The sequence below is a fragment of the Onychomys torridus genome, chromosome 10 (genome assembly GCF_903995425.1).
Source record: "Onychomys torridus chromosome 10, mOncTor1.1, whole genome shotgun sequence".
Taxonomy (NCBI): domain Eukaryota; kingdom Metazoa; phylum Chordata; class Mammalia; order Rodentia; family Cricetidae; genus Onychomys; species Onychomys torridus.
In genome coordinates, this window is record NC_050452.1 from 25,348,090 (window position 1) to 25,636,447 (window position 288,358).

The 288,358-nt window shown below is 41.4% G+C and overlaps 3 protein-coding genes across 8 annotated transcripts; all 3 read left to right on the forward strand.

Annotated features, from left to right (window-relative positions):
- The first annotated feature begins 7,772 nt into the window (after positions 1-7,772).
- Mtmr3 (myotubularin related protein 3) lies at positions 7,773-132,921 on the forward strand. Of its 6 annotated transcripts, XM_036200582.1 has the most exons (22): positions 7,773-8,038; positions 56,081-56,133; positions 67,833-67,897; positions 75,164-75,241; positions 79,855-79,944; positions 80,319-80,435; positions 89,285-89,367; positions 91,474-91,640; positions 104,141-104,237; positions 107,622-107,735; positions 113,162-113,367; positions 114,058-114,189; positions 114,867-114,978; positions 120,800-120,995; positions 121,781-121,966; positions 122,593-122,763; positions 123,902-124,047; positions 126,605-128,003; positions 129,458-129,568; positions 130,007-130,095; positions 130,785-130,811; positions 132,555-132,921. In XM_036200582.1, the coding sequence occupies exons 4-22, from the start codon at positions 75,239-75,241 to the stop codon at positions 132,724-132,726; spliced, it is 3,618 nt and encodes a 1,205-aa protein (XP_036056475.1). In that variant the 5' UTR covers positions 7,773-8,038; positions 56,081-56,133; positions 67,833-67,897; positions 75,164-75,238; the 3' UTR covers positions 132,727-132,921. The 6 variants fall into 6 exon arrangements, with proteins under 6 accessions (XP_036056475.1, XP_036056474.1, XP_036056476.1 ...); XM_036200581.1 differs by lacking the exon at positions 67,833-67,897; XM_036200583.1 differs by lacking the exons at positions 67,833-67,897; positions 75,164-75,241.
- Positions 132,922-183,180: 50,259 nt separating this feature from the next.
- Hormad2 (HORMA domain containing 2) lies at positions 183,181-258,359 on the forward strand. Its single transcript, XM_036200144.1, has 10 exons — positions 183,181-183,268; positions 190,311-190,452; positions 194,307-194,370; positions 194,848-194,884; positions 198,923-198,943; positions 199,906-199,932; positions 203,944-204,011; positions 207,633-207,784; positions 208,168-208,424; positions 258,255-258,359. The coding sequence occupies exons 1-10, from the start codon at positions 183,218-183,220 to the stop codon at positions 258,357-258,359; spliced, it is 924 nt and encodes a 307-aa protein (XP_036056037.1). The 5' UTR covers positions 183,181-183,217.
- Positions 258,360-282,957: 24,598 nt separating this feature from the next.
- LOC118591787 (NADH dehydrogenase [ubiquinone] 1 beta subcomplex subunit 1-like) lies at positions 282,958-283,173 on the forward strand. Its single transcript, XM_036200157.1, has one exon. It carries the CDS (start codon positions 282,969-282,971, stop codon positions 283,137-283,139), a length of 171 nt encoding a protein of 56 aa, XP_036056050.1. The 5' UTR covers positions 282,958-282,968; the 3' UTR covers positions 283,140-283,173.
- The last annotated feature ends 5,185 nt before the right edge of the window (positions 283,174-288,358 follow it).

Genomic DNA, 288,358 nt, shown 5'->3' on the forward strand with positions numbered 1-288,358 from the left:
GGTTCTATTTGTAGCTGGTGAGCTGGCCCAGGCTGCAGAGAAGCTTGCGGCAGAGTAAACTGGACACAGAGAGGGGCGTGTTTTGTTACAAGCGGGAGAGGAGGAGAGGAAGAAGCCCGCCCCATCAGTCCCCTTCCCCTATTTCTAACTTCTTGCTGATTTCATTTTCTCTGCCTTTCCCAGGAGAATTTAGAGGGGGTACCTGGCCTTTTAAAGGTGGGTTTAGTTAGTAATGTGAAGCACCCATCACGCTTGTTAACCCAGTGGAGGCCCTACAGTATTGATTTTCTCTGGCTCAAGAGAGATTTGTATCCCCACCGGAACTGCAGAGTGTTTGTGAAAGCATGTGGTGGCTAAACTGCCAAAGCTCAGAGTCATTTCTCAAAGGATAGACGATACCCACCCATTTCCCCACTGGGTCCTAGTAATGACCTGCCAATTTCACCCACTCCTGGCAACATGGCTAAACAAGTTGTTTAACTTCTGTATGCCTCAGAAATGGGATGTGGGTGCTAGGAAGACATCTTGCTCTTGAGGCCTCTCCAGGCACAGATCTGTGATTCTCCGATGCAGTCATCTTACAAAGTAAGGCAGATCCTTTAATCAGAGGATGGTGGGAAGGCCTGGCAGGTTCTACAGGACATGACATTCTACCCTGTCATTTTCTGGATGGGAAAACTGAGGCTCTACTGGTGAGGTTGGGTCAGTCAGTGAGTCAGTGGCTCAGCTGAGTCAGTAACCCAGGCTTTCTACCCGCCACGGTTGTCGATCTTCTCTGATGCTAGGATGCAGGGAGCTCTCCCTGAGACGACCGTAGAAATCACTTGTGGTACTGTACATACACTAACTTCTATGGACCACATTTTCTTTATCCATTCATCAGCTGTTGGAATCGGCACTTGGATCCCTTCCATTGCTTGGCTACCATGAGTGATGCTGTAATGAATACAAGATGGTAGATATTGGTTCTGCCTAGGACATCATTCCTTTGGCTATGCACCCAGGAGTCAGATTTCTGGGTCTCATTCTGCTTCTATTTTTAGTTTTTTGGACATGGTCTTGCATGGACCAGGCTGGCTTCAAACTCACTTTGTAGCTGAGGATGAGCTTGATCTTCAGATCTTGCTCTCTCCACTTCCCAAGTGCTGGAATTACAGGCATGTGCCACTGCTTCAGGTTTATGTAGTCATGGGGTGGAGGGGGGTCATACCCCGGGTTTCATGTATGCCAGGCAGCACTCTGATAACTGGGCTACACCACAGCCCTACTGTTATTTATTTATTTATTTATTTTGAAGTATTTTCGTTTGTCTTGCATAATGGCCTTGCGCTTGTTAGGCAAGCACTCTACCACTGAGCTAAATCCCCAACCCTTAAAGTATCTTCCTGGGTGAGCTGGGCAGGTGGTGGGTATGGGTCCCCACTCTAGACTATTATAAAGAACAATTACTAGATTCTTTTTTTTGGGGGGGTGGGGGTTTAGAGACAGGGTTTCTCTGTGTAGCTTTGCACCTTTCCTGGAACTCGCTTTGGAGACCAGGCTGACTTCGAAGTCACAGAGATCCGCCTGCCTCTGCCTCCCGAGTGCTGGGATTAAAGGCGTGGGCCACCCCGGCCAGGTTTGCCCATCTTTTTGATAATAGTCATTCTAAAAGACATTGTATTCTTTCTTAATGTGTGTGTAGTGGTGCTGGGTGTGTGATTCAGGGCCTCGCTCTTTTTTGTTTGTTTTGAGACAGTGTTTCATTATGTAACCTTGCCTAGCCTAGAACACAGAGATCTGCTGCCTCTGCCTCCCAAGTGCTGGGTTTAGAGGTGAGCGCCCTAAGTCTGGCCATATCGTCCTTTCTCAGTTGGGTTTTGTTTTGTTTTGTTTTGTTTTGTTGTTTTCCCAAAATAGAGTTTCTCTGTGTAGCCCTGGCTATCCTAGAGATCAGGCTGGCCTTAGAACCAGAGATCTGCTGCCTCTGCCTCCCAAGCGTGGGGAATCAAAGGCATGTGCCACCACAGCCTGGCTTGGGGGCCATATTTTAAAAAATCAGGCTGGGTGTGATGATGAACATCTTTGATCTCATCACTTGGGAGGCAGAGGCAGGAGAATCTCTGTGAGTTTGAGGCCAGCCTGGTCTATTGAGTGAGCTCCAGGACAGCCAGGGCTCTATAGAGAGAGATAAAATAAAATACAGTAAAAAAATCCACTGTCTAGATCAATGTTACGGTTTTGTTTCTCTGGTGGTGTTTGTTGTTGTTGTTGTTTGTTTTATTTTACATTTATTTCTTTGTTTTCCTTTTTTATTATTTGAAAAAGTCATACTTGTATGCAATGGAATATGATCACTATTCACCCCTATTTCCCCCCAGCTTCTCCTGAATCCCACTATACACCCTTCTCCCAATTTCCTCTTCCTTAAAAAAAAATTAAATTAAAAAAAAATTAAGCTTATTTTTGTTTATGTGTATGTGTGTACACCTGCTTGTCTGTATGCGGAAACTCGAACTGTTACATTTGCCTTTGCCTTTGATTTGTGGTGATTTTCTCTGGTGAAAGCACTGAAGAAAATCTTGTCTCATACACATAAGATACTTGTGTGTATTTTTTCTTTTTCTTTCTTTTTTTTTTGTTTTTGTTTTTTTTTTTTTTTCAAGACAGGGTTTCTCTGTGTAGCTTTGCACCTTTCCTGGAGCTCACTTGGTAGCCCAGGCTGGCCTAATGAACTTTTAGGACTTTGCTGCACTAAAAATCATGGGTTTCTCTTTTACTTAGAATGTGCAGAATTTGGTAACACACTGAGTTGATCCTGTGGAAAATATTAGTTCACTAGGTTAAGGCGCTCTCTTGGCTCATTTCATCGAGTGTTATCAAAGATTCACTTTTCCTGGTATTACCACTCATCCTAGTAGATAAGATTCTTTTGTTTTGTTTTGAGACAGGGTTTCTCTGATTCCTGGATCTTGCTCTGTAGACCAAGCTGACTTTGAATTTAGAAATCTGCCTGCCTTTGCCTCCCAAGTGCTGGCTTTAAAGGCGTGCACCACAATGCCCGACCTTCAGTAGAAAAGACTCTGTCTTTTTTGAGAAAATCAGAATTATGGTAGGGGATTCAAGTTTTATAAGATCATAGTCTTTAATTTTATCATTTATTGTTTTATTTTTGTAACAAAGCATCAGAAATTAATTTTATTATTGTAACAAATACACTAAACTGTTTTACATGAAGTCACAAACTTCATAGATGTTTTGAGACAATTAAGTCAAATAACCAACAATGACAAACTGGAGGTTGCATGTTAACCATTCTTTTATGTAAAAATAGTGTCTAAAATGAGAAACCAGTACAATGGCAGAAGGATTTTTCTTGAGATAATGTACGGAACAACCGCTTATAGGATTTTAGTTTAGAGTGGTGAAATGCTTTGGGATGGGATAAAGGCGGTGGTTGCATAACACTGGTGCTATTAAATGCCACTGATTTGTTTGCTTTAACATGATTAATTAACTGTTCTGTGAATCTCAGCTCAATAAACTTTGAAAAAAGTGCTTTATACGAAATTTCCATTTCATCATACAGAAGAGCAAAAGGCTTGCCATCAGAGGCCTGGAGCCAATGAAATTAACTTTTTTTTCTTTTTAACTGCTTCATAAAGGACATTCTTAAGTGAAACTGACATATTATTTAACACCAGCCCATTTTGAGAAGAATACAATGGCTGTTAGAACACAGTGTACCATTGCTTTGATGGTGTCAAAGCCCCAACAATTAAACTGGAGTCCTCTTGTGCCATTGGTATAAATATCCACATGAAAAAAATATCAACATGGTAAAAAGACAAGTAATTAAGTAGTACTATTTTGAAGGGAGTTTTAACCCATATACACCCTTGAGAATTACCTGAAGGTTACCTGAAGAACCTGTGGACCACATTTTGAAACCCATTGTTCTATACTGAATTAGGACTGAAATAACTGATCCACTTCAGTCAGTAGGGGTACCACATGCTGTCTGAAAAATCCTGGGAGATATTTTATACTTACAGGAAAATTTAATTTAAGCTCACACACAGTGCTCTGCTTGCCTTGTTTTAGGTCATACCACTGGGATAAAATACAGAATAAAAGTAACAATTCTAACAATGGCATATACATTATATTATTTTTAAAAATTACCACTTTCATGATTTTGGTTAAAGTAATTATATTCTCATTAATGTCATTGTAATCTTTTCTTGAATATAGAAATTTCCTTTCTTGCTTGCTAAAAATAGGCCCTGATATCTCTCTCTCTCCCTCTCTCTCTCTCTCTCTCTCTCTCTCTCTCTCTCTCTCTCTATATATATATATATATATATCTCACAACAATTAAAGAAAAAGAAACCATGAATTGAAAGGGGGAATGGTGGTGTTTGGAGGGAGAAAAGGGAAGGGAGAAATGATGTAACTATATATAATCTCAAAAACAAACAAACAAACAAACAAACAAACCAAAAACAAAAGCTTAAAGGCCCAGAAACAAACCATCATAAATGATATTTCAAAGCACTGTTAAGCTCTTGCGGTGGCACCATGGTAAGAGCAACTATCCTGTAGTCCACATAACTTGGACTGGGGGCTATGTAAAATTAGTTGGCTATGGTAGGAAGCCCCAAAACTTTGCTGCTTGTCCTGAATTCACATCTGAAAGATTTTGAATCAGGAAACATGACTTCATTTCAATTTCTGCCTGCTTTGGACAAGTTGTTTTTCACAGCTGCAAGCTTAATTACTGTGTTGGTGAGCTGGATTGGCAGGTAAAGAGGATGCTACTGAAGTTTGCGAGGATTGGAGGCTAAGCCACGAAAAGCTTCACAGAAATGAACAGATTTTATCCTTAAGCGGGAGGACCTAATGTTGGGAAGTCTACATTTTTAGGGGTTGAAGGACTTCCAGGGACATTTTGAGACTCTGGGAAGCCTCCATTCTCCTTCAGTCAGCCTTTCCATCTTGGGCTATTTCAAAGTGTCTGTAAGAAGCTGGGAGAACATTTTTCATCTTTGAATGTAGCAGGGGAGACTAAAGAGAAGAATAGCAGGAAGGGGGAGAGGAAGGCCGGGTGGGGAGAAGAACCTCCTTATGTGAAAAACAGGGCAGTGAGAAGAGCCCTCCGGAGCTGGCTTGTGGTCCCTCTTTTCCTGTGACTCTCCCCGGGGTTTTGTCTTGGCTTGCAGGGACCTTATCTACTGGTTTAGTTTGTCTGTAAGATATAAAATGTCCTCTAATCTTGGGGCTCAGTGGTTAAGAGCACTGGCTCCTCTTGCAGAGGACCTGGGTTTGGTTCCCAGTATTTACATGGTGTCTTACAAACGTCTGTAACTCCATTTCCCCGGGGATCTGCTGCACTCATCTGACTTCCATGGGCACAGACACACACGGTGCACAGACTTATATACAGGCAAAAAACATTCATACACATAAAATAAACAAATCTAAAAAAACCCTTCAAATCCATTATATCAGAGAACAGTTACACACCTGTGTCTGGTAAGCACAGTAGTGACAATGACCTCACGGGTGTCAAAGCAACAGGAGCACAGGAAAAGGAAATGAGAAAGAAGCGTATGGAAGTACCAGGATTCAAATTTAAACCAGTACACTCAGCCTAGCTCTCTTTGGTTTGTCTTTTTAGGTCCTTGTCCTTGATATTAGCTTTGTGATGAGAGAACTGACTCTAGGGCTTGGTGCATGCCAAGTGCACGCTGGACGTCCCCAAACCCCATGAAGTGAGGTTTCAAGGCCATGCAGCTGTTTGCGCTTTTGTATTTAGAGACAATTTACCAACATCTATCTTATAGGTTAGCAGTAGCGGGGATGAACTGTAGTATGATGTTCACAGATGTCCCTCAGAGTCAGATTACTTGCGTTCAAACCCTAGCCGTCACATCTCAGGTACATAAGTTGAGGTGAGTCTGATGTTAGATTTACACAGAAAATGGTCACATAGTTTAATGCACACTGAAAGATTCAATGCATACTGCGAATTCACAGGTACAGGAAAATTCCTTCAAATATTTTAAATTCTGGTTGAGGATCCAGTCAAGGATTCCCTTCCTCATTCTGGATCAAAAGCAAATTGTTATTCTGGATAAAAAGACGAAAGTTACACATCAGCCCATTTGCTCTTTCCACGTGGATTGTGGGGACCATGGGACTGGTGGAGTGGTTATCAACTTCCTACTGGTTGAATTGTCTACCCAGAGCCACTTTATTAGCAGCTAGCTAGCCAACAGGGAGTTGTCCTGGCGGCTAAGTGCTAGTTCTGGTCCAACCAGTGGCCACCCATTGGTGGCGGTCCATTTATTTCTCTGTCATGTCAGCTGTGACAGACAAATGCAAGTGTGGCGGCGTTTATTCCTATCACTACCTTTTTTTTTTTAGGTCCAAGAGGTGCAATCGTAGTGCTTCAAATTTAGCCTTGGGCTTTTCTAGTGAAGGTAAAAATTGAAACACCATCAGCTGCATGGAAGAGGAGGAAGATAAGAGTTTCTCAGAGAGTAATGGGAAGTCTTTCCTCACTTTGGACTGTGATGTAATGCCTTCCTTGAGATTTTGTGATGTAGTGGGTAGCACAACCATAGTATAGTTTTGTTGTTGGCTGGGTCTGGGTTTGAATTTTTAGTTAAGTTCAGCTTATTCTGGGTTTTACTTTTTTTGTTTGTAAAACGGAGATAGCCTCTACTCATTAAAGTTGTGACATTCAACTAGAGAAAATAGAAACACCTGTTATTCCTTAGTTAATTAGGAAGTTTGCCTATTGTGCTGCACAATTCTAGGTGCTGGAGACCTGCTGACAAATAAGACAGCATCCTTTCCCCACTAACTGTTCTTAAATTACAGTGGGAGAGAATGGCCATGATATTGAATACAAAGCGACAAATAATTGCAGAGTGCTGTGGAAAAACAAAAAACAAAAAACAACCAAAGTAACAAACAGGGATAAATTTCATATACTTGTTTTCTGGAAAAGTCAAGGGTTCATCTGAGGGAATGAGAGAAGATGGTTCTATTAGAGCCTAAGGTATGCTTCTCAACTCCTAATGCTGCCAACCAAAAAATTATTTTCCTTTCTACTTCATAATTGTAATTTTGCTACTGTTCTGAATTATAATGTAAATACCTAGTGTGCAGAATATCTGATATGTGACCTTTGTGAAAGCGTCGTTGGAGCTCCAAGGGGTCACAACTCACAGGTGGTGAACCGCTGACCAAGTTATTACAGTGGTGGACTATGGGATTCTTCTGCAGGCCAGTTTGAGCAGGTTTTTTTTTTTTTTTCTTCGTTTGAGCACTGAGATTTTTATTAGGAGCTGAGGTTGAGGCAGTTTGAATTTGTATGCTGAGGATATCCTGTAGCACACTATAGTTCCACGCACTGTATTGTTAGTTTTATATTGACTATACCTGCGAGGGAAATATCACTGCTGTTCTAATAGAAAGCGGAGTAAGCCAAGCTACTGTCTTGGGCTTCTAAGCTAGCAAAGGAAGCCTCCTGAAAACCTTTCTAGTCCTTGTTTTTCTTCCCTTAATTTGTAACGGTTCATCTATTCATTTTGCAGTTTTCTATTCTTTTTTTCGCCTGGCTCCTCCGGATGCTTCTGGGAAGCCACTTCCCGCCCACTTGCAGCCCCGCCCACATCCTGGGGGCGTGACCAGCTCTCCAGGCCCCGCCCCCGTCCGTCCCGTGACAGCCAGCCCACTTCGGCCCACCCCCGACCGCCGCCAGCGCGCCGGAGCGTGCGCGCGCGCCCCCGCTAGAAGCTCCGATCGGTCTCGGGAGCGCGCTCTGTGTGGCCGCTGCCGCCATGTTGTTGTGGTTGTGAGAAGGCGGCGGCGGCGGCGGCGGCGGCGGCGGCGGCGGCGGCGGCGGCGGCGGCGGCGGCGGCAGCGGAGTAGCCGGCGGAGACGCTCCAGCGGCCTAGGCGCTGCCCCACGCCGGCCCTGGCTGGCAGCCTCGTGGGGTGGCGGAGGAGGCCGTGCGCTGGCGGGCCTCGCCATGTCCTGCCACCTGGTAAGAAGCCCACTCCCCGGCTCCGGAGGCGAGGAGCTGCTGGAGGAGGGGCGGGCCTCGGCCGGGCGCGGCGGCTGTCACGGACTGAGAAGGCGGCGGCGGGCGGGGGCCTGGGGTGGCTCGGGGAGTGGAGCGCCGAGGCCCGGCCGGGCGACGCGGGGGAGGCGGGGTCGCCTAGCTCGGCGGCCATCCTGAACCTGGCGGCCGGTAGCACTCAGAATGTGGGGCGCTACCCCTGGAGCGCCCTGGAAAATACTTCCGGGCCCCCGGGAGGTGAGTGTGTGGCCTGAGGCCCTGGCCGAGTCCGTGGGAGAGGCCGGAGGTCGTGCTGTCGGCACCCACTGGCGCGCCGTGCGGGCCTCAGCTTGACTGCAGTGGGGCAGCCTCCTGACCTGGTGGTACTGGAAGTGCAGTGAAGGTTGAAAGAGCTCCAGGAACTCTGGTAAATGGCTCTGCAAAAGATTAGTGTGGTTTCTTGGGTTGAAATTGTGCTGGATGCGTTGCATTTGAGGGCCCAAGATGGTATTGCTGGTTGGGGTCAGAAAACTTGTCTCAAAATTGTGGCGTAGAGTTTGCGCTGTCTGATAGGCACTCCGGAGTCTGTTCATCTCATTTGTGAGTTTTACACGCGGGCTTCGGTTAGGTCTTGATGTTCGGTCGTCTTCAGACTGAGGTTGACATTCTTCTTGCTATTTTGGCAAACACTTGGTTGTTTGACATTTAATTATTTTTGTATTAAGAAGTGTATATGCTCTTGTAATGGAGGTTCAACTTTGTTTCTCATAATGAGAACAGTGAACCGTCAGAGGTTACGATTGAATGGTCGAAGGTGCTTCTTTATCAAAACGTTTGATTTTGTTTTGTGGGGACATGAAGAAGTCCTTTCCCTTTGAGATTCAGTCTGGCAAAAGACACATGCTCTTGTGTTTTTTACCTGGAGGCCAAATAACATGAGTTGGTGGCCAAAGAAAGACCTCCTTTCAATGATTTGAGAGAGCAAAAGAGGTTACAGAATGACATTGTTTTGGGTAAACGCTGTGCAATATATTAGACTAAATTTGGAAGCTTCTGGAAGGTTAGATTGATTGCCTATGAAGACATCTTTCAGCTTCACCATTTTTACGTTTAGGTAACCCTAAGCAGTTGTGAGCAGCATAGTGAATTTGTTTACAAGGCGTTAGAACACATTTTATCAAATTAGATGCTAACTGAAGGTATGTCCAGAGGTAGACAGCAGAACCTAGAGGAAAGTAGAGGAAGCAAGGCATGAAGTCTGCTTCCTGCCCACAGAGGGGTCCTGAAGGTGCTTTCTAACATACCAACATTGTAGTTCCTCCTAAACCATCTGACTCAGGTTTCTAGTAAAGTGGAGGGTAGGAGAGTGTGTTACAGTCATTTGAGACCAGGGTTGTGAACCTGGAAGGTGTACTGTGCATTGTGAAAAGTTCTTGAAATTTGCCCCAGGCTGTGAGGTGTGGTAAAATCAGTTTAAAAACCTGCTTACAGTCCTTGTTAATACTTGGTGTGGTAAAGTGGAATTCTGAGTTGTCAAGGGATGTATTCATACTTCAGAGGGGGTGTGTTGAGGATTGTTACAATTTTGGAAGAGATGAAAGAAAGTGTTGTTACAGTTGCATAGGGTCTTATCCTGTCATATCTTAGAGAAATATTTTCAGAGAGGTACACCCAGTTGTTCATTCAGTAAAGACCAGAAGCCTTTTGTTTCCTGATACCCTCACTACTTAGCACAGTTCTCAGCAGAATTTTCTTTCCAGATTTTGTTTTAGCAGGTGAATAGTATTGGTATGAGAAAAAGCAGTGTTAGCAGTGTTATTAAATTACTTGATGTCTTACATTGCAGAAGGAGTTTTCATTCTTTGTAACTTTGACTTTTCCTTAAGATAGTCTCTTTTCTGTAGACTTGTGACCTCTGTTTTTGAATCTTAATGTATTTAAAACTTTAGATGTTAACACATTTTATTGAATTTATAGGTAGTATAGACTGATGAGTAATTAAAAATTTTTTTTATTTATTATGTATATAGTGTTCTGCCTGCATGTATGTGTGCAGGCCAGAAGAAGGCACCAGATCTCATTATGGATGGCTGTGAGCCACTATGTGGTTGCTGAGAATTGAACTCAGGACCTCTGGAAGAACAGCCAGTACTCTTAACCTCTGAGCCATCTCTCCAGCCCCCTGATAGGTAATTCTGCATTGGCAGACAGATCATGAATCATGATTTCATTGTGTCATTAATTGCTGTTGGGATATTACTTCTCTGGACTTGAGTTTCCTTATCTAGATAATTTAGAGCTCATACTTAGGCTAATTTTACACATTTGAAATACTTTTTTAATATAGGAAAGTGCATCCTATATGCACTTCTTTTATTTGAAAGAAACAACTCAGGCTAAAATTGTCAGGAGTTTGAGACTGTTGTGGGCCATATTAGCCAGGGCTTCATAGTAAGATCCTGTCTTACTATTATTACTATTAAAAATGAAAACCTGGCTGGGTGGTGGTGGTGGTGAATACCTTTAAATCCAGCACTCGGGAGGCAGAGGCAGGCAGATTTCTGTGAGTTTGAGGCCAGCCTGGTTTACAAAGTGAGTTCAGGACAGCTAGGACTGTTTCACAGAGAAACCCTGTCTGGAAAAATTAAAAAGAAAAAGAAAACAGAAGTAGGAGAGAGATGGTAGTAGGTAGTAAGACACCACCACCAGGCCTGACAATCTGAGTTGATCCCCTGGACCCATGTGGTGGAAGGAGAGAACTCCAAGTTGTCTTCCAACTCCCACATGTGTGCAATGGCACTCATGAACACACACACACACACACACACACACACACACACACACACACACATTTAAAAAGTAAATAAAACCCTTGCCCTAAAATCCCAGAAACAATATTCTGTCTTGGGTTTTGCTTTTTTTTTTGTTTTTTCAGAGCTGAGGACTGAACCCAGGGCCTTATGCTTGCTAGGCAAGCGCTCTGCCACTGAGCTAAATCCCCAACCCTGGGTTTTGCTTTTAAGTTGTGGATTTTATACATTTCTCAAAAGTGCTCTGGAAATTGAGTGCATATTGCAGATATGGAGAAACAACATGGTTATGCTGTTGTAATTCTCTTAATGTTGAAATCAAGTTGGGTTTCACAGAGGGAACTTCATAATTTGTTATGAAGACACAATACTAAGAAAGTTTTGGGCCGGGCGGTGGTGGCGAACGCCTGTAATCCCAGCACTCGGGAGGCAGAGCCAGTGGATCTTTGTGAGTTCGAGGCCAGCCTGGTCTACTGAGTGAGATCCAGGAAAGACGCAAAGCTACACAGAGAAACCCTGTCTTGAAAAGCCCAAAAAAAAAAAAAAGAAAAAAAAGAAAAAAGAAAATTTTGGGAGAAGTTTGCAATCTGTATGGCTGGTTGTTTCTTACAGATTATCTAGTTCTGTAATTTTAGATGGCAAATTTGTTTATAAGTTTTAGAAATTACATTTATTTGTATGTATGAATGTGGGTGCATGCATGCCATGGTGCACATGTGTAGGTCAGAGGACAGCTTGTAGGAGTTGATTCTCTTCGTTCAGCATATGGGTCCTGGGGATGGAACTCAGGTTGTCAGGTTTGGCTGCAAGTGCCTCTATTTCCCGAGCTCTCTCTCTAGACCCTCTGTGGTGAATTTCTGTGTAATTTCATAATCAGTGAAACATCGATTTAGATTTAAGTATGAGATCACGTCCATATTGGATTGCACTAGAGTTCCCAGTAATTCAAGATAACTACTATAGTTACTAACATGTCATTACTATTTTTAATCTTAATTTTTGATTTTGATACTGATATGCTTTCATTTTCATTTTTGTACTGCATTTATACTTTTAAGTTCATAATTGTATCCTACACTAACATGAAAATTGTTTTATCATGATAGTGCATAGATCAGTAAGTCTTGAGTCTACCCTAGTGCTGCTCATTAGCCCTTTTTTTTCTGGCAAGCCATATAACATTCCCTCATTATTAAAGGAAGAACAGTGTCTACTTTTTTGTTTTGCTTTTCAAGACAGGGTTTCTCTGTGTAGCTTTGCACCTTTCCTGGATCTTGCTCTGTAGCCCAGGCTGGCCTCAAACTCACAGATATCTGCCTGGCTCTGCCTCCCGAGTACTGGGAATAAAGGTGTGCGCCACCACCACCCGGGGAAAAGTGTCTACTTATTTCATATGTTGTGAGGGAAGATCAAGTGGAATGGCGTACGTGGAAAACACCCTAAAAATGTAATGCTGTTAGAATCCTATTGCAATAGAATTTGTTTTTAAAAATAATTTATTTACTTATATTTTATGTGCATTAGTATTTTGCTTGCGTGTATGTCTGTATAAGGGTATTGGATCCCTTGGAGCTGGAGTTTCACAGACAGTTGTGAGTTGCCATGTGGGTTTTGGGAATTGAACCTGGGTCCTTTGGAAGAACAGCCAGTGCTCTTAACATTTGAGCCATCTCTCCAGCCCCTAGAATTATTTTTTAAAAAGGTTTTCATGAAAGAGTTGGCTTGTCTTGATGGGTGGTAGTGACACACACCTTTAATCCCAGCTCTTGAGAGGCAGAGGTAGGAGGATCTCTGTGAGTTTGAGGAAAGCCTGGTCTACATAGCGAGTTACAGGACAGCCAGGGCTACACAGAGAAACCCTGTCTCACTCATTCACCGCCCCTCTCCCCCCAATAAACAAGAGTAGGCTTGTGAGCAGTGGTAGACCAGATGCATGTTATTAAATGCAGAATTTCCTAATGCCCACTGAGAAGGCAACAGAAGTGGAGAAACTTTTCAGCACTTGTATCTGTTAATAGTGTTGCAGGGGCTCCAGAAGAGTGGATCTCACCTTGCAGAGTGAGCCCTGGTTGGGCCTTGCTACTGGGACTGGAGTAAATAAAGCCCATCAATTCAAATGCCTATAAGGATCACACAGAATAGACTTTGATCTGTTTTCTTATTTTGGAGCTGTGGTGGAAAGTGGTTGGAGCAAAGACCTTAGCATGTTCTGTGTAAAGTTTTAGAACTGTGTTTTCGTTTCTTCTTTATTTTTTAAAAAATTTTATGTATATGTGTGTATACCATGTATGTGGAGGTCAGAGAGATATCAGATCCCCTGGAGCTGGAGAGTTACAGATGATTGTGAGCCTCCATGTGGCTCCTAGGAACCAAACCCAGGTCCTCAGCAATTTCTCCAGCCCCAGAACTGTGTTTTCTAAATATTGAGTGCCATATTACAAGGTAATGAAATCAGTGTGGTTATTTAAAAAAGCATTAAAAAGATAAGTTAGTGCATTGTTGGTGGTAAACCTGTTGGTTTGAGAACTGTTTATTACTATTATCTAAATTCATATTTGGTATATTGTACACCTTTAATCCCAGCACTCTGGAGGCAGAGGCATGAGGCTCTTTGAGTTTGAGGGCAGCCTGATCTACATATCGAGCTCCAGGCCAGCCAGAGCTGCACAGGTATATGTATGTATATATGTGTGTATGTGCATTTGAACAGGGGTTAGACATTAACTTTGGGTGTCAGTCTTTGAGAACTGCCCATCTTGTATTTTGAGACGGTCTCTTTTTTTTCTAAATATTTATTTATTTATTATGTATACGGCATGTATGACTGCAGGCCAGAAGAGGGCACCAGATCTCATTATAGATGGTTGTGAGCCACTATGTGGTTGCTGGGAATTGAACTCAGGACCTCTGGAAGAGCAGTCAGTGCTCTTAACCTCTGAGCCATCTCTCCAGCCTGAGACAGTCTCTTAATGGGCCCTGGTGCTCTGTATTTGGATTTGTCTAACTAAGCTGACCAGCTGGCTGACCTTCCAGTTCCAAAGATCTGCCTGATTATGCCTCCTCACCAATGCTAGGATTACAAGCAAGTACCACCAATGCACAGTTTTTGAATTTAGAGCCTCATGACCGTGTGGCAAGCACTTTACCTGTTGAACTATTTCCTTGGCCTTGTACCTTTCTTTCTAGGTCTAATTTTTTTTTTTTTTTTTTTTTTCGAGACAGGGTTTCTCTGTGTAGCTTTGCGCCTTTCCTGGAACTCGCTTGGTAGACCAGGCTGGCCTCGAACTCACAGAGATCTGCCTGCCTCTGCCTCCCGAGTGCTGGGATTACAGGCGTGCGCCACCACTACCTGGCTTTAAATTTTTTTTATTATATTTTTATTTTGTTTGTGTGTGTGTGTGTGTGTGTGTGTGTGTTCTTGTGAAGGTGTGGGTATAGCTTGGCACTTGAGATGCTACAGTGTGTATGCAGAGGTCAGGACGACTTGTGGAAGTTAGTTCTCTCTACCTTGTTTGTCTCAAAGATTCAACTAAGGTTGTCACTCTTGGTGACAGCAGGTGTCCTTATCTGCTGAACCATCTTGTTGGTCCTAATTTCTTTTCTTTCTTTTTTAAAAAATTTATTTATTATTATGTATACGGCATGTATGACTGCAGGCCAGAAGAGGGCACCAGATCTCGTTATAGATGGTTGTGAGCCACCATGTGGTTGCTGGGAATTGAACTTAGGACCTCTGGAAAAGCAGGCAGTGCTCCTAACCTCTGAGCCATCTCTCCAGCCCCCCCCCCAATTTCTTTAAAAACATCTGTCTTAGTGTAAAAATAATTTCATTCATGTATAACACTGTACTTCACATGTAAATTCATTTGTCCTTTGTTCCCCCCTTCTTATGGTAGCCTTCTTTCTCCCACCTCATCTGGTTTCATGTTTTCATGTCACACACACACACACACACACACACACACACACACACACACACACGATGCTGGATGTGGTGGTGCACATATGTAATCTCAGCACTTGGGAAGGAGGTGGCTGCAAGAGGATTGGTTTAAGGCTTACCTTATCCACATAGTATGTTTGAAGCCAGATTGGGCTACAGGAGATTCTGTCTGAAAAAGTCAACAAACAAACAAAACACATCCCCAAACCCAGGCAACTAACCCAATGCCAAACCAGTGAACTATCCCAGGAGAATACATAAAAGTAGAGATGGTCTATCCAACTCGAATTATAGCTCTTTGATTATACATTATCTGTTGGAATACTTACAAGAGAAGCTTTCCATGTGAAATTTTTATTCTCATAATGGATATTTAGTATTCTGTAATCATAGTTTACAACAATCTTTTGTTAATTTACATTGCTGTAATTTTTTTTTTAAACAGTGCTGTGATGAGCTTGTTTGAACATTTTTCTGCAGTTATGCTATTTTCTTAATTTTTTAAGTTTGCTTATCAGGTCAAAGGTTTTTTTTTTTGTTTTTTTTGTTGTTTGTTTGTTGTTGTTGCTTCTTTCCTGGCTATTGAATGAAGAGCCTCGAACAATGCTTAGAACCTCCATCCCTTGAAATGGAGGTGTTTTAAAATTTGGATATAATGAAGGTACCATATTGATAGGATGGATGTCTTAATTTTCCATCAACATGTTGGAACCTATTTTCATTTTACCAATTTACCACCTATAGCTTGTAATTGAGAGATGAAAGTGGATTAGTTTCTCTGTTCTTTTTTCAGCACCAAGACTTAACCTCTGTAGTTGAACTCTGGAGGGGTAAAAATGGGGTAAGTAACAAAGCAGTACTTTAGGCCTCCAATGTTTAGGCTTTTTGGTTGCTTGTCCCATCAGTGGAAAAACTTGAGCATTAATCGTCAATACCTTGGTGTTTAATTTATAATTTATATATTTGTTTGTGTTTGAAATGTAAGACAAAATGAACAAGGATCAGAGTACAATGAAGCTTACTTACATCCCTTTTTCTTTCACCTAGTGGGACAGCATTCTTTGGGTTCCCCCTTAAGGTTTAATGTGTTTTGCTTTGACTGTCAGTGCTTAAGATTTCTAAGGTGAAATATTGTTTTTTCTCTTTTCTATTTCTTTCTTTCTTTTTTTCCTGTTTCACCATGTGACTGGCAAGGCTGGAAGAACTGCTGTGTAGATCAGTCTGGGTTGGAACTCACAGAGATCCACCTGCCTCCGCCTCTAAGTGGGCATTTCTTGAGCTTTTCAAATGGTTTTGTTTAGTTGAATTATGATAATCTTTATAAAGTGCCCTTTGCAGTTGAGAGTCTTGTTTGTTTATTTTCCTTTTTCTTCTTCTTTCTTCTTTTTTGAGACAGGTTTGTTTGTGTAAGTCTTAGCTGTCCTGGAACTTGCTTTGTAGACCAGGTTGGCCTTTAACTCACTGCCTGTCTCTGCCTCCCGAGTGATAGGATTAAAGGCTTGAGCCACCATGTCCAGAGAGAGACCTATTTGTAATATAAGGGTAATATATACCTAAATCATCAACTTGATACTTTCTGTGATTGTTGACTAATTGAATTAAAAACAAAGACATCATATGACAGGAAACAGTATAAACAGTCTACTTCTCTCAGAAGAATTGCTACTGTGTAGTTTGTGGAAAGCAGTTCTACTATAACACATCCTTGTTCTTTTGAGTTCGGTTTTTGGAGACTTGAGTGAAGCAGTATAATTGCTGTTTGCCTTCTTCCTTTGCTTGCAAAGTACCACAAGTAACCTGTTATTTTAACACTCCATTTGGAAGGACCTGGTGTGTATTGTTTTTTAAAAATGCTTTGTTGGGTTGTGAGGGTGATGACTCCTCCTCTTTGTTTTTGGCCTGGGAATTGAACCCAGGGCTTTATTTATTCATCTAGGCAAGCACTCTGACCCTGAGGTATATCCCCAGCCTGCTCATTGCTTCTTATTTTAAGACTAAGTTTCTCTGGGTGACTTGGATCTCACTCTGCAGTTTAGGCTGGCCTTGCTTGAACTTGAGATTCTCCTGACTATTTTCTTTAAATGCTAAAATCAGAAGCACATACCTCATGCCAGGCAGTGGTGGTGCATGGATGCCTTTAGTTCCAGCACTTGGGAGGCAGAGGTAGGTGGATTTCTGTGTGTTCAAGGCCAGTCTGGTCTACAGAGCGAGATCCAGCACAGCCAGAGCAACACAGAAACCCTGTCTGGGGCGGGGGGGAAGCACTTTCCACGTCTGCCTATCCATAACTTTTAAAATTCAGAAGTTTTTTTTACTTTACCTATAAGTTAGAAGTCAGGAAATGTTTATTGTGTTAGAAAAAATAAAGTCTCCCCCACAGATTAGGGAACTTATTTCTCATTTCTTATTTTGTATGGGTCATTGTCAAAGAAAGAAATTAAAATCTTAGAGATTGTGAAAAGAGATTATAATCAAGCAACTTGTGGTTTTCTTTTTGCCAGCTAAAAGAAACAAAATACTTAATGTAGAAGGTGATTGCTTTGTACAAGGTGCCTTGGACACATACCAGAATATCTCCCCCCCCCCCCTATTCAGTATGATATAGAAGATCCTTTCTAGACAGGCGGTGGTGGTGCACACCTTTAATCCCAGCACTCAGGAGGCAGAGGCAGGCAGGTCTTTGTGAGTTCGAGGTCAGTTTGGTCTACAGAGCAAGTTCCTGGACATCTAGAGCTACACAGAGAAACCCTGTCTCGAAAACAAAACCAACCAAACAAACAAACAAAAAAGAAGGTTCTTTCTTAGATCCCCACAAGGATTTGAGACCATTGTTTTTTGGAGCTGATGTAATTTAGAGGGTTTGATATCAGGCTGAGAAATAGATGGAAAACTCTGCAGTAAGCAGGGGCAGCTGTTTGCACCTCCACTCCCTACACTAGTTGGTGCAGAATAAATTTAAGTATTCATGGGCTGTTTAAACTCTCAACTTTATTTTGGAGACAGCATCTCATGGAGCCCAGGCTAGCCTTGAACTTGTTGTGTAGTCAAGGCTGGCCTTGAACAGCCTGATCCTGCCTCAACCTCCCAGGTATTGGGGATTATAGCTATATGTCATCATGCCTGACCAGCACATAATTACCTAAATAAATTAGTCTAAATAAATTAGATTGTTCTTTTAAAAACATTCATGATTTCATTTATTATTATGTATTTGTGTATGAGTGTGAGTATGCCATGGCATACATGTGGAAGTCAGAGGACAGCTTTGGGAGTTGAACCTTGGGTTTCTGGGATCAAGCTCAGGTAATGTCAGGCTTGCATGGGAAGCACTTTTACCTGCTCAGCCATTTTGCCAGTCCAGATTATTCTTTATGTAATGTGTAGAGAAACTTTTCAGGTATCCCTTTACCTCTCAAAGTTGTTGTTGTTTTTTTTTTCTTCTTCTCAAAACAGGGTTTCTCTGTGTAACTTTGGAGCCAGTCCTGGAACTCACTCTGTAGACCAGGCCTGCCTTGGACTCACAGAGATCTGCCTGCCTCTGCCCTGAGTGCTGGGATTAAAGGTGTGCGCCACCACCACCCGGCTCTCATAGTATTTTTACAAAGTATATAATTAACATGCTTTGCCCTGTCTAGTACCTATTGAGCACTTAAAATTTGACTAGTTCAACCAAAGAACTAGCTTTAATTAATTTAAATAATTTAAAAGGTTTATTTTTAATCACGTGTATATGTGTGTGGTTATGTACAATAATTTTAGGTGTCTGAGGAGTTCAGAAGTATTGGATCAATCTCTCTCTCCTTTCTCCTCTCTCTCTCTCTCTCTCTTTTTTTTTTTTTGAGACAGGGTTTCTTCTATGTAGCCCTTGCTGTCTTGGCTGTCCTGGAACTCCCTCAGTAGACTCAGCTCTACCCGCCTCTGCCTTCCAAGTGCTGGAATTAAAAGCATGTACCACCATTGCCCAGCTTGTATTGGATCTCTCTTTTTTTTTTTTTTTTTTTTGAGCTGAGGATCGAACCCAGGGTCTTGTGCTTGTTAGGCAAGCACTCTACCACTGAGCTAAATCCCCAACCCAAGATCTCTTTGAATGAGAGTTTCAGATGGTTGTGAGCCACTTGAGGTGAGTTTTGGGAATTGAGCTCTGGTCCTCAGGAAGAGCAATATGTGCTCTTAACCTGGTGATGAAATTCCAGGGGTCGTCTCTGCCCCAAAGCTGCATCAGGTAGCAGTCAATAGTGGAAGACAGTCCCCTACACACTGCAAAGCTTACTTCCAATCAGGGTTGCTTGGATTCTCACAGCATTGATAATACCTCTGAATTGGTATTAATTCCATCAGAGGCACTTCGAAAACCTTTATAGCTGGAAGATTCCACCCCCAATGAAACCCATAGTGAAGATTCCACTGAAATCATCACCTAGGAGCATGTGGTCACACTGCCCAGTATTTATCTTTAAATACACTGATATTTTAGACTTCATTGCTTGAGAAGTAGTTTGCTTTGAAAATGATTTATAGTTTAAATCTGTGTTGTGTTCTCTCTCCATCCCCCAAATCACTGGCCTTGAACTCAGAGGTTTGTCTGTCTCTGCTTCCTGGGTGATTTGATGAATTTGATTTTTGATAGTGTTGATAGGACTTTTTTCTTACATCTCACTTGAATGTATTTTACTTGTAAGAAGGATAATTAAATAAAGCATATATGAAAGAACATACTTGTGTGAATGCATTACTATAAAGTCTAAAAAATAGAGGGCTGGAGCGCTGGCTCAGCATTTTAGAGCATTTGTTGCTTTTGTAGAAGACCCTAATTCAGTTTCCAGCACCCATGTGGTCTTTCCTAATCATCCATAAAACTTCAGTTCCAGGTGATCTCATGCTGTCTTCTAACCTTCATGGATACTAGGCATGCATGTGGTACACATATACACAGGTAAAACACTTACACACATAAAGTAAATTAATTAAAAACAAAAAACCAAATAACAACAACAACAGAAGATCAAACAGACACAATTGAAAGATGGGACCAAAGCCATTATCTTTGGCTTTGAGGAGAAAAAAGAGCTGTGCTGGAACTATTCTGAGTTATGATCTGGGTGGTTGATGTTACAGTTTTGTTGAGTTTATAAGAATCATTGAGTGATACATAGGCTTGTATGCCAATTTTTGCTTTTTTTGGAGACAGGGTTTCTCTGTGTAGCCCTTGCTATCCTGACACTCACTCTTTAGACCAGTTTAAGCTGACCTTGAACTCAGGGATCTGCCTGTCTACCTCTCAAGTACTGGGATTCAAGGCATGTGATACCACACTGGGCATTGTGCTCTCTCTCTTTTTGTATTTTGAGACAGGGTTTCTCTATGTAGCTTTGGTTCCTGTCCTGGATCTTGCTTTGTAGACCTGGCTGGCCTCAAACTCTCAGAGATCCGCTTGTCTGTGCCTACCAAGTGCTGGAGTTAAAGGTGTACACCACCACTGCCGGGCTCTTTTTTATTAATTAATTGATTAATTAATTTTATTGTTCATTTTACATACTAATCACAGATCCCCCTCTTCCCTCCTCTCTCCCTCTCTCTCTTTTTTAAATGTAGTATGTGTTTAAAGCCATCTTATGGTTTGAAGCATTTAGTACTAAAGTTTAATGCACACTTGTGAATGGCTATTGACAGTATTTTAGTTCTGTATGTACTAGGACATACAGAACCACTCTCCCAACTCCTCAGCATGCTTGAGTACTTTTCTTCACCTACATGCTTTCTTGAGCCCAAGACTGGCTGACTAGACTACTTTTTTCTTTCCTCATTTTCACACTACCAAAAGTTTAAAGACCTGTTTTTCAGGATAAAGCTCTTCTCAAATGGTGGGGAGCACCCAATCATCCTTCCTATCCATCCATCCAATCCTTCCCATCCTTCCCATCCAGCCATCCATTCAACTATGTTTGAGATAGAGTCTCATGTAACTCTGGCTTGGCCTAGAGCTCTCTCCATGTGGCAGAGAATGATCTTGAACTTCTGATCTTCCTGCCTTCACCTCCCTGGGATTAGAGGTGTGTGTGGGCTCAAGCAATTTTGCTTCATCCTCAGTAAGTAGCTTGGATTGCAGGGCCTTACTCAGGGCCTTATTCATGCTATGCATGCTTGCTATTTCAGGGTTACAACACTACTACTAGGCTTTATTGCCAACCCAAAGAGCACAGGTTTCCCCTTTTATTTGGTGCTAGGGATTAAGCCAACAGCTTTGGCCATGGCAGGTAAGCAGTCTCCTACTAAGTTACATCTTCAGTCCTAAGAATTAAATTTTAGGGGATCTTAAGACTACCAGTTTCTTTTCTTGGCTATGTCTTCACATTACTATTTCTTTGGGCAAATCATAATTTATTTGGGCCTCTGGTTTTTCTGCACAGCGGGGATAGTATTTAAACCTTCTTTTGTAAAGTGATTAGGTAAAATTACAGGATTTTGTTTGTTTGTTTTATTGAGAGTGTTTCTCTGTTGTCTTGGCTGTCCTGGCACTTGCTCTGAAGACCTGGCTGGCCTTGAACTCACAGAGATCCACCTTGCTCTGCCTGCTGAGTGCTGGGATTAAAGGCATACTCCACCACAGGCCGGTTAGGATTTTTTAGTAGTATTTCTAGATAGATTTTTTTTTTTTTTTGAGCTGAGGATCGAACCCAGGGTCTTGTGTTTGCTAGGTAAGCGCTCTACCACTGAGCTAAATCCTCAACCCTTCTAGATAGATTTTTATTTGGGCCATTGAATATACTTAACAGAACAGAATTGTAGTTTACAGTAAAATGATTGTTCAAGGCCTCACAGCTAATAATTACTGATATCATTAATTTATTTTAGTGTAATACCTATGAGGTTTACTTAAGTATACCAAGCACTGATCTAAGCGATTAACATTTATTTATTTATTTTTGATTGTATAGGATTGAACTCCTAGGCTCAAGTAATCTTATTTCATCCTCATAAGTAGCTGGGATTTTAGTATGTGTGCTTGTGTTCAAGCATGTGAGTGTGTACATAGGTGTCTATGTAGAGGTAGTTACAGTTATTCTAATTTTACTGAGGAGGAAATAGGAAAAAATAGGGTAATTGGCTTAGTTAGGTTAAGATCTTAACCATTTTTGCTTTACTACCTGATTGAATGAAAGTGCTTGAGGATTTTTAGGCAAATCTAAGGTCCTAAAATAACTTTTAAAGTTTTTTTTAGTTTGTTTTAGATTTATTGTATTTTATATGTATCAGTGTTTTTCCCAAATGTATGTGTGTGCACTATGTGCATGTTTGGTGCCCATGGAGGCCCGGAGACGGTGTTGAATCCCCTATAATTGTGAATCACTGTGTGGGTGCTGGGAACTGAACTCAGGTCCTCTGCAAGAGCAGCCAGTCTCTTAACCACTGGTCCATCTCTCCAGCCTCTTGAAGGCTCCATAAAAAAAAAAAAAAATCAATCAATCTATCCATCCATCCATCCATCCATCCATCCTCCCTCCCTCCCTCCCTCCCTCCCATCCATCCATCCATCCATCCATCCATCCATTTATTTTTGTTTTTTGAGATAGGGTTTGTCTGTGTAGTCCTGGCCATCTTGGAACTCACTATGTAGACCAGGCTGGTCTTGAACTCAGAGAGATCCGCTTGCCTCTGCCTCCTGAGTGCTGGGATTAAAGGCATGGACCACCACCAACCTGGCTTTGAAGTTTTTTTTTTTTTTTTTTTTTTTATGGGAAAAAAAAGGTTTTAATTATGTGAGTCAGAATTGGGGAGAGGAGCCTTGTGATTTGGCCATCATGACTCTGGGAGAATTACATTAATATTTTATTCCTTTTTAGTTTTTTTTTTTAATTTGTTTTTTTTCCCTGTGTCTGTCTGTCTTTCTCTCTCTCTCTCTCTCTCTCCCTCTCTCTCTTTTAAAATTTATTTATTATATATACAGAAGAGAGCACCAGATCTCATTACAGATGGTTGTGAGCCACCATGTAGGTGCTGGGAATTGAACTCAGGACCTCTGGAAGAGCAGTCGGTGCTCTTAACCTCTGAGCCATCTCTCCAGCCCCTTTTTTAGTTTTTAAAGGCAGGCTCTCGCTGATATCTTTGGCTGGCCTGGAATTTGTGTAGAGCAGGCTAGCCTAAAACTCAAGAGATCTGCTTGCCTCTGCTTTCTGAATTCTGAGGATTAAAAATGGAGCCAACCTAGCTCTTATTCCATTCTTGACTAAACTAGTTTTCCTCTAAAACTACTAAGACTTGGATATCCTTTTACCAGGCTGCCCTCGAACACAAAGGTGTTTCTTGAGTGCTGGGATTAAAGGTGAATGCCACCATGCCTGGCACTAGTTTTTAAAATTTATAGGAAAAATTTGTTAACTTCTAAAGAGAACATGTAAATATTTATCTTCATTTTGTTTATCCCTAAAGACTTAATGATTCATTATTGTATTTAGAATAAGGAGCTGTCTAAATTTTTCTCTGTGGAACTAGTTTCTTTCTTCCTGTTTGTCTGTCAGTCTTTCTGTCCCTCTGTATTATCTATTTGCCCATCTCAGTATTTTTATTTTATTTTATTTTATTTTAAGGTAGGGTTTCTCTCTGTAGCCCTGGCTGTCCTGGACTCGCTTTGTAAATAACACTGGCTGCTAACTCAGAGATCAAGGTGTGTACCACTATACCTGGCTCAATATTTACTTTATTTTATGTTCTTTAAGAATTAATTGTTAGCCAGGCGGTGGTGGCGCACGCCTGTAATCCCAGCACTTGGGAGGAAGAGGCAGGTGGATCTCTGTGAGTTCGAGGCCAGCCTGGTCTACCAAGTGAGTTCCAGGAAAGGAGCAAAGCTACACAGAGAAACCCTGTCTCGAAACCCCCCCCCCAAAGAAAGAATTAATTGTTTTTTTCCTTCTCTTTAAAATTAATAGTATTCTCTTATAGGGTACAGGAGAGTATACGTTTCTCCATTTCAGTGATATTCTTGCCTGATATGAAAAAGTTTGACTTTTTCTGTCTTAAGGGTTATACAGATTTAAATGTGCTTATTTGCATAAAATCTTCTCAAAGAAAAGTATCAAAAATTTATAGGACAGTTTTGGACACTCTTTGTATTACTTGTCTTTTTTTTTTCCTCAATTTTTTTTTTTTTTATCTGTGTATGGGGGGAGGTTGTATGTTATTTATACAGTTGAGTGGCTTTGATATTTCTCTGTGTCCCCTGCTTGGTAAGTACATGAGGGCGTCTTGAAATGTGTTATTTTAGTCACTGTTCCTACTCTATAAAAATAAGTTTTCATACTAAATCCAGTAGAAAGCACGTTGGCAGTAGTCCAGAAGCTGACTCACTAAGGAGTAGTGATAGACACTTTGAAGGGAATGACCTATCCCAGGATTCTATTTCAAAGCTTAGTGCTGTGATTACATCAGTAAAAGGCAGCCAAGAAATCAAGATGAGATCTTGCTTGTACCTCCTGGGAGTAATGCTCCACATAGCAAGGTCCTTTCAGAATAGTATGCACTAGTATTCAGTTTAAAAGAAAAAAAAATACACACACACACACACACACACACACACACACACACATATATATATATATATATATATATTTAAAAATATGTATAATTTTGTTAGCAATTTAATATTTTGGGGGTGGGCAGTAAATTGAAGATTCATAATGGTGATAGCTATTGTGGCACTGAAGTGCCTTTTCCCTTTTCTTGGCCTGGATGAGAATAGCCTTATGGTGACTAAGGGTTAACTCAAGAAGCTCAATGCAGATCAGTTTTCTAGAGCTAAAGGAATATACTTAGCTCAGTAGTAAGCACAAGTATCATGTTCATGCCAGACACTGTAGCCACTGTCTCCTATTAAACAGACTGGAAGAAACCAAAGAAAGACCAGTAACAGTTCAATTTTGAGGGACAGACCCTTTGCCTATTCGCATTGCACATGTAGGAGTGAAAAACGCTTTAGTACTGGGAAATCAGTACTAACTGTAATGGTTTTGAGGGTTGGAGTGATTGCACTTCCATTTCTAAATTTGATTTCATAGCCATAATTGTTTTTTGGTGGCCAACTAAATTAACTTTTATAATCACTAACAAAGTTTGTTTTTATTGCTAACTTGAATGGAAAGTGTGGAAGTGTGCCAATTTTATGTTCAAAGGTGTTACAGAGATAAGAAAACACCTAAATTATCTCAAAGTAGTTTTTAGAGATAAGCCTGAGTATATTTAGATTGATCCATTTGATTATGGCAGAACTTTCTACTTCTCAGTAAAATGTGCTAATCCTAAAAAAAGTATTAAACATGATAGTATTTTGCTACAAATAAGATGGAAGTTGTGTTTAGTGATTTGCTGTATTTCAAGCATACTATTTAGGTATAAAAGGTTTTCAGCTGTTTTCTTCAGAGTGTGCTTCTCAAAAGTTACAAGTGCTTTGCTTTACTTAAGAAATCTGTTACTTTTTTTGGGGGGGGTGTCTAATTTGCAAATCTGGACCTGGTCATTGCATTGGAAAAAAAAAGAAATCCTTAGTTTCCTTTCATCTGTGTTTTTTCAGCCTTTTCTATGTGTAGTGCTTTGACAATGGCCTTTAAAAAATTCGTTGTGGCTAGAGAGAAGGTTCAGTGATTAAGAACACTTGTTCTTGTAGAAGACCTGGGTTCGGGTTCCTATCACCCACAGGGCAGCTCATAACCATCCATAACTCCAGTCCAGGGGAGCCAGTGCCTTCTGATCTCTTCAGGTACCAGGCTTACACAGGGTGCACATACACACATTCAGGCAAAACACTTATACACATAAAATAAAATAAATCTAAAAACAAAACAAAAAACAAACCCCAAACAGTTCATTCATTCAGTTACTGTGTGCAGGGGATTGAACTCTAGCACTCTGTTACTGAACCTAGCCCTCAGCTAGTCTTCTGCTTTTGAATTGGGTCTGCACGTACTGGTCCCACTTAATTTCTTTTCTTTTTTCTTTTTTTGAGACTGGGTTTCTTCTCTGTGTAGCTCTGGCTTCCTGGAACTCCCTCTGTAGAGCAGGCTGCCCTCAAATTCAGAGATCTGCCTGTCTCTGCCTCCTAGCCCCACTTAATTTCTTATATGGTTTAAACCTTCATTTAAAATTACCTTTTAGTTAAGTTATGACTTGAGAAAGTTTTTTCTCTGTCTCACTTTTCCTCTTTGTAAAACAAGGCCAATATTACCTGTCTTTTTAAAAAAATTATTTATTGATTATGTATACAGTGTTCTGTCTGCATATATGCCTGCAAACCAGAAGACCTCTTTATAGATGACTATGAGCTACTTTGTGGGTGCTGGGAATTGCACTCAGGACCTCTGGAAGAACAGCTAATGCTCTTAACCAGCTGAGCCATCTCTCCAGCCCTTACCTGTCTTATAGAATTGTAAGATTGATTAATAAATGGTAAAATACTTAGAAGAATGCTCTGCATGTGTTGACTGTTATAAGCCAAGAACCTTTCTATAATGCTTCATTTCTGTTGACTCTGATTTTCAGACTTTAACAGAACTTTGTATTAATAAATAATAAACTTTACCTTGTATTTAATTCTTTATCATAAATGACCACTAAATAGAATATTTTGTTACCCTAGATTGTCCTTAAAAGATAGCATGTTAGTAGAAAGTTGTTCCGTTTCTGTAGATTACAGGTCTCTATATACTTGGAAATGTGTTTGAATTTAATATACATCTAAGTGTAGTATATGTAGAATAAAACAGTCTGCATGAGATTGGAAGTACTGAAAAGATAAAAAAAATGTAGCAGGCAACTAACTGCGTCAGTAGACCAGCAAAGAATTTGAGGTTGCCAGCTCTTATTTAATACTCAATTGTTTTGAAATGATTTATTTTGAAACAAAGTAATTTAAAATGTAGATATGTGGGGTAACTTTAGATTTCCTTCCACTTAAAAAAATTCTTTTCTTTTCTTTTTTTTTTAAAGGAAGACCCATTTCTCTCTTTTTTTTTGAGCTGAGGATCGAACCCAGGCAAGGCGAGCACTCTTATCACTGAGCTAAATCCCCAACCAGGAAGACCCATTTCTCTAAGATACTTAGATCTTTGAATGCTTTATGAATTTTAGTCACTGCCAGTGCTGATCACCGATAGTATGAGCCTATACTATTCTTTTAAATTGGGACTATATACATTGAAAGATGAGATTGACTTTATGCCTCTTTCCCTTGTTTCTCCTGTAGTAGGACTTTTTCAGTGGTTTGGGGAAAGGGTTAGATATCCTTATTTTTTACTTTTAGTAGAATTGTTGTTAATGCCTAGATTTTTTTGTCCTCTCTTTTAAAATGTAAAAACATTTTATGTACAGCTGCAGGAGAAATACTTAGATAGCCTGAACATAAAAACAGGTTATAATGTAAAAGTCCAGGGTTATTTTAAACAGTAAAATATTTTCTCTGTAGAAAATAGTATAAATGATAACATTTCCCAGTAAGCCCTTTTAAGGCAAATGATAGCTGAATTATACATATAAATATTGATTAGATTCTGGGATACAGAAGAGACCTATCTTCATCTGTTCAGAGAGCTATGTTTTACTTAAGTTGTGTAAGTTAGTCGTCCCCGCCCTCCCCCCCCCTCCCCCCCAAGCTGACAACTGAATCCAGGGCCTTGCTCTTGCTAGGCAAGCGCTCTACCACTGAGCTAAATCCCCAAAACCTGTAAGTGAGATTCTTACTCATCTTCCCCTTCACTGTTTGGTCTACTTATGGCAGACATTTTTCTATAGGCTAATCCATAATTTAAAAAGACTTTAGCCTTCCCTCCTGAAATTATGGCCAACTTTTTCTTTCATCAACTTAATACAGTGCTGTGGATAGGGCTCTGTGTAAATAAAGTTCTGATTGGCCAGTGGCCAGGCAGGAAGTATAGGCGGGACAAGAGAGAAGAGAATTCTGGGAAGTAGAAGGTTGGAGAGACACCGCCAGCCGCCGCCATGAGAAGCAACATGTAAAGACACTGGTAAGCCACATGCCATGTGGCAAAGTATAGATTAACAGAAATGGGTTAATTTAAGATAGAAAAGGTAGATAACAAGAAGCCTGCCACGGCCATACAGTTTATAAGCAATATAAGTTTCTGTGTGCTTTCTTGGTTGGGTCTGAGCGACTGTGGGACTGGCGGGTAAGAGAGATTTGTCCTGACTGTGGGCCAGGCAGGAAAACTCTAACTACAATACAGTATAAATTCTTATCCTAATAGTGAAATGTTTCACTAAAGCTTGCCCAGTGATTGGGTAAAACCAAAACTTATTATAAGCCACAGTCATCCTAGGGTCCCCCCTGCTAGGTAGCCTCCTTGGATCTGTAGGTTGCATTCTGATTTGTCCTTTGCTTTATATCTAGGATCCACGTATAAGTGAGTACATAACCATGTTTGTCCTTCTGAGTCTTGGTTACCTCACTCAGGATGATATTTCCATCCATTTGCCTGCAAATTTCATGATGTCATTGTTTTTCTCGGCTGAGTAGTACTCCATTGTGTATATGTACCACATTTTCTTAATCCATTCCTCAGTTGACCGGGTTAATGCCTAGATTAAACCAGATTTTTTTAAGCATGTAGAAATTATCTTACAATACTTAATTATATTAGTAAAAGGAATGGGATATTTGCTGGAATTTTACATTTTTTTGAGGTCTTTGCATTTAATTTATGACATCAAAATGAATCAACATGGGGCTGGGTAGGTGGCTCAGTAGTTAAGGGTCTTTGCTGCTTTTACAGAGAACCTGAGTTTGATTCCAGCACTCACTTGGTAGCTCATAGTATCTGTAACTCTAGTTCCAGGGCACCTTACACCCTCTTCTGGCCTCAGTGGGTACCAGGTATACATATGATACACACCACGTACACAGAGACACAACATTTACACACACACAAACACACACACACATTTTTAAGAAAAGTAAATTAGAAAAATAAGTCTACATACATACATACATATATATATGTATACACACACACACACACACACACACACACACACACACATATGTATATATTGGCCAAACCATTTTATTGTGTATTCAGTAAGGATTCCTACTCCCCACTCCGTGTGTGTGTGTGTGTGTGTGTGTGTGTGTGTGTGTGTGTTCCTACTCTCTTTTCTTACATATTTTCACCATAATGACTTGTCTCATTTACCTTGATCTGACTGCTTGCTGCATTATGAGCCAGTAAAGCTAAGACATAAATTGTTGAAGCAAGGAAGGCAACTTTATCTGCAGAGTTTGCTGGCTGAGAAGATGGAAGACTGTCAGAGTCTGTCTTGCTGGGAAGCTAATGTTGTAATGGCTTGTGTGATGATGGGTGTTCCTAGACTAGTAGGTGACTTCATGGGGGTGGACAGGACTGTGGAGAGCAGGCAGACAGGGCAGACGGAGTACATCTGATTCTACTTGCTGAGTCAGGAAATGCCATTTATCTTGCAGATCTCAACACCAAAGTGGTTATTTCCTTGAGCTTTTCTTGTCATGGATTAGTTTGTCAATTATGTAGTCACATATTACACAGTGTGTAGATTAGAGAGGGAGCTTCCCTAGGCGCTCTGACCGATTGCTAAACTATAAAAATCCTCTAATGCCTTTTTAATCATTTAGACTTCTGTATTTACAAAAAGTTAAATTAGTCCAGCTATAATGGTATAACTTGCTTGAGACTACCTTGTTGTGGGATATTAGCTTAAGATGTGTTACATTCATTCATGCTATGGAATATTTGTTTAATGATACAAAGATGTGTTGCATTCTTTTATGTTTCATGAAGTTGTGTTACTGTGCCTGTGTAAAATACCTGATTGATCTAATAAAGAGATGAACGATCAATAGCTAGTCAGGAGATAGGATAGGCAGGGAGGAGGAAAAAAATCTAGGCTCGAGAGAAGAGGGAGGTGAGCGAGAACAGGAGGAGAGAACACCACCAGGGACCAGCCACCCAGCTAGCCACAGAGTAAGAAGGAAAAAAAGTATATAGAATAGAGAAAGGTAAAAGCCCAGAGGTAAAAGGTAGATGGGATAATTTAAGTTCAGAAAAACTGGCTATGCTGGGCAGTGGTGGCACAGGCATCCCAGCATCCTAGCACTCGGAAGGAAGAGACAGGTAGATCTCTGTGAGTTCGAGGCCAGCCTGGTCTACAGAGTGAGTTCCAGAACAGGCTCCAAAGCTACACAGAGAAACCCTGCCTTGAAAAAACAAAAAACAACAAACAAACAAAAAAGCTGGCTAGAAATAAGTCAAGCTAAGGCTGGGCATTCATAAGTAAGAATAGGTCTCTGCCTGTATGATAATAAGTATTCAGAGACATATAATTCCTGGGGGGCACTCACCAGCCTAAGACAGAACACCTGTGTGGCCTGGACAGGTGTCTTCATGATGGGTAAGGTGACCTGCTGACGTCCTAGGCAACCTAAGTCAGAAGCTCATTTTTTAGTAAAAGGGGGGAGGACCTGTAGGTCCTTGGTCCCCGTTTTGGGTAACTGTTGCCTTGCATGCTGACCTTGACCTTGTTATCCTTCCTATGCTAATTCTCTGGGAGATTCCACCCTCCTGAATACTTAAGGGAAGTTCCTTGTCTGTGTATCCTGCATATTGGGCGTTAACAGCTTAGATGCAAGATTGTAAAACATCTGAAGCGAACCTCCGGGGTTCTCCCATTGTGTTGTAAGCCTGTATTTAAGACCTCCTCCCTCCTTCAATAAATGGCATTCGGCATTCAAAAAAAAAAAAAAAAAAAAAGGGAAAGAAAAAACAAAAACAAAAATGTGTTTGCTGAATGTATCACTGATACAGATAGTTAAATAATCCAAAAATGGCAAAAAAAAAGTAAGCCAGTCTGCTTCACAAAAAAAAAAAAAAAAAAAAAAAGGGAATAAGTCTGTGTGATTATTTGGGAGCTGGGTGGCGGGCCCCCAAAGAGTTAAAAAAACAGTAACAACAAAAACTAAAAAAACCGGGTAAACAAAATACATGAAATTGTTCTTGGAATTAGACAATAAATAGTACAGAACTGTGATCACTGAGAGAACAGAAACAAATTAGCTAAGTTCAATGATTGTTCAAGCTTGGTGCTTTGATGTACTTTGCTGAGGGAGGAAATGAGGGAATCCAAGGAGAGGAGGAGCCCTGTCCCAAGGGAACTTGTGAGTTTTAGAAGGTTGCAGCAGCCCTTTGTTTTCTCTAAACTTGATGCCAAGCATTGGATGAGGTTTCTTGAGGGTGTTCAGAAAATTAATCTGAGTAAGCCACTATTTGGGAACCATAAATGTAACAGTTACATGGATGTTCCAGCTCTGAGCCACCAGAGTGAAAAGATGTCACTTAACTCAGGGCCTAACTTTCAACTGAGAGCTTATTAGCAAGACTAAACTGGACCTATGGTAAAGGCTGTTCTCTAGGCCTTTTCCAGTAGAGTTTTTAAAAAAGGCAAGCCTTGAAAGAGTTCAGATAAAAATATCTTTTCCTCTTTGAAATCAAGCCTGGTGGCAGAAGTTTTAAATATATATATTTTTGGTGTACACATGTGTTGTGATAGTTTGAATGTATTTGGTTCCCAAAACTCATAAGGAGTGGCACTATTAGGAGATGTGGCATTGTTGAAGTGGGTGTGGCCTTGTTGGAGGAAGTATGTCACTGTGGGGGCAGGCTTTGAGGTTTCCTATGCTCAGGATACTGCCCAGTAAGTCAGTTGACTTCCTGTTGCCTTTGAGTCAAGATGTAAGGACTCTCAGCTCCAGTACCATGTCTGCCTGCATGCTGCCATGATCTCCAACATGATGGACTGAACCTCTGAAACTGTAAGCTAGCCATCCCAGTTAAATGAGTATAAGAGTTGTTGTGGTCATGGTGTCTCTTCACAGCAATAAAAACCCTAAGACGTGTGTTCATGTGTGTGCATATGTGTGTGTAAGTAAGCACGTGTGGAGGTCAGAGAACTAACTGGTTAGAGAATAACCTAGGATATAGTTGGTTCTCTTTTACAGTGTGGATTCTGGTTGGCAGCAAGTGCCTTACTCACTGCATTGCCTGTTGCTTGCATTCATTCATTCATTCATTCATTCATTCATTCATTCAGTGACAGTGTCTCGTTCTGTAGCCCAGGCTTCTGTGGAACTCAGAGCAGTCCTCTTGTCTTCCCCTTCTGAATGCTGAGATTAGAAGCATGTGCTAACACACCTGGCCTTCTGTTCTTGGTCAGTAAATCTAGCATGTTTAAGTAAAAGTTTGGAAAATATTTTTTTTTTTTTTTTTGGAGACAGGACTTTATACAGACCAGGCTGGCCTCCAGATCACAGAGCAGTAGAGGATGATCTTGAACTCCTGCTTCTTCTGCCTCCTGAATGCTGGTATTACAGCTGAACACCACCACGAACAGTTCGTATATGTAGTGCTGGTTTTGGTGCCTGTCCTGGAACTCACTCTGTAGACCAGGCTGGCCTCAAATTCACAGAGATCCACCTGTCTCTGTCTCCTGAGTGTTGAGATTAAAGGCATACGCTGCCGCCACTGCCACCTGGCTTCAAGAAGTTTTTTATTGGTTCTTGTATTAATTAGACTTGTATTATTAGAATGTTAAAATAATTCAAGAAGATAAAGCTTCTTTAATATTTAAGGAGGAAAATGAGTTGCAAATGGCTATTTCATATAAAGAAGCATTATGTTATTGTTCTAAGAAAATTATTGCCAAAGTTGTATGCCTAATATTTGGATTGTTTACAATAACACACTTTAATTTTGTGTAACAGTATTTGTCACTACTCTTTATTACCCAACAAAGGACCCTTCCTGTAAAGTGCTTTTTGTAGGCCTCCTGCCTTCCTTTCTTCCTCCCTTTTTCATCGATCTTGCATCCATCAGGCAGACTTTTAGCTTCTGGGTTTAAGTGACCCTCTGATGTTAATCCTTAGTGTAGCTGCACATACCAGCAGCCTGGCTATCATGTAAGATTTAAAAAATGGAAATTGCATTACAATTGCAGAATAGATCTATGAGACTTTATTTTGTTTTTAAACTTTTAAAATTATTTTATGTATATGGGTGTTCTGCTTACATGTATGTCTGTGTACCACTTGTGTTTATGGTGCCCTCTGAGGCTGGAAGAGGGCATTGGATCCCCTGTTACAGAAGTTATGCATGATTGTGAGCCATTGTGGCAAGTTCGTTATTTCTTTTCTTCCTTCCTTCCTTCCTTCCTTCCTTCCTTCCTTCCTTCCTTCCTTCCTTCTTTCTTTCTTTCTTTCCTTTCTTTCTTTTTTTTTTTTTTTTTTTTTTTGAGACATGGTTTCTCTGTATAACTTTGTTGCCTTTTCTGGAACTCACTCTGTGGCCCAGGCTGGCTTCAGATTCAGAGATCCGCCTTTGTCTGCCTCCTGAGTGCTGGGATTGAAGGTGTGTGCCACCACTGCCCAGCCTGCCATCTTTTCTTATTGGTGTTTTATAGACATACTATATTTCAAGTCTTTATTTGAAGTTCTGGCATGGTTTAGTTTTTGCTTAGGGCTGATTTCTGTATAGTGAATGCTCTAGTCTCTCTCATAAGCACAGTGATCTGGTAGAATCAGGCCTCACCAGTGACTTCGGAGGTGAGTGCATAACACTTGAAGCTTGAGGGGCCATAAAGACTGTAACAAAGTCCTTTGCCCACTTTATTCTTGATTTGCTTACTTTTTTTGTTGAGTTTTAGGAATTTAAAAGTATTTTCTGGTTATTAATCTATTATCCGGTATGTGGTGTGCAAATGTTTTTACTCACTCTAAAGTGTTCCTTTATACTGTGTTATAGTGCTCTTTAATACACAAGAGGTTCTCATCTTGATGTGGTACAGTTTGGTTTTTCTTTTTTTTTTTTTTTGTTTTTTGACACAAGGTTTCTCTGTAGCTTTGGAGCCTGTCCTTGACTAGCTCTGTAGACCAGGCTGGCCTCGAACTCACAGAGATCCACCTGCCTCTGCCTCCCTAGTGCTGGGATTACAGGCGTGCACCACCACCACCACCACCACCACCACCACCACCACCACTACCGCCGCCGCCGCCGCCGCCGCCGCCGCCGCAGCCCAGCTTGGTTTTTCTTTTGTTGGCTGTGTCTTTGATAACAAATGCAGTGTCATGAAGCTTTTCCTGTTTTCTTCTAAGAGTTTTGTAGCTTAGTTTTTACTTCATTTTGACCTAGTTTCTACATTTCATGTAAGCTAAATGGCTAACTTTATTCTTTCACATGTAGGAATCCAAAATTTTCCAGCACCATTCATTGAGAAGAGTGTCCTTTTTCCTCTAAATTGGTAGTATCCTTGTTGAAAGTAGTTATAGTAGTCTTGTAACCTTGGGGGAAACTCTGGATGCCCAGAAAGCTGCACATAGCACCATAACACCCTCTTCATACATGTTTTGCTTATTGTACATATATGATAATTTATAAAGTAAGTACAATAAGGGTTTTTTTGTTTTGTTTTATTTATTTTTTTGAGACAGGATTTCTCTGTGTAGTACTCACTGTTCTGGAATTTACTATGTAGACCAGGCTGGCCTTGAACTCAGAGATCGGATCTGCCTGCCTCTGCCTCCTAAGTGCTGGGATTAAAGGTGTGACCACCATGCCCATCTGTACGATAAGATTGATAACCAAGTACAGTAAATAGTAATAGTATGTTATGTGTGATCTCTCAGACATTTTGCACATTACTCATCCTTATGATGAGATAATCGAACCTACAGGATGAGATAAAGTGAGGTAGGCATTGTGATACCTCAGCATCAGGCTTCAATGTGAGGGTGCCTTGATACAAACATGACTATGTTGGTAGAGTCATGATTGCAGACTTAGTTACTAAGTGACTAGTGGAAAGGGTTCTTGCGTGCGTGAATGCAGGTGTATGTCTGCATTGATGTACATTCGGAGGTCAAAGGACAACCTTGGGGATCAGTTCTTGGCTTCTGCCTTTTTTTGAGGTAGAGTCTTTTTGTTTTTATGCTGAATATACCGGGCTAGCTGGCCTGTGGCCTTCTAGGGGAGTCTCCTGTTTCAGCGCCTTGTTTCTCCCATAGGAGCACTGGGTTTACAGACACTTGTACTATGTGTCTATTTTATGTGGGTTCTGGGATTTGAACTCAGGTCCTTATGATTGCACTGTACACCGTTTTTTCCCCCCCCAGACGGGGTTTCTCTGTGTAGCCCTGGCTGTCCTGGAACTCACACTGTAGACCAGGTTGGCGTGAACTCAGATATACACCTGCCTCTGCCTCCTGTACTGGGATTAAAGGTGTGAACCACCACCTCCCAGCAGTGGTATGGCATTTTGATCCATTGAGTCATCTCCCCAGTCCCAGATCAATTTTAAATTAAAATAAAATTATTAGTATGTTTGCATTTGTGTGTGTGTGTGTGTGTGTGTGTGTGTGTGTGTGTGTGTGTATACTCAATTCATATGCTGTAGCACATGTGTGGAGGTCAGTACAGTTTTGTAGCGTCATTTCTCTCCTGCCTTATGTGGGCTCTGTGGATCAAACTTGGGTCATCAAGCTTGTATGGCAAGTATATTACCCATTGAGCTGTCTCACTGACCCCCAGATCAACTGCAAAAACAAAAACAAAAAAGTATTTTAAAAGGATCTCACTGTGTAGACCAGGCTGGCCTCGAATTCACAGAGATGTATCATTCTCTCCCCAGCCCCCATTCCCAGTGCTGAGATCAGAGGTATGTGCCACCATGTCTGGCCTACTTTTTAACATTAAATATATATGTGAGATCATGTGGTATTTTATGTCTGCCTACTTTACAGTTTACTTTATTTAGCACATAGTGTTCTCCAGTTTGGTCCATATTGTCACAAATGATAGGAATTTTTTCCCTGTTTTATGGCTAGTTGTATTCATTGTCATGTGTAGCACATTTTTTTTTACTCATCCGACACTTGATAGTCTTAATCTAATAGACACTTGTAACTGTTGTTGAGATAGTCAGTGGTAACTACATATTCAATCAAATGTCATGTTATTTGATATTTAAATATGTATAAAAACTTTATTTTTATTTTATGTGCATTGGAGTTTTGCTTGCATGTATGTGTGAGGGTGTCAGATCCCTGGAATCGGAGTGACAGATAGTTGTGACCTGCTGCCATGTGGGTGCTGGGAATTGAATCCAAGTCCTCTGGAGAAATAGCCAGTGCTCTTAACTGTGGAGCCATTTTTCCAGTCCCCTGCTAGGAACTCTGATAGTCACTTTTACCTCATTACCTGTACTTTGATTTCATTGCACATGTTCCACTTAGAACTGTCATGATTATTCTTTTCGTAGTTTGTTTTGAGACAGGGTCTTTCTATGTTGCTCAGGCTGACCTTGAACTTTTGATCTTGGCTCAGCCTCCTGAGTGCTGAGATGATAGGCAGTGGGGGGTGGGTTGGGGTAGAATGACCCTTTCACAGGGTTGCCTAAGGCCATCAGAAAACACAGATATTTACATTCTGGTTTATAACAGTAGCAAAATTACAGTTATGAAGGAGCAACAAAAATAATTTATGGTTGGGGGTCACCACAACATGAGGAACTAACTGCATTAAAAGGTCCAAGCATTGGGAAGGTTGAGAACCACTGGATTACAGGTTGCCAACTCTTTTTTTGTTTTGTTTTTGTTTTATTTTGGGCCTAGCCTTTAATATCTGAGCTGTCTCTCCAGCCCATGATTATTCTTTTTTAAAAAAATCATGTCAAAAAGTAGGCTTCAGTTAGGATTACAAGGAGTGGCTGTAAAGTTAAGTGCTGTTGTATAGTCTGTCTCAGTATGTTGGATTGTAGGCTTTGGAGAAGTTTTTTGTTCTCTAAGCACTATTTTGTGCTTTTTAAATTTACAAAATCACTGAGATGCTATATACACACAACAAAGTATAGTACAGTGGTTCTCAACCTATTTGTTGAAACCCCTTGGGGGTTGAACGAGCCTTTCACAGTGGTCGCATATCAGGTTCACTACATATCAGATATTTATGGTTTATAACAGTAGCAAAATTACAGTTATGAAGTAGCAGCAAAATAACTTTATGGTTGGGGTCACCACAACATGAGGAACTATATTTAAAGGATTACAGCATTAGGAAGGTTGAGGACCACTGATGATGTATCTTTAAATTAAAGTTTAATAAGATGTTATCTATGTGTAGACCCATGATTTATACTAAAATTTAATGAACAGCATTTACAATTATTTCCTTAGGTTACTTCTCAGTACATATTTGAGATAATTGCCATTTTTGTTATTTATTACTATAGTGCCTTTTTTTGTTTGTTTTGATTCATTATAGAAATTCTTTTCAGAATTTTCCTGTTTTTGATCGTAAAGTTTACAGAGCACTGAATTGACATACCTAAATGATTAGCAAAGTTATAATCAAAGGAAGGCTTGGAAATGAGGCCAGTGATATGACTCAGATGATAACAGCAGCATTCTAAGGACACTTTACTGGAATTAAGAGTATAATGTTCTCTTTCATTTTTAACCTTAAGGAAACAAATGATGTAATCTAATGGATGTCCATATACCTACCTACGACCTAATTTAATCATTATTTATCTTGTCTCATTGTTTCACACTTAAAAAAAGAATGTTTTGTTACAACATATCTTGAAATTTAACCCAAGTTCTAGAAGCAATGTAAGGAATTCCCAGTACTTTTTGAATAGTTGTTTATATTTTGTTTTATACACACGTCTCTCCCCAGCCTTTTCTTTTTGGAATCATTTGAGAGTGAGTTAGAGGTAGTGTATTTTCCTTCTAAGTACTTCAGAATTTATTTTCCATGTATAATAAAAGCATTCTCTCTTGTGCATCAACAGACTTATCTATCTATCTGTCTATCTATCTATCTAATCTATCTACCTTATCTATTTTTGAGACAGGGTCTCACTGTGTAGCCCTGGCTGGCCCTGGAACTTACACAGATCTGTCTATCTTTGCTCCCCAGTGCTTGGATTAAAGACATGCCAGCATCCTGTCTTAGCCACAGACAGTTTTTAATGGTTTTGTTTGCTATAATTTTTAAATAAAATTTTTATATCCACATTCTTGGATACACCTAACAGCTGGCAAAATATTTCACATATTACCTCAAATTAGAAATTTCAGTATAAGCTGGGCAGTGGTGGGCATGCCTTTAATCTTAGCACTAGGGAGGCAGAGACAGGTAGATCTCTAAGTTGAGACCAGTCTGATCTACAGAAGTTCTGGGCTATCCAAAGCATAGAGAGACCCTGTCTTGAAAACAAACCAAAAATTTCAGTATATATTTAGATTTTAATCAGATGCAAATGTACCTTTGGTTTACTGTTGATCAAGACATTTTGAAGTTGTGTTTGTATTTCATTGAGATACATACAGCAGGTACCTTGCCTGAAAGTATCTTCACTTAATTTTTTAATTGAGAGAAGCTTTTGCACATAAATGTGACGATGTAGGCTGGAGGTACAGTTCAGTGGTAGATAGCATGGCTCTGGGTTCAGTCTACAAGACACAGACACACACACACACACACACACACACACACACACACACACACACACACACACACGAGAAGATGGTCAGTTTAACAAAACAGGCACTTTTAGTTGTTCTTTCTGCAGTCTACAACTTGAGGACTGTGTAGATGATGTGTTGTGTTTGTCCTGTTGCTCTTGTTCTTGTAGTAGCACCTCTGTTTTGGGGAGTGATTTATGGATTAAAGACATTATTTTCTTTATATTATCTACAGAAGCAATTTATTTTAATTTTATTTTTTTATTTTTATTTTTTTTTGGTTTTTCAAGACAGGGTTTCTCTGTAGCTTTGGAGCCTGTACTGGACTAGCTCTGTAGACCAGGCTGGCCTTGAACTCACCGAGATTCACCTGCCTCTGCCTCCCAAGTGCTGGGATTACAGGCGTGCGCCTGGCCAGAAGCAATTAAATTTGTTCATGAAAATTAAGGTACTGGCAGTCTCAACACACATCTAAACAAAATGAATAACTATATTAAAGAGTTTGAAGAAGGTGGTGCTTGTCTCCATATCAACAGTTCATGTGTTTTATTGTATAGATAACTTCTGGAATTTTCAGGTTTGCATTTTAATGTAAAATTGGCCAGGTTTCTTTTCTTTTCTTTTCCCTTCCTTCCTTCCCTCCTTCCTTCCTTCCTTCCTTCCTTCCTTCCTTCCTTTCTCTTTCTCTTTCTTTTTTAAGATTTATTTATTTAGGGGGCTGGAGGGATGGCTCAGAGGTTAAGAGCACTGACTGCTCTTCCAGAGGTCCTGAGTTCAATTCCCAGTAACCACATGGTGGCTCACAACCATCTATAATGAGATCTGATGCCCTCTTCTGTATACATAATAAATACATAAATCTTTAAAAAAAAAAAGATTTATGTATTTAGTATGTATACAGCATGTCTGCCTGCAGGCCAGAAGAGGGCATAGATATATTAAGGCGTGAAGATCAGAAACTAGAAGCATTTGGCTGGTTAAGCTTTTAGGCTTTGGAGCAGCAGTTCAGCTGAGATCCATTTGGATGAGGACTCAGAAGCATCCAGTTTGAGAAAACAGGATCAGCTGAGGAACTGTCCAGGTGAGGAAGGTGTGGCTTGTTCTGCTTCTCTGATCTTCCAGCGTTCACCCCAATAACTGGCCTCAGGTTTGATTTTATTAATAAGACTCTTTCAGATTTATGCTACAAGATAATGCATGAAAAGTATATATACCATAATGATTGGCACATAGTTCAGTAATTCTAGCTTTCAAGTATGAAGATACAGTGTTTATTTAGAGTTTAGTTTTACTTAACAAGATGATATTTGCTACTTAGACCAGTTCTGTGTTTTTCTGTTACAGTTTTTAAGCTTTGTGTGTGCGTGTGTGCTAATACTCAAAAACACACAGACAGACACATTAACTGTGAACTGAGTAATAGACATTTCTATAATTAAACCTTTAAGAATTATTTTTTCCCATTTGTTGGTTTTCCAATAATCTTATGAGGTTGTGGGATGGGTCAGGAGAGATAATTACGTATTTTTAAGGGAGTGTGTAGTAGCTGATACAAAGTAAGGCATTAATGGTAATAGCTAATAGGTGCATCTGTTAGTTTGCTTAATCGTTATATAGTACTGTGTTTACTTTCTGTATTATGGTTGGGTACAGTTGTTGGCACTGTGAGAAAGACAAGGTGACTTGTGTAAGATCTGGTTTGGGTTTTGAGGCAGTCAGGTTGATCTTACAGCTGTTTAAGAATACCTTGAAAAACCCATTAACTTGTTAGTGTATACTTTCAGGTTTGTTTTAATTACCATTGGAATTTCTCTGAACGGTTGTGTAGGAACTGGAGTGAGACTTCAGAGGAAAAGAGGGAGTTGTGTTCTGGGTGGTAGTGCACTCCTTGACCCCAGCACTTCAGGAGGCAGAGGCAGGTGGGTCTGAGGCTAGCTTGCTCTATATAGCAAGTTCCAGAATGGCCAGGGCTACATAGTGATCAGGAAACACTTTAAACTGCTGGGCCATCTCTTTAGCTCAGGAAGTTTTGTTTTAAATTTTACTTTTGAAAAATAATTTGCTCTATGGGATTTACAAGTGGATTTGATAGTCCTTTCTCTACTACCTCATTGCAGGAGAAAAGTTAAAAATATGGTCTTGTAAACTGTGTGGTCACATGACCCTATGTGGATGATGTAAAAAAAATGAGCAACAGTAAAAGGTTTCTAAATATTCTGTGAGCACAAAATGAATTCAAACTCCAATCTGTAATGACTGAGGAGTTTGGGGCAGGGCTTACTTGTGTGCATTAGTGACTTCACTGCAGCCTTGGTTCTGAACACATAATGTGTGCAGTTTTCATGTGCTGTCACTCCATGCAGGCTAGTGAATGCCACTTGATATAGTATGCCTTGGATTTTTTTTTTTTTTTTTTTAACTTTGGTATTATTCTGTGGTGAGTAGCTCTATCTGTAGGCTTGTGGGAGATAAGAGAGCCAGTAAATGACAACATTTTTAACCTTCATAAACTAATACTTCAAGTTCTTTTAAATTCTTGGAAAAAATCTACCCATTTAAATAAATCTTTCCTGGTCAGATTATGTTAACATCTGCAAAGACCCCTGAAATATTGGCTGGTTCTCCACTAGATTGTGTGAACATGTAAAATCAGTTTTTGATTTGGAATGATACATGAATATCTAGCCATGAGAAAAATTGAATTTTAGTGTTTTTATATATACACCCCCCCCCCTTTTCGTTGTAAGTTTGTTTTTGGAGACAGAGTTTCTCTGTGTAGCCCTGGGTATCCTAGAACTCACTCCTTAGACCAGGGTGGCCTTGAACTCACAGAGATCCACCTGTCTCTGCCTTCCAAGGATCAAAGGTGTGCACCATAACTGCTTGGCTGATTTTTAAAAAATTGTTATTTGAGACACTGACTTGAGCTGTTCAATGAATTTTAGCTTCCCAGCAATCTCTCAGATGTCTCTAAATATAGTGTTGTCATTTTGCACTGTGTATTTATGTGGAAGTGTTCCCAGTACTGACCACTGTAAAAGTAAACTATCAATCAACTCTAAAAATATTCAATAGACTCTACATCTTGCTCTATCAAATATTTGGCCAACATATATTTCCTAAAAGGAATCAAGCACCCCCATCTCACCATGTCCTTAGTGTGCAGATTTACTTTCCCCTAAGTTAGATGAATTCCAGATAAGGTTTTTGTGATTACTTGTAAATGTTTCACTTGTATGCTTGTTCTCTGTAAATACCTGGGTTCACATAAACATTTCTTGGGTAATGTTTAGGGAACTCTGGTTTAGAAGACAAAGACAGCTCTCCACTTGTAAATCCCATAGATAAGCAGGCATTTCTTTATCCTGTAGCCTGCAGGTGTAATGTGTACCAAGATTATTTAATATTTTCCTAGTACCCACTATGATGTCATAATTAATTTTGAATATGCTTGAGAACTTTTAGGAAGTTGTAGCCAGATGCATACATACACTGATCCCATGGACCAAGCAGCTTCTGGTCAGATCTTCTCTCTCTTGCTCTTGTGTTTGTTTTGTGCCAGCTCACAGTGCAGAAATACTGGGTGGTGCACACCTTTAATCCCAGCACTGGGAGGCAGAGGCAGGCGGATCTCTGTGGGTTCGAGGCCAGCCTGGTCTACAGAGTGAGTTCCAGGAAAGGTGCCAAAGCTACATAGAGAAATCCTGTCTTGAAAAACCAATAAAATAAAATAAAAATAAAATAAAAAAATCTGGGTTAAGGTGAGCAATAGTTCAAATTCTACTTGTTATAGGTATAAATAAATATAGACATAAAACACAGGTGTCTGAAAGATGAGAAGGGAACTTTATTGCTGCTGATAGCTTGTTGTATTATATTCAGGCTTTGATTCTTTTGTACTTTTAGACTTGATCATCTTTTTAGTAATGTGCTTTACTCACTCCTGACATAGGTGAGGTTAGCTAAAGCTTCTTTAGAAAAAGACACATGTGTCTGGGGAAATGGCTCAGTCAATAAAGTGCTTGCCCTCTAAGCATGAGGACCTAAGTCTGATCCTTGGCATCTAAGTGTGTGCCTGTCATCTAAATGCTGGGGAGATGGAGACAAGAGTGTCCCAGGGGTTGCTGGCCAGCCCATCTAGCTGAATTGATAAGCTTCAGGTTCAGTGACACCCTGGCCTCAAAAGATGAGGTGAAGAGTGAGGGAGATACCCAATGTCAATCTCTAGCCTCCCCATGCACCTGGATCTACCCCCACCCCTATACATGCACACACTCATGCACAGGTGCGCATGCAGGGTATGCTGTCTCTCCACTGAGCAAAATTGAAAATCGATTTCTGGAAGTAAAATGGACTTTGAGCTATCAGCTATAACTAAGAGGATTGCTATATTTAACCGATGAGACATTTGATGGGGGTTGGAACTGGACAGGTTTTCTTCTGAGTAGAGGAACTAGGAAATAACCAGGCACCAAGCTTTCTTTACCTTTTCCCCTTTGGAAAGACTGGTACTTGTTGCCACCAGATGACCAGTGCTTGCTTGACCAGAGGTGCTGGAAGCCCACTCGTAACAGTTCTGCCCTGCTTTTCATCTGTGTGCAAAGTTTGGTCCTTTTGAAGACTTTGCTTGAAAATCTGGTGGACTATAAATGCTTGCCTTTTGATTGCAGGGAAGAGTAGGAGCGTATGAACCTTTCTTGAAACAGGTTTGAAATAGATACCCTGGGAACATACATTCTGGATACACAATTTTTTGTAGTGGTCATTTAGAACAATTGTGAAAAAGTTATTGTGAACATTTGGGATAAAATCTTCTTGTGATTATGTTTTCACATAGTCATAATTATACCAAGTAGGTAATAAATAATGCTGCATTGAAAGTAAACATTTGTTTAGAGAGGAATAAACAAGTCAAAAAGCAAGTGATATGAGAAAATATTCATGCTTAAGGCTTAATATATCTTCAGTATGGGCACATTCAGTGTGTGTTGGTGTGTGTATATGCACCACATATAAGTAATGTGGGCATGTGCATGCCACAGTACACTTGGGGAAGTCAGAAAACAACTTTGACTGTCAGTCCACCTTGTGAGATAGGGTCTCCTGTTGGCCACTGAGTCTGCCAGGCTAGCTGTCTTCTGAGCTTCTGGGGATTCGTACATGTCTTCGTCCCTTCTCCCCATATGCACACTGAGGTTGCAGACTGAAGCTGCAGTGTCCAGCTTGTACATGGATTCTGGGTATTGAAACTCAGGTCCTCAAGCTTGCATGGAAAGCACTCTTAGCTACTCAGCATCTCCCTAGCCTCCTACTTATTAATTAATTAATTAATTAATTATATGCATAGGATGAAAATGAATATGGATACACTAGACAAGGAAACAACAATGAAAAGACTAATACAAAATTGTTTTATTCTTTAGAAAATGTTAAGAAAGTGACATGCTGGGTGGTGGTAAAGGCGCACGCCTTTAATCCCGGCACTCGGGAGGCAGAGCCTGGTGGATCTCTGTGAGTTCGAGGCCAGCCTGGGCTACCAAGTGAGTTCCAGGAAAGGCGCAAAGCTACCCAGAGAAACCCTGTCTCGAAAAACAAACAAACAAACAAACAAACAAACAAACAAACAAACGAAAGCGACATAAAGTAGTTGATAGTTAAGGTTTCTTAGCTGTTGTGACCAGAAGAATAGTAGAAATTTGGGTCATCTTTTCACCCTGATAAATCTTTATTTGCAATAGATATGTACAAACTCTTAGACTGTTCATATTCATATGCCCTTGTTTTTCTCTTTGTTCAGATAGTGATTGAGGGCATGCTATGTTAGCACTCTGATCACTGAATCTCTTAATTTTGTTTACAACATTTTTGTTTTTTTTTTTATAAAATGATAAATCATATATTTATACAGTAAGTAAATATCTGCAGTCAACACAAACCCAAAACTAAATACCATCCCTGGGACTGAAACCGCTGGGTGACTTCCTTCAGGGTGCTCATCAGGAAGGGCATTAGGGGCACGTGTGCAACACACATGGCAGTGACCAGTGGCTTCATGATCTGTGCAGGGGATAATGGACATGTGCTGAATGGCCTGTGGTAGGAGGGAGCCAGTGGATTTGGGGTGGAGCCTCAGTCAGAATGGCTCTTGTCTTCTGTGGCAGAATCGTTGGCTTTTTTTGTTTGTTTGTTAATGTAAAATTACCTGATCTTTAGAAATTTTTATTGTTTCTAATTGTTAAACACATTCTTTTTTCAATCATCAGCTACAAAGGATGATCAGTTACAATAAATGAATTATATGTTGTACTTTGCTAGAGTTGTCACTGCATTATTTCTTAAACAATAGTTCATTTTTGCATTGAAGTAAAATACAGTATCTACATCAATATATTTCTGGAGATGAATGTTTAAATAGAGTTAATAGACTATTTGATGGCTTCTTTAATATGAAACAATAGAATTTTTTTTGTCCCTTTAAACTAATTTTTGAGTATATTAGAATTCTGGATTGCTTAGAATATTGTTTACTTTCCTTCTCTCCTCCTTCCTTGCTCCATCTCTCCATACCTTTTCCCCCCTTCTTTTGATGTTTGGGATCAAATCTAGTGCCTTGCACATGCTAGGTAGGTACCCTACTACTGAGCTACATTCTTAACTCTAATTTTTCATGTTAGTATGAATGAGAAGTTATAAAGAATGAATTCAAATGAGTACTTTTGTCAATAAACTATGATAAGACTTTAGAAACTAAGTTTTGCTAGATACTCAGTATTTCATGGGCATTATCTAACAATTATTTGGAAAGGTATTTTGTGTTCAGTTGATACAGGAAATAGCAGAATGATTTCTTATCTGGGTTGCACCATTCTTTCTCTTTGTTAGTTTTTAAACTTGATACACCTTCCGTAAGTGTGATTTATTTTTCAGGACTCTTTGTTACTGGTGACCCAGAAACTTATTTAAAGCTTAAACAAACAAACAAGGGGAAGTTATGAAGTCTTTGGCAGAATACTGAAGCATCTTACATAATTGAAGGAAGAACTTAGCAGGCAACTTGGGCATCTTGAGGACTAGAAGTTGGAGTGAAGTGACTAGTTTGAAAGATCTCTGGGCATTGGTATGATTCTCTTAGGATTTTCCTGGCTCATGTCTCTGTGGTATATACTCTTTTTCCTCCTAATTCTTTCTAAATTATTTCCATAGTATTCCCAAGATCAAAAGAAGTAGCCTGGCTGGAATTCTGTTTAAGTAATGAGGTAGAATCAAATATTTCTATTCTAATAATTTGGCTATTTGAAAAATTAATCCAAGAGATTGGTTATTTAGACTACCAGCTCAACTACAGCAAAGGAAAAAAACAAAGCAGCAAACCTGTTGAAGGTAACTTGTGTAAATGTTTCTCCAAAAATGTTAATATGGCCAGTAAATACATGAAAATGCCCTGTGACATCACTAGTCTTGAGGAAAATTCAAATCAAAGAATGAAGATACTATGTTACACTCACTAGCATGGCTATTTGCCAAAAAGGGAAGGAGAAGGCTGGAAAGATTATAAATGTACCTATATCAAGGCTCACAACTTACAACTTCAGTTCTAGAGAATCCAGTGGCCTCTTCTGACCTCCTCAAGCCCCTGCAGGCATGTGCTACACATACACATATGTATACACTTTAAAAGGTAAAAGTATTGACTAGGGCATAAAAAATTTTGGAACGCTGGTGCCTTGTATTAAGTACTGTGGAAGATTGGTCAGGGGTCTCAGAGATTAAAACGCACGACTGACGCAGCAGTTCCACATCTGGCTATACACTGCAAAGAGAAATAGAAGGACTCAGACAAACTTTAAAAAAATAGTTTCAGTGTGTACTTCAGGTTGGCTTGGAACTCTCTATGTAGTCCAGTCTGGCCTAGAATCTGTCATCATTTTGCTTTAACTTTCCAAACCTCCGTACTTGACTCATAGTTTTATGTGCCATTGTTCATATTGTTTATGATATTCAAAGGTAGAACAGTCTAAATGGCTGTCAGATAAATTTATCAACAAAGAATATATACACAGTGGAATGGTACTCAGTCTTAAAGAGAATTATAATCCCTCATATGCTATTCATGAACAAACCTAGAAATACTGTGCTAAGCCAAATAAGCTGGATGCAAAATAATAACTACTTGATGAGTTCATTTATTTGAGCTATCTAGAGTAGGCAAATCCATAAAAACAGTGATAGTGAATACAGGGACTGAGGGGAGGAAGTAATGGATTACAAGAGCGTGGGGAAACATGCAGTTTAGTAGATGGAAAAATTCTGGTATATGGATAGTGATTTTTCTAGATACTGATTGTACAGCAGTGTCCATTTAAACTGTGTACTTAAATATGTATTTAAAATGATAAATACATATTTTCTTAATAAAACACTGAAATGTACACTTTAAATGTACATAGTGTGTCAGTTCTATGCTGATTGAATTTTTCTTTTTTTTTTAAAAATGGGTCTCATTATGTAGACAAAGCTGGCCTGAAACTGATAGAGGTCTGTCTGCTTTTGCCTCTGAGTGCTGGGATTAAAGGCGTGGACCACAAAGTAGGGCTTCTGATTAAATTTTAACAAAAAGATATCCAGGGAAGATATCTAGATACCTTTTAAAAGTTTAAAGATAAAACAGACTCCTAGTTTTGAAGTACAGTTTGCTTTGCAATATGACATAATGGTAACAGCCAAGGAATGGATATATTTTGTAACTTTAAGGGTGATAATAAGTATTCATGATGACACTTTAATGTGCTTACTGCTAAATAATGTAGGACAGATTGGAGGGTCACATTTATTATTACTCGGGTTTTGTCAGATGTAAGAGGAGGCAGGAACAGGAACAAGACCAATGGGTTGGCTTAATATTAATGGCATTAGCTGCTAGCTTTCTTATTGAAGTTGTCATTGGTGATAATAGAGTATTAAACAGGGAGAGTGACATATTCAAAATGTATTTTCAAAAAGTAGCTTGATAAGGCATAAAACTGTGAACGACATGTATACCACATGTTGTGGTGTGTGTGTGTGCCTGTCTGTCTCTTTGTCTGTCTTTCTAAGTTTAGGGGACTGCTACCTACAGTTACTTCATACACCCCATGTCCATTGGACAGGTACTTGTCCGTGTGAACTATTTTTCTTAATTGAATGATTTGTTTACTTAATTATATATTTTTCTTTTTTTCTGAATGTCTTAACTCTGTTGCCTAGGTTTGCATCAACATAAAATCTTCCTGCACTAGCCACACATCTGGCTAGTTACTGTTTTTAATGTATGGGCATTATCTTTGAATTACTCTGTAATGTATGTAGAATAAGTTTCTGTTTGGCTGTTTTTTTTCATCTTGAGACTGTTTCACCAATATTTGTATGAATATAAGCATATCTTTGAAAAAGTCACCTCTTATTTTCCACCTGAGTTAAGAATAATAGCTGAAGAAGTTTTTAAAGCCATGGTTCTGAATTTTGTCTTCTGTGTGAACTCAGGGTTGCTTAAACTTTTTCTGAATTGCTGATTTAAAAGTAGTTATTTAAAAGCACAAGGGAGAATTCCTTTTACTTAACTTTTATTTAACTTGATACTTTTGATTTCCTTTTCATAAGTAAAACATAGTGATGAACTCTTTTGGCATTAGTTGAGAAGTTCTGTTCCCCCCCCCCCCCCCCCCCCCGTACATATTTGGGATGACAGTCATAATATGTACACTTCTGTTTACATGAGATAAATATTACCAGTGTAAAGGGTTTTTTTTTTTTTTTTCCTTCTCCTGAGTATGTCTTCAGGATGCAGATTTCTGGTTTCTTGGCTTTAATATTCTAAGGACTGCTTAGAAAGGGTATTTGAGTTTGCCACATAAACAGAGCCCTCATTGTGGTATGTAGTTATTGGAGGTTATTTGAGTTTTTATTGGCTTGTTTTCAGAAATATGAGTAGCCCCCCACCTAATTGCCAGAATATAAATTTTAACTAGGCCAGTAGAAGAGTAGGCTCTTTTTATTTCACACAGCCTTTACCTTGTGAGTTTTATTTTTTTGAGTGTACTCTTTCCTGAATGCACTTACAGGCTGAAGAGGTAGACAGTTGTTTGTTTTGTATGTGCTAGGTAAGTAGAGCAGGTTTGAAAAGACTTTTTTAGATTTATTTATTTTTCTTTTATGTGTGTGCTGGTTTGCATGCATTTCTGTCTGTGCATTACATGTGTGCTTGGTGCCTGCAGAGGTTAGAAGGGGCATCTGATCTTCAGAACTGGAGTTATAGGTGGTTGTGAACCACCACATGGGGCCTGACAGTTGAGTTCAGGTCATTTCATCTGCAAGAGCAAGAAGGGCTTTTAACTCTAGAGTTATCTCTTTAGCATTAAGCATAGCACTTTTTAATCGTGAAGACAATAGCTCAAAGTTTCTTGTCTGTCTCTCTGTCTCTTCCTTCCTTCCTTCCTTCCTTCCTTCCTCCCTCCCTCCCTCCCTCCCTCCCTCTCTCTTTCTTTCTTTTCTTTTCTTTTTTTTTTTTTTTTTTTTTGAGACAGGGATTCTTTGTGTAGCTCTGGCTGTCCTGGAACTAGCTCTGTAGACCAGGCTGGCCTCAATGCAGAGATCCATCTGCCTCTGCCTCCAGAGTGCTGGGATTAAAGGCTTGTGCCACTACTGCCAAGCTCAGAGTTTACATTTTTAATTTTTATTGTTGAATTGCATGCTGAAAGGATGGTTATACATTTTCTTTTAGCTTTCTGGTTCTTACCGATTTAAGGTTGATGCAGACAGAACCCATGGCTTCATGCATGCAAGGCAAGCACTTTTCCAACAGAGCTGTATCTCCTTCTGCACCATTTTGATGCCTGTTATTGTCCATAAAACTCAGGAGTCAATTCACAGAATGGGAGAGTGAATTATCCTTATAATTCCCTATCTTCCCTAATAAAATATTCACACATAATAAGCAATGTGCAGATCAGCTTGGTTTGGGGTACTGGTGTCTATTTTGAGGGGTGTGGTTTACTTTCATACTTTTCCTAGAATTCATGTTTAATATGTCAGGTGTCTAGAGAAGATAGGAAAATAAGACATACTTGTTTCTTTGTACATGGACATAGTTCTTGGGTGCCTTTAGCAAGCTGACCTTTAGATTAGGCTGAGGGTTTTAAAAGTTTGTTTGTTTTTGAAAAGAAATCTGTTAGGTGGCTGCTCATTGAGAGGCTTCGGGTGTAGTGTTCAAGTGGGTCTGGAGATTCTGCTTTGTGGGAAGATTGAGGAGCAAAGTGTGCTGGCATAAGCAGTGTCAAAATTACACAGATGTTTTTTATTAAGTTTTCCTAGGGCTTTAGTGGCCTTTAAAATTGTTTTTGTCTTTGCTATATAACTTACAGATAGATTTTCTTTTTCTGCTGAGTACATAAGAAATATGAGTTCTTGGCCAAAGCGTTGGCAGCACACACCTTTAATCCTAGCACTGAGAGGAGGCAAAGGTAGGTGCATCTCTGAGTTGGAGGCTAGCCTGGTTTACAGAGTGAGTTCCAGGACAGCCAGGGATAATGCAGAGAAATCCTGTCTTGAAAAACAAAACAAAACAAAACCAAAAAAAGGAGTTTTTAATGATGTAAATGTGGTACTCATATATGAAATTTTTAAAAAATAAAATATGAAAAAAAGAAATAAGAGTTCTTAATTTAAACATTATTGCAGAATCCTTTTGAGATCCTGTTTGTAAAATTACTTCATCTCCATAGGACAGGTATTTTAAATCTTCTATCTAAGAATATCCACCTAAATTTTTTTTGAATATTAGGAAGCAGAAGGGATAGATTTTGTGATTTAATGTTAAATAAACGTTAAGGAAGAAGTCATTGTAAATTTATGATTATGGAATTTAAATTTCTGGAACTTGAATCATCTTTCTGTGTTAATAGAATATGTGATCTGTGCATTGAGGACAGACTTAGTGCAAGGTAGGGTAGAAACAATGTGGACAGCTGCCCCAGCTACTTCTGTCATCCTTCCCAGAAGTTAGCTGAGAGCAAGTGTAAGATGACGTTAACATGTTTGTAAGAAATTTGCCTTCCCTGAGGCTCACCTTGGAACTAGTCAAAGGAACAAAAGTCAGGAAACTTTTTCCGGTGCTGTAGATAGTCTTTCTGATGTTTCCACAGCAATTATAAATAATAAACTATCCAACACTTAGACTAATTGATCCTACTTGGGTTTTAATTAAATTAATTTTCTAGTGATTGCAAGCTAGATTTCCTATCATCTTTTCTTAATAATTGAGACTTGAACAGTCTTAAAAAATAACTTTAGGGTCTGGAAAGATGGTTCAGAGAGTGAAGAACACTTGCTGCTCTTCTAGAGGACTTGAGTTCATTTTCCAACAGCCATATGTCAGCTCACAACCATCTGTATCTCCAGTCCCAAAGGATCTGAAGCCCTCTCTTGGCCTCCATGGATGTATGCACATGCTACACAGACATACATACAGACAGACAAAATATCCACACACATAAAATAAAATGGAAAATATTTAAATGATTTTATTTACTCTCTCTGTGTGTGTGTGTGTGTGTGTGTGTGTGTGTGTGTGTGTGTGTGTACATACGCACTGCCTTCAGAGGCTGGAAAAGGGCTTGGGTTCTTGGGAGCTGGAATTTGTTAGCTGCCTTCCGTGGCACTGGGAGCTGAAATTGGGCTTTGTGATTTAGCAGCAAATGTTAACTTCTGAGCTCTCTCAAGTCCCAGACATTTTTATTCTCAGGAAATTATGCCTCTCCCCTTTTAGGAAATAGGGAACATTTCTTCATTTTAGATAGTAAGCCTACCTAACTGTGTGTGGATGTGTATACTTGCAAGTACACATGTATTAGGAAGGCTAAGGTTGACATCAAGTGTCTTTATCCCACCTTATTTTTTACACAGTTACTGAACCTGGGCCTTGTCTACTATCTTCCCAGCACAGGTGTTGGCTTTTATGGGAGCTGGGGATCCAAATTGAGGTCTTTATTTAACCCGTTGAACTGTCTTCCTGATTCCAAAATTAGATTTTTAATTCTTTTTTTTGGGGGGGGGGGTTTGAGACAGGCTTTCTCCGTGTAATTTTGGTGCGTGTAGTTTTGGTGCCTGTCCTGGATCTCGCTCTGTAGATCAGGCTGGCCTGAACTCACAGAGATCCGTCTGCCTCTGCCTCCCAGTTCTGGGATCAAAGGTGTGTGCCAACACCGTGTGCGCCAACACCGCCTGGCTATAATTCTGTTAATGGCTTAATGTATCTGAGTTGAATATGAAAATAATGTATTCTGCAAAGAAGTGATTATAAAGAGAAAGTCAGAACATAATATCTCTACATTTTTTGAGTTTTAAATGTTAATGTTTAAAAAAGTAAATTATATATGATCTTTGGTTTTAATCTCTTCTGATACTAGACATATGTGGCTGGTACTCCCCCTCCTTCCCTTTAAAAGGTTAAAATTAAAAGTCCTTGTAAAATAAGTTATTTTTAAAGGTTACCAGTCAAGATTTGCTGTTGGTTTGAATATATTTATAATCTTTTCTGTGAATACTTGGCTTCCTCATACTTGGTTCCTTGACACAGGGAAGTAGTAAGGTACTTGTGAGATATAATCAATCCTACTGTCTAAAAATGGGAAAGCACAGTTACTTTGGTGTAGATTTGTCACATTTTGAGGTCCACAGTTGGAAAAGTAGCTGCAAGCAATTCAGCTACTTATTGAAGACAAATGACCTTGTTGAAGACAAATCACCAACTGAAATCCTATTGTAGAGCTCCCTTTGAGGAGTATGTTCAGAATCTCTCCCATGTTAAAAAAATAAATGTGTCTAACTAATGAGTCACACACTCTTCCATCACTTGTCTAATTCCAGAGTTATGCCAGATTGGTCCTTCGGTTATTTCCTTTTGAAACTGAGTATTTCCTTTTAGCGGTGGCATTTGAGTATTACTGTTTGAAGCAACTTGTTACCAGCATATGTTCTCTGACATGGAAGTGTAAAAACATGGAGTCTAGCTGTTTCTGACAACTTACTATTTTTCCTCCCTCTGGAGAAGGATGGTTGTTTTTGTATAGGGGATGATAATATTTTAGCTGCTTATCTGTGCCCCACAGCTGGCAGAGAAATGCAGTAAACTAATCATGAAGTTGCATTCAGGGCTCTGACTACTCTTAGTCTTTAGTGTTTTCAGAAAGGTAAAAGAGATACAGCTTCTGGTTTTGATTTTTTTTGAACATGTTGCTTGGTGGTCTCATTGCATCAGGGCACTGACCCCTTTCGTCTGTTTCTTCATTTGTCTTCACAAAGTATGCTCATAAATGAGAAAATGTCACACTTAGACTGGATGGCAGCTGGCCCAGGGTAGGGACTTTATTCATTGCTGTATCACCTTCCTCCCCATGCGGAGTGAATGCAGTGGCTCTTTTGAAACTGTATCCTTGTTTCTGTTTTTTTGCAGCAAAGGCTTCCAAGAAAACTTTAGGTTTATAAGTTTTAGAGTCATTTCATTCAACTGTTAAGTGCTTGACTTTGGGTTAGTTCTTGGGATTAAATCATTTTCCCACCATTGAATAATCCTACTAAACATGCTACAGATCTAATTTTGGATATTAGAAACTTTAATAGCCATAGTGTGGAAACACTAAGATTCAGAGAAAAGTCACCCAAAATATGCTTTTTAAAATTTAACACCACTGAGTTTTTTTTTTTTTTCCCGTGTGTGTGTGTGTGTGTGTGTGTGTGTGTGTGTGTGTTTTGAGACAGGGTCTCATGCAGCTCAGGCCTTCTTTGAACCCTTTTATAGCCAAGGATAACTTTGAACTTATGATCTTTCTGCTTCCACTTCGGAATGCTAGACTTTAAGCATGCACTACCATGCTAGGTTTTATGCATTCTGGGTGTTGAACCATAGTCTTTGGTCATGCTAGGCAGGAACTCTTATCAACTGAACCCCATCCACAGCCCTGAATTTTTAAATGTTGCTTCTGTACTCAATTATGTCTGAGTCTGTTTCTTACTATTTATAGGCAAGAAAGTCCTTATGTTTTCATTTCAGTAGAAAAGAAGAGATTATTTAAAAATATTTAATATTGCCTTCTTAAAGTTTTGAACTCTTTACCCTCCATTTGAAAAGTGAGACAGGATCATCTAAAAAGCACTCCATTTTCCCTCCTGAAATATACCAGAGCCAACAAGATCTACTTACCCCAAATATTTTAGGCCTACCCTCATTTTAGATTTTTCTTGTTTATTTGCTTTAACTTGATTTGTTTTCGTACTTAGTTGTAAAAATTGTAAATGGTATACAAATTGGTGTGTCACTTTGCCTTGGTTGAAGCCAGGCAAAGTTGCATGCAGCTAATCACATAAACTAGTTGGTATAGAAACTGAATGTGTGTATTCCTTCTTGGTCTCAGAGCCTTCAGGCCCTTAGTTGTTAACCTCATCATCTTCCAGTGAAGCTGCACAGTAATATACACTAATATCATGGTATTTAAAATCAGGTATATTGATTTTTTTTCCACTGGTTACAGTTTTCCACGCTTGGGTGTGGGTGGAGGTGAAGGGGGCTAGAGGTTGTCCTTGGGTATCTTCCTTGATTGCTTCACCACTTTATTTTTTGAGAAGGTCTCTCACTAAACCTGGAGCTCACTGATTGGGTAGACTGCCAGGCCAGCCAGCCCCAGGTATTATCCTGTCTTCACCTTCTCAATGCTGGGATTATAGGCATGTGCTGCCACACCTGTCATTTTTAACATGGATGTTGGAGCTCTAGCTATAGGTCCTGAACTATGTCCTTATCCCAGGGTTATTTCCTATAATAAAATTACATCCATATATTATATATAATACAATGTACATATAGTATATATAAATATAATATAGAAATTTGTGCCTTAGTGAGAGAGGTTCAGAAAGATTTAATTTTTTCTCCACTAAGCCTTAGAATTTAGAGTAACTCTAATGCTTAAGGATTAGCTTAAAGTTTACTCTATTCCTGTACAATGCTCTACTTTAATTTGTGCCTTTGTATTTAAACATCCATTATAGTTAGATCTTTTATTAATTGTTTGGATTTAGCATAGCCACATTACATTCTATCTCAATGAAGAGGAGAACGTAACTCTTCTTATTCTCTGTGGTGTTTATGACCTTATGGTGCCAGAGAGCCTCTTTCAGACTCAGCCCTTATCTGGCACACTGTCCTTAGAGGTATGTATTTGTTGGCACCATTACAGTGATGATATACTTACTAAGGACTGAGGAGTTGTTACTGGCATAGAGCTAACCTGCTTCAGTCTTTTTGTTGAGTGATAGCTGATTTATCTAGCACCATAAACTGGTTGCTCTTTTTACTTTAGAGACAGAGTCTTGGTACCTAGCCTAGGTTAGACATGAACCTGCAGCAGTCCTGCTGCCTCAGTCTCTTTTAATTCTAGGATTACAAGTATACATCACTGCCTGGCTCATAAATTCATTCTTTTTTGTTTTGTTTTGTTTTTGTTTTTCGAGGCAGAGTTTCTCTGTACTTTTGGTGCCTGTCATGGATCTCGCTCTCTCAAACTCACAGAGATCTGCCTGGCTCTGCCTGCCGAGTGCTGGGATTAAAGACGTGTGCGCCGCCACCGCCTGGCCATAAATTCATTCTTTTTTCTTTTCTTTCTTCCTTCCTTCCTTCCTTCCTTCCTTCCTTCCTTCCTTTCTTTCTTTCTTTTTTTTTAGCTGAGGATTGAACCCAGGGCCTTGTGCTTGCTAGGCAAGCGCTCTACCACTGAGCTAAATCCCCAACCCCATAAATTCATTCTTATTCATAGATTTGACCTGTGTCTTGAGTTTAATTCTATACATGCCTAGTTCCCAGCTGGACCCAATCTACTTGAGAAGTCACCAACACAACACAGAAGTCTTATTTCTTGAACTTTGCCCATCATTTTCTAATTCTTTAGAGTTTTGGTACTCTATATGGTCTTACTTATATATGTTACTTCATATAATTCAAATAATAATCTTGTGCCAGATACGGTATCTCATAGTTGTAATCTCAGCTTTCAGGAGGCTGAGGCAGGTAGATCATCATGAATTCTAGGTTAGCCTGGGCTACATGGTAAATACTAGGCTAACCTGGGCTACAGAATAGGACCTTGTTACAAACAAACAAACAAACAAAAGCAACTAAACAGCACTACCTCCAGACAAATAAAAATGCAAAAATAAAACCAATGCAAAAAACAAGCTGAAAAGTATGTATCTACAGATACTAAGAGAATTTGCTACAAAGAAATTGGTTATATAGTTCTCTCATTTCTGCAAAGCTCAGATTATTGCCTAATGGCAGGAATTCTTTATGTTTGTAGTTATCTATCCATTACTTTATTTCCCTAAAAAATGTTAGATCCTTTGGTAGAAATCAATTCTATGTACAAAAGACCTTGAACTAGAAGTCCAAGGCGGGGTAGGGTAGAATGGGTGTGACAAGCAGCAAAGATTTCCCTGACCAGCTGTGGGAGGTGATACTTGTTCAATACTTGTTCCCTGAGGGAAATTCAGGAAGGAGCATCTTAGGTTTCTTATTCATGTGAGGAATGAATCTGAACATCCACGAGCAGTCTATACAGCAATTAAAGATATTAGTTAGTGTGTAGAGAAAAGGCTGGGCTCTCAATTGGCATAATTTGATGGTAGGATATTTGTTTGTTTTGCAGATTTCCTTGTGAAACCCTGTAGAAGAAAAAGTTCTCAGGACAATATTCATTTGGTAAGTTTGTTTTCCTCCTGCAATCACTCTGTCTATTTGAAGCAGGGGAAATGTATTTACCGTTGGTTTTGTGTCACTGTCCATTTTCATTAGGATCCATGCCTAGTTTGTGGCATACTGCAGTGTTCTTTATGCCTGAAAATGTGTTGAATAGTTGTGATTTTGAGTTGTGGGGTTAACTCTTTTGTCAGTGAACTCTCGGTTTAGTAATAGATCCTGCATAGTAAATAAAGTGGTGATTGACTTAGATACCCAGTGTCAACCTTTAGCCTCTACATTCATGTGTATACGTGCACACACATATGCCAAAGCATGTGAGAATGTATACAGACATACATCCTTGAATACCATAAAGACACACAGGCAAGGAAAAAAAAAGAAAGAAAAAGAAAAACAATACAACAGAAGAAAGTGTTTCAAGCACTCTACCCCTTTGTCCAACTTATACCTTATTTCTTCCCCCTTTGCATTATTTCCTGAGTTTTGGAGTGGGTAGTCCAGGTGTCTCATGTAGGGCTCAGCTTTCAACAGTTATCAGACTATGACCAGTTTTTGCAATAACCTCTGCCCCCTGCAAAAATAAGCTTCTTGACCATAGACAACAGCAGCACTGATCTGTGGGGATAAATAAAAATATTTAGAGGGTAATTTGACAGGTATGCCTTGCTCAGTTAACAAAAGGACAACAGTAGCTTCCCTACTATAGTGTGTAACATCTTAAGCCAGGGGATTTTCATTAGGTTTATAGTACCAGTCAGGAATTCCCTTCTGTGGAGTGATAAATTCAATCAGAAAGCTGTTACCCCCTTAACATACTTGCCATTATTGCTCTACTGGGTATGTCTTGCCTGGCCAGTTGGTAGTATAGTACACAGGGTTCACAACTGCTAATGACAGTTCTCCAGCATGTGGAACACCTTCTGGTACTGTAAAAGAAGGGAGGAAGCTTCTGGAGTTCAGTTAAAACTTGACTTCCTGCTGGGCGGTGGTGGCACACGCCTTTGATCCCAGCACTCAGGAGGCAGAGGCAGGCAGATCTCTGTGAGTTCGAGGACAGCCTGGGCTACAGAGTTAGTTCCAGGAAAGGCACAAAGCTACACAGAGAAACCCTGTCTCAACCCGCCCCCCCCAAAAAAAAGGCTTGATTTCCTTATATCCTGTGACCAAAGCTTTGTGGTGTCATAGAGTTTTACTGTGTAATTCTAGTGGGCAACCAATATAGTAGCATATTGTTTGGGGGAGACACATGGGCTTTCCTGACCAAACAATTCATAGAGAGATGATTTACCCAGGTACTGGGCTTTTCATTTTAGTAACTGGTGACTTCTGGGAACAGCTTTATCTACTCATACGGGGTATCTCTGTTGAAACTTTTTTGTCTTAAATTTTATTTTGTAAAATTTAAGTAGCAGGTTTCTTTACAGATTTTTAATATAAACACTTAGCGTTGGGTGACTCTACCCCCTAACATAATGTTCATTTCTCTGAGAAAATAAGAATTTTACTGGCCTACTCTTCAGCCTGTCCTCTCTTCAGTCACCATTAGGCAATGATCATGTCTCTTAGCATGGCGTGCAACAAATCACCTATAGCTAGACACCTATTCCCTATGCATCTAGTTTAACCACCCTGGACTACTTCCTAGCTTTCAGTTGTTCTCCAGTGTGTTCTTTTTCTTTATTCTGCTGTTTGTACCCTTCTTGTTCCCACTTTACTTTAAAGCTTGTAGTGTACATATACATAAAGACTATTTTGGGCACTGTCCTACCAAAGTCATTCTATCCCTGTAGGAGCATGCATTATCATCTATAGGATTGAGTGGCAATAGTAATGACTATAAAAAGATAATTTTGCTGCTAAGAATACTAAATATCTCATATGAAGTAGAGGCTTACAGAAATAATATGATTTACCCTTATGGTCATAACTTTAGTATAGGTTAGGCATTCTGAATCCCCAAATCCAACCTTAAGTGTTCCAAAGTCTGAAAGAACCCTGAAATCTGAACCCTGCTGGTCTGGTGCTCCACTTGAGCAGAATTAGAACTTATAGCTTCTACATGTTCAGTCATTACTTTATATCTATTTTCTTGAGACCATTATCTGTGCTTTTAGTCTAGTTAAATGAAAACTTTTTTTTTCTTTTAAAGATTTTTATTTATTTAGTATGTATACAGTGTTCCGCCTGCATATATGCCTGCACACCAGAAGAGGGCGCCAGATCTCATTGTAGATGGTTGTGAGCTACCATGTAGGTGCTGGGAATTGAACTCAGGACCTCTGGAAGAGCAGCCAGTGCTCTTAACCTCAGAGCCCTCTCTCCAGCCCCAAATGAAAACCTTTTATATAAGAGTTATTTTCAATTTCCTTTTAATAACTTTGTAGCTGGCATGGTGATTTATTCCTGTAATCATCACTTGGGAAGTTGAGGCTAAAAGCTCTGTGCCAGTTCTGGGTTACAGTTGTGAGTTCCAGGCCAGCCTGGGCTATAGTATGAGAGGAACAAAAAAAAAAAAAAAAAAAAAAAAAAAAAAACAAAACAAGAAAGGCCAACAAAAACCTTTATGTAGAAAAATTTATTTTCCTAGCCTGATGTGGTAGTGTACACCTGTAACCCATCATTTAGGAAGTTGAGGATCACAACTTTAAGGCCGGTCTGGTATAACAAAGCAAGACCCTCGTTCATTCCCAGGGAGGCCTGCCCTTAGGACCCATCCCTGGGCCCCAGCCGTTCTCAGGGAACATCTGCCCAACTTGGCCCCAGTTGCTGGCCAGCTGGCAGTGCCCCTGTGGGAAAGTTCCCCTTCTCTTAAGACCCCCAGCGGACCCTGCAATCTACATACCCTGCCCCCACCTACATCTGCCCAAGACCCCCGCCACTTCCTGAGGCTTGGAAACCAACCCCCAGCTCTTATCTGACACCCAGAGGGAGCTCTCATTGGGCCTAGAGAGAGAGTTCTCATTGGACCAAGAGTAACCTCAGGAGACAGGGAAACTGCCAGTCCTCATTAGACCAAGAGTAGTTTTCTGAGAAGTAGAATCTGCCACCTCTCATTGGACCAAGAGAGGCTCCCTAAAACACAGAATCTGTCAGCTCTGACTGGACAAAGAGCCCTGATAAGACCAAGAATGAATCCGTGAGTCACAGAATTAACTACTTGGGTTGACCCAAGAGCAGCTCCCTGAGACACAGAAGCTGCCTGCTCCAATTAGACCAAGAGCTAAGGTTAGACCCAGAAGGGCCCCCTGAGACATAGGCACAACAAGCACAGAGCAACTCGCTCAGACACAGGCAACTCTTTTACCTATATTAGACGAGGAGATGGGCAGACATCAAGACAGAAGTATATACACAAAATAAAATAAAGAGCAATACAGCATCACCAGAACCTAGCCTTCCTCCATCAGCAAGACCTGAATATCACAAGGTAGAAGAAGCAGAAGAAAGCAAACTTAAGAATAGCATCATAAAGATGCTAGAGGCCTTTCAAGAAAAAAAATCAAAAATGAAATTGAGGAAAAGATGGACAAAAAAAGTGGAGGAAATCAATATAGAAATTGGAAAAAAAAAGTCAAACAAAAAATGGGAAGAAATCTATAAAGAAATAGAGGAAAAGACAAATAAAAAAATTGCAAGAAAGCAATAAATCCCTTAAAGAAAACAATGAAAAAGCAATGAAACAGGTGAGGGAAACAGTTCAAGAAATGAAAAGGGAAATAGAAACAACAATGAAGAAGACACAAACAGAGGGAATGCTGGAAATAGAAAATCCTAGCAAGAGCAAGGCCCTGGGTTCAATCCTCAGCTCAAATAATAATAATAATAATAATAATAATAATAATAATAATAATAGGAATAGAGGAAGGAGAAGAATACCATCTCAAAGGCACAGAAAATATATTCAACAAGATCATAGAAGAAAACTTTCCTAACTTGAAGGAAATGCCTATGAAGATACAAGAAGCCTATAGAACACCAAACAGACTAGAACCCCCAAAAAAGTCCCCTCGCCACATAATAATTAAACAACTAAACCTACAGAATAAAGAAAGAATATTAAGAGAAGCAAAGGAAAAAGGCCAAGTGACTTATAAAGGCAAACCCATCAGAATAACACCCTATTTCTTAATGGAGACTTTGAAAGCCAGAAGGACCTGGACAGATGTAATGTAGACACTAAGAGACCATGGATGCCAGCCTAGACTAATATACCCTGCAAAACTTTCAATCATCATAGACCAAGTAAACAAGACTTAACAGCATAAAACCAGATTTAAACAATACTTATCCACAAATCCAGCCCTACAGAAAGCACTAGAAGGAAAATTCCAACCTAAGGAAGTCAGACATACCCACCAAAACACAGGCAATAGATAACCCCATAGCAGTAAACCCCAAAGAAGAGAAGTATACACACACACAACAACCAAAAGATAACAGAAATAAACAATCACTGGTCATTAATATCCCATAATATCAATGGACTCAATTCACCTATAAAAAGACACAGGCTAACAGAATGGATACGAAAGCAGGACCCATCTTTCTGCTGCATACAAGAAACACACTTCAAATTCAAAGATAGACACTATCTAAGAATAAAAGTCTGGGAAAAGTCTTTCCAGTCAAATATTCTCAAGCAAGCTGGTGTAGCCATCCTAATATCCAGCAAAATAGACTACAAACTAAAATCAATCAAAAGAGATCATGAAGGACATTACATACTTATCACATGAAAGATCCACCAAGATGAAGTTTCAATTCTGAACATTTATGCCCCAAACACAAGGGCACCCACATATGTAAAAGAAATATTACTAAAGCTTAAATCACATATAAAACCCCACAATTAGTAGTGGGAGACTTCAACATCCTACTCTCACCACTGAACAGATCTGCCAAATCGAAACTTAACAGAGAAATAAAGGACTTAACTGATGTTATGACTTAAATGGACTTAATCGATATCTACAGAACATTTCATCATAACAAAAAAGAATATACCTTCTTCTCAGCACCCCATGGAACCTTCTCTAAAATTGACCACATACTTGGCCACAAAGCAAATTTCAACAGATACAAAAAAATTGGAATAACCTCTTGTGTTCTATCAGACCACATGGTTTAAAGTTAGATTTCAAAAACAACAAAAATTACAGAAAGCCTACATTCTCATGGAAATTTAATAATGCTCAACTGAATCACCAATGGGTCAAGGAGGAAATAAAGAAAGAAATTTAAGACTTCCTAGAGATCAATGAAAATAAATACACCACATACCCAGATTTATGGGATGCTATGAAAGCAGTGCTAAGAGGAAAATTCATAGCACTAAATGCCCACATAAAGAAATTGGAGAAATCTTACACTAGTGACTTAACAGCACACCTGAAAGCTCTAGAACAAGAAGAAGCAAAGTCACCCAGGAGGAAATAGCCGCCAGGAAATAATCAAATTGAGAGCTGAAATCAGTAAACTAGAAATAAAGAGAACAATACAAAGGATCATTGAAACAAAGAGTTGGTTCTTTGAGAAAATCAACGAGATAGACAAGCCCTTATCCAAATTAACCAAAAGACAGAGAGAGCGCATCCAAACTAGCAAATCAGAAATGAAAAGGGAGACATAACAACTAACATTGAGGAAATCCAGAGAATCATCAGGTCATATTTCAAAAACTTGTACTCCACAAAATTGGAAAGTCTAAAAGAAATGGATAATTTCCTGGATAGGTACCACATACCTAAGTTAAATCAAGACCAGATAAACTATTTAAATAGACCAATAACTCCTAAGGAAATAGAAACAGTCATTAAAAGTCTTCCAACCAAAAAAAAAGCCCAGGACCAGTTTTAGCACAGAATTCTACCAGATTTTCAAACAGATAATACCAATACTCTTTAAATTGTTCCCCACAATAGAAAGAGAAGGAACGTTACCAAACTCCTTTTTTGAGACTACAGTTATCCTGATTCCCAAGCCAAACAAACATGCAACAAAGAACGAACTAGAGACCTATCTCCCTCATGAACATTGATGCAAAAATACTCAATAAAATACTGGCAAACAGACTCCAAGAACACATCACAACAATTATCCACCACGATCAAGTAGGCTTCATCCCAGGGATGCAAGGGTGGTTCAACATATGAAAGTCTGTCAATGTAATATACCATATAAACAAACTGAAAGAAAAAAAAAGACAACCACATGATCATCTCACTACATGCTGAAAAGGCCTTTGACAAAATCCAACACCCCTTCATGATAAAGGTCTTGGAGAGATCACGAATACAGGGAACATACCTAAACATAATAAAAGCAATTTACAGCAAGCCAACAGCCAACATCAAAGTAAATGAAGAGAAACTCAAAGTGATTCCACTAAAATCGGAAACAAGACAAGGCTGTCTTCTCTCCCCATACTTATTCAATATAGTACTTGAAGTTCTAGCCATAGCAATAAGACAACATAAGGAGATCAAGGGGATACAAATTGGAAAGGAAGATGTCAAGCTTTCACTGTTTGCAGATGTCAAGATAGTTTACCTAAGTGACCCCAAAAATTCCACCAAGGAACCCATACAGTTTATAAACACCTTCAGCAATGTAGCAGGATACAAGATTAACTCAAAAAAATCAGTAGCCCTCCTATATACAAATGACAAACAGGCTGAGAAGGAAATCAGAGATACATCACCCTTTACAATAGCCACAAATGTTATAAAATACCTTGGAGTAACTCTAAGCAAGCAAGTGAAGGACCTGTATGACAAGAACTTTAAATCCCTGAAAAAAGAAATTGAAGAAGATGTCAGAAAATGGAAAGATCTCTCATGCTCATGGATAGGTAGGATTAACATAGTAAAAATGGCAGTCTTATCAAAGACAGTCTTATCAAAGACAGTCTACAAATTCAATACAATTCCCATTAAAATCCTAACACAATTCTTCACAGACCTGGAATGAACAATACTCAACTTCATATGGAAAAACAAAAAACTCTGGATAGCCAAAAGAATCCTGTAGAATAAAACAACTTCTGGAGGCATCACTATCCCTGACTATAGAGCAACAGTAATAAAAATAGCTTGGTACTGGCATAAAAACCGACATGTGGACCAGTGGAACCGAACTGAAGACCCTGACATTAATCCGCACACTTATGAACATATGATTTTCAACAAAGAAGCCAAAGCTGTACAGTGGAAAAAAGAAAGCATCTTTTGACCGGCCACACTAGTGGAAGCCCATGAACTGTGGACTGGTGGTTGTGGAGCCCCCATGGGACTGGACTAGGCCCTCTGGATATGGAAGATGGTTGTTTTGCTTGAACTGCTTGGGGGGCACCCCCAGGCAGGGGGATTGGGACCTGTCCCTGGTCTATGGGCAGGCTTCTGGAATCTGGTGCCTGTTATGTGACACTTTGTACAGCCTTGGTGCAGTTGTAAGGGGCTTGGATCTGCCTAGGCTCAGTGTGCTGGGCTCTGCTGACTCCCTATGGAAGACCTCCATTTGGGTGATATGGGGATGTGGGGTGGCTTGGGAAAGAGAGCTGGGGGGTGAGAGGAGGGAGTAGGGGGGATCTGTGGGATAGTATGTGAAGTGAGTTGAAATTTCTTATTAAAGAAAAGTGAGGAAAAAAAAGAAAAGAAAAATGGAGGAAGATTGAAAAAAAAGTCTCAAAGTGGACTAGGCTACCATATCTTATTGAAGTGTGGCAGACTATAAAATTAAATTTTTTTCAAAGTATGGGTTTGTATGGCAGATGCTATAAGAAATATTAGGGCTGGGCGGTGGTGGCGCACGCCTTTAATCCCAGCACTCGGGAGGCAGAGCCAGGCAGATCTCTTGAGTTTGAGTGAGATCCAGGACAGGCACCAAAACTACATAGAGAAACCCTGTCTCGAAAAACCAAAAAAAAAAAAAAAAGAAAGAAAGAAAGAAAGAAATATATTAGGTTATTTCTTAATTGCTGGTATTTTAGTTTAATAATATTTGTGTACTCATTTAAAAAAAAAAAAAAGAAAGGACCTTCAACAAATGGTGCTGGCATAACTGGATGTCAACATGTAGAAGACTGCAAATAGATCCATATCTGTCACCATGCACAAAATGTAAATCCAAGTGGATCAAAGACCTCAACACAAATCCAGTTACTCTAAACCTGATAGAAGAGAAAGTAGGAAGTAGTTTTGAATGCATTGGCACCAGAGATCACTTTCTAAATATAACACTAGTAGCACAGACACTGAGCACAACAATTAATAAATGGGACCTCTTGAAATTGAGTTTTTGTAGGACAAAGGACACGGTCAACAAGACAAAACAACAGCCTACAGAATGGGAAAAGATCTTCACCAACCCTACATCTGACAGAGGCCTGATATCCAGAATATATAAAGAACTCAAGAAATTAGACATCAAAATGCCCAACAGTCCAATTAAGAAATGGGCTATAGAACTAAACAGAATTCTCAACAGAAGAAGCTCAAGTGGCTGAAAGACATTTAAGGAATTGCTCAACATCCTTAATCATCAGGGAAATGCAAATCAAAATGACTCTGAGACCATCTTATACCCATCAGAATGGCTAAGATCAAAAGACAGCTTATTCTGGATAGGATGTGGAGCAAGGGGAACACTACTACACTGTTGGTGGGAATGCAAGCTTGTACAGACACTTTGGAAATCAATATGGTGATTTCCTAGAAAACTGGGAACCTATCTCCCTCAAGACCCAGCTATACCACTCTTGGGCATATACCTAAGGAATGCTCAATCATACCACAAGGACACATGCTCAACTATGTTCATAGCAGCATTATTTGTAATAGCCAGTACCTGGAAACAACCTAGATGCCCTTCAACTGAAGAATGGATAAATAAAATGTGTTACATATACACAATGGACTACTACTCAGCAAAGAAAAACAATGACATCATGAGGTTTGCAGGCAAATGGATGGAACTAGAAAAAATCATCCTGAGTGAGGTAACCCAGACTTAGAAAGACAAACATGGTATGTACTCACTCGTAAGTGGATACTAGGTGTAAAGCAAAGGATAACCAGACTGCAACTCACAACTCCAGGGAGGCTACCTAGTAAAGAGGACCCTAAGAAAGACTCAGGGATCGCTCAACAACAGAGAAATGGATGAGATCTACATGAGCTGGATGTAAGGCGGGGTAATGGAGCACAAGGGTCGGGGAAAGAGAGCTTAGGGGAACAGGAAGTCCCAGCTAGATCAGGAACAGGGTGGGAGAACAAGGAAAGAGATACCATGATAAATGAAGACCCCATGGGAATAGGAAGAAGCAGAGTGCTAGAGAGGTCCTCAGAAATCCACAAAGATACCTCCATAATAGACTACTGGCAATGGTCGAGAGAAAGCCGAGCTGACCTATTCTGGTGATTGGGTGGCCGAACACCCTGTCATGATAGAACTTTCATCTAGTGACTGATGGAAGCAGATGCAGAGATCCATGGCCAAGCCCCAGGTGGAGCTCCAGAAAGTCCAACTGGCGAGAGAGAAGAGGGATTATTTGAGCAAGAAATATTGAGACCATGATTGGAAAAAGCACAGGGACAAATAGCCAAATTAGTGAAAACACATGAACTAGGAACCAATAGGTGAGGATCTCCCATGGAACTGGATCAGGCCCTCTGGATAAGTGAGACAGTTGATTAGTTTGAACTATTTAGGAGGCCCCCAGGCAGTGGGACTGGGATCTGTCCTTAGTGCATGAGCTGGCTTTTTGGAACCTAGGGCCTATGTATGCTGAGACATTTTGCTCAGCCTTGGTGTAGGGAGGAGGGTACTGGACCTGCCTCAACTGAATCTACCAGGTGGAGCTGAATTCCCAGGGAAGACCTTGCTTTGGACGAGGAGAGAATGGGGAGTGGATTGGGCGGGAAGGCTTGGGGGGGGGAGGAGGGAGGACAGGAGAACCCTTGGTTGATAAGTAAAATTAAATTAATTATTATAAAATAAAATAATAATTAAAAAACAAAGCAAGACCCTGTTTTATAAATAATATAAATATAAAATAAATGTTCTGAAGTATGAAAATGGAAATCTCGTCCTACTTTTTCCTTTTTGGGATAGGGTCTCATGTGTCCCATCTGGTTCTGACTTACTGTGTAGCTGAGGATGACTTTGAATTTCTAGTCTTTACATCCTACCTCCTGAGTGCTGGGTCATATCTGGGTGTCACCTATACCCAGTTGTTTTGGGATCTGGGGGAATGAAACTCAGGCCCTGTGCATACTCGGTTAGCATTCTCCTGACCCTTTTTCTAGAGGGATGGCCATTGTTTACCATTACTGTGTCTTTTTTTTCTGTGCACATACAAATGTACTTAGTAGTTGATGCAGATACTGCTTATGTGTAATTTATCTTTTTTTTTTTTTTTTTTTTTTGAGACAGGGTTTCTTTATGTAGCTTTGTTGCCTTTCCTGGATCTCGATCTGTAGCCGAGGCTGGCCTTGAACTCAACAGAGATCCGCCTGCCTCTGCCTCCCAAGTGCTGGGATTAAAGGTATGCGCCACAATGCCCAGCTCTTAATTTTTAAAATAACAGAATACTTACAATTTTCACCAAGTTGAGGCCTGGAGTGGTGATGTGCTCATAATCCTGGCGTTCAGGAGACTGAGGAAGGAGGATTATAAATTTGAGGTTGGCTTTGCCTGAATTTGCTGATCCTGCTTTGAAAGACAAACTAAAACAATTGAACAAAAGCAGTTTTTCAAGTTGATGACTGTGTTGGTGATTTTAGAGGAGTATATATGTGTACTGTTTATCAATAACCCTGTATACCTTCTCCACAAGGGTTATATTCTTTCATTCAATAAATTGTTTTAAGACCCAGTGCTATAGAAATAGTGACCTATATAGAGATGTATGGATAGGTTTTGTTGTTGTTTTCAAATGACTTTGGGTGTTAATGGAAAAATGGAAACACTATAAATGTATGACCAGGTAATCAGATTAGATTATGGTAGATTGAGATATAATGAAATGTTGAACTGCTATCCAAATATATGCATTTGATATAGGAAGGATTTGATTTACTATTAGAATAAAATAAATTAGAGAATAGTAAATATAGCATGATTCTCTTCCCTTCCACTTTTGAGGTTATATTATGTGTTTTTATATATGTATAGAGAAGCTTTTAAAATAAGTATAAAGTAGTTAACAGTGGCTGTAGTTAGGTGTGGGTGAAGTGAAGTATAGCAGAGGCAATTTAGTTATTAAAATAAGTTGCTAAGGTATTAGTTCACATATTGCCTAGTCACCTGTGTCTCTTCTCAAAAAGACATTGCCACCCTTAGCTATCATCACCCTTTCACTTCCATCTCCACCAGCACTAAGCATCACAAATCTATTTTCTGTCCTGTCAACAGTCTTACCAGATTTCACTGTTTTAGAACCCTATCATATGTCTTTTGTGAATGGCTTGATTTACTTAGTGTAATGTGTTCAAGGTTCATCTGTTCTTTAAATACAGCTGTGTAGCCCAGTATGCGGCATCCTGTTCATTCAGTCATCTATAGTGGTCATTTGGATTGCTTTCCACCCTTGGGCTATTTACATAGATAGAAATTTTCATGTAGATGTCTTTTGTTTTCTTGGTTAGATATGTAGAAGTGGACTTGCTGTGTCTCACAATAACTATGTTTTATCATTTGAGGGTGAACCTACCAGTTTTCAAAGAGGCGGTGCACTGTTGTACATTCCTGCTGGCATTGGGAGAGGGTAATTGTTTACTCTTTACATATATTTTTTTTAACAGTTTCTTAAAAGGAACATGTAATGCTATTACAACTAAAACATGAGATGTTTAAGGTGCTTACCAGACTAACCGTTTCTTCCTTTTGTGCTCAGAGTATGTAACTACCATGCTGGGGTTCATGTTTTTTAGCTGAGGTGCTTCATTTATCACTCTTTCCTGAGGATTGGTTCAATTTGGTCTTTGTACTTTTAAAGGGAACTGTTAGTGGTTGCTTAGTTCTTACTGATTGCAAACTTATTCATGATCTTTGCTTATGAATTTGGAATTCCTGTAGTAACTTCATTTTTTCTTGGTTGATTAAAACAGCACCTCTTATTATGGGACCTTTCTCCTCAGGGAAGAGATTGGACCTTGGGCCTCATGCATGCTAAGCAAGTTATTCTAACACAGAGCTATATCCTACCCCCTATTTTGAACTGTTTTTTATGTGTTTATTATTCCCTTCCTGAATTATAAATTCTCTAATCTTGCTTAGCTCCCATAGCCAGGCTTTTTTTTTTTTTTTTTTTTTGAGCAGAGGATCGAACCCAGGGCCTTGCGCTTGCTAGGCAAGCACTCTACCACTGAGCTAAATCCCCAACCCCAACAGCCAGGCTTTTAATGTGCACTCCTGTTAACATTTCCATAAGTATCTGAAATACTGTTCAGATCCTTAATGTTTTTTTTGTCTCTACTGCCCTGCCTCTGTTCTAAATAGAAATACCATCCTTTTCATAACATTGTTTCCTGGTTGTTTTTATTGTTTTCCTTCTCTTGTCCATTTACCACACACCAGCTAGAGTGATCTTAAAAGCAGACCCTGTCAATCTGCAGTTTGAAACCACTCAGTGGTGTTTATTGTGCTTGGAGTGGAGTCTTTACCCTAGAGTTTGTGTCCCATCTTTTCTCTGTGCAACACTCCACCTTCAAGTTTTGTGACTTTCTCATCCAGTCAGCACATTTTAGCCTAAGTGCTTAGTTTTTTAAATACGTAGGTTTTTGCTGGGTCAGGAACACATGATGTTCCCTATGCCTTTTCTGATTGATCATCTTTAATTAAAGTAGGCCTCTTGCATCCTTTTAAATGTACTGTGTCTTATCATTTTGGTTTCCTTCGTTATACAATTTGTAATTATTATTATATTTTCTTTCTTTTGTATTGGAATAAAAGCTGCCTGGATGAAGGCGCCAACACATTGGCATTCTGTGAGACATGAGAAGGGTGGCATTCTGTGAGACATGAGAAGGGTGGGTGTGCCTGTGTGTGTGTGTGTATTACTGGGGATTAAACCTGGAGCTTTATGTGTGCTAGGCAGACACTCTGCTATTGAGTTGTGTTCCAAGTTAATTTTTATTGACTGATTTTTTTCAGGGTCATTATTTGTTATAAGAAATGGAAGACATCATCTTGGAGTAAATACTTTAAATTGAGTACTACTTTCACAGGATTTCTGTACTTATTAAAAAGTTAGGCCAGACTGGGCAGGTAGTGCTTGCCTTTAATCCCAGCCAGCACTTGGGAGGCAGAAGCAGGCGAATCTCTGTGAGTTTGAGGCCAGCCTCGTCTACAAATTGAGTTCCTGGATAGGCTCCAAAGCTATACAGAGAAACTCTGTCTCCAAAAGCCCAAACAAACAAACAAATAAATGTGTAAATATTTTTTTAAAAAAGCTAGGCCAGACATGGTGGTGCACACCATCACTACAGAGTCAGGCAGGAGGATTTTGAGTTTGGGCCCAGCCTTGGCTTAAGTAGCGAGTTCCAGAAAGACCCTGGGAAATATAGCTTATGTGTATATGATATGCTTACTTGTCAGGAGTTTATGTTGTAGCTGGTCTTGATTTATAGTTCATTGTCATTGATGTTGACTACATTTTATTTGTTATATCTAGCTCTGTGATACTTGTATGCTTCCCTAAATTTTCTCTGGAAACTTGGAAAAATGTTAAAAAATGTTTAATTATGTGCATTTTGATAAGTATATTGTGTTAACATTTTTATGATAGGTGAAATCTTGACTCTCTAAATTAGTTCATCTTTTTTCAGTATGTGTATATGTGTGTGTGTGTGTGTGTGTGTGTGTGTGTGTGTGTATACATATATATGCTTAATTGCTAAAGCATGTGGAATTATTGGGGCATTTCTCAATATGAATACAATGTGTATGATAAGTCAGTGTCTTTGTGTGATGAATATTAGGAATTTCTGCTAGCTGTATGGAGTTATCCTGTGCTGTAGAGCATTAGAAATTGTTCCTCTTAATCCCGGGACTCCTATATTCACTAACCATCTCTTTCATCTTCCTCCCCAACTGTCTCAGGTTCTAGGGACAGCTATTCTGTTTCCTACTTCTTTGAGATCAAAATTTTAGTTTGCATGAATATTAAGTGGAGAAAAAAGTAATAAAAAATACAGTTTTTGTTTTTTCTGTTTCTAACCGATTTCTCTTAATGTAATGCCCTTTAATTCTATTACATTGCTACAATGACAGTGGCCAACTGGTGTTCCTTTGCATGTATAATTATTCATTCCGTGGACATCAAGGTTGATCCCATAGCTTGTATATCATGAATAGAGATCAAATAAACATAGAAATGCAGCTAAAGCTTCAACATACTGTTTTCAGTTCCTTTGTAAACTTAAAAAGTATTGAGATAGCTCACCCTGTTTGAAAGTAGAGAAAAGAACTTAATCTCTACTTACCCCTCTCACGGTCCTGAAAAGTTATCAGCTCATGGTCCATTTTGTTTCACGGATACACTCCATTCTAAATATACCTTGTTTTCCCCTTCGTCTGTGTGTATTTTAGTGATATATTTAAGAGATGGATCCCTTAAGAAAAAACCTAAAACCATGTGCAAAAAATCCATAATCATAGCTGTGTGTGTGTGTGTATGTGTGTGTGTGTGTGTGTGTATGTGTATAACGTTGATGAGGTGTTTAATGTCATCAAGTATTATGTTGTCAGAGTTCTCAAAATGTTTCAGTTTGTTTTTATACTCTGAATAAAATTTGAATTAGGATCCAGATAATGTTCTTATGTTGCATTTGGTTGAAAGGGTTGTTTGAGTTTCTTAGAGCTATTTATTTTTACTTTATGTATATGAGTGTTTTTTGGATGTATGTATATGCACCACATGCATGCATGCTTGGTGACCACGAAGGCCAGAAGAAAATGTCAAATCTCTTGGAACTGGAGTGACAGATGGTTGTTAACACCATGTGAGTGCTAGGAACTGAACTCAAGTCCTCTCTGCAAGAGCATCAAGTACTCTTAACTGCTGAGGCATGTCTCCAGCCCTGACTATAGCTTCTGACTTTATAAGCTTCCCTTTCAACCCTTTTGTCTGGAAAAGAATTTGCGGGTAATTTCGTTTATAGACCAGATCATTATTTACTTCTTATAATTTTCTGGCAGTCATAAAAGTGGTGTTTGATTCTTTAACTACTTGTTTCTACATAAGTTTTATTTGTTTATCTATATATGAAAGGCAGGGTATCACCCTCCCACCCACCCACCCACTCACCCACCCACCCACCTACCTACTTACCTACCTACCTGTGCTGGGATTTTTTTTTTTTTTTGAGACAGGGTTTCTTTGTGTAGTTTTGGCGCCTTTCCTGGAACTCACTCTGTAGACCAGGCTGGCCTCAAACTCACAGAGGTCCACCTGCCTCTGCCTCCCAAGTGCTGGGATTAAAGGCGTGTGTCACCACTGGATCCCCTGGCCTGTGCTGGGAATTTAATGGAGGGCCTCGCATTGCACATGCTAAGCAAAGCCCTATACATTGAGGTAGATTTCCAGCCCAGGCTGATTCTTAACCAAGTTTTAAAAACAATAGGTTGTTTCTCTAAGCATCTCCAGTTGGTATGTATTAGATAATGTGTTTTGTTATGGATTTATATTTAAACATAGTGAAACTCAGTCCATTGTATTTAACTTTGTGTGTGTGTGTGTGTGTGTGTGTGTGTGTGTGTGTGTAAACTACTCCATTTTTGCCAGTGAATCTCTTTAGATTGACTCATGAATATTCTTCTTCCTCTTTTAAAAAAATTATTTTTTTAAATAAAAATTTCAATTTTTATTTTATATGTATGGGTATTTTGGCTACATATATGTCTGTATACAATGTATGTGTCTGGTGCCCATGGAGGCCAGAAGAAGACAGTCGAGTCCCTAGAACTGAGTTACAGATGGGTATGAGTGACCATGTGGGCCTTGGGAATTCAACTCAAGTCCTCTAGAAGAGCAGCCAGTGCTCTTAATCCCTGACTCATCTCTCTTGCTACTTCCTAATTTTTTTTTTTATCATGTGCCTTTTTATGTGTGTGTGAACGTATGATACATGTGTATGGGTGCCCTTGGAGGAGAAGGGTAGCATATCTCCTGGAGGAGGAACAACAGAAAGTTCCCAGCTGCCTGATATGATGCTGGGAGTAGAACTCGGGTCCTCTGGAAGAGTAATACATGTTCTTAATCACTGAGCCAACTCTCTAGTCATTTTTTGTTACATTGTTTCTATTTTATTTTATTTTTTAAGATTTATTTACTTATTATGTATACAGTGTTCTTCCTGCATGCATCCCTGCAGGTCAGAAGAGGGCACCAGATTTCATTACAGATGGCTATGAGCTACCATGGTTGCTGGGAATTGAACTCAGGACCTCTGTAAGAACAGCCAGTGCTCTTAACCGCTGAGCCATCTCTCCAGCCTGCATGAATGTTTTATAAGTCTTAAAATCCCTCCCTCCCTCCCTCCCTCCCTCCCTCCCTCCCCCCTCCCTCCCTCCTCTCTCCCTCCTCCCTCCCTCCTTCCTTCCCTCCCAAAAGGGTCTTTCCCCTGGCTGTCCTGGAACTTGTTCTGTAGACCAGACTGGCCTCTAACTCAGAGATCTGCCTGCCCCTCCATCCCAAGTGCTGGCGTTAATGGCATATGCTACCACACTTCGGCCTGATTTTTAATTTTCTTCATTTTATATTTTTCTTTTTGTTTTTGAGGTGGGTTCTTGTTGTGTTAGTCTCCATCTCCTGGGCTCAAGTGATACTCTAGCTCCCAGAGTATCTGGGACTACAGTTATGCAGCACTGAGCCCAGCTTCTTAGTGTACAAGTTTTTTTTTTTTTATATTTATTTATTTATTATGTATACAGTGTTCTGTCTGCATGTATGCCTGAAGGCCAGAAGAGGGCAACAGATCTCATTACGGATGGTTGTGAGCCACCATGTAGTTGCTGGGAATTGAACTCAGGACCTCTGAAAGAACAAGCAGTGTTCTTAACCACTGAGCTATCTCTCCAGACCCCAGTGTACAAGTTTTGTGTAGACATATGCTTTCAGTTCAGTTGGGTATGTACCCAGCAGTGAAATTGATGGGAAATCTGACTGTATAGCCTTATCAGGAGCAGCCAAACTGTTTTCACAGAGATGCACTTCTGAGGATTTCATAGTCTACCTGCATTCTATACACGTGTACATACTTTAAAATGTGTCTGTTCATGTTTGTGTGCAGGTGTACTTGTGTGAAAACCTTAGGTAGCATCTTCAGAAATGCGTCTACTTCCTTGGAGACAGGGTCTCAGTCTCTGTCTTTCTGTCTCTGTCTCTCCTCTCTTTTCTCTTCTTGTGACAGAGTTTCTCTGTGTGACCCTGTTTGTCCTGGAACTTCCTCTGTAGACAGGCTGACCTTGAACTTAGAGATCCGCCTATCCCAGAGGCAGGGTCTCTTGCTATTTCTTATTAGCCTGAAGTTCACCAACTAGGCTAGATTGGCAAGTCAGTGAGCCCCAGGGAGTGGTTTGATTACAAGTGTGTGCCACTGTGCCCAGCTGTTTACATGAGTGTTGGGGCTCACACTCAGGTCCTTACTCTTTAAGTTGAGCACTTAATGACTGAGCCATCTCCCCAGCTTCTCTTACCTGTATTTTTGACATTAATGTCTTGGCACTGGAGTTATGTCTTTAGTTGTTAAATAATTTGAACATACATCAAATTTATGTCTGTGTTAGTTAAGATAGAACAGTTTGAGTTATAAGTATACAGCTCAGTGGTGGGAGACTTGCCTATTATGTGACCATGCCCTGGGTTCATTTCACAACTACATAAGACAACAACAAAAATAGTACAGTAGTTTAAATATGTGGATGATGCTGTCACTTTCAGCTGGATAAGTAATAGTCATCTGAAACAAACTTGGTTTCTCTGTGTTCTTTCTCTCCATCACTTATGGGGTGAGGAGTCCACTTTTCTTACGGGTATCCTGCATCATCAGGAAAGTCCTTTCTTCTAGTTGCTGAGGCAGAAAGTGTGGTACCGTTCTCTTACATTTCATGGATCAGCTCGGTGTGTGTGTGTGTGTGTGTGTGTGTGTGTGTGTGTGTGTACGTGTGTACGCACGCCTAGTCACTTTAGAGACTCTGGGGAATCTGTCAACACTACGTAAGTCTGGTGTGTGTTGTCGGATTGTCACTTTCAGCAGCTCTCAGTGGCTTCTTTTGCCCCTTGTCTCCAGCTGCACCTAGTCCCCAGCCCCTGCCAGAGCACTCTGTTAAAGTAAGCCTCTTCTCACAGCAGCAGAGGCACACAGCACAGCACAGCCTTGGCCCTGTCATTCCTTTGCCGTTCTCTTTAATGCTGCTCCAACAGCTCTTAGGCTGAGTATTGAAGTTCAGACTCCCCAAATACCATCTTTTTTTTTTTTTTTTTAAATTAAACTTCAGCAAATAAAAAACAATGGGGTAAACTATTCAGAGAAAGGAGCTTTTAGGGAAGGTGTGAGCACTGTCAGTAGCCCACCTTTGCATTTTTAGTTGGATGTTCAGGTGAAAGGATTATAGTAGTTCAAAATATCAGGTAAGCACAGACTATCAGGATAATAAGGCAACTGATTCATATTGTTGTCAATTTGTTTCCATAGATGAGGAGATCCATTTTCAGTAAGAGAAGCCATACAAACATCCTGAAACATCAGTAGAATATTGTGTTTGCAGGTTGATTTTTAATTATTGCTTTTTTGTATCTTTCTTGCAAGATTTAGAACATTTGAAAATTACTCTCAACACAAGATTGTCAGTGTTTGCCACTTTTCTTATAGAACTAGTTAAAGTTAGGAGTATTTTCACAAAGGTATTATTCAGTTTAGAACTAATGTTGATCAGGTCTGTATATGCAGTCTTTTTAATTAGGGTATGGCCAATTAGGGGTAAAACTATTGCCAATTTTGCCTCTCTTTTTGTCTTCCTAAAATAAAAGGTCTCAAGCTGAAGAGAAAGAAGAGTGTTGTTAGAGACTGGAGAAGGACGGGGTCTCTCCTGCCCTGGCCTGGTCATGGTAAGCACAGAGATAAGGAATTAGAGTTGGACTTTTGTTTTGATGAAATGCGAACACTAATACATCTGTTTGTTTTGTAAGAAATAATTTCATTTCCCCCCATTTCCTAATTATCTCTATCTGTTTGTCACTTCCTCACTACCAATCTAGTGTGGACAGAGGAGCTACATTTATGGTAGCAGAGTCCTGAGAGCTAGATATGTAGCACGTCTTAAGTCAGTCAGAGACTCTAGGATTCTTGTTTCTTCCTTTACTAGCTGGCTTGGAGGTAGAGCTCAGTGCTAAACGACATGCTGTTGCATGTGGGAGGCCCCAGGTTCACTTCTTCCGCTCCTGAAAATAATGTTAGGAAGCAAGACATGTGGAAATGATTTGTATGTGTTTGCTTGGCGCGTGAAGAGAGCTGTGAGATGACCACTCACACAGTTTCCTTTATTTTACTTATAGAATTGTGAAACGTGGTAAAATGTGTTGCAAAATAAGCATATATTACAGAATGGTTAAATTGAGCTAATGAACATACACTATCACACATAGTACACATTTTATATGAATTTGTTTTCTGGATGGCAACAATTCCCTGCCTTTCCTATTGTGCCTTTAAGATTCTTTTGGCTGCATAGCAGATGGGCAGCTATGCACACCTAGCCCATACCTTTCCTTGAAGAACACAATGGGCATTTGAGTGGCGTGTGGGCCATTTAATATAACACTGTCTGATTTGTTTGTTTTTGTTGTTAATCTCGTGGTAGTTCCTAGACCCAAAATGTTTTGTGCTGGTGCACAAAGAGGGGATTGAAAATAGCATGTTAATTTCAAGCTTCATTAGGGACGTGTGGAAAATGCTTTTCACAATTAAAAACAAAACAGCAACAACCACCCCTGCCCACTTAGTTATGTTGTAATGTCACATTAAAAGGAAGAGGAAGGTAATTTCTTCCTTTTTAAAGGTGGACCAGCGTTCTCTTAATTTGTGGGAATCACAGTTTTCTGATTTAATTTTGTACTCAAAGCATGATGATGTTTTACTGTTTTTTATTTGAAGTATGCAGTTTTTGTTTTCCACAGTTTTCAATGAGCTAATATTGACATGGTATGCATGCCAGTGCCAGTGAACAGCAATTAGGCACCAAAGCAGCTCTGCTCTACACTGAGTGCTTGTCCTTCACTGTGTACCAGGTAGCCAGCTGTACAGTCCTTTTCCTGGTACTGCTGAGGTCTCTGTGGTGTCTAGTACGGTCATCTGGGGATCCCAGTAGTTATGGAGCAGTGTGACTATACATCATAAAAGATCTGTCTTAGTAACTGTTCTGTTGCTGTGAAGAAACAGCATGGCTGTCATTGTTAGAATTTTCATTGCTCTGCAGAGACAACATGACCACAACAACTCTTTTTTGGGGGGCAGGGGGGGTGTTTCGATACAAGATTTTGCCATGAACTTTTGGTGCCTGTCCTGGATCTCACTCTGTAGATGAGGCTGCCTTCAAACTCACAGTTATCCACTTGGCTCTGCTTCCTGAATGCTGAGATTAAAGGTGTATGCCACCACTGCCTGGCCCACAACAACTCTTATAAGGAAAACATTTAATTGGGGTGGCTTGCTTACAGTTTCAGAGATTCAGTCCATTATCATCATGATGGGCAGTTTGGTGGTGTACAGGCAGACATGGTGCTGGAGCTGAGAGTGCTATGTCTTGCAGGCAACAGGAAGTCAACTGACTGCCACAATGAGGGAAGCTTGAGCAAAAGAGATCAAAAGCCCATCCCCCCAATGACACACTTCTTCCAACAAGGCCACACCTCCTAATAGTGTCATTCCCTTTGGGGGCCATTTTCTTTCAAACAACCACAATGACCAAGGCAACTTAAAAAAGAAAGCATTTAATTGGGAGTTTGCTAACAGTTTTAGAGGTTTAGTCCATGACTCTCATGGTAGGGAGCATAGTGGCAGATGGCAGGCATGGTGCTGAAATGGTAGCTGAGAGCTTTTGGAACCTCAAAGCCCACCCCTAGTGACACAGCTCCTCCAACTAGACCACACCTTCTAATCCTTCCCAAACAGTTCCACGAACTGGGAACCAAGCATTCAAATACATGAGCCAATGGGGGACATTCCCATTCAGACTACCCCAGGATCATTCTAGCAAATTTAAAAAAAAGTTATCAGCCCACCCCCAGTGACACACCTCCTCCAACAAGGCCACACATCCAAATCCTTCCCAAACAGTTCCACCAACTAGGAACCAAGCATTCAAATATATGAGCCAATAGGGATCATTCTCATTCAGACTACTCCAGGATCATTCTAGCAAAAATTTTAAAAAGTTATCATTTAGAATTTAGAATTTTAGCTGGTTGGGGATTTAGCTCAGTGGTAGAGTGCTTGCCTAGCAAGTGCAAGGCCCTGGGTTCGATCCTCAGCTCCAAAAAAAAAAAAAAAGAGAGAGAGAGAGAGAAAGAAAAAAAAAGAATTTAGAATTTTACCATGAGAATTCATGGCTGTGTGCATTGTTTTCTGATGGTCCATGTCATTCATTCACATGTATGTACAAGTGTATATATAAGTAATTATGCTGGGCGGTGGTGGTGCACGCCTTTAATCCCAGCACTGGGGAGGCAGAGCCAGGTGGATCTCTGTGAGTTCGAGGCCAGACTAGGCTACCAAGTGAGTTCTAGGAAAGGCGCAAAGCTACACAGAGAAACCCTGTCTCGAAAAACCAAAAAAAAAGTAATTAGTCTTATAACACAAGGTTCAATCTTGCTATTATTATTTAAACATTTTCTCATTCGTTTGTTGGAATACTGATAATCGTTTTGTTAGCTATGTAATTCTTTGAAATTGTTGAGTCATCGATTCACTTTACTATAAATAGTATTGCTTTATCATTAAATTTTTGTCCTTAATCTAGTTTTTTATAGAAAATTCTGGAACCCTGAATTTTTGTTTTTTTTTTAAAGATTATTTTTCATTTATTTTTTGACAATTTCATATACGTACACTGTTTTGATGATATTCAACCACACTTTGCCCCCGCCCCCCCAATTCCATCTGAACCTCTCCAATACCTTCCTTACAACTTCATCATCTCTTCCTCCTAGATATCTTTGGTTTTCAAAGGATTTTAAATGAGACTTGTGTGTCTTTTGAGAGATCGGTGATTAGGCAGATGTTTCCAGGATTGTTACTTGTTCCCAATAGGACTCTCCAGTCTATGTAAGGAGAAGGAACTACACACAGCTGCAAATTCAAGGGATATATACAGAGTTTCCAGGCCAGCCTAAGCTACAGTGTGAGACCCTGTCTGTAGAGAACAGAAAACCAAAAAATTTTCTGTGTAGTACTTGGTTACCATGCTTGAGGCCCCGATTTGATCCCCAGTAAAGTGGGAATGGAGGGGATACTGACTGTGAGCAGAGTTCATCATAACCTAGAGCCAGGCTTTCTCATAGACTATGTTTCTCTTGGGCCTCTCTGTACTGTAACACCTAGAGTGTAAAGGAGCTGATTTTGAGAGTGGGTGACTTCCTACTTTGAAGTTGCCTTAACTAGAAGAAACCTGCTTGGTAGAAGAAGGCAGAATGAACTTGGAAAGTGGTTTACACCATTTTAAATTTTGGAAATTTGGTTCTTAGTTTTTTGTTTCTTCGTTTTCTTTTTAAAGCACACTTAAAAAAGATTTATTTATTTATTATGTATACAGTGTTCTGCCTGCGTGTACACCAGAAGAGAGCACCAGCTCTCATTACAGATGGTTGTGAGCCACCATGTAGTTGCTGGGAATTGAACTCAGGTCCTCTGGAAGAGCAACCAGTGCTCTTAACCTCTGATCCATCTCTCCAGTCCTAAAGCACACCTTTTTGAAGCTTTTTGTTGTGCAGATACTGTACAAAGGATATATGGTGTAGCAGACTTCTATTCACCACTTAACAGTTTCATGAATTATCAATTCATAGATCTCCTGTTTCATTTATTCCTCATTCACTTCTTTCTTATACCCCTTAATTATGTTGAAGTGAATTCCAACCATCATTTTTTATTCTTAAGTAATTAAGTATGTATTTCTCAAAAATAAAAATGTAAGATTATAACATAAAGAGCAATTACTGCTTCTTGGTTTCTTTCAAAAGGCACCACAGCCTCTTGGTGCCCACAGATGGTAATGCCTGATACTTTATGCATCAGTGTGTCCTCAGATTAGGGATACTATAATAATCAGACTTCTGTTCCTATCACAAAAGCCTGAGAGAAGTCAACTAAAAAGGAGGAGAAAAGAATTATTTTGGCTGACAGTCTTGTTCAGTTGGCCCTGGTATAATATCAAGGTAGGAACATGTGATGGAATGCCCACTCACCTAATGGAGCCCAGAAAACAGAGAAGGGTTTAGGTCCCTCTATTGTCCTCTTCCTTGTATTGCCTCTCAGAGTTTCTAACTCCCTGCTAACAGTGCTGTGTGCTAGCATCAAAACCTTGAACATGTGGGCCTTTGGGGAATCCTTATCCAAACCACACAATACCTAATCTTGTGAATATGTAAGTAAACATACTAGAAAAAAATTAAATATAGATGATAAGTTGAAGTTTGAAAATTATTTAAACATTGGGGATTTCCAGGATGAAGAGATGCGGCATAGCCTGGAGTGCATCCAAGCCAATCAGATTTTTCCCAGGAAGCAGCTGATTCGGGAGGATGAGAATCTTCAGGTAATTACAGGCCATTTTTGACTGTGTAATATGTGTTTAGCATTGCAGTGATGATGAAGCAAAGCTAGTAGATTGATGTAATGTGTAATAGATGCATTCCCTTAACTGTACGTATAGAAATGCAATCTGGAAAACATTGTTCCTTTTTACAAGCTAAAAGTCCATTGTTTGAGATGATCATTTATGTCATCATAGAAGTCCCTAATTTGGATAAGTATATTGAAATTAGGTGAGAATAAGCCATCTTTCAGATTCTTGCTTTAAACTTTTATGGCAGAGAGTCTATTGTCCATTGACTGTTTATTCACCTGGCTTGTTTTTGAAGACTTGGCTTTTCTGCTCTGAAACTCTGAAAGTTTTCTTCTGTCTTTCAGGTTCCTTTTCTTGAACTTCATGGAGAGAGCACAGAGTATGTGGGCCGTGCTGAGGATGCCATCATTGCCCTTTCTAATTACAGACTTCACATCAAGTTTAAGGAGTCTCTTGTGAATGTAAGTGATTACCAATCATTTTCCCTGGAAGGTAAATAAGAAAAAGAAGAGATAAGAGTTATACAGGCTTGGGTGTGTGAAAGCATTGTCTGCTGTGCTTGTCTCTCAGTTAATTTCCTGCTTAAGAACTATTCTGTTAATATGGTATTCTTATGCTGCTGAGGTATCCATTGTTAGTTAATACTAAATAGCTTGTACCAGGTTCTGCCACTGTATTGTTAAGCTTTATAAAGGTACAAAGACTATAGGCCTTTTCCCTACCTCTCTCAGTCTTGAGTAGTTGCCCGCTGCTTCGGTTGAGATCATTCCTTGAGTCTTAATGTCAGACAAGACGTTCTTTGAGTTCACTGCAGACTGCCATATCAAATAAAGTTACTCGAGTGGCTACTGCGTGGATAAGGAGCCATGTTAGTACATTGTTTATTTGCATAATGAACTCTTACTAAAGGAAAGGGAAGCTTGAAGTTGTTATGAGTGCATTTGCTCTTTTTGGGCTATGAGGGTACACTAAGTAGAACTGATTCTTCAGTGCACTGCTGTCCAGTAGTCTTCATTGAACCAACCTAGAAAGGCCCACAGGTTCACCAATTTCCCCTTTACTTGCTGGTGTTGTGGCTTTTTGCATTTGAGTGCCAGTGCAGAGAAGTGTGTTGTGATGACTTTAGGAGCTCGGGCCTACATTTAGATGATGTGATTTGAGGAATTCTTGGTTGTGAGCCTAGCCTTTAACTAAAGGCTGAGCCATCTCTCCAGCCCCTTGGAAAGCTATTACTTGCATTAATTTTATTTACCTTTCTAGACGTTAACTACTCAAGTTACAGTTTTTGATTTATGAAAAGATCAGTGGCTGTCATTTTTAATTGGCATTATTTATTTATTTATTGTGGTTATATATTTATGTCCTTTTCAAAAAATTTTATTTTATGTGCATTGGTGTTTTTCCTGCATTCATGTCTGTGTGAGGGTGTCAGATCCTCTGGAACTAGAGTTACAGACAGTTGTGAGCTGCCATGTGGGTGCTGGGAATAGAATCCAGGTCCTCTGGAAGAACAGCCAGTGCTCTTAACCTCTGAGCCATCTTCAGTCCAATATTTATGCTCGTAAGCCATTTTGGCATGAATTCTTCTGCCTGCTTTCTAGATTTGGGTTATGTCTATATTCTATCCATTAGCTAAAAGTACACACCAGAGTCATCAAGGAAAAAGAAAATATACTATGTTCACAGTGTTCTAGTGTTAAGCACCATGACCAAGGGCAACTTGGGGAAGAAAAGGTTTATTTCATCTTACAGCTTACAGTTTATCATTGAGGGAAGTCAAGGTAAGACCTCAAGGCAAGAGTCTGAAGGTAGGAACTGAAGCAGAACCCAGGGGTGGTACTGCCCACCATAATCAAGAATCTGCCCCACAGACATGCCCACAGGCCAGTCTGGTGGGGAGAACTCCTCAAGTGAGGGGCCTCTTCCCAGGTGACTCTAGCTTGTGTCAAGTTGACAAAACTAACCAGCACAGCGGTTCATTTGGACTTGAACATTCGTGACCAGTGGGCCAAAAGTGGAAGTGCTAAAATAATAGCAATAGAAACTTCCCTACCATGTCCTGGGGTGGTGAGTAAAATTGCTACTCAACTTAAACTTAATTTTTTATTCTTTAAGTGGTTGGAATCAGTGAACTTATAATTCAGTTGCCTGTGAGAATGATAAGGGTTAATCCCATTGCGTTTTCCCATATCATCCCATTTATCAGCTTACTAGATTTGTTTGGGAATATGGTCTTTTGGAAAATCACATCATCTACCATCTTAAAGCTATTTTCTTTATTTATTCTATGAAAGTCAAATTATGCAGCATGATGTGAGGTTATGGTCCTTGTCTCTTCCAGATTTTCTGTCTTCTTTCTGTTAGTAAAACTAGCTCCCCTGGACCACTCCAGCAGACTTCATATTTTGTACACTTTCCTTTCTCTCATGCCTGGGGACTCTCTTTTCATTTCTTGGTTCAGATAATAACTTCCTCTGTGAAGCTTTGCTCAAGCCTGTTCCCTTCCTGGCAGTAATTGCACCCAGTGGCTTGCTTCTGTATGTTCACGTACTTTCACAGCATTTACTAGACATGCTGTAACTCTTTGTTGATCTGTCTTTGTGTCTTCAGGATCCAGTATGTCTCCTGATGCCATGCAGCTCAGTAAATAACATAGTGAATTGAAATTAGTATGGATTTGAAATTGATATTAGATCATTTCTCCCCTTTTGAATTTTAAGTTCACGTTAAAACAGTGTGTTTCTGTGAATAGGACTATGTCGTTCATGATTTATCTCTTACAGTAGCTATATGAGTAAGTTGTATTGTGATATTTTTCCATAATGTGATTTTAATATTTAAGAAGCTGACTACTTTACTTTATAATCCTTTTCCTCAGATGAACATTTTCTCTAGCATTCTAACCCTCTAAGACTTAGAGCCTGCGTGTCACTTAAAAAACCCCAGGAACTGTGTTTGCACTGAAAAATGATTATACAGAGTTATCTTGACATTGTAGAGACTGTGAACATTTCCTATTGAGAAACACCATAGTACTAGGGTTCCTGAAGTCTGAGGTCACTCCAGGAAAAGGGATCCTGGATGGAGACCAGAGGATTGGTAGTAGTTGCCTCTCTCCCTTTCCCCTCTCTGAATCTCTCTACTCTTTCTTCAGCAGATACATATTACAGCAAAACACAGGAGATCAAGAAACCCCGTTAAAGGTTATTTTATCTAAATCATTCACATTTAAGGCATTAGAACCCTATCTCTATTGTGGCATGCCCCACTTTGCATTATTTAGTACTTCAGAAATGACTTGCCATTAAGTTTTAAATAGCTACTTAATATCAGATATTCTCTTAATTTCACAGCATATTGAGTGTTTATAGGCTTGAATACTAAAAGCACTATTCCTTTAATCTACATACCCTCAGTAAACATCAAGCTTACAATTCCTAGGGTGAAGTACTTCTGTGGTATAATCCATTCGTAGCATTCCTGGTATGAGCAATCTTCTATTCCTAAACTATATTTCTTTGATGCTTAGATAATTTATTAAACAGTTAAGTGTTCAAATGGGATTTATGTAAGTTTGAAAACAGTTTTTGTTGTCTAATTCAATAGACTGATCTCAAGTCTGCTGCTTCTGAATCCCCAGTAGGTGGCATGAGACTCTTAGGTGATGGCTGCTACTTCACTGTTGAGAACAAATTAGTCTTGAGTGTTGGATATTTACCTTGCAGTCATCAAAAGCTGTCTCTTCTGCATGAGTCTATTCTCTTTTACCAGTGCTCTAGTTGTGCTCTTATGAGAATGTTTTGTGAGGTGAAAAGGAAGCTCTATAGTTTATACATAAACAATAGAATTATCACCTTCAAAAATGTAGACTGAGATACTGTAAGATGGCTCAAGGGTTAATACACTGGCTGCTTTCACAGAGGTCCTTAGTTCAATTCCCAGGATCCACTTGGCAGCTTACAACGGTCTATAATGGTATCCAATTGCCTCTTCTAGTGTGTAGACAAAATGCGCGCGCGAACGCGCACACACACACAAACACACACACACACACACACACAAATACATAATTATTGTTTTTTTTTTGGTTTTTGAGACAGGGTTTCTCTGTGTAGCTTTGCACCTTTCCTGGAACTCGCTTTGGAGACCAGGCTGGCCTCAAACTCACAGATCCGCCTGCCTCCGCCTTCCGAGTGCTGGGATTAAAGGCGTGCGCCACCACCGCCCAGCCCATAATTATTGTTTTAAAAATGTAGACTGAGGGTGCAAGAGATAGCTCAGCAGCTAAAGGCAGTTGTTGGACAAGCCTGCTGACCCAAGTTTACTCTCTGGATCCCACAGAAAGGTGGAAGGAGAGAACCAATTCCCTATAGTTGTCTTCTGACCATTGTATGCTTACTGTGGTACCTGTGTGTGTCCATATGTGTGTGCGTGTATACACAGAATAATAAATAATGTAGACTGAGTTCTAAGCAGAAATGATTTATAAAACTTTGTCTCTTGGTCAGTCTGTTAGGCCTCAGGTAACAGTCTAACAGCTGGGTAACCCTTCCTTTGTCTAGCAGTCACCTTTGTTCACCATACACCAGAAAGACGATTTTGTTGTTTGTTTGTTTGTTTGTTTGTTTAGAGACAAGGTCTTCTTGTGTAGCCATAGCGGACCTAGTGGTAAATATGGAGCCCAGGCAGGCCTTGAACTCTGGCAGTCCTCCTGCCTTGACCTCTATACCAGGCTTTAGATGTCAGTTTTGTTAATACCTAATCCCTTTTGGCCTATGTTTCTACCATTAGGGGCCTCTGAAAGCACAGCTGGAGGGTTAAAACTTGTTTATATCCAAAATGAACAGTAGTCAGTGTGGCTCTTTAATCTCTGACAGTCCCCTTTTCTGGTCAGTTTTTAAAAGTTTTGGTGCCTTAAATATTCTGTTGCTTATTGTAGATTCCAGGCTTGATGCTTGCTGGCATTATTTTCACTTTGTTATGCCATTTCTGCCTCAGGTGTGTATACAAAATTAGTCCTCCCACTGAGGTTATGAAAAGCGTGATTGCTTTTGGGGGGGGGGCGCGGGGGAGTTAGAGACAGGGTTTCTCTGTGTATCTCTGGCTGACCTGGAACTTGATTTGTAGACCAGGCTGGGCTCAAACTCAAAGAGATCCTCTTGCCTCTGCCTCCTGAGTGCTGGGATTAAAGGATGTGCCACCATGCCTGGAAAGTTCTGGTTCTTTTTTTTTTTTTAAGCTGGGGATTGAACTCAGGGTCTTGCACTTGCTAGGCATGCGCTCTACCACTGAGCTAAATCCCCAACCCGAAAGTTCTGATTCTTAATAATATAATATGCACACATGGACACACACATGCAGAGTGAACTGAGGGTGATAAAATAATAGAGCACGATGCCATCAGAGCCTCTGGGAACATGAAAGTCCTGTGTACTGTTACCATTTTAAACTCCTGCTTTTTTGCTTCCTTAAATTGATGACCTTAGGAGTTTGGTGCCTCTGATTCAACTTTTGGCCTTTTGAATGTTTAATTAACATCACTGAGTATTGATTTGTTGTTTGAGCATAAATTTAGTTGTAAAGTATTGAGAGAGAATTAACCTGACAAATAGAAGATGGAAGAGAAAGAAGCAAAAACAGGAGTGGCTGTGGAGACATTCATGGGCAATGGAGGATGGAAATGCTTCTAGATTTCCTAGCCTCCAAGGAATCTTGGTTTCAGTTGTTTTTCTTGTCTTGAAAATCTGTGCAAAAGGGCCACTTACTTGTGAAAGAAAACTCGGTAATAGAGCTCAGCACAGAAGAGAAGGCAGTCTGAAGAGGAAGGCAGACAAAACACGGTTTGGTGGAAGAAGCCTGGGCTACAGAGCAGACATAGCTGTGTTCATAGTACAGCAGCACTCCCTGAGCCTTCGACTGTTTATTTCATTCCTTGTTTACAAGGTTGTGTACTGGATGTGGGAAGTGTTAACAAGCTGTGAGGTAGGTAGGTAAGTAGTTTGTTTTGAGGGAAGTTGGGAAAACTAGAGCAGTGGTGTAAGCCTTAAAAGAAAGGAGAGAAGGGGCTGGAGAGATGGCTCAGCAATTAAGAGCACTGGCTGCTCTTCAGAGGACCTGGTTTCAATTCCCAGGACCCACATGTCAGCTCACAGCTGTCTGTAATTGCAACTCCAGGAGTTCCGACACCTTCACACAGACACACATGCAAGCAAAAATACCAATGCACATAAAATAAAAAAAAATTTAAAAAGAAAGGAGAGGGGGCTGGAGAGATGGCTCAGAGGTTAAGAGCACTGGCTGCTCCTCCAGAGGTCCTGAGTTCAATTCCCAGCAACCACATGGTGGCTCACAACCATCTGTAATGAGATCTGGTGCCCTCTTCTGGCTTGCAGATATACCAGTAGGCAGAACACTGTATACATGATTAAAAGAAAAAAAAGAAGAAGAAGAAGAAGAAGGGGAGGTGGAGGGGAGCCTGGGACAAAAAGTAGAAGCAAAGGGGTGGAGACACCATTGATACAGAACCAGGTGTCACTTGTATTCTTTTATTTTTCTTTTTAATGCCTCTACTCTTGCATGTGACAATCTGTGTATTAAATTTTTCTGTTTTGCGGAGTTGAGGAGGTAGATCAGTAGTTAAGAGCATTTGTTGCACTAGCAGAGAACCTGAGTTTGGCTCCCAGCACCCACACAGTGGCTCACAGCCATCTGTAAGTCTAGTTTCAGGGGATTGGATGCTCTTTCTGGCCTCTAAAGGCACTGTGTCTGTGTGTTACACAGATACAATATGCAGGCAGAACACCCATACACACAAATAAATCTTTAAAAAAAAATCTGCATTTCTACACATCTGTGACTTCAGTTGATTTGGCTGCAAGAACCAACATTTTTTTCCCCTCCTTCTTCTTCCTAAAGAATAAAGATTAAGGGGCTAGAAAGATGGCTTAGTAGTTAAGAGCATGAACTTGCCTTTGTACATGACCTGAAGTCAACTCCCAGTACCTACTTTGGCTCAAAACCACCTGTTACTCCAGCTCCAGATGATTCAAAACCTCTGGTCTCTGAGGGCACCCACATTCACATACACATGCCCCATGTAGATACATATGCATACACATATTTGCAAATGAAAATAAAAGCTTTACAGGTTTCTCACTTGTCAGACTGGCAGATGACCTCACCATGCTTTGAGCGATGGAGGAAAGGTAGCTTGCAGGAACACATTTAAAAAACAGAGTCATTTACAGGGAACCTATAGGACTGCCTGAGAATAAGTCACTGTTATATTCTAATCTGTCTTCCTTTAAAAAAAAAAAAAAAAAAAAAAAAAAAAGACAAGGTTTTGTTTTGTTTTTGTTTTTGTTTTTTTTGAGACAGAATTTCTCTATGTAGCCCAGGCTGGCCTCGAACTCACAGAGATCTGCCTGCCTCTGCCTCCCAAGTGCTGAGAATAAAGGCGCGCACCACCACTGCCCAGTGTTTAAATATATTTCTTTATTGTGTGTGTAGCTTGGACTCAGGTTGCCAGGCTTTGGCAGAAAGCAGTTTCACCTGCCCTAATCTTTTCCCTCTTGATCTCCATGTTATCTCTTGATAATTCTCTCCCTCCTGCCCCTGCCCCAAATTTACAGACTCTTGAAAGAATTTTTAGCTGTAATTTCTTATGCAGCACCTTGGGGTTAAGTGTTTAAACAAGCAGAGAGCCAAAAGTTTCTTTTTTCTTGGAATATAAACGAGGATGCATAGTATTCCTCTTAACTCCAATTCTGTTACAATTGTAAGGGAATTTTTACAGAGTATATACTTAGAAACAAGGCTTTTGCCCCAAAAAACTCCCTGGCATTTATCTGCATAATACTATTTGGTTTTCTGCTGTTTTTCAATTTGTGCCCCAGTTTCTGTTTCTGTGTTTCAGCCTTATAGTACTACACTTCTTTTTGACCCTGTAGCCTTGTTCTGAGGGTTCTCTGCTGATTCTGGCAGCTTTCTTGTAGGTCAGTTTGTAGTAAGCCAGCTCTGAAACTAGCAGGGCTGATGTGGGTCCACCCTTTGGAGGCAGCATGGTCGGTGACCAAACCTAAACAAATTGTTGGAGTGCTATCTGCAGTTCCTATAGCCATATTTTGACTGGGTTTGATAGTGTTAAGGACAAGTAAGCTACTCTTTTCCCAGGGTCTTAAGGGGGTACACAGTCTGGATGGTGGTGATGCATGCCATTAATCCCAGCACTCAGTAGGCAGAGGCAGGCAGCCTGGTCTACAGAGTGAGTTCCAGGACAGCCAGAGCTACACAGAGAAACCCTGTCTCAAAAAACAAAAACAAAAACAAAACAAACAAAAAGAGTTCTCAGGGCTGGTAGTAACTCAGTTGGTAGAGTGCTTGCCTAGCTCACATCGAGTCCTGGACACGAAGCACCACATAAACAAGCCATGGAAGTATAGGCCTGTAATCCTAGCACTTGGGAGGCAAGACAGAGTTCAGGTTTGTCTTCATTGATAGGGAGTTCAAGGCCAACCTGGACTGCATAAAACCCTGTCTTAAAAAAAAAAAAAAAAAGAAAAGAATTATTTTATCATACGTTGCTTGGAAATTGCATTTGTAGTTGAAGGTTAAATCAGATATTTTCAGGATGGATGTCATTGTGTCAGCCTGAGGGTCATTTACACACTTTAGAGGCATTTCTTGTGTCTCACTGGTGTATTTCATCTCTGCCCACTGTTGTTAACTAGGATCTGCTGACCTATTTGGCAGGGAGGGGGACCATTCCAATTCACTCACACCTTGAGTCCTACTTGGCAAACAAGGCTCTTCAGCTGTTTTTTGGGAGCAAGTTGGTTCTAGCCAATTTTTGGTTCTTTGACTACTATATAATTTCTTATTATCTGTGATCTATTCTATGAAACAGAGACCCTGTCCAGTTGCTACTGGTGTGTCATCTTTGTTTGGTAACCTACAGGTTGTTAGGCCTCCATCTTTTTTCCGGAAGCCTCCTTTGCTAAGAACTGAGGAATAAATCTACTCTGCCATCTGCAGTGCTTCTGTGTAGTGCTCTTCAACGTTTGTATTACTGCGTTTGACACTCAGGACCCTCTTCTCTTCCAGAATCCATACCTCTTCTTAGTGATCATCATGCTGACTTGAGGTTGTTGATTTAGGGAAAGGGAAACTAATCTACTCTTTAGTAAATCCCTACTGGTCCAGCTAAACTTGTGGCTCTGTTTGCGTCTTTCCCTGTTAATCAGTTGGGCTGAATGTGCCTGCAAAGTCAATGCCTTTTTGACTAAGAGGACTTTATCCTTTTTAATTATAGGTTCCATTACAGCTTATAGAAAGTGTTGAATGCCGTGATATATTCCAGCTTCATTTGACATGCAAAGACTGCAAAGTCATCAGGTAGGTGGTGTGTTCGTGAGGCTGTGAGGTATTGGCAAAAATATTCTTTAAAGAGTTGTTATATTGTTTGTTAGCAAAATGTCTTTTGAAGGTCCACTTTGTTAGAATAATTTGAGTAGTTAGTACCTGAATTTCTTTTCATTTTATTTTATTTTATTCTTAGTGTATATTGCTATACAAATAGATACTTCTTATTTGGAAGTAATTTTAAATATATAAAAAGTATAAAAATTAAAGTAGTACAGTTGTGTACCATTTATCCCTGTAAATACTCTACTCCAGTTTATCATTTGCAGAGCTCGTGTGTGTGTGTGTGTGTGTGTGTGTGTGTGTGTGTGTGTGTGACAGAGAGGCAGAGATTCTTTTCTTAAAAATTAAAGTAAGTTGCTTCACTTAGCTCTTGAACCTTAAACCCTTTAAGTGTGCTTTCCTAATAATAAAATATTTTCTCATATAACCTGTACGTCATTGTCAGCTTCACAGTTTTACAATGATATTACCCTTTTCAAATCTGCTTTCCCTGTTCCAGTGATGTCCTTTACAGCATTCATCCTCACCCTTCTCATTCAGCATTTCAGAGTCAGATAATGCATTTGGCTGCTGTGACTGTAATCCTCTTTAACCTGGAATCTTTCTGTAGCCTTTCTCTGTCTTTTATGACAGTGGCATTTTGAATAATAGAGTTTTCTGTTTCAAGAGATTGTTTCTCATTTTATGATTGTCTAGAGATTCCTCAAGATTAAGTTTAAGTTATGTGTCTGCAACTGGAATACACACACACACACACACACACACACACATACACTCTTGCACTCACTCACTCACTCACACACTTACTCCTTTTCAAGGTATTGTGTTATATCCAGAAGACAGTTGATCCATTTGTTCCCTATTGATGACTTTTGATTAGTCCAGTCAGAGTGTTACCTAATTTCTGTAGTAGTGAATTTCTACATTTTTTCCCCTTATAACTAGTAAACAATCTATGGGAAGTACTTTGAGAAAACACAGTTGTCTTGTCTCTCATCAAAATTTCTCTAAGTTTAGCATTCATTCATGATTTTATTAAATCTAATTTTAACTCTAATTGTTGCAAAATGATGCCTGAAATATGTTTTTAATTTAATAACTCTTGATATGCTCCATTCTGACATTTTTACTTTATTCCTTTGATCTGTTTTGGGGTACCAGTAAACACTGTGCTGTCATGTTGGTGAGCTACATTGGTTGGGACAAGGGAAGGCTGTAAGTGACCTTGTTAAAGAAAATATTAACGGGCCGGTGGCACACGCCTTTAATCCCAGCACTCGGGAGGCAGGGCCAGGTGGATCTCTGTGAGTTCGAGGCCAGCCTGGTCTATAGAGCAAGATCCAGGACAGACATCAAAACTATACAGAGAAACCCTGTCTAAAAAAAAAAAAAAAAAAATCCAAAAAACAAACAACAAAAAAATACAAATTACATGAGTCCTCAAAAACTCAGTTTGCATTAATTATTTTAACTCTTTAATTGTATATACTGAAAATTGCTGTTGATAATACAATTGTTGTATTGTCTGTGTAGTTGCAGCTGAAAGTTTTAGTGTCCTCTGCCTTAATTTGGATCTGATTGTCTTCATTGCTAAGTAGACAAATTTTGAAACTACCCCCCAACTGGCTGTAGATAGTGTTGTGGTCTGTTTTTTAGGTTGGCTTATCATATCATAACAAAAGAAAAAGGACTTTTCTGAACATACTTCTTGAGAGAGATAACTCTAAAACTAGCTGAAGAAGTAGGATGAGACTTGATTTGTCAGAGAGACAAACTAATGCTTTATTTTGATAATCACCATTAATCATTTTCAGAAGAGATTCATTAGATTAAAATAATAGATTTTCCACTTGTCCACCCTCCCTTTTAAATTTTTTTAAATTTTGTACCGCTGGCTATAATTTGTTGGATATATTTTTATAAGTAGTAGTGAATGACTTTGTGAATGTCTTTGATGCTTTCTTCTCTCTTAGTTGACCCTTTGTTATGAACAGGTACTCTTGAAATGGTGGCTTTCTTAGACTTCATTGTCACTTGTCACCTGGTAGCGTTCATACTTGTTTTTGTTTTGCAAAGGTGTCAGTTCCCAACCTTTGAGCAGTGTCAAGATTGGCTGAAGAGATTGAACAGTGCGATCCGACCGCCTGGTAAAATAGAAGACCTCTTCTCATTTGCATACCATGCTTGGTGCATGGAGGTCTATGCCAGTGAAAAAGAACAACATGGAGACTTGTGCAGACCAGGTAGGCCAGACTTCTTACGGGACTTCGTTTGAAGGGGCCTTTGTCATGAAATGGGAACCTGTAGGACTCATCATGTCTTCAATCTCTGGTTTATAAAGCATCTAGCTTGTTTCCATTATTCTTCGTTTAGTAAGATACATTTCCTCCTTTCTGGGGAAAGAGAAGAAAACTGTTTGACACTTTAGTTTCCTAGGCCTAAAATGACTATAAGAAAGTTGTGGGGATTGTGGATCCCTAATAGAAGGAAGCTTTGAATTTTGTGTATATGTTTGGTAACACTCATGTTAAAGTGGCATTTGAGTAGGCTTTGAACCACACCAGCCTTGGACATTTATGTGAAAGTGCTTAATTTCTCACTTTATTCTCTTACCTTTCTCCATGATCTTTTATTAAAATGACATATATATGTATGTGTAAGGTGTATGTGATGTGCTAGGGATTGAACTCTAGATCTCGCATATGCTAAGGCAATTATTTGTAGTGTCAACTAGTATGTGTGTGTGTGTGTGTGTGTGTGTGTGTGTAAGTAATGGTAGGTACATACACATTTGGAGGCCAGAGGTTGATATTAGATGTCTTCCTCTATGGCTGTTCACCTTAATTTTTGAGATAGGGTAAAGCTCACTAATTCAACCAGATTAACTGGCCAACAAGCTCCATCACTCCTTCTGTCTTTGCCTCCCCAGGCCTTGGATTATAGGCATGTGCCACTGTGCCCTGCTTTTTACACTGGTGTTAGGGATTCAAATTCAGCTCCTCATGCTTACCCAGCAAGCTCTTTACTGCGTCATCTCCCAGCCTCTGTCATCATGTTTTAAGCTAATTAAAAGTATATATATATATGTGTGTGTATATATATATATATATGGTTTTTGTTGGGTATAGTGATGTACACCTTTAATTCCAGCACTCAGGAGGCAGAGGGGCAGGTGGATTTCTGCTGAGTCCAAGGCCAAACTGCTCTACATAGCAGGTTCTAGACCTACTGTGAAGTCAGTTAGCCAGCCCTACATAGTGAGATCCTGTCTCAAAATTTAAAAAATAAATAAACATGTGAGATATTTCAGAGTGATGCCTTTGTATAGTCTATGCTAGAATATGAGACCAAAAGCATAGACACCAAGGTGTAGAAGTTAGTTTAGTCTTTCAGCCATACATAGAGCTGTTCATGGCTTCTCTCCTGCTAAGTACTGAGAATATCAGCAGGCAGGTAATGGGATGACTCTATCATTGTCTTAGTACTTATGTAAATTTTACTGTTTGGCTGTTGAGCCTGTCATAGTGGAACCAGCCACATTGCAGCCACAGCTCCAGGACTTACTCAGACTTAGAAGAGGTCTGAGCATTGTTATGGATTCATTTGCAAAGCTTGAAGTCTTTGTTAAATCTTGACTTTTCTTTAACCTCATCTCAAATTCAGCAGTCAGTGGACTCAGAACTGCCACCTTCATTCTTCCGTCCTCAGCTTCAGTAATAGTTCCATTTGTTATTGCTGTGGCAAAATTCCTGACAAAAGTACTTAACGATGGAAAGGATTGCTCCTGCTCATAGTTCATGAGACTTCATCACGGTGAGGAAGTCCTGGTGTCTTATTGTCATGGTGGGGAGCATGGCAGCAGGTAGATATAGGCTTGGTGCTAGAGAAGTTACTGAGAGCTACATTCTGATCTACAGGTAGAAAGAAAGTCTGGGCCTGGCATGGCTTTTAAACCTCACAGCCCATTCCCATTGACACACTTCCTCCAGCAAGGCCACACCTCCTAATCCTTCTAATCCTGTCCCAGAGTTCTAGTTCTTGGAAACTAAGCATTCAGATATATGAGCCTGTGTGGGCCATTCTTATTCAGACCACCACACATGGAAACAGGAACTTGAGCCAGATGTATATATTGTGTCTGTGGTCAGAAAGCAGAGAACAGGGAGTGTTCTGATCACTTTCTCCCTTTTTATTTAATTCAGGAGCTTTGCCCATGGAATATACTGTCTAGAATAAGAATGTCTTTCTTTTTCACTTTACCTAATGTATGTAATTTCTTACAGGTATGCTTAAAGACTTAATTCCTAGGTGATTCTAGATCTCATCAGGTTGACAGTTGATATTAACCACCACAGTTCCATTCGCTGTCATAATCATCTTGTTGATGCTGCCTCTGTATTAGAAATCAGGCTTGAAGGCAAGCTAGAATGGCAGATGACTGGATGTTTAACTATTACATTAATGGTATCATGTCTACTCTCTGGTAAGATGTGTCCATCAAGTACATTACATCTTGTTTATCTGCAGGTAACATGGGCTTGGGGCATACACTGCTGTTGGGTTGGTTGTCTTCTGAACTTGGATGGAGTCCAAGCAGTGTATACTTCAAGGACTTTCTGGAACCTTGATACATAGAAAAAAAAATGATTCTTCCCCATCACTCAGAAATCTGGAAGAGGGTATTTCTTAACCTTCTCTGACTCTGGTGCTAGTTTGCAACCTCACCTGTGCTTTGTGGGTTTGCAAACTCAGAATCATCCAGGGAGCTAGATTTTTGTTAAAATTGTGGATTGACACTGTGGCCTATGAGAAAAATTGTCCATTTGTTTTAAAAATTCATCTCCAATAAAATGAAAATTCCTGTACTATGTAATTGTAGTGCAGGAAATGTTAAATGTTGAAAAGGTAGAGAGCAGAGGATGCAAACAGGAAGAGTTGAAACAGAAATAAAAAGTCAATCAAAAACCTAATGAGATAGCTCAGTAGGTAGAGTACTTGCCACACAGGGTTGAAAATCTGAATTCAATTCCTGGAACCCAAGTAAAAGTGGAAGGAGAGAACCAGTTCCACAAAGTTATGGGTGTGCACGCTATGGTACATATATATGCTCACACATATACATCATACCCACAGTAATGAATAAATAAGCACAATTTAAAAGTAAAGTAAGTTGGGATATTACAATATGCCTAATGTTTTATCAGTGTAGACATTGGAATTCTCAGATAGAAATTCATGGAGAATCCAGCCAGAGATGTATTTGTTTTCTGTCTTAATACACAGATGGGGGCTAGAGAGATGGGGGTGGGTGGGTGAGGTAGCTCAGCTGGTAAGAGCATTTGCTGTGCAGCCTGATGACCTGAGTTTAATCACTAAGGCCTACAGACTGACTCCTGAAAATTGTCCTCTGACTTCCACATGAACATTGAGCCAAACGTGTGTCTCAGATCTTACAAATATATGTAAAATCTTTTAGTGAATAAAATTGTATTATGTATGTACATTTTCTTTTATTGATTCATCTGTTAGACATTTAGGCTTGTTCCAGTTTCTTAGGTATTATAACTAGCATAACAATAAACATGGGTATACTGATAACTTGTGGTTGATTTAAGAGTCCTTTGAATTCCTGGGCTGTGGTGGCGCACACCTTTAATCCCAGCACTCGGGAGGCAGAGCCAGCTGAATCTCTGTGAGTTTGAGGCCAGCCTGGGCTACCAAGTGAGTTCCAGGAAAGGTGCAAAGCGACACGGAGAAACCCTGTCTCAAAAAACAAAAATAAATAAATAAATAAATGAAAAAAAAATCTTTTGGGTATACACACACACACACACACACACACACACACACACACAGATACACACACATACATATTATTAGTAAGTTTTTTGAGGAACTTCCATATTACTTTCCATAGTGGGTTGACTAGTGTGTATCCTACCAGAAGTATATAGGGCTCTTTTTCTCTCTCCACATTCCACATTCTTGGCCAGCACTTGCTGTCATGCCTTTTCTTGATGATAGCCATTCTAACTGGGATGAGATGAAAGCTCAAAGCAGTTTTCATTAGCATTTCTCTGAGAGCTAGCGATGTTGAACACTTTTTCAAATATTTATTGGCTATTTATATTTCTTCATTTTAGAACTACCTGTTCATTATCTAATTTATTGATTGGGTGTTTTTTTTTTCCCCTTTTTGTGTGTGTGTTTAATTTTTGTAATTTTTTTCTCTTTGTGTATGTATGTATATGCGTATGTATCCTTTGTCTAATATGTAGCTGGCAAAGATGTTTTTCAGTTCTATGGGCTGTTTCTTCACTATAGAGATTTTTTTTTTCTGTGTGTAAGCGTTTACATTTCATATGAACACATTTGTTAAATCTTACCGTTATTTTCTTGAGTTATTGAAGTCTTGTCCAGGAAAAGGTTTCCTGTATCTTGAAGGTGTGTGGTATATATTTGTAGTCCCAGCTCTTGCGGGTTATAGACATACATCTGTGGCTGGATTCCCTTTAAATCTCCATCTTTGTTTTCTTCCTCTAGCACTTCAAAGATCCAGGTCTTACAGTAAGGCCTTAGACCCATTTTGAATTTACTTCTATTTTTTTATTTTTACTTTTTGTATCTGGTGGGAGATAGGATTCTAGTTTGATCCTTCTACATGTGGAAATCCAGCTTTTACAGCATTATTTGTCTGTCTCTCCAAGTGTGATTTTGATACCTTTGTCAAAAAACTGTACTTGTGTGGATTTATTTCTGAGTCCTCTATTCTATCTTTTTGGTTCACATGTCTCATTTTGTGTATCACTACATATGGTTTGTGTTACTGTAGCTCTGTAGCATAGTCAGGTTGGGGAGACTAACAACATTTTTTTCTGTTTAGGGTTGTTTCTGTAGTTCTATGAAGAACAGAATTAAAAATTTGATGTTGGTGAATCAAATCTAGCCAGTTTTACAATATTAATTCTGTCCATCAGTGATCATCTTCTAATTTTTGGTTTCTTCATGTCATAAAGTTTTCATTGTAGAGGTCTTTGCTTTTTTGGTAAGGTTTGATTGATTGATTGGTTGGTTGGTTGGTTGGTTGGTTGAAGCTATTGTGAATGGAGTTCTTTTTCCTGATTTCTTTGTAAGTTTGTTATTGGCATATAGAAATGTTATGGCTTTCTTTTCTTTTCAGGCCTGAGGACCGAACCAGAGCCTTGCGCTTGCTAGGCAAGCACTCTACCACTGAGCTAGATCCCCAACCCCATGGATTTTTATATATTGATTTTTGTGTTCTACTTCCTTGCTGAAAGTTTATTAGGTCTAAGACTTTTCTGGTGATTGTTCGTTCATTCATTCATTTGGAGGCAGTGTCTCATGTAGCCCAAGCTGATCTTAAACTCATTGTGTAGAAACGATGACCTTGACTTTGAACTCCTGATGCTCCTGTCTCTACCTCCCAAGTGCTGGTGTTTCAAGTGTATACCATACACCTTGCTTTGAGGTGCTCTGTAGGGTTTCTAAAGTATGAGATCTATAAACGCCTTCCTTTCTTACTTATATCTCTTTTATTACTTTCTTTTGATCTTGCTCTTGTATCTAAGTTTTGAAGTACTATATTGAATAAGAGCCTCTTTCCTCATTTTAGAGGAAATGTTTTCCTCCTATTTGTTCTGATATATTAAAATTGGATATGAAGGGCCAGTGAGATGGCTCATGAGCTTAAGGAGCTTGCTGCCAGGCTTGATGACCTTAGCACCATCTCTAGTACTATTGGTTGGTTTATCATGTATTAAATTATGATATATTAAGATATTTTTGCATCTGTCGAGATGGTCATGTGATTTGTGTCCTTAAGTCTATTTATGTATTGTATTACATTTATTGATATGCATGCATTAAGCCTTGCTTTCCTAGAATGAAATCATTTGGGTCATGGTGTATGATCCTCTTAATGTGTTCTTAAACTTGATTTGCATATATTTTATTGAGAAAATTTTAGACATTTTCACCAGGGGAATTGTTGTTGTGTCTTTATCTGGTTTTGGTATCAGGGTAATACTGACTTTATGTAGAATGAGTTTTGTAGTATTTTTCTTCCTTTGTATTTTGTGAAACAGTTTGAAGAATTTTGAAGTGATGAGACTTTTTATTACTGCTTTAGTCTTAATGTTTGCTGTGGGTGTGCTTAAGTTGTTCTGTCCTCTTAATTTAATGTCAGGAGGGCATGCATAGCCAGTTTATCCAGTTCTTTTAGGCTTTCTTCTCTAATTTTAAAAATCACATTTACTTATTTATTGATTGGTGTATGTGGCTTAGGGGTTGCACGCAGAGGTCAGTGACTTGTGGGAGTTGGTTCTCTTCCTTCTACCACGTGGGTCCTGGGGATGGAACTCAGGTCATTAGGCTTGACAACAAGCTTCTTTACCTGGTGAGCTGTTTCTCTGGTGAGCTTTCATTTCTAGTTTATTAATTAGGTCTTCTGGCTCTCTTTTGCTTAGTTTGGCAACAAGATTTTTGTTTGATTGATTTATGTATTGTTCTTTCATTCTCCATTTTGTTAATTTCTGCCTTGATCTTTATTATTTCTTGCCAGCCAGTTTTTGAGTTTGACTTGTCCATGTTCTTATAAGTCCGTGGAGGTGCATCATTCAGGTTATTTATTGAGATCTTTGATTTGTAAGTTTTATTTATTTTCTCATGCATATTTGTATCTATATGTTTGTGAATGAGCTTGCATGCAGTGGTTGGAGAACAACTAAGTGCTGTTCCTCACTCTCTCCCATGTTGTTTGCTGCTGTGCTGTGTACTCCAAGCCAGTCGGCTCTTAAGTTTCTGGGTGAGTCTCTTATCTATACTTCCCACCTTCTCCCTATGAATGCTAGGATTCCTGGTATGTGCAACTGTGTCTGCCTTTTTACATGGATTCCTGGAATCTGAACTCAAGTCATCAGGTGTGCATGGCAGATACTTTTACCACCACTGAACCATCTCTGCAGTCCTTAAAACTGTTTCAGTTATTTTAAAGAAATATGTTTTGGACCAATGAGATGGTTCAGTAGGTAAAGATGCATGCTGCCAAGCCTGGTGACTTGAGTTCAATCTCCAGGACCAACACAGTGAGAGTAGAGAACAGACTCCTGAAAGTTATCCTTTGACTTCTCTGCATGTATCGTCGTATGCACCCCCATTTAAATGTTTTTTAAAAATCACATTTAACAAATTTAAAAGATTTATTTTATATATGTATATATTGTCTATAGTATATGAATATGGTTTTTTAATGTCTACAAATAGCTTTTTTAAAATGTAAATTACTCATAGCTATACACTTACCTCTTTAATTGCATTAGATGTATCTCAAATGTTCTGTTAAATTGTGTTTTCATTTTCATTTGGTTCTAGGAATTTTAAAATTTTCTCTCTGGTTTCTTTAGTGACTTACTATGAATGTGGTGTTCACTTCCCACATACTTGTGCAGTTTCTATGGCCTCTCTTGCTATTGATTTCTAGTTTTATTCCATGGTGGTCTGAGAAGATGCTAAAATTTATTTCACTTTTTAGGTTGTTGTTAAGATGTACTTTATGGCTAGAATGTGATCTGTTTCAGAGGTGATCCAGGGACTGCTGGAAGAATGTATATTCTGTATCTTTTTGTAGAAGTCTGTTACATTCATTTGATCTATGATGTAGTATAACTCTGAAGTTTCTTTGTGTATTTTTATTTGGATGACATATCTAAAGATGAGGGTGGGGTATTGAATCACTCACAATTACTATGTCAGGAACTATGTGACCTTGAGTGTTCATTAATGCTTGTTTTATAAAATGGAAGCCCTAACATTTGCTGCATATGCTTTTCCAACTGTTACATCTTCTTGATCAATTGTTGTCTTCATTAATATATGGACTTACTTTCTTTATCTTAGGTTTGGCTGTGTCCCAGTATTTATCAATGTTTGTTTGTTTGTTTTTGTGACAGGGTGTCACTGTATAGCTCTGGCTGGTCTGGAACTCTGTATAGAGTAGGTTGACTTTGAACTTAGAGATCTACCTCTCTTGATTATTGGGGTTAAAGTATGCACCACCATACCTAGCTATTTATTTTTATTTATGCTTCAATTTGATCTTTTCTTGATTTTGGCTTCCACTCCTGCATGGGTGGTTAGTGGTGATGGTTTTGTTTTTTGTTTTTTGTTTTTTTTTAAATTTGACTCACCATGTTCTTCATTTCCAACATTAAAAAAAAAAACAAAAAAAACAACACTAGTTTTCCTGCTGAATTTTTCTTACATGTTGTTTTGTCATCCATATTGCTGATTTTTTTGTCCATTGCTGACTTTGTCTTCTTTCCTTGCTGACTTTTCTCTTTAGCGCCTGGATTTAGTTCATCTACTGGTTGCATATTCTTTGATACCACCGATCATTTCACCAATAAACTTGGATTTTTCATCTGGCAGTATCTTTGAATTTAGAAGTTGTAGAGTTAAAATGCTTTGACCTTTCATTTTTCTTCTGTTCCTAGTTTGGGATTTGTGAATCTGCTGCTTTGGGTGTTGCTTCTAGTTTTATTTGTAGGTATTCTTAGTGAGAAGCTTAATCTTTGGGCCTTACTCCCACTGTGAAAGGAAAAAATAAACCTAATGTCAGTGTCAAACCATACAGGACAGAGATTCCACTTGAACCTGATTAAAGCTCACTCCTACATTAGCAATGGCTGTGGCACAGAAAGTGGTAAACTAATAGAGACTGCTATGAGGTTAAAACTGCTCAGGACAAACGGGAAACAGTGATGGATGAGATGTAGGAGGCAGAGAAAGGTGAAACACAGAGAAAGACAAGTGGGGAAGTTATGGAAGGGAACAGAGAATAGGAGATTTAGAAAAAAATTAAAAATAACCATAAAACGACAAAAGATATCCTATTTGTGAGAATTTTTTTTAATTAGATAAATGAGGGGGCTGGAGAGATGGCTCTGTGTTTAAAGCATGTGTTGCTCTTGCAGAAGACCTAGGTTCAATTCCTAGTACTCACATGAGTTCCTAGGCTCACAATCCTCTGTAACTCCAATTCCAGAGGATCTGACTCTTCTATCTTCTGAGGGCACTGGGCAAATAAATATGTGATGTACATTCATACTTGCAGGCAAATACCATACATATAAACTAAAATATATGAATCCAAATTTTTTAAATTAGAAAAATGTAAAAATAGGCCGGGCGGTGGTGGCGCACACCTTTTAATCCCAGCACTCAGGAGGCAGAGCCAGGCGGATCTCTGTGAATTCGAGGCCAGCCTGGGCTACCAAGTGAGTTCCAGGAAAGGTGCAAAGCTACACAGAGAAACCCCGTCTCGCTCAAAAAACCAAAAAAAAAAAAAAAAAAAAAAAAAAAAAAAAAAAAAAGTAAAAATAGGAATAGAAATTAAAACATGGGCCAGTGCGATGTTTGCGCAGGTAAAAGTGCTTGCTTTTTAAGATCTGAGTTTGATCCCCAGAACTCAAGCTGGGAGAAGAGAACTGATCCCCACAAGTTGTCTTTAAAATTAAAAGCTAATAAGGTATCTAGGCATGATGGAGCATGCTTGTAATTCTAGTACTGGGGAGGCAGAGGCAGAAATATCAACCTTAGAACCAACTGAGGCTTTGTGACACCCTGTCTCCAAAAACCATTAAAATAAAGCCAAAATACTATTTGAAATATCATAGGAAGAAAAGTATTGAGAAATATAAGAGGAAAAACCAAGTAAGGAAAGGAAATACTATGCTAGATTAATTAACTTATGAAGAATAAGAATTAAAGTCATAAAAGTTGGTGCTTTTGTGATGGCTCAGCAGTTAAGATAAAAGCAATGGCTGCTCTTCCTGAGGACCAGGGTCCGATTCCTAGCTCCTTCATGGCAGCTCACAACCATCTGTGACTCCAGTTCCAGGGGATTCGATGCCTTCTCTGGCCTTCATTGGCACCAGCATGCAAGTGATGCACAGATATATAGACAGATAAAACATCCATACAAATTTTTAGAATAAATAAAACCTTTTTCCTAAAGTGTCATAAGTGAAAATACTACCACAAGCATAATATAAAGAAGTAGAGGAAAGAAAATGGCAGACTGCCAGTTAGATGAATGGTGAGGGAGGGAAGGTCAGCTGTGCGTGTAGATTCTTACCTTTCAGGTCTGCTGTAACTGTCTTCGTTTTTTATAGCTTCTCTTCTTTGTGTGCCAGAGGCTGCTCATGGCCACACTTACATTTTTGGTTGGTGGGCTAGACAGATTTCTCCCACCTCTGTAGATTCCCCTTGGGCCCTAGCTAGAGAGTGGAGCATGGGAGAAGCATCTACAGTACTCAGATCTGCATGGATGAAGGACCTGTTTCCACACTTTCTAACCCTCGAGTTTTGATCACTGGAGCTTCAGAGTTTTCAGACTCCAATGTACACCGGAGAGGTTCCCCATGAACCTGATCTATCTACAGACCTCAAGCTCAGAGCTCTCGAGCTCTAGAGTTACTGTCAGTTAATGAGATCTGCTCCTGGCCACAGCTCCCTCTCAAGCCATCTAGCCACTTGGCTGTGGCAGCTTAAACAGTCTCTGTGCTCTGTAGCTGTTTCCTGTTCCAGGTCTCCAGCATAGCTCAGTTTTAAATAATAGATTATCTGCTAAGATGGTGCCCAAATGCCAGTGGTTATTTTTTAAATCACAAGATCCTTTTAGGATAATTATTTATCCTAAGATCAAGATGTTAATATAAAAAACCATTAATAAAAATGCATTCTACTTTTGTAGAACTTGAAAGTTAATCAGAAGGGACATCTTTCTCTTTTAAAGATGTATGTATGTATGTATGTATGTATTTATGTATGTATGTATTTATGTATTTATGTATGTATTTTATGAATATGGATGTTTGTTTGCATGTAGGTCTGCACACCAGAAAAGAGCTTTAGATACCATTATAGACAATTGTGAGCCACCATGTGGGTGCTGGGACTTGAACTCAGGACCTCTGAAAGAGCAGCCAGTGTTCTTAACCACTGAGCCATCTCTCCAGCTATCTTCTTTTAGCAAACTTGAAAGTTGCCATAATTGTAGAGCTTTAGAGTTTAAATGAAAGGCTTCCTCCCTGTTTGGACTTCTGAAGGGCCAATACTCCTTACAATTGGAGACAGATGGCACCTCAGCTCAGATAGCTTTTTATGCTATTTGAAAGCCTTTTACATTGCTTTCTACAACTTTTCCACATGGGCCAGATTGAAATGTTATGTCTTCCTGCTGCTCGAAACACCATCTTTTTATAGCTCATCTTCCGGAAGCGTGTGATACCTAGCTTAAACTCAAGGAAAGTAGTTTAAATAGGGCATGGTTTACAGGGTTGGCCTTCGTCCAGGCAATTGGTGTTTCCTGCTCTGAAGCTCATTCCCTGGGGAGAGCAAAGCTTTACCCTTCTCTCTAAAGCAGTCTGCTGTGGGCTTTGTTTGCTGTGCTTTCTTCTACCTCTGCCAACATTTGTTTTACAGCTTCCACACATGAGGTTGAGCCTGTTGAGTGGTTTTGTTTAGTAAGTTACACTCTAGACCATGCACTTCTTTTAAGTGAGAAAGATTTTCAGATGCAGGCCTGGCTCGATCTTTGTTATGGTCTTAAGGGAGAAAGGGCCACATTTATGAGAAATGTGACTAGGTTATAGCCAGGGAATAGGTGTGCTCTTTGGTTGTTACTGTTTTTTTTTTTTTTTTTTTTTTTTTGGACACAGGGTTTCTCTGTGTAGTTTTGGTGCCTGTCCTGTATCTCGCTCTGGAACTCACAGAGATCTGCCTGGCTCTGCGTCCCGAGTGCTGGGATTAGAGGTGTGTGCCACCACTGCCCGGCAGGAGTGTGTTCATATAGATGCCTAGAGTTTCTTTTAATAATGGGGTGTTTCCCAGGATTTCTGGTCACTGGCAGTTAGGATCCTGTGACCACTTGTCTGATTGCTTGTAGTCTGTAAAACCAGAAACATTTCTTAAGCTGTTTGCAGTTTGATCTTATCGGAGCTGACATAGTTGTCTCACTTGGTATGAAGTACTCATGTGTTCGCCTGAGGAACTAGGAATGCCTAAGTGCTCCTGTTGAAATTGTGACTGTAGTGTGATAATACATGCACTGTCTTAGCTTTCTAAAAGCCAGAAAACTCCCAGGTTCTAAAATGTGACCAGAAGGTTTCAGATGAAGAATTTTAGATCTATGTTACTAATCTTGGTAGTTTTTTAAAGATGGATTTTATTTCATTTTATGTATACTGTCAGTCTGAGTGTGGATGTAAGAAAGTAGTCTGTGTGGTTACAAGAAAGAACATGGGCTTTGGGTCATACTAACCTCCCCTGGACCATTTGCCCTCTGAAAAATTGAGTGCATTGAAAGTGCACAGCAATACCACAGAGAGTTTAATTAAGCAACATAACTTTTGTTTTTTGAGACAAGGTCTTACTTATATAACCGTGGCTGGCTTAGAATTCTCACAAGAGATATGCCTTCCTCTGTCTCCTGAGTGCTGGGATTAAAGGCATGCAGTGGCTAAGATGACATAATTCTTAATCTAGGTTAGTCCTCTCTTCTTTCTGCCCACTTTTTCAACTAAAAAGTTAAATATATGTTATCTATTTATATGTTCCTGCCTCTAAAACAATTTAAATAGAACAGAGCAAAGTGATAATAGTTTTGTCTTCCATTTTGCAAAATTGTATTTATTTTTTTTGTTTCTGCTGTCTCTGTCCCTAGGGGAGCATGTAACGTCAAGGTTCAAGAATGAAGTGGAACGGATGGGTTTTGATATGAACAATGCCTGGAGGATTTCCAACATCAATGAGAAATACAAGTGAGTTACATGGATTCTTATAGACTGTGTTTCACAGCCAGTACCTTTAACAGAGTTAAAATTCTCAGGTGGCAGACTATTGAATTTATGTACTTTGAAATAGAATTTTGTTTATTAACTCTAAATTCATGCTCTTCATAGTTCTTTTTGAACCTTTTGTTCAGTATTTCTGGAGTGGAAAATGATCCTTGCTTAATAAGATACTGAAACCTTCCTTTTAATCCCTGTGGGCCTCCGTTCTTCCTTCCATGTGTGTCTAGCTGATGATGTGCTCACAGTGGGCAGTAATGTTCTCACCACCACTTGGGCGTTATATTAAAGATAGGATCAGTGATCTTAAAAGGAAGGACAAATGTATCCAGAAGTTTCTCTAGTCCCGAGGTCCCACAGCTGCTTATAATCACTCAGAGGCTTAATGTTAACTACAAACTGTGTGGCCTATGACTCGTATAATCTAATCAGCCCATTACTATTAATCTATATATCACCACACGTTCTGTGGCTTTACCTGTGTCCCATTACATGTTGTTCCTTGGACAGTGGGCTGGCATCTTCCCCAACTCCACCCGTTTTCTCTCTCTATCTCTGCTTAGATTTTCCACTTACCTCTAAGCTGCCTTGCCATAGGCCAGAGCTGTTTTGTTTATTAGCCAGTGGGAGTAACACATATATTCACAGTATACAGAAAGACATCCCATAGTACTTCCCGTTTTCTGTCTAATTAAAAAGGAAGGTTTTAACTTAGTAAGATAACAAAAACAGTTATCAAGCAATAATTATGGTTATAATATCTAGTCTATTTGTATTTGACAAAATTAAAGAAAATCTATCATCTATCCTATTTTTTGAGTCTAAAAAGCGTGTGTGTGTGTGTGTGTGTGTGTGTGTGTGTGTGTGTGTACGCACATGCATGCTTGTGCTCTCAGGTGTGTGTGTATGTATATGCACCTGTGTAGGTGGAGGCCAGATGCTAGCCAGTGTTGTGTCTTTTATCACTTGTCACCTTACATTTTGAGACAGGGTCTCTCACTGAACATGGGCCTTGTCAGTTCAGCAAGACTAGCTGACCAACAAGCTTGAAGGAGCCTTCTGTCTCCACCTCCCCAGTGTTAAGATTACAGGCATGTGCCAGCACACCCAGCCTTTTACATGGGCACTGGGGATCCGAACTTGGGTACTCATGATAGCACAGCACTTTCCTACTGAGAAATACCCCCATCCCTCACAGCTGTGACCATTTAACCATTAAATATTAAATAACTATTATTAAATGTTCACCCATTACCTGTTTCCTTAAAACATATAAATGCTTTGGTGAGAAAAGGCAGTTAAATACTGTGATTTTGTCAATCTTAAGTTCTGTAAAACAGCAAGATCCAGGAGACTAAAATGAATCTATTCTCCTTGTAAATTTCTTTGCAGCACTAATAATCCTTTGATCTTTTCAGTTACCTCAAAGTATAATAGCCATTTTCTTGATCTGTTTGTGGTTGGCCAGTTTTCACTGACTTCTGGTAGAAGAGATATGGGTTCTGTTAGACAGTGAGTACAAAACCACCAGTTCATATAAGTAAGTCAGTCTCCAGGAATGTGAAATCGTCATCCCACTGCTAAAGAATGAGATCCAGGTCTAGTCTTGAGCCTAAAACAGTAAAATCACAAGACAGTGATTAGAGAGTAGTTGCCATGGTCACTGGCGAGAGCTTGAATGGAGGCATATGCCTTTAATTCCAGCACTTGGGAGGCAGAGGCAAAGTGTTCAAGGACAGCCAGGATATACAGAGAAAACAAAACAGAACAAATAAACAAAAAACAAACAAACAAACAAAAAAAGAGCTTGAATGGGTGTTAGGAAGTTTGTGTAGCTATTCTCAATCACAGCCATCCTCCTGGCTCAATGGCTTTTAAATGTCTGGTTCTTTATCTTCTGGAAATTGAGAGCAAGGAAGAAAGAGATGTAGTGTGAAGGTAATGGTGTCTTAGTGTTTCTAAGAAACCGTGACCAGAAAGCAACTTCAAGAGGAAAGGGAGGGGTTGTTTGGTTTACACTTCCACATCACAGTCTTCATCAAAGGAACTCAGGGTAGGAACCTGAGGGGCAGGAACTGAAGCAGAGACCACAGAGAAGTACTGCTTGCTTACTGGCTTACTCTCCATGGCTTGCTCAACTGACTTCTGAACTATCCAGGACCACCTTCCCAGGGGTGAAATCACCCTTAGTGGGCTGGGCCCTCCCACATCAATCAAAAAATGCCTATGGGCCAATCCTTTGGTGGAATTTTCTTAAGTTTCCTTCTTCCCACATGACCCTAGCTTGTGTCAAATTGACATGAAAACTTGCCAGCACAGATGGTTTGTGAGTTTTAGTATCGATTTCTATACTGCTTTCACTGTTCAAAAGGAAGATTACCCAGTAAATAAAGCCTGTTAGAAGTACTGTGTCCCAGGTCAGCAGCTTGACTTTAGAATGTATCTGCCACCTTTCGTTTTAAAATGAGAGCGAGAGAGCGAGAAAGAGCGAGAGAGAGAGAGAGCGAGAGCGAGAGCGAGAACGCTCAAGAGTGAGACAGGGGGAGGGGAATGGAGAGAGCAAGCAAGAGACGGCGTCTTTTTCAGTATATAGTTTCTTCTGTAGTATGTTTCATAGGGATTATGATTAATTGCTTATTCATGTTGCTAATTTGGCTCACTGGGATTATTACTGTGTGTTGTATCTGTATAACCCCTGACTGCACTTGTTGCTTACAATTAGGACATCCTGGTTCAAATCAGAGATTGAGTAGTAAGTGAATCTGAAGAGTTCTTTGGAGATCTGAAATGGTGGGCTTTCTCCTTTTCATGCTTCCTTTGACAAGAGCCTGGAAGACTGAAGCTCAGAGAAGAGACATAGATGCTTTTTTTCTATAATTTAACTGACTATTCTAGTAGTTTAAAATGACATACATTCATACATATATGCATGCATGCATACAGACATCAACAGAGAATTGTCATGGAGGGTGCGAATGTCCCTCAGCTCTCATTGGTTCATTGCTAGATTATCAAATTCCAAAAGGTAGCATCAGATTGAACCATCAAAGATAATGTGTATAAAATATAAGCAAAATTATGGCTGTCCATTCTGTTAAGGAGACCAAAAACTCAAATACTGCTCCCTCAGTACTAATTTTTTCCTCTTGTGCTAGTTTTTCCTCCTGTGCTAGGGAATGAGTACAGGTCCTTGAACATGCTAGGCAAGCACCCTCACTGCCTTTTTAGCTGGCTTTGTGGTGGCATGAACAGTGCCCCCATGCTGGCTCATGTGTCCTGCATCCCTCTTACTCCCCATCTTATTCCCTTCCCCTCCTCCTTCTTTCTCACCCACCATTTTCTTCTTTCCAACAGATTATGTGGTAGTTATCCACAAGAGCTCATAGTACCTGCCTGGATCACTGACAAAGAACTAGAAAGTGTGGCAGGATTCCGATCCTGGAAGCGCATCCCTGCTGTCATCTACAGGTAAGTAAGCCAGACCAACCCCAACCCCAAGTTAGGCTGGTACTACTGCCCCACCACCTGCTGCTAACCTGGCAAGTGCCAGGTCAGGTAGGGTTTGGAGACAGTCCTGGGCAAGTCCATGCTTCCTTATTGCTGAAGCTGTGCCTGCAGAAAGAAATACACTAGTACTCATTGTGTCCAGAACACTAGCTGGTGGTGTGAGTGGACCCTGATGAGAACATGTGAATAGAATAGTATCTGGGCCAGGTGTGGCAGTATGCCTTTATTCCTAGCACTCAAGAGTTAGAGACAGGTGGATCTCTGTTAGTTCAAGACAAGCCTGGTCTACATCTATATAAGGACTTCCAGGCTAGACAGGGCTATTACACAGGAAGACTTTGTCTAGAAAAAAAAAGTGTTAATTTAAAGCCCAGACTCCTGAGGCAGAGGCAGATGGATCTCTGTGAGTGAGAGGCCAGCCTGGTCTACAAAGCGAGTTCCAGGACAGTCAAATCTACAAAAAGAAATCCTGTCTCAGAAAACTGGAGGGAAAAAAAAGCATTCTTTGTTGTGCTTGCTGCATTTAACCTCAGATGTTTAGTAGGGCTTTTGTGTTGAAAGACTGGTGAAACTTAGAACAGAGCTGAATGAACTATAATGGTGTTTGTGGTTGTCACTTTGACATATGGAAGGACTCTTGTTTGAGATAGAATTAGAAACAGCGGGACTGGGTGGAAAATTTGAGAGATCCAAGGCATAAGAGCTGTGTGTGATTTCTTGTGTGTTAATCCCAGATACAGACCGAAGAAATGTTTCCATCTGATTTAGTTTGCTGACCAATTGCAGCTTTTAAGGTTGCTTATAGGAGCATGGGTGAGGAGTGGGTTAGAGAAACAGATGATTCTGAGATAGCTTCCCAGTTGTGGTGACTTGTGAAAGCTGCATTACTGGCATTCCTTACAGAACTGTGGGCAGCCCCGCCAGAGTTTTCTTCCCCAGAAAGTGTTTACTGCTGTTACACCCTTGGAGAGGTGCATATTCTTGTACTACGAGCACCTTAGAAGCCTTCTACTTCCCTGAAAGAGTGGTATTTTAATTTATAGTAAATAGCTATGTATAACAGGTGCTAAGGGGTCCAAAGTTTGAAAGGGGTGGGTGAGATAAAGACAGAGAAACCTGACTTCCTGTCCATTATGACTATGGCACCCTAATTGACTCCAGTCTGCTTCTGGTGAGCAGAAAGGAACAGATAATTCTTACCTTACAATGTGCTGTGGCATGTTGATGAGAGCTTAACACTTTAATATCTTTAAGTGACATTTAGAATAAAGTATATTCTTAGCCAGGTGGTGGTGGCCCACACCTATAACCCCAGCACTCGGAAAGGCAGAGCCAGATGGATCTCCGTGAGTTCGAGGCCAGCTTAGTGTACAGAGCGAGATCCAGGACAGGCACCAAAACTACACAGAGAAACCCTGTCTCGAAAAACAAAGGAAAAAAGAAAAAGAAAAAAAAGTATTCTTGAGTGCTAGCTTTATAAGTCAGTGACCTCTTTGCTCTTACACAAACAATCATGTTACATTTTTAGGAAAGTCATTATTGTGTCTTGTAATGTTAATGGTCTCCATTTAATTTTTCTGGTGTGTATACTTTATAGATTCTGCCCAAGATGAACCAAAACAATGGCTTAGTTAAAAACTTCCCACCAGAAGCCATTGCATTCAAATATTGAGGCTCTAGGAAAGTGCATTTTTGTGGCATTCCTATCTGTTGAAGGTAAAGTCTAATGCCCACCCTGAATACAGAAAGTGAATGATATTTGCTGTGCTCAGTGGAACCCATTAAGCCTTTGCTTTCCATTTCACCACTTTTGTTTTCTGACACTACTGGGAAAGTAGGTCACCAAATTTACCTATCACTCAAGTGGTGAGAATGACATGGGAGTTAGCAGTGGAAGCTGAAGGGATTTATAGGAATGGGAAAGGCAGCTGGCTGCTGTGACCGACAGCTGTATTAGATCAGCTGCCTGGCATTTGTGAGACGCGCTGACTTGGAGCAGAAGGGTAAGTTCCCTCATCTTCTCAGGAACAGGCTTCAGTGAATCCTGCCCTTAGGCAGAAAGCCTAAGTGTGCTATGTAGGAAAAGCTCCTTAGAATGTGACAAGACATTTAGCTTTTTTTTCTTTTATTTTCTAAAGTGTTAATTTTAAAAAGCATGAGTTCTAGGGTTCCCCCATTCTAGAGATTCTAGAATATATACATAAATGGAATTTTTCATTTTCAGTCTTTGAGAGAAAATCAGGATTATAGTTGAAAGTTCTTGATGTAGTCCATGTAAATCAAGCAGGTTCCTGGAGCTGCTCTCTATTCCAGGACACGTATCTTATATCTCTGATCTCCAAATTGGATTCCTATGTTGTTTAGTGTTGTGAGGGGTGTGATGAAGAATGTTGGGGACACTCCACCAGTCTTTAATGCTAGCAGAGCTGATGTATTAGTCACTGTTCTATTGCTGTGGAGAGACACCATGACCACAACAACTCTTATAGTTGAGGTGGCTCACAGTTTCAGAGGTTCAGTCCCATTATCATCATGGTGGGGAGCATGGCGGAGTGTAGGCAGATGTGGTGCTGGAGCTGAGAGTCCTACATCTTGACTCAGAGGCAACAGGAAGCCAACTGACTGTCACACCGAGTGAAGCTTGAGAAAAGAGACCTCAAAGCCAGCCCCACAGTGACTCACTTCCTCCAACAAGCCACACCTACTCCAACAGGGTCACACCTCCTAATAGTGTCATTCCCTTTGGGGGGCATTTTCTTTTAAACCACCACACCAAGGCAACTCTTATAAAAGAAAGCATTTAATTGGGGTTTGCTTATAGTTTCAGAGGTTTAGTCCATTATCATGATGGCAGGAATCACAGCAGCTCTCATGGAACTGGAGTATTAGCTGATAGCTACATCCTGCTCTGCAAGCATGGGCTTTTTGAAACCTCAGAGCTCACCCCCAGTGACATACTTCCTCCAACAAGGCCATACCTCCTAGCCCTTCTCACATAGTGCCATTCTTGGTGACCAAGCATTTAAATATATGAGCTTACGGGGCACATTCTCATTCATAGCATCACATTTTATTCCAACTACCACAGGTGGCAAGATGCCTCTGAACCCAACATTTCCTAGGTTTAGTTATTTGTGGGCTGCAACAATGATTTCTGAGGTTACTAGCAGCAGTTACTTGACAGCACTGAGCTGAACCAGTACTTGATTAGAACTGTGGAGTTGCTTTAACACAGCAAGATCTTGGGAGGGCCCCATCTGTAGTGCAGCTCATAGCGTCTCTATCTGTACACATGGTGATCTTTCAAAACACCTTATGCTATGGGGAGCTTGCGTGACCATTGACTTAGAGGCAGTTAAAACCATTGCATTTTCATGTAAAATGGAAACTTTCCATGTTTTAGTAGGTGGGTTCATTTACTGGACCTTTTACCCTTTTGTATTTTTCCAAATTCTGTTTGTTAAAGTGGTAAAATGTTTATTTTACCTTATTTTCTTTTTAATTTTCCTTTTGAAGTGATTGTAACTGTCCGGTTTGAGCAATCCTTGATGCAATATCAAGCATTTTGGGAGATTAAGAGACTACTGCTACTTGTAGTGACCCAGTTGACCCTGAAAAATCTAAGACCCAGGGTGAAGAGTTCTTGGCTCAATGTTAGGAAACCTTGCAGAGACAGAGGATGCTCAGAAAGTCTCCACCACCCTCTTCTGGGAAGTTTGCAGTCATTCAGCTCAGTGATTCCCCAGTCTGTTAGGGAGGCACAGCAAGAATCCATTGATTTCATGTCTTTTGTTTCATTTGTGTGGGAGCCAATGAGGTGTTGGTAATAATGTGTACTGTTAGCTACTTGCTGCTCACATTGAAGGAAGATTGAAAACGTATAAGCAGACTGTGCTAGTGGGATTTGATTACCACTAAATTAATTTATTACTTGTGAATTTAAGGACTAAAAACAAACTCGTCTCAGATTGTTTCCTAAAGAAATGTGTTCTGTGTAAACACATTTGTACTATTTGTGTGCAGATTTGCATGTGCATATTCAAGAGCATTTTTAAAAACATGGGCATTTTCTTCAGGATATAGAATTGGTGGGCCTTTTTAAAAAAGTGTTTATTAGTGCTGAAGAGTTGGCTAAGTGGTAAAGAGCATTTGCATTTATTATGTTGTGTGATGTGTATGGGCACACATGCCACAGCACATGTGATACAACTTTAGTTCAGGGATGGAGTACAGGTAGTACCAAGCTTGCTCAGACATGTCCTTCACCCACTTAGCTCTCCATCTTTATAGCCAGATGATTACTTTTATAACTTAAAAAAGCTTTAAATATGTCAATACAATTTAGCAACTTTTAGTATATTACATTTAGAGTTGTATGACCCACGTCTGCAATCAATCTTAGTATATTTTCGATACCCTGCAAGAAACCTCATACTCATTAGCAGTCGTTCCTTACTTCCCCAACTACTCTATCCCAAAGTATAACCAGTAATACATTGTTTCTCTAGATTGATCTAGTATGAATATGTCATATAAGTAGACTCTTTACAATATGTGTCCTCTGTGATGGGCTTATTTCACTTTATTATGTGACACATTTCAATTTATTGATGATTTAGCATGTGTTTGAACTTTATTCCATTTTTACTAGTAAATATTACCATTCCCAAACTTTTTAATTGACATACTGGAAAACACCTTAGATTTTAATAGCATCTCAACATAGACTCTGTTTGGAAAAGGATCTGTCAGAGTATGGTTTAGTGAGATTGTGATTTCTTCCTTCTACGAGCTGAGGAATGAAGCACAGCTGGGCCATTGAGTGCTGTGCCTCTAGTAAGAATAACTGGTGACTCACTGTGGGCCAGGTGAGTGTTCCAGCTGTAGAGATGGAAATGCTTGAAAGGAATCCTCAAGCCAGCAGTAACGAGCATGGGTACTGCAGTGGACCCTCAGAAGTGAGGCAAAGCAATTTGTTCTATAATTTAGCATCTAATGTATTGGATTTAGTATCCAAAATGAAGAATTTGTATGTAATTATTACATAGTAGAATTAGAATAGTATTCATAATTTTTAAAAGCTTGTTTCCCAAACATAAAGGTTCATAATATCTAAATTATGAATGTTAGTTCATTTTCTCTGAGAATATTCATTTATCATTTGTTGGTAACTTTATAGAGGGTACTATATAGAAGGATGATAATTGAGAAAGTTATGTAGGTTTTGTTATGCATTTCTGTCCCTATTAATACTGCAAGGATTTGAAGCCATAGTGTCAAGCTGTTCATTAAAGAACTTACAATCAACTACCGCACCTCTTATTTGAGTACAGAGCATCAGATTGGGGGCCTTGAAATAGGAGTTATTGTCTCTTGTCTCCACACAGGCACCAGAGCAATGGAGCTGTCATTGCCCGCTGTGGACAGCCGGAGGTTAGCTGGTGGGGCTGGCGAAATGCTGATGATGAGCATCTGGTGCAGTCAGTGGCCAAAGCCTGTGCTTGTGACTCTCAATCAAGTATCAGCAAGGTTTCCACTAGGAACAGTTGTCGGGACTTTCCCAATGGCGGCGATCTTTCTGATGTGGAGTTCGGTAAGGTGCTCTCTAGGCCCATGGCAGCAGTTTTTAGAAGCACCTGGGAAGCTGTTCTTAAAGTGGCTTTTCCTTAGAAGACAATGTTACTTTGGGTTTTTTGAGATGGTATCTGTCTTGGAACTTACTATGTGGATCAGGCTGGCCTCATACTCACAGAGAACCAGCTGCCTCTGCTTCCTGAGTGCTGGGACTAAAGGTGTGTGCTACCACACCTGGTTATAGAGCTACTTTTGTAAAAGAGAATCAGTGAGGTCGTTTGAGGAGTGGCAGGTCTTGACAAAGCCCTGGAAGACCTTTTGTTTCAAGCTTGATTTAAGAGCCCAGTGTTGTCTTACATGCTATCATGACAGTTGTAATGAGAACTTGGGTTGTCTTCAGTCTATGGAGAGAAATACCAGCATCTGTAAAAGGACTACAGGGCTAGAAATGGGAGTAAGAGACAGGCATTTGGGTCTTCAAGTGATGTGGGAATTACTTTTAGAAAATAAATCCGTATCAGTTCTAATTAGAAGGCAAAACAGAGTAGACGGAAGCCAAGTCTGTGTACCAGGGTCTGGTTAGGAGGCTATGTTGATTGAGTTTCATTTTGTCTTGTTTTTACTGGTTCTAATGCCTCTGGTTCTGATTTTTCACAGTTCTAGCAAAGCTAGGCTCATTTTGTTTTTACCCTCTTCTTGATGTCTGCAGATTCCTCTCTGTCAAATGCTTCAGGAGCAGAAAGTTTAGCTCTCCAGCCACAAAAACTTCTGATCTTGGATGCACGTTCCTATGCAGCAGCTGTGGCAAATCGAGCCAAAGGAGGAGGTTGTGAATGCCCAGGTGAGAGCATAATCTGCCCCTTGATAATCTGTCCTTGTCACTGCAGCTCACTCACAACCTAGACTTAATTTAAAATAAATGACAAGGCATGTTCCTCACTTTGCATCTAGAAAGCCAGGGCAGCTCTTTGGGTCCTTGACATTCGTGTGCAAATCGTCTTCCTCCTCTGTGCCAGTCTTTGGTGATAGGAAAGCTGGTCTTTCCCCAGGTCTGCTAGTGCATTTGTTGAGGCTCTCAGTCTGCTCTTCTAAAAGCATGGTTGTCTCTCACAGTACACATATGAATCCTTAGCTCCTAGCACACTTGCCGTAGACTTAATAGAAATGCAGTGGTCAGGCTGGAGAGATGGCTCAGAGGTTGGGAGCACTGGATGCTCTTCCAGAGGTCCTGAGTTCAATTCCCAGCACCCACATGGTGGCTCACAACCATCTGTAATGAGATCTGGCGCCCTCTTCTGGCCTGCAGGCACACATGCACACATAATCTTTAACGAAAGAGAGAAAGAAAGAAAAGGGATAGAAATGGAGGTGGTAGTAGACGTAGAATCCCAGCGAGGTGCCCTTTCTGAATCTGTCATGCCCTGCTGTCTGAGTGCTGCCACTTTGCTGCTGTTACATTTGCTTATGTGATCCTTATTTTGAATGTATTTATGTTTTCTTTATTGTTTTTCTCTCCAGAGTATTACCCAAACTGTGAAGTTGTGTTTATGGGAATGGCAAATATCCATTCTATCCGGAGGAGTTTCCAGTCTTTACGACTGCTGTGCACACAGATGCCAGATCCTGGAAAGTAAGCCCTGGGCTTTAGTTTGTGTGCTGGTTTCCTTGTTACTGCTTTTGTGTCCCCCCCCCCCCCCCCTTTTCCCTTCCTCCTTCCCTTCCTTTCTTAACAAAACAACAACAACAACAAAACAAGTTTGGAGGTATTCTTCTGTTTTGTTTTGTTTTAGTGAACCTCAGTTACACTTTCAGTCTCTATATTTCTAATTCTATAAATACTACCTGCTCCATCCATTTATCGTTACTTGTATATTTGTTTTTTTAGGGCTGACCACTTTGTATTGGATAATCATGGGGGCTCTTCCTTGGGGAGATGACTTCTCCCTATCTCATTACTCCTTAGTTGGACTGTAGTTCTTTGTCTAGGCTCCGCAGCCCCAACTGATATGTCTGTAACCAGTTCTGCCTCAGGGCTTTAGGATGTTCAGCACAAAATAGATCTCAGCCCTCAGAACAGAAGCAACACATTCTTGTTCATGGGACCGCTCCTTTCTCTTCTGCATTGTCTTTTAGCCCAAACTGTGTAATTCTTTGGTCCCTGAACTACTATAGTAACACTTGCTATGAATTGAGGTGAATATGACTGTGAAGTCACAATTTACACACTCACACACACACACACACACACACTCACACTATATGTTTAATTTTCTCTCACTATAAGTATTACCCAGTTATAATGTAGTTCTTTGTCACAAGGGTGGGTCCTGTGAGATTGACCCTTTCCAAGTTAGCATGTCTGTTGGTGGTATACTTGTTCAGATCTTATTAAGGCAGCCATATTGTTGAGGTCTCATGAGTGAAACTTCTCTATCATTTCTAGGAGACACATTCTCACAGCAGATTTCTTGGTCCTCTGGCTCTTAAGAGTCTTTTGCTCCCTCTTCTACAGTGTTCCCAGAGCCTTAGAGTTGTGTTGAAGGTCTATTGATTGGCGCTCGGCACCCCACAACCGGTTGTTCTCTAGATTTGACCAGTTGTGATTTTCTGTAAATAGTCTCCACGTTGCAAAGAGAAGTTTGTTTGATGAAAGGTGAAAAACTCCACTTATCTGTGAGTTACTGGATAAGTATTTAGAATTCAGTTGGAAATGATGCTGGTTTAATAGTGCGGTGATTGTAGGTTCTCATTAAGGTCGTCCATGATCTCATTAGCCTTGGGTAGGTGGCTAGTTTTCCAGTACCAGTCACAAGTTCTCTTCTGTTGAGCAGGCTTTAAGTCTGGTGGTACAGCTGGTGGTTATTGCTAAAGGTGCCACTGCTGTACTTTTAGGAATTTCATGCCATGCTGGTCATTGGGGTGGTTTACAGGCATCACAGCTGGCTAGGATTGGTGGTAGCTTCCCTCCTTTTGAAGCTTGTATAACCCTTTTAGGTACTATGAAAGCTAGTGTAAGGGAGGAGGCTTTCAGGTTCAATCCATCTTTTTTTTTTTTTTTTTTTTTGACTTGGGTGCTAAAGGACTCAAACTCAGGTTGTCATACTTGGGTTGAACATTTTACCAACTGAGCCATCTCTCCAGTTTCTCATTAAGTTCTAAAAGTGTTAAACATGTTAGGCCAGTTTTTGGTTTGTTTCTTTGCTGTTTTTACACTTTACCTTCCATTTCTAAAGTAATCTTGTTCAGTAATAACATCATAATTTCTATTGCTTATTAAAAATGAATGGCTGGGTGGGACCCTTTTTCTCCTACTGGGTTGCCTCGTCCAGCCTTGATGTGATAGTCCTATTGTAGCATGTTATGTTGTTTTGGTTGATGTCCCTGGGATACCTGTTCTTTTCTGAGAGGAGACAGGATGAGGGAGGCGGATGGGTTGGGGGGAGGGAGGGGAAACTGCTCTCGGGATGTAATATATGAGAGAATTAAAAAAAAAAACAAACAAAAAAACAAAAAACCAACCACAGCAAGAATGGCTGGAATTTGCAGTGAGGAAGGTAAAGTAATACCCCCTCTGCAAGGGGTTTGTTTGAATACAAGATAAATTAGGAGCAGTGCTTTGTAAAACAAATATGAACAGATAAATATTTAAAAGCCCCTCTCTATTATTTCAGGAAGCCAGAGATGTGCCAATGAAAATAGGATTTTCTCTTTTAGGTGTTTGTACTGAATGAAGCCCATAGTTGTTTCCTTGAGTCTTGTCAGTGGATCCACATAATCACATCAAGTGTGTTTGTTTTGTGTTCTTAAGTGGATTTTTTTTTTGTTGTTTTTTTGTTTTTTTGGTTTTTCAAGACAGAGTTTCTTTGTGTATCAGAACAGAGATCCTCCTGCCTCTGCCTCCCAAGTGCTAGGACTAAAAGTGTGCACCACTGCCGCCCAGCTCATGACTGGATTTATAAGAGATTTATCAGTTGCCTTAAACTGCTTGTGCTGACTCTTGGTAAAAAGTAATTAAATTGCTGGGTGGTGGTGCTGTACGATTTTATTCCCAGCACTAAGGAGGCAGAGGCAAGCGTATCTCTTTGAGTTCGAGGCCAGCCTGGTCTACAGAGCAAGGTCCAGGACAGCCAGGCTACACAGAAACCCAGTCTTGAAAAACCAAAACCAACCAACCAACCAACCAAGAAAGTGATTAGATTTATCACAATGGCAGTCAGCCCTGAGGATGAAGCAGTGTTTTTTGGAGACATGACTATGTTAGTTAGGGTTTTTCGTGCTGTGAACGGACACCATGACCATGGCAACTCTTATGAAGGAAAACATTTAATTAGGGGGCTTATTTACAGTTCCATTATCATGATGGCAGGAAGCAAGATGCAGACACTGGAGCAGAAGCTGAGAGCTACATCCTGATCTGTAGGCAGAGAAAGAGATTCTGAGCTTGGCATGGGCTTTTGAAACCTCAACGCCCACCCCTTTTGACACATTTCCTCCAGCAAGGCCCTAACTTCTAATCCTTTTAACCCCTCCAAATAGTGCTCCTTCCTAGAGACTAAGCAATCCAATCTGTGAGCCTGCGGGGCCGTTCTCATCTAGACCATTGCAGTGACCAAAGAACAGCTGGATCTGTCACTTAGCTTCAGGGCCTAGCTAGTCCTCTCTCCTCTGGTTGGTGTGAGGACTCTGTAGAGATGTGTCTTTGCTTATGTAGCTTCATTGCTCGGGATCCCTTTTCATATAAAATAAATAGACCAGATCAGTATTGAGTAGTTGCTAATACCTCCCATATACTTAAATTATTTCTTTAAAACTTGATTTTTGAGGTCAGAAAGAGGTTCAGTGGTTAAAAACACTTGCTGTTCTTGCAAAGGACCCAGGTTTGGTTTCCAGTATCCACATTGTGGCTCACAATTGTCTATAATTCCAATTATAAGGGATACAATGCCCACTTCTGGCTTTTAGTGGAACTGTGTGCTAACACTTGCTCACATACATGTCGTCCCCCCCCCCCCCAGGCAAAACATGAAGTTAAAAAAAAAAATTTAAAAACAAAACTTCATTTTGAACACACAAAAAATACGTAGCCTCCTCCCTGTCCAAATGAATGGAGAATTTGTTAAAGAAATAATGCTTTGTATTTGGGTATTTGAATCTCTCTTATGAATAAAAAGAAGCTATGGCAATGGTGGGCACTGTGAGTAAGCTATCCATCTGGGGCTGTGGTAGGCTGGGGAATGATGTGTTTCTGTTCCAGGTGGACATTAGCACAGAGGAGTGCTGTGGCATCCGCTTTGGTGGCCGACTGCAGTGCAGCCTCTCTCCAGCACAGACACCACTGGCTGCTAGTTCATAAGCATTCCGTCAGGTGGAAGAGATTTCTCTGCTGGAGTCTTGTTTACTGCTTCTTCAGCAGCAGGGAGATAGTTTAATTACTCATCTCTCAAGCTTTTTGATTTATTTTAAGGAAAATGAGAATAACAACAATATCAGGAAAGTGTTTTAAGTGTACCTAAGATACGCTTAATTTTGAGATAGGAAGTCTCAAAATTGAATTTTACCAATGGCAAACTTAGAATTCATTAACTAGAAGGACTCTCCCCTTATGCTTGGGGTTAAGCTTGGGGTACAGCAGTGATGGAGACACTGTCAGCCTCTGAGCCAGTCAAGTTGTAAAGAACACTTATAGACCGTTACCTTGTTGGATGGCCTGGCAGGAAAGTTCTTAACAAAAATTCCTATTCATTCCTTAGGTTTAATAGACCAGCTTTGTGCTAGAGGCCTCATCTAAACCTTACCTTGATAAAGTCGTCTCAAAGATCCTGGACCGTTTTTATTCCTTCTCTCTCAGTGTTTAAATGGCTAACCTTAAGTCACAAATCTGGCCACATTGGGGAAAAATCAGAACTTGTTTTGGGGGAATGAGGAATGGAGGAAGAGATGTCAACATAGTTGGGGGTGGTGAATATGTATGAAGCCTTATGCCAAAGAGACTTTTTTTTTTTTTTTTTTTTTTTTTTTTTTTAATTAGCAGAGTGCCTGGTATGCTGAGAAGAGAGCAACTGGGAATCTTGATGTGGGGTGGGGTGTGTATGTGAGTGTGTGTGTGTACACATACACATTCATACAGAGGCAGAGGAGGATGTTGGATACCTATCTCTGCCTTACTTTTGAGCCCCCAGGATCTGTCTTCATCCTCCAACATTGGGGGTTAACATGCATGCACAGCCATTTGCCTGGTCTTTATGTGCATTCTGGGGATTTGAACTCAGGTCCTCTTGCTTCCAGAGCAAGTGCTCTTACCTGCTGAGCCACCTTCCCAGCCCTGACAATTCGTTTTTATTTTATAACCCCTAAAGGATTTTTTTTTTTTTTTAAGGGAGGGGGTCCTTTCTGAATCCAATCTGAATTTACTCAGCGATATCATGTAGCCATTGTACCACTTTTCATGACTCTGTTCATCTTATTGGACTTAACTAGTTTTAGTCAATAAGTAGTAAAGACTTAACAGTGGTTGGTGTTCGGGCATGGGTGATAGGTAAAGTTTGTACCATTCCTGTGTGTGGCTTCCAGCTTATATCTCATTTTGTGTGTGTGTGTGTGTGTGTGTGTGTGTGTGTGTGTGTGTGTGTGTTTATTTTGTTGTGAGGTCAGAGTTGTTAATCATTAAATAGCTTCTGTAAAATCTCTTGTGGGTCTCAGAAGTGTCCATAAGAGCTATTTCTTAAACTGTATGTACCTGTCTAGCATTACTCTGTCCACCCCACCCCCCTTTTGGCAAATTATCTGTGAAGAGCTAGGTGTGGTGGTATATACCTGTGATTCTAGCACTTGGAGGCTAATCTAAGAGAACTGAGTTCCAGATCAGCCTGGGCTGTATAGCAAGACCCCTGTCTCAAGTTAATAAATGTGTGTGTGTCAGAACCAGTATTGGGGTATAGCTTAATGGTAGACCACTTAACTAACAAATGCAAGACCCTGGATTTCATTCCCACCCCTGGAGGAAAAGAAGGGAGGGGGGATGGGCTAGGGAACTGGAGATAATGGTTCAGTGGTTAAGAGCACATACTGCTCTTGCAAGGACCCAAGTTTGGTTCCTAGCACCCATATTGTAACTCTAGCTCCAGAGAATATGACAGCTCTTCTAGTCTCCTCAGGCACCTGCACTCATATGCACACCACCTCCCATATACGTAGTTAAAAATTAAGAGTAAGTCCTTTTTAAAAAGTTCCAGGTGCAGTGTGGCATTGTTAATTCGTCTTTTTTCTAAACTTGTCCTCTCTTGATTGTGGAGCCTGACTCTTATCGTTTGGGCTTGCTTTATAAATAGTCTTTTTTATCACTACAGTTAGAGACAAAGGTCTTGGGTAATTGCTTTTTAATATGATAGGCATTGGGCATGATACCATAAAATCATAAAAATAGTATTTCCTTATCTTCCCCTTGTTTATAGTTGGCTTTCAGCTCTTGAGAGTACAAAATGGCTCCATCACCTGTCTGTGCTCTTGAAGTCGGCACTTCTCGTAGTGCATGCTGTGGACCGTGATCAACGCCCAGTGCTAGTGCACTGCTCAGACGGCTGGGATCGCACTCCCCAGATTGTGGCCTTGGCTAAGCTCCTGCTGGACCCTTACTACCGAACAGTAGAGGTGAGGGTGTCGGAGGAGGGAGGGAGGGAGGGAGTACTTCAGGAGAGGTTGAGGAAACAGTTAGGAGGGTTGCATGATTGGTGTGGGGACTGAAAGGTAGGCCTGTAACAATTGCCAATTGGTTGTATTCATGCCCCCTCCCTCTCCTTAGAGCGCTGTGGCTAGGTGTCTCTTGCTAGTTCTTCACCTGGTTCAGGGGAACATGGTTTGGCTGAAAGGTACCAAGGAGGCAGAAATGTTTCCTTTGCTGTTTCTCTACTTAGAAAGATTTGTCTACCTCAGGAAAATGGGTTTCTGCAAAAGAATGTCCACATGCTTATGATGGTGGGTCTAGAGAGGACCGCAAAGCATTCTGGAGAAAGAACATCTGCTCTGAAATAACCTGTGTGGGTTAAAGATAGCAGAACAAAAGCATAAAGTGACAAAATGTAAATATTTATAAAAATTGGTGCCGGGGAAGGATTTTTACAAATATGGCTTTGTACATGTAACATCAAAGGCAAAAAATAATAAAAGAGAAATGTGGGTAGGCAGGTAGCATTTATGGAGTAAATGAGAGAGGCTGCGTCAGTGTTCTTTAAGTGAATACTGAATGGAGTTGGTGAGTTGAGATGTTTGTGTAAATGGGTGTGCCATTAGGGAGGGAGCCTTTGGCTCTGAGCCTGGGCCAGAGGGACTTACCAGGAGGCTGTTAAAGGAGATTGCTGTTGGTGACATGAAGCTCAGGATGTCACAGATGATAGATAGTACTCCACAAGTAGTCTCTCCTTGGTGCCTCCCTACAGGGTTTCCAAGTCCTTGTGGAGATGGAATGGCTGGATTTTGGCCATAAGTTTGCTGACCGGTGTGGTCATGGGGAGAACTCAGACGACCTGAACGAGCGCTGCCCAGTGTTTCTGCAGTGGCTTGACTGTGTTCATCAGCTTCAGAGGCAGTTCCCTTGCTCTTTTGAGTTCAATGAAGCATTCCTTGTGAGTTTGGATTTAATGATTCTCCAGTTTGGGAGCCACCTACACTTAGGGGGATGTTGATACAAATGTTAGTGGGCCATTTTCACCCAAAACTATGCATTTTCCACATTTAATTGGGAGCGACTGCTTTATTTAAAAGCAATAGCATTTTCTTTTTCACTCAGTGAATCTAGGTACACCAGCTTTTCCTCTGTAAACATAGTTTGTTTTAAACTTGGCTTCTAAAGTGTATGGTCTAAAAAGTAGTTAGAAATGGAAACAATCTGAATGTGCCCTGCTCCCCTCCAGTCCTTCTCCCATGCTGTCCACCATGCTTTCTGCTCCCTCTTCTTTGGTGGAAGATGTACTCTTCCTGTCTCAGCCCCCAGTTCCCCTGTCCTTCACTCTGCCACCTGCATTAGAAGGTCTTTGATGTAGAAGTGCTGGTGGTTGGGGTCAGGCCCTGTAATTGGCAATTCTGAAGAGCAGGCCATATATGAACTGCCTGTGCACACACACCCTGTATCCTTGAGTGAGCTGAAATGCTCTCAGGGATGGATGTCATGGTGAGTTGTGCAGTTGGGCTGACCTCCTTCCCAAGACCATGCGTCCTACTGTTTGATTTTTGCCTCACTGGACTTGCACAGGTGAAACTGGTACAGCACACCTATTCCTGCCTCTTTGGAACATTCCTGTGCAACAACGCCAAGGAGAGAGGGGAGAAGCAGACTCAGGAACGGACATGCTCTGTGTGGTCACTTCTTCGGGCAGGCAACAAAGCTTTCAAAAACTTACTGTATTCATCTCAGTCAGAAGCCGTATGTACCCTTTAGCCCATCTCTGATCAGCAGAAGGGATTTGGGGATGGGGTCGCATGTGGGAGCTGGTTTGAGTAGTGCCTGTTTTTGTGAAAACATATCTGCAGTCTCAAGATCTTGGTTCCATTTTTCCATTTTACACCATTCTGTCTAAGCAAAGCCTGTTTCCTGATAATGCTCTGGCCTGCCCATGACCAAGCTGGGTTCAAGGCTGTTTGCTGTAGTGCACATCTCTACTTTGCCATCCTAGACATGCATCATCACCAAAGCTCACTGTATTCCTAGCGTGTTTCAGCTCAGCAGAAGGAAGGCACAAAGCTCTTTCTCAGATGCCTTTTATGGCTAAGAAAGGGTCAGCCACCAGTTCCTGTTACTGTCCCCATGAGCCAGGCAGTGGGACCCTCTGTAGCTTCTGTGTTGACACAAAGCTCTTTCTGAGGCTGGCATGTGTCTGTCTGTGATTTTTTTTTTTTTTTCCACATGGAGAGCTGATAGACCTTTTAAGACTTTGTTGCCCCAACAGAATACCTTCTTCTAAGCAAAGAAAAGAGGCACTTACGTTGGTGTACCAAAATGTGCTAATGTTCTCTTTGTCAGCTGCATTTGAAGCCCTTAGAAATCAAAACAGGTTAACAGTTAATACACTTCTCATTACAGTTAAGAGATGTATGCTGCCTCTCCTTCCTTCCTTCGCTGTGCCTCTGGGAAGTGGCAATAAGGGAGGAAATTCTTTTACATTCACATGATTAATTTAAGTGATTCTATAAAACAGGTTTGACAGTATCTGCTGAAGCTGAGCTTTGAGGAAATAGACGTTCACCATCTAATGAAATGATTTTTATGCAGTAAATCAGTCTGATTAAAGTCAGTAAAGATCATCTGAGATAATTAATAAGTCAGACTTTAAAAGAGTCATTTAGATTTTCATGCTCACGAGAGGCTCTTTAGTGGAAGTTGTTGCCAAACAGACCCCATGGTTCTGTACCTGCCCTCGTGGGAGAGAGACCTTCCTTTACTGTTACCACCTCCTTGTGATCTGTGACCCAGCTGTGTGGAGTGGCCCACCTGGGGTGTGTTCTTGATCCTGATTTCTAGACATTTCTAAGAGACATAAACCTGTGTCCTCATCTCTCCTCAGGTACTATACCCCGTGTGCCATGTACGGAACCTGATGCTATGGAGTGCAGTATACCTTCCTTGCCCATCTCCATCCACTCCCACAGATGACAGCTGTGGACCATACCCAGCCCCAGGCACCAGCCCTGATGACCCCCCCTTGAGCCGGTGAGCCTAGGGCCGATGCCACAAGTCTCAAGTCAGTATGGTGGTTCTTTCTCTCTCTCTCTCCCTCTCTCTCTCCCTCTCTCCCTCCTTCCCTCCTTCCCTCCTTCCCTCCTTCTCCCTCCCTACTCCTACCTTTCCCTCCTTCCCAAGCTGACCCCAGACTTGCAGTGATGTGATTTACTGGCATGAACTGTCACATCTGGCTGAAGTTTAGCTGCTGCTGCTTTGTTTGTTCTAGTTTTCGAGACAGGGTTTCTCTGTATAGCTCTGGCTGTCCTGGAACTCCTTTGTAGACCAGGCTGGCCTTGAACTCACAGAGATCAACCCACCTCTGCCTCCTGTATGCTGGGATTAAAGGTGTGAACCACCATTGGCAGGGTTTTGAAGACAAATAGTAAGGCTTTATTTCTGGAAGTGAGTTGGGCTTGGCGCTGCATTGTTCTACTGCATGCACTGAGAAGTTTCTCAGTGATGGAACGTATCCATTGAGTCTTTGTGACTCTCTGGTTTGTTTACCCGCTACTCTCTGCTTTTTTCTCTGCCCTTCTGAAGCTTAAAAGTCAGATGTTGTGAGATGAGAGAAATTTTGCTTTTGCCACTTGTGAATTAGCTTTATTAAGGTCAGAATGTTAGATAATAAATGAACTTAAAATGTATAATACAAAGAACCAGCAAGCTACTTTGCCACTACCTGAGAGACACAGAGCATCATGAGGAGTGCCTATTGAAGGCTATAGGTGCAGCTCAGTTGGTAGAATACTTGCATGAAGCCCTGGGTCTGAGCCCCAGTGTTATATAAACCTGGCATGATAGCACATTTCTGTACTGTCAGCACATCAGTGGTAGAGACAAAAGAGCAGTTCAGCATCATTCCTACGCTACATAGAGTGTGGGACCAATCTGGGATACATGTGTCCTGTCTCAAAAATCAAGAAAGAGAGGGAGGGGGAAAAATGAAAGAATGGGGGTGGAGTGGGAGTAAAAGAATGACTTTTAGATATATGTACCAGCTGGGCAGCAGTGGCACACGCCTTTAATCCCAGCACTCGGAGGCAGAGCCAGGTGGATCTCTGTGAGTTTGAGGCCAGCCTAGTCTACAGAGTGAGATCCAGGAAGAGCACCCAAAAAACACAGAGAAACTGTGTTTTAAAAAGACAAAAAAAAAAAAAAATGGGGTTGGGGATTTAGCTCAGTGGTAGAGCGCTTGCCTAGCAAGTGCAAGCTCCTGGGTTCGATCCTCAGCTCTGGGGGGAAAAAAAAGAGAGAGAAAAAACCAACAAACAAATAAACAAAAAAACCAAATATGCACCAGGCAGTGGCGGTGCACGTCTTAATCCTAGCATTGGGAGGCAGAGGCAGGGGCTCTCTGTGAGTTCAAGGCCAGCCTGGGCTACAGAGCGAATGAATGCCAGGACTGTTAAGAGAGAAACTCTGTCTCGAAAAACCAAAAGAAAGAAAAAAAGAAATAGCATAAGCTTTTAGTGTATTTGGAGGTGGGGACTGTGAGTGAGTGCTGTAACTACAGTTGGGGTACAGTGGGGATGGTCTCCCCGCAGGATACAGCAGTCCTGCTCCTCTCCTGGAGAGCTGCCACAGCTGAGCTTTGCCCAGTCCCCACTTAAGGGGGCTTCCCAGCAGAGCTCTGCTTCTTCTCTGGCCAGAGATGATGTTTCTTTTACTTCACCCCGATAAAGGGAAAGCCCTTGCAGAAATGTAGCAGTCTCCAGCTCCCAGAAAAAGTTTCTTTTTCTGCTCCACCTTGTTCAGTCCCCTATGGACATTTCATCAAGGTTCTTCTATTCAGCTCCACCTTGCTCTTGCCCTAAGGGATGTCTTAGCAAGGTTCTTCTCAGCACCAGCGAATGACGATACACCCAAGACTCTTTTGAGAAAGAGATTTATTTGGGAAGGAGGAGTCCAGGAGAGTAGCTGCCTCTGCCAGGGTGGAGAGAACAGCCCACAACTGACCAGGCAGGGTGGTTTATATAAGATTTCTTAGGGGCGGAGTTTCTCTAGGGAGAAATTTTCTGTTCAGGGATTGGTTAGTTTTTTTATGCTCAGGATTGGTTAGTTTTTTGGGTTAGGGGCAGAGATAGCCCTGATTTCAGAGCCAAACTGTGTTTCTTTCACTGGCCTTTCTTAGCTTTTTGGCTCTAATTCTAAGGCCAAGGTATATTTCTTTCATTGGCTCTGATTCCAGGGACAAAGTGTGTTTCTTTGGCACTGGTTTCAGAGTCAGGGCATGTTTCTTTGGTTCTGGGTTCAGGGATAAAAGTGTTTCTTTCTCTGGCTTGGGTCCCAAACCCAGGCTGTGTTTCTTTCCCTGGTCCTGGGCTCTAGGGTCAGGGTGGGTTTCTGTAGACCCTTTCCCTACAGGGACTGACAGTCGGGCAGTGCTGGTGGAGAGCCCCGCCACTCTAGGAATCTGAGCCTCATTTCAGAGATGCTGCTGTAATGGTCCAGTTGTGAAACAGTGCCTTATTGAAAACCTTTTGTCCCCTACTGTGCTCCTAATAGCCTCTAAGAGTCTCATTTTCCCCAAACCCTTTTCTTTTAGGCTACCCAAGACTAGATCATTTGACAATCTGACCACAGCCTGTGACAACATGGTGCCACTGGCCAGCCGGCGCAGCAGTGACCCCAGCCTGAATGAGAAGTGGCAGGAGCATGGGCGCTCACTGGAGCTGAGCAGCTTTGCTGGATCTGGGGAAGAGGCGCCTGCTGTGGACAGCCTGCGGAAGTCCAGCAGGCTGCTCGGAGGTGCTGAGCTATCTGTGGCAGCTGGTGTGGCAGAAGGGCAGATGGAGAACATTTTGCAAGAGGCCACCAAAGAGGAGAGTGGGGTGGAAGAGCCTGCCCACAGGGAGCACACTGAGGGGCCGGAGGTCACAGAGGAGGTGCTCCTAGCAAAGGAGAGCAGAATGGTGGCTGAGGGCTCAGATGTCCTTTACCAAGAATCCAAGCTGGATGACGCTACTCTAGGAAACCATCTAGCCCCCAGCCTGTCTTTGTCCCCACAGGATATTCCTCAACAGCAGGATGGGCACAATGTTCTCTCTAGTCCACTCCAGGCTCCCCTCAGGGGAGAGGACTCCCAGGAGGTCCCTGTGGAACAGCCTCAAGTAGAGAATATTGCAGAGGACAGGGAAAACGTAGCTCCTGCTCTCCTGGTAGATGCAAAAGTTGGCCTTGGTACCTCACAGTCTAGTTCTCTGCTGCCTTCCCAAGTCCCATTTGAGACAAGAGGACCACACATGAACAGCTCCATGCACATGTTACTAGAAGATAAGGTAAAGTCAGAGAGTGGGCCCCAACTCCACCACAGACCTTGCCTGGCAAGCAGTGGTAGGTTCAGTGGCAAGGACATTCTTCCCATGGCTCCAGAGCCCAGGTCTGCTGAGAGGCCCCAATGGGACTCTGTGCTATATAGGACTTCATCCCCTGGCAACACCCTCAGCCTGATGCGGGCTCCTTGTGCCTTGCCATTAGACAAATGTAGACAGGGAATTGTGTGCAACGGTGCCCTAGAGACTGAAAACAAGGCTTCAGAACAGCCTTCAGGGTTTGGCACCCTTCAGAAGTACCCCACACCCAATGGGCACTGTGCCAATGGGGAGGCTGGGAGGAATAAGGACTCACTGAGCCACCAGCTGTCTGCCACAATCTGCAGCTCTGCTCACTTATACTCAAGGAACTTGCACCACAAGTGGCTGAATAACCACTCAGGGAGGCCATCCACTACCAGCAGCCCTGACCAGCCTTCCCGCAGCCACCTGGATGATGATGGCATGCCTGTATACACAGACACAATCCAACAGCGTCTGCGTCAGATAGAGTCTGGCCACCAGCAGGAAGTGGAGACCTTGAAGAAACAAGTCCAGGAGCTGAAGAGTCGCCTGGAGAGCCAGTACCTGACCAGCTCTCTGCGCTTCAATGGGGACTTTGGAGATGAAGTGGTAAGTTAGGTCATGATTCCTTTACAGCTATCCAAAGAGACAACACACAGGCCAGGTTTTGAAAAGACTAGGAAGGCCTTAAGTTGCCATGTTGAGAGAGATTGTTTGGGAATTAGCCTTGGCAGTGGAGACAGCAGTCTGCCTCTTTTCTGCTGTACTGGCTTTCCAGTCCTTCTAGGCAGTTAGGAGGCAGGGAGGGAGTTGATGCGTGACATGGGGTCCTGTGTCAGCCAGGCTTTGTGGCTCACACCTGTAATCAAGCACTTGAGAGGCTGAGGCAGAGCATTTCCACAGGTTTGAAGCCAGCCTGAGCTGCATAGTGAGTTCCAGGCTAACTTGGGCTACAGAGTGAGACCCTGCCTCAGTTTACACCACCACAAATAAAAATACTGTGATTTTAGAAGGGCTTGCACACCTGTTCACAGTGGCATTTGTAGAGCAGTGCTAAAACTGTTATGGTGGAGTGTTTGTCACTAGTAAGCTGCCTGCTTTCCCTGACTTTGGGAGCTTTGAGAGATTTGCTCTTCTTCTTTTTGATCTTTTGAGACAGGGTTTCTCTGTGCAGCCCTGGCTGTCCTGAACTCACTCTGTAGACCAGGCTGGCCTGGAACTCAGAGATCTACCTGCCTCTGCCTCTCACACATGAGGATTAAAGGCGTGTGCCATCACCAACCAGCTGGGAAGATGCACTTTTTTTTTTTTTTTTTTTGGTGGAGCTGAGAATCAAACCCAGGGCCTTGCGCTTGCTAGGCAAGTGCTCTACCACTGAACTAAATCCCCAACCCCAAGATTTGCTCTTTTTGAACAAGTGTTTGTACCCACTCTGTGGCAGATGCTGGCAGGAGAAATGGAGAGAAGGCATTGGGTTTTTTTGTTTGTTTGTTTGTTTTGTTTTGTAAAGCATTGTTGAGGGCTAGCACTGATGAGGCTTGGTAGCTAGAAATGAGGGTGCCAGGGTTCTTGGGTTCCCAGAGGGGCTTTCTTCTTTGATGGGGCCTGACATTACAAGTGTTAGGCAGGTTCTGGAGTATCATCCCAGATCCAGTGACTTAAAGCCAAAGGAACTTCCACTTTTTCTTCATATTAATTAATAATGGTTTCTCAGTGTCCCCAAGAGTCCTTCAGAAAAAGGAGAGCACACCCAAGTCACTGTTTCCATTCAGTGCTGGACTAGATCACCAGGCCCACCAGAACAGCTGGCACAGAGGGCGGTCCTTCTCCACCTCCCTCACTTCACTCGCTTCTTGGACCCTAAGGCCGGTTTTCCACTCAGTATCACCCCACAAAGCTCATTATTAGCCTCTGAGCCCGGCCGTCTCTGCACCTGGTCAGCCCGAGTCTGGATGGCTGGTGTCACTGCACATTTGGAACCTTAGCTCTCAGACCCCAGTGCTCTCTTCTGCCTTTGGGAGGAGACAGGCCCATTCTGTTCAGCTGTGTTTGTTTGCCAACAGACTTCAATCCCCGACTCGGAAAGCAATCTGGATCAGAACTGTTTGTCTCGCTGCAGCACAGAGATTTTCTCTGAAGCCAGCTGGGAGCAGGTGGATAAACAGGACACAGAGGTACAGGCTTAGCCCCTGCTCTGCGTGCCATCCATACAGGGTCCCACAGTTCTTCTCCACTCCAGACCCTGCCCTGCGCCCCTCACCAAGGAAGAAACTCCCAGGAGACCCGAGCCTCTGCATCTCTGTCTGAGAACCCACATCCAGCTGTTCTAAGCCAGGGACACTCAGCAAGCTGGCCCTCTCTCTCCATTGCCTCTGCCAGCTCTCATGGCAGCCCAGGTGCCACTGCTGCCATGTTGTCTCGGGAAATCAGAGTTCCCTCCGGGCAAACGGTTTGGACACCTTCCTTGAACTGCTCTTGTCAGCAGGCCTGCTGCGCTGGTGTCACTGGCACCCATGTAGTCTTTGGGACTCTTGCTCCCCCTGGTGTGACTCTGCTGACTTCAGCCGACTGGCCCACCTCCTGTCACTAACCTGGTCCCATGTATTTTACAGATGACCCGTTGGCTACCTGACCACCTGGCTGCCCACTGCTATGCCTGTGACAGTGCCTTCTGGCTCGCCAGCAGGAAGCATCACTGCAGGTGCCCCTGGGGGGGAGCTTTTAGGGTGGGATGGGTTATGGAGTCTGAACTTGGATATCTTACCTGCAGTGTTCTGTGTGAGTTGCCCTTGGGGTCACATTTCTGTGCCTCTGAAATTGGTCCTTCCAGAACTGCATTTGGGAACTCTGTCCAATTCAGTGATCATGGTTAAATTTTGAAATGTGGACATAACTTTGTTTTGTTTCTCAGATTGGTGAGATAACAGCTGCCGTGCACATCATCATTTCTTATTTCCAGCATAAAACTGATCATGGCTGCTTTGAGCAAATCAGTTTTCTAGCTGTGGGCAGGGAGCCTGATTTTCCTACTTCTTTCTGCTCCCTGATCCCTGTGCTACTGCTGAGCAGCTGTGGCTGGGGAGTAGTAGACACAGCTGAGGGCAATCTCCAATCCTTGCTGCTCCTAACTTCTTTCTCCTAGGTTGAGCAGTGAGTAACTAAGGCTACTTTGCCCTGGAAAGGATGGTAACTGTCTAGTAGATGTTTAGTGTTACGATAGGAAGTTTTTCATAATCGTACAGTGGCTCACATGTAGAAGTGAGCCTGGATTGAAAGTGATGGAAAAATCTCTTCGTAGACAGATGACACTCTTAAGACCATGGGTCTCCCCCACCCTGCACCCCTAGACCAAATAGCTTCTCTTCTGAGCTCTTTTTCCCCTCCTTTCAGGGACACTGACCGTGTTGATCAAACGTGGTGAGCATTTGCAACAACTTGTCTGTGATGTCTGCACACCCACAATAACTTCTCCACACTAATGCTGCCGTTCCCTTCTCTGCACTCATTGGGCTGAAGCCTCGTAAGGGAGAGCACAGGCAGGCAGGTGGGCATGGGAATCCATAGTGGCTAATGATAGAGACTGCCAGGGGCGTGTCTGCTGCAGTCTTGTGCTCCCCTCTGGACTGTCCGGGCCAGCTGGGCTGTTACACTCTTGATGAGAAGTGGTGCTTCTGCAAGGCTGATCTTTCAGGGGAAGCCAGTGGGCTTCAGGACTTTTTTTGTGGGGGAGGGGACAGTCATTCCTTGATGCCAGGATGGTACCAGTAACTTTCAAGTCAAATGGCATCGCTTCCTTGTTTAGTTTTTATAGACACAGAAATGAACAAATATGATCTTTCCAGAGAATTAATTAGCATGCATGACTCCACTTAGGTTTTTCAGGGTCTCCAAAAGGAAGTCAGATAGAAAAGCTTAATTGATGAAATTCATGTCATGCTTTTTAAAAAGCTGAACTTCAGCAGGTATGCCAAACGAGTACGGGCATTCAGAAGATTTCCTGTTCCAGTGTTTAGAATCACAAGTTCTTGCTGACTCATCTTCTTAGAAAGTTGTAAAGTGCTTCCTACATTCTAGAAACGAAGGGCTTGTGTTCTGGCTCCCTATCCTATTGCCCTGTGTCACACCTTCCCTTCTACAGTGTTGCTTTGTCTCATGTGGTCATCAGTGTCCGCTCCTCCTGTGCCCGAGTGGTCCTTACCCAGTGTGGTCTGCATTCTGAGGAGCGTGGCTGAGAAGTTAGCCCAGAGGAAGCTTTCCTATTAACTTCCTCTTCTCATCTCTGGAGAGCTGTGTCAGGTACCTTGGAGTTTCCTGTGCTGAGCTGATGAGTGTTGGTTTGTACTTTAGGGCTCAGCAAATGTAGGATTGTAAGGTGGGCAGAACTCATCCTGTGTTGGTTGCCTTTCCTGTATGTGTGTGATGGGCATCTATCTGACTGGCTGTGCAGACCTGTGCTGCACAGATGCAAAAAGTAGGGGTTTTGGTGGAAAGGATGCATGGGGCAGGGCAGTGAACCCTAGCTGACTGACCACTATCTAATAGGATGTATATATGCATATGTTTCTCCGTGGCCTGTCCTTCCACCTCCCTTCACGCTGAGCATGTGCCAAGTGCTGCTTTGGCTTTTAGCTTTGCATGCTGCTGGCAGAGTCTGCATCCAACGTGGCTCTGAGGCAGTGGCCATTAGGCAGGGTTTTTCATTCCCAGCTGGGCAGCATAGTTTTTTCTCTTCTTCGAGGGGTCCACAAGCCAGCTCCTCTTGACATTGGCCTCCCTATGACCTCAAGCTACCCAGATGGCAGTACCAAGGTCAGTGCAGCCACTGGGTTTGTCCCGAGGTCAGGACTGAGCACTGAGCTAGCAGCTGGTTTAGTGCTGGGCTCATTTACCCACAGAAAGCTCTCCTGAGCATCTTCCTGTGTATCTGACAGCCTTGTGCCAGAGTGGTGAGGCAGCCACATGCCATCCTTGGCCTGCAACGAAAATGACTCCACTAGGTAGACTTGTCTTCCTACTTGGCTTCTTCCTGACCTGGAGAAAGAACATGTTTCTTGCACATCTAGACTATACACACCCAATGCTGCGTTCTGAAGTTGGTTTTTTTCCTCACAAAAACCTAACAGCTGAAACTAATGTTGTTTTATTTCTTTTTGTCTCAAGGAATTGTGGGAATGTATTCTGCTCCAGTTGTTGTAACCAGAAGGTTCCAGTTCCTAGCCAGCAACTGTTTGAACCCAGTCGAGTGTGCACGTCTTGCTATAGCAGCCTCCATCCCACAGGCTCCAGCATTGACCTTGAACTGGATAAGCCTATTGCTGCCACTTCAAACTGAAGCTCAGCGATCTGGGGTGGCAAAGGCCACGCTGCTGTTCTTTAACAGGCTCATCCAGAGCCTGGGCAGTCTGAGAAGCCCATACACTTTGGAATGAGGGCATAGAACAACCTGTACAGAGATTGGGATGTACCACTGGATTGTAAATTGATTTTTGTTTCATCTTCCCTTCCCTTTCCATGCTCCCTCTTTGCCTTCTAAAAAGAAAAATGTCCCCAGTTTTTGTTTTTGTTTTTTTTGTTTTTTTGTTTTTTTTAAATGGAAGCCCAGAGGTTGCCAGGCCCTATAACTGCCGAGCTGTTTGCTGTCGGGCATGTTGGGGGATGGCTCAGTGCTTCCCAGTGGAAGGAGCGGGAATGAAGGATGAGACAGCAGGACAGAACGTCAGCCTACCACCAGTGACCGCTCCTCACATCACACCTGTGTCAGAGCTGACCGGAAACCCTTTGCTGCTGGGGAGGCTGGGAGGACCTTTCTGGAGAGTGCTGTTCCCGAGAGAGACCGGGCCATCCCACCTCATAGATAAGAACAGGATGGCTTTGGGAGGAAGGGCACATAGAGGCACTCCACAGACCACTGGGAAAAGAGTTACTTTTGAGTCACTGAGGGGCTGCCCACATGGACTCCATCTTTAACTTGACCAGATTGGGTAGGGCTCCCTTTGCCTCCTTTGGCTTCCTAAACACCTACAGGTGCAGACTGGCCAGAATGCAGTGTCCTGCTGATGTGGTCGAGGCCTGCACTGAGCTAGGCACCTAGGAGCTCTCTCTGGGGCCTGGTCCCACAAACAATCTCTTCCTCGGCCAACACAGGGAAATCCAGACTCAGGGTTCCACAAGTCCCCCATTCCCAAAGCAGACCAATCATGCATCTCCCCTTGAGGGACAGAGTCCCACAGTTACAAAGCTGTCCACACAATCAGCCCTCCTCTTCCCCTACTTCTGGGGGCAAAAGAAAGGACCCAGGAGTCCCCTGTCCTGCTTCTGGCTGTCTTGAGTGGTCACATGTCTAGCTTTTGCTACCAGTGAAGAACCACTTGGTGACTTTAGGGTTCTTAGAAAATGGCATGAGGAGATTTGTGGTACCTTTCCTCAGTGACCTTTGATGTGGTCCAAAAAGAGCCTTAAACCAGTAATTATCTGTGGTGGAGATGGGTGTGGGCAGGATGGAGAGCAGTTCTGGTTTGTGCTTTTGAGTTGCTGGCATCTATGTTTATACCTCCCCCACCCCCAGGGCCATGCTTGGCTCTGCTAAAGCCGCAAACTGATAACAGAGCAGTTGTAGTGTGAGGGCTGGGGGAGGTTGGGGGGACACCTCAGTTCTAGCCTGGCCTGTGTCCATGCCCCTCTCCTTTGGGAACTGTTGCCTGGCCATGTTCTGTGTCTCAGGAAGGTGGTTCTGCATGTTCCCGAGTGGATACAAGAAGCCCAGAATCCTTCCCTAGCACTGTTGGCTGAAATGAAGCCCAGGGTGTCTCAGAGCATTGCTCTTTCCTCCAGCAGCAAGTCAGTCACACAGAGGCCTCATCTAGTGAAACAGGGTTAAGTTTTCCTCCATGCTTGCTGTGGTCTGGAGATGCAGGTGGGGGAAGGTTGGCATAATTGAAGATTGTGAAGTTCCTAGTGACAGGTGCCAAGAGGTTATGATACGGGTTTCTTGGGTCTGTTGTATAGTGTGAATAAATGCTTGCAGCTCTTAGCCCTTTGGATCAGTGAAGCACTTTTTTTTATTAATATTTTCTTTGTATGTAAAGGAGGAACCGTAACTCTCCGTAGCTGTACATAGAACCCTTTTCTCCTAAAGAGGAGTCAATGCTCCTATATTTTTCATTTTTTTTGTCAAAGCAAGAAGTAAATACTTTAGAATTGTTAAATATATAGATAAAGTGAATAAAGTTGAGTGTCCGCACGGTGGCATCTGCTAATGAGTTCTAATTCTTTGCCCTGTAGTTGAATCTCTTTGTCCTTTTACCACCACCACCACCAAAGGGACTTCCCAACATGCCCAAACACTCTAATAAATCATTTCCTTCATGGTTTTTGTCCCTGAGTCTCCCACTTGGGCACCCTAAGAACCAACTGCACATCTATGGTAGTTAACACTACCTCTGGCCCCTAGAGTCTCTGCCTCCTCCTCTTGTAGACAGGCCGGCACATGTATTAGCTGGAGCCTTTGTAAGGCTGCTGAGAGGGCATGGGTTCGAGACCGTTCGCAGGGCCTAGCAGCAGCTGCATCCCAGCAGCAGCTTTCTCAGAACCACTTTGATATGTAGACTCTGCTGTTTTCATACCTGGCACACAGCAGATTCGGATTGAAAGTCAGCCGTTGAAGCACCTACTTGTTTTCTGGCAACCAAAGAGCAGTGGGCACACTTAGCCAGAGTCATCTTTCCAGTCTCTGGGCTGTGGTTACATTTCTTTTTCTTCATTATGTGCCTATGTGTATGTACATCTGTGCATGTGGTGTGTGTGCCATGGCACACATAATGGTGAGCAGATGAAAATCTGTAGCAGTCAGTTCTCTTTCCACCATACCATGTGGGATCTGGGGATCCAAATCAAGTTGTCCGTCAGGCTTGGTGACAAGCACCTTTACCAGCTGTGCCATTCTGTCAGCCCAGTCTTTTAAAATGTGCCACAAAGACTTATTGCCAAACCCTGGTACCAGCTTTTCTGTCGGAAACCTTACCACTTTAGGTCTTGCCCTTCATTTCCTTAGAAAAAGGCTAGCTACCATGCCTTTCCTTCACTGGTTCCTGACGCCCTGGACTCTATGTTCATGTCCCAAGGACCATCCATCCATCTGGCAGCCCTTTTGTTTTCCACTTTGAGACAGGGTTTCTCTGGGTAGCCCTGGCTGTCCTGGAACCCACTCTATAGACCAGGTTGGCCTCGAACTCATAGAGATCCACCTGCCTCGTCTCCAAAGCACTGAGGTTAAAGGTGTGCACCACTACCACCCAGCCCATAATGGCCTTCGAAATCTCGCAGTGCACTCCCCTGGTGTTTCTGCTTCTGTAGCTGCCCCTGTGCCCCTTGCTGCTCCCTGGGTGCAGGAGTCTTGGAGTCCCAGCTCTCTGACCTCCTATAACACTTGCTTCCTAAAAGACCAGGTTACCGGGCTGAGAGTAGCTCAGTCTTGGGGCGTTTGTTAACATTGATAAGGTTCAGTCCCCAGCTTCCACCCTCCAAAAAAGGAATTTTCAAAATGGGAGCCACACTAACACTCTGTGTTAGTGGCTCCTTGGAGGCTCCTTCCTCGGATGTATTAGGTGTGCGCACACCCTCGTATGCTTACCCTCTGCCTCACCCCTGCCCTCCTGGGACTAGACCTCTACTAACTCAGCTCTGCCAGCCAGATGGAGTGAGGCAGTAGGACTTCCTGACTTCTGTGCTCCTCAGCCTGCAGGATCTGGTAAATGAGCCAACACTGGTGCCAATTTGCATGCTTCTCAACAGCCACAAGTAGAAGTTGGCCTTCTAGTTGTATGCTGTGGTTGGATGCCCCACCTGCCTTTCCAGGACTACGAAGATGCCTCCATTTGGTCTGTTTATGAAGCTTGGTTGCAGTTCTGACCATGGCAGGTACAGTGAATCCCAGCAACTGAAACTGCTATACAGGGCTCTGTGTGATGCCAACAGAATGGTGAAGGGGTGGTTAGAAGGGCATCCCCAGTACCTTGCCCATTCTGTACCTTTCAGGTAGACTGGCCAATCAAAGCATGCCTTAGATCCCCACCTGGGCTGAAGGCAAGAGCCTCTGTCTGCCGAAGCCCCCACTAACCTTTTACCCTGACACTGTTACCCCTCCCCCGTTACCCTGGCCGAGGCCCCAGCCATGGGACTTTTCACCCATCAGCTATGAATGTACCCTGTGATTCATTCATTTAACCTGTCATCGGAGGCCAAAGCTCTGTCCAGGCTTCATTGGTGAGTCAGGTACATCCCTGTCTCACTGTTCCACGAAATGGCATGTTGAGTTTAGCATTATTTGTCCTCAAAAATATCGCACCTTTTATGAAAAAAATCAGGAAAATAAGTATATTGGAAGGCTTATCCAACAGAACTGGGATCTGCAAAGCTCAGAGTCAACCAAAAGGGAGAGCAGAGTTTCAAAAAAAAACAAAGACAAAAAAAAGGGGGGGGGGTGCAGGGACCAGCAAAATGCCTCAGCTGATAAGGATACTGTTGCTAAGTCTGAGGACCTGAGTTTGGTTCCCAAAACCTACATGGTGGACTGAGAAGCTAACCACTCTCTGTCCACATGCATGCTTGGCAGGAGTACCCACTTCCACATAAACATAGAAACATACAAAATAGATGTAAAAAAATATGAAAAAGAAGATTTCTAATTCTATCTTGGAACTATTACTACGACAATGCACTTCCAGCCTAGCTGAGAGCTGTTGACAGTTGATGGCTGGCAGGAGAGGGAGAGGCCCTCTTCTCTAAGAGCAGGGTTATTGGAGTTGGGAAGGTGATGGAGAATTAGGTGGATCTGGGAGGAGTTGAGAGAAAAGAAGGGAAATGTGATCAAAACACATTGTATACATGTATAAAATATTCAAAGGATAAAAGTATTTAAAACAAGAATTAGAGGGCTAGAGAGATGGCTCAGCAATTAATAGCACTGGAGGAGCCCAGTTCAGTTCCTACTACCCACATGGTGGCTCATATGTAACTCCAGTTAACTGCCTGTAACTCCAGTCCCAGGGGAATGGAGTGCCGTCTTCTGGCCTCCTTGGGCACTGCACAAACATGGTGCACTTACACTCAGGCATATAAAAAGTATCCTAAACTAATTTTTGTGTTCTTTTCTTTTAATTTTATGTGTATGAGCATTTTGCCTGCATGTGTGACTGTGTGCCACAAGCATGCCTAATGCCTGCATTGGTCAGAAGAGGGTTTCAAATCAAACCTAGGTCTTCTGGAAGAATCCCTGCTCTAAACCACTGAGCCATCTCTTTTGCATCCTAAACTTATTTACTTTAATATGTATAAATGTGTGTATGTCAGTGCACCGTGTGTGTGGCTGGTGCCTGCAGAAGCCAGAAAAGGGCATCAGATCTCTTGAAACTGGAGTTAAGAGTTGTGAGCTGCCATGTGGGGGCAGGAATTGAACCCGGGTCCTCCGAAGAGCAGCAGTGCTCTTCAGTTGAGCCATCTCTTCAGCCCCGCCTCAAACTCATTTTTAACTGACAATTTGTTTTAATTGCCTTTTAAAATCTTGTTTTGCAATGCTAAAGGTGGAGCCTAGGGCATGAGCTGGGCAGGTACTCTACCACAGAGCTGCATCCCCAGCCCTTAGCTTAATTTTTAGCTCATAAAGAAAATTTCATTATTTATCATGTGCGTGGTTTGGGGGAAAGTGTACATTTGTAGTATGCTAAACCGAGTTAACCATCACTTTTCATAATGAGAAAACGTGAGTGATTTTTTTCTCAGTAACAGTCCATTTTATTACCAGCAACTCTCTGAATCTTCTAACTGGAACCTACATCCTTTGGCCTCATTTCCTGAGGGCTTTGTTAAAGTAAGTATACTTCAACAGGATGGATTTGCAACTCCAGGGTGACTGTTAGCACAAAACACACATTTTAGGTGTGTCTCTCTCGAAATTATACATTACACAGTAAGATAGCACTTCATGTTTGATCATCTTTGTGAAATCCCATCATGGGCATCCTCAGCTTTTCACCCCTTGAACTTTTATATCCAGATCACCGTCATGAAGCTCCTGATTGGTTGTTATCCCTGTGTAGCTAAGGGGCTCCCTCAGGTCCCCATTTCCCGATGAACCACTTGGCCTAAGGTATGAAAGGCTGCATGCTTTGTGGAACTTTACCCTGGCTCATTATTTCACTGCATCGCCGTGGATGTCTGGTGCTGGGGTGGGTGGCTGTGATGGAGACATTGGACAGGAAAGGAATTGAGAGGAGAGTTGCTGGGAGAATGCTGCCATTGTCAGTGGACAATGTTAGTGCTCCTCTACACTCTGCTGACTGCGGGGACATAGCTCAGAGGAAAGATGAAACCCGCATAGATGGGCTAGCCAAATTTGCCAGTGTGAGTCTGAACGGGAGTGCAGGTGTGCAAGCTGTGCCAGAGCACAGGGTGAGTGAGGAAAGGCAGCAAAGGTGTTAAACGTTTAGGCCAGAACAGGTGTCAGGCCCACATGGGTCTCACTCCTGTCGCTAACAGAGGGAGTTGAGATGGCGAGGGTTACTACAGATCAGTACTGCGGAAGTATTCCCCACAAATGTCTTGTCCACCCAGCGAGGCAGACACTGTTGTATCTTTATCTGAAAGAAAGACAACTGAGCCAGTACAGCTGTGAAGCCCCGTGGTCAAGGCCACCCAGCAGATAAGCATCACAGCCTTGTATCCAACCACTGCACCACCCAGCCTGCTGATTTCTTCAGCTGGATGTGAGATGGGGCAGAGGAGGAGAGAGGAAGCAAGCTGAGACCGGCAGTAGTGTTGTAAGACACCCTTAGCATGATGAAAACGTCTAAAGAGGAGAGGGGGTTAAGAGCAGGGCCAGTGGGCTGCAGCATTCTGGTGTCAGTGTTATTGGTGGTACAGACCTTTAACATCAGCTACCTACAGGCCAGAGGCAGGACAGCCAATGCCTGCCTGGGTTTGAGAGTTAAGTGTATCCTGGTGTCTAGTTAGGGTTTCTATTGCTGCAATGAAACACCAGGACCAAAAGGCAAGTTGGGGAGGACAAGGTTTGTTTGGCTTACACTTCAGCATTCTTGTTCATGACTGAAGGAAGTCAGGTCAGGAACTCACGAAGGGCAGGACCCCAGAGGCAGGAGCTGATGCAGACACCATGTTGGGGAGCTGCTTACTGGCTTGCTTCCCATGGCTTGTTCAGGTTACAGTGCCCAGGGAGGGCACTACCCATAACAACGACAACCCAATGTGTGAGACCTAAGGTCTGGCCCCTAAATTGCCTAGTTGAGTTGCCTAAATTGTCTTAACCACCGCACTCTACTGTCATTTGCTCATCTGAGGATGTGCAGACTCCTGCTGAGTAGGGCTGCTGAGGAAGTAGGTTATGCTTATCAAAGGCTGGTTGGTCTACAGTGTGAGGACGGTGTCCTGTTGGAGTCTTCCTGTGGCTGTAGAACTGCAGCCTGCCAACTCCAGGCACCAACATCTACTATACCTAGTAGAGCAGGGGAGCACCTGTCAGATCCCAGGGACAGAAGAGACTCCAGGCCGTCTCCAAGCCTTTCCAGTAATGGTGGGATAGACTCCACAAGAAACCTACCTCACTTGCCAATGCGGGTGACATATGGGGACAGCCAGTAATTGTAAGCTTTTTCAGGACTGGCAACCTCACCACCAAGCCAGCCAGCCAGCATGCCCCTGGTGGGAAGGCAGAAGCACTGGCCAGCCAACTTGTGTCTCCTCCATCTCCATCTCCATCTCCTATGGCAGTATTCTACAGTGAACTCTGTTGCCTGGTCTTCCTAGGCACACAGAGCTGAACTGGAGCCCCAAAAGGAGTAAAGAAATAGGGTGTGGTCCCTAGTAGCATCACAGTGATACTTATGCTTGTCCAAATTGCAACTGTGGCTTTGGAGGAAGCACACCCCTCCAGTCTTAAAAAAGCAACATCAAGTGACTTCTCACTGGCCCCTCTCCAAGCCCACACTGCACTTCTATAGCAAACCCACCACACTGAACCCATGCCTCAAGCTACTTCAGGTTCTTCCCTCTAAATTCTTCCTGCCTCTGTAAGCAATCAGGAATGGCAGCCTCACACCAAAGCACAGAGACTACACAAGCCAGACACAGCAAAGCTGTCCATTGGCAAGTCCATGACTACATGAGTGGGTCTTGAAAAATATTGAGTGTTTGAAATATGCACTGTGCAATCCCTTCCTTAAGAAATTTGAAACTAGCCAGGCGATGGTGAGGCACACCTTTAACCCCAGCACTCGGGAGGTAGAGGCAGGTGGATCTCTGTGAGTTCGAGGCCAGCCTGGGCTACAGAGTGAGTTCCAGGAAAGGCGCAAAGCTGCACAGAAGAAAGAAAGAAAGCAAAGAAAAAGAAAAAATTGAAACTAGGAGGGAAAAAAGTATTGTGTAGAGGATACAAGACAACAGACATCACCAAGACCAAAGCTGTCTAGTGAGGATAGGCATATTGTGAAGGGCAGATGGAGACCGGAGAGCAGATGCTCCAAGTACTACAATGGGAGGTGAACATCATCAGTATGTTCACCTCTATGTCAGCCTCTGAATACGTGTCTCATGTACCTTCCTTCATACATAGTATTTCACAAAGACCACAAAAAGAACTCTCTCCACAGCCCTGCTTTGGACTTCTCAGGGCACTGGTGCTCTCCTCCAGAAGCCTTAGTGTATACAGTGGGATGGGGGTGTCTTAGTGAGGGTTACTGTTGCTGGGATGAAACACCATGACCAAAGAACCCTGGAGAGGAAAGGGTTTATTCAGCTTATGCTTCCAAATCACAGTTCATCATCAAAGGATGTCAGGATAGGAACTCAAGCAGGGCAGTATCCTCAAACTGGAGCCAGGAGCCGATACAGATGTCATGGAGGGGTGCTGCTTCCTGACTTGCTCCTCCTGGTTTGCTCAGCCTGCTTTCCTATAGAACCCAGGACAAACAGCCCATGGGCTGAGCCCTCCCACATTACTCCCTAATTAGGAAAATGCCCTACAGGTTTGCTTACTGCCCTTAATGAAGGCGTTTTTCAGTTGAGGCTCCCTCTTCTGATGACTCTAGCTTGTGTCAAGTTGACTTAGCACTGGCCAGCTCAGGGATCTACCAGTTTGAGGTTGGCCTAAGTATTCAGATGACCCTGGGTCAGTGAACCAGGGAATCACACCTTCATTCCTTCCCTGGTAAGTTTGGCGTTTCTGACTGGAGCACCCAGATTCTGGCTCTGACAGGTCTGCTGTGGGTGACCATACCTGATCTAGATGTGGGATTTCTGGGGGAGTTTGTTGTTTGTTGGAAAAAAAAAAAAAAAGTATCACTTTGTAGCCCAGGATGGCCTGGAACTTTATATAGACCAGGCTGGCCTTAAACTCACTTCAGAATACTGGCATTACAGGGATGAGTCATCAGCCCCCTGTTTCCTAAGGAAGGACTGAGCTCCACATTTCAGGAATGCAACCTCTGGTGTGACAGTTTATGCTTGTGCACCTAGCAGTTACTAGAATCTGTGATTATATCTGAGGTTGCCAGTCACACAGCAATAGCAGCGCAGGCTTCTGTCATACCTATATTAGAGTGGCAAGCCTGTATCCCTGTCCTCCTAAGGGACCACTGAGAGAAGACGTGAGAGAGATGCTACAGAGCAGTCTAGGGGCTAGAGCCAATCGGGAAAGTCATCTCTAAGGAAGTTAGTCATGCTCAGGCCTGGGACTGAAGAGAGAAAGAGGGACAATGCAAAGTTACTGTCATCTCACAACAACCCCTAAGACAGATATTACTCCCACTTCAGATGAAGAACGGAGTCTCAGAGAGGTTGCCCGGATCACATATGGCAGAATTGGGATTTTTAACTGCAGTCTGCCTGTTCAAAGGCCACTAACTGAAGTAGTCAACCATAGACAGGGAGCCAAGACCTGTTCTTTCAGCATGAGATGCATTGGCTTTACAGGCGCAGGCTCTGCTGTGTTAGGACCCCCACACTGAGAAGGGTCCCACCCTGGACTTGATGTGTCTGTGCTACAGACCTAAGATATGTGACAAGAGGCCCCCATGTGTTTATTTTGCACTGGGCCCAGTGCAAATTTTGTGGTTGTCTCTTTACGTGTGTCTGCATTGCAATGGTGTGAGCCAGTGAGTGACAGTCCCTCCCATCTGTGAGAAGCTGCATCATTTCCAACTGGGAAGAACCACAGATTTTAATCACAGGGAGACACAAGGAAAAAATGCTTCCTTTGTTCTGTGAAACACACAGATTTATGTGCAGTTTGATGTTTCTTCCTGGGTACTAACTTAGAGTGAACCCTTGGGAGCAGAACATAGCAATAACAAATTATGGCCATTAACTGAGCCTAATTGTTTCTTACAGTTAGAATGGAGGCTCATCTCAGTTGCTCTGGCCCTCAGTTCCAGGGAATGAGGAGGGCTGCTTAAATAAGATCTGAAGCTCTTGAGAGGCACGGGAGTAGGGGATTGGGGGTGGGGGGATTGGGAGATCTGCACTGGCTCTGGAGGCCCCAGCTTCCACCAACTTGGGCAACTGGGGCGTCTTACCTGAGGTCCCACTCCTTCCAGTGATGTGGAAGTGACTGACAGCCTGACTCCAGCATCCTTCTGAGTGGGACTCACACTGGGATCCCAAGAACTTGGTCTCATCTGCCTCCCAGGCTCCAAATCTCTGCAGATTCCTGCTCAGCTTACCAAACCTTGTTTAAAAGTTAACCTAGGCTAGGGGTGTGTCTCAGTGGCTGTGCACTAGTTTAATACTCATGGTTTAATCCCCCACCCACCCCCCCAAAAGGAAATTAACCCCCAAAAACCTTAAAAACATTTCCTGTTAAGAAAATGCAGTTACATTATAAAACGCTTAATTTCATAGTCCTTCACATTCTCAGCAAAGCAGTATGAGGCCAAGAATATTGTCTTCCAGAAGTACTTTAGTATCAAATGCTCAGCACAGGATACAGAAAATACACCAATACCCAGTTTTCCGTTTTCAAAAACAGTCCATTGTCAACCCAGACTGTTGAAGGCTTTTAAAGATCTGTCAGTCCACTCTGTTTCTTCCTGCTGGGCTCTTGTCTAATTGGTTGACTCCCTCCAACCACAAAATCGAACCCTGAATTTTAGATTTCTGCAGCTCACCTTCCAGCACTTTCCCCAAAGGCCCATGGCCTCACACCAGGTTATTCCTGACCAGACACCTTTTCTCCCCTGCATTTTCTCCAGGCTCCTCCCCACAACTTGCCTGTTGAATGCATCCAGAGACCCCTTTGCTAGGCTGGGAAGATCCAAAGGAGAAGCAGGCAGACATTCTCAGGAACACAGGTGTCCATCAGGTGGCAACCCCTCCATAGCGAGTCTCTGGCTGTGCAGGCCGGAGCAGGGGCTCAGAGGCCCCATCAGAGCTTTGGTTTCCTTGGAGATTACAAAGGTGGGAGCTGCCTCATACCTATAATTTCAGCACTTGGGAGGCTGAGGCAGGGAGAGCAGCTACTATGAGTTCTAGGCCAGTTTGAGCTGCTGAGACCTTATGTGAAAACAGACAGACAATAAGAGAAGAAAAACAAGAAGTGGGTAGGGAGAGAGAAAAGGGAAAAGGGAGGCAACTAGGCAGTGGATGCTTCAAGCCACAGAGCAAAAGGGTATCCGAGCTAGGGCAGTTGAGCTTGTCTGAACAGAGCAGCATGCAGTATAGAAAGGGCGTACCCAGAGCAGCATGAAGAGTGCTCTACACACAGCTTCCAGGCGGCACTGGGCACTCAGGGGATCCTATGAAGTGTTTGGGTAATAGAGAGGGAGAGGCCAGGCCTCTGTCCTGCATGCTGGCTAACACAGGGGTTAGCTTCCTAGGGTAGAGATGTCCTGGAGAGGTAGAGAGAGAACAAGAAAGTATGTAAGACAACATGTGAACTGAGCAGTGTGTGTTTAGCTGCACATCTTTAATCCCAGCACTTGGAAAGCAGAGGCAGGCAGATCTCTGAGTTTGAGGCCACCCTGGTCTACAAAGTGAGTTTTAGGACAGCCAGAGCTACACAGAGAAACACTGTCTTAAATAAAGGGGGAGGGGCACCATGTGAATCATTTCTCTCCATCTAGAATATGGGTTCTGTGTCCTAGGGATCAAACTCAGGTGCAAGTGCCTTTACCAGCTCAGAAACTCACCAGCCCTAGGGAGCTCATTTCTAAGAAGGCTCTTTCCAGCTGGCTCTCTGAGGACGGTCTGAAGTAAAGGGAACAGAGTCGAGGCAGAGAGTAAATGGGAGGGAGCCTGCCCAGAGAGCCAGTGAGTAGAGGCAAGCACAAAGCTACATAAAGGCCAGAGGGAGGGACTGCGAACTCAGAAAATGATATGGCCTCAGAAGCAAAGCCCCCCACCTGCTCCCTGTGTCCTCCTCCCGGCAAGCCATAGGAATGGAAGCCACTCTTCCCTGGGCGGGATAGAAATCAGTCTACCTCAAAACTAAAACCATCTTCTAGTCGTCCCCGCCTTCCTAAGCCCTGGCGGCAAAGGTGTTCCGGTGGGGTTTGGCTATAGGAGGTACAAAGGGTGCTACCTGGTACCCTGGAGCAGACGCACTATGGCAGGTGGTCAAGAAGAACCAGCATAGAGGAAGACCTAGCTGTGGCCCCTGCCCAGAGTCTGCTGGCTTTGTTTGGTTTTTGAGTCAGGGTTTTTCTGTGTAGCTTTGGAGCCTGTCTTGGATCTTGCTCTGTAGACCAGGCTGGCCTCAAACTCACAGAGATCCGCCTGCCTCTGCCCTCCCGAGTGCTGGGATTAAAGGTGTGCGTCACCACCCCCTCCCAGCTCACAGTTTCCTTCTACCAGCTCACAAATATGCTGTCTAGTCATGGTTCTACATGGCTGTCCATGTCTAGAGAACCTAAGCAGAAAAATGGAGCCTTCACCCTGGGTCTTCAGGTCATCTGAAGCCTTCATGTGAAACTGATCAAATAAATATGTACATATGGCCTCCTACCTTTAACCTGCCCATTGCCTGTTTTACTTTTTCAGGAAAGTTTGAAGCACCTGCAAAAACCAACCTGGTAAAGGGGACAGAGAAAGAGAAGGAAGATCAGGAGATGACAGTGTCAAAAGGGACAGGGAGGGGCTGGGCATGCTCATGCTCTGGGGCTGGTCCCCAACCTGAAAAAAACTACCAAGTGACACCCCATTTTGAGAAACAATGGCTGCCTCTTCTGGACATGGTGTAGCCATCACACTCTGAGCTCACAGAAGCTGTGGTTTCCTGCAAAACCTGCACAAAATGGGGTTGTTGATGCTCCCTCATGGATGGAGGAGGGGCTTATAAAACTCACCCTTCTCAGAGGAACTGTTCACAGTAATGGTGGCTGGTGGAGGGGAAGCCCCTTTTCTTCAGTGGTATAGCCACTGGTAAGTTGTCATGCTTGGTAAAAACCTCCAACTCTCCCTCAGGCAAGCAGCCCTAATTAAACTCAGACACACACACACACACACACACACACACACACACACACACACACACGCTGCAAGCCACAGGAAAACGTAATGGAATTCAGCTACTATCATAAAAGCTACTACTTGGAAAGGTCAAGGGCTTCTCCAAAGGTCAAGCCATGACTTAAGAAGTCTTGGTAAGCCGGGCGGTGGTGGCACACGCCTTTAATCCCAGCACTTGGGAGGCAGAGGCAGGCAGATTTTTGTGAGTCTGAGGCCAGCCTGGTCTATAGAGCGAGTTCCAGGACAGGCTCCAAAACTACACAGAGAAACCCTGTCTCGAAAAAAATGCTCCCTACCCCCCCCTCAAAAAAAAGAAGTCTTGGTGATATTTTAGCTTTTGTACGTATATTAGCTGGTTCCTACAATGATTTTCTAGTAATGCTATGTGTGCTTCCTAGAACTCCTAACAGTGTATTTATCTAAAATGCCCATCAAGCATCCAAGGCCAAACGAAACAACACCTGTCTCCTAGCTTTATTTCTTGTGCTGTTTAGGGTGAGACCCTCCTTTCTTATACAACTTTACTAATAGACCCCTAACTTCTTACCTAATCACTTCTAGGAATGTAGACTGAGCACATAGATCCCTTTTTTGATATATTGACCGGTCATTAGCACTCAATTGACCTACCCTTTTCCCACTCCCATTTTGGATTGTAAAAGAAAGCCTGGTGGTGACTGCCTGAGGACAATTCTTACCTGCCTTTATGACCACGTAAGAATTCAAGCTGGGTGACTGCTCTGGCAGAGGATCGCTGTTGCTGGGGTTATAACTGAACACCCCAGAGGCTTGAGAGGACCGAGAGGCCTAAGGAGACGGAGAGGAAGAGAGGAGTGGAGAACTGGAGGATGGAGAACAGAGCGGGATAAGGAGGATTTTGACCAGAGAGAACGTGTGGACGAGATGGAAGATGAGGAAGAGCCAAATGGGGAAGTCCTAGCTGGGTAAGAATGAGATGAGAAGAACATAGATGAGGCAGAATTAAGGTGAGAGAATTAACATAGAACTTAGAGGGAACAGCAGATAAAGGTAGAGAGAAATCAGGAAGAAAGGAGCTAGGCACGAGAGCAGAACTGAAGCTGTGTAGACAGGATTTTATCCCAGAGGAATAAAGTAGACGGACAAAGAGCTCAGTGTACTTAGATTCTTTCATGAAAACAATTCTTGCGGTCAGTAGTTTCTCTCCCGAGTCCCTGGGAAGTATAATATTAAGGCTGGTCCTTTAATATTATACAAGACACACACACAGGAAAACACAAGGTAGCTTTTTGGGAAGGAGGGGCGAGGGGAGTCTTGAGGGGGTAGGGAAAGTAATGGGGATAAAATGACCAAAATATGCATAATATGTATGAGATTATAGAAGAATAACACCTATGTCCTCTGAAAACAAGTACTGCAGAGTGCAAGGGAGGAAGAGGGTGGGAAGGGAGGAGAGGCCACCCAGAGCAGAGGCCAGAGCTGTGAGCATCTGGAGCCAGTGCCAGGAGAACGAGGTGGAGAGCAAGTTGAGAGCCAGTGTAGAGATTTATTTGTCATCCAAACGAAACTTCATGTTCCTGGTAAATCAAGCAAGGCCACATCCCTGCTCCCACCCAAACAAACTCTAGCCACAAGGAAGTGTACACATCAACAACAGGAATGTCTTTCTACCAAATCCCACCCCACCATTGGGGCTTTGGTGACAGCAGTCCCGGAGCTTTCTCTGCCACCATGAACTCCAAATCGATCCATATGTCAGCTCTCCTGGGGATCACATGCGGGTGTGTTTTGGTTTTATGAGACATGGTATCACTGTGTAGCGCTGGTTTCAAACAAGGGATGCTCCTGCCTCAGCCTTCCTGTTATTACTGGAATTGTTAAGCATGCAAACCTGGGCCCTGGCACTATCAAGCTATTTGTCCTCAATAAGTCAATTAACCAGCCAAGCAGAGAAAGGAGATGTATTCAATGAGGTTACTTTGGGAAAGAGGAACAAATGAAGATGTCTAGGGGCCCTACCCAGCCCCCCACCCTGTGCACCTAAAGTCATCTGTGGTGTCCTGGCATGAGGTTGAGGTTTAAATAGAGGGCTAGAAGTATGCATAACTAGGTAGTTCTGGTCAAGGTGTGGTCTCACCATCATTGTCCAGGCTCAGGCCCGCCTGCTATAGGTGGTCTGATATGGTGTCAGAACTTACAGATTTCTTCCTGGGAGACAAGTCCCTCCTCTGGCTGTCCCACACTTCAGGCTTCTGGAGGACATTGTTTCCTGGGATCCATTGTTTTAACAGTCTGGCAGGCAGAGGGAGGGCACAGTGTCTCTGAGGAGTGTGTCTCCTTCCACCCAGGATGGCACACAGGTACAGTGTTCAGGTGTGTGCTGTAACCTCCTTTCACTGATTTTAAAGGCTGTCCAGCACCCTATGACAGACACACTATCACAATCAGCTCAGCAGCTACAACACACGTTAGTCTGCATGTGGCCATGAGGCCCCATGGTTTGAGACTGTAGTGCAGAGTAGCTGGCTTTTCTGCCCAAGGAGCTCCCGTGGCTGGAATCCCAGTGCCCCAGGCTCTCCACACTGAGGCCTGGAGGTTCTTCTAGTCCTCTGGGTAGCTGGATTCATGGCAGTGCAGTCTTTTCTTCAGAGACAGTGTGAAGGGATCTCTCCAATGCCACTCTCACCTAAAATCCATTTTTGAACCAACCAATCCCAGCTCTCACTTGTGCCAGTGTTTGAAAGGGCATGCTGGCTGCGGTGGTCTGACGTAATTGGCCCCCATAACTCCAGAATCCCATAGTCGTATATGAATGGCACCATTTGGAGGTGTGGCTTTGCTGGAGGAAGTGTGTCACTGTGGGGGAGGGCTTTGAGGTTTCCTGTGCTCAGGGCACCAAATGTCTCAGTTGACTTCCTGTTGCCTACTTCAGCGCCACCTATGCCTGCATGCCGCCATGCTCCCTGCCATGATGATAATGGACTGAATCTCTGAAACTGTAAGTGAGCCCCCTCAATGAAACGTTTTCTTTATAAGAGTTCCATAGTCGTGGTGTCTCTTCACGGCAATAAAAACCCAAACTAAGACACCAGGTTAGGCTAGGCCTGCTCAGGATGGCTGCTTTGGTGGTAGCATTTTCTCGTTTTATTTATAAAGAGCATATATTTTATTTTTAACTAAAATTACAAACCAACTGGGCAGTGGTGACACACATTTAATCCCATCACTTGGGAGGCAGAGGCAGGCAGATCTCTGTGAGTTCAAGACCAGCCAGATCTGCATAGAAAGTCCCAGGATAGCTGGGGTGACACAGTGAGTTCTTGTCTCAAAATAAATAAAACAATAGAATTACAAACCAAACTGGGCTGGATATATCTCTGTAGTAGAGTACTTGTCTCTCATATATAAGACTCGATTTACTCTCAGCCCTGAGGGAGAAAAAGACAAAAATACAAACCAAATCAAACACAGCCACCTCTTCCAGCCTGTATAACACAGCTGCCTGGTAGAGCCTGGGCATTGGAAAGGCCTGTCCACACCTCAGGCAGGTCATGCATGGGCCATCAGGAGAGTGCTGTTCCCAGGGCAGCTCTCAACCATGTAGGCAAGTAATCTGTCACTGTCATACACTTCAACATTTTTCTGCATGCTCCAGGACTATCTTAATTAAGAGTTAGGGAAAATGGTATTTCTGGACAATAATCACATTTTAATTGTTTCCAAATGTGCACAGATTTTTACAAAAGGAGAAGTCTCAGGTAGCATAATGTCTCCTTGAACTTCCCAGGCTTGACAGGAAGCCTAGGGCACTAGTGAGGTTCTCAGTTCAAGACCTAGCACCTAAAAAAGAAACTTCAAACTGAGAATCATTTTCTGCAGTCTTGGGGTGGAGGAGACAGGAACCAAACCCATGGCCTTGACTGAGCATGCTCAGCGAACACCGAGCCACACTCCTGGCTCACATGGTTCCCTTTGGAAGCCCATTCTTAATAATTAGAGGCCTCACTCAGGCCAGAGTGTCCTGGAACTCACTATCCAGGTCAGAACGGCCTTGAACACCTGCTCCCCCATCTCCACCTCCCTGATGCTGGAGTTACGGAAAAGAGCCACCATGCCCCCCCACCCCCTGGAGAAAACCTGGTCCATGCGGTATCTGGAGTTCTGCACAGGGGACTTGACATTTCCTCTACTGATTTACACAATTGTTCATTAAAGTTGAAATAGATGCTTTGGACTGTAATTCAGGGCCAACGTGAGTCCGCGCTGGCACTGCCATTTTTGGGTGATGGATGGCACTGTCTTTACATACAACCATCCTTTTAATAGTCTCCCGTGTCACATAATCTTTTCTAATTCTAGTAACAAATTTGACTTCCTGCTTCATTTCTGTTGCTCAAATTAGTCAACGTTTGCTGATGGTGTTTATGGTCGTTTGAATGAAAATGCCCCCCACAGACTCATAGGGAGCGGCATTATTTGAAAGGATTAGGACATGTGGCCTTGTGAGGAAGTGGGTATCATTTTCACAAACATTTTCTGGGCTTTTGGATGCCTAAGCCAGGCCCAGTCTCTCTCTCTTCCTGCTGTTTTCTGATCCAGATGTGGAACTCTCAGCTACCTCTCCAGCACCATGTCTGCCTGCATGCTGCCATGCTTCCTGCCATGAAGATAGTGGACTATACCTCTGAACTGTAAGCTAGCTCCAATTAAATGTTTCTTTTATAAGGTTGCTGTGGTCATAGTGTCTCTTCACAGCAAGAAAAGACAGTGTTCTTTTGGTTAGCCCCACTGCCCTGTAGAAGCCCATCTTCCTGGGCTTTCTTGTTGGCGATGTCATGGTCTTGTATTTAAGTACTCCCTTGCTTTCTACTCCACAGGAACCCCAGCCCCATCACTGTGTACAGTCATGTGCTGCACAATGACAATCTGCGCATGGCAGACAGCAGATCTGTCAGTGGTCCCAGGAAACTGGGATGGAATTGAAAAATTCCTATTGCCTAATGATACTGTGGTCATCCTAAAATCACAGTACAATGTATTAATCATCTGTTTGTGCTGTTGCTGCTGTCTACAAACCTACTGTGCTGCCAGTGTGTAAAAACAATGGCGTATGCAATTACATACACTGTGGAATAGTTCATGATAGTGAACAGCTGGGTTACTGGCTTCAGTGCTTACAGCCTCTGGGTACCACACCCACAGCCTCCCATGGGCTAGACAAGTACTCTACCATGGAACTATATCCACAACTCCACACTATTTTTTCTAACTTTTCATTTAAGATAGGTCTCACTAAGCAGCCTCACCTAGCCTTGAATTTGTAATCTTCCTGCCTCAGTGTCCTGAGTTGCTGAGATTACAAGCATGGGCCACTATAGTCAACTTGGATTGTCTTTTTCTTGCTGTTTTTAAAAATCATTACAGGCCAGGCGGTGGTGGCACACGCCTTTAATCCCAGCACTCGGGAGGCAGAGGCAGGTGGATCTCTGAATTTGAGGCCAGCCTGGTCTACAGAGTGAGTTCCAGGAAAGGCACAAAACTACACAGAGAAACTTTGTCTCAAAAAACCCAAATAAATAAAAATTTAAAAAAAATTCATTACATATTGGAATTATGAACTTTCAATTAACCATCCCAACTTACATTAGTTTGACTTAGAAATTTGGGGCTTTAGGATGCTGGTGTGAAAATGATACCCACTGAGTAGCAACTGTTCTCTTTCCACTGTTACGCTCTTCCTGGGCTAGTGATGTGAGTATGATACTCTCAATCAGCCACCCCTGGGAATTTTATACAGGTCCCAGGCATCCGCGCATCATGAGGGAAAACAACTATGTATTAAACACATCTTTGATTTAGGGTATTTTCAACTTAAAACAGATTTACTGAGACAGCCCCACTGTAAGATGAGGAGCATATGTAATGCAATTCTGAAAACTGTGTCTTCATTTGTTACAAAGCCAGGTCATCCCCTCAACCTGTCATTCTGCACTCTGCTTTGCCACACAAAACCCCCTTTATCCAGCTGGCTCCTTGATCAGTCTTACAAACTGGGAGCACTAGACAGACAAGAAGACTGGAGGTGGGTAGGGGTGCTCATCCCTGTCTTCCTTGGTGTTCTAGATAGACTAGAAGACTGGAGGTGGGTAGGGGTGCTCATCCCTGTCTTCCTTGGTGTTCTAGATAGACAAGAAGACTGGAGGTGGGTAGGGGTGCTCATCCCTGTCTTCCTTGGTGTTCTAGATAGACAAGAAGACTGGAGGTGGGTAGGGGTGCTCATCCCTGTCTTCCTTGGTGTTCTAGATAGACAAGAAGACTGGAGGTGGGTAGGGGTGCTCATCCCTGTTTTCCTTGGTGTTCTAGACAGACTAGAAGACTGGAGGTGGGTAGGGGTGCTCATCCCTGTTTTCCTTGGTGTTCCAGCCAATTCTCATGAAGACAGCACTTGGTGGCAGTTTTCAGCCTCTTACAGCCATCCCAGCAGGAACACTGTCATAGGGCTTCTTCTGCTGTGAAGAGACACCATGACCATGGCAACACTTAACATTTAATTGGGCTGGTTTACAGTTTCAGAGGTTTAGTCCATTATCATCATGGTGGAACATGGTGGCATACAGACAGACATGGTGCCGGGAAGTTAGCTGAGAGTTCTACATCTTGATCTGCAGGCAGCAGAAGGAGACTGTGTGCCACACTGGGCATAGCTTGAGCATATGAAACCTCAAAGCCTGCCCCCACAGTGACACACTTCCTCCAACAAGGCCACACCTCCTCCAACAAAGCCACACCTCCTCATAGTGCCTCTCCCAATGGGCAAAACATTCAAACACTTGAGTCTCTGGGGGCCGTTCCTACTCAAACTACCACAAACACCATTGCAACCCATGATAATACCAATCAGGCTCTACCTGACATAGAATAATGGTTTCCCAAAGACCAGTTCCTAATCCTCAGAACCCTCTGAATATGCTGTTTTACAATGCAAAAGAGACTGTAGAGATGATTAAGGCTAGGACCTAGACATAGGAAACTATTTGACCAATCTCACTGTGTCCTTAACATAAATGAGGATGTAGAGGGCCCAGAGAGGTGTGCCATACAGGCAATCTGTGGGCCATCTTTGGAGATGGGGAGGACAGCAAGCCAGGAAATGGCAGCTTTGGGGAGGGAGTGGTCCTCTGGGCCCTTCTGCAAAGGAACACAGCCTGGCCAGACATCTGGGTTTTTAGCTTAATCAGTTAAACTAAGAATGGCTGCTGAGAAATGTAAGGGAGCAGCACTAAGAACACTGTACTGCCGGGTGGTGGTGGCGCACACCTTTAATCCCAGCACTTGGGAGGCAGAGCCAGGCGGATCTCTGTGAGTTCGAGGCCAGCCTGAGCTATAAAGTGAGTTCCAGGAAAGGTGCAAAGCTACACAGAAACCCTGTCTTGAAAAACAAAACAAAACAAAAAAGAACACTGCACTGAGTTTTAGTTAGACACTGACATTCACTAGTTGGCTTTGGGGACCTAACCCCTTTCTAGGCTTAAATTCCTCACCTATTGTGTGGGCACTGTGGTGATATTTTGTTTGTGCTCTACCAAATAAACCTTGCCTGGAAATTGGAGTATGAAGCTAGCCACTAGAGGCAGGCAGTGGTGGCACTCACCTTTAATCCCAGCACTCGGGAGGAGGGAACAGGAAGTACTATGACTGGATGGAGACAGGAGCTCAGCCCCTTCAGTCTGAAGATTCAGTAGAGGTAAGAAGTCTCTCTAGTAGCTGGTTCCTTTACTGATCTTTCAGCATTTACCTCAATATCTGACTCCGGGATTTTATTATTAAGACCAATTAGGATTCGTGCTACAGGGCACCATCATCTCAAAGTGGGCATAAGACATCCCACCCCTTAGGGATTTATGCAGGACAATGGAATTGAAAGGGAAAAATCAGTAGCCATCTTGCGAGACACTCCCGCCTCCCTCCTCCAAAGGTATTTGCTGACCAGCAGTTTTAGAAGTGACCAGAAGTTGAACTTAAGGCTGGAACAATAAATCTATGTATCCTGGACTTGGCAAAACAAGATATGGGGAGTAATGGACTCAACTGACCAGAAGTTGACCTTAGAGGAGAGTAGGACTGGAATAATAAATCTGAATGTATATATCCCGGGTTCAACAAAAGCAGGACACAGGGAGTAAAAGTTTATGTCTCTGTAGATACCCTGCATCCTGTTAGCCATCAGTAACCTCATGCTTATAGTTCAGCCAGTAACTTCAAAGAACTACCTCACCCCTAACCCCCTCGTCCAATCCCAAGCTGCAAGTAAACCTTTCCTATACAAACCCCTTGGAGTGAGTGCTCAGGACGTTCTTCTCCACCCACTGTGTAGGATGTTGGATGGCTGACCAAGCTTGCTTGTTTTGTTAATAAAAACCTCTGTGTGCTTGCATCAGATAATGGCTCTGTGATGGTCTTGCTTGGGGGTCTTGAGACCTGGGCACAACAGAATCACACCTGGGTCTGTGTAGAACAGGGTGGGATCTTGCTTCTTTTCTGCATCTCTCCAAAAGTTAGCCAGTGTTTTAAGGCCGAGGTCACACTTTCCCTTTCCACAAGCGCCCTCCCCACCCTGCTCTTCTCTTAGTCTGAATCCCTCTATAAACACATAATGGTGTCCTCCATCAAGCCTGGCTAGAAATGTTGCAAACTCTTTGGAATTGGGAGGCACGTTTCTCATCCACGTGCTCCACAGGAAGAGGTCTACACAAGGACATCACAGATGTGCCCAGAATGATTCTCAGCACTAAAGAACCACTTTAGTATGACAGTAAGTGGGCCCCTCGGTATTCATCGGAGACTTGAGCCTTCTCTTGATAATGGAGTTTATCTACGAGCCTGGCGATGTGCAAGATTAAGCACTATGGGCTGTATCTTCCCTGCCTCTGAAAGGCTCCGAGGCACCTGGAGTGCAGACGTGGGATGAAGCTGCCTTCTTGGGGCTTTAGTCACCCCCAGCTGCCCTCTCGCCCCGCACAGTGCACTGACCGCTGGGCTGCACTCCCTGCACTGCTGTGGAAGGAGAAATGGCAGCCTGCTTTTCCTCCTCTCCCCAAAGCTTTGCCATGAAGTATATCTGTCCTTAGGAAGATGCGATTAAGTATTATGGAAATAAAAGTTTTTTTTTTTTATTAAATTGTTTGAAGATCTGTTCCTGTTTCACAGTTTAAAATAATTTATGAGGAAAAAACCCTAATGTATCTTTTACCACTTAGGGAAAAATTGGAGAATGCTCCTGACTTTGATAGAGTCAAACCAGTGGTCTAAGTAGTACAGAGATTTCCCAAATCATTTGAAGACAAGTTTCAGGGGCTGGCTGGAGAGATGTGTGGGCGGTTCAGCTCCCATACTACACTGGGTAGCTCAGGATACCCCGTGACTCCAGCTCCCGGGGACCAATGGCCCAGTGTGTGACATAAACACAAACACACAAATAAAAACTATTAAAGTCTTTAAAAATAGTTCACAGGGCTTTAGAAAAAAAATTGTCACAAAATCCTGAGTACCTGAGGGAGTGTGTGGGGACAGTGTTTGAGACAGGATACAAGGGACCTTCCTACACTTACTTCTATTTATATAAGAACATACTAATTCTAGCTCTGCTGTCAGATGTCCCTAGGAAAGTAGAGACAAAGGTCACCTTGAGACGACTCTGCCCCATGCGGGGCTTCCGTCTGCCTGCCGGTTGGACTAGGTCTCTGGCTGAGAAAAGACGTGTCACAGGGAAGAGTGGGACAGCGGGAAGTCTGGACTGTACCAGGGTGCAAACCCCACTCTGAAAAGGCGTTTCATTTCTTTTCTAGCCACGCGCTACGGAAGCAGCCAAGGGATGTGAGTCAGAGCCAGGGGTGACATGCCACAGGGGCAGCAGCGCTTCTTTGAGGCTGTTTTCCTAATGATTCCAACCTGCAATGTGCCTTTCCATTTGCTTTCCCCTAGGTATGCACTGCAGTTTCTAAAGGCTGATTACTGTGAGGCTGTAACAAATTAAATGCAGACGCAGGTTTTTGAACTCAGCTGTCTTCTTTTAAGCCTGACATTAAAGAAATTTTAAAGAAGCTCCCACCAAGGAAAATCTGAATATCAGTTTTCTCATGAATACTTTTGTTTTTGTTTTTGGAGACAGTCTGGCGAATGGCCCAGGCTGGCTTAGAATGCAAACCCTCCACTTCTGCTTCTCAAATGCTGGGATCACAGGCATGCACCACTGAGGCTTGAAGCTTTTTATTATCATTATTAAGAAAATAGAATTATTTTTCATAAAGACATTATTTACAAAATATATAATGAAATCGTATTTTAATGAGCTAATATTTTAAAATTTCTCTTTCAATTTCTAAAGTGCTAAAATTTGATAGACAGAAATTAAAAAAAACATAGGTTTTGGGGATCCTCAGTATTTGTTTTACCTAAAGTTTTAAAATTGACTTATAGGGCTTGGTATGGTGGTGCAGACCTTTAATCCCAGCACTTTGGAGGCACAGGCAGATCACTATGAGTTCAAGGCCAACCTGGTCTACATAGTCAATTCCAGGTGGCAGAGAGTTACATAGTGATATTTTGTCTTAAAAAAGTTGTCACACGCTGGGCAGCAGTGGCAGTGGTGCACACCTTTAATCCCAGCACTAGGGAGGCAGAGGCAGGCGGATCTCTGTGAGTTCGAGGCCAGCCTGGTCTACAGAGTGAGATCCAAGACAGGTTCCAAAACTACACAGAGAAACCCTGTCTTGGAAAACAAAAACAAAAAAAGACACACAGTTTATATAAAGACACAACTCTTAAACACATATATTATTTTTAACATGTATGTGTATGGCATAACCTGGGCCGGAGGAAGGGCTCCTGTGTCTCACTGAGTCAATGCCCAGTCTACCAGAGGTAATGACCAGACTGATTGATATATATCACCACATATTAATTTGGCTTAGTTTTTAGTCGCTTATGAATGAAAGTGTATAGTATATCTTTCAGGGCTTCCAGCCAAAGCCACATCTGTTTTTGAGACAGGGTCTTGCTAAGTTGCCTAGGCTGGCCTTGAACTTGTGATTCTCCTGACTCAATCCTGTGTTGGTGGGGCTACAGGTGTGTGCCAGTGCATCTAGTTGTTTATATTCTTTTGTGTTTTTCTTTTTTGGGGGAGGTTTGGGTAGGAGATTGACTCCAAGGTGTGGTGCATGTTAAGGATGTGCTTCGCCAACGAGCTACGACCAGCCCTGTATCTGGCTTTTTTCCCAGTATGTTTTGAGATTCTCATCTGTGCTCTGTATATTAGTAGTCCATTTCTTTTATTACTACTAATCATATTATATTATATGGCTATATCACAAATTGTTTTATTTTCCTCTTGATGCATATTTGAATTTTGTCTAATTTTAGTCAATTATAGGCTGCCATGAATGTTTTTGTAGGAGTCTCTTGGTGGTTGATGCACTAATTTTTATTTATTGATTTGAAGGAGTTTTTTAAAATTTTGTATATGAATTCTTTAATAGTGCATAGCTGTTGTACTTTTCTTTCTTTCTTTCTTTTTTTTTTTTTTTTTGGAGACAAGATCTCACACTGTAGCCTGTGGCTGACCTACAACTCAGAGATGCCCCTGCCTCTGCCTCTAAGTGCTGGTGTTAAAGGTGTGTGTCACTGTGCCTGGTTCTGCTTCTTTTCTTTTTTAGTTACTTTATTTATGTGTATATCTGTGAGCCTGTGTGACTTTCTGTGAACCACATGGGTGTAGGAGCCTGCAGAGGCCAGCAGAGGGTGTCAAATCCTCTAGACCTACAGATAGCAGTGCATCTCCGTGTGGGTGCTGGGAACCAAACCAGGATTCTCTGCAAGGGCAGTGAGAACTCTTGACTGCTGAGCCGTCTCTCCAACCCCTCTACTTACTTTCTTAAATAATGTCTTTCCAGGGGCTAGAGAGATGGACCATCAGTTAAGAGAGCTTGCTGTTCTTCTAGGGGACCCAAGGTCAGCTCCCAACACGCAAATCAGATGCTCTGCAACCACCTGTAACTCCAGGGCATCCGTCACTCTTCTGGCCTCTGTCGGGACCCTATGTACATGGCACGTGCGCGCGCACACACACACACACACACACACACACACACACACACACACAAATGCATTTTAAATGATATGTTTTGATAGTCTGATGTTATTAATTTTGCTTACTTTGTATGTGTATGGTATGGATGTGTCTGTATGTGGGCACGTTCATGCCACAGTGTGTGTGTATGTGGGTCTGAGGACAACTACTGAGAGTTGGTTTTCTTCTTGCATGGTGAGTTCTAGCCAGCCATTTCAAAGCTTAGATATTCTTAATTTTCATTAGGCATCATTTATCAATGTTTAGTTTTCAGTTTAGTGCAATTTATGTTTTGGCAAAATCTTTACCTACTTCAATCCAGTATTATGAAAATATTTTCCTGTGATCTCTACCTGTTTACTTAGAAGTTTTAAAACTTTTGAATGTAGGTCAATTACATCTGAAAACATCATTTGTGTACAGTTTGAGTCAAGGAATAGAGTTCCTATTCTCCATTGTTATCACACCCTCAACCAATGGAATTTCCAAGGCTGTGATGTAAACTGAGAACACACACACACACACACACACACACTTAACTCCAGGTTAGTACTATTAAATGCAAAATTCCAAAATATACAACTTCTAAATTCTTCACTTTTAATACTGTTTAGAGCAAAGTGATAAAATCTGACACTATTCCATTCCATTCCATTTTACTTGCTTGTTAATTTGGTGGTGCTGGGACCTGAACCTAACAACTCATGCATGCTAGGCAAATGCTCTAGCATTGAGCTATTGGTGCAACCCCATTGCATCCTGCATGAATCATCTCTTTGTTCAGAGTACTTACGCTGTACACCTTACTGTTCACTGGCCACTCAATCATCTCAGCAAACCAACTGTTGCGCTATCACAATATTTACTAATGGCCTCAAGGCACAGAAATAGCAGTGTAAAGACGCCCAGCGGGTCAACCACTGAAGGCTGAGCACTGGCCAACACTGCAGGGCACAGAGAGAACACCCAGGGCAGATGCTCCTTGGCTCACAATGGAATTGATAAGCCCACAGTAATGGAAGTATCCCAGATCAAAGAGTGTTTAATATGCCGATGCTATGGAAGGAAGGTGTTTAGCTGCACCTCACACTGTAGGACTGGCTGTTTTCTGTCGTGGTCACATGACTGACTGGACACTGGCTCATTGCTCTGCTCAGAATCTCAACAGAGCACTGCACTGTATATTGCTCTTCTAGGAAAAGATAAAAATTCAAAGTCTTATTTCTATTAGGATTCAAAGCTACCCAGTTTCAGGTATCTGCTGGAACAGATTTCCCCTATATTACAGGGGATAGGGGTGAGTGGGGGTGGGGGGACTGCACATCTAAGAGTCGGCCTCTGCCTCTGAGTTTTTTTCTTATTCCTCTACACTTGACCCAGAGGTATACCCTATTTTAATCTGGAGCCTTATGGCAAACATTGAATTCAACATTCTCAGCCATTCAGTCTCTCTTCATGCATACTTTGGCTCAGACATTTGCTGTGGATATCGCTCTGTATGCTGTGAATGTGTTGCTCTGATTGGTTAATAAATAAAATGCTGATTGGCCAGTAGCCAGGCAGGAAGTATAGGTGGGAGAAGTAGAGAAGAGAATTCTGGGAAGAGTCAGGAGTCATCAGCCAGACACAGAGGAAGCAAGATATGAAGGCAGAACTGAGAAAAGGTGCCAAACCACATGGCTAAACATAAATAAGAATTATGGGTTAGTTTAAAAGTAAGAGCTAGTCAGTGGTAGGCCTGAGCTAATGGCCAAGCAGTTTTAATAAATACAAGCCTCTGTGTGTTAACTTGGGTCCAAGCAGCTGCAGGACTGGTGGGTGAGAGAGATTTGTCCTGACCATGGGCCAGGTGGAACACAAGAAAACTTCAGCTACAGTCATTGTTAAGACTACGGGGTTGGGGATTTAGCTCAGTGGTAGAGTGCTTGCCTAGCAAGCACAAGGCCCTGGGTTCCATCCTCAGCTCAAAAAAAAAAAAAAAAGTAGATTAGCCGGGTGGTGGTGGCCCACACCTTTAATCCCAGCACTCAGGAGGCAGAGGCAGGTGGGTCTTTGTGAGTTCAAGGCCAGCCTGGTCTCCAAAGCGAGTTCCAGGAAAGGTGCAAAGCTACACAGAGAAACCCTGTCTCAAAAAACCAAAAAAGACTATGAAGGTTTCCAAACAGCAAAAGGTCTGAGGATTTCTCATGTACAGAATAGTCTCCAAAGCCAGATGCCAGGGATCAGTTCCCAAGCCAGCCACTTATTATCTGTGGGACTTTGGTAATTAATTCATTGTCCCAGGTTTCCTTTTCCTTATCTCTAAATTGAGCTAATAAAAGTACCCATAACATGGGGCTTTTGCTTGTCAAATATTAGGCATTATGTGCTCCCTTTGTGTTTGTTAAATAGGACAGACACATATGTTTAAAAGAATATGAAACTGAAGGAAGCAGTGTCCAACAAAAGAAAACAAGAAACCTTCAGCAACTTCATATCCAGAGCTCATTTGTCTCCATTTCATTTAAAAATAAAAACATACAAAGAACAAATATACAAAATCCACTGGACTTCTTCTCTATACTACAAAGAATGATTGCAAGTTGAAAGGAAAAAAGCATTAGTGCTAGAAGTGCCAGCATAAACCATCTAGGGATTAATTAGCAACAGATGCACAAGACCTATATGATGATAATTACAAATACTGCTGAGCAAAACTGAAGACGACCTAAATACATGGGAAATAGATATCCATGTTCACGGATTAAAAGGCTTGAATTGTTAAGATGTTAAACGACCCCAATTGATCTAAAGATTCAATGCAAGCCTAGTCAAAATCCCAGCAGGTAATTTTGCAGAGATTGACAAGTTGATTCTAAAATTATCGTGAAAAGACAGAGCCAAAACAATCTGAAAAAAAGAAAAAAGAATGAAATTGGAGAAGCTAAATTACACATTTTCAAGACTTACTGTGAAACCATGGGGATCAAAATCAGAAAAAGCATAAAGATAGACATATAGATTAATCAAACTGCACTGAGGCCAAAAATGACTCCCACATTCAGGGACAATTAATTTCTTACAAAGGTGCCAATATAAGTTAGTGGGAGACAGGAAAGTCTCTTGTGTTTTGTTTTTCAAGACAGGGTTTCTCTGGGTAGACCTGACTGTCCTGGAACTCACTCTGTAGCCCAGGCTGGCCTTGAACTCACAGAGATCCACCTGCCTCTGCCTCCCGAGTGCTGGGATTACAGGCATGCACATGCCCATGGAAAGGAAAGTCTTTTGAATGGAGGGTGGTGGGAAAATGACACATCCATCTGTAGAAGCCGCGCCCGGGCTCTGGTCCTTGCCTTGGATCAATGTGACCCAAACAGAAGTGTCAGAAAGTGTAAAAGGTTCTTACTCAAACCTGAAACTGTTCAGCAAAAGACATTGCCGGAAAAATGAAAACACAAGCCACACACTGGGAAGGAGCAACTATAAAGAGCAGGGAGGGCAGTGGCTTGTGACCCTAGCGTCTGAGAGGCTAAGTCAGGCAAGAGGATTGCTGGGGACTTGAGTCTGGGTTGTGCACAGTGAGCTGCAGGACTCCTGGACTGCAGAGTGAGACCCTGACTCAAGAGGCAAAGCATGTTTGGGACGAAAGGCTTGTGTTCAGACCATGAAACAGCCTCCTAACAAGCAGTGTACACCTATCATCCCAACACTAAGGAGGCAAAGCGCAAGAATTGACACTAGGCTGAGGTACCACAGGATCCTGCTCCAGAAAACCAGCATGCATGCAAACACACGTGTGTCTATAAAGAGCTCTTATAATTTTGTAATAAGATAAACAGCCCAAATAAAAGTAGATAAAAAAACTGAACACAGATTTCACCATATCAACATATCAACATACGAAAAGATGCTCAGAGGGTCAGTGAGATGATTCAGTAGACAAAGGTGTTTGCTGCCAGGCCTGAGGACCTGAGTTCAGTCCCTGGAACCCGTAGCTTGGAGGAGAGAACCAGTTCCCCAATGTTGCCCTCTTGGGGTTGGGGATTTAGCTCAGAGGTAGAGCGCTTGCCTAGCAAGCGCAAGGCCCTGGGTTCGGTCCTTAGCTCTGGCAAAAAAAAAAAGAAAAAAAAAAGTTGTCCTCTGACCTCCGTATGAGTGCTGTGGCAAAACTGCACTCCTTCCCACGCACACACACACACACACACACACACACACACACAAATAAATGTAATCTTTAGGTTATTTATTTTAGGTTATGTGCATGAGTGTTTTGCCTGTATGAAGGTTTGTGCACCACATGTGTGCCTGGTGCCCACAGAGGCCAGAAAAGGGTGTCAGATCTGTTGGAACTAGAGTTACAGATAGTTGTGACCCACCAATAAACGTAATTTTAAAAGAAGCCCTGCAGGATTAGTCACTAGACAGATGCCAATTAGAACCATGTTACCACTATACACTTAGTCAGCGGCTAACGTTAGAAAAGACTAACAGTACCAAATGGTGGTGAAGATGCGGGACTCTTCCCCATATTGCTAGTTGGAATACAGAATTGGAAAGCCATTTGAAAAATATTGGGCAGTTCCTTACAAACTTGCTCATCCATATGATGTGGTAAACATCTTTTTCAGCATTTACTCAAAAGAAATAAAATATATCCACCCAAACAACTAAATATAAATGTTCGCAAGAACCCCAAACTGGTAATAGCTAAATAACTGGAAATCACTGAAACAAACTGTGGCAAACCCAACAGTATACTTCTCCTCGCTGAGAGGAACAGACGGCCAGACATGGAAGAACACAGAGGAATCTCACAGAAGCAACAGTAACAGGCTAAAAAAAAGAGGCAGACACAAAAGAGCTCATACCAGGACATTCCAAAACCATGGCAGCAGAAACAAGACTGGGGCACCCACGGAGAAGGGTCCAGGGAGAGAAGCTGAGCGATGGGGGCTGAGAAAGAGGTTAATGGGGGGGGGGGGCAGGGGCTAAACAACTTCCTATAGGTGAAAGGTGAAGGCTCTTGAGGTCACTGTATGCTCAAGGGAGGAAGCTGCTAAAACTTACCATAAGAGCAAATTCTTCAAGAAGTTGACATAAGAAGAAGCCTGTGCTGGCTTCGCTGCTCTGCCTCCAAGTGCCAGTGTCATGGCGCAGCGTGTGAGGCGGTTAGTTGCCACAAAAGGCGCTGGTGATAAGGTTTCGCAGCACCTCTGTTGCAGGCATCCACTGGTGGCCTAGAAGTGTATGCCCTCAGGGGTGTGTGTGTGTGTGTGTGTGTGTGTGTGTGTGTGTGGCGGGGGAGGGGAGCGGGGGCTGGTATAACAGAATGCCGTGCTGACAGAAATTGGAAGCGACCGAAAGCTAAGAATCTGACCCACATGCGGGAGTTCTGCCTCTTAGATTTGGAAAGCTGGGGAGGTTGATGCCGAGGTCTGAACCTATTCACCCTGGGATCCTTGGGCTTTTGTAGCATGTAGACAGTGACATTCTGTTGGGACCAACTTACACTGCGAGAGCTGAGTGACATGAGGTCACACACTGTCGTGGGCCTGGCAGGTTGGTCACTTCAGCATAAACAGCTTAGAGCAGCAATGGTTCCCAAGATAAGGTAATTTGCTATTGGGGCTCCGAAAATGTTGCTATGCTCACAGTTAAACAATATTACAGCGAAAGGATAGAGATCAGGGTCATAAAGGGAAAAGTCCAGAAGAAATCAGCTGTCCTCTGCTGTTCCCCGAGCGGGTACTTACTTCTCAGCAATGATGCACAAAGTGTCATTAAGTAGGAGGCTCTGGTGAGCACCAGGGTCCAGGATTTTTATTGTAGTTCAGTCACACAGTCAGGCAGCCCCTTTGTTAAGTGACCAATGCTCACAGAAATGGAACTGATATAGCGAGGCCTAGGATCCCAGGCACATCACAACATTCCATCTCTGCGGGTCTCGGTGTCAGTGTAACTCCTGGTGCCAAATGCTTATTATCCTGGGGTCCGAGGCTCCAGGCAGACAAAAGACTCCAGGCAGGATATTCAAGGCTTCAGAAACCCATCTCCCACTGCTGGTAAGTCCTCAATTGAACGTGCAGTCTGAGTAGCTGGAAGCTGCTTATTTAACTCTTCACTGCAAGACTATCAAGATTTTTACATTAGGGTACATGTGTATATGAATCTAACACTCTCCAAATGTATGCCTCTGTCTCTCTGTCTCTCTCTGTTTCTCTGTCTCTGTTCCTCTGTCTCTGTCTCTTTCTCTCCCAGTGTGGGTGGGAGGGCTCATGTACCCCAAGCTGACCTCCAACTCACTATGTAGCTGACGCTGGCCCTGAAATCCTGAGCCTCCTGCCTCTGTCTTCCAAGTGCTGGGGTTACAGGCATGTACCACCCTACCTAGCTTACATCTCACATTTTATGTATGTATTTTTTTTCTAGGTAGGAATTTCACAGCTTTCATCATATTATCAGTATACCATAATTCCAAAAAGCTAAGAATCTAGATTGAAGTTGGCAAGATTATGAAATAGGAAGCCATAGGCCATACACTGTAGACACTGACTTTATCACAATATACAGTTCATAAAGCTTTAACAAAAATTCCAGAAACTAACTGGAAGTCACCAAGGCCAGCAAAGTACAGAGGTGCAACAGCTGTATTGAGAAGGTAAGTCTCCACTGCTTTCAGTTTCCCACGAGCCAGACAGCTCCGTGTGACCAGGAAAGGGGCCCAGGTCTTGTTTCTTCTTTCGGAAGGAAAGAATGGAAGATATGCCCATTTTGCTGTCTTTCTGGGAGCCTTCCCAAGGACTGATTTTATCTTGTCTGATTCTGGTTGTAACTAGTAAAACCCAGAAGCCCCTGGAAACAAAGGAACCTACCAACCTATCTGCAGTACTGCATGCAGACACCAGAGGGAGCAAGAAGCTCAGATTTGGAGAACCTTCCACAACAGGGATGGGTAAACAGAGATGCAGCTCTAGAGACACTGAGAGTTGAGAGGCACAAGGAGTCTCTAGCAGGGCAGACTGTGGAGATCTGTAAAGAGTAGGCAAAGTGTTTCTTCAAACGCTCACGGTCCATCCAAACACCACTGCATATGGTGAAACAGGTCAACATGGCCCAAAGCACCAAGATAAATCTCCAGAGGTCTCCTGTCTAACAATAATTCAAAAGACTTGTTTGGAAAGAGCTCAGTGAACTAGAGAACTGCATCAACTAAAGGAAAAAGGGACAACAATGCAAGAATAAAATGAGAATGTCAAGCAGAGGTAGAAACCATAGAAAGGAGCCAAGCGGTCATGGGGAGCTGAAGAATCCACTAACTGATGTGAGCAGCAGAGTCCGTCAGGCAGGGTGAGTCCCTGGAGACGGTCAGGTAGAGAGGCTGTCTCACTGCTGTGACCAAAGTGCCCACTGCAAGGCTTAAGGGGGACAGGGACCTGTCACGTAGTGCATCGGCTTTCAGAAGACCTAGTCTATGGTGGTGGGAAGGCCTGGTGGAGCACGGCAGTTCTTCCGGTGTGGCAGCACACCGGGAGGACCCCTGGCACTTCTCCAGCTCTCTCTTCTTCCCCGTGGGAGGGCACCACCTACATCTCAGGGCTGGCCTTCTCAGTTCACCTTCTCCAGAAACTCCTCATAGACACACCCAGGGCCCTGCCCCACTCTCTTCTAAGGTTTTTGTTTGTTTGTTTGTTTGTTTGTTTGTTTGTTTCTCTTTTCTTTTTTAAAGACAGTCTGACTATGTGGCCCTGGCTAGCCTAAATCTTGCTATATAGACGAGGCTGGCCTTGGAGTGGAAATCTTACTTCCATTACCTCTGAGTGCTGGGATGACAGGCACACATCACTACACCCTGCTTTTCTTGGTGACTCTATTTAGAATCTAAGCGAGCAGACGGGGAAGATTAGCCATCAAAGGAACAAAGAGGGAACTGGAGAAGGGTAAGGAGTTATAGAACCTGACCGAATACAGCCATAGATGCATTTGGGAAACTCTAGAAGGAGAAAGGGCTTGATAACTCACCTAATAAATAAAGGCCTAAGACCTATAACAGCCCATCATCCGAGAAGGGAACACATTCAAATTCAAGAAGATTCAAAGAATTCTGACTAGGATAAACCTGAGGAGCTCCATATAATGCCTGGCAATACAACTACCAAAAGTCTGGCTACGCAGAGGGCTTGGCGGGTTGGAGCACTTCCTGGGAAGCCTGTGACCCTGAGATCTACCCACACGGTGATCCACATGGTGAGTGGAGAAAACTGGTTCCTGCACACTGTCCTCTGGTCCTGACATGCACCCCGCCCCCTGCCCACCACAAATGAATGAATAATAATGTTAAAAAAGGCCAAAGCAGATTTTAAAAGCAGCAAGAGAAAGGGCACTCAGTCGATTCAAGGACAATCCTGTAAACCTATCAGTGGGGGCCTCATGGGTATCAGAAAGCACATGAGAAGAGCCTGGCCATGCGGTGGCTTCACAGAAGAGCAGCATTTCAGAAGAGGGCTGTGGCTCAGCACTAGGGTTCTGGCCTGGGGTGGAGCTCTGGGTTCAGTCAGTACAGAAAAAATGAAAACCTAGGGTTCTGGGCTCCAAAGGATGCCATCAAGATAGTAAGGACAGCCCAAAGGGCAGAATATTTAAAAAGCATGTGATAAAGGGCTTGCACCCAGAGGACAGGAGGAACTTACAATGTATCAATAAAAAATAACTTAATTTAAAAGTGGGCATACGGTTTCAGTAAATTTTTTCAAAGATATACATACACATAGTCAATAAGCAAATTAAAAGATGCTTCCCATCATGTCCTAAGAGAAAAGCACATTGAAAGTACAATAGGGCATCATTTTATATGAATAAAAAGAACCAACAGAGAAGCCTACAAGGTGGTTCACAGATAAGCTGGTGTCCGTGCACCATGACCTGGTGCTCCTTCAAAGTTACAAAGTTACCACGGCGCCCAGGAAGCTCTTAGGAAGCTCCCGGCTACACAAGAATCTACACGTCTGTCCACAGCAGGATTATTCTGAACGGCAAAAGGTATCATCAACTGACAGCAACTGGATATACAAACAAAATGTTGCATATACCTGAATATTAGCCACAAAGGGAATGTGTGTTACAACATGGATAACTATTATATGTCAATTGTTATACTCCGTGGAAGAAGTCAGCACAAGAAGCTGTATTACGATTTCCTTCCTATGAAGTGTCCAGAGCAGGCATCTCTGCGGGACAGGGACGGCTGCTCATAAGCTGGCCTTTCTACTGGAGATGATGAGACTATTTTAGAGTTGGGTAGTGGACATGGTTGCACAATTTGGGGACTACACTAAACACCACTGATTTGTACACTTCAAAGCAACGAATTTTATGAATACGTCAATCAAATGCATTACAAAGAAGATGGGTATGTATACTATACTTGAACAAAAGTATACACACAAAAAGACAATGGTTTCAATTTAGAATGAATAAAAAATAATAAAACCTAAGTCTGGTGGTACAAGCCTGTAATCCTACCTGCCTGGGAGGCTGAGCCAGGACAATGGCAAGTTCAAGGCCTGCCTGGGCTACAGAGTGAGTTCGGGGCCAGCCTAAGTACCCCAGTGAAACTCAAACAATAAAAGCCAGAGCTGGGAAGATGGCTGAGCTGGTAAAGCATTTCTGCACAAGCATGAGGACCTTAGTTTAGATCCCCAACACCATCTAAAAAGCTGGAATGTACCTTGAACCCCAGTTCTGGGGAGCTGGAGGCAGGAAGATCCATCCCAGCAGCTTGCTAGCTGGCATGCCTAGTTGAAAGGGTGAATAACCTGTATCAAAAGATAAAGTGAAGAGCAGTTGAGGAAGACAGCTGACCTCAACCTCTGGCTTCCACATGCACACACACACACACACACACACACACACACACACACACACCCCAAGAATAAAATACAAAATTATAAAAGTCCTGGAAATATCGCTCTGTGATAAAGTGCTTGCTTTGGATGTGCAAGGCCCCAGGTTTAATCTTCAGAACTGTAAAAACAAATGACTTCCTACAAAATAATAACCAAAATAGGACATTTACAATATTTCTTTTTAAAGCTGACTCTTAGTATGCCTAATTTGAATACAACCCTGAAAATCACTTGGATAATATTTAGAGATTCTTCCAACAACAAAAATGTGTCAGTTCAACATGTCTCATGTCTAGGCACTCTTCAAAAAAAAAAAAAAAACAGTGTGGCAGAACAAGTTATTAGAAAGTACAGATAACTCCTGACTCTTCCCTTCTTGCCATGGCATAACCTTCCATGCTGGGTACTGGCAGAAGTGAAGGTAACAAGTCCCTGGCACATTTGAAAGCATCGCTCCTGGGGCTGGGAAGGTAGCTCAGTCAGTATGGTGACTGCCACACAAGCACTCAAGTTCCATTCCCAGAACCTACATAAGAAAATTCAGGAGTGGCGGTGCATGCCTATAACCCCAGTACTGCAGAGGCTTGCTGGCCAACCAGCCTAGCCTAACCAGAGAGTCCCAGACCAATGAGAGACCTTGTCTGAATACACAAGGTAGATGGTTCCTGAGGAATGAATGATGCCTGAGATGGACCACTGGTCTCTGCATACATATGCACACAAGTGCCCCCACGTGAACACATGAGCATACACAAGCACTAAGTAGGGCATCCGGGGCTAGAGAGATGGCTTAGAGGGTAAGAGCACCGACTGCTCTTCCAGAGGCCCTGAGTTCAATTCCCAGCAACCACATGGTGGCTCACAATCATCAGTAATGAGATCTGGTGCCCTCTTCTGGCCTGCAGGCATACATGCAGGCAGAACACTGTCTACATAATAAATAAATAAATCTTAAAAAAAAAAAAAAAAAAAAGAATAGGGCATCCATGGAAAAGTAGCTTTCCGGGAAGAAGACTGTCCACTTAGCAGACATCCAAACAACGCCTTTGACACAGCTTTTCTTCCCACCCGAAAGTGAAGGAGGTGATTCTCCTGTGACGGCTCATGGTTTCAGCTGCTGAGCCTTTTTCTTAGCAGTGAGGAACTGATGTATGTTTCTCTAATCAGAAGGGATCTTTTAAAAGCCTGCTTCATATTTCTTACATGATTATGTTCAGCCTATGCTACAATCTTAAGAGTTTTAAGTCTTAAATTACAGACCCTCTCAAGCGGAGACTACAAATTTAATTATCACTTGTTAAGTATGAATTAAGGAAAGAAGAAAGAATCTCCCAGGGATGAGGTGGCAATATGGCCTCACTGGAGTCCTGGATCACTCTTTGGTCACTGTCATTTTCTTTTCTCTTTTTTTGAAGATTTGTTTATTTATTATGTATACAGTGTTCTGTCTGCACACATCTCCACAAGCCAGCAGAGGGCGCCAGATCCCATCACAGATGGTTGTGAGCCACCATGTGGGTGCTGGGAATTGAACTCAGGACCTCTGGAAGAGCAAGCAGTACTCTTAACCTCTGAGCCATCTCTCCAGCCGGTCACTGTCATTTTCTAGAATCAGTGCAGATATTCGCAGTACCAATCATGGAAAGCCAGCTTCAAAACTATTTTCTTATTTGGAACTTTTCATATTAAGTGATAATCATTAGGAATAATAACATCGTTTTACATGTCACCAAAACTTGATACGGAGTGGAAAATAGAACCAAGTAGCCAAATACTTCTATAATGCTGGAGTAGTCAGTGTCTGCCTTGACATCATTTCTTCTGGGTCCTGAAGCAGAACAGCCTGTCACTCACAGCCCATCCCTTCCTGTTCCAGCTCATTAAACCTGGCTTTCCCAGACACATACAATCCACATGGAGAGCTCTACCAGTCATAAAAATCAGCCCCGAGGGGGCAGGGGTGGATATGCACCTCTGAGTGGGCATGAAGGTCACAATAAATTGCTACTTACACATGAAGCCATGTTTTGTAGGTTGACAGGGTGAGGGCAGAGAGAGCAGGCATTTGTGTTTAGACTTTGCAGTGGGGAGTTGGTTTCATATCGATTGGCTTCTCTTTAGCTGCCAGAAGATGAAGAAAGTTCAGAAGTTCAGCCAAGTTGGCAATCACAAGTATATGTGTGCGTCCATATATACATATATGTACAGATACATACATACATCTCTGTATCTATATACATACCCATCTGTATCATGTTCTTTTTCTCTCTCTAAAGGAAACAAATCCCAAGTAAGCTAACAAAGTAGCTGGTTGACATGCACAGGCTTTATTCAGAACTTCAGTTCTCCCAAGCATTCTGCTTCTCCTTTCTTTAATGCCAAAACTCCTAGGACTTCAGAATCACTTCATAAATCCACCCTGAGCATCGAGGACTCTTGTCCCTTAGCAATCACGGGGCCACTTACCTCGGCTTTCCATCACCATGACTAAAATGCTTGAGAGAAACAACTTACAAACATATTTTGGCTCATCATTCCAGCTGTTTGATTGGTGCTTTCCTTTCTCGGCTGGAGGGGAGGTAACGCATCACAGTGAGGATGCTGCATCCTGCTCACCTCGATGCTGCTGGGAAGGAAAGAGAAGCATGCAGAAGAGGAGCTAAGTCCACCCGACAGTGACCTTCCTTCCTTCCCTCTGTCCTTGCCTCCTAAAAGTTTTACCACCACCCCCAACAGTGTGACAGGCTGGCAACCAAGCCTTTAGTATACGGAGAACATTTAAGATTCAAACCACAACACTACTGACTGCTCCCATGGAAACCAACATAAATAACATCCTAACACAGAAATGAGAGGGCTTGAAGTAATAGAGCCGGCACAAAAGGACCACATTCAATTTAACCTTGCCGAGGAAGAGGGCAAAGATGAAAGGGGGTTTGTCCACTCAGCTCTGCTCCTAAGCTCCAGTGAGACACTTGAGGCTGCAGAGGCGACATGGAGCTTTCAGGAGTATGCTGCTGCCGGCATTGGGAAGAACTCATATCATCTTCTTTCTCTTGGGTCTACAGTGGTGGATAAAATGCCTGCTGCTATGGGTGTGAAGTGATCTAGCCATCGCCAAAGAACAGACGGAGGGAGTTATATATTCACGCTCTCCTAAGATGCCCTTTCTCTGCAAAGCCATTTGGGTTGCCTGAGTGGACGCTTTTCTTCTTTGTCCTGTACCACACACTTCTGCACCATCACTATATACAAAGTGTCCTCTGTGTTTCTAAAGGGTTTGCGGCTCCTCTTTCTCACTAACTCCAAACTTCCGAAGCCCAGGGTCTGAGTCATCCTCTCCCAGACCCCCACAGCTGATCAGAGGGCTTGCAGAGGACGGACGCACAGCAGTGCCCGTTACAGGACCGGAGGCTGTGGGCATTTCAGGTGTCCTGATGAAGGCTGGAACCAAGTGTGGTAAATAACTCACACCCTCCCCCCACCAAATCTGGCAGCTAACCTCTGCCCTCTGTGTTTGCTAATGGTTGTGGTACACTGAAGAGGGAGGTGCCTCCAGAGACGTCCTCCTTGATGTACACTTTGTATTCAATATGATGTCTGCTGTGATCACCCTCAAATGACCTCCAAGGTTAAACTAAATGTGATGTGCAGTTTCAGTCAGTCTAAGTAGCTCCCTGTTGGTAGCTAGCTGCTCTTCCTGTGATACAGTACGCCACCCCATGCCTTGGCAGAGTCTAGACTCCATGTGATTCTGCTAACCAGAGGCGGTGGTGGCGCACGCCTTTAATCCCAGCACTCGGGAGGCAGAGGCAGGAGGATCTCTGTGAGTTCCAGGCCAGCCTGGGCTACACAGAGAAACCCTGTCTTCACAACAACAACAACAAAAACCAAAACAAAAAACCCAAACAAACCCAAACCCAAAACCAAACCAAACCAAAAACCAGAAACCCTCCTCAGCAGGCAAGGGGCAAGGTTCTGACTAGAGACTGATGGCGGAGTCTAATGATACAAAGGTTTCTACATAGAGAAAGGTTGGTCCGGGAAGTCCTCTCAGGTAGGGTTCCTCCTCACTCTCCTTTTCCTTTCCAGATGCCAGAACCTTAACAACTGCCAATTTCTGACAAAAACGCAAATTCTGAGAATTACACACCTGGCTTTAGAGATTTCCAGTTTTTATTACTGAAAGGAAAGAAAAGGGAGGAAGATGCACAACAGGAAGAGGAAAAGGAGGAAGAGGGGGAGGAAGAAAGGGAAGAGGAGGGAGAGGGGGAGCAAGTGGCAGGGGTTGCCCCCAACCGTGGGCATCTTACAACACTCTTGGGTACCCTGGGTCCTCATCCTAGCACGGGCTTGATCTAAGAGCACGGAGCTCCAGCCTTTAGCAGACAAGCAGCAGCTCCTTGCTGGGACTTCTGTTCGAGGTGAAAGTCGGGCTCACAGAAGAGAAATGGGAAACTAGCTTGCCTAGGGACAGGAAAAAGCCTTGAAGTGAGCGATGGGAGCCCAAGGGCCGTGCTTTCGATGTGCTCTGCTAACAAGCCCAGGGGCCGTGAGCAAGTACTTACAACCTTAACTGTGAAGCAAAGGAGGAGCTCGAGGATGATCGCTAAGGCTTCCTCGAGCTCTGCCAATTGTAATTGTCTTAACAGTTTTCCTTAAGTCGGTGATCAGTTCATTCAATTACCTACTTGTATACATTCAATGAACATGAAGCAAGAGGTCAAATGAGCATCTTAGGAGTTGATAAGCCAGCGGGAACAAGGCAGGCTTCACCCGTCACTGTAGGGACGCGTGCTCATTCATCCATTCACGTTCTAAACGCAATCACAAGGAGCCAGCAATGGGAACGAGGGAAAATGTTGAAGAGACAACTAGGAAGAGAGGCACGCTATTGTTTCATCTCACTGATGTTGACTTATTGTGAGATGTGAGGATTTAGCTGAGGGCTGCGTGCTGAAGAGGCAGGTGTTCTACTGAGCTACATAACTACACTGCCTCTTTTCACTATTTATTGATTGGCAGGGCCTTACTTACCAAGCTACTCAGAGTAGGCCTCTTGTCTCAACCTCCCAAATGGCTGAGAATTACAGTCACCAACCTCTGCACCTGGCCCACCAATATCTGCCAAGTGCCTACCATTCGCCAGCTACCATACTGAATATTGGGGGATCCTCTGATGGAACTCATGTACATTCTAGATAGAGAGAACAGATTAATAAAGAAATGACCCCATATTAAGTTCTGTGAAGAAAAAGAGGAAGGGCTTTGAACGTGGTGGTGGTTGGCTGAGCTCAGCCTCTTCAGCGGAGAGACTGGCCTGTGGGCAAGGCTGCGGGCCATTTTCTCGACTGATGTGGGACCGAGGTGGTGTCACCCCTGGGTAGGCAGTCTTGGGTTGTGTAAGAAAGCAAGCTGAGCAGGCCTGAGGCAGGTAGCTAGTAAGCAGCAGGTTCCTGCTCTGCTTGAGTTCCTGATTTCACTTCAAGATGGAGTGTAAGCTGTATGGTGAACACCCCTTTTTCTCGCTCCAAGTTGCTTCTGGTAATGATGTCTGCATGACAGCAACAGAGAACACACTCAGCTAGGCTGCCGGCATAGACGGGAGTCTAGTGCTCCAGCCAGGAAGCAAATTAATTTTGAGACTGGAAAGGGCTGTGGTTAGAACTCAAGAAGAACACAAAAAGTTATTTCTGGAAAGTACAAGATCCAAGCAGAACAGAATTGAAAGTGATTTTGCTCCTGAGGGGGCTGCTGGCAATCTAGAAGCCATTTTGATTGTCAAGATTGGAGAGAGGGGTACTTAGGGCTGCTGAGGCTGAGAAAAATCCTGACTATTTTTAGCCCAGATGATGGTTTACTCATTGTGTTTTAAACTCGTGTTCTCAATAACCTAACTTTTTCCTTTCCCGTGGGGATAAAATAAGAAATGTCAAGTATTTCACTCACTTTTGGCCTTGGGAAAGCCCACGGCAGAGGTTTAGGGAACTTCAGAGAGCTCTGGAAAGCTTCATAGTACACCTGCAGGAAAGGCTCTGGGGAGCCTGGGGGGAAGAGAAGCGCGAAGTAAGGTTAATATAGCCATGCTTTAGTCGCTTAATTAAACACTAGTGTAAAGAAGGCCACAGTGGAGTCCCAGCGAAGAGGTAAAAGACGCCTTCCACGACTGCAAAGCTCCGCGGCTCTGTGAGCCCAGGCCTTCCAAGCCCCAGCCCGGCGCCCTCCGACCTCAGGGAACCCCGTCAGGGGTCCTGGCCGGCACCACCCCACTCACCTCGGTGGGCGTCCCCAGCAGAAGCCCCGCCCCTCACGCCGCCCTTCCCACGTGCCTCGAGGCCTCCTGCAGCTCCCACGTGTTTTCAGGGCTCTAGAATGCGGCCCCGCCCACCGCGGGGTGGGGTGGCGGGCTCCAGGCCTGATTTGCATATTCATGAGGCGGAGCAAGGCGGGGCGGGGTTAGCCTCCGAGAGCCGGGGTTCCTGGGGAGGAGCCCTGGCCTCATTGGTTATTCACAAGCCCGAGGGCGGGCTTTTCCTGTGGGGCCGTTGGCGTCGACGGGCCGAGGACAGGCCGAGGTGAGGGAGGCCGGGGTGAGGGAGGCCGAGGTGAGGGAGGCCGGGGTGAGGGAGGAGGCCGGGGTGAGGGAGGCCGGGGTGAGGGAGGCCGAGGAGGAGGTGAGGGAGGCCGGGGTGAGGGAGGCCGGGGTGAGGGAGGAGGAGGAGGAGGAGGAGGAGGTGAGGGAGGAGGAGGTCAGGTGAGGGAGGAGGAGGAGGAGGAGGAGGAGGAGGCCGAGGTGAGGGAGGAGGAGGTGAGGGAGGCCGAGGTGAGGGAGGAGGAGGAGGAGGAGGAGGAGGAGGCCGAGGAGGAGGAGGAGGAGGAGGAGGAGGGAGGAGGGGGAGGAGGAGGAGGGGAGGAGGAGGAGGAGGCCGAGGAGGAGGAGGAGGAGGAGGAGGGAGGAGGGAGAGGAGGAGGAGGGGGAGGAGGAGGAGGAGGGAGAGGAGGAGGAGGGGGAGGAGGAGGAGGAGGCCGAGGAGGAGGAGGAGGAGGAGGAGGAGGCCGAGGAGGAGGAGGAGGCCGAGGAGGAGGAGGAGGAGGAGGAGGAGGGAGGAGGGAGAGGAGGAGGAGGAGGAGGAGGAGGAGGGAGGAGGAGGAGTGAGGGAGGAGGAGGGGGAGGTCAGGTGAGGGAGGAGGAGGAGGAGGAGGAGGCCGAGGAGGAGGAGGCCGAGGTGACGACGGAGGCGGAGGCCTCCCCTGTCCGCATCCCGCTCCTTGGAGGAAGGCGTTGGCGTGGGGATCTGTGGTCTCCGTGTTCCAACTTCTCTGTTGCTCTTTTCACTTGAGAGCTTTGATTTGAAAGTATTTCGTGGAAGTGGAAAGCCCTCTGAGGAGACTATAGCCGTGGCCCCCAGGGAGGAGGGTTGGAAGCCTCGGGTAACACGGTTTCCCACCCTGGATGATGAAAACTTTCACACATTAAAAACAAGAGGAGGTGATGTGTGGTAGGGAGAAATGGGCTGTAAACCTTGAATTTCCAGCAGCTTTAGTGGCTCTTCTTCGTTTTAATTGGAACTGGAGACCACTATGCTAAATGAAATAAACTACACTCAGATAAATACCGTGTCTGCTCTCATACTGGAATCTAGAGCTAAATTCACACAGACATGATGTGAGCATTAAATGGGCTGGGCAGTACATCGTCAGCTCACCCAGTGGAAGCAAAGTGTAGTGGTTCTTGCCCCTCTAAGGGCGTTAAGATCTCATTAGGATGATAAGGAAATTTCCCCTTCATCAGACCATAAATCTCTTGGGGGAAGGACCATGTTTTACTTCTTGTAATCCTGTGTTTTGCCTGGAACGTTGCAATTGCACGTGAATGTTCAATGAATGGATAATGGAAATAGCATGAAAAAAGATATTTTAAAAAGCAAAGAGCATGAACAAATGCCCAGTTAATATCATGGGAACCACTTAGTCTGAGTAAGCATGAAGTAGCAGAATTATCAGGGACAGATGGAATGTGTTAAAATGGTGGCTAGTACGTTATTGAAGCAGGGAGAGCTCTGGCAAACCAGAGTCTCTCTCTGATCTCCAATTTCCTTCATTGTTTCATGTTTTTACATCTTGCTTTCTTTCACCTCTCTGCACATGTGTGTTTTCACACATCTTGAAAATGCATGTGATGTACATTTGGAGGTCAGATATCAATGTCTGCTGCTTTTATTTTTTAATGTTTTTATTTGTATTATTGTTATTTAACTTGTATAGGTGTTTGCCTTCATGTATGTATGTGGGTGCCTGGTGCCTACAGAGGCCAGAAGAGGATATCAGATTCCCTGGGTCTGGAGTTACAGATGGTTGTGAGCTGCCATGTGGGTTCTAGGAATTGAACCTGGGTTTTCTGGAAGAGCAGTCAGTGCGCTTAACCACTGAGCCATCTCTTCAGCCTTTCTACCTTATTCTTTGAGACAGGCTTTCTCACTGGATCTGGAGCTCCCCCAGTTGGCTAGAATGGCTGGCTAGCAAGCCCCAAATACATTTTTATGTCTGCCTCCCACAGCTGAGATTACAGGTGCACAGCACTATGCCATGAGCTATCTCCCCAGTCTCTGTTTTATGTTTTAATCCATATTTAATTTATATTCATATATGGCGTGAGATTTAGGTTGAAGCCTTGTCCTGTTCCTCCATCCTGTCGTCACTCCCTCCTGTGGTTATTCTCTTGTTCCAGCACCAATTTTTGAAGCAACTAGCCTTCTTGCAGCAGGCAGGCGAGCGTGACACTGAAGCAGTAGTCAAAACATGCATCTTGATGTACAAACCCAAGATAGAGGGAGGAGAGGAAGGGGGGGAGAGGGGGCAGAGGGAGGGGAGGAAAAGGGGGAGAGGGAGAAGGAGGAAGAGGAGGGGGAAGGAGGAGGGAGGGGGAGAGGGAAAGGGAAGACTAGAGCATGAGTTCAAGAGAGTGAAACAGATCACATGAGACAGCAAGAGAGCATGTTCTGGGAAAGGTGTGGGTATGTGAAACCTCAGAAAGCCCAACCCCCAGTGACAAACCTCCTCCAGTAAGGTCCCACCTCCTGATCCTTCCCAAAGAGTTCCATCAACTGGGAACCAAGCTTTTAAATATATGAGCCTATGGTGGCCATTTTCACCAAAAAAATATCACAGATAATGAATCAAAACACATCAGGCATATTCTCTGAGAGAGGATGATCTCTGGGCTCAGACATACTTCTTGGGGCTCTGGGCTTGTGAGCTCAGAATTAATCAGTTTGTACTTAAATAGGAGACCTCCATAAAACAGCTGTTTAAAGAGGGAGAAAAACAGCAATAACAGAGTAATTAGGAGTTAAAAGGATTTTGTCTATTTTGAAAAATCATTTGGGTCTTTTTGCCTTCTTGAAATCAGCTCCTTCTAACTCCAGAAAGAGGCTACAATGTTTAGAAACAAGGCAGTAAGTCAACAACTAGGGAGGCACTGATAATATTTCATGTACATAAAGTGAGACCAAAGGAGAATTTCATTCAGGGAGTCACTGTTGTGGTGCTCCTTCGTTTTGTGTCCAACTTCTTGTGTTTTAGGCTCTGAGTAAACCAATGACTTCTTGGGATCTTGGTTTCCCAATCTACAGAGATAGGTATTTGAAATAGGTGTTCTCTAAATTTTATGATTTTTTTTTCTGGGACATTGATTCTTCTTTTAAAATACTTACTTTGTGTATATGTGCATGTGTCTGAGTTTATGCACACATGTTTGGATGCCTGTGGAAGCTGGAAGAGGGCATAAGGGCTCCTTGGATCTGGAGTTAGAACATGCAGTTGTGTGAGCTTGTGGCCACAGTGTTTAAATTCATGACTGAGCAATAAGCACTCTTAACTGCTGAGCCATCTCTCTAGCCACTTAGACCCAAACTCTTTTTTTCCCACAGTGTTTCTTCATTGAGTCAATAGATATTGAGCACCCATTTTGTTCCAGAACTGTAGTGATTCTAAGGATTAAAAATTCATCTCAATAAGACACAAAAGTCACAGATTGTGTGATTTAACTTTTGTCCAGAATATGCAAATCAATAGAGATGAAAAATAGGTTAAAATCTAAGTATATAGGCACATGATTGAAATCCCAGCACTTAGGAGGCTGAGGCAGGAGGATCATGAATTTGAGTCATGCCTAGGTTACTTGATAAGGCTCTTCTTCCAAAGCAAAACAAGTATATTAGTGGTTTCCAGTGGTTGATAGAAGCCAAGAATAGGAGTGATTGCTAACAGACATGGGGGTTCTTTTAGAGGTAATTAGTTAGATAGTGGTGATGGTTACATGACTTGGTAAATACACTAAAACCCTTTGAATTGCACTTTTAAAAACTTTTAAAGCGGGGTTGGGGATTTAGCGCAGTAGTAGAGCGCTTGCCTAGCAAGTGCAAAGCCCTGGGTTTGGTCCTCAGCTCAAAAAAAAAAAAAAAAAAAAAAACCACAAAACTTTAAAGCTGGGCTGTGGTGACGCATGCCTTCAATCCCAGCACTTGGCAGGCAGAGGCAGGTGGATCTCTGTGAGTTCAAGGCCAGACTGGTCTACAAAGTGAGTTCCAGGATTTCCAGGGCTACACTGAGAGAAAACCTGTCTTGAAAAAAAACCAAACCAAGCCAAACCAAACCAACCCTTTAAAATACCAAGCACTTGGTAGAGGTGGTAGTGGAAATCAGGGCATTGTTGTTTCTTACAAAACTAAACCATCTTCAGTAGGTAAATAAGACTTTGAAGTAGAAGAGGATGTTTCTGACCAGGAGAATATTGTCAAAGCCTGAAAACCAGGGAGAGAAGAAGTAAACTATATACAAATGGCTGGTGCATACAAATACAGGGGAAATGAAGAAGGCGTTAGGGAGGCACGAAGCAGGCAGACCTTAACCATGGCAAAGCATTTTTCTGAGGGTAGTGGGAGAGCTATGTAAATAGTTGAGTTTGGAAATACTATGTAATCAAGGTTGTAATTAGAAAAGTCTGGATGCAGTATGAAACACAGACTTGAGAAGGCTGAGTACAGCAACAGGTAGATGAGTGGTTGGAGTAGTTCAGACAGAAGGTGAGGCTGACCTGGTCTAAAGTAGAGGTGACAGGCCCTGTGTAGTGGTACACACTCGTAATCCCAGCACTTGAGAAAAGGAGGCAGCAGAATTACCTCAAGTTCAAGGTTGTTTGGGCTACATAGCAAGTTCCAGGAAGTTGGAGCAATGTAGTGAGAGCCTATCACAACAACCGTGGTGGCTGGAGAGATGGTTCTGTGATTAAGAGCACTGGCTGCTCTTCCAGAGGACCCGGGTTCATTTCTCTGCACCCTCATGGCAGCTCATAACTGTCTGTAACTCCAGTTCCAGGGAATCTGACACCTTCACACCAGTGCACATTAAGTAAAATTAAATAAATTATTTAAAAAACCAACAAGAGTAGCAGCATCAACATTAACAACAAAAGAAGACCCCCCCCTCTGCTAAAAAAAATAGAAATTGACAGCAATGTAGAGAAAGTGAGTAGTTGACAAATTTGAGAACTACAAAATTGACTGAACAAAGAAATAAGAAAAGAAGGCAGAATTGAGTCATACATTTTCAGACTGAGTGATTTAAGTACTTGATGATGTCATTTGCTAGGAAATAGGTTTGAGGGGAAAGAATTGACATTTGGATGTGCTAAGCACATCAAAATGGGAATTTTCTAATGGACAGAATTATAGGTCAATAATCCAGAGTGACCTGGGCTGGGAATATACACATAAAACTATTAGAATAGGAATAGTAATTGACATAATGGGAGTGTATTTGTTTGTAATAGAAGACACTAGGACAGAAGCTTGAGGAATACCAAAATGGCAAGAAGAAAATAGAGGAAAGATTGGAGGACAGTGGGAGGGGACTGTGAGTCTTGAGAAACAGCCGAGGTGAGACTTCTGCATTAGACTAGGAGGTGTTTTGTTTTGTGTTTAAAGCAAACATGCTTTGTTACATCTAGTGAAGTATATATCAAAAAGTGTTCCAAGTAACGTATTAATTTAATAAATTTAACTTGAAATAACTGAGGTAGTCACTGTTACATTTTTTGTTGTGCAGATGGAAAAATTGAGGCATATATCTTGTCCAAGGTTATGTCGTGAATCGCACACTGAGATGGGATCTTAGGCAGTTTTGTTTTAGAAAGTCCATGTGTTTCACTCCTGTCCTATGTTACTATTTCAGATATACACTGAACAAGACCAGAAAAGTTGGATCTATATTTGTTTACAAAAAAGAAATCAGATTGCAGAGGAATTAATTTAGCCAGAGTTATACAACTGTTAGGCAGTAGAATCCAAATTTGAATACAGATTTCTTAATTCCAAAGACCCTTCCTTTGTCCCTCCCTCCCTCCCTCCCTCCCTCCCTCCCTCCCTCCCTCCCTCCCTCTCTCCCTCCCTTTTCTGTTTTTGAGACAGGGTTTCTCTATGTAACAGTCCGGCTGCCTTGGAACTTGCTCTGTAGACCAGGCTGGCCTGAAACTCACTGAGATCCTCCTGCCTCTGTCTTCCAAGTGCTGGGATTAAGGGTGTGTGCCTCCACTGCTGGGCCCAAAGTCTACTCCTGCTAAATTGTACTGTTGGTTACTTTTTCTTATATATCCATTTGTGTTGTATAAAATTTAATTTTACTTGTTTTATAAATATTTTTTCCTTTCTCAGATGAAACATCCCTGGATTTATTGGTTTTCAGGGATATTAATTTAATCTGGGCCATCCATATATTCTAAAAATACAGGTGCATAATAGTGCTTAGTGATCTAATAAACTGATGGCTGTTTTTAGTCTTGATTCTCTAGACATGCCATGAGAAATATAATATAATCATAAAGAAATTGTCTAAAATCTTACCAATATGGAAAGTGATTTAAAACATTATTACTCATATTTATTGTTTCCCTTGTAGGAGGTTATATTCTACTGAGTTAGAACTAGAACTTAAGCCCTTAAACCTACCTTTCTTTTCCTTTCTTCTTTCTCTTTTAAAAAGATATACTTACTTATGTGTATGAGTGCTGTATTTCCATGTATGCATACATGATATTATAGACAGTTGTGAGCCACTGTGTGGGTGCTGGGAATTGAACCCTGGCCCTCTGAAAGAGTAGCCAGTGCACTTAAATGCTGAGGCATCTCTCAAGCCTGCCTTCCTTATTTCTTAAAATGTAAGGGAGGCAGCAGATGTTCTGGGTCAGACTTGACAATTACATTCTGAAGACAACAAAAGAAAACAGCACTGAAGAACTACTCAAGAACCATTAGGCTGATTTCAGTCTATATAAAACTATTGTAACAGTGTCCTCTGGTGCTGCTTTGAAGAAGTAAGTTAAGAGAAATTCAATGGTATCTGCTTATAGTCTCTATCACCACCTTGTGGCACTGTCTTAAATAATTCTAACCTCTTGCAAAAATCTTCCAGAATCTTGCTAATATAACAGGTAACAGATTGCCCTGGGTGAGCCAGAGTGGAATTTCTTTAAATGGTTATTACAAACAAGACCCTGACTGAAATAAAATTAAGACCTTCAGAAAGAAAATGGAAGATTTACTTTAAAAAATTCCACTGAAGCAAAAAGGTGAAAAGTATACTTTTTGTTTTGTTTTTTGAGACAGGGTCTCTCTGTGTAGCTTTGCGCCTTTCCTGGATCTCGATTTGTAGACCAGGCTGGCCTCAAACTCACAGAGATCCACCTGCCTCTGCCTCCCGAGTGCTGGGATTAAAGGCGTGCGCCACCACCGCCTGTCGAAAAGTATACTTTTAATTCATAACTTTTAAATTGATAAAATTTAAACTTTTAAAAATGGTAATTTAGTCTTTGAGTGTAATTTTGGGTTTCCCCCCAACTCTGTCAACTTTTTAATTGTGATCTATTATGCATAATGTGAAACTGATCGTGTCAGCCATTCTTAATGTATAATCTAGTAATACTCACTGTTATGTGACAGATGCCAACGTTTTCCCATTTCCAAAACATTTCATCATAGTGAATAAAAACTCTATTGAACTCCATTACTCCTATCCCCACCCCAGCCCTGACAGCCTCTGTTCTGCTTTTTGTCTGCATATGTTTGCCTAATTTATTGTAGGTATTCATATGTGAGAGCATATACTTGTCCTTCTCTACTTTGCATTGCTTTTTTTTTTTTTTAAACATAGTATTGTGCTTGCAGAGGTTCATTTATGTTGTGTCATGTTACCAAAATTTCATCCTTTTCTAAAGATTGAGTAGCCCTTATATATGTATATATCATATTTTTGTTTATCCATTCATCTACCCCCCCCATTTTAAGATGAGAACTTGCTACATTGTCCAGGCTGACCTCAAACTCCTGGGCTCAGATCATCGCCTTGCCTTATCTCCCAGTGTAGCTGGATGTGGCTGTTTGTCCATTTGTCTATCTATTGACAGACATTTGGATTGTTTCTACCTTTTGACTGTGATGAAGAATTCTGCTATGAGAATTGATGTACAAGTATTTGAGGCCTTCCTGCTTCTTCCCGTCTTTGTTTATTTCTTGAGGCTGTATACTTAGAAGTGGTAATGCTGGATACTAGGTAATTTGTTTAAGAATTTGAGGAACTTCATACTGTTTTCCACAGTGACTGGGCTGCTTTACACCTGAGCCAGTGGTGATAAGGGTTTAATTCTCCGCCTCTTTACTAACACTCTTTTCCTTTTTTGAATAGGTTTTGAGTTTTAAACAAATCAGAAGTTAATCTAAGAAATACTTTTGAGTCCAGCTATACCCAAAGACAGTTAAAGGAATGAGATATATTGTTGAGTCTTTAGGGGACTTATAACTTATTTTTTTTTCTGAGAATGTGTTCATGAATGAATAGACTGTACAATTTTTTTGGGTGGTTGAAAAATTAATACAGAGATTTCATACCAGATTTAGAATTAGCTTGTAGTGAAAACTTACATGGTTGTTAAAATTACTTGCCAAAATTACAGTTAATTCATATCCTTCTCATTTGGAAAATTTAGAATAAGAATTTTTATAATTCAGATTCATTTGAATAATTTTTGATAGGGCCAAGTGAAACTATTTTAGCTTCATTCTCCCTTTGTGTTTTCAAAACTGAGCTTGGTAAATTTCTCATGAAACAGGACAGTCTGGGAAATAGTCTATATTTAACCTTACTTGACTTTAAGTTTTGATTTTAGAATTCAGTTCCATCTTTGGAAAGACGTGATAGGAAGTATTATGTCAGGCCAAATCGCTAATGACTTTTTTAACAGGTGAGAGCTGTTGAAAGAACCCTGACTCAGTCTCACGATGACCACTGTTCAGCTCTCCCGAGACACCAGAACACTGAAGGCGTCTAAGGTATTTGTTAAGAGTTCAAAGAAAATCAATGACCACTCAGTGAGTTACTTAACTGGAAATTTCCTTAGCAGCAGTTTTATCAGTTAATTGGCACATAATACTCTGAGGAAGTGTGTCAGTGTTTTAATGCCCAATGGACTAGGGATATTCGGAAAATTAAGACCAATTGCAAAGTTACTTACTGGGTGCTTGTTTCATGTTTACTAGAGTAAAAGAAATCAGAAACAAAGAGCTGTTTGAAGAGAATGGTCCTTTGTTAGACGTCTACTTCCTGAAGCAATTAGGAAATTTGTAATTTTCAGAACTAGAGAGAGCACTGAGAGAAGCTTTGATGCTAAGAATCGGGGAGAATGTGTTAGTCACTTCCTGTGTGGTGACAACATATGAGATAATAAACTTAAGAGGAAGGGGCATTTATTTTGGCTCACAGTTTGAGGAGTGGATTCTATTGTTTCTGACTCAGTATCAAGGCAGAACAGCATGGAGACCTGCTGGGCGAAAGTGCGGTAGAGCAAAGTGGCACACCATGGTGGCCAGGGACAGGAGTGGGGGTGGGAGGAGACACACTTGACAAGCTAATGTCATCCCATTAGATTCCTCTGCCTGAAAGTTCGACCATCTCTCAGTAGTACAACAGGTTGATGACCATGTCTTCCATTTTGGGGGGCGTTTACACTTCAGACACAATAGGCTGCAGTATGTCAGGCCAGGAAACCTTGCTGGATTTACCCAGGCTAGTTCAGCATATCCCAGAATAGTCATTAATTCATCATTTATTTATTTAGGTTCAATATATAATATATGTAATTAATGTGTAGTTTTATGAGAAAATACAAACAATTATATTCTTAGACGTTTGTAACTTGATTAAGAAAAATAAGATTTATTTACATATATCTGAAAAAGAGTGAGAGGCTGAGGCCAGGAAAATTGTTACAAGCTTGAGACCAGCTTTGCTACATAGTGAGTTTCAGGTCACCTTAAGCTAGTTTGAGATGCTGTCTCCACATTACAACCCACAAAAGCATACAATGATTCAAACTGTAGCAATTTAGGGATTTTGTATACTCTGAAATGATGAAAAAGCTCATAGAGGAGAGAGAATTTCATGAGGAAACCTAGCCTGTGCTTTGGCTCAGAATAAGAAATAAGCTTGGCATTTTTAGGGAAAGCTGCTTTTTCAGTAGTAAAATTCTCATGTTGGCCAGCAGAAGAAAACAAAATGGAATAGGAAATTGGGGAACAGATTAATTTGGATCTTAAAAGCTAGGCTAAAGAATTGATGCTTTATTCAGTCAGTGCCAGGTCAGAAGGCTAGTTTGATTAGAAGAGTGAGTACAGTACTTGTTTTAGGAGTATTAAATTATAGCAGAGAGAGAGAGAACAGTTTGACACTGAAGGAGAAATCAGGCATAAAGCAAGCAGTCATCTTTCTGGCTTTGTTTTGGCATACTCCCCAAGCCAACACCTAATCTCATCCAGTTTCCTAAGTGAGTGCTCCCTCCGGGGGACATGTTGACCCGGTGTGTGAACTGCAGTCAGCATGGCAGGCATTTTCTCATCGTAAATTAACAAATTGACTTTTTGCTTCAATCTTCCCTTTGTTTGGGTTACATGAACTGCTCTTCCCAGCAAATTTCAAGTGACAGTGCAGTTTTGTTATCTAATAATACAAACTGATAATAGCCGCAGAAGTCAATATTTATTCAGCACTTAACTATGTGCCAGGCATTGTGCCAAGGGCATTATGTTATTATTTCAATTAAATCTCTCAATAAGGAAGAAACTGAGCAGGGCGGTGGTGGCATACACCTTTAATCCCAGTGCTCAGGAGGCAGAGGCAGGTGGATCTCTGAGTTTGAGGCCAGCCTGATCTACAGAGTGAGTTCCAGGGCCACACAGAGAAACCCTGTCCAAAAAAAAAAAGAAGAAAAAAAGAAAAAAGAAGAAAAGAAAAGAAAGAAAGAAACAAGGAAAGAAAAGAAAAGAAACTGAGCTTGGAAAAGTAAAGTAACCAGCTCAAGGTCATATAACTTAACAGTTAAATTGTCAGCAGCAGCATGCTTTACTACCAAAACATGATAATGCCTTCTATTTCAAGCTATGGTATGTCCATATATTAGATATTTAGAAAAATATCACCAGTAACATTTAAACTATTAGACTAGCTGAGCTAAGGAGAAAAACCCTGGAATAACAAAACTGCAGAGGTTTTTCTAGCCATGGATCTTTGTTACTATGAATGGCCTTCTAGTACCTGTATTTAATGTCTTCATACTTCCAAATTATTTAGCTTTACAAAATGAATTATTTATGTATTACCTTGCCTTTTTGTTTTTAGTGAGTTATTACATGCATTCCATGTCAGCCATTACCCAGTAACTCAAGGAAACCCTAACCTCTCAGGATCTGTAGGTTCAAAACTCCAAATTTTCTTTTTACTTTTTAGAAGTACACTGCATAGTCCAAGCTCACTATGTAGTTCAGGTTGGCTATGAGCTTACAGTCCTGCTGGATTACAGGTGTGAGTCCTGGCCTCAAAAAGAAAATGTAAAATATCTTTAAAATAACTGAATATAATGTTATTTGTCAAAAACATAAAGTGATCTAGAATGTCCAGAAGATTTTCTAGGATTGTGTGTGTGTGTGTGTGTGTGTGTGTGTGTGTGTGTGTGTGTTGTCTGTTTGTCTCTGTGTGCACCCATATGTGTGCACTTTTTGGAAGTTCTTTTTCATCTGAAGATGTTTATGGGTAGTAACTACCTCTAAGTAACTTTATTAGAATTATTAGAAGTCCAGCAGTTGAGTTGTATAATATAGTGAAAGGACACTTGTAACTTGTTAGCTTTATGATCTGGCAAATCACTTATCTTTCTAGATCTCCCTGTGTCTTGAGTACATTGAGTTAAATGAGTTCTAGAGTCTTTCTAATTAAAAATACTGTGCAAAGCTCCCCCAAATTAGATTAAATTGACTTTAATTTGATGAGTGTCTTAGTTAGTTTTCTGTTTCCATGATAAGACACCATGACCAAGGCAGCTTAAAGAGTGTTGTAGTGGGGCTTAGAGTTTCAGAGTGTGAGTCAATGACCATCATGGCTTGGAGCATGTCAGCGGGTAGGCAGGCATGGCACTGGAGCAGTAGCTGAGAGCATGCATCCTGATCCATAAGCATGACACACACACACACACACACACACACACACACACACACACACAGAGAGAGAGAGAGAGAGAGAGAGAGAGAGAGAGACAGAGAGAGAGAGAGACATATGCATGTACTCTGAGAATGGCCATAGACTTTTGGAACCTCACAGACCACCCTCAGTGATGCAATTTCTTCAGCTGGGGACAAAGATTTCAAACATATGAGCCTATGGGGGCAGTCTCATTCACACCGCCACACTGAGAAAAGAGAGACTTGAAAAAAAAGCTTTATTACATTAATTTATTAATTTGATTTATTTATTATGCATCTGTGCACATGCTTATTTATATGTGTGCCTGGTGTGCTGGCTATTATGTCAACTTGACACAGTTAGAGTCATCAGAGAGTAGGGAGCCTCAATTAAGAAAATGCCTCTAGCTGGGCGGTGGCAGCTCACGCCTTTAATTCCAGCACTCTGGAGATGGAGCCAGGTGGATCTCTGAGTTCAAGACCAACTTAGTCTACAGAGTAAGTTCCAGGACAGCCAGGGCTACACAGCAAAATTCTGCCTCAAAAAACAAAACAGAGGATGGAGGGAAGAGAGGAGGAGAAGAACAGCAGCAGCAGCATCTATAAGATTGGGCTGTAGGCAGGCCTTCATTAGTAGGCATTTTCTTAATGAGTGTTCGATGGAGGAGGTTCTATAAGAAAGCAGGCTGAGCAAGCCATGAGGAACAAGCCAGTAAGCATCACCCCTTACAACCTCTGCATCAACTCCTGCTTTCAGGTTCCTGTCCTGCTTGAGTTCTGGTCCTAACTTCCTTCAGTGATGAGCAGTGATGTGGAAGCACAATCCAAATCAACCCTTTTCTCCCCATGTTGGATTTGGTCATGGTGCTTCATTACAGAAGTAGAAACCCTAACTAAGAAGTTGAGTATGGAGGGCGAGCAGTGTGCTGTGTGTGCTTGCATAGGTCAGTTGCCGGCTTGCATTGGTGGATATCTTTCCACTTGGTGGGGCCTGGAGATGGAGCTAAGGCCATCAGGCTTGGTGTCCTACACAGGAACCATCTTGCTGGCCTGGGAAGAGACATGCTAGCCTGTTTATTTCTAAGGTTCTGACTATATCAGTGTAGCCTCATTCCAGTAATGAGGGAAAGCTTCTTCTGTCACTACATTTTGGAATTTCCCTGACTTAAGGAAATACAGTTTATCATTTGGAGATTTGCTTTCAACAAAACCTTCTAAGGATGACTTGGTCTTAAAAAGAACTTTGTAAGCTTTTTAGGAGTAGTACTTTGTTGTTCATAATCTTGGCAGGGCTCAGCACTCCTCTAAAATATTTCTGGTAGTCCTGGAGACAGAATAAACCCCCTCCCACAAATATTTAATTAAAGAGGAAAATTATTATCAAACTTTCCTGGTTTTCCTGTTTCTTTAAAGATTAAATACAGCTCCTTTAATATGGTGTCCTAGATGTGCTGTACATTGACTTCTGTTGGATTCTCTCTCAGAGCTACCCTTCTTAACCTCTCAGCAGCTGATCGGACAGTCATGCCCCTGCTGTGTCCCAACACTCCTGCCCTCTTGCCTGTACTAGTAACAGTTCCTCCTCTTTACCACTTGTTTGTAGGGCTCAACTGAGTTTCCCTTTGCCACAGCTTTCCTACTCAGGTAACCACTGCGTCTGTCTTGCATGCACAGCCTCTAGTGTCTCTCCATTAATCTGATACCCAGTCTGTGCTCTGTTAGTAAAAAACTTGCCTGTAAAACACTTTCACCAAGTCTTTCCTCTCTCTCCACCTGGGCTGTGAATTCTATTAGAGTACATATGTACTCTTTTGGTTTTCTTCTTTTACTATTTTTTTTTCCAGACAGGATTTCTCTGTGTAGCCCTGGCCATCCTGGAACTTGCTTTGTAACTGATGTTTTACAAATTAATGAAGTAATACATGTTTACATAACAAGTGAAACAACACACATGCACACAGGCACAAACCAAAAACCCAATAGTGATTGAACTAGGGACCATAGAAGCATTTTATAGACTTTAGCCTATCCCATCCTCAATAAAGTAGGTCTTACTATTACCCCATTTACAGATGAAGGCATTGAGGCACTAGAGAGATGGGTTAATGCAGAATCAGGTACCTGCAACAATTTACTAGCAAAGGAGTTTTATTGTAGCACATTTACCTGTTTATGATGTCTGTGTCTTCTTTCATGTTGCAGTGGCAGAATGAACTGCAAAACCTAAAACATTCACTATCTGGGTATCTACTAGAACAGGTTGCTGACGTCTGCCCAAATCTTAAGTCATGGTAGTAGAAGAATAATGACTTGAACCTAGCTGTTGGGATGCAGTCTGTGCCCTTAACCTCTTCACCATGCTGCCCCCTCTTACCAGTCTACCCTCAAGCCACTCTCAAGTCCCCAGAACCGTGAACTCTACGGTCTGCAAGCATGAGGACCTGAGTTTGATCCCAGCCATTGTGTGCACTTGTAATCCCAGCATTGGTGAGGTGGAGACAGGTGATCCCTGGTGCTTGCTGGCCAGGCAGTAACCTAATTAGTGAATCCAGGGCAGTGAAAGACCCTGTCTCAAAAAACCAAAGTGACAGCACCTGATTCATAATAGCTTAAGGGTGGCCTTTGGTGTCCACATGCATGTGTACATACATGGTTGTATACCCATACATTTGTGTACCTACACACACAGGAGCATACACATAGCATACAGAGAACTTTTCTTGCTTCTTTTCATGCTTTTTAAAATTACTTATAAAAAGAGACAGTTTGGTGGTTAGATATGGCACATGATAGAGGGAGAAAAGCCACAGGTGAATGAAGTTGCTAGTCTGGTAACTGGAATAGATGATAATTTACTTGTCTAGGAATGAAACTGGGGACCATTCTTTAAGTATGGTGGCAGAGATAACTGAATTTCAGGGTCTACAAAGTAGTATATAGGAGCAGATGCCCAGCTATTAGAAGTGTAGGCAGAGAACATAAGTTGGAAATTGAAGTCTTCTCTACAGGCTGTAAACTGAAGCTGTGAGGATAAACAAGATTACCCAGGAGAACTGGCAATAGAGAAAAGGACTGAAAACAGGAAGAGAGAGAGAGAGAGAGAAATGGACCGGGAAAGGCGGTGCACCCTTCAATCCCAGCACTTGGGAGGTGGAGACAGAAGGATTTCTGTGAGTTGGAGGCCAGCCTGGTCTACAGAGTGAGTTCCAGGACAGCCTGGGCTACAGAGAAACCTTGTTCAAACAAATGAGACTCGTGCATTGAGGTGGGAGTCAGGTGTGTAGGGATGGATGAAAGCCGAAATGGTGTTAGAGGAAGGAGTTTAGCTCAGTACCTGAGGTTTTGCTCAACATGGAACAAGGTCCTAGGTTTGATTCCCAGTTCTGCCAAAACAACAAAACAAAACAGTGTTAGGACTACTGAGGGAGAGCTATGGGTACGGTGTCAGAGGCTGCAGAGAAGGTACATACTGGTGAGGGCTGAGAAGAAGCAGTGGTGAGACAGATGTGCATAGTGACTTTGGAGAGAGCAGTGAAAATAAACAAGAGTAAAGTTCAGATTGCAGAGAAGTCTGAGGCGAGTGTGAAGAGAGGAATGGGGTAGATAATTAGAGGAAACTTCCAGTTTTGTCTCAGATCAGTGGGTCATTGAAATAAATTGTTTTAGTCCTGAATTACTTTCTGTTCTACCTTGCTTGTGTGAAGATCTGTTTTAACACAGTATCCAGAGCCCTGTTTTCTTTTGATTACCGATAAATGTATTAGATTTGAAGTGTTAAAAAGTCTTTCCATCCTTCTATTTTAGTTGTTGGTGAGCTGAATATATTCATGAATACTGATTTTTTTCATCTATTTTTTTCTTCCAGAGCACAATTTTCCCATCCCAAATCACTAATGAGCATGAGTCACTGGTAATGGTGAAGAAACTTTTTGCTGCTTCTATCTCATGTATAACATATTTGAGGGGCCTGTTTCCAGAGAGCTCTTACAGAGATCGCCATTTAGATGGTAAAGTTGAGTTAAATGATTGCTTTGGCTAGTGTCCCTTTTCTACTTAGCAGGAAACCTTTCTCCTTTCACAGAGTGCATTAATTCTAACTCAGGGGCATGTTCTTCAGAATCAATTTACTAATTCATTTTCCATTTTAATTTTGCTATGTGTATTGGCTTTACTTATAGGAGCCATTCACTTCCAGCTAGTTATCAAATGAAAAAATAAACTTGTAGAGCTAAATCTAGTAATTGTAAGCCATCCCTATAAAAGCCAGAACAAAAATCTATCTTAATGCTGAAGAGTTACATTATTTTGTGCCTCAGTTGAATTCATTTTTTGAGGTACACATTTTGACCTTGAGGAAGTTCAAAGGAATCAGGTGAGAAACTTCTCTCCATTAACATATAAATAATGCCTGGGAGAGGTAAATCCATTTGTTGATTGGTGTGGATATTTAGACAGTTATTTTAATCAGTTATGTTCTTTTCATAATAGCCAGTCCTGCCTCTTCATTTTATTGTTATTGGTGTGTGTGTGTGTGTGTGTGTGTGTGTGTGTGTGTGTGTGTGTGAGAATGCATAGATGTGTGGCCGTGTAGGTCAGAGGACCAGTTTTAGTCAGTTCTGTCCTCTCATTATGGTTTTCCCAGGAGTGATCTCAGGTCTTTAGGCCTATTGTAGCAAGCATTTTTACTCACTAAGCCATCTCACTGGCCCCAAGTTCTTACTTTTTCTGTCTCTTTGTGACTTTAAATTTACCATATTATGACTTTATATAACAAGCTGTATCTGGCTCCTTAGAAGAAATTGTACCAGAGGCTCTTCAGTTTTTCAAAATCTTATGATTTGTTTGAAAAGTTGAGTTGTGGATCACATGTGATGGTGTATATCTTTAATCCCGGTACCCAGGAAGAGGCAGGAAGAGCTCTAAATTCAACGCCAGACTGGTTGATGTAGAGACTTCTAGCCCAGCCAGGGCAATGTAGTATGTCCCTGTCTTAAAAAGCCAAATCAAGATGGGTGAGGTGGGGCATGCTTTTAATCCCAGCACTCGGGAGGCAGGCGGATCTCTGTAAATTCGAAGCCAGCCTGGTCTACAAAGTGAATCAAAACAAAACAAAAACAAAAACTCAAGTTAAAAAAATAAAAACTGGCCGGGCGGTGGTGGTGCACGCCTTTAATCCCAGTACTTGGGAATCAGAGGCAGGCGGATCTCTGTGAGTTCGAGGCCAGCCTGGGCTACCAAGTGAGTTCCAGGAAAGGCACAAAGCTACACAGAGAAACCCTGTCTAGAAAAAACAAAACAAAACAAAACAAACAAAAAAAAAAAGCAAGATGGCTCACCCGGTTCAATTTCTAGCACCTTCATGGTGCGTCACAACCATCTTTAACTCTAGTTCCAGGAGAAGCAACACACTTTTCTGGCTTCCATAGGCACCAGACACACACGGTGCAGGCAAGACACCCATACACATAATAAAAATAAAATAAATTTTAAAAGAGCTTTGTTGTAAGTTTTGTTGATTAATCACTAAAATGGGAACTAGCATTTGGAAAATAAATATAGAGAACCACACATTTCCTTTTAAAATGCCATTTTTCCAAATCTAATTGGAAATTTCTCATGTTTATATTTAATAATATACCATGGCTTCATTTCAGTGTAATTTTCTTAAGCAATATTGATTCTCCAAATGAACATCAGTGAAATGTGTCTTTGCTATAAACACATAAGCATGGTACATGTAATCATGGCACCTTTCTTTGTGTTAATGACTTCTTTTAAGTTATGGGATAGATCTATAAGATTTAATGTGTTTACAGGTAGCATATAATTAGTTTCCCCTCCTGTTTGGAACATAGAATTAATTATAAAAGAAAACATGCTTTGGTAAATTAAATGCTTTTTGTGTCATTACTACTGCTGACATAAAAAACACAGGTCTTATCTCAAAAGGTAAAAGAGATAGTTTATTCTAGAGCCAAATGTGAGTAACACAGATTTAGGTTACTGCCAAACCCAAATCCATGTTCCAGTGTGGAAGTAGTTTCATGAAGTTCTCTTAGTAACAGAACAAAAAAAGTCATAAATCAAGACACTTTTCAAACACCTTGGTGGTAGGGGCCGTATAGCAAAGTGGGGAAATCTCTGCTGTCAGCCTCAGGTGCTGTCTGCTGACATGTTCAGCTTTTGTGTTAGTGTAAGCTAGAGAGTCTGTTGGTGTATTCCAAAAAGACTCACCTAATATATCCAAGGATGTTAGCTCATAAACTGAGGTTAGACATTAAATGACTATTAAGGGGACTAGAGATAGGACAAGATATTAGTAGTTAGGCTCTGGACCTTCAACATTCCAACCTTTCCACAATCATTGAAGTTTTAATCAGTCAACCTTGTAAAGTGTACCTTCTTTTCTAGGAACATTGGCTCACACTGCCATAGGTATGGTGGCAAAACCATCGCTCCTAGTTTCATTTTTTTTTTCTTTTTGGTGACTGTAAATAGTAGAAGTCAGTCCCTCAATGTATTTGTATTCAAAGTGACATGTCACAAAAATGTTCAATTGTAGGTGGAGTTTTTTGTTGTGATGCTGGCCAGCTCCCAAATAAGCACACAGAGACTTATTATTAATTATAAATGCTCAGCCTATAGCTTAGGCTTGTTACTAACTAGCTTTCAACTTAACCTATATTTTTTAACTGTGCTCTACCATGTGGTGGTACCTGTTTTCAGCATGGCATACTCATCTTGATTCTCTCTGCCCTCCTTACCTGCATTCTTTTTGTCTGCAAGTCCTGCCTAACCTCTACCTGCCCAGCTATTGGTCAGTCAGCTCTTTATTAACCAGAGACTAATACTTACTCCATGTAGAGAAAGATTGTTCACAACATGCAATATTTGTATGGTACTCTACTTTTTAATAATCTCTAAATATTTGTCAAATTAGAATATTTTTCATATCCCCCAACAATAGTGGAAGTAATGTTAACTTTAGTGTTGGAAAACAATATGAAAAGATGAAAGACTCTGGTCTGAGAGCTGATGAGATGGCTCAGCAGATAGAATGGTACTTGCTGCCAAAGGTAATGATATGAGTTCAATCCCTGAGACCCACAGTGTAGGAGAGACTCCTCTAAGTTGTCTTATAACTGTTACACATGCAGTATGGCACACACTACTGCACTTTTATGTACATGTGCACAGATTCATAAATTAATAAATATTTCAAAATTCAAGAAGTTCCTATTAATCGTACATGAGTCAATGATTTTATACTGATTTCAACCCAAAATTGTAATGTCTTCCTTTTCTTCCCTAATATAGAGAAGTAGTTATATTTCACATGGAAATGTTTGAGAATAATTTATACATTTGTGTTTAATTTTTTTTCATTGAGAGGGAAAGAAATAATAAAGAATTAAATTGGGACTGTGTTTCAGTTGTCACTTGAGATGATCTCAGTGACACCTTAGATTACTTAGAAGGGAACAAAGAAGTAATAGAAACCAACTTTGCAATAAACCCAGCTGGGTCACACTGTAGAACAGGAAGCCTGCCAAACTGCCTCCAAAATTAGGACTGAGATAATTAGCAACATAGAATTTATTTTCAAAGTAGGTATTTAGAAATTTAAAAATGTGCCAGGTGGTGGTGGCGCACACCTTTAATCCCAGCATTCAGGAGGCAGAGGCAGGTGGATCTCTGTGAGTTGGAGGTCAGCCTGGTCTACAGAGCGAGTTCCATGACAGCCAGGGATACCCAGAGAAACCTTGTCTTGAACCCCCAAAACCCAAAAGAAATAAAATGCAAGAAATGCTCTGTTTGGCATGGATTTTTCAGTACAACAGTTGTGTTTCTATATTTTTAGACCTCAGTTTAAAAATTCTCCGGGAAGACAAAAAGTGTCCTGGGTCATTACATATTATTAAATGGTAAGTAAATTTTGTAAAATTTAAACATTTTTGTCATGACTGAAATAACCCGTAAAAACTTTATTTTGTAAAATCATTTCCTTAAACCACTTTTCTTAGTCCTCTTTCTTAGAGATTGTAGCAACTATTCAGTGTTATTTTAGACTATTGATTTAGTTTTAGAAGAAAATACACTTGTCTAGAGAAAACAATTCTACATTTGATTGTTCATCGTATGTTGCATGTCTGGGTACTGACATTGTGATGAGGGGAAGAGGAAACATACTCTGTGCTTCAGAACTGCCTGTGTATTTTTACAACACTCCGTAAATATGTGGAAAGATGTTGGGAGTTTTAAAAGGTGATAAAACAGAAAAGACAAAGTGATTGTTAATTTATATACTTCAAAATAGAAGTGTAAACTAATTATACACTTGGATTTATTTTTTTGGCTGTTCATGTGGTCCAAAGTGACATTGGATATTTATTTCTTAACAGGATTCAAGGTTGTTTTGATGCTTTGGAAAAGAGATACGTAAGAATGTTTTACAATTTACATCAGGATTAAAGATTCACCTTTTACCCTTTAAAAAAGTTTAGACTTTTTATTGTGTAGTGTTGAACAGTATAACAGTGCCTACCTTTGTACTCATCAGTGAGTTTTCTTTTGTCTTGGTTGTCCACTGATGTCTCCTTTAGCATCAATTAGAAACGAAAGCTTCATTCTCCTCTTTTCTATATTCATCTCTTTTTAACCACAGCTTCCTCTGAAGTCACTGGACAAGATCCACAGGATGTGGGTTAGGGAAGACAAGAATCTGGTAGTTAGCACACTGAACATGTTCATAATAGTGGTAATTCAGTTTGCAGATGAGAAAGGAAAACATAGTTAAATGATGAATTTTTACTTTGTTTTATTTTGGTAACTATAACTTGTGTGTAACTGATTTTTTTGAAAACACAGCTCAAATGCTTTCTCCTGCTTCCCTAGACAGTTAGGAAGAGTGTGAAAAATGTAGGCTCTAGGCCTGCTTGAAGAGATCAGATGCATATAAATGACATTGCTGCCATTATACTCCCTTGACTTTTCTCCATGTCTTCACTCCAGCTCCCATTTAAGAAACGTTGATGTGACTAAGCTTTTATTCAATTATTTAGTGTTGTCATATATTCCTTTCTTGAGTGAACAGTTATTATTCCTGATTTATTCCATGTTGATCCAGGGGACAGAGGGATGGATACAAAGATAAAACAGGGAAGGGAAGGGTTTATAGACCATGGCAGAAGCTGAGTGGTGCTCATATGAGGCCTGATGATTGGCAGTTATATACTGGCCCAGCTGTACCTGTTGCTAAACTATTGACAGTACTTCTGTATCAATGGGAAGTTGCTTTTTAGAGTCCTTGTGTCAATTCCTACCAACACTTCCCCCTTACCAGAGTTTCTTTTGAGAGCTCCCCACACTTCCATAAAGGCCACAAATTAAAGACTCTAAAAGTTGTTCATAGGAACCCAGCTCTAGAGCTAGGTTTGGACCCTTCCTGATTGGTCAGTACTTGTTATATTGGACTTGATATTTTCAAGTCAGTTTCATGTCAGTTTCATACTTAAAATTACAGAGATGTTTTGACCTCACCCTATCACAGCGTGAGTAACATTGTACTACTCCTAACTGTACGTCCAGAGGAAAGGTGGAGAATCTATGCAGCAGGAAAGCAGAACAAAGGAGGGGTTCCACCCAGCAGAGATTCAAGGGCAATCTTTCAGAGAAAGAATCTTTGGAGATGAGTGCAGGACAGCTTCACACATCCTAGTCTAGTGCTGTGTTCTCAAAATGTATCTCCAGCTTAAGAAGAAATGACTGTTGATCTTTGAAGCCTCTAAGCACTTGGACAAGTTGAGAAGGGTTTGAGGGTCATCACAAGGTTTAACAATTCATTAGCAACATTTCCTGGGTGTTCATCATCCAGAGGCAGTACAATGTAAGGGGCCGTTCTTGGGCTGGAGAGATGACTCCATGGTTAGGAGTGCTTGTTGCTCTTGCAGAGGACCAAGGTCCAATTCCCAGCACCCACGTGGTGGCTCATAACCATCCATCTAATTCCAGGAGCTCTAACAGTCACACACATGGCACACATACATACATGCAGGCAAAATATTCATGCACATAAAAATAAGCTTGAAAATAATTTTAAAAAAGGTCAGCATTCTGCAGTCAATCTGAGGTGAATCCCAATTTTGTTAGTTACATCTTTGTGACTTTGGACAAACAACCTACTACAGTACTTTAATTTATCAACACAAATGTGATATAACACCAAAGCTCCACAGAGAAACCCTGTTTCAAGGGGAAAAAAGTGATATAGCAGAACCTGCCTCTTAAGAGTTATTTTGAAATTGAACCAGTCAGAGGCAGGCAAGATGGTTCAGGAGATAAAGGTACTTGTCACACAAATCTGGGACCTACTGATCCTTAGAACATATGTAAAAACTGACTCCACAAAGTTGTCCTCTGATTCTTACATGCTATGGAACATGTGCCCCAAACACTTGCATTTTACATGCACATACAACAATAATAAATGAAACTTTTAAATTAAAAGAATATTGAATGGTTAATAATAGAAAACAGTAGTTGAACTGCCCTAGCAACATCAAAACACAAACTGGGCCTGGAGAGTTGACTCAACAGTTAAGAATATTGGCTGCTCTTCCAGAGGACCAGGGTTCAAGCCCAGCACCCAGTTCGCTAGCATCTGTAACTAGTTCCAGGGGATCTGGCGCCCTCTTATGGCCTCTGTGGGCACTGCATGCACATGCTGCCTAGATAAACATTCAGACAAGACACCTATACATATAAATAAGTAAATAAGTCTTAAAAATTTAAGAAAAAAAATGGACAAAACCTTAGATACAGATGTGTCCAATCCGCACCCTGTGGGCCATGTGGCACAGGATAACTATGAATATGGTCCAATGCAAAATTGTAAACAAAACATGAGACTTTTGTGATTTTTTTTTTTTTTTTTTTTTTGTAATTCAGTTACATGGTTTTCCAGTGTGAACTTTAGATGACAATGCCATTTCACAGTATCAAAAGGTTGGACATGCCTGGTGGACTTTTAAACAGTATTTACATTGTTTTTGATTGTTAGTATTTTATAACTTTTCTCGTATAATTCTTTGCAGGGAGTATATATAATTAAGTAGTTCAATGGGAAATTGAGGCAGAAAGATCATGATTAAGGCCATCCAGGCTTGTGACAAGACCCTGTTTCTTTAAAAAAAAAAAGTAGTTTAAGTAAAAACAAGTTTTGAGTAGCTAGAGCCCTTGGAAAATGTTCTGTTGAAGAACATGATATTACTAATTATGGAATTCTTGGTACTTTATATTTTATGATAAATTTGAATTCTTTAAAATAAGCATATATATTAAATTTTTTTATGAAAAGGAACTATATAATTTCCTTTTTATTCCCACTCTCATCTCTTACAACCCTGCCCATTTTCCACACTACATTCTTCCAGAAACCAAAGTCTGGTCATGTTACTCTTTATGCCTAAACATTTTCCAGGAATTTTAAAACAAAGTTTAAAATCCTTCAATGATGAAGAAGGTCTGAATGATCCCTATTTGTCTTTCCAAGATATCCCTCTCACTCCCTTGTTCAAGCTAAACACTCTAGAACATGTCAGTTCCTTTTATCTTTGCATATACTGTCTGTCTTGCCTGAAAAGTTCTGTCCCAGATGCCATGCATGTGTCCTGCCTAACTCCAGTTTGTCCTTCTGCAGCTAAAGTTGTCCCCATTCAGTGTTCTCCTTACACCCCGTGTTGTTTCTTCACAGCAAAACAAACACCCCAAAACCAAGAGTGTAATGCTGGAGCCATGCGATTTTTTTTTCTTAATGTTCATCTCCCTTGCTAGTCTGCATGTTTCTTGAGATTAGTGGCTGTATTTTTTTTTTTTTTAATGTATCAACAAACTATTAACAGTTTTACCGTGTGGTCATAAAAACCAGTTATATGTCAAAATAGCCACATGGTGGCACTAAAGTTTTAGTCAATTGCTATGGAATTATGGTCCTCAAATTTTATATTTTAGGTTTAAAACTTCATCATAGACTTGATTGTATCTATGTCTATATATTCAAAAATTTGTTAAAGCTGAGAAAATGTCTTTATAGTTGTGTTTTATATAGAGACAAGAATTTGTAAGATACACCAGACTTCCTAATATTTTTACCTTGCTAGTTTAGTTTCAAAAGTACTTTTTAGAAATTCTTGGGGTACATTTAATTTTGAGCAATAATGAATTGTTTTGTATATCTTTGATTCCCAAATTAGAAAATAACAACTCTTTTTTGTATCCTTCTTATGTTTCAGTAAAGCTAGTGTCTTTAATAGACATTGTTTGAATGAGTGAATTATTAGTTCCTTTTTTCTGGCCTTCTGAATATTTTCTACCCAAATGTCTGGAACCTCTCTGAAGTAATATTTGAATTAGTTTCTATCAGAAATGACAGTTCAGTAGTGCAAGCATATAATAACACAGTTTTCTTTTCTCTCTAAGCTTCACATGGCAGTGCTAACAGTAAGTATATACTAGAAGACGAAGTCTCTTTCTCTGCTTTGACTTTTGGCAAGTGAAGCATTTAGACAGTAATCTTTCCCTTTTTCCCTTTTTGGGATTTATGGCATTTTAACATTTTAAAAATTGGATGTATCAACTGGGCGAAGGCAGCACACACTTTTAATCCCAGCACTCAAGAGGCAGAGGCAGGTGGCTCTGTAAGTTCAAAATCAGTCTAGTCTACATAGTGAGTTCCAGGACAGCCAGGGCTACACAGAGAAACTTTGTCTCAAAATACAAAAACAAACAAACAAACAAATTAGGTATATCAGAGCTTTAATAAGATATTATAAATATTCAGTATATTTCTTTGGCATATATATTACATGAGAGAACATATAGAATATACCATATTAACACTTAGAATTTCCATTTTTTGTTATGTAACAGATTCAAAGGTGTTTTTTTTTAAGTTTTGTAGACTTTGAAGTTTTATATACCCATGGAAATAAATCATGGTAGAAAATTGAGATACCATTCATAATATATATTAATTATTTAAATATTTTACGGCTTAGTCATATTAATTACAGATACTTTACATCAATTTTAAGAAACTTCCACACAGTTAGTGGTCATAGACAGTCTAAAGATTCTGTGTTCTTGCTCAGTGTGGTGGCACACGCTTTTAATCCCAGCACTTGGAGGCAGAGGTAGGCAGATCTTTGTGAGTTAGAAGACAGCATGATCTACAGAGTGAGATCCAGGACTGTCAGGGATACACAGAGAAACCCTGTCTCAAAAAACAACAAACAAGGTTCAGTGTTCAATATAAGAGTTAATCCCATGTCTAGCTTGAAATATACCCAGGTAATACTCAGTTAACAGAGCACAAATTTAACTCTTTACATAGACAGTGTATTCAATGAGCAGTAATCTAGTAAATTTTGGAAATTAAGTGTTCTGTATTTTCCCTTAAACAGCTGTACACAAACCCCAAGGAACCTGAGGTAAGATGGTAGTATGGATGGTGATGTACATGTACTATATATAAGTCTGTTTATCTGAGTTGAGCCTGTAGATTGATACTGGACTACTGCATGAACAGAGCAATTCATCGTGAACTTTATATTTTATTATAAGTGGGATCAGTTTTATGTGATTATTTTAGAAACTATGGGCTGGGGGGGGGGGATGGCGGCGCATGTCTTTAATCCCAGCACTTGAGAGGCAGAGGCAGGCGGATCTTGAGGCCAGCCTTGTCTACAGCATGAGTTCCAGGGCAGGCTCCAATGCTACAGAGAAACCCTATCTTGAAAAAACAAACAAACAAATAAACAAACAAACAAAAACAAAAAGAAAGAAGGAAGGAAGGAAAGAAAGAAAGAAAGAGAGAAAGAAAGAAAGAAAGAAAGAAGGAAAGAAAGAAAGAGAGAAAGAAAGAAAGAAAGAAAAACTGTAAGAATGTTTGATTAGAGCTAAGGCTATCCTGTAACATGTCAACATTAGTCATAAATGTGTAGCATCCACACACATTTTTATTATTATTATTTAGTTATTTCTTTTTGTGATCTTTTGGAAAAAGAAGATACAGCATTATTCTGAGCTCTTTACCATCTGAATTCTCCCTGTTGATGTTTTTACTGACTTTTTTGAGAGCATTAATTCTTATTTTTTTCTTTTGGTTTTTCAAGACAGGGTTTCTCTGCATATCAGTCCTGGCTTCCTGGAACTCACTTTGTAGCCCAGGCTGGCCTCGAACTCACAGAGATCCGCCTGCCTCTGCCTCCTGAGTGCTGGGATCAAAGGCATATGCCACCACCACCCCGCCATGGCATACATTTTTAATCCCAGCACTTGGGAGGCAGAGGCAGGTGGATATCTATGGTTCAAGGCCAGTCTGGTTTACAAAGTGAGTTCCAGGAAAGGCGCAGAGCTACACAGAGAAACCCTGTTTCGAAAAACCAAAAATAAATAAATAAATAAACAAACAAACAAATAAATATTCTTTAAATTTGTATGCATTTGTGTCTACTCGTCTGTATGTGCATCATGTGTGTGTAGTGCCCTTAGACTCCAGCAGTGGGTGGCAGAGCCCCTGGAACTGAGTTCCAGGCAGTTTTGAGCCTCCTGATGCAGGTGCTGGGAATTGAACCCAGCTCCTCTGTAAGAGTAATAAGTGTTCTTACCCTGAGCCATCTCTCCACCCTCAGGATTAATATCTTTGTAAAACATTTATGTATCTCTACAGTAAAACAATCAGTTTAGAAATCAAATAATAAAAAAATTGCCAACTACTTAAAGATCTCTTTTATTTACAAAATACATTCTCATAGTATTAGAAGGCTAGAGTTGACTAGACACGTGAGCAGGCAAGAAGAATAGGCATTGTTTGCTTGACAATTATACTTAACACTGGCTAAGAGGACACTGTGTATCTAGCCTATCTGGAGGGAACCTGTTGCTTTTAGGCACCTGCAGCCATCTCTAATCTGACACATCTCTTCTATTGTATTCACAAAGCAGCTTTCTGAGCTTGGTTTGATTTTTTTTCAAATGTGCTGACCAGTTATAAAAGCAATTCTCTTTTAAAATTAACTTATTACAATCAGTCTTTTAGGTTCAGTATTTTCCCAGGCTCTGCTTACCTGTGATTAAGTTATATGCTAAAGTATAAGATCAGCAGATCTGTGAGACCAAATCTTGGAGAAAGCTAACAGGAACACTAAAGCTAAGCTGTTCTTGATCACTCTAGCATCCTCAATTCCACATTGTCAAGGATTTATTTTGAACCAGATGAATGAAGGTTATGTTCTGTGTTCTGATATCAACTTATACTCAGTCTGCCTCTAGCACCTTCAGCTCTGTCTACAAACTATATGATTTATCTGGGCAAAACATTAATTTTTAAGCAGAAGTCTTTTCAGTTAGCTTTTAGTGTGTGTGTGGGGGGGGGGGGGCAAGTGTGTGGAGATGAGAGGACAACTTCGGGAGTCAATTGTTCTTCCACTGTGGGTCCCTGGGATAAAACTTGGGTCATCAGGCTTACTGGAAGCACTTTTAACCTCTGAGCCGTATAACTAGTTTTTTTGGGTTTTTTTCTTTCTGTTTTTTTAGCATCAATAAGTACATTAGAATTGTATTTATTTCATAGAAACTTATAATTTTCAGTGGAATATATATTACATGTTAATTAAAAAATTTTTAGTATGTATACTTTCTTTTATATATATATATATATATATTTTCATTTTACATACCAACCACAGATCCTCCTCCCTTCCCTCCCCTACCTACTTCTCACCTCCTCTCCACCCTACCCCCATCCACTCCTTAGGATAAGGCCTCCCTTGGGGAGTCAACAAGGTCTGGCACATCAAGTTGAGGCAGGCCCAAGCCCCTCCTCCCTGCATCAAGGCTGAGCAAGGTATCCCACCATAGGGAGTGGGCTCCAAAAAGCCAGGTTTATTTTCAATAGTATATGTCTCTTATGAGGAAATTTGTTCTCTGTATTCTACCACACCCTTACCAGTTATGAGAGCAGATAGCAGTAATAGTTTTTAGTGCAGGAAATAAGACTTGATGCCATAGACCATAGTTACTTTTCCCATTTTTTAATGTTGCCATTCACTCCTTCCCTAAATTACCACAGTGGCTTTCTACCTGTTCTTATGGCTTCCCTGTCTGTCTCTGTCTCTGTCTCTGTCTCTGTCTCTCTCATCTCCCTTTCTCCCTCCTTTCTTTTTTCTTCCTTTTTTCTCTTTCTTCTTCTGTTTGTTTGTTTGGGACAGGGTCTCTCTATGTAGCCCTCGCTGTCCTGGAACATGCTGTGTGGACCAGGCTGGCCTCAAACTCACAGAGGCCCTCCTGCCTCTGCCTCCTGAGTGCTGGGATCAAAGGTGTGTGCACCACACCTGGTCCTTCCCTGTCTGTCGTAATCACTGTTCTTTTGCTGTGTAGCAACACCCTGTCTAAGGCAACGCTCATAAGAAAAAGCATTTAATTGGGGCTTACTTATAGTTTCAGAGGTTTAGTCTTTCTATCATCATGGTGAGGTACATGTCAGAAGGCAGGCAGGTGCTGGAGCAGTGGAGACAGACAGACAGACAGACAGACACTGGGCCTGGTGTCACCAGTGACACACTTCTAACAAGGGCACACCTCCTAACCCTTCTCATCCTTTCTTCCACTTCTTCCCTGGTGACTCGGCATTCAGACATCTGAGCCTACGAGGGCCAGTCTTAAAACCACCACACTGTCTGTATTCTTAAGGCACATAGGTAGTCAGGTCCCGGGATCACTGACCTGTTTAAACCTTCCGTAGACTTCAATGAACTTAGAAAACAATCCAAGTCCTTACCACTGTCAACAAAGTTGCACAACCTCACCTCTCATTTCCAGCTAGTTGGCTTCCTTTTGGATTCTAAAAATACATTCCATCTCAGCTAAGAGCTTTTGCATGACTGTCCTGTCTCCCCAAGGCACTGCCCCACAGGTTTGTATGTGACTGGCCCTTCTTTAGGCTCATCTCAAAACATCATATCTTCAGGCAAGTCTTCCTTGATCCCTCTAAATGTAGCTTATCTTTCTCTCTAGTATGTCCTTCCTACCACAGCATCTGCTTTATATTGTTCATGGCACCCATTTTATCTGAAATTATCTTATTTTTGTTGTTGTTGACTAGCTAGAATCTTTGTAGATTCTGTGGAAAAAATCTTTTCTGCCTTGTTCACCTTCTAGCTCAAAGTAGACATTTGATAAAACATTCATTACATGAATGAATGATTCCTCAACTGGTAAAATTTAATGGAAATATTTGCTGCCTAACTTATTTTTAGCTGAGAGGAGGAAGATTAAGTTATCATTATACTTGGAATTACTATTCCTAGATAAAGTAATATTATGAAGCAAACATACAGAGGAAGCATAGGGGATAGTCAATGAAATGTTCCTTTTTATAAGGTAAAAGTCTGGTTTTGTTTCAAAATTCACCTTTTCTCTGTTCTCTTTGGTTTTTCTAGAAAGTGACTGAGATATACCAATTCAAATTCAAATACACAAAGAAGGGAACCACCATGGACTTTGACAGGTAGACTCTAATTGTTAGTGAACACAAGAAATGTACAGGAGTGAAGTAAATATAAGCTTCTGTATGGCCAGAGGAAAGTCTTAAATCTTTTTGTCATTTTCTTATAAGCCCTACCATTATGAGTAGAAATTATAATAATTGTTTTAATAGCTGAAGTCTATACACTAAGCTGGTAGGAGTTGAGGCAATGGTGGATGTCATAGCTCTTAAAATTATATTAATAAAGGGGCTGGAGAGATGGCTCAGTGGTTAAGAAAGTACTCTTCCAGAGGTCCTGAGTTTGATTATAAGCACCTATATCATGTGGCTTACAGCTGTCTATAACTCTAGCTCTAGGGGAATCATGTCTCTCAGGACACCTGCACTCATGTGCACATACCCATATGCAGACACACCTACACATAACTAAAAATAATAATAAATATTGAAAAACAAACAAGATTTAATTAAAAATGTATTAATAAGGCTGTCAACATGATGTTGGGTAAAGAACCCATATGACTGTCTCTGGCTCTTATTCCAGTGGCACTGTTAGTATTAATCCATTGGCTTTGTTGATCCTTTCCATCTTCAACACAGGCAGATTGAGCCTGAGGGAAATGAAACTCCTGGATTATTTGCCTACATATACAAATACTGTCACCTGCGTATCCATACACATACCATTTTCTGTGTATCACTCTTAGGGAAACTCATATGCACTGTGGGTTTTTTATTTTTTTTGTTTTGTTTGTTTGTTTGGTTGGTTTTTTGGTTTTTGGTTTTTTTCAGAGCTGAGGATCAAACCCAGGGCCTTGCGCTTGCTAGGCAAGCGCTCTACCACTGAGCTAAATCCCCAACCCCATGTTTTTGTTTTTTGAGACAAGGTTTCTCTGTGTAGTTTTTGGAGTCTGTCCTGGAACTTGCTTTGTAGACCAGGCTGGCTTCAAACTCACAGAGATCCATTTGCCTCTGCCTCCCGAGTGCGAATTTTTTTCTTTTTTCTTTTCTTTCTTTCTTCCTTTTATTTGTGTGTGTGTGGGGGGGGGAAGGTTGGTTTTTTGAGATAGGGTTTCTCTGTGTAGTTTTGGTGCCTATCCTGGATCTCACTCTGTAGACCAGGCTGGCCTCGAACTCACAGAGATCCGCCTGGCTCTGCCTCCTGAGTGCTAGGATTAAAGTTGTGTACCACCACCACCACCCAGCGCTGCACTGTGTTTTCCTATCAAGTCTTCAAATGTGTTTTAGACACAGAACAGTTCAAAGAGCAAAACCAAGGAAGACCCTCATGCACATAGAAATGTGCAACATTCTTCTGAAGCTTTTGGCTTCAGACCAGCCAATAGGCATGGAGAACTAAGGACTGCCGATGAAATGGATATTGTAAAAATTCTGGTGGAAAAGCTTCAAATAGGGGAGATAAATACCCTTAAAGGAACAATTCTGATGAGAAATTTGGCAAAAATGCTGCCTTTTCTCTAGTTCTCCTGGGGAGCTTGAGGATTTCTCTCCACTACTATCTTAGTTAGGGTTTCTATTGCAGTGAAGAGACACCATGACAATGGCAGCTCTTATAGTTGAGACATTTAATTGGGATGGCTCGCTTACAGTTTCAAAAGTTTAGTCCATTTTCATGATTGGGGAGCTTTGTAGCATGCAGGCAGACATGGTGCTGGAGTAGTAGTTGAGAGTCCTTCATCTTGCAGGCAAAAGGAGGTTGACTGAGATACAATGTGTTATCTTGAGCATAGGAAACCTCAGATCCTGCCCCCACAGTGACACACTTTCTCCAACAAGGCCATTCCCACTCCAACAAAGCCATACCTCCTAATATTGCCACTTCCCTATGAGATGGGACCAATTACATTTGAACTGCCACAAATATTCACGTCTTTAATTATTCTCTCATTTGTGAGACTTGTAGAAAGTACTCAGATATAAGAAGAAAAGTCAGTTCCAGAAAGGAGATTTAAAGTATTAGCCACATTTAATTAGTATTTACATACTATTTTCTTTGAGGCAGCATCTCATGTGCCTCAGACTGAGCTTGAACTTAACATATGACAGGGTTGTGCTCTACCAAGCCCAGCTGTAGATCATGTATTTCACACTTCTCCCCCCCCCCACATAAATAGTTGCCCCTGCTCCCCAAAACTCCAATATATGTATTCTTGGCAACCAGATTAATCTTTTTTTGTTTGTTTATTTTAGAGACACATATGTTGAAAGGTTAACATTTAGTAAAGTAAATGGGTAAATATTTAAGATATTAAGGAGGTGGGAAGTTAATATATAGTATAAATTTCTAGAAAAATTGCTTAAATGAGGGTCCTGAATATGGTCTTCTCATGTTTCCTGGGGTCCCATGAGCTATATGTCTGTACCTTTTCATTCTGGCTGATTAAAAAATCCTGGTAGACAAAACTTTTAAGTTGTTGGAAATTGATAGAGGAGTTAAAATATCCACTTAATGTATGTTTACTTTGTGATTTCTCATGGCCTTTAAAAATCGGGGAAAGACAAGAGTTTAATTACTTGGGATGATTTTTTTCATTGTTTAGTGCCAATATGTTCAAGGTACTGCAAATAAATTGCAATTGTAGCTCTTCTTTGAAGGCACTCAAATCTGAGATGAATTGGGAATAAAACTTTGGAGGGAAATGAAAATTTTGAATTAGAAGATAATTAGCCCAATTCTTTTATTCATTTATTAATTCAGCAAATATTTATTGGGTAGCTAGAGACCAAACCTAGTACTATGGAGATGAAAGAGTTACCCATTTATAGTCTATATGAGGACAAAAAATTCTTCTGAGGGGAAGGTGAAGAGTATAGGGAAGACTTCCTTGAAAAGATGTGATGCTATATGAGCTAGGTAGGTGCTACGGGAGCATTGGAAGAGAAACAGAGAGCACAGAACAGCTGAAATGAAGAGCTTTTGCAAATGCATGTGGGAGGTGGAAGAATAATTAGTTGTCTATACACCATTCTTTGTATTTGATTGAAAGGTGGTGGATATAATAGAAGAGTTTTAAAGCAATAAGGTGACATGAATAGACTTTCCTATTGGAAGTATTAATTTATGGAGAATGTCTTGCAGTATAGAAAAAAAAAAAGAATAGATGCTTTGGTAATCCATGCAAGAATGAGGAGGGGATTTCTTTGAGAGACAATCATATGGTAGATTATTAGATAATAGCTAGTGACTGATTTCATGCTTGGAGAGCTGCAGAAATGTCCATAAGCTTATCTCACAAATGGGCTAACTGACCTAGAATGTGTGCAAGTGATTTGACCGAGGTCATTCAGTTGGTTAACAGTACAGCTGATATTAGATGATATTAGATGCTAGGTCACCTAATTACAAGTCCATTGTTCTCCTTATTATGAGATGTGGTTATTTGAAAGCCAAAAATTTTAAATGACCATATTTAAAATGCTTTAGGGGTATTTGGTATTCAGAAATCCTTTGCATATACATTACAGAAAGTACTATCATTCCTTTAAGTTACCTCTTAAAATTTGTCTACAAAATATCTTGATGTTTAATTTATTAGATGATATAGCCAATAGTTGTATTGTTTTGGAGTATATTGTGAATATTATATATGATTGAAAGGTGCCACTTTTCTGTGATTATAGTAGTAGTACAAGCTTTGAAAGTGGGACAAACAGTGAAGATATTAAGAAAGCCTGTTCCCTACTAATCCGTCAATTGTATATACTGATGCAGAACCTTGGACCCCTTCCTAATGATGTTATACTTACCATGAAACTCCATTATTATAATTCAGGTAGGTAGAGACCTTTGGTCAGATTCCTTTTTTCTGTGTGTTTGTGTGTGTGTGTGTGTGTGTGTGTGTGTGTGTGTGTGTGTGTGTGTGTGTGTTTTCGGGACAGGGTTTCTCTTTGTAACAGACCTAGCTGTCCTAGAACTAGCTCTGTAGACCAGGCTGGCCTCAAACTCACAGAGATCCACCTGCTTCTGCAGTGCTGGGATTAAAGACATGTGCCACCACTGCCCAGCCAAATCCTTTTTAAGTGTTCAAGTGATGCTGTATATAATTAGAAGGGTTTTATAAGCATCTGAAAGATGTTTGTTACTAGATGTGAAGTATTGGCACTTACTCTAATGAAACTTAATTTGCAATCCTTTTTTTTTTTCCCCTTTCTGCAGTGACCCCATATGATTACCAACCCCCTGGTTTTAAAGAAGGCGTGAATTCACATTTCCTACTGTTTGATGGGGAGCCTGTGAGCCTTCGAATGGGTTCAGTCTCCTCTGGCTTTCACAGCATGAAAGTGAAAGTCACAACTGAGGCCACGAGAATGCTTGATGCCGGGGGGAACAGCCCCGTTCAGGAGAATGGCACTACTGAGATAGCCCATCAGGGTCTTGACTGTGAGGAGGAAGAAGAGGATAGCAGCAACCAAGTAAGGCCAGGCTTTAGTGACCCTCCATTGCTCCCCTTAAACACAGTTGACATTTTTCAGTGTGTATTCAGGTCAGGTCACAGTAACAGAGCCCAGTGGAGCATGCCAGGTATGAAAACGGAAACAAAACTAGCCTCTGACGTCAAGGACATTTTAGTAAAAAACTACAGTCTTCTAGAAGGAAATACATGTTGTTAGTCTGCCAATCATAAAATCCCAATGCGCTTTATTTTTATTAAAGTTACTTATATATTTTTCACATAAAAGTAACATTTTTAGTGCTTAAAATATTCCAAGTGTCTGACATGTTCATACTCAATAGAGGTATATATTAAATCTTGATTACTGTAGTAATTGAGCATGATGGCGTTAGGGAAGAAAAATTTTACATATCAACCTGAATCAGAGAAAAAAAATGAAGAATGAACCCAACTTCCATGACAAGCATTGCAGTTTGATCAGTAGGGAGAGCTGAGGGGTTGATAGGCTTGTAGCCTGTGGGTCTGATAGAGCTTAGAGCCCTTGACTTTCCTCCTTTCTATAGAGACTTAAAGCTGAGGACTTGGCAGTTGTCTGGATAATGATGTTTGCTGTGTGCTGACATTGTCGTTAAAGGATTCTGAAACAAAAATATTTTCAGGCTGTTTAGTGGGAAGGGATACTGTAAAACTAATTCAGGAAGTATTTTAAAATTAGGATAACTTTTTTGTTTTTTGCCTTAGAATCCTACTTTAGCCGGCAGTGGTGGCGCACGCCTTTAATCCCAGCACTCGGGAGGCAGAGCCAGGCAGATCTCTGTGAGTTCGAGGCCAGCCTGGTCTACCAAGTGGGTTCCAGGAAAGGCGCAAAGCTACACAGAGAAACCCTGTCTCGAAAAAACAAAACAACAAAACAAAAAAAAAAAATCCTACTTTAAAAAGATGACCATAGGGACTGTAGAGACAGCTCAGCAGTTAGGAGCACTGGCTGCTCTTCCAGAGGACCCGGGTTCAGTTCCCAGCACCCACATGGCAGCTCATAACTGTCTGTGACTCCAGTTGCAGGGGGGTCTGACACCCTGTTCTGGCCTCTGTGGGTACCCGGCATGCACGTGCTGAACAGACATACAATACCAATATATAGAATAGTATTAATATTAATAATAATTATTACAGAAAAAAATCTATGGATGACTATGCTGAGTAGCTTCTAAAAGTACCTTCCAAATATTTAACTTTGTATTGTGTTTAGTATACTGAAAGGGAGGTCCTAGTCTCAACTCAATTAATATGACAAATGTTACCAAACAGAGTTTTTGTCTTGTTTTTAAAAGTTTTTTCACAGTGTCAGGCATGAAAATAATTAGATTTTGGTGTAGTTTTTTCCTTTTGAGTCTATGCCAAAGGATATATAGCTAACATGTAAAAAAGTCAATAATAATAATCATAATAGCAACAACAATAATACTGGTTAAGAAAAGAATGAGAATGTTTTAGATTTTTAGTTTTAAGAAAAAATTTAAAACTGAGTATGATGGCATATACCTTTATTTACAGTACTTGGAGGCAGAGACAGGAGGATCTCTATGAGTTCAAGGCCAACCTGGTCTACATAGTGAGTTCCATGACAGCCAAGGCTACATAGAGAAACCTTGTCTAAAAAAAAAAAAAAAAGTGAGAAGGAAGAAAGAAAATTTTTAAAGGGACTGGAGAAATGGCTCAGTAGTTAAGAACTCATATCATACTGCTCTCCCAGAAGACCTGAGTTTCATTTCCAGCACCCATATTTGGTAGTTTACAACTACCCATAACTTAACTTTAGGGGACATCTGTCACTTCTAGCCTTCATGGTATGTGCATAAGAGTGCATAACCTTTATATGTGTATGAATGTGTGTATGAATGTGAATACTTTATAAAGGATACAGATAATTATAAATGAATGAATGAATGAATGAATGAATGAATGAATGAATGAATTGAAAGGCAAGCATGGATCTCCATGCCTCCAAACCTTAGGGACAAAGGCAGGAATAACAGAAGTTCAAGGCCAGATGTTTGAGGTCAGCCTAGGCTATCTGAGACCATATTGCAGAAAGCCAAAAGGAAAAAAAAATAGATTATCTTTTTCTTTTGCCAATAATGTAAGCAGGACAACCTGACAGGGGAAACTGTATTTACAAGGATCTGGACTTTGTGGTAAACTTGGTTGATGCTGTTCCTCTCCTAGTGATGCAGTTATTTGAGAGGATTTGGTAAGTTATTCCCACTAAATATTTCTATTGTTTTTCTTCTGAGAAAGTATTCACATTCATATACACATTCACACAAATACATGGAACCTTTACCTTAAAACCAACAAAAGTGTTTTTTTTTAAATAATTTATTTTTTATTTTATGTGCATTGGTGTTCTGCATGCATGTCTGTGTGAGGGTGTCAGATCTTGTAGCTACAGACAGTTGTTGGCTGCTATGTGGGTGCTGGGAATTGAACTCATGACCTGTGGAAGAGCAGTCAGTGCCCTTAACCGCTGAGCCACCTCTCCAGTCCTCAAGTGTTTTTGAGAAAAATTCTCTATAGTTCTGACAGTTCCTCCTTGTAATTTTACTCTCTATGAGAATAAGTCTATGTAAACATATATAAACTCAAGTACTCTGTGATTTCTTTCTTTTGCTTGACTGTCAAAAATGTGATCTCATTATTGTGGGTATTTCTTTTATTTCCAATGATGTATCCTATTCTTCTTGTTTGTTTGGAGTTTTGTTTCTTATTTTTGTTGTTATTGAGACGGAATCTCGCTATGTAGTCCTGATTGACCTGGAGCTTGCTCTATGGACCAAGCTGACCTAGAACTCATGGAAATCTGTCAGCTTTTGCTTCTCTGTGCTGGAATTGTTTGTACCATTACACTCAGATTGGCTGGCCCTTGTTTTTGTCTTTTGAGACAGAACCTGTGTTGTCCAAGCTAATCTCAGTTTCCTGACTTCAAGTGATCCCTGGGTCTATGGGAACAGCCTCTCACGTACTGGAACCAGAAATAGATGCCATTAAGCCTGGCTATTATCCTACTAATTTTTCCCTTTTTGTGGGTGGAGGTGGGGAAGTCTCTCGTGTCTAGATACTGTAGTCTGGCTGGCCTGGAACTCATTAAGATCCACTTGCCTCTGCCTCCTGTATGCTGGGATTAAAGGTGTGCACTACATTTATATGCACATTTCCTGGTACACATGCAAAAGAGTGTCTATAGAGAATATATTAGTTTTAGGCTTTGTCATAGTCACTGTTCTATGACATCTCTCTGTGAAGAGACAGCTTATAAAAGAAAAAATTTAATTGGGGGTTTACTTAAGAGTTCCTGAAGGTTAGTCCATTATCATTATGGCAGGAAGCATGGTGGCATGCAGACAGACACTGGAACAGTATCTTGAGAGCTACATCCTGATCCATATATATAGAGAGAAAAAGACTGAGCCTTGAGTGGGCTTTTGAAACCTCAAAACCTATCCCCTGTGACACACTTCTTCCAACAAGGCCACACCTACTCCAACAAGGCCATACCTACTCCAACAAGGCCACACCTTTTTTTTGAGACAGGTTTTGGTGCCTGTTCTGGATCTCACTCTGTAGACCAGGCTGGCCTTGAACTCACAGACATCTGCCTGGCTCTGCCTCCCGAGTGCTGGGATTAAAGGCATGTGCCACTGACTCCCGGCCGAGATCTTGTATTCTTGCAAATATTATTATTGCTGAGTTAGTGTTTTCTGTAGTCTGATTGACATGCTAACACTGCATGATTTTAGTGTTTCTTACTGCTGATGCTTGAGCATCTTTTCATTAGTCACTCTGGCTTTCTGATCTTTGTTCAATGATGTAAAAATATTTGGGAGGCTGGAGTGGTAGCTCAGTGGCTAACAGTGTGTACTGCTCTTCCAGAGTACCTACATTGCATTCCTAGCATGCATGTCAGGAGGCTCACAACTGCCTGTAACTCTAGCTCCAGAGGGACCCATTTTCTAGCCTTTGAGGGCACCTATACTCATGTGCGTGTGTGTGCGCGCGCGCACACACATACACACACACACACACACACACACACACACACAGATGTATATTTGAAGATAATTAAAAGGAAAAAAATCATTCTTTTTTATCTCTTGATGTTGTAATAATTGTCTGTTTGTGGCTTGTCTTCACATTTTCTTTAACAGGTCTTTTGGGAAAGAAAAACTGTTCATTTAATGTAGTCTAGTCTTTTCTTCTGATATTCTTAAGAAGTTCTTCTCTATTTAATAATAATATATATATATATATATATATGTATATATATATATATATATATTTGGTTTTTTGAGACAGGGTTTCTTTGTAGCCTTTCCTGGAACTCACTCTGTAGCCCAGGCTTGCCTCGAACTCACAGAGATCTGCCTGCCTCTGCCTCCCAAGTGCTGGGATTAAAGGCATGTGCCACTACTGCCCAGCATATATCTAGTTTTTTAAAGTTTATATCATTTATGATATGAGGTAGATTAGACCCCTTAACAGTTTAAGTACTATATACATGCAAAAAATATATGTCTCAGTAAATACCCACAAACTGAACAGTTCAGTTGGGACGTGAGTGAGGCAAGCAAGATGCCTAGGAAAGCAGCCATGCTTATCACTATACTGCCAACATAAGCAAGATGCCCAGGGTGGCTGGATGCCCTCAAGTGCCAAAAGTGAGAGCCTCCTTAAATGATGCTTTCTGGATTCTTGCTGGTCTCACCATGTCTTGGTCCTACTGAATAATCTGGTAATAATATCAGTCAGATCAAAAAGTAGGGAACTACCACCTGCTTAGAAACACAGTTTTAACCTCACAGTTACTACTCTAGTTATCAAGAACATTGCCATCCTTTCTCCTACTAGCATATATTTGTTCATTCTGTTGCTGGTATACATTTGGATATGCTCCAACTTGGGGTCACTATGACTGGTCCTTCTGAGATTAATGGAACGTATTGCTCAGTTAAATATACACACATTTCTAGTAGGAGTTGGGTAGGTAGGACTGGAACTGCTAGGTCAAAGGGTATGTGTGCAGTTAGCTTTGATAGGTGCTGAAGGACAGTTTCCAAAGTGTATGTGCCACGAGTTGCATTGCTTCATACAGCTGCAGCTGCTTCACATTTTCATCCACTTTGGCAATTTCCATCATTTTTTAGGCATATTTCATATGCTGAATATGTTTCATCTTGTTAGTGATAAGCATTCTGGTAAGTGTGCAATGGTATGGTGAGTGTGCAGTGGTATGCTGTTGTGGTTTTAATGTGAAAATCAGACAGCTGTCTGACTTACTGATGTGTAGGGATTTTGCAGATACATTCTACATAGAAGTAATTTGCCAAAGATGGGTAGTAAATATTTTATTTAACTTTATAAATTTTGTTTTCATTGTTTTGTGAACAGTTCTTTTTTTTTTTTTTTTTTTTTGAGCTGAGGATTGAACCCAGGGTCTTGTGCTTGCTAGGCAAGTGCTCTACCACTGAGCTGAATTCCCGAACAGTTCTTTTTTTAAAAGAATATAAAACTATTTCTTGGAGAGATGGCTCAGAGGTTAAGAGCACCGACTGCTCTTCCAGAGGTCCTGAGTTCAATTCCCAGCACCCACATGGTGGCTCACAACCATCTGTAATGAGATCTGGCGCCCCCTTCTGTATATATAATAAATAAATAAATCTTAAAAAAAAAGAAAGAAAAAAGAAAGAACATTCACATTCAAATTTTGACAAAAAAAAAATCATTTTTCAGAAACTTCTACTTTTTCCACCTCCTGATGGTGGCTTTTTTGATAATGACAACTACCTGATAAATCTGGCTGCCTTGTGAAGGGGAAACTCCCTGTTGAGATCTCTGCTTATGTCCCTTAGTACATACATAGATTCATAGACACATAGACATATATGTACCCTTTTTTTTCCCCCAGACAAATTTTCTCTGTGTAACAGCCCTGACTGTCCTGGAACTCACTTTGTAGACCAGGCTGGCCTCGAACTCACAGAGATCTGCCTGCCTCTGCCTCCCAAGTGCTGGGATTAAAGGTGTGCACCACCACTGCCTGGATGATGATTTCCTTTTCTAATTGACAGTTGACTCTTTTTTGCAGTGCAGGCAAAAATTAATATAGTTATTTGTGTTATAGATGAAACTATATATATAATGTGAATATGATTTTATACAATTTCTTTTAATAGGTGAAAGGAAAATATACATTTATACTACTTTTGAAAATTGAATTTAAGGACAATCTTAGCATTATTCTTCGTTTGGATTATCTGAAATAACTGGGATTCTTACTTTCGGCTTAAGGATTTTTTTGTACAGTCATTGCTGAAAGATGGGCATACATTCTGAGGAAACTCTTGTTAGGTGATTCACTGTTGTATGAATAGCACAGAATGCACTTCAGCAAACTTAGATGAGGCAGCCTACAACATACTTGAACAATATGGTATAACCTGTTATCACAGGCTGCAAACCTGGAGAGGATGTTACTGTACTGACTGCTGTAGGCAGTGACAGCATAGTAGTGAGTATTTACGTATCTAAACGTAGAGCAGGTACAGTAAAAATATGGTATGGCAGATTTTAGAATAGTGTGCTTCCGTAGGGTGCAAAGAAGCTTGCCAGGATGCAGAATGCTCTCAGTGAGTCAGACCTGAGTGGTGTGTGACTGGCAGCCCCCATTACTTCACTCTACTGCAGACTATTGGTTGACATTCTACACTTAGACTACATTAATTTTATTAAATTTTTTCTCCTTTTAATGATCAATTAATTTATTTTAACATTTTAACTTTATAAACTTTAAAAAAGCATTTTAACTTATTTATAATAACATTTAGCTTAATATACACATTCATATAGCCATATATAGTGTTTCTATATATTCCAGAAACTTTCTATTAAAATTTATTATTATTATTATTTTATTAACAAGGACTACGGGGGCAGGGGCCAGCCCCTCGATAGTCCCCTCCCAGGGTCCGGGAAGAATCTACAACCAGCTGATAATTAATCTTTGATGATAGGAAATGAATCTACATACATGAAACTCCTTAGTCCATACACTTTATTGTTCTGAGTCAGTTCTCTCTCTACACAGCTTCTATTCTGCTCTCATGCCTAGATCCTTTCTTGCCTAATTTCTTTCTACATTCATCTGCTGTCCCCTTCAAGTTCTATCTTAATTCTCTCATATTAGTTCTGCCCCATCTAGGTTCTCATCCATCTAGTTTTTTCCCATCTCAGCTCCTCTCCCATCTCCTTCTCTCTCTTCTTGTTCTTCCTCATCTTGTTCTTCCCCATCTGGCTCTTCCTGTCTTCCATCTTGTTCCACTAGTACTCTCTTTTAACCCTTCAATCTAATTCTTCCCCATTTTAGTTCATCCCTCTCTAGTTCTTACCCATCTACTTCTTCCATTCTCTCTTTTCCTTTCTCTCTTCTCCTCTCAGTCTCCTTATTCTCTCAGTTCTCTCTAAGTCTCTCAGGAATCCAGTTATAAACCCAAGCAATAGCAATCCCCTGGCCGAGCAATGTCACCAGGCTTGAATTCTTAAGGAGTCATAAAGGCAGGTTAGAATTTTCCTCAGACAGTGACCACCAGGCTTTGTTTTACAACCCAAAAGGGGAGTGGTAAAGGAGGAGGTCAGTAGAGAGCTAACGATCAGTTAGTAGATCGAGAAGGGGATCTATGTGCTCAGTCTACATTCTTGGAAGTAGGTAGGTAAGAAGTTAGGAGTCTATAATGTTAATAATAGAAAGGGAGGGTCTCAGATAGCACAAGAAATAAAGCTATCTGTCTGACTAGGGAACAGCATTTTCCACAAGGGTGTTACCTTAGTTCAGGAGATCGTTTGGCCTTGGATGCTTGGTAGGTATTAGATAAATACACTCTTAGGAGTTCTTAGAAGCATGCATAGCATTACAAGGAAATCACTGTAGGAACCAGCTAATATATATACAAAAGCTAAGATATCACCAAGATTTCTTAAGCCATGGCTTGACCTTTGGAGAAGTCTTTGACCTTTCCAAGTAGTAGCTTTTGTGGATAGTAGCTAGATTCCATTATGTTTTCCTGTGGCTTGCAGCATTTTATTTTAAAAACTTGTTCATAAAAACAAAAACTCAAACTTTTACGTGAGCCTAGGGACTATACCAGATCAGAATAACCAGTGTCACTATTTTCTCACTCCACATCTTGTCATTGTCTCACTCTATGTCATCTCTACTGGGTCTTCAGGTTAGCAGTGCTCTTGGACAGCAATGCCTTTCTCCGGGATCCTTCCTAAAAGACCTTCTGAGGCTCTCTGGAGGATGTATCTTTTTGTGTTTTTGTTTTTCAAGACAGGGTTTCTCTGTGCAGTCCTGGTTGTCCTGGAACTCACTCTATAGATCAGGCTGGCCTTGAATTCAGAGATCTTCTTGCCTCTGCCTCCCGAGTGCTGGGATTAAGGTGTGTGCCACCACTGCCTGGTTTATGACTAACTCTGTGGGTGGCTCTGCCCTCTGATCTTCAGACAAGCTTCAGTTATTAGAGCATATGCAAAATATCACCACATGTATATGGTTTGTCATTCTTTTTCCAAACCGTTTTCTTTTCTTAATTTATATTGATCTATCTACAGGTTTGCTAATTATTTTCTTCACTAGTTCAGATCTGCTACTGAACCTCTCTAGTGAGTTTTTTTATTTCCCTTATCTCCAGAATTACCATTTGGTTAGTAATTTCTATCTTTTTATTGATATTATCTATTTAATGTAATGTTTTTGTATTTCACTTACTTTTATAATCATAGTTTCCTTTAGTTCTTTGAACACATCTTTTTTTTTTTTATTTTATGTGCATTGGTGTTTTGCCATGGGTGTTGAGTCCCCTGTAACTGGAGTTACAGACAGTTGTGAGCTGTCGTGTGGGTGCTGGGAACCAAACCCAGGTCCTCTGGAAGAGCAGTCAGTGCTCTTAACCACTGAGCCACCTCTCCAGCCCCCTTGAGCTTATTTATAATGAGCATCTCAAAGTCTACATTTTATTTGACCTCTGGTCACTTTGACACCTTGACAGTTCAGGTCGTAGTTTCTTTGCATGTTCCATAGCTTTCTGTTTGAAATTTGACCTTTTAGATAAAGTAGGAACTCAAGTTCTGGTCTTTTCCCTACTCCTTGGGGCTGATTATTGCTGTTTATTTGTTTAATGACTGGCTAGGTTATTACAGTTAAATAGGCTTTTCATTTGCAGTTCTAGCTCTGACATTGCTACTCAGAGATTCTGCCTTGGGTTTGTTCATGGTCACACTGGTGAGGGTAGTAGGCTGGTCTGTTGTTGTCAGTGGTGGTGGTTTTGTTTGCTTGTTTGTTTTGAGATGTAGTCTCACTATGTATCATTGGCTGGCCTGGAACTTACTATGAAAACTAGGCTGCTCTCAAATTCAGAAATCTACCTGTCTCTGCCTCTCAAGCACTGGGATTCAAAGGTGTGTTGGGATAGGAACAATTTAGCATGACTTTCCTGTCTCTTGACAAGATCACACTCAGGATTTAAATTTACTCAGCTAATTGCTAGTATGTATTGTTTCAACAGTGCCCCCTTCCCCCCACCCCCCCGCCCCAATCACAGGTTGTTAGCCTAACTCATTCAGTCATATTTGAACTTACTTGAAGAGATGTTTCTGGGGGTTTATGTTTGAAAATTGCTCTGACCCTGAAAAAAAAAAAATGACCTGTTTTTTGACTCTTCTCCAAGAAAGAATCATCTTACAGTGTCTTCTGCCTGTATCTCCAGTAAGCCAACCAATCTCTTTTCAGCTGTTATTTTGCTTCCTTTAAAAACAGTCTTGGGGCTAGGGGTGAGGACAATTTCATGCTTCTCTGAGTAGCAGTGATGCTTCAGAAGTTATATTGGTTAGTATTTCTCATCACTGTGGCAAAGTTTCGAATGGAGACAACTTTTCAGGGAGGTGAGGTTTATTTTGGCTTGAAGTGTCCAGGGATGTAGTCTGTGATGGCACAGGATACTCTGCAGCTCCTCCCATCATGATGGATCAAGAAGCGGAAAGACTTGGAAGGAAGGCCAGGATGTAACTCTCAGCAAGCCATTCCTAGTGACTCAGCTCCCAGTGCTCGTCAGACCCCAGAACCTCCTAAAACAGGACCACCAGCTGGGGAGCAGCTGTTCAAACACAGGAGTCTGTGTGGGCATTGCACATCTAAACCAGAACAGTGCTAGGTGGAGTGGAGACAGTGGACTCAGTTTTTTTCTACTTGCCTCTCCTATCATGCATGTACTCACTGCCTTACAAGCCAGGGCAAAGGAGGGGCTGCAGAATTTCACCAATGCTATATACAAAGCTCATCCATGTGGGTTTGACATCTACCAGGAGGTAGATGCCTCTATATGACTGTACTCTCTTGGAACTTATGACCAGCAGTATGTATTTGAGGACAAGATAAATGTTGATGTCCCCTGGGTATGATGATAGCCCTCAGTGTTAGAGCTTAGAGAGAGCCTTGTGTTCTTGGTTGCACTAATCTGTGATGGGATAGAGCAGGATAGTCTCTTTGAACTGAGAGAGTGGGGGAAATGATCTTGGTTCAAATACCTTAGGTGGTTGTTATTTTTCTAGTAGCTATTCTTGAGTAAAAGTCTCTTCATTTACTGTATGCACTCAGGATACTTCAAGAGACTTTATTCTTATTTATACAGAGTCTCTCTATGGCGCCTAAACTGGCATCAAATATGTAACTCTCTTGCCTCAGCCTCTGAGGGCCAGGATTACACGCATGTGCCTCCAAGTATGACTGAGACTTTAATTTCTGAAAAACAATGTTCTCAGCTTTGCTAGAGCAGTCCATGGAGCTCCTTACATGGATACTCAAGCAGCTGACCTCTTAAACAATGTTTTGCAAAAGAAAACTGTAGAAACAGAAAATTGATTAGAATGCTGCATCTGAGGCTTAAAAATAAAGGGGTTGGTTAATTGAAATGACTTGGGTTGTTAATATGTATGCATTTATCAAAATGTGCAGAGGGTTTTTATTTTATGCAGGTTAGACCTCAATAAGATAAATGAAAAGAAAGCTACTATCAGGATGGTCACAGATTTAAAGAAAAACATGAGCATAATGAGGAAAGAAGATGTAGAAAGTGTTTGTTTTTAAGGAGAGAAGCACAAACTGAACCATAGATCTGAAAAATACCATATTTGCAACATCACTGGATGGGTTTAGCAGATAGAGGCCATTATAGTTCAGTGAATTTGAATTGTACAGCAAGAGAAATTTAGTTGACATATATTGAAGAAAACGGAACAAAAGCCCAAAAGAATCATATCTTAGTGCTTTGTGAGACACGAAGCATTCTTAAACATGTACTTACTACATGATGCAACAGTTTTCACTCCTGTATTTAATCAAAGGAATGAAAACACATGATCATGTAAAGGCTTGTATGTGCACATTCATTAAAGTTTATTTATAATAACTCCAAACTGGAATCAACCCAATGTCATTAGTACATTAAGGAATAAGCAAATGTTGATAGAAAATGAATTATAACTTGCAATAAAAAGCAACAACTGATGCAGGCAAATATGAGTATGAATTTTATGTTAGAATAAAGTCAAACAAAGAACATACTTGTAAAATTTAAAAGAAGTAAACTATGACTAGCCAAGTGGTGCACCCATTTAGTCCTAGCATTCGGGAGGCAGAGGCAGGCGGCTCTCTGAGTTCAAGACAAGCCTGGTCCAAATAATGAGTTCTAGGATGAGCCAGGGCTACATAGTGAGACCTTATTTAAAACATATATATAAATAAAAGCAAACTAATTTATAATGAGTTTTTGTGTTTGTATGGGCTGAGTGACATAAGGGAACATTTTTAGGATAATAAATGTTCTATATCATCATTGTAGCTATGATTATCATTTATCAAAACATAAAAAGATATACACTTAAAATAGATAAATTTTACTGTGCATTTCATTGTGTTTTTCTTCATGGCCACTGAATTTGTTTTGAGAGAGTGTCACTGTGTAGCTCTGGCTGGTCTGGAACTCTCTGAGATTGGCTTTAAACTCACAGAGATTCACTTGCCTATAGTTGAATGTTAAAAGGAAGTTATTCATAGTATTTTTTATTTTAAAAGACTGATTTATTGTTTATGTGTAGATCTTGAGACCATATACATATGTGGTGCCTTCAGAGGCGGGAAGAGGCTATCTGACCCTCTGGAGCTGGAGTAACAAGCAGTTGTAAGCCAACTGACATGGGTTCTGGGAACTGAACTTGGGTCCTCTGGAAAAGCAACAAGTGATCTTAACCCCTAATTCACAATTTTGTTTGTTTGTTTGTTTGTTTTTTTGCCAGAGCTGAGGACCGAACCCAGGGCCTTGTGCTTGCTAGGCAAGCGCTCTACCACTGAGCTAAATCCCCAACCCCTAATTCACAGTATTATGATTAAAGTTCTATTTATAATTGTGCTAAGATAAGAATAACCTGACTGCCCTCCCTCAGGGAAGGATTGGTTCAATAAATTTTGCTAGAGCAATAAAATAATGGCTTCTGTCCGTTGATGTTTGTATTTTCACATCTGTGAACTCTTGCTTGTGGCTACTGTGTTAGACAGTATGCATATAAAAACTTCCATCATCATAGAAAGTTCTGGTACACAATGCTGGTCAAATTCTTCCTTAGCTAGTCACAAATATCAGTTTCATCATTGATCAGCATGTAAGGTTTTCTGCCTCATACTGCTCTCGTCCTAAAACCATCCTTTACCAGCTTGCAGTGAGTTCTTCGCCAGTATTGGGTATCTTGTTTCCTGTTCTTGGTTTTGTCCTCTTTTTGGTGGAGCATATTTTCTCATTACCTCCCTAAAGATAACTGAAGGGGAAGTATATTTTTGATATTTTTACATGTCCTAAAATATTATTTTATCCTGTGTTTGATTGAGAGATAGGTTGGAAATAAAAATCTAGCATGATAATTACTTTGTCATGGTAAATTTTGGGGACATTGTTTCTCTGTCTTCTAGCTTTCAGTATTGTTGCTTCTTGAGAAGTTTCAGACCCTTCTGATTCTGAGTCTTTGTCCATTGTTCCTGTCTGAAAGCTTTGTTCCTCAAGGTTTTGAAATGTCATAGCAGCTTCTCTTGATGTGGGCTATTTTTATACATTATTTATCCTGGATACATAGTGACCCATTTCAGTCTCGTCAGTCGGGCTCTCTCTCAGTTCTTGGAAAGTTTTTTGATTTATTTCCTTAAGGAAAATAATATCCCTTCACATTCATTTCCTTTTCCTTCTTTGTGAGACCCCAGATAGATATGGGACCTTTGGTGTAGGTACTCTATTTGTTTAAAAAAAAATTGTGATCAATTTCCTGTGCTTGTTCTTTTGTCTTGTTCTGGGGACAATGCAACCTTCAACACACTCCTAATTATCTATTGACTCTTTTTCTTTTGTGTGATTGTATTTTCATTCCCAAGGCCTTTGCTGTTGTTTTTCTCTGAACATAGCTTTCTGATGGCATCCTGTTCTTGTTTGTGGTTATGTATTTGTCACTTGTCTTTGAAAAATATTAATTACCTGTATATAGATTTGGTTTTTTTCAGGTGTGTGTGTGTGTGTGTGTGTGTGTGTGTGTGTGTGTGTGTGTGTGTGTTCAGACTTTTGCATTGTTTTGTTTTATTTATTTAAACAGGGTCTAGATGTATAGCCCAGGCTGGCCTCAGATTTGGCCTCCCAAGTCCTAGGATTATAGCATATACCTTTGTGTTCAGCTTAAGAGTTTTTGTTCCTTTCCTCTCCTCTCTCTACATGTCCATGTTTGTTTCTTCTGCTTTCCATCTCTTCTATCTATCGTCCTTAAGATCTTTGGAGGCTGGTATGCTCACATTTAAGAGTTCAGGGAATGTAAAGCTCTGAAGCTTGCTGTAGCCTTCATTATACAATGACTTTCTAGGACTTTGGGAAAATTCCTAACATCTGTATTTTAAAGTCTTTGTTTTTCTTTGTCAGCATCCACAAAAACAAGGTATTAACCCAATAGACACAAAGAGGTAGAGTGCCCCCACCTCTGTGTGTGTATGTGTGTATATGCATGCATATGTGTTGCCTATGTGGGTACCCATGAAGGCTAGAAGAGGGCAATGCCCTTGGAACTGGAATTAGAGGCACTTGAAGTAGGTTCTAGGAACAGAACTCAGGGCCCCTGGAAGGGTAACCTGTGCTCTTAACTGCTGAACCATTTCTCCAGCCCAGGTACTGTCTTCTTATGCTTTCTGTCCTTGTAAGCTTTTGCCTTCAGAATTTATCACTCTCATTCTAGTGAAGTTTTTTTTTTTTTGGTTTGTTTGTTTGTTTGTGTTTCAAGACAGGGTTTTTCTGTGTTGCCCTGGTTTTCCTAGAACTAGCTCTGTAGACTAAGCTGGTCTTGAACTCTAAGAGATTTGTGTACCTCTGCCTCCAAAATGCTGGGAGTGTACCACCACTACCTGGCTCTGGTAAGGTTTGTAAGGGAAATGTCAACTTACCGTTTCTGTCCAGAAGACTGTGAATACATTTCTAAAAAATACTTCAAGAAATAGTTAGAGGACGTAGTAGTAAAAGATTTTTTAACATTTTAATCTGAAGAATGAATAAATAAATATATAAATATGTTTTAAATATGTTTTGTACAGGACTTGAGAATTGCCAAAGATGACATTAAAAAAACATGAAAAATACTTCAAAATACTCTAAAAATACTACAAATATATTTAGAGAATAAGTCTGAATACCTGAAGAGGAAAATAGTAATGCATTGTGTTCTATTTGGCTTGATAGAAGGCCACTGGATATCATAAACTGATATTATCTTAAAAAAAAAAAAAAGCCTTGGCCAGGCGGTGGTGGTGCACGCCTTTAATCCCAGCACTTGGGAGACAGAGCCAGGTGGATCTCTGTGAGTTCGAGGCCAGCCTGGTCTACAAAGCGAGATCCAGGACAGGCACCAAAACACCAGAGAAACCCTGTTTCAAAAAACCAAAAAAAAAACAACCCAAAAAACCAAAACCAAAACAAAACAATGACAACAACAAACAACAACAAAAAAACCCTTTGACCTAGAAAATTTTATCTCTCCTACGGAATTTTTCGAGAGCTTGTCAGAACAACTCTAAGCTCAATTTTGGCGAAAAATATTAGTAAAAATAATTTCCTATTGATTTATAAGGACAGAGAGGTCAAATTCCTCCAATTGCTTTTGTATCATAAACCTGAAATTGTTCAAAAGTTAGACTTTGAAATTCTCAGAGAATAGGAAAGTAAAGGACATTTGAAGGCATGGGTCTGACATTCAGTAGGGAGAACAAGAGCTGTAACCTTCAGTTGATCCTGGCTAGCCATATTCTAGTGGTTGTCCTGTTTCTCTCCTTTCCCTACAAATTCCTCCGAAGATGCCCCTCCTACCAGTTCCTCCATCAGAAAGCGGGCTTCTTCCTGTGTCGTCACCTTTGCAGGCATTCTCTTCAAACTAAAACAGTCTTCTAATGAAAAGGTCTCATGACCTTTGCTCCTATTCCATTCTTCTGGATCTACTGTATGGTGCTGATTACGTTCTTCTTGAAATATCCCTTCTTCTCTCTGGTATTATATTCTTCTTGTTTCCTTTTCATTTGTCTGGCCTTCCATCCATTTCTTTCTTTTGCTTCTGTTCCTCTCCCACTTCTAATTGTAGGCATCTGAGTGAGTGCCTGATTTCCCAGATTGAAATGGGTCACTTTGTCCCATTTCTGCATCTTTAAACTGCTATCCAGCATTTCTCCCCTTATACCCCACTATCATGTCAAGTTCTGTACACCCATCCCCTTCCACACCCAGAACACATTTCCCTACCCAATGTCCTTGCCTCTCAGTATCACCTTTATCTCAGTGTCTCAGATTTGCCCCCAAGCCTTCCCTTTCCAGTGTGATCTGACTGACAAAAACGTGAGTCCAGACCTTCATCTGCTCCCATGTGAATTGTCGCCTTTGCCTCCCAACTCTCTAACCTGCTTTAACTTAACTGTAATTTTCAACATACCACTTCCCTGATCAACAAGATCTCAGGACTCCCATTTCCTACTACATCAAGTCTAAACACCTCTTTCCAGCTTTGAGGCTGCTCCTAATCTGGTTCCACCCTACCTGTTTTCTTTCTCACAGTTGCCCAATATGTTCTCCTTCCTGGAGTTAGGTTGGTTTCTTACCACCATGAGAAAATAGTCAAGTCCATTTGTGCTTCCCTGTTTTAACAAATGTATTTTATCTTGTCCAAAATGCCTTTTTTAAAAACCACATACACAACTATTTCCATCTTGCATGATGATTGCCTAAGTTCTTATGTCTGTTTCTCTTTCTATTGTTTTTAACTCATTTTAATTGGACTTTAATCTCCACAGCTCCAGTGTTTAATCCACAGTTCTTTTCATTTTCCCATCATTTTCTTCACTTCTTGTCCTAGTTTCATTTCTGTTGTGTGATAAAATACCCTGACAGAAAACAGCTGGGGGAGAAACCAATTACAGGTCACAGTCAGTCCTTGTGGGGAAGTCACGGGAGCAAGAGCTTGAAACAGCATCACACCCAGAGTCTTGAGCAGAGAGAAAATGAATGCATATCATGTTCTCTTGCTTGGTGCTCCACTTGATTTCTCTACTCTCAATAGAATTCAGACCTGCCTAGGAAATAAAGGCTACCCACAGTGGACTGGACCTTCCCAATATCAGTTAATTTAATTAACATGCACACTGCCCAACTCAGTGTTGACAGTCCCTGAGACTATCTTCCCAGGTGATTCTAGGTTTTATCAAGTTGACAATTAAAGCTAACCATCACACTTCTTCAGTCTTTTCCTTTTCAATAAACAATACCATCTTTCGTCCAGTTGCCTCAGTCAAAAGCCTGGGAGCCATCCTTGGTCCTTCTCATAACCCACATCTAGTTCATCAGGAAATCCACTGAGCTTTCCATTCAAGATAGATTTCAAATCAAACCAATTCTAATTTCTACCACTCAAATAGAACATAGCACCTCTGCAGTGATCTCTCTTACCTTTATTTTTGTCCTTGCATGGTGTAGTTGACCTAAAACATCCAGAATTGTCTTTTAAAGTTGTCTATAGTCTTAAAAGCCATTTCTGATAGCTCCAGTCCAAACTACGACTTTGCATCCTTACATTTCTTCTCATCCTTTTGTCTCCAGTTTGTATGGCATTGTATTTGTTATTGTTTTGTTTTTGTTTTTGTTTTCTGAGATAGGGTTTCTCTGTGCAGCCCTGGCCATCCTAGAACTCACTCTATAGACCAGGCTGGCCTTGAATTCACAGAGATCCACCTGCCTCTTCCTCACAAGTGCTGAGATTAAAGGTGTGCACCACCACCACCTGGCTTCTGTGGTTAACTAGTGGCTAGCTTTTCCCTTTGACTCCAGGCAAGCTTTATTTGTCAGAACACAAACAAAATATCACACAACAGGAATAACCTAAGACCATCAGAAAACACAGGTATTTACATTACAGTTCATAACAGTAGCAATATTACAGTTATGAAGTAGCAACAAAAATAATTTGATAGTTGGGGTCACCACACCATGAGGAACTCTATTAAAGGGTCTCAGCACTAGGAAGGTTGAGAACCACTGCCGTAAATGCTGTGGAAGTGCTGTTTTGGCTACACCTTTCTCCTTTATGGAATCAGCATTCCCCACATGTATCCTCTGGAGCCCTGAAGAAGGAAAACTACTTCTGATTTTTCTCCAACCAGGTGGCTCATATTAGCTGGGCAGTCCACTTATGAGGGCCTTAAATATTGCTTGGTGGGTATTTGAACACATTCTACAAAACTGCTGATGACTTCATGAGCCAAAGAAACCAGGTCTCACATTGTGGACTAAGCCTAAATATTATAACTTTATATTTATGTAGAGTCTGTTTTCCGAGGAACTCCAACCTCTTTACAGACATTATGTCATTAATCCTCAAAGCATCCCTGTTTGCTGCACGGCAAATATGAGTCTCTTTCCTTTTTTGTTTTTCTGTGTGGAAACTTGCAAGTCAGTTATGGAACTCAGCTCCCCAATTCTTATTCTATATACCATGAAAAGGGCCAGAGGACTAGCTTTTTACAATGTTCCTTGCTTCTTAGTGGGATTGAAAAGGATGTCTCAGTTTTTATGCTGTCTAGTATTCAGTGTCTCCAGTCTCAGTTTTCCTCTCAGAATTTTCTTCATTATGGGTTCAGCATGTTCGAGCATGCGCAGTTGACCACTGCTGGTGTATCTATGGGAAGAGTAGCAGTTTGCAGCTGGGATTTGAAGTGAGAGACTTTGTAATAGGACATGGATTTCCACTTGCCACTCAGCAACCCCTTACACTTTTCATACCCCAAATAAAGTTCACTTTAAGTCACCATACCAACTCAGAATGTATTTCATTTTATAGTCATCTCATGTTCAACAAAATCAAATAATGTTCAACTATATGCAACTATGTTCAACATATACTAACCTTTGTGTCAAACATTTGCAAACATAAGATCTTATTTTACATATGTAATATTCCATGAGAACTTTTTAAGTCCTACATGTGTGAAAATACCCACCTAGAGTCGGGCAGCAGGAGTGGCGCACACCTTTAATCCCTGCACTCAGAAGACAGAGGCAGGTAGATCTTACGAGTTTGAGGCCAGCCTGGCCTATAGAGCAAGTTCCAGACAGCCAGGGCTATACAGAGAAACCCTGTCAACAAAAATAGAAACAAAAAACAAACAAACAAACTCACTGAGAGTAAAGCAGTCAAAACTGAGGGCCATCGAGATGGCTCAGCAGGTCAAGGTGTGCTGCCAAGTTCCCTGGAGCCCACCTGGTGGAAGAGCAGAACTGACTCCTGTAAGTCATCCTCTGACCTCCATGTATACAGCATGCAGACACCCACACATGCGCGCGCGCGCGCACACACACACACACACACACACACACACACCACAGTTTTAAAAGAGGTGCTGGTAGCAGTATCTCCTGAGCTATATCTCCCTCCTCCCTCCAAAGAACTCCCCCAGTTAACTTTTCATTACCTTAGTGGAAATCCCAAGGGTAACTGTTCACAAAAATTTGAGTAAATTATAAAAATTGCCAGGAGTCAGCTCTATACCCACAAACTCAAAAGGTCAGTTGCAGTGCAGTTAGTGGGAAGTATGGAGAAGAGACACTAAGGCTTAAGTGTTTCTTCATATCATTTGGATAGATGACTTCTGAGCAGGATTATTAGAACTCAGAATTGTCAACTATAGTGGCAAAAAAAATCCATTTTTCATCCCATTTTAAAACTCTGTTGTATGGCCTAATGTCACCTTCTTTGCCAGTTTGGTAGATGTTGGTACTTGACTGAATCTCGCCATGGCGGTGGATTGAGAGATATTAGGTAAAAATATTTAGAAGCTCTTCTAAAACAAGGTGGAAACTTTCCAGTCTGAATCAGTAAATCCCGAAAGCCTCAGAGTTAAAATGTCACATGCCCTGCAACAATGCTGTTCCACTCAGCTCTCCAGCTCTGCTCGATGTGAAATGGCCCTGCATCGAAATTGTGTTTAACTGGAAACTGAGTGGCCCGGCCACATCATGGAAAATCTTTATAGGCTGGAAAACATATGTCATACTTTAGGTGTATAATGTAGCTGTGTTCAGAAGCATTGCTGCATTGCAGTGAACATTCAACAGCCTTGGGTTTTAAAGAACTTTTCAAAATTTTGCAAATGGTGTTTCTTGTTACAGGAAATACTAGCCAAAGGGATGTTCTTTGTATGCCAAAAAAGAATTTAGTGATGGGATTAGAAAGTGTTTGTTAAAAACTGGTGTTTGGGGCCAGGAGTGTGTCTCAGTGGTAGAGTGCTTGTCAACCATGTGTAAGGCCCTGGGTTTGATTCTCAAAAGTGCAAACAGCAGCAGCAGCAGCAGCAGCAAAATAACTCTTATGTTTGCTCCAGCAGGAGTCCATGCACACTGTGATGATTCAGCTTACACACTTTGAGGGACAGCTAAAACACAAAAACGTAACTAGGCATCTCTTGAGTTGAACAAGGTCTGGCAGCCCTAATTTTAACTTGACAGTAAATCTTTTGAAAATTCTCTAACATGCAGCTGAAGACCAGTTGTAACTGCAGTGGGTCTTTTACTATTATTTCTACATTTGTGTGTTTGAAATTTTCTTTGACTTTCCCCTTCCATGGTGGTTCTAAAAGACTTCCTTCTCAGTCTTTGCACACTGCTCTGGCATAGTCTCAGTTCAGTTTTCATGAGTCAGGGAAAACTTGTGCACTCTGAGGAGAAGCTTGTCAGACATGTTGAGCCAGCTCCAGGCTTATTTAAAGTCCTTGTCTCCATCCCTTACCCTTCTGCATTCCTAAAGCATGCTGCTTGTACTGGTTTTTAGCCCTTCGTTTTATTTGTGTTAGATGCTGGTTAGAGTTTGTGGCTTCTCTGTCTTATGTCTTACTACCTTGAAATGCTCTAGTGCCAACTCTTGCCTGCTTGCTGCCACCATGCCACAGCACTTACTAGGAAATCGGATTCTTCTGCCTGCCTGACCCACCTTCACCCTCCCTTTTATCTGCTTTAGTTAGGAGGAATCGTGTGGTTGCTAGATGGGGAAGTAACTAGAGGCAGTGAAAAATGAACCTCCTTAGCCCAGGCACCAAGACTGGCTTGGCGGCCTCTCACTGTAATGAGGTCTGATAGTTTACATGAACATTTTGGAAAGAATAACATGAATTTTATAGCAATTTCAGTTTTTAGTTGTGCAGATGACTTTAAATGAGAACAGGCACTTTCTGTAAAGACTCAAGAAAATGAAAAATTCAAGACAGGATTGTCTCTTACTGGGAAAATTAGGTAACTTCAAGATTTCAAGATACAGCCAGCCCCATTGTAGACTTTTTCTAATTAGCTTTTGTGTTGCATATTACATGAATGTTCTAGCCATTGAAATAGATAAATAATAGAAAAATTACGTAGACCCCAACTGAATTAATGGCAGAAAATCCATATAGGAAGCGATTTAAGTGTATTAATAAATTTGATCAAGAAAAAAGTATAATTATTTTAATTTGATATTAGAAACTTCTTCTCTTTTAAGTTTTTTTTTCCAGTGTTTTTTTTTTTCCAATTTGGGGATGTATGTGGGTTTTGTTTGTTTTGTTTTTGAAAGAGGATCTCATTATGTAGCCCAGCTAGCCTGAAACTGGCCTGGAAGTCTTAGAGATTTGCCTGCCTCTACCTCCTGAGTGCTGGGATTAAAGAAATAGACCACCACACCCAGCTCTTTTTTTTTTTTTTTTTTTTTTAAGATAGAGTCTCACTGTGTATCCCAGTCTTGCCTGGAACTCAGGATCTTCCTGTCTTGGCTTTCTGAGAGCTGGAATCACAGGGTGAGCTACCTTGATTGGCTTTCATTTTGTGACAGAAACTTTGATATGAATGTTGAATGTGGGCTTTGAAGAGATAGCTCAGCGATTAAGAACACTGGCTGCTGTTGCAGAGGACCCAAGTTCAGTTTCCAGCACCAAAGTGATGGCTCACAACTATCTGAAATTTTAGTTCCAGGAAATCCAGTACCTTCTTCTGGCCTCCATGGGTACTAGTGCACATAAAGGCAGGCAGGCAGAACACTCATACGCATAAAATAAAAATAAATAAATCCTTTTTTAAAAAAATTAAGTTTAGGACTAGTGATATGGCTTGGCAGGTAAAAGTGCTTGCTACCAAGCCTGACAACCTGAATTCAATCCCTGAGACTCACATAGTACAAGGAGAGAATCTACTCTTTCATGTTGTCCACTGACCTCCATAGGAGCACTTTGACATGCTCCTTACCACCAATCAATAAATATAATTTAATATGTCTAAAAAAAATATTGTTTAGGTGCCTGTTCCTCTCTCAGCACTTGTCTTCAGTCTCTCTCTCTCTTTCTTTTTTTTTTTTTTTTTGCCAGAGCTGAGGATTGAACCCAGGGCCTTGTGCTTGCTAGGCAAGCAAGCGCTCTACCACTGAACTAAATCCCCAACCCTCTCTCTTTCTTTTTGAGATGGGGGTCTTGATATGAAGTACTGGCTGTCCTGAAACTCACTGTAAACTGGTTGGCCTCAAACTCATAGTCATTTCTCTACCTTTGTCTCCTGAGTACTGGGGTCAAAGGTGTGCGCTGCCACCCAACCTCCTCTCTTGTTAGAAGAGTCAGCAAATGAATGTCAGATGTGATACATCTAATAACGTCATCTTATCATTCATTGCCTGAAGGTTTCTTCTATTCATGCCACAATCCAAACACCAACTTTTCCTTTTTTGTAACTACTTAAGAATGCGTGAGCTTGTATGCTTTGTGTGTCCATCTTTACCACCAGAGTGCAAAATGAATTACTAAGGTAATTACTAATTGAAAGTTGGGAAATAACTTCTTTGGTTTGGTTGTTTTTTTGTCTTTCAAGACAGGGTTTCTCTGTGAAGCCCTGGCTGTTCTGGAACTCTCTCTGTAGACCAGGCTGGCCTCAGACTCATAGAGATCCATCTTCCACCTATCTGCCTCTGCCTCTCGAGTGCTGAGATTAAAGATGTTTGCCACCACTGTCCAGTGAAATAACTGACTTTTATTGAAAAGAATAAATTATGGTTTTTAAAAGTAAGCCAAATAGCCAGGCATCGCAGCACTTGGGAGGTAGTGCCCGTGGAGGCCAGAAGAAGGGATCAGATCCCCCAGGACTGGAGTTACAGATGGTTGTGAACCACTTGGAATCAAACCTGGGACCTCTGGAAGAACAGCCTAGTGACTCTGAACTGCTGAGCCATTGTTCTAGCCCAAGGCTTGAATATATTCTTTTTTTAAAATAATTTATTTTTATTTTATGTGCATTGGAGTTTTTGCCTGCATGTATGTCTGTGTGATGGTGTCAGATATTGGAGTTATAGACAGTTGTGAGCTGCCATGTAAGTTTTGGGAATTGAACCCAGGTCCTCTGGAAGAGCAGTCAGTGCTCTTAACCACTGAGCCATATCTTCAGCCCTCTTGAATATATTCTTATAGACAATCAGAAAACTGTCATGGATAGTCTTTGCATTTCCCTTTATTTAACACACATACACACACACACACACACACACACACACACACACACACACACACACCCCACTAGTGATCACTTGAAATATAGCTAGTCTGGGACCTCAGGAAGGTACTTGCTGTGTAGACATTAGAGTCTAAGTTCAGATCCTCAGTATCCATGTGAAAATTCTCCAGCTAGTCTTGCTGCATTAGTGAGCTCCAACTTTAATGAGAGATGCTCAAAAAGTGTAGAGGTCATTAGAGAGAAACACCTAAATTCAACCTCAAGACTACACACACACACACACACACACACACGTACACATCCATACATGCACCCATACACATGTGGCTAGTTTTTAGTTGGGATATTTTATGTATAAAATATACACTGGATTTTGAAAACATACTATAAACAAGGAAGGTAAGATATCTCAATTTTTATTATTTTGGTCACATGTTGGAACAATAGTGTTTTGATATATTGAATTAAATAAAATATTATTGGGCTGGGAATGTAGCTCAGTGGTAGAGTGCATATTTATCATGTGCGAGGCACTAAACTCTAGCCCTAAAAACACTGTGGGTGTGTCTGTGCGTGTATGTGCATAATCTGTTTTTATTTTTTAATATGGCATAAATCTGAAATTATATATGTGGCTTTTAATTACATCTTGCATTCTATTTCTGTTAGCTGTTAATCTATGTATAGACACACATAAAAATATACAAGGTAATATATTTAATTTTTTAGCTGAGGATCGAACCCAGGGCCTTGCGCTTGCTAGGCAAGCGCTCTACCACTGAGCTAAATCCCCAACCCTATATTTAATTTTTTAACATAAAATTAGACAGTAATGTCTTTTTCTGAAATGGGAAATTTTCCCTGATAGCATACTTAGATGAACTTCATTCCTTTTAACTACAACATGGTATTTCTTAATATTTCTGCTAATGAGTACATATTTAAATTTCACTTTTCTGGATTGGCAAGCTTTCTCAGTGGATAAAGATACTTGCTGCATAAGAATGACAACCTGAGTTTGGTCCTGGAATACATGTTAAGGTAGAGGAGAGACTGGGGTTCACAAAGGTGTCCTTCTGCCTCCACATGCATGCCATGGCAAGCCTATATCCATATCACACACCCAGAGTTCATTAAAATAAAATTAATACATTAAATAAAAAGTTTTATTTTAAAAATTATGTTTCCATAGAACATTGCTTTGGGGATGTTTTTGAACTTTTTTTTTTTTTAAAGATTTATTTATTTATTATAGTGTTCTGCCTGCATGTATGCCTTCACGCCAGAAGAGGGCACCAGACCTCATTACAGATGGTTGTGAGCCACCATGTGGGTGCTGGGAATTGGACTCAGGACCTCTGGAAGGACAGCTAGTGCTCTTAACCTCTGAGCCATCTCCCCAGCCCCCGATGTTTTTGAACTTGACTGTGAAGGTATGGAATCATTTCTCTAAAACTGGCCCCCAGTAAAGTTTCTGTAGCTGGTATAGACTGTCCTGTTCACACTCCCCTACTGCAAGAAATATATTTTCTTTATGGTCCTGTCTTTAAAAACACATCATGAGCATTTGTTGTTGTTTGTTTGGGTTGAGGATAGTCAAATAGCCAATCTATTAAATTGCAAATATAACCTCCATTACTAGGGATTGAGCTGAGAAATTCAAATATGCTAGGAAGGCACTGTACTACTGTGTTACATCCCTAGCCCTTTTTAAAATTTTTGAGACAGTCTCACTAAATTACCCAAACTAGCCCCAAACTCACTCTGTTGCCCAGGTAGACTTTGAACTTGTCATCCTTAGTCTTCCTAGTAGCTGGGATTACAGGCCTATGCTGTCAGACTTACTGTCATTTTAACCATGTGTGTGTGTGTGTGTAGTTTAGTAGCATAAAGTATGTTCACATTATCATGTAACCATGACCACCACCCATGTCTCTGTTTACCAAAAGTCTATTTCCATCAAACAGTGGTTCCCTGTCCTTCATCACTCCTCAGTCCCTGGAAACCATCATTTTACTGCCAATCTCTATCGACTTTACCATCCCCGAGATCTCAGACAAGTGGGATCAAGCAATATTTGCCCATTTGTGACTGACTCACATAACACAATGTTCTAGAAGTTCATATATATATATATATATAGCATATATTAGAAATGCCTTCCTTTTTAATGCTACATTTTGTATATATAACATCTTTCCATCTGTGGACATTGCCCTGGCTAGTCCTGTGTCAACTTGACACAAACTAGAATTATTTGAAAGGAGAGAATCTCAACTGAGAAAATGTCTCCATAAGATCCAGCTGTAAGGCACTTTCCTTTTTTTTTAAAATAATTTATTTTTATTTCCTGTGCATTGGTGTTTTGCCTGAATGTCTGTGGGAGGGTGTCAGATCTTGGAGTTGGAGACAGTTGTGAGCTGCCATGTAGGTGCTGGGAACTGTGTCTGGGTCCTCTGGAAAAGCAAACAGTGCTCTCAATTACTGACCCATCTCTCCAGCCCCTTATAAGGCACTTTCTTAATTAGTTATTGATGGAGGAAGGAACAGCCCATTGTGGGTGATGCCATTCCTGGGCTGTGGTCCTGGGTTTTATAAGAAAGCAGGCTGAGTGGCTAGAGAGGTCGTTCAGTAGTTAAGAGTACTGGCTGCTTTTCCAGATGACCTGAGTTCAACTCCACATGACAGCTCACAACTCTAATTCTAGAGGGTCTGACACCCTCACACAGCAAGCAAGCAAAACATCAGTGCACATGAAATAAAAATAAATAAATTTATAAAAAATAGAAAGAAAGAAGGCTGAACATGCCATGAGGAGCCAGTGAGCCAATAAGCATTCCTCTGTGATTTTTGCAATCAGCTCTTGCATTTAGGTTTCTGCCCTACTTGAGTTTCTGTACTGACTTCCTTCAATGATGAACAGTGATTTAGAAGTGTAAGCCAACTAAATTCTTTCTTTCCCAGATTGCCTTTTTGCTTCAGGCATGGTATTTCATCACAGCAGCAGAAACTCTGACTAGGACAGACTTGTAGATTGCTTCCACTTTGGCTATTGTGAGTTATACTATAAATGTTGGTGTGCACATATCAAATGGTAGACAAATGCTCCACTACTGAGCTATCCATTATACCCATTATAAATTTTAGAATAGCCTTTATTTTTATATATGTAAAAAATATTGCTAGGATTCTTTTTCATTCATTTGTTAGGGAGGAGGCCATGACACACATGTGGAAGTTAGAGGACAACTTTTGGAGTCAGTTCTTTCCTTCCACCTCGGTGGTTCCAGGGATTGCACCAAGGTTGTCAGGTTTGGCAGCAGCTGCCTTTACCTGCTGAGCTATCTCATTCAATAATGAGCAAGCCCATTATTGGGATTTGAAAGATGTTGCTTCAAATCTGTAGTATTGACATTGATAATATTAAGTCGTATAGGCTATGAATGTGGATGTCTTTCCATTGTTCAATATATTGTTTAAGAAGTTCTTCCCACCAGGCATGGTGGTGCACAACTTTAATCCCAGTACTGAGAAGACAGAGGAAGGGGAAATCTCTGTGAGTTCAGGTCAGCTTGGTCTACAGTGTGAGTTCTAGGACAGCCAGGGCTATAAGGAGAAATCCTGCCTTAGAAGAAGAGAAAGAGAAGGAGGAGAAAGAAGAGAAGAAAGGGGGAAACACCTCAATGCCAAAGTTATTATCAAAGTACTCTATATTTACTTCTAATAATTTTTTTGGTTTTTTGGTTGTGTTTTGTTTTGTTTTTGTTTTTGTTTTTGTTTTGTTTTTGTTTTTGTTTTGAGAAAGGGTTTCTCTGTTTAGCTCTGGCTGTCCTGGAACTCACTCTGTAGACCAGACTGGCCTCGAACTCACAGAGATCTATCTGCCTGCCTCTGCCTCACAAATGCTGAGGTTAAAGATTTGTGCCACAACCGCCCATCTTAATTTGATTTTTTAAAAATATTTGACTCCTTAAGCTAGCTGAATATTTTTTCTAGTAGGAAGACTTTTCTCACTGTATTGATACCACTCGAACAGTCTGCTCTGCCCTGCTAAAACTAATGTCACATTCTTAGATACAAGTAGATGTGTTACAGTTGGTATTCTATGTCACTCATAAATCTACTCTTGTAACACTGTTATCATGCTCTAATTCTCACTTTGTGGTTTGTTTTGGTATCTGGAAATTGAACTCTTTCCTTTATAATTCCCCTCTTAAATGTTTTTATGGTAATTTTCTCTTCTGTATGGCTATTAGAATCCATGGAACAAGTTTCAACATGCACATTATTGGAATTTTTGTCAGAGTTATGTTAATATGATAATTAATTTTGGGAACAATTGTTTCTACAATAATCTTGCTGTCTTAAGGAAGCATATTTATTAGTGTCTGTATCTCTGCTATCACTGTGATCCCTAGGAAGCTCTGTGCGTATGTAGTACTTGGATGGCCTCTACAGAGCAGCTCTTTGCAGAACTATAGCTTCTGGCCTTCTTTGACTTGTGACGTAGCACTGCAGTCTGCCAGTGTGCTCACCAGTGTCTTCTGTGTTCATGTCCCTCCATGTCCCCTCTTTTAAGCACACATATGATCATCTATGCCCACCTGGGTAATTAAGACTGATCTCCTCATCTCAAGATTGTTAGCATCTTGGTGGTGTTTCCCTTTCCCATGTAAGAGAGCAGTTACATGTTGTAGGCTTTAGGACACAGACACCTTTTGGGGCCCAATTTTTAGCCTGCCAAGGGGTACAGTATGGCTGGAGAGTCTTGAGTCAGTGAGAGTGATTGCAGCTGTTGGTCACAGATGACTTGCACATGTGAGGTGCCGCTTCCCAGGAGCTCTATGTGTGCCATTCCATTTACTCATTACAAGAATGCTGTGCAGGCCACTTTTGATGGCAGAGAAATGATGATGAACAGAAATTTAAGAGTCATAAGGAAAAACTGGGTTCCAAAGAAGAGCTACTGGTAAGTCCATTTCATCTGTGTTTAGGTCACAGTAAACTGTGCTCAAGAAAGGGCTAATCCCAACTAGAAGCCCAGGAGCCTTACAGAGAGTCCTGATGACCTCTCCTAAAATTTCCTACCTTCGTTTCCTCCTTTGGGTTGAAGAAGTAAGTTGTGAAGAACAATGAATTTGGTATCAGGAGATCTGGATTATACTTACTAAATGTGTGAACTGGGTAGGCCATGTAATTCCTCTGATCTTCAGTCTCCACATCTGTAAAAAAGGAATGTTCTAGTTTTCTTTCTGTTGCTGTGGTGAACACCATAACCAAAAGCAACTTGGAGAGAAAAGGATTTATTTCAGCTTACAGGTTACAATCCAGCTTACAGGTTACAATCCAGTTTACAGGTTACAATCCATCATCAAATGAAGCCATGGCCAGAGCTGGAGGCAGGAACTGAATCAGATACCATGGAGGAATGCTGCCTACTAGCTTGCTTCCTCTGGCTTACATAACTACTTTTTTCTTTTTAGATTTATTTATTTGTACTCAATGTGTAAAGATGTTTGGGCCTGTATGTATGTCTGTGCATCATGTGTGTGCAGTACTCAGAGAGTTCAGAAGAGGGCATCAGATCTCCTGAAACTGAAGTTATAGATGGTTGTGAGTCATGTGGATGCTGGGAATCAAACCCAGGTACTCTGGAAGAGCAGCCAGTGCTCTTAACCACTGAGCCCACAACTAGTTTTCTTATATAGCTAAAGCTCACCATCCTAGAGATGGTACTTCCCATAGGCTGGGCATTCCTACTTCAATTAGCAATTAAGAAGATGCCCCCACAGACATGCATACAGGCCAGTCTTAAGGAGATAATTTTGAAAATCGAGGTTCCCTTTTCACAGGTGACTCTTCATTTGCATCAAGTTGAAAAACAAAAACAAAAACAAACAAACAAACAAAAAAAAACAACCAAAAAAACAGCACAAGGAATAAGGATGTGAACAAAGGGGAACACTTAGTGCAAACTGGTATAGCCACTATGGAAACCAGTGTGGAGTTTCCTCAAAAAGCTAGAAATGGATCTACCCCATGATTCAGCTATACCACTCTTAGGCCTACCCCCAAAAGGACTCTATATCCTACTATAGAGATACTAGCTCATCCATGTTCATTGCTGCTGTATTCACAGTAACCAGGGAATGGAAACAGGAGGGAATATGAAGAAAGATAACTAACACTAAAAACTTTTGAAACAAAGCATAAGGAAACCTACTACTGTAGCTGAAGTTTTCCTGGTCTTGTCCAGCTCCCACAGCCCTGCAGCTGCTTGTACCCAAGTGAACACACAGAGGCTTATATTAATTAAAACTGCTCAGCCATTAGCTCAGGCTAACTATTGACTAGCTCTTACACTTAAATTAACTCATAATCCTTATTTCTGTTTAGCCACATGGCTTGGTACCTTTTCTCAGTTCTGCCTTCACAACTTGTTTCCTCTGTGTCTGGCTAACAACTCCTGACTCAGCCTTCCTGTTCCTAGAATTCTCCTCTCTGCTTATCCCAACTATACTATACTTCCTGCCTGCCTACTGGCCAATCAGCATTTTATTTATCAACCAAATCAGAGCAACACACATTCATAGCATACAGAACGACATTCTCATCATACTACTGTAGATGCTTCCTAAAATATACACATACACACATATAAAAAGATTTAAAACTAATGAATGGGGTAAATGTGGCACATTTACACAATGGAATTTTTAAATTTGTACTTAAATTTATATAATATATTTTGATTATATTATCTTCCCTTCCTCAACTCCTCTGAGATCCTCCACCCAACTTCATGTTCTCATTCTTTAAAAGCACACACACACACACACACACACACACACACACACACACACACACACAAAGACACTGGCAGGGTGTGGTGCCATTGGAGAAAACTAATTTTCCCTTTGCCAACAGGTATCAGTTACAAGTTGCTGCTGCTTCTTCGGCTGCTGCTGCTTCCTCTCCTCCTCCTCCTCCTCCTCCTCCTCCTCCTCCTCCTCCTTCTTCTTCTTCTTCTTTTGGTTTTTTGAGACAGGGTTTCTTTGTGTAGCTTTGTGCCTTTCCTGGATTTCACTCTGTAGACCAGGCTGGCTTCGAATTCACAAAGATCCACCTGCCTCTGTCACCCGAGTGCTGGGATTAAAGGCGTGCACCACCATCCGCCTTTTTTTTTTTTTTTTTTTTTTTTTTTTGGTTTTTTGAGACAGGGTTTCTCTGTGAAATAGTCCTGGCTATCCTGGAACTCACTCTGTAGACCAGGCTGGCCTCGAACTCACAGAGATCCACATGCCTCTGCCTTCCAAGTGCTGGGATTAAAGGCATGCACCACCACTGCCCAGGCAAGTAGCTTCTTGGTTAACCAAGGTGGGACTTTGTGTTCACTTCTCCTTCTCAGTGCTGGAGTTTTACACAATGGAATTTTATTTGGCTGTTAAAAATGAAATCACAAAATTCACAGGTAGATAGAGATGAAAATCACCATTCTTACTAAGGTAATTCAGACCCAGAAAGACAAATATTGAATGACCATTTGTGGATGTTAGCTTTGAATCTTCAAATATGTGCATTTCATCTGGAATACTCACAGAAGTCAGGAAACTAGTAAGGAGACATGGGAGGCTGCTAAGGGAGAGGGTTAGAATATAAGTTGGGGGGCAGTTTCTAGGGGAGGGGAGATAGACTACAATGATATAAAGGGAAATAATGGAACAGGAAAGGCTAAATATGGTGGGGTGGGAGGACAAGGTAGAGGAAGGAATATGGGTAAAGATTAACACTTAAGACTTTTTAAAAATCATAAGGAAACCTACTACTGTAGATGCTTCCTAAGACTTACACACACACACACACACACACACACACACACACACACACACACACATATAAAGACTTATACATACACACATATATATAAAGACTTATACATACACACATATAAAAACAGTTAAAATAGAGTTACTCTATGACAGGGCAATAATGCCCCTACTAGATACCACAGGCTAACAAAAAGCCCCATGCCAGAAGTAAGTTTCCTCTTTTAGAGTTGTTAAGAGTGTTCCACTTTTGTAGTTGTTGGCCAACAAGGGCCCATAGACTCCCAAGCATTACAGGTGCTCTTGGTTACCTTCTAGAACTTGATGGTAAGGTAAAGCCCAGTTGCTGAAGACACTGTGTTCTTGTGCCATAGATCATGGAGAAGTCAAGCTGGTACTAACCTGAGATTTTCATCCATGTTGGCTAGCTTTCATTGTGCTGGAAGGTACTATATGTTCTACTGGAGGAGAAAAGGGAACATTAGGCTTACTCAGCTGTTGTGGCCTAGAGAGACATGCCCATTGGTACAATAAATGACCTGAATGTCATGAATGTCAAGGGAATAGCCACTTTCTTCTTGGATTTAAGGCTCATTCCACAAAATGAAATCCATACCTGGCACCATTATGGTAGCTAAGATCTTGTGGCTAGACAGGTCACAGGCCCTAAGGGAGAACTTATCACCATTATTCAGCTGCATAGACATAGTATTAAACCAGCTCCTAAGGCCATATCCTTATACCCATAGATTCGTGCATATTTCAATCCTCACCAGAGAAACTTCTTGCAGTATATGACAAAAGAAACCCACCCACTAGTTAAGAATAAGAGACTGGAATGCTCAGCACTAAATGAGACATTACATCACATCCTTTACTCCCAAGGCTCAGGAATCATTGGAGAAGATGGAGTGGACAGATGTGTGGTGGTTTCGATAAGAATGGCCCCCATAGGCTCATATATATCATATTGAATGCTTAGTCACCAGGGACTGGAACTCTGGTAGAATTAGAAAAATTAGGAAGTGTGGCCTTGTTGGAGGAAGTGTGTCACTGGGAGTAGGCTTTAAAGTTTCAAAAGCCCATGGCAGGCTCAGTCTCTCTCTGCTGTCTTTGGATTGTGATGTAGAACTCTAAGCTACTTCTCCAGCACCATGTCTGCCTGTGTGCTACCATGCTCTTTGCCTTGATGATAATGGACTGAAACTGTAAGCAAGCCCCCAATTAAATACTCTCTCTCTCTCTCTTTTTTTTTTTATGAGTTGCCTTGATCATGATGTCTCTTCACAGCAATAGAACAGGATGTAAGAGTCAGAGACTATGGATGAGTACAAGGATGTTTTCTGGATATGACAGAACAGTTGCATGTGTGAACCCAAATTGTTTGTGACAGTATGCACATGTCCTGAACAAGCTGAAGCTAGACAAAATCCCAGCACCAAGAGGGATGTAAACATGAAGTCTTACCTCTAAGCTATTGACAATAGATCACTAATGGGAGAGGAAGAGTCAGTTTTCTTTAAGGGTGTGACTCCTGGTAGATTGACCACACTCCAGTACAGGGCCACACATCCAATAGCATATGGGCAGCACACATTGGACTTGATGGGTTGAAAAAAAAGAAGAAAGAAACAGGACACGGATTTGTGTGGGTAGGGAGAGGGAATTGGTCTGGGAGAAATGGGAACTAAGGGTAAAAATGATCAAAACACATTGTATCGAATTCCCAAACAACAGTTTATTAAAACCTAATTAAGAACTCAACCAATCAATAAATGATCTAATGAACAGTTCACAAAAGATGATACACAAATAGTAAATAACCATATGGTGGTGTAAGATATCTAGTTGGGGCATTGTCTCTCCCATTATAGGATTATATCATTTAAATTTATATTATATATAGGAAGCTTCCACAGTAATGGGCTACCATATGACTTTTCAAAAGCTTTATATTGGTTATCTCTCCTCATATTCCCTTCTTTACCCTGCATTCCATTCCTTCTCCGTTTAGTCCTAGTTTCCCGTTTGTTTGTTTGTTTGCTTGCTTGTTTTGTTTTTCGAGACAGGGTTTCTCTGTGTAGTGCTGGCTGTTCTGAAACTTGCTCTGTAAACCAGGTTGACCTCAAACTCAGAGCTCCTCCTGCCTCTGCCTCCTGAGTGCTGGGATTAAAGACATATACACCACCACCACCTCACAGCCTTTATTCCTAAAAATTATATTGTTTTCCCTTCCTTGAAAGATTCCCTCTTCTCCCTGGTCTCTTACTAGCTGCCTAAACTCTGTGATCATTCTCATGAAACACACATATCCCAAGCTTAACAGCTAACCTATGCCTATAAGAGAAAATATGAAATAATTTGTTTTGGAGATTCTGGGTTACTTTACTCAGGATGATTGTTTCTAGCCCCATTCACTTACCTGCAGATTTCATTTTTCTTACTAGCTGAATAATATCGTGTTGTGTCGATGTACCATGTTTTCTTTATCTCTCATCAGTTGATGGATATACAGGCTGTTACCAATTCTAGCTATATGAATAGGACAACAAAGAAGAATAAGCAAGTGTTACTGCAGTAAGATGAAGAGCCCCTTGGAAATATGATCAAGAGTAGTAGATCTTGTGGTAGATTAATTTCAACTTTTTGATAAACCTCTACACTGATTTCTATAGTGGCTGTACCAGTGTGCACTACCACCAGCAATAAATGAGTGTTCCCCTTTCTCCACACCCTTACTACCATTTGTTTATTAATCTTGGTCATTCAATGGGGAAAGATGAAATCTCAAATTAGTTTTAATTTTCATTTCCATGATGACTAATGATGTTGAACTTTTTAAATAGTGTTTTTCAGCAACTTGTGTTTTATCTGCTGAGAACTCTTTGTTTAACTCTATACCCCATTTTTTTTTTTTTTGAGCTGAGGATCGAACCCAGGGCCTTGCGCTTGCTAGGCAAGCGCTCTACTGTACCCCGTTTTTAATTAGGTTATTTGATTCCTTTTTAGTTCCTTGAACATTCTAGAGATACTAACCCTCTGTCAGATGTGTAATTGGTAAAGATTTTTTTCCCATTCTGTAGACTGATGCTTTGTGTCATGGTGCCCTTTGCTGTACAGAAGCATTTTTGTTTCATGAGATCCCATTGATTAATTATTGGCCTTAATACCTGTGGTATTTATGTCCTGTTCAAAAAGTCCTTCCTATACTGATGACTTCAAGCCTATTCCCCACTTTCTCTTCTATCAGATTCAGGATAGCCAATATTAAATTGAGGCCCTTAATCCATTTGAGTTTTTGTGTTTGGTGGTAGGTATAGGTCTGTTTTCATCTTTTCTACATGCAGCTATCCAGTTTGACCTACACCATTTGCTTGAAAGTGTTGACTTTTCTTTAGTATGTGTTTTTGGGTTCTTTGTCAAAAATCAGGTGTCCATAAGTTGTAGAATTATGTCTGGGGTTTTAATTCTATTCCACTGATCATTGTATCTGTTCTTATGTCAATATGCTGTTTTTATTACCATAGCTCTGTAGTGCAACTTGAAATCTGAGATGGTGATACTTCTAACAGTCTTTGGTGGTTAAGATTGTTTTAGCTATCCTGGATTGGTTTTGTGTGTGTGTGTGTGTGTGTGTGTGTGTGTGTGTGTGTGTGTGTTTCCATATAAAGTTTGATTTCTGTAAAGAATTGTATTGGGATGTTTATGGAGATTTGTTGGATCTGTTGATTGATATTGGTAGGATGGCCATTTTCACAATGCTAACCCTGCTGATCCATGAACATGGGAGGTCTTTCTGTCTTCTGTTGCCTTCTTCAACTTCTCTCTTCAGCATTTTAAAGTTTTATTATACAAGTCTTTAACATACTTTGTTAGAGTTATCCCAAGGTAATTTTTTATGCTATTGTGGAAGATACTGTTTCCCTGATTTCTTTCTCAGTCTATTAGTCATTTGTATATAGGAAGGTATTTTTGTATTAATTTTTTTATCTTACTACTTTTCCTGAAAATGTTTATCAGCTTTAGAAGTTTCCTGATTGAGACTTTAGGACCTTTTATGTATAAAAAAATCTTATCAGGGTTGGGGATTTAGCTCAGTGGTAGAGCGCTTGCCTAACAAGTGCAAGGCTCTGGGTTCGGTCCTCAGCTCCGGGGGAGAAAAAAAGAAAAAAAATCTTATCATCTGCAAATAAGAATACCTTTACTTCTTCCTTTCCTTTTTGTATCCCCTTGATCTCCTTCAGCTGTCTTATTGCTTTTAGCTAAAACTTGAATAATTATTGAATAGTTATGAAGGAAGTGAACATCTTTGTCTTGTTCCTGATTTTAGTCAAAAAATGCTTTGAGTTTCTCTTTAGGGTGATGTTGGCTGTGGGCTTGCTGTAAATTGCCTTTATTTTTTGTGAAGTATGCCCTTGTATCCCTAGTTCCTTCAGGAATTTTATCATAAAGGGGTGTTGGATTTTGTCAAAGGCCTTTTCTGCATCTAATAAGATGACCCTGTGGTGGTTGTCTTTCAGTCTTTTTATGTAGTGGTTTACATTTATCAATTTATGTTATGTGGAACCATTCCTGCATCTCTAGGATGAAACCTACTTGATCATGGTGGATGATCTTTTTTTTTAATGTGTTCTTAAATTCAGTTTGCAACTGTTATTGAGAATTTTTACATCTGTGTTCATAAGGGATATTGGTTTATATTTTTTTTTGGCTGGGTCTTTTCCTGGTTTTAGTATGAGGATAATAGTGGCTTTGTAAAAATAATTTTTAAATGGTCCTTCAGTTTCTAATTTTCAGAATAATTTGAGGAAGATTGGCATTAGTTCTTCTTTGAAGTTTGGTAGAATCCATCTGGCCCTGGGATTTTTGTCATTGATTACTTCTATTTTACTAGGAGAGGAGCTATAGGTATGTTAATTCTTTATTTTATTCTTATTTAACATTCTTATATATCAAGAAATCCATTCATTTCTTTTAGGTTTTGCAATTTGGTGGATTTTTTAAAGTATATTCTTATGATTCTCAGAATTTCCTTGGTGTCTGTTATACTATCTGTCTTTATATCTTTTATTGTACTGATTTGGATCCTCTTTCTGTGTCTTTTGGTTAATTTGGCTAAAAGTTTGTCAATCTTATTGATTTTCTCCAAGAATCAACTCTTCATTCCAATAATTATTTGTACTTTTTTGTTTATATTTAATTGATTTTAGTGCTGAGTTTGATGGTTTCTTTCCATTTATTCTTTTTGGATAGTATGTCTTCTTGTTTCAAGTGTGTTCATAAGGTATTAGTATGAGATCTCTGCAGTTTTTTTTGTGTTTGTTTGTTTTTAATGTAGGTACTTAGTATTGTGAACTTGCCTCTCAGAACTGTCTCCATTGTGTCACATAGGCTTGGGTGTATTTTCATTTGCATTCAATTCTAAAAAGTTTTAAATTTCCTTCTTGATTTCTGTCTTGATCCAATACTCATTCAGTAGTGTGTTTGTCAGCTTCTCAGAGTTTGTATACTCTGCTCTTCTTTTGTTGTTGATGCCCATGGTAATCAAATAAGATGTAAAGTGTAGTTTCAGTTTTCCTGTATTTGTTGAGACTTGGTTTGTGTCCTAATATATGGTAAATCTTGGAGAACATTCCATAAATAAGAAGAAATTTTATTCTTTAGAATTTCAATGGAATGTTCTGTAGATATGTTAGGTACATCTGATTTAGACATTACTTAACTCTACTATTCCTGTGTTTAGTTTTTGTCTGGATGATCTGTCTACTGGGAAGAGTTGAGTATTGAAATCACCCACTATCACTGTGTGAGGCTCAGTATGTATTTTTAGCTGTAGTAGTGTTTATTTTATGAAATTGGGTCTCCTTGTGTGATGCATGAGTGTTTAGAATTATAATATACTCTTTTTTGGGGGAGGGGGCTCAAGACAGGGTTTCTGTGTAGTTTTGGTGTCTGACCTGGATCTTGCTTTGTAGACCAGGCTGGCCTCAAACTCACAGAGATCTGCCTGGCTCTGCCTCCCAAGGGCTGGGATTAAAGGCGTACGTGAACCACTGCCACCTGGTTTATAATATCCTCTTGGTGGATTTTTCCTTTAATGTGTATGTAGTGTCTTTCCCTATCTCTTCTGATTAGTTTTGGTTTGAAATCTATTTTTTTTCAGCTATTAAAATACCTAAAACTTGCTTCTTGGTTCTATTTACTTATAATATCCTTCCCCATCTTTTTACCCTAAGGTGATATCTGTCCTTGATGGGGAGGTATGTTTCTTGGATGGAGCAAAGAGTTGAATCCTGTTTTCTGTGTCTTTTTATTAGGGAATTGAGATGGTTATTATTGAGAGTTAATATTGAGCAGTGTTGATTAATTCCTGTCATTTTTGCTGTGGTGGTGTGTTTGCACCCTTCTCTGTTTTGTGATTATTTATTATTTGTGTCCTCTTAGGAGTATTAACCTTTTATTTTCCTTCTAGTGCCTTCAGTAGAATTTGATTCGTGGACAGAAATTACTTAAATTTGTTTTTAATCATGAAATTTATTTTCTTCTCCATCAATTGTTTTGGGACATTTAGCTGGGTATAATAGTCTGGACTGTCATCTGTGGTCTTTCAGAACTCATAAAACATCTGTCTAGGCCCCTTTGGTGTTCAGAGTCTCTACTGGAAAGTCAAGTGTTATTCTAATGGGCCTATCTTTATATGTGACTTGCTGTTTTTCCCTTGCAGCTTTAAAATCTTTTCTTCTGTATATTTAGTGTTTGGTTTATTATGTGTTGTGAGGCATTTAATTTCTGGTTCTGTTTGGTGTTCTCTATACCTCTTGTACCTTACTGAGTGTCTCTTTAGATTGGGGAAATTTTCTTCTATGCTTTTATTTAAATTTTTTGTGCTTTTGACCTAGTTTTCTTCTTCCTCTATTATCTACAGGTTTAGTCTTTTCCTATCCTGGCTTTTTATTTTTAGGTTTAACATATCTTTGACTGAGATATTTAGTTCTTCTCCTTTATCTTCAAGACCTGAAATGCTCTCTTCCATGACTTTTAATCTGTTAGTGAGGCTTCCCTGTGAGGTTTTTTGTTGGCTTCCTGAGGTTTTCATTTTGAGTTTTACTTCAGTTTGTCCTTTAGATGATTCTATTTCTTTGTTGAATTCTACTTTCATGTATTGAGTTATTTTCATCATTTCATTTTCATGGTCTTCATTAAGACATTTGTTCGTCATATTGTTAAGGTCCTTGAACATACTCATAATTGATATTTTAAAGTCTTGTCTTGTCAGCTAAATTGCTTTTACTGGGGCCTGTTATAATAGGGTTGCTATCTTTTGCTGGAGGCATATTGTCTTGATTATTTATGTTTGTGTTTTTATGCTAGGATCTAGGCATCTGGAATTATGATGTTTGAGGTGTTTCTTGGTGTAGATTTATCTTACTTTTGATGAGTGGGTGGCCTTTGATGGGTAGATTTCTATCTTTGGTTGCTGTTGCCCCAATCAGGGTCCCAGTCAAGTGTAACAGCTATGGGGGGGTCCCTGAGTCCCAGCCAAGTATGGCAGCTGAGAACTCTGTTAGACAGAGCAGTTCTGCAGGTTCACAGGGAGTCACAAAGGAATGGGGATAGCTAGAAAGAAAGGCTGAAAGGGGCAGCAAGGAAGAACTAGGGGAATCCTGGCTCCACACCAAGAGTCTGAGTCACAAGGGGATGGAGGTAGGCAGGGAGAGGGGCCCAGGCAATCAGGCATCAGCAGGTCTGAGTAGAGACCAGAGTGGAGGAGGGGAAGGAGGATAATAAAGCCAAGGATGGGACTCTGGGTCCCTTGCAGGGAGCCATTCTGTGGATTGATGGGAAGTCACAAAGCAATGGAGGTGGGCTAGAAAGCAAGGCTGAAGGGGTGGCAGGGAAATACGAGGGGGGCCTGTGTCAGCACCAAGAGGCTGAGTGAGTTCCAGAGGGATGGAAGTGGACTGAAAGTGAAATATCTTAAAACTATCTGAGTCCTAAGTCACTTGAACATTATTTTCACAAGTCTTTTTTTGTTTGTTTGTTTGTTTTTTTGAGACAGGGTTTCTCTGTGTAGCTTTGGAGCCTGTCCTGGAACTCAATCTGTAGACCAGGCCCTGAACTCACAGAGATCCGCCTGCCTCTGCCTCCCGAGTGCTGGGATTAAAAGCGTGCGCCGTCACCACCAATGCCTGGCATATTTTTACAAGTCTTTTATTGCCTCCTTTTTCTGTATTCTCTTGTAATTCTGGACAGGGCCATAAGCCATAGCTCTCAGGTGACCATGCAGTCATTAACGTGGGTATTTAAAATGCATTTTTGTACTAGTATATTTTCAGCATAATAGCAGATTTGTCGTAACTCCATGATCAATCTGCATAGTTGGCAGAGACAGGCATATCTCTGTGAGTTAGAGGCCAGCCAGATGGCAAGTTCTAGTCAAGGCTACGTGGTGAGAGGAAGAGGAGGAAGAGGAGGGAAATCTGTAAATCCACTTTGTCTCTTTCCTTTGAAATGTCAGAAAGCAATGTCCCTTCCTTTGTCCAGAACACTTGGTTCAGTGTGTGCTCCTGGTGCAGTCTTCTCTACCCTTGTTTCACTTTCATGGGTGTTTTTCTTCTGGATAGCTCATCTCCCACTCAGAATCTTGAAAATGCATTCAGTTTTCCCCGCCCATCCTAATGACTCTATTCCCAGCCCCCAGCCCCTTAGCTTCCTCTGTCTCTCATCTTGGTCAGTAGCGTTACCAGACTCTCGCTACTTTGGCCTTCTGATCATCCTTTGCTTTTCCATCCCTGTGCTGGGTCCAGTGACCAGGGCTTGAGTCAAGGCTCTTGTTCTCATCGTGGCCTTCTAGCCCACAGGACTCCCTAATAACCTCACTACCATCCTTGCTCTTGTCAGACGGCTTCTCCTTTAAGTGGTGCCATTACTTCTCAGCTCAGCCTCCCTGTCACCCTTCACACTGCTGCCGGATGTCTGTCTGAAACAGATGAACTTTGGGAACCTTTGGTTCTACAGCAGTCAAGGGTAAAGTCCACACTCGGGAGAGTGATGGTCTCAGTCCATCGCCCCGCCTCTTCCTGTGCTTGTGTTCCTCTTTCTAGATTCTTCTCTGCAGCCCTTTCCTATGCCATTTGCCTGGTGAGTGTCTGTCTGTCATTCTTAGTTCAAGCTCCACTGCTAGGAAGCCTTGATATGTCTCCAGAAGAAAAGTGGTTGAGATCTTTTGGGAACTCTTACTGGGCCTTAAACATGGCTGTCATCTCCTCCATTCTGTCTGTTTCCCTGTGAGGATCTCTTTAAGGGCAGAGTGCATTTTGATCACCTTTGCTCTGTAGTACTTAGCACAGTGTCTGCAACAGAAAGGTGCTCAGAAAGTATTTGTCACCTTCAGTCAATATAAAACTTTATTTATTTAGACAGGGTCTCACTGTGGAACCTTAGCTGGGCTGCATCTAGTTCTGTAGGCCCTGGCTTTGAAGTCACAGATACCGGCCTCTCTTAGGCACTGGAGTTCTGGAATTAAAGACATAACACCACCACACCTGACTTCATTGTGAGACTTTTACCTTAGGGAACGTGAAAAGGTAATTGAGATAATAGCTTCTTGAGGTAAGTGGAATTATCAAGTTACAACCCTATGAAGAACACACATTTATCTCCAAAATAAAACTAGTCATGGTTCAGAACCCTTCTTATAATAGAATATAAAGAGATTAAGCAAATGAACAAACCTTTCATAAGGCCCAGTGAACACATCAGCATTTCCATAGCTCCCCTGAAGTTGGAGATAAGTGTTCTTTGTAAGTATTTGCCTTGTTACTGTTCATTCACTATAATGTTAACATGACCTACATTTATGCTAATATCATTTATTTTTAAATTGCTGTTAATCCTTTCATGATGCCAAAAAAGATATATGGGAGAAGAATCAAACTGATATCAATGCTACAACTTCCTTATAGGAGCACAGACTCTGGACTATAGAATTCCTCGACTTGGGAAATAAGAGAATCCAGAGTTAAGGCTTGGTTATGAATTCACATCAGAGAAATCACATTTTATAGAAAAAGCATTTTGCCAAATCTGACCTGAAAAATAAGTTTGGAGTAAACAAAATTCATTGCACTCTCATCCAAGGCACGTAAAGTACTCAGTGTATTTCCCGGATGCCTAAGGCAGCCCATCCCTTGGTTCCCTGTGCAGGTCTACCTCCTGATGCAAGGTAACTACTGTGGCCTGAACTGCTCACTCTTGCTATATGGAAATACATGGTTTTCTTTCCAAAGCCTGAGAGACCTGGCTTCCAGCTGGCTGACACCTGGAGATTATCTGATAAGTTAATTTATACTAACATCATATTGAGTAATAATTGGAGGATATATAAAACCTAGCCCTGTGAGCTGCTCTAATAGAGGGACATTTCTCACTGTCCCATATACTTTTTGTCTTTTTTTTTTTTTTTTTATCTCCTTGTCTTTTACAACTCAGCAACCTTAAATCTGCTGAATTCTGTCACAGGTGACCTCTCCTTGGTCTCTACCACCTTGAGTCTGGCAAACTACTCCCCATTCTTTAAGACACAAATCAATACCTTTCCTATGTTTTTCATATTCCCCAGGCTCTTGACTTTCATAAAGTTTTGTGTACTTGTTTCAGTTTTAGGTATTTATTCACTTTTCAGTTGACTTCTACTTCTACAAATTCAGTGGACCCAACTCAAGTGAACAGACATCAGTCCCGACCATCCTTTACCCATCAGCAACACTTGATACTGGTGACCACCACTTTTTTATTTTCTCCATTTCCTTTTTTTTTAATCGCTGCTTTCCTCAGGATTTCTTGACATAACAGTCTGCTAGTATTTTATCTGTCTTTTTTTCTCTCTCAGTCTTGTTCATTGGCTTCTCTTACCAGCTAATCTCTAAATGTTAGAATTCCTTAAGGCTGTGTCCTGGCCTCTTTCCCTTCTCACGCTCTGCTCTCCTAATTAGCAAACACTTCCACACCCAGGGCCTTAATTATTCAGGCAGCTGATTCTCAGATTTACATCTCTAACCCAGAGTTTTCTCCTGATACTCAGATGTCTGCTTACATCTGTTCAGTATGTTCCTGTGGAAATTTTGCAGGTACTCTGTCTACACTCAAAATGCCCGTTGTTCTTTAGCGAAGAGAATAGCACCTTCATTTACACATTAGACAAACTAGAAACCAGGAGTTATTACTGATGTTCCTAATCTCTTTCACCATCATTTGCAGTTGGCCAATCTTCTGACTCTAACTTCTAAATATTTCTCTCATATTTGACTTCTGTACATCTCCATGGCCACTCAAGTTATCACCTGACCACAACTATATGCAGACCCATCATCTTGCACCCACTTTATCCCTGTACTACATTTCTACATTGCAGACATTGTGCTGTTTGAAGATTCATTCATTCTTAAGTCTCTTCTACATGCAGGGCACCTCCTAGATGTTGCTGATACAAATGTGACCAAAACTGCATGTTCCTAATCTTCTAGAATTCTATAGATTATATGATTGGGAACCTAACTTGATTGGGATTAGGATTGTATAAATAAAGCAAACTATTTTTTTAAATTTATTTATTTATTATGTATACAGTATTCTAACTGCCTACACACCAGAAGAGGGCGCCAGATCTCACTATAGATGGTTGTGAGCCACAATGTGGTTGGTGGGAATTGAACTCAGGACCTCTGGAAGAACAGCCAGTGCTCTTAACTGCTGAGCCATCTCTCCAGCCTGCAAACTATTTTTCTTTTGCTCTCTCACTTCAATCAACACAAAAGATTTTTTCCCCGCCCTTGGTGTATGTGTGTACATTGTATGTATATATGTGTTCATATGTGTGCTCTCTCTGGGCCAATTTGTCCTTTGGGGATTGTAGTGTTAACAGACTAGGTGAAGGAGGCTGTTACAGCCTACCTCCTTGTTCAGTCTTCTTGATGTCTCTATGCAGCTTCCAGATATGAGACAGGCCATTGAAATGAGGAGAATATCTACTTACTATGAGGAAAAAGTAGGTCAGAGAAAGAGAGAAGATTTGAGTTTCTATGACATGACTTGAGGCAGGAATTAGGAGCTATAGACTGTAGAAACTAAATATATGTCTATAAGAATATCACAGGATGGGCAAAATTTCTTTGGTGAAGTAATTTTTCATCAGAGTCAGAATCTACAAGTGAAGATACAAGAAAAACAGTATTTTAGGCAGAAGTATCACATGCAAAGGACTAGAGTCAGAAAGGGAGCAGGGTATGAGATCAAAGCACAAGGTTGACCCAAGAAGTCATAACTAATTAGGAGATACTCAAGGAGTCCAGTAAACACTCACCTGGCCTACCAAAGTGAGTAGAACTGTGAGCATTTTCCTGAGAAACAGTAGTTGTGAATAAGCATTACTGCCAAGCAAACAGCCAAGACTGTAGTGATGCCATTGGAAATTATTAAGCCAAAAAGTAATGTAACCAGATTGCACAACCCACGAAACAGGGATTTTTATCTCTTTTGTTCACTTAGATTTGTGTCCTACACAGTAATTGCTGAAAGTATATAGCATTGTATTATATTGTAATCATATCCTTAATGACTCTTCACAAAGCTCAATACTGAAAAACTGATTTTGAGTATTTTCTTTATATTACTAGATATATTATCCTAGTACCTGGCTAAAAAAATCAGTTTCAAGGGCTGGGAGATGTCTCATTCAGCATAAGCTTTGCCATGCAAACATAGGAACCTTAATCTAATCCTTAGAACCCACTTGTTAAATAAATAAATAAATAAAATAATCATACATAGTGTATGTGTGCCTATAATCCCAGGACTCAGAAGGCAGAGACGGCAGATCTGTAGGCCTTGCTGGCCAGCTAGCCTAGCCTAATCAACAAGCTTCAGGTCAGTAAGAGACCATACCTCAGGAAAAAAAAAAAAGAAAAAAGAACAATGTGGATGACACATACACACACATACATGTGTACCTGCAAAACCACAAATGTGCACACAACTCAGTTGATCAATTTCAGTATTGCATGCATTCATTCTGTTCAGGCAATAATTGAAGTGCTCCTGCTCGAGGCTTGGAAGTGAGTGCAAAGATGACTAAAATTGTTTCTCACCACAAGGAGTTTGTACTGGGGGGAAGGCTGGTAAGGACTGGTAATTCCTTGTAGGAAGTACTACAAAGGAGTAAGAGTACAATACAGCTGTAGGGATAACAAGGAAGGCCAGCAGGCCGTAGAAACTGTGGGGCTGCCATGTACCAGATGAAAGGAAGAGGAAATAATGGGGCTGAGCAATAAATGCGGAGTCTGGAGGGGAAGAAAGGGGCACATTTGGAGATCTGCAAGAGGATAAATAATGTGAGGGCAAGATGAAGCTGTCAAGAGGGGCCAGGATAGGCAAACACTGAGCTTCATCCTGATGAGTCAGGACTCACTATGGAGTGAATAATGAGACAGAGGAATGTGTAATCAGATTTGGTGTATACAACACTGTTTATACTAAAGACTGAGGAGTAGGTTGGATAAACAGTAACTGTAAATGGGAAGAAATGATATTGGCATGCACTAAAGTAGATATAGTAGAAAAACACAGATGCTGCTGGGCGTGGTGGCGCACGCCTGTAATCCCAACACTCGGGAGGCAGAGGCAGGCGGGTCTCTGTGAGTTCGAGGCCAGCCTGGTCTACAAAGTGATGAGATTCAGGACAGGCACAAAGCTACACAGGGAAACCCTGTCTCCTGGGGGGTGGGAGGGGGAGGAAGGAAGAGAAAGAAAAGAAAGAGAAAAAAGAAAAACACAGATGGGTTTAAATTTTTTTCATACAATATATTCTGATCATGCTTTCCCTTTCCCTCATCCTCCCCACTTCTCCACCCATCCAACTCCACAAGTCTTTCTTTCTCTCTTTAGAAAACAAACAAGTAAACAAAAACAAACAAACCAAAAAACAAAGAAACACACAAATACACATAAAAAACTACAGAAACACAAAATCAGAAACCATAATATACAAGCAAAAGACTAATAAGACAAAAAGAAGCTCAAACAAAGCAAAATGAGATAGTCTGTAACAGTGCCACTGGGTTGTTGTTGGGTTGTTGTGGTTGGTTGGTTTTGGCCACATGGATGGATCTGAGCACTATTGAGATGAAATCGATAGCACTGAATGGTGTTGGAGTGAGAGTGACAAGGCGGCCATGGGCGAGTCACTGATTTTTTACTTTTTTTTGAGATTAGAATATGATTACATCTGTAGGTTCCCCATCATGATCTTGATGCCCCTTGCTCATAGACGCCTCGCACAGCCTCGAGGCAGTGGGGAGCAGCTTTGACCTGCCTCCTCCAAATGGGCTAGGCTCTGCTATTCCTCATGGGAGGCCTTACCTTCTTGTAGGAGGGAGTGGGGGGGGGGGGGGGGGCTAGAGAGGTGGGAGGAGGGAAGAGGGGGACTGTGATTGATATGTAAAATGAATGAAAATTTCTCCTTTTAAAAATAGTTTATTTTTTAAAGTATTTACTTATTTATTTATTTACACACAAGAGGGCGCCAGATCTCATTACAGGTGGTTGTGAGCCACCATGTGGGTGCTGGGAATTGAACTCAGGACCTCTGGAAGAGCAGTTGGTGCTCTTAACCTCTGAGCCATCTCTCCAGCCCTCGTTTATTTTTTTAATTACACTCATGATATCAATTACATTTGTGGTATTCATTGGTTATATTTGCAGTTTTCATTTAATAATTATATTTATGATATTAATTAATTACATTAATTATATTGGTTTATTACATTCATGATATTATGTCCTGATACTACTGTCCATTTGTGGGACTTTTCTATCATACAAAACAGAAATTCTGTACTTAGTAAATCATTGCTCTATATTCCTTTCTTCTCTAGCTTGAGTTAACCTCTAATCTTTCTGTCTCTATGAATTTATATATTCTGTATATTTCATGTAACACAATTCTGTAGTATTTTCCTTTTTTAAAAAATGTAGAAACATTTTATGTACAAGTGGTACAACTGCAGGAGAAATAATACACAGATATCCCGAACATAAAAACAGGTTATAATTTAAAAGTCCAGGGTTATTTTAAACAATAAAATATTTTCTCTGTAGAAAATAGTATAAATGGTAACATTTCCCAATAAGTCCTTTTAAGCCAAATGATAGCTGAATTATACATATAAATATTGATTAGATTCTGGGATACAGAAGAAACCTATCTTCATCTGTTCAGAGAGCTATGTTTTACTTAAGTTGTGTAAGTGAGGTTCCTATTCATCTTCCCCTTCACTGTTTGATTTACAGCAGACATTTTTCTATAGGCTAATCCATATTCTAAAAAGATTTTAGCCTCCCCTCCTGAAAGTACGGCCAGCATTTTCTTTCATCAGCTTGATACAGTACAAATTCTTATCCTAATAGTGAAATGTTTCTTAAAAATAGTGAAAATTTCTTGAAAAAAAAAAAAAGGAATATGATTACATCATTTCCCCCCTTTCTTCCCTCCAAACATTTTCATGCTCTATCCCTCCTTTTCTCTCTTTCAAATTTATGGTCTCTTTTTCTTTAATTGCCAGTGTGTGTGTGTGTGTGTGTGTGTGTGTGTGTGTGTGTGTGTGTGTGTTTCCTAAATATATAACTACAGCCTGCTCAGTCTATGTAATGTTATTTGTATGCGTGTTTTTAGGGTTGACTATTTGATATTGGATAACCAGTTGGTGTGTTCTTTCCTAGGGAAGACTATTTCTCCCACTCAGTATCCCTTAGTCGCCTGTAGTTCCTTGCCTAGTTGAGGCCTCATGAGCTTTCCTCCAATCTCAGACTTTTAACTTGAATACCTTAGGTGAGAACAAAGATTGGGAGAAGGCCAGAGAAGCAGGTGATGAATTCAAATCTAAGACAGAGTACAGTTAGTTGAGTTTTCTTTGGAATGATTGTTGGATACTCATGCAAATGTGAGGTTCAGAAGAGATCTACATTGAACACATAACTGTTGAGGCTCTTTGCTTATGAAATGGAATTGATTCCCAGGAGAGGGTAGAGTCCTAGGGGTAGGGGATAGAAAGCCAAAGAGAAACAACTGGGACAACATTCAAATAAAACGCATTTTAAGGCAATGAAGATACAGGAAATAATAACAGTCATTTACAAAGAAAGGACTTTTCACAATGCCACCCAAATACTGCCAGATCAGGTGGCTGTCCTGTCTGTGCATAAGGCAAACCTGTTCTTAGGCTTCTTAAGTGGAGAATGTTATTAAATCAACAAGGAAACTAGTTAAGTACCACACAGCAGAAAGTGTATCTTCTGAGGTTTTTTCAGTCCCATGTGAATTCTGTATTCCTTGGGTTCTCTTGGTAACTAATCATGGTAGCCTCTTAGTAATCTGAATACAAGAAACATTTCTTAATTTTTAAGTTATACTATCTTTGAGACACAGAAGTCCAAGGTGGCCTTGAGCTTACAACAGTCCTTTAGTCTTCTAAGAACTGGGGTTAGAGCTACAAGCCAACAGGCTCAGCTAAGAAACACCTTCAGAACCATATGTTTACGATAGGACAGGGCAGGGACGAGGCTCAGATGCACTACATCAACTAGCTGGAGTGATGTACACCTGAAACTCCAAAACTCGGGAGATGGAGGCGGGAGGAAGAGAAATGAAGCCATTCAGTCTCAAGCCTAGCCTGGGACTAGGGATACATGGGATATTGTGTCAAAAAAATTACATATAAGGGCTCTCCACAGAGATGTCTCAGTGAATGAGAGTATTTTCTGCTCTTGTAGAGAACAGAATTTGGTTCCCAGCATCCACATTGTGGCTCACAGATGTCTCTTACTCTAGTTCTAGGGTATTGAACTCCTTCAGTCTCCTTGGGCACCAGGCATACATGTGCTATACACACATACATGCAGGCAAACACTCTTCCACATAAAAACAAATATTTTTTATTAGACACATATGCATTAGAAATCATTTGATCGCATCTAATGTTTAGAGATGATATGTCTGGTCTACCTGATTGCTTGCTAGTTGGCTTTTGGCACCGAAGGTACAAACATAACCAGTTAGAATATGCTTTATGCAGTTGAATGTGTTGGCTTATACATTTATCTATCTGGAAGTGTCCCCTGACTGATAACATGCTTGTCTTTGAGCATACCAGTTTTCTATAACTATTGAGAATCCCCAGGTTTCACTGGTTGCCATAAAATTATACATTATTGAAGATATTTTGATTACCTCAATGAAACAAAATTGTTTATTTTAAAATAAACCATTGAAAATAAAACTCTAGTTTATTGACAGTAGAAGGAGAAGAGACTAAAGTCTGGTTAAAGCAGCAGGCAGAGTTGTCATCTGGAGCTGTCCCCCATCTTCTCTGTTTTCATATGTTCCCAGGACTGGAATGGGGAGCATATCCCAGCAGTGTTTCCAGACAAGATGAATTTTAGCAAATGCTTTTTCTTACAACCAAACTATAAGAGATTCATCTCATAGATTAAAAAGCTGGCTTTTTCTTTTGCATTTTGATGTTGCTATTTATTTTCCTTTAGAGCAAGTCATTTCAAACTTGCACACATATAAACAAATCAGTGATTTGATAAGCAGCTCTAATTTTCTTAAATTTTCACTGTTTTATTAGTCAGTGTTTTAGTGAATGTGAAGCAGACTTTGTGGTTTCTGAGATCAGAAATTCAACCCTTTTCTGAAACTAAAGGATAAATGAATGGAATGAACGCTTTACCCATTTGCAAACCCAGTTTCTGTTTCTGAACGGTCCTTAAAGGCTCTACTGATATCCTCACTATTTTGTAGTCACACCATATCAATAACAGCGTGCATCTGCTACAAAAGAAAAAAGGCTAATGTTGGAGCCTCATCTGGATATTCTGAGAAGTCTGGCTTTAAAATATTCTGCATTCCATTTTCTTTTTTTTGTTTTGTTTTGCTTTTTGAGACAGGGTTTCTCTGTAGCTTTGGAGCCTGTCCTGGAACTCGCTCTGTAGACCAGGCTGGCCTCGAACTCACAGAGATCCACCTGCCTCTGCCTCCCGAGTGCTGGGATTACAGGCGTGCACCACCACTGCCCGGCTGCATTCCATTTTCCTTCCAAAGGACCAGAAGATGTGAGGAAAACACATTATTCCTTTCTAGCAGCTGAATAATTAATATACAGTGTCCTTTATACCTTTCTGGGAACTCCAGGCATCAGGGGTTGTCTGCCAGAACATATATACACTTCCAGTTATTCATTCAGTTGAGTGGAAGTAAGTCCCAAGATCTTCACCAAAGTTAAGCCCTGCGGGGATGATGATTAGTAATAATTCACTGATCAGCTTCCCTGTAATCAATAATATATCCTTTTCTTCAGTATAAGGAGTCACTGTCCTTTTTAAGCTGTTGGTCTAAACAGTTGCAGAAGAGACAGGGCTGTGTCTCTGCTGGCTTAATAGTGACTTACATTATGTCTGCCTCTAAGTAATCAGTGCCCTAGATCTCTCTTGACCCTTACTTGCTCCTTGTTGGCCCCACACCTTGATCAACAAGCCTTCCCTCAAGAGTTGGATGTGCTGAATTCACTAGAGAGAGCCAAGAAACTGTCCCAGAAACTGGCTGCCTCCGGGGGACTTGAGCTCCTGAAACATGGAATGCCAGATTCTGATCCTGGCAGCAGGGTTATGTACCAGGCCAAACAAGCCCACAGGAGAGCAGGTTTGGATCCGTTACACATGCTTGGTCTTCCTCTTTTCTACATGTCTTGTGTAGATGTCAACTCTCTGCTGAATTATCCGTTTCTCTGGTGATTCTCACAGATTCAAAGAATGAATTGTGTACACATTGAGCCAAGTTTTGAAAGCTCCAGGAAGAAGAAGAAGATCAGTGAGCCAGTGAAAGTCTTCATCCATAACAGAAAATGAAACTTCTGTGACTTTACTACATCTGTTTGCAAAAACTTGTATGAAATGTTGTAACAGGAAAGTAAGTTCTTATCACCAAAACTTTTTTTTTAAGTTTTTGCTCAACTTTTTTTTTTATTCAGTTTACTAAGCTGCCAAGCTGTTGGGCAGGACATGGGTTCTCTTTGCCAGAAGGAAACAAGATCATCAGGGCTGCCATGGGATGGCATTACCTCACAGCCAAGTTAGAGATGAGACACACTTTGTATTTACAAAAAAACTACAGCAGTTATTTTGAAAAGAAATAAGCTGCTCTTCTTAAAGAAAAGGATTTTTCTTTAATTAAACTCTCCAGGTATCTAGACTACTGTGAAATATTCTGACTTGTTGGAACCTGTGTGTTGGAATTCTTCTATAGCTTTATTAAAACTCACACAGAATAGCATAAGATGTGTGTGGAGGTGCTTAGCCAGGTGTGATTTATATGTTGACTTCAATCACAAGGTTGATCAGCAGCATGTGGACCAGGATGCCCTCCCTGTAAAATTCCTCAGCTCTGGCCCCAGGCCCTGTTTTGTTGGCCAGTCCCAAACAGCTGACATGCCACAATTCAGGAGCCTGGTTCCTTTGTAAGACCTTTGTTGAATATTTTCCAAAAAATTCTTGAGTTTATCAGTCTGTAACTTGCAGGTGATTCTATTAGTCCCCTCCCAATTCTGGAAGAATTTTGATAGGCTTAATGATTAATGTGCTATGAATAATAAATGACATAAAGAATTATTTTATGGTTTATGTAACATGGGATTCAATAATTGAACTTAAATGGATGTTAAATATTGTGTGTGTGTGTGTGTGTGTGTGTGTGTGTGTGTGTGTGTGTGTGTGTTTTACATGCCATGGTGTATGGATGGTAATCAGAGGATAACATGTTAAAATCTGTTCTCCCCTTCCATAATGTGGGTTCTGGGGATTGAATTTAGGTCATCAGGCTTGGCAGCAAGTATCCTTATCCACCAAGGCATTCATTAGGCCTGCAAGGTATGTTTTACTCATCATATTTCACACTTGCTAGTCTTTTCACTTACATTGGTGTTTCTCCAATGTAGCGAGGCTCTTGGCACCAGGAGTGCTCATCACACAGTATGGTGTAACTGAACCTAACCAAACTGTCAAACTTCCCCATAGAAGTTGGGATCCTACGGCTTTTGACAAAGAGACTCTCTGGGCCAGATGTACCTTGGTCTGCAGAAGTCTGTGTGTTACACATGACAGAGGAAAGTCAAAGTAGCCTGCCTGTCTAGCACTGCCCTTTGCTGGACTCGCCTTTGTTTCTGAGGACTTAGGGCTTAGGATCACTGAAGCCTTGAACTGGGGTAACACACTGGGACTGTGGTGGAAGAGGCTTGGGTTTGCCCTGCCTAGCATAGTAAGTAGATTCGTGTAAGCCTGCTCTGCCACTAAAAGGAGCAGGAGGGGGGTTGGGTAATTGGGTTGTTATACCCTTGGTAGAAGTGTAGCCTGAGTCACCGTAATTTCTTTTAAGAGAGTCACATAAGGAGATTTGCTGTCTAGTAGAGGGATTAAGTTTATTTTGTGTCTCTCCAAAGGGCAGATCTAAGACAAAATCGGTAAAAGCGTCAGGAGGTCAGCTTGGAGTAAGGAAGAGCTCTGAGCTCCACAGGTTGTCGGGTTTTTAGTGGGCTGTCTCATAGGTGGCAAGCCGAAAGTCACCGTCAGCTGTGAACACACAGGAACTTCACCACATCTATAGGGGTTTCATTTCCAGAGCAAATGAGCTGTACAGAGTAATTAGTCAATCTGGATTTCAGAAGGAAACATTTTGTTTAAAAGGGGAATTTAGTTCCCAATCTATATTTACATTTATCAGAAACTTAACCTAAAATTGACAGTGATCCTTAAAGTTTAAAAACTATCTGTAGTGATCTAACTTTATCTTTTGTTTTGTTTTGTTTTTTGTTGTTTTTGTTTTTTTGTTTTTGTTTTTTCAAGACAGGGTTTCTCTGTGTAGCTTTGTGCCTTTCCTGGGACTCACTTGGTAGCCCAGGCTGGCCAAGAACTCACAGAGATCCGCCTGGCTCTCTGAGATTAAAGGCATGCACCACTACCGCCCGGCTTCTAACTTTATCTTTTAATACCCCCCATCCTCAACTAAACAGCTTATAACTGTCATTGGGTCCAGTGTGTTTCTGATGCAGCAAATGCATGAGGTAGAAGTTGCTGGGCACCTGCCCTTGGTAGGCATGCAGGGGAGGGGATCTGCAGTTATCAGGAGATCTGAGACACATGAACTCGTGAAATAGCTGGTTTCACACTGCATAGCTAGCTCATATGTGCTAGTTATCAAGGACTGAGGACATTCAATTCCATTCACTGAAAGATTTATTTAAAGAAAATAAATCCTTTAGTCTTTCATTTCTGTCCCTAGATGTCAAAAAATGAATAAATACAACTGCATCAAAAACTAGAAGAAAGGGGGGAAGGGAGGGGGAGGAAGGGAGAGGCAAACCTAGTTCCAGGGCAGGATACCTGCATGGTGCTAGGCTGGCCCTTCACTCACCCTGACTGCCTGTTCCTCAGCGCCATTACAAAGATTAGAAGATGATTGCTTGGAAACTGGGGCATTGTTAAATTAAAAATCATGTGGGGAAGTTTGACTTTGGCTGAGTGGTTTTCTCCCTTTACAGAAATTAGTCTAGCTAAAAAGAAATAGGCTGGGCTCAGCGTTGCCTCCTCCTTTGAAGCCAGGCACCAAAACCACACCTTCATTCCCCTCCTGTGGGTCCCTCTGGTGTCTAGGTTCTTTCACTCTCCAGCTCACATCTGCCAGGAAGAGGCTGGAAATGGTATCAATGTCAAAGTTGCACTGAGATAAGTTCAAACTTCTGTGGTTTTGAAAATTCTAGTAACATTAGAGCTCATTTTGAGTGTAACTCAGAATTATTGATTTATGGTTTCAAAACCAACAGTATGAGATCTTCAGTTAATTCCACAGATTCTTATAGTAAAAACAATGCTCAATTATAATGAATGTTATTTGGAAGAAAGCCCCAAGAAATAATCTAGACTTTGCAGACATGAGTGAATACCTGAGGGTATCCTCTTGGAAAGTACTGGTTTGTTTCTGTGATAATATTTTAACTGTGATTTGTGTATTGAGGTCCCTGCTGAGCTATGATATGCAATTTTCAATATCCACAGAAAACAAGGGCATCATTGTTTTGTTTTGTTTGTTGAAAACTTTCATTTTATTTTTGATGCCATGGTAAGGTTAAGTTTCTATCCAGATAGTGAGATGTGGAGAGGAGCTAAAGAGCAAAACCGTTCACATATTACCCACCTAGATGGACGTCTCTGCAGATAGGGTATTACCTTGTGGGAGGCTCAAAGATGTTGGTATCTGTTCTTTCTTGTTTTGTTTCAGTTTTGGGGTTTGTTTCTTTTTGTTATTGTTTTGTTTTGTTTCTTGTTGTTATTTTTTTTTTGAGACAGGGTCTCTCTATGTAGACCAGGTTAGCCTAGAACTCAGAGATCTGCCCGCCTCTGCTTCCCTAGTGTTGGGATTGAAGGCATGTACCCACATGCCCGCTGAGATTCCTTCTTGTAGGAGATGATGTCTTACAAGTATCCCTGATTCACTGTGTGCAAAGTCAGGGAAACTGCCCTGATACCCAACTGGGAATTGCATGGAAGATTTGCTCTAAAGATAATCCTGGGAAATCTTGTCCAGCAGTTCAGAAAATAGGCTGACCTATTCAGGGTCAGGATTTTGCTGTTATAATTCTAGTATGATATCCTTGAACCTTCAGGGAAGTCTCACTCAGTGTTGTAGATTGATCTTAGCTGGTTCCTGGTGTTCAACTGTACAAGCCCCTATCCCCAAGGAGAGAGGCAAGCCAAATGAAAGCCAGAGCCAGAAACATCTGGAAGGCACTGAAGCACAGAAGCATTCTTGGGGGGAGGGGGTCTCAGATACTTCAGGGCAGAAATCTAGTGTAAAAATGGCTTTGAAAGGTTGTTATCTTGTTCATCAACACTCTGAAAGGCTGTAGAAGCTTGGTTCCATTAGGATAAATACTGACTCCAAGATAACAATTTCCCATCTTCCTTTTAGCAAGGTAGTCAAGAAAAAGTTTGAGCTAGCCAGGCCTGATGGTACACACCTGTAATCCTAGCACTTGAAAGTCTGAGGCTGGAAGACTGAGTTTAAGGCAGTCTAACTCCATCTCAGAGAGGCGGGGGGAGAGGGGAGGAGAGGAGAGAGGAGGAGAGAAGAGAGAGAGACAGGAGAGAGAGAGGGGAGAGGAAGAAGAAAAGGAAGCAAGGAAGGACAGAGAAAGAAGAAACACGTGCCTAGGATGCTGAATCTGGACCTAGAGCTTGCAGATTCAGTTAAGCTGGCTGGTCACCATGCTCCAGGAATCTGCCTGGACCACCTCTCCGACACTGGGATTACAAGCAAGGACCACCACACTTGGCTTTTCACATTCTTGCTGGAAATACAAACTCAGGTCCTCATGCTTACTCAGCAAGCATTTTGCCTTTAAGCCATCTTCCGAAGCCCTTAAATTGCTACTTTAAGCTCTTAGCATCTCTTCTCTAGTCTTCGAGAACTATAGATCTCCACTTCTTTTTTTCCGCTGCCGTGTCTTTTCCAAGCCTGGAGCTGACCCTAGACCCTGCTTGCTCCCATTTGCCTCTGATCTCAATATCTTCTTGCTCCTCTTCTCAGAATGGAAACTCTCTTTCCTTCAGGACAGCTCATGGAAGGGAAGCAAGCTGCTCTCCCTCATTTGCATCTTAAATATAAGCTAAGAAAAATGAATGTTACCTAGGGAGTGTGATATGAAAACAGACTGAATACACAAACAAGAAGAAGGTTTAAAGAGATCTTTATTCCACCTCAAAACATTGAAAGAGCTGTTAGGAAACACAGAGAACCATGGACAGGAAACACAGAGAACCATGGACAGGAAACACAGAGAACCATGGACAGGACAGGAAACACAGAGAACCATGGACACATTGTGTTCTGAGGAGCAGACACAGAAGAGGTGGAGGGAGAGAAAGAGTGGCAGATCTAGCCTCCACAAAGTGAGGGTTTCTCCTCTTATTTCAGCAGAGTGTGCGGCACATGGAAGGCATGCGGCACTTTCCTGCTTTATTAGCAGTTAGAGCTGCCAACACCAACTACTTCTGGCAGGAACTGCTCCCATCATTAGAAGTGCTCAACCCAGTTGTTCCCTTGCATGAGAATAGAAGCAAGTCAGTCCTGAAATCTCCTCCAGCTGCAAAGCTCTGGGACACTTTGCATTGATGGTAGGATTTCAGCAGAGATACTTGGAAACAGGAATATTTTATTGTCCTGTCCCCAAAAGACATTGAAGTTTAAAACTGAAGTTCTAGAGTTCAGAGCTTGGTTGGGCATCCTCAAGTAACCCAAGTTATTGGGGTAAATTACCTGTCTGCTCTCCCTGTGTTTCCGTTTCCCTGTCTAAAATGAGGATGGGGTAGTATCTTTTTCAGTTGTTAAGAGAGCTAAGTGAGTCTCCATACTATAGCAAAGCAAGAGACTGGGCGGCATGCAGATTGTCCTGTAACTGCTCAATGAGTGTTAGTTACAGTGTGTTATCTGACACTCTGGCTGCTTCTAAGCATTTTTTTCAATTTTTCAGTATATTAAGGGACAGCCCTTATAGTATAACTAACCCTGTCTTAGTTTTTTTGCTAATCAAAATGATTGGGTGTTATTAACCAGGCCTTTGAATCTCCTCTGAGCAGGTTTTAATGCAACAAGCAGTAGGACCTCTGGCACATAGTTGATGAAACACAATCACCCTGTTGATGTCTGGCAAGTAGTAGATACACAGTAAATATTTGTTTAATAAATTGATGAACTATTTCTTACAGAGTTCTTACTATTTCCTGCATTTTATTTGTTTGTGATTAGGTAATACAGTCACATGACTTAAAATTCAAAAGAAATAAAAAGTTATATATAAAGACATTGCTCTCCTGCACTCTAACCATCTAGTTCCCTTCCCCAAAGGTAACCAGCATAACCACTTTCTCATATAGCTTTTCAGAGCTATTTTAGGCATAGACAAGCAAACATGCTTGCTTACGCACACTCATTTCTCTTTTTAAACAAATAGCATCATGCACTGATCTAGGCATGATTATTGAAGTAGCTGCAAATGTGTGGGTGAGTGGGAACATGCAAGGAGGAATTAGAATAGGAAGTACTCAGAGACAGAAAAATCAACCAGAGATTGATAGCGTTGATACACATGTAGAGTGCTGAGGACCTGGATTCGTATATTAAAGGGGTGATCAGGGAAAGAATCATTTGATTTCTACCATGTTAAAAAAAAAACAACCGCTAGTCCCTTAGCAAACTAGTCTACTTTCACTGAGCTCACACCCACCCACCCCTCTGCTTTGTCAGAGTACAGGACCTGCTGACTTTGGGAGGACTTGTGAGCAGGGATAATCACAGCATTGGTCTACATGCTAATTCATTCCATACTCACAGAAACAAGTAGAGATAGCTAACACATAGAGAGATCACGTGAATATCAAAGCCATAACCATGAAACCAGAGCAACCTTTAGTCAAGAAGATATTCAGGCTCCAAGACATGGTATGTTTGGGGTTAAGTTGCTGTCAGAACTTGTTTACAATTGTCAAGTATGCTACAAGCAACCAACTCTCTTCCTACATAGGTGCTTGTCAGTGGACAGAATTTCACTTCATTTGCCTTTGGTCTTGCACACCAGCCAGGCTGCTTCTAAGAAATTATAACATCTAGAACCACCTCTTTATGCTAAAGAACTGATGTGGTCAGGTCTTTACTAAGAATGACAAATATCTCTGCCTATCTATGGGTTCCATGTCATTCTGAAACCACAAGGAATGTGGTTAAGTCCCCTGGTCACATCCCTCAACAAAGATTTATCAGCTTCACTGTTGTCTCCAGAGAGCCTTCCTCTTGGACTTAAGATGTTAATTCATAGTGATGTCCAATAATGGGCCTTCCCTGAAGAACAGCCTATTAAAGATGAATGGTATTACATGTTAAGAAACTTCCCAACGTATGGAAATGTCTCCTCAGCTGTAATAGTATCAGAAGGAATCCATTGAACTAAACTATAATGGAGACAAGGAAAATGCTGGCTTGTTACCATCTGTCCTGTGAGAGAGGGGCGTGGTGGGTCATGACTGTAACCTGGACATTTGGGAAGCAGAGGCAGAAGGATTGCTACAAGTTTGAGAATAGCCTCACCTACAGAGTGCACTTCAGGTCAGCCAGGGGCACATAGCGCCACCCTGTCTCAAAGACTTTTTTCTTGTAAAGATAGAGCCTACAAAAGAAAAAACCATTTAACTAGCATGGTTAAATGTGAATGAATAGTAGGGCCAATTTTTACTCACAAATGAGTTTTATTAAATATAAATCTGATTTTTCCAAACATTTCAAGTATTTTGTACCACCTTTTATTTTAGGCCCAAGTTTGCTGTTTATTTGTATTGCCAGTTACCTTTGAGATACAATGTTAATACCATTTTTAAATAAGAAAAGTTACTTCCAGTCAGTATAGAATGAAAGAAAATATTAGAGTGCATTTGGTAACATTTGAATTTTGACAGAAGTAATTTGTCTGTTCTTGTTTCTTAGCTCCAAAATGTGAGGTTTTGCTCATTGCCACCTGTAGGTTTTTACCAACCAGGTGGTAGAATCATGAGGCCTGCCTGAGAATCTACCCTAGATCTGGCCCAGCAGCTCTAACCCTCTGCCTGGGCTCTAGAGCGGCTTAGAGGAGGGTTAGAGAGCTTCTGGGGAGAGCCTGGCTACCTACCCATGAGTCAGACAGAGCCTGAGCCACAAGACCCCACAGGGTTGGCTCAGACCAGTTCTCTGCTCCTCCTCCAGAGACTCTGGGACTATCTATACTTCTGAGCAAAAGTGAGATCCCTCTGAGCCTAGTCGCTGTTGAACTGAAACAGCCTTCAGGCTGAGGCTACCATCCACATGCTTTAGTTTACCACTACTTTTTACAAGACTGGTAACCTAGGGCTCTGGTGCCCACATCTGTAACTCCAGCACTCCAGAGGCTGAGGTAGGGGAGTCATGAGTTCAAGGCCAGCATGGGATATATAATAAGGCTTTGTCTCAGATATAAAATGAAATATAAAAGCAAACAGGGGTGGAGTGATGGGGCAGCCTGTGGTGATGGCACAACGTGAAAAGTTACTGAGGTAGCAAGATGATAACACACCTTTCAATATGCAGCAGGGCTGCATATTAGATATTTATATTATGATTCATAACAGTAGCAAAAGTAGTTATGAAGAAACAACAAAATAATGTTATGCTTGGGGGTCCCCTCAGCATGAGGAGGAACTGTATTAAAGTGTCCCAGCATTAGGAAGGTTGAGAACCACTGCTCTAAATTGTTAGTCTAGCACTTTTGACGGAAACTGTTCAGCCAATTCTGTAGTGAAAAGATGAACAACTAAAGCTGCCGGGTATCAGTATTATTGTAATATTCCCTTGATCAAAAACCTGTAACTGAAATTTACAAGTAAGATTTACAGTAAGCAGCAAGTACTTGGAAACTTGTCCGTTAAGGTTTCCCCTTACAGAACTTCTGCTGTGAGCTTTTTAACCCTCTACAGTTAAGAAAAAAACGAAAACCTTTGGTAATTAGTTTCTAAGGAAATCATATAAATAAAGGTCATGATACTAACAGCTTTAAATTGTTATTTCCAACAGGACAGAAGCCTCCAGGGGGACATATGTAAATAACCATCAGCATCTATTTCTCAATTTATTTCCAAGAGCAAGAGTTAACTAAATCATTTTATAGTGACTTCATTTCCTGCTGCTCCCTCAAAATTGAGAATACAACAAATATTTGCATAGGTTTATTATTCACATTGAATCATGAATAATTCACTTTGTACAGACAGCTGGGTAAACAAAAGATTTGAAGTTTCCTTTTCTATATTCCTTTTTCATTGGCTGGAAGGAAACTTCATTCGTATTGATTTTATATGATTTCCAGTGATATCCTGGTCTTCCTCCCAGATGGAAGAACCCCATCTTTTGTTGGGTTGGTCCCCACCCCCCAATTTACTACTTCTGTCAATCCTTAAGTTAGACCTTACCAGGGGTTGGGGATTTAGCTCAGTAGTGGAGCACTTGCCTAGCAAGCACAAGGCCCTGGGTTCGGTCCTCAGCTCAAAAAAAAAAAAAAAAAAAAAAAAAAAAAAGTTAGACCTTTATATTTTTATTGCAAAATAAAAATATATCTTAGCCATTCAGTTCTGTAGTCTACAAGACAACAGAACATGTGTGTTTCCTTATTTTTCACACATCAGAATTTTTAATGGATTTACTTTTGCATGAACCCTCTCTTAGTTTAAGAGGTCCCTTCAAACTCCGTCCAGGTTGTCACTGTCTCCTTCATCTCTGGCTGGCTGTCATTAGCAATTTCACAACGACTTGACCGTCTCCCACGGCTGGTTCTCCTTTCCAGCTGCTCCTCCCAGGACTGTGTGAGGAAGGGAAGAAGATTACTGAGCACAGGTTTGCCCAAGGCATCGCAACTTCTGAGCAAGGGGCGGACTTCCCCAAAGAAAGGTCCAGGGTGTTCCTGCGTCTGTGAACGTCACTAACCAAATGGTGACAGTAACCTGTGGTTTAGGAGGGATTAGGCTTTCCGCAATTCACCTAGGACCAAATGGGGGGGGGGGTATAGTATATCCTTGGGAAACCTCTGCTCTTTGTCAAAGCCTGAAAACAAGAATTTCACCACCCACCAAAGGTCACACATCCACCCTCACTCTATTTGCTGAAGACAAACAGAGGAATAAGTTAGTAACACACATCACAAAACATGAATCTCATAGAAAATGCATAGTGAACATGCTGGAAAAATTAATCACAATTTGACTAAGCTAAAAAATATTTTATACAGTGCTTACCATGGGATGGATGCTATACATATTAACTCTTTAATTATAACAGCCCTTTGAGATAGGTTATAACCCTTTATTCCAAGATACAGAGAACCTGAGTAATTAAAGTCACCACAGGAAATGGTGCAGTGAGGACTTGAACCCTACAATCAGGCTCCACTTATGTACTTTATCACCCTGCTCAGCATGAGAATAACACATGCTTATAGAAGAAAGTTTGGAAAAACAAGAAAAGCATAAAAAGAAAAAAATTACCCATTGTCCCAACCATCCATCTTAGTGTACTTCCTGTGCATGCCTGCACACATATGTGTTTGTAAATATTTGATTTAGTGAACCATAGCTGTATACATTTTCTGATTTTTTTTCAGTTCACTAAACCTTGTGAATATACTCTCACAGAGATTGATTTTGCTGAATATTCAGACTGTTTTCTAAATAACTTATTTTGTTTCTCTCTCTCTCTCTCTCTCTCTCTCTCTGTGTGTGTGTGTGTGTGTGTGTGTGTGTGTGTGTGTGTGTGTGTGTGTGTATACAGGTGTGGTCACCTATGCATGTCCATAATGGAGGCCAAGGTTGGTGCTGGTGTCTTCCTCTATTGCTCTTGTTTTGACACAAGCTCTCTCATTGAACCTGAACTCACAGTTTTAGCTGTATTGGTTGGTCAACAAGCCCCTGGCATCTGCCTATCTCCACTACCACCCATTGTTGAGGTTATAGGCATGCTGTGCCATGCCCAGCTTTTAGATAGGTGCTGGGGATCTGAACTCAGATATTTGTGCCTACATGACAAGCACTTTACCCACTGAGCAATCTTTTCATACCTAGTCAAACTATTTTCTTAGTCTACTTGGTAAATACTTGCCCAGTGAAATTTAGAAGCACCCAAGATTAGTGGGGCAAAGTGAGGGGCTGCTGCTTGAGCAGATGCCTTATTTCCCTTTAAAATAAGCTACCTTTAAAATAAGCTAAATATAACTTTTAAGCAACTTGAAAAAGTAGTGTAGCCTAGAAACATTGTGACTTTTTCCTTCAAAGCTTTTTGCCTCATGAACACTTCTCATGGTTCAGTGTCTTATTTGTGAGGTGGGGGAAAGGTAAGTGTGTGTGAAGAAAAATGTAGGCTAGTCAACAGAAAACTCAGTCCTTCATACAGCACAGTGGCCTCAGATTGGATCTTAGTGTGGCTGTTTTCTTCTCTCATTGTTTTTTGTTTTGTTTTTCAAGACAGGGTTTCTCTGTGTAGCTTTGCGCCTTTCCTGGAACTCACTTGGTAGCCCAGGCTGGCCTCAAACTCACAGAGATCCGCTTGCCTGCCTCCCGAGTGTTGGGATTAAAGGCGTGCGCCGCCGCCGCCGCCGCCGCCGCCGCCGCCGCCACCACCACCACCACCACCACCACCACCCGGCTCATTGGTATTTTATTGGTATTGGTATTCATTGACTTGAATTGATTCATTGATTGCAGTGATGATGATGACAGCCGCTGGGGGCAGAGTCCATTTGCCTAGAAAATAAAACTATTACTATGTAGTACTATTCATTGAAGAGAAGGCTCTAAGGCCAAGACAGTTGGGTTGCTGCTACCCCAGATGACAGCTTTTAGCCAAGTTGTATGTCATCCTGTCTAGAGCCAGAAAGCAGCACACAGGTGAGTGCCAACCTACCCCCAGGAGCAGCAAAAGAAAACTGACTTTAAAGATGTTTTCCTTCTTAATTGAATAGCATTTGCTAGTTCATTATTACTTGTTCCATTTTAAGTCATGGTTTCCTGTATGTCCCCCACTTGCCTCAGTCAGTCCTTCTGCCTCAGCTTCTTATGTGCTGGGATTACAGACACATACCACCACACTTGACTCCATTGATTGAATTTCCAACTCTAATTAAAAAGACAAAGGGAAAAACAAGACAAACAGCAGCTCTCAGAAAAAGAAAAAAGTCAGTGATGTCTATCTTTGGGGAAAAAAAAAAAGAATGATGGCTGTATCCCTGTGCTGTTTACCCATTCTCAGGTGGGCATGTAGAGGCCAGGCAAGCATTCAAAGTGCTTCTCTGGAGATTACACTCATATGCACATACATTTCTACAGTAAATACCTTCTGGAATTTGCATCCACTGAGTTGCTCTTTCTAACTTCCTGTCCAGTGTTTGCACTTGAATTATGCTACATATTAATTACTAAGTCAACCCTTTTTCTTCTTGGAAACTAATACTCACTAATAGGAGCTGTATATCCTCACTTGTCCTATTATTTGTCCCTTTAAAACACTTTTTCCACTTCCCAGGTCCTAGTCCAAGGTGCCCTGGGGGTGATGCAAGAGAAACTATTTGGGATTTAGATGTGGGATCAGGCAGAGAAATTGATAAGATGAAATTTATCTTTAGCCCTAAAACTAAAGCCAAGTCTCTTTGCATGCAATGTTTTGAAAACAATCCTACTTCTCTCTGTCTTTGTCTTCCCTCCCCATGGTGGGGTGGGGGGAGACAAAGCACTGGGCCTGAGGACTGATTAGCCAGTCTACCTCAGTCTTCTGCTGTTGAAGTTCACAACACCATCAGTCTTCAAACATCAAAGATGCTCCTCCAAGCAAGAGCCAAAGTGTTGGGGGGCAGTGAATGTCAAGGGTCTTTCTGCAGGGAAATTATAACAATGCTCTATTAGTTTAATGCATGTCCATGCACTGCATAGTGACATTTCATCCAGGGACACACTGCATGTACAGTGGTGGTCCCATGAGGTTGTATCACCTTCTGACATGGTTTCCAAGTTAGAGTAAGAACACTCTGTGTTTACACAATGATGAAATTGCCTAACCACACGTTTCTCAAATTGCCTCCCTGTTGTTAAGTGACATGAAACTGTACAGCTTACTCCATAGCCTAGAGCCTGAGCCAGCTGTCCCAGTCAGTTTATGGAGGAGGCGGGGCTTAGTATTGCCATTTGTGTGTGTGTGTGTGTGTGTGTGTGTGTGTGTGTGTGTGTGTGTGTGTCCTGTGGCATGGCTCTCCTCCCACCTTGAGTCTCCCTCCACACCTGTCTAACTCGATTGCAGCTTTATTAAAGTGTAGCAAAGGTTCCAATAGTCAGGACTGGCCTCTCCCCTGTCCTGAGAGGCTCTGTCCTGATGCTCACTTGTGTCCTCACATCCTGTCTTCCATTCCTCCAGGACTCCTAAGGCCACTCCACTCCTGCTATCCTGGAAAGCCACCTACAATGTCAACCTAGATATTTTTCTCCACCTTAAATTCATTTGCCCTACACCTTGTCTCTACATAGAGGCCAGTTCTGCTAAGAGACTGCAAACAGGCACTGACATACTATTCTAATTTCCCAAAGCCCTAAGGGTCACTAGTAGCTGTGTAAGCATGAACAAGCCATTAGCCCTACAAAAGTCATCTTCAAATAGGCAGAAATTAGGAGAAAGTGAAATAATTTGAAATGCCATATACATCAAGTAATTTCCTCTTGCCTTCCAAATCCCTCTTTATTTTTTAATTATTATTTGATGTGTATGAGTGTTCTGCCTGCATGTATGTATGTGCACTATATGCATGCCTGGTACCCACACAGGTCAGAAGAGGGTGCAGAATTCCCTTGAACTGGAGTTAAGGATGGCTGTGAGCCACCATATAGGTCCTGGGAACTGAACCCATCTCCTCTTAACCACAGAGCCATCTCTCCACACATACCCTTTCTTTCTTAAAGCAAACTTCAGGGTATTGTACCTTCTGCCCAGACTCCTCCACAGTCTATGAACCAGCTTCCTGGCCTCCAAACATGGGCATCAACACATCCCCAGGCTGGGCTAGGGATGAGTAGGACCTTCTAAAGTATCAATCTGTGTAGGTCTAGTCTTGGTCTCTAACCTGCTGCAGTTCCCAGGGTCAGGTTAGCAGTGCTGAAGCACTGTATGCCCTGGCCTCCATGCCCTCTCTTGCCATGTGCCACACTTCCTTTCACCTCCTGTGCTTTGAGTAGGCTGTGCTCTTTTCCTATATCACTCTTCGCTGCTGGTGGCCTTTCCAACTTCAAGTAATTTTCGTGGATCTCGATTTGATCATTGTTTCCTTCTGGAAGTCTTTCTGATGTGGGTCAGAATCCCCTCCTTTGTGCCCCTCTCCCACCCTTCTTCTTATGTTGTACCTAGAACGCAGTTCTGGCTGGCTGGCCCCTCCTCTTGCCCTGAACTGTAAGCTCCCTGGGAAGAGGCCGCAAAGAGGCTTCCTTGCCCTACCTCCTGCCTCAGGGCAAGCGAGGAAGGAGGAGTGAATGAATTCCTGGCACTTTTCCTGGAACATAGACAGTGCTCAATTATTTTTTAAGCATGTTACTCTTGAAAATATTTGCATTTCAAAATCCCCATGCTCTTTGCATTTCAAAACCCAGCCATCGTTACTTTGCTCTATATAAAAGAATATTGGAAGAGTAAGCATAAACAAGAAATACAGGGGGAAGAGAAGACTCTGATAATGACAATGGTAATATTATCACATGATTAACATTAGTCCTTCAGTGGCAGATTATAGACATCCCAGTTGACTCTTAAAATACCCCTGTGACCTAGATTGCATTCACATTTCTGAGTATATTAATTCTAAGTCTAAAATTAAAAGCAACAGAAACCTTCATGAATTAGCTTAAGAGGGGGAAAAAAGAGGTAGAACATTGTTATAACAATGTAGGGTATCTCCTAGTGTCCAAGCACGTAATTGGTTTTTGGATAAGATTTCTGAGGGCTTTATTTCTGTTTCTCTCCCCACATAGACTTTATTCTTTTTTAAATTGTCATTACATTTTTGTTTACTTATGGGGTGGCACTCATATCATGTACATGGAAGTCAGAGGATAACTTGTGGGAATCAGTTGTCTCCTTCCATCTTGTATGTTGTGAGTATCAAGCTCAGTCATACTTGGCAGCAAGTGCCTCATCAATTACCTCCTAGACTTTTTTGGTTTTCCTTCATAGTGACTCTTCCAGGAGTACATTGTTCTAGCTTCCTTTTGTTGCTGGGATGAAGCACCTGGGCAGGGTCTGTTTGGCTTACATTTCCAGGTTATAATCAGTCACTTAAAGAAGATGGGGCAGGAACTTGAAGCAGAAACCATAGGAGACTCTGTTGGCTTGCTCTCTCTGGCTTGCTGACTTCCTTAGACAGGCAAGGCCACCTGCCTAGGAAGTGGCACCACTCACAGTGGGCTGGGCCCTCTTACACCAAGGAAGACAATTAAGACATTCACAGACCAACCTGATAAAGATGATTCCTTGCGATAGTTTGGGGTTTTTTTGTTGTTGTTTTAGGTGATTTTAGACTGTCAGGTTAACAGTTAATGCTAACTAGGATATATACTAAGTCCTTTGAATAAGGATGGCAACACATGACTGCAGGGACAGTCATTGATCTAGGCACTGACCTCAGAGGAAATGATAGTTGTGTCCAGCAGTATCAGATGGGAGGTGTCCACAATGGCTGGGGCAGAGGTAAAAATTGAACTTGACAGTGACCCAATCTCATTAGTTATGTGGAGATAGGTCAGGGACTGGGAGGGGAGGAGTGTTGGCTTCCTGGCTTGCCCCTTGGGGACCCGCCCTGTGTCCTGATGTAAAGCCTCCTTTAAGGAAAAACCCCTCCCTTCTTCTTCCTCTTCCCCCTCCTCCCTTTCTCCATGAAGTGTGAACACCTCCACTTTCCCTCTTCCCTCCCTTTACCTTTCTTCCTCTCTCCTTCTTCCCCCCTCTTTCTCTCTCTCTCTAGATCTCTGTTATAATAAACTCTCCACGTGGATGCTGTATCTGCATGGTATGAGCTACTTTCCACTGCACCACCCCGCTACCACTTCGCCTGCATGACGTTTCTCCCTCACCTACTGGGCATCTTGGCCCAACCCACCAAGGCCTCCCATGTACCATATCATTGCAAGGAGGGTCTCAGAGGTTCTGTCTGAAAATGTTAAGGGACTAGTCTGAGAGCAAAGACAGAGCAGGGATTGGGCTGGTGAGATGCATAGCAGACAGACAAAGATGCTACCAAACCTGTGTGCAATCCCATGGGACCCACAGCTCCTACAAGTTGTCCTCTGATCTTGACCATGAACTGTGGCACATGTATGCAACACACAATAAGTAACTTCTTAGTATCAGACTAAGAATCTGATACCAGCTTTCACTATCCAAAGTCTGAAAATCGTATTTTTCAATCAAAAACTAGAAATATTGAGATTAGACATAGTTTTGACATATGAGAAAAATGTGCATTTTTACAGAGCAGTTCTGCTGGGCATTCTAAATATTGGTTTACAAAAGCATGCTGTTAAGGCTGAAGAGACAGCTCAGTGATTAAGAACATTTGCTGCTTTTGAAGAGTTCCCAGCACCATGAATAGCTCACAATCACTTGTAACCCACTTCCATGGGATCTGATGCCCTCTTCTAGACTACATAGTGAACACACACACATAAAATAGGTTTTAAATTTTTTTCAAGAATAAAGGCTGTTGAAAAAAAAAATCTCTATTATCAATGTGCTATCAGCTGCTTGGCAGGAAGAACACTCAAAGGTCTTTGGGAACCTTTTGCCACAGCTTAAAATTAAAAAAGAAAAAAAAATAAATAAGAACAACCAACCTATTTAAAACCAAAGCAAGAGAATTAACAAACTAAATTTATTAAAACAATCATTTTTAAAATTAAAAAATAAATTTAAAAACTTGGTAACTTAGCCAGGTAATGGTGATGTGTGCCTTTAATCCCAGCACTTGGGAGAGGCAGGGGATCTCTGTGAGTTTGAGGCCAGCCTGGTCTACAGAGCAAGATCCAGGACAGCCAAGGCTTCATAGAGAAAGCCTGTCTCAAGAAAAAAACAAAAACAAAAACAAAAACAAAAAACAGCAAAATAGAAATGTGGATACTCAGATCTCACTTCCAGGGACAGAGTCAAGGAATCTGCATTCCTCCCAGGTACCCAGTAGGTTCTGATGCACACTCTCTCTCCTGTCTGCTCTAGTGGGAGCCATCTGATCAGGGTCACCAGAAACAGGCCAGCCTCCAGATACTGCCCCAGTTCACAACTCCTTTTTCTGCTTCTCTCCACACACACAAACCATTCTACACATAAACCATTCTTTCTCTTCATAATAGGCACATTCCACTGATCCCCTGCCACTCCACACTATCAAAATACAAACTTCACTAACCAAAAAAACAGAAATCCATCTGCATTGAATGGACAAATAGAGGGTGGAATATCCAGACAATGGAATATTATTCACCTTTAAAATGGAATGAAGTTCTAATACATACTACAGTATTGATGAAGCTTGAAAGCATTGTGCTTAGCGAGGTCCGCCAGTCACAAAAGGACAATAATTGTATTATTCCACTCCTATGAAGTATCAAGAAGCAGCAAGTTCAAAGAAAGTAGAAGTGTGATTGCCAGGAGCTAGGGAGAGGGGAAATGGGGAGTTATGTTGTAATGAATAGAAGTTTCAGTTGTACACGCACTCTGGAAATGCATGATGCTGGCTGCACAATGTTGTGGATATAGTTACCACCACTGAACCTAACTAAAATGGTAAATTATTATATATATAATTACAACTAAGAAAAAACTATAAAAAAATTGCACTTGAAGCATATTTCATTTACTGTTTTGTGGGTAGAAAGACACTATAGTCCAGGCTAGCCTTATCTCTTCTATCCTCCTGATTCAACTTCCTGATTACAGGCATGGGCCAACTACTAAGAGGCTGATGGGTAATGTAGTAAGGCGGAGGGCCTTAGCTTGTTAGAAGCTCAGCCAGGGAGGAGGAAGAGAAGGAAATGGAGAAAGGCAGGTGGAAGGTAGAATGACATTTTGGAAACAGTGAAAGTATATGTGAGCTCACATGATGTGCCAGCCAGCAAAACTTCTCTCTGGCCCTCCAGAGGGAACAGCTGTAACATTGCAATGGCCTAGAAATCTGGGAACATGTTTGAAGACAGTGGAACGCTGGAAGATAATGGGAGAGAGGCTGCCTCCTGTCTGTGGAGAAACCATAGGGAGCAGCACCAAGGCAGCTTACACCCCCAGGTGTTGTCATCCAAAGGACTGGATTTAGCTCAGAGGTAGAGCGCTTGCCTAGCAAGCCCAAGTCCCTGGGTTCGGTCCTCAGCTCCGAATTTAAAAAAACAAACAAAAAAAAAAAAACAAACAAAAAACAAAGGACTGGATAGGAACTCAGATTCTATTTTTAATTAAAGAAAACACCACCTTAGGTGATGGGGGTGTCAGTCAGCAGTAGAGTGTTTCTCTGTTGTCTACAAGCTCCCAGGTTCAGTACTCAGCAAAACAAAAACCAAAACCTGAATTGTTATGAATGAGAAAGCAAAAAGCAAGGAAAAAGAAGCAAGGAGTTTGCAGGACTGGTGTGGGAGATGTTTCTGCCCTGCTCTGAGTTTAGTGGGTAGTCCTAAGTTCCAAGCACTGGGCAGTTTTCCAGCTTGGAGAAGTTACTCAATAAGAAGAAGCCAGCTCCAGACAGCTCGTCGGGAAATGTGGGAAGTCAGTGCCTGGGTGGTTTTCGTGCTAATCCAGGATTTATTAAAGCTCAGAAAGCAAGCAGCAGAGAGGGCTTTTATCATGAGGCATTTCTGCAAGTAGAGTCATCAGGATTTTGATAGAAAAAAGGGTTTCTGTCTGAAATCCTCTGAGTGAGGCAGCTTGGGAGAGGGGCTTCCTCTGCAAGTCTGGAGACTTGCAATGGCAGTCTCTTGCTTTCCTGGGCCCTCTCCTCCCCACACAGTTTTTACCTGCTCTTAGGTAAGGACTTGGACTCTGAATAGTTAACTTCTCCTTTTCCCCTCTCTAATGTGACATGGCCTGTCTCTGCCAGTTACTTGGTGGCCTTTACTACACTAGAATCTACAGAGGTAGATAGGGAAGCCCAGCCTGAAGTCATCTGTAAATCTAAACAATCAGCCCTCTGTATCCATGGGTTCTATGTCTGTATTCAAGCAACTCCAGATCACAGATGTTGGTAGAGTCCCATAGCTGCTTTTATACTGACTTCTTTTCATTATTCCCTAAACTTTACTGTTCAGCTCTTTGCATTGCATGAAGTATGATAGTCTAGAGATGATTTAAATTATACAGAAGAATGTACATGTGTTTTAAACAAATATTGTGCTGTTTTATACAAGAGAGTTAAGCATGTTGATTTTACTATCTGAGGATCTGAGGGGGAGTTATGGCTTCATTAATCTCCATGGACACCGGTTAATTTTGATTGTCAACTGGATTGAGGAATACATAGAGCATTCCTAAATCATGCCTCTGGGTGCACCTGTGAAGGAGTTTCCACAGATAGATGGGTGAATGGATCATCCAGTGGATGGAATCTGCCACAGGGAGGTGATGGAACAGAGATGAGGAGCTGGGAGAACTGGGTCAGTGGAGAGCATGTGTCTTGCCTGTCTCCTTCCTGCATGTTCTTTCTCTGCTTCCTGTCTCCTTCCTGCATATTCTTTTACTGGTTCCTGTCTCCTTTCCTGCATGTTCCTTCTCTGCTTTCTGTCTCCTTTCTGCATGTTCTTTCTCTGCTTCCTGTCTGCTTCCTGCATGTTCCTCCTCTGCTTCCTGTCTCCTTCCTGCATATTCTTTTACTGGTTCCTGTCTCCTTTCCTGCATGTTCCTTCTCTGCTTTCTGTCTCCTTTCTGCATGTTCTTTCTCTGCTTCCTGTCTGCTTCCTGCATGTTCCTCCTCTGCTTCCTGTCTCCTTCCTGCATATTCTTTTACTGGTTCCTGTCTCCTTTCCTGCATTTTCCTTCTCTGCTTTCTGTCTCCTTTCTGCATGTTCTTTCTCTGCTTCCTGTCTGCTTCCTGCATGTTCCTCCTCTGCTTCCTGTCTCCTTCCTGCATATTCTTTTACTGGTTCCTGTCTCCTTTCCTGCATGTTCCTTCTCTGCTTCCTGTCTCCTTTCCTGCATGTTCCTTCTCTGCTTCCTGTCTCCTTCCTGCATATTCTTTTACTGGTTCCTGTCTCCTTTCCTACATGTTCCTTCTCTGCTTTCTGTCTCCTTTCTGCATGTTCTTTCTCTGCTTTCTGTCTCCTTCCTGCATGTTCTTTCTCCGCTTCCTGTCTCCTTCCTGCATATTCCTTCTCTGCTTCCTGTCTCCTTCCTGCATGTTCTTTCTCTGCTTCCTGTCTCCTTCCTGCATGTTCCTCCTCTGCTTCCTGTCTCCTTCCTGCATATTCTTTTACTGGTTCCTGTCTCCTTTCCTGCATGTTCCTTCTCTGCTTTCTGTCTCCTTTCTGCATGTTCTTTCTCTGCTTCCTGTCTGCTTCCTGCATGTTCCTCCTCTGCTTCCTGTCTCCTTCCTGCATGTTCCTTCTCTGCTTCCTGTCTCCTTCCTGCATATTCTTTTACTGGTTCCTGTCTCCTTTCCTACATGTTCCTTCTCTGCTTTCTGTCTCCTTTCTGCATGTTCTTTCTCTGCTTTCTGTCTCCTTCCTGCATGTTCTTTCTCCACTTCCTGTCTCCTTCCTGCATATTCCTTCTCTGCTTCCTGTCTCCTTCCTGCATGTTCTTTCTCTGCTTCCTGTCTCCTTTCTGCATGTTCTTTCTCTGCTTCCTGTCTCCTTCCTGCATATTCTTTTACTGGTTCCTGTCTCCTTTCCTGCATGTTCCTTCTCTGCTTCCTGTCTCCTTCCTGCATGTTCCTTCTCTGCTTCCTGTCTCCTTCCTGCATGTTCTTTTTCTGGTTCCTGTCTGCCGTGAGGTAAATTGCTTCCTCTTCCATGTGTTCCCTGTAATGTTCTTGCCAAGTTCATGGGCCAAGCAGCTATGGACCCTTGAAATCCATGAGCCCAAACAAATCTCTCCTCAGAATTGTTTCTATCGGGTAACTGCTTATAGCTACTAAAAGCAGCTAACACATCAAGGGACAGCTGTATAGTTCTGTAAAATGACTAGACACTTCCAAAATCATTTTGCTTATAGCTCTGGATTTTGGTTTATCCCTTTTGCTGCTAGAATATTCATTATACAAAATGTAATGTCGTTTAGGGTAATCATCTATCCTTATCTGTCTTTATTCCCCAGAACTGATATCAAACAGAGTACATTCCTTTAGACTTCAAAACAAAACAAAACTGGGGGTTTCTAGGACTTCATAAATTTTTGCTTTTTCACATAACAGTGTTTTGTTTTGTTTGTTTTCAGTTTCCAAACACTTTAGAAGATTATATTACCTGAGCATGGCTTTGGCAAGAGTCTCAATGTGGTCAAGTTCTTAAGCATACGTTGAGGCTGATTTTCAGTGGTCAGCTCAGTGTATATTGTTGGGAGAGGGTTTTGTTGGCAAGAACATTACAAGCAAGGCTTCAGCTAGGCAGCATGAATTGCGCCATTTAGACAGCCCATCATAGGCAGCAGCCCTGAAGAGGGATTCACGTAATGGATAGGAAGAAAGGAGCATGCAGTTTTGGAGGCGTGAAAATGAAGGAGGGGTTGACAAATAGGCCAGTGTGGCAGGATTTCCAGAATGAAGGAATTGGAAAAGATTGAGGGCAAAACATGAGTCAAATGTTTGCAAACACTGGGCTGGCTAGATGGAGAGTCTGCTGACCTGCAGAGTTCAATCTGTGGAACACATGTAAGAGTGGAAGGAGAGAACCAACTCTACAAAGTTGTCCTCTGACCTTTGCCTCCACACGCTAACAACAATAACAGTAATAGTAATCAAGTTGTTGTTTTTAAGATTTGTAATATTTGTGAGAGACCACAATCATTAAGAGTCAAGTACTCTGGGAAAGGTAACAAGTTGGCTCAGTGGTTAAGACCACTTGTTGCTCTTGTAGAGGACCTAGCTTTCAGTTTCTAGTACCCACATGATGGCTCAAACTATCAGTAACTGCAATTCCAGGGAATGCAACATCCTCTTGTGACTTTCTTGGTCACACACATAGCACACATACATGCATGCAGGCAAAGTACTCATAAACATAAAATAAATGTAAAAAAGAGTCAAACATTCTGACCTATCATTTCTTTAGCTTTTATAAGGTTATTTCTGTTTCGTAACAGTCAGGGGGATGATTGGGTTTGACTGTAACTTTATCTTTTCTAAATTTTCAAATTGTGTGTGAGAGGGGGGGTGCACATATGAAAGTCAGATGACAACTTGCAGGATTCAGTTCTCTCCTTCCACCACATGGGTCTTGGGGATCAAATGCAGGTCATCAGTCTTGTCAGTAAGGACCTTCACATGCTAAGCCATCTTGCCAGCCCTGGTCTTTCTAGGTAATGTGTCTCTTATGTCAACAGGGCAGCTGCCATAGGCTGCCATATATTCCTGGTACAAGTAAACATCCATCCCTGAAGACTGATGATGGATTGATGGCAGGACAGATGCAGGCCAGCACAATAACAGAGCTCTGTTTGATCCATTTCCTTTTTCCATATTCACTGCTGTTTGCCAATGACATAAGGAAACACACACAGCATACATACATGCATCAGAGTTTCAGATGATACAAAATGGGAAAGGATAAATAAATGCATTTGTTGACATATCAAAAGAAGACTTTACTTCCCTTCAGTTTGAGCTAACACCTTCTAGCAATTTACCGAAAGGTACACAAGGGAAAGAGTGAGGTAAGAGTGTGCATACATGGGCATAAGTGTGTGTGTGTGTGTGTGTGTGTGTGTGTGTGTGTGTGTGTGTGTACTTTAAGCCATTCATAAAACATGGAGTTGTTCCTGTGACTGCATATTTTTAGGTCCAAAGCAGCCCCCCAAAATGGCAGTGCTGGTGACAATGTACTAAACAGAAGGGCATTGACTGGGCAAAGGATTGTTATTGGTGGGGGCAGCGCTAAAGGCAGGTTTCTTTTTACCAGGAACCTCCCTCAATCTGCCCCCAATAGTCAACCACCTTTAGCAAGTGCATCTAGTTCCTGGTCAATTGGACAACCTGTATCAACTCAGAGATCCCTGACCCTGTTGCCTGTCATATAAAGTCCTCTTGCCTTTCTGCTATTTTATTCCTTTCCATCCCCACCCCACCCCAGATAGCCTTGACAGTTTGACCCCCAATAAACCATTCTTTCTACCCATAGAGTGGTCCAATTCATTTGTTTCACTGTACCCTTGATTAATTTGGTACAGAACAACAGGACACCTTTTCAAAGAGTCCCACCCTCCTAACTGAACCAAACTACCCATCAGACCTTCCTGGGTGTGGATTTTTCACCTCTATGCTGGCTCCTGCTTCCCACCATGTTCAACTCCAAATTTTAGAAACCATCTCTTCAGCCCTGTCATGTGGAGAAGCCCTCCACTGATCCTGGACATCTCTCTGATGAGTCTTTGTCCGCATGGTGGTGCCTCTGTTCCACAACACTTATCCCTACAGTGTTGCCCTTCCTGGGGCTCCTGCACACAGGAATCCCTCTGGCAGAATCCCTTCCTGTGTATGGTCCTTTTCTAAGTCTCTCCCAGCTCCTCCTTGCTCTGCTCCTGGAAATTCTTGACTGCCACCCTTTCCAGACCTCGCCTTTCTGCCTGCCCTGTCTCTTGCCCACCCCTGCTCTGTTTCTCTCAATTGCCTCTGGAGCCTGAACTAACCATGTGCTCTTAGACTCGACTCCTCTCTCCTGTCTTCTAATCTCTTTCCTTCCTCAGATTGTCCTCCCCAGAGACTCCATTAAGTCACACCGTATTGCTACAAACAATTTGACCTCAGTACAAACTAACTAATCAGTCTCAGTGACCGGAAAATGGCATACCTGATTTCCAAATTCTTAACAGATTGTGACGACTTCTGCCACCACACAAATGATTTGAAAATCACTTTATCTCTGTTTTCTCTACTCTCTGCTCTTGAAAATCTCTTATCTCTAAGCCTTCCTTGCTGGGTGCTCACTCTCTGATCATCTGATCACTGGTTCTGGCTTACAGAGACTTAAATGTCTTTTAAGTATGGATAATGTTGGATATTGTCACATGCTGTTCTACTCTACTGAAAAGCTCTGGAGATGAAATTTGGTCTGCCCACTACAGAGCCAAGTATATTTGCTTAAAAGTTCCCTCCAAAGTCTTTGTCCTGGGTCAGGTGGGCCACCCGACTCTGTGATGGGTTGAAAAAGAACAGCTCAGAAAAAAGACACGATGTGCTTGAGAACAAGTGAAAGGTAATCTATTTCCAATAGAGCTTACTAATGGTTAAGTGTAATCACAGATTTTGGCTCTCAATGCCGCTGCCCCCCCACAACCCTTTGTGTGGTTCTGTTTACTATTGTTGAAGCTTTTGCTGAAATGTAAACTTTATCTCAGGATTTGTAAAATCATTAGGTTATGCTTTTAAAAACAGTATAAAGCCAGGCGGTGGTGTTGCACACCTTTAATCCCAGCACTCAGGAGGCAGAGGCAAGAGGATCTCTATGAATTTGAGGCCAGCCTGATGGACAGAATGAGTTCCTGGACAGCCAGGGCAACACAAGAGAGAACCTGTCTGGGGGTGGGAGTGGGGGATGAGGGGAGCTGGGAGGAGTGTAAAAATTCCAAGCAGAACAGCTTCCGCTGGCACCAGTGGCCTAGCTCCCTACCGATGCCCTTGGTCGTGTTGTGCTTGTCACCGGGCTGCAGCAATCATGGTGTTTCAGCTTGTACGTGACTACTGGGTTCATGTATTGGTTCCCATGGGATTTGTCTTTGGCTACTATCGAGACAAGAGGAGTGACGAAAAGCTAACTGCCTTCCGGAATAAGAGTATGCTATTTCAAAGGGAACTGAGGCCCACTGAAGAAGTTACTTGGAAGTAAAGCCTGTGGCTAAATCACAGAATGTTCACATTTTAAAAGTTACTGGAGAAATAAAAACATTTATTAATTAAAAAAAATTCCAAGCAGAGAAAAAAAATTAGCTTAAGCCTTATAACAAAAATGGTGATAGTTAAAAACCTATGTATGGGTAATCTTAATTTGCTATAGCATATCTTATATGTAATTTGGATTCAACTCTTGTTTAGAAAAATAGAGGTATTTGAAGATGGTTTGTTTTATTTTATTTTCCCTAGACTAAGAAAACAATACCATGCCTCTAAGATATTTTGGGACAAGGGTGGATTTTTTTATGAAGAGGTTTTTTTTTTTTTTTTTTTTTTTTTTTGGTTTTTCGAGACAGGGTTTCTCTGTGTAGCTTTGTGCCTTTTCTGGAACTCACTGGGTAGCCCAGGCTGGCCTCAAACTCACAGAGATCCGCCTGGATCTGCCTCCTGAGTGCTGGGATTAAAGGCGTGCACCACCACCGCCCGACTTATGATGAGTTTTGTCCTAAGAGTTAAACTGACAGATGAGGACAAAATGATGAATGGGGTTTATGGGAAATAGGACTTAAACTTGATAACTAAGGTATATAAACTCCTCGGGTTCTAATTGTCTGTTCTGGATGACAGAAACTGACTTAAAGATGTATATCTAACCATGCCTTTGCTAACTTTGTTAAGCTTTTAGCTATTTGAGTAAACTAAGTCATAAGAAACTGTGATATTTTGTAAATGTATACTGTGAAAGGATCGGGAAAATGGGCTTCCCAGTCTCTCCATGGACTGTATTTGTGGTTTTAAGTTTGTTTTGCTAAATTCAAAATTAGAAATTTTAAGGCTCAAATTTAACAAAAATAAAATTCTAAAATCCTAATCTTACTAACTTGTTATAAACTGTTAAAGATAATTAAGACATGCAAGTTAATGGTCATTCAGTCACCTTATAAATGGTCAAATTCTTTAATGTACTCAGAACTATATTTTTAGTCATGCTAAGTACAAATGTAATTCATTTACAGGGACAAGCTTTGGAGAGAGAGAGAGAGCAATTTATATCTCCCATCATAGAGTCTTCTGTATTTGTTGTCAAGGTTAAGCCTAAGGCAAGTAACTAAAAATAAATTTAAAATAAACTTTAAAAGTTTAATATAAAATAATATACAAAATCATGTGTATTAAGTCTTGCCAGGCATGGGAGAACATGCCTTTATTCCCAGCACTAGAGAGGCAGATCTCTGTGAGTTCAAGGCCAGCTTGGATCTACATAGACAGCCAGGACTGTCTAGAGAGACCTGGTGTCAAGAGAGAGAAACAGAGAGAAAACTTAAGAGACTAGACAATGGCCCTCTAACCCTTCAGAGATCTGTTGAATGTGACATTTAACATGTTTAGTGAAAGGGATAAGCAGGAAAGAATGAAAAGGCTTCCCACAAAAGACAGAAATACCAGCTCTGGCAGCATCCCTGGGGCCACCTCAGGAGGCGATGGTGCACCAGCAGACTCTACCTGGAGCTTTCTTCAAGTCTGACAACACTGGTCACTGGATGGAGACTGCACTTCACCTCAAGACCCTGCTCAAGGGTGGATAGGCGGGACACTGGAAGGTTCTCTCTGCCTTGTCAAGGTAGGCCAGTCCCCAAGTTCCTCCTCCAAAGAAAAATCTTTCTGATCTTCTGGGTCTGGCAGCCAAAGACTGATGCTGCCCTGGAACTCCACCTCCAGCAACTGTAGAGGAGTCCAGGGTGAAGTTTCTGTTGTTTTTTTAATAGATTCTGGGGCTATACTTCCTGCTCGCTCTGGTAAGAGTTGTCCTTTTCAGATTACTGTGATAGGTGTTAATGGCCAGCTCACCCACCTACAGCCACAGGTCCTCTACTCTTTTCTCCCTGGGGCCACTTAATTCCTCACTCTCTTCTCATTTTGCCTAGTTGCCCAACCCCATGTTGATCAGGGATATCATGGCTAAATCATACTTTCCTTTTCTTTTCATCCACCTCCTTTTGGAATTTTCCATCTCTTTCCAACCTCTGAAGAATCTTCTTGTCGACACTAATGCTTCACCCTATCCTCTTCCAGAACCCCTCATTGACTCAAAAGTATGGGGCACCTCCTCTCCTCTGTGGCTTCCCATCATCCCCCTACTAAGTTCCTACTCCAGGACCCTACCTATCCTTGTCACTGTCTATACCATATCCCTTTAAAACAGACAAGGCCTAAAACCTGTCATACAGTGCCTTCTTAATAAAGGTATCCATTGTGGAATATTATTTTAAGATGTGTTATATTCATTTATGCTGTGAAACATTTATTTAATTATGCAAATATGTGTTGTATTCCTTTATGTTGCATTTGCTTAACTCTGTGAAGCTGTGTTACTGTGCCTGTCTAAAACACCTGATGGTCTAATAAAGAGCTGAACAGCCAATAGCTAGGCAGGAGACAGGATAGGCAGGGCTGGCAGACAGAGAATAAATATGAGGAGAAATCTAGGGAGAAAGATCTAGGAGCAAGAGAAGGAGGGGGACTCCAGGGTCCAGCCATGGAGAAAGAAGTAAAGAAAAGATATATAGAAATAGAGAAAGGTAAAAGCCCAGAAGCAAAAGGTAGACGGGCTAATTTAAGTTCAGAAAAGCAGGCTAAAAACAAGCCAAGCTAAGGCTGGGCATTTGTGAGTAATAATAAGCCTGTTTGTGCATTTATTTGGGAGCTGGGTGGTGGGCCCTCCAAAGAACAAAGAGCCAAAGAGTTAAAAAAACAAACAAACAAACAAACAAACAATTACAAATATCCTTAAGTCCACTCACCCTACTCCATAACACACTCCTTTGCCTATCCTGCCATTCTAGACCTTAAGGACACCCTCTTCACCATTCCTTTATACCCAGATTCACAGAATTCTTTGCCTTCACTTAGAAGGACCCTAACACCAGAACACATTTGCTTACTTGGACTGTGTTATGAATTATTGCATGGGGGGACCCTTGAGGGTATCCCTGCATGCAGGGAAACAGGCTGGGCAAATGTAGTGGTGGGCTGGGCAGATGCATGTCATGCTGGCATTGTGGTGGTGGTGGCAGCCAGTAATTCACAACCCAGATGTTGCATTCATGTGGAAAGTTTATTATAATAGAGAGATGAACCTCCCTTAATCTCCCAGAAACTCCACCTTTGATCTGTCCCCCTAAACAGCTTGTATCAGCTCAGAGACCCCACCTCCACCCCGCTGACTGTCATGTAAAATACTCTTGCTTTTCTGCCATTTTATTCCTCTCTATCCCCACCACACCCCCCAGAGATAATCTTTGCAGTTTGATCCCCAATAAATCTTTCTTTCTACCCATGGAGTGGTCTGTTTCTGTGCCCTTGCTTACATATTATATATATGTAAATCTAATAAAGTGACCTTGCAGATGTCAAAGGAATAGTACAAAAGAAACACCCCAGAAATGTTACTATGTGCCTGGCGGTGGTGGTGCACGCCTTTAATCCCAGCTCTCAGGAGGCAGAGCCAGGTGGATCTCTGTGGGTTTGAGGCCAGCTTGGTCTACAAAATGAGTTCCAGGACAGGCTCCAAAGCTACATAGAGAAACTGTCTTGACAAACCAAAAGAAAAGATATTACTGTGGCAAAGTAGAAGTCCAGACTGTTACTGTCTTAGGCTTTATATTACTATGAAGAGACACTATGATCACAGCAACTCTTACAAAGAAAAACATTTAATTGGGTGGTTTGCAGTTCAGAGATTTAGTTCATTATCCTTATGGTGGGACATGGCAGTGTGCAGGCAGACATGGTGCTGGAGAAGTAGCTGAGAGTTCTACATCTTGCAGGCAACAGGAATAGTCTGAGTGTCACACTGAACAAAGCTTGAACAAAAGAGCTCTCAAAGCCCGCCCCCACAGTAACACACTTTCTCCAACAAGGCCACACCTACTTTAACAAGGCCACACCTCCTAATAGTGCCACTCCCTTTAGGGGCCCTTTTCTTTCAAACCACCATAGTTATCTAGCATGCTGTTCACATTTTAAACAAGGCATCCTTTCTGTCAACAGGACTAACATGCATATTGTGCATATCAAGCACCAAAAAGCCAAGATTGCTTCTTGAGGCATGTGATAGAGAACATTAAGAAAAAGAAAGAGGCCTGAGAAAGTCTGTGGTTCCACTGAGAGACTGCCTGCTCTAGCTAGAGGTTCCCACTTGAGGTGAACCAACAGAAAATAGCCTGAGCTGGGAACACATTCCCTGTGAAATTATGGCATAATACATGTTAAGATAAAACAAACAAACAAAACCTCTGAGTTGAAAAAATTAGAGAGAAAAAAAGATAGAATCATTTAGGGGCTGGAGAGGTGGTTCAGCACTTAAGAGCACATACTGCTCTTGCTGAGGACCTATGTTTGATTCCTAATATCTATGTCCAGTGGCTCACAAGAGCCTGTAACTCCAGCTCCAGGGAATCTGACAATATCTGGCCTCCATGCTGCCAGCAATCTCATGCACATAGCTACACACAGATAAATACATACGCATAATCTTAAAAAAAATAAGTAAATGTTTTGGACAGAATGATAATTACAAGCATCTGAAATCTAACAGGTGTAAATATAAGATACTGTATCTAGGATCAGATTCTCAATAGCAGCTGAAGAAATTGATCTTCTCAACAGCTGATAAGAACAGAGGTGAAGGGTTTGGGCTGATTACTGTATGCCCCAGCAGTGTGAGGCATTTGGCAAATAAGACAATTTAGTAGACAAATTATGTCTCTTGCACTTGTCTGTTTTGCTTTTGTTTTTGTTTTGGGACACAGTCTTACTACATAGCCCTAGAGGGCTTGGAACTCACTCTGTAGCCCAGGCTGGCCCCCAACTCATAGAGATCACCTGCCTCTGCTTCCTGAGTGCTGAGATTAAAGGTACATGCATCATATCCAGTCTATTCACTATTCTTTCATTGAACCAGCCCTTATTTACTATAGCATGTGTTGGGCACTGTGCTAGGCATGAGACAGAGTTCCTGCCCTCACACAGCCTGTGCTTAGTGAGAGATAGAAACAACCACAGGGTAAAGAGGGGCTTGTAAATGGACTTTTCTTTCCTACCAGCCAGTTCCCAAATAACCACACAGAGACTTATTATTAATTACAGTGCTCAACCAATAGCTCAACTTGTTACTAGCTAACTCTTACATTTTAAATTAACCCATATTTCTTA

Excerpts from the sequence above, each read along its gene's own strand:
- LOC118591787 (XM_036200157.1), top strand. The coding sequence starts at position 282,969 with ATGGTGTTTCAGCTTGTACGTGACTACTGGGTTCATGTATTGGTTCCC.
- Mtmr3 (XM_036200582.1), top strand. Across the intron at positions 104,238-107,621 it reads AACATCAATGAGAAATACAA|ATTATGTGGTAGTTATCCAC; the intron begins GTGAGTTACATG and ends TCTTTCCAACAG. Across the intron at positions 113,368-114,057 it reads TCTTTCTGATGTGGAGTTCG|ATTCCTCTCTGTCAAATGCT; the intron begins GTAAGGTGCTCT and ends TGATGTCTGCAG.
- Hormad2 (XM_036200144.1), top strand. The coding sequence starts at position 183,218 with ATGACCACTGTTCAGCTCTCCCGAGACACCAGAACACTGAAGGCGTCT. Across the intron at positions 198,944-199,905 it reads TTCACATGGCAGTGCTAACA|CTGTACACAAACCCCAAGGA; the intron begins GTAAGTATATAC and ends TCCCTTAAACAG. Across the intron at positions 204,012-207,632 it reads ACCACCATGGACTTTGACAG|TAGTAGTACAAGCTTTGAAA; the intron begins GTAGACTCTAAT and ends CTGTGATTATAG.